General features: G+C 41.6%; 1 protein-coding gene across 1 annotated transcript; it reads right to left on the bottom strand.

Moving 5' to 3' along the window:
* Positions 1-29487: 29487 nt before the first annotated feature.
* On the bottom strand, positions 29488-188502 carry FBXL7 (F-box and leucine rich repeat protein 7). Its single transcript, XM_072329036.1, has 4 exons — positions 188201-188502; positions 153805-153894; positions 36761-37372; positions 29488-32579 (listed from the first exon to the last, which is right to left on the bottom strand). The coding sequence occupies exons 1-4, from the start codon at positions 188235-188237 to the stop codon at positions 31843-31845; spliced, it is 1476 nt and encodes a 491-aa protein (XP_072185137.1). The 5' UTR covers positions 188238-188502; the 3' UTR covers positions 29488-31842.
* Between the last annotated feature and the right edge of the window lie 58575 nt (positions 188503-247077).

The raw sequence follows: 247077 nt of genomic DNA, 5'->3' as shown, positions 1-247077 counted from the left end.
CAGAACTGAACTAAGTACTCCAGATGAGGCCTCAGCAGGTCAGGGTAGATGGGGAGGATCACCTCCCTCGACCTGCTGGCTACGCTCTTTTTAATACACCCCAGAATGCCATTGGCCTTTTTGGCTACAAGGGCACACTGCTGGCTCATGGCCAACCTGTCGTCCACCAGGACACCCAGGTCCCTCTCAGCAGAGCTCCTCTCCAGCAGGTCTTCCCCCAACCTGTACTGGTGCATGCAATTCTTCCTCCCTAGATGCAAGACTCTACATTTGCTTTTGTTAAACCTCATCTGGTTTCTTACTGCACAGCTCTCCAGCCTGTCCAGCTTGTCCCCATGCCTTTAAGCAGAAGCTGTTCTTAGAACCAAGGGGGAAGATGCCAGCTCTTCTTTTAGCTCTCCCAGGGGGATGTTGATGTCAGACACACGTAAGATACAGAGAGGGGAAGAGCATGCAATACCTCTCTGATGTCCAAGATCTGCAGACTACAGGAGCTGTGCCTGTGCACAGAACTCACACTGCATTCTAAACAGTGATGCTGCACTTAGCTGCATTTCCAGCAGCACTCCTGCTACAAGCCATTGTCCAACCACATTCTTTAAAATAAAAAGAAGAAATGGGCATTATATGTATTGACAACTGAAACAGAGCTGGATGGCAAGAAAAAAAACACTACCCTCCCACCCACCTTCTTCCTAGGCACAGCCTCACTCCACCTACTGCCCCCAAGTAGTACAGGGCTGGTGAATGGGGTCAGTACCTGCCAGCCCCCCATCCTCACACCATGCCCAGCTCCAGCCGGGCCTCCTCAGGGGCTGAGGGAAAGCCCTGCCCAGCGCTTTTGGAAGGCCTCCGATCCAGCTGTGTGTGGAGCCCAGCCTGCCCTCCAAGTGCAGATGGGGCTGTTTCTCCTGCTGCTGGTGGCTCCCAGCCGCCTTGTGCCCTCCCATCCCAAGGCTCTCCCGAACTCTGTAGAGTTCCTTTTGCTGATGAACTCTACAGAGGGCCCAGAGTTCTGCAGTAATTCTCACAAGCTCAAATTTACACTTACCAAATCTACAGATGATTTAGTTCTATTTAAGCAGTTAAAGTGAAAAGTACGCTAGCTGTGATTGGCCAGATGCAATCCCAAAAAAAGGACACTTTATGTCCTCCGTGACAAACTGCCAACATACAACTGCCAATCTCATTGAGAAACTGTGAGAATTCCTTTCCATGTTAACTTTCAGCAGCTCCTGAGAGGAGGGGAGAAACATAAGAGGAGAGGAACTATGTTTGGGGAAACCTGCTGTATCACTGGGAATTAATTATTCTTAATCAGTACTTAAATAAAGCCCTCTTTCCCAGAAGCACCACAATTCTACATGACCAAGCTGGATTCAGAGTTAGCATCTCAAAGCCACTTGCAGTACAAGGTGAATAATTTACAACTACTTCCTTCCTCCATGTACTTAAAAGGTTCATCTCACACCTCTTAGGTACCCATGATCTGTGGGATTTAAAGAATATTTCAGCAGCCTTTTAACCCATCCTAAAAAAAAATAAATAATGAGAAGTGTCTTAAAATGTTTTGTTGTAAAGAGATCTTCTTCATTCACATCCAAATAAGTACTATGCTGGATGGGAATGACTCACCAGAAAAGATCAGCAGTTCCAATTTAAGAGAGGAAAAGATTTCCATGTACAAACGTCTGAAAGACACGTGTCCAGAACACTTAACAACTACGGAGGGGGAAATGCTTCAACTGAGAGTAATGAAAATCAGTGAGTGAGAAAAATGTCTCGGGCAAATACCAGAAAAACCTTTTTAACAGCAAGATTTGTCATCCTTAATCATTTCTGTGGCACAAAGATATTGCGTACGTCTGAGCCTATGTATTTCTATATATAGAAAGTGAGATCAGGAAACAATAAATAGCTGCAGGATTAGTATGGGCAGAGTGCAGTTAAGGAATGGAAAAAAAAAAAAAGGAAATGTTTGATGAGATGTACTGCAGAATGTTTTTAGTAGCAAGAGTACGTAGTGCAGGATACAAATATTTCTTCATTGACCTTGTATTTGGATTTGTGCATTACTGCAGTGCTGTGATAACCCACGTGCAAGATAAATGAATTCAATTCAGAACAGCTGCAGAGAAAGAAGGGAATGAAAAAGGAGTAGGAGCTGTATTTCACTTGAGGAAATTAGAAGAGCGTGGCTTATTCTGTTTAACAAAAGTTGAATGAGTGTTATTGTTTCTACATCGCAAAATAAAATTTTAGGCAATGAAGATTAAGAAGAATGAGAACTCAAGGTCACAAATAGACCATAAGTCAATTTATCTGGAAATTCAAATAGCTTTAAAATAGTCACAGCATGAAGTGCAGATAACAATTTAAGTTAGAAGGCCCATGGGAGTACATCTAGTCTAACCTCCAGGGTAAGCTCTAGGGTCAGACCAGGTTGCAAAGGGCTTTAAGCAGTTGAGACTTATAATTTTCAAAGGATGGAAATTACACTACTTCTCTGGGTAACCAGTTCCAATTATTGTCTGTAACCAGAGCATATTCCTTCTATTCTACTTCTTTTGTCTCACCCTCCCACAAAGCCCCACTGTGATAAGGACGGTTTTGTCTTCTTATTAACCACAGGTTATCACAGGTCCTGGCAGGTTCCTGTTTGAACAAGAATCATAGAATATCCTGAGTTGGAAGGGACCAACAAGGATCACTGAAGTCCAACTCCCAGCTCCACACAGGACCAACCAAAATTCAAACTATGTCTGAAAGTGTTGACCAAACCACTCCTTGATCTCTAGCACAAGGGGGTGCCCACGTGAAAGGGCAGCTTTGGAGTTTCACTACCAAGACACTCTAAAAACAGCAAGAATTCTGCTTGAAATGCCCTATTCAGATTTGGCTCATTGAAACAAAGTGGTGTTTACTGCTTAAACTGAAGGTGCCTATCCCAAAACTGTGAGTGGTGAAATGCATCCTTCCAAGGCTCTCAAGGTCAAGGCTATTTCCAGTCACTGTTGTGCATTAATGATTTTTAGAAGTTTATAGTAAAAATTCCAGTTTTATAGCAGTTATATTACTAATAGAGGCATATATTTCAGAGAGTCATGTTCAGCAGAAGTCTCTGGGTAGACACACTAAAGAATACTTGATATCAGCAAGAAAACCAATAAAAAGCCCATTTTTACTTAAAAAAAAATATGCAGGAACAATTATGTGAAATAAAGTTGCTTCATAAACAGTTTCCTGACCATAGAAAGCTAATCTGATGGGAACTCTACCAAGTAGCCCCCTGAATTCTCAGTTTTTCCCTTTAAAATTTAACTCACTGTTAAAAACAATTCATGTAATATTTAAGGTAAACCTTTACACATATTCCCTTCTTGAAACTGCATATCACCATTATTAGCCTCCCCTGGTGCATAAATCACATGGTAGCAGCCCCAGGAGCACTGAACTCACTGAGCTGTGCCAGTCTGGTTATGCTCCAGACCACACCACAACTATTTCATGGAATGCTTTGATTTATCTAATACGGTACCACTTGACCCATTGCAATTACTGAGCAAACTGGCATTTGCCACTGAAGAATCGCATTGCTGCTTAGACTGCACTGCAACAGCAATTTGGAGGAAAAAGTATGTGCGATTTGATTGTAACTTTTCATAATAGCTGTTAACTATGGAATTTCGTTGCTTATCACAGCTCTGCTCAGCGAATGACATATCCATAAAATGGATGCCATTATTTTCTACCTCAAATAAAGATACAGCAGCACAAGACAGAACCAGCTGGTGCTCCTCAAAGAGAATTGTACTTCTCCCTCTAAAACTCAGACAGATGTTTGAAAGATAACTCTAGATTTCTATAGGACTAAATTGGAAAATTCAGTTAGTATCCGTCAGATCTGTGACTCCAGTAATTATGTTTAACAAACATGAGAAATTTCTAATGCTTGAAATAAATGAACTGTTAGGAAGTTTTCTGGGGAGAAATGAAGATACCATTAAAACCATTTAACCTTTCTTGATGGTCTTACATAAGCCAATTTATTTTCATAAGCCTTGTAAAAAAATTCAGAATCCCCAGAGATCTTCCATTTCTTAGAATTACCTCTCAGCTGCCACCTAAGAAGTAAAGCCATCTTTGGGGCTGAGGTACTACTTCACAGGGGTTACCAGAGAAATCATTTAAAACCAGGTAATGCTTGTATTTTGTCTTCTTGAAATCAGAGATTAGGTTTCAGATCTTTCCACATCCGGAAATTTGCCAGCTGGGTACTGCCTCTTCTCTTGGATTTAAGGAAGATTTATAATGTGCTGCAGAGTGCAACAACCACGTGAGTTAAAGGCAATGCATACATTCAAACCAACCCCAGGACAAAAAAGAAAAGAGAAGGAAGGACCAGGGATGGGCCACTGAGAAGCGTAAATACCTTTCAAAGGTCATCCATAGGTAACAGAAAAAGAGCAGTCCATAGCATAGTCTTTTCCTGCTGTGGCCAGTCAGCCATGCTGCAGGCATGTAGAAACCCATGATTGTCCTCCTTCTTAATGAGCCATCACCTGACAGACTGAAATTGCCCTTTTCCCTGGAGTCTCCGTAGGACTGCCTCGAGCCAAAGCTGATCCTGACTTGTCTCCATTTGCTCCCTTAGTTCAGAAGCTGAGACTTGAAAGCTGTCCTGTGGTGGATAAAAGATACGTCAGCTGGCTGAACATTTGTAAGAGCCTCACAAAGTGACATCTTCAGCATGAAGCAGCTGACTGGAGCCAGACACAGAATAATTTCAACACCTGTTGAAGCAAGCTGTCTTGGGTCAGGTCCAACCTGTTGGTAACAGCTGGGTGCTGGAGCACAGAGTCAGCCATGGCAGGGACCAGAAATGAGACCACAGTCACTGAAAGGGGAAGAGTTAAGGGAAAGGGAGGGGGCTCAGACAGTGGTGTTTTTTGGTGACTAGGATTTTCCCAGGACCCAGACTCACTTCCTGGCCCAAAGCCTCACTTCATCCTACCCTGAGGCTGGAAGAGAAACAGTCAGACCTGAGAAAGCAAAGATCACACAGAATAACATGAGTTCTCAGGTCCTATTTTCTCGGTCTTGCTATCTTTTTGCAAAACAACAACGAAGTCCACAACCAAACACCAAAATTGCCTTTCCCCTCCCATCTTTGCATGATTTGTTTTGCCAGATTTAAAATAGGAGGAATGGAAAATGCAGCCAAAACCAGGGAACTCCGTCTTTCCAAGTGAGCTTATCACAGTCACCATACGTTCCTCATCAGGACTTCGCTGGAGTTCAAAATGTTGAACAGCCAAGTCTTTAAAAGGGAGGAGGGATCTGACTTTGCTGTAGGAGACAAATGAAATGTGAGTGATGTCCCCCTTCCCACCCACTGCAGGAAGATTTTACCTAGTACAGCACTTTCCAGCAGCTGTCTGGGAACAGACATCCTTGGGCACCTTGGTGTGCTCCCTTGCCTCTGGTGCTGCAAGCAAGGCCTCTGCTAAGTTCTCACCTGTGTGCCTACAGCAGGTCTCAGCCACAGTCTGGTTTTTTCCTAATGCAATCAATCAAAATGACTAATAGCTAGAGTCCCTTGTAAGGTTAGAAATTCAGTGCCTGCTGCATTTCTCCTCTCAGGGAGCATCTCTGAATGCAGCTGTTTCATTTCTCTTATAAAGAAAGCAATTCAATCCAGAAGAGGCACAAATAATTTTAATAAGAGGTGTTTGGTCCACTCAGATACAGCTTCCCAACCTGCGCAGTAGATCCCTGATCGAATAAGATGAAATCTAACATCTAGACACAGACTGGCTCTGTCTGGTTAATGTTTCTTGGTAGGCTTTGCTGTTCCCTGCCCCCTGGAAGTTCAGCTTGTGTAAATGAGCTTCAGAAAAGAATCTGTAGAAGCATTTAGCTTTGAAATGGAAAACTTTTCAGTTCCTGTGGGCAAATACTAGCAACACATTTCAAGCTGGTGCTTCACATTCAGAGTACACAGGATAAAGGGTTTGTTCCAATCAAACACATCTGGGCTTTCTCTCTCTCCCAGGCATTAACGTAATTCATCAATATTCCAGTTTGCCACTAATGACAATTTGGCATTTATCCATGAAAGGAGAGTTTCCAAGAGACTGCTCAATATTTATCTTGACATCATCAAGTCTTTAGCACCTTCATAGGGCATTAATTTGCATTTTACGTATTTAATAAAACACCCATTTACTCCAATGGAGATAAGTGTACTTCATGTTGTTTATCAATTAAAACCCTTTTTTTCTTTTTCCTTTTTTTTCTTTTTGAATGCAGACACAATCTCATATTAAGTAACAACTATTTCCAGTCATAAATTAATTTTCCTGTCTTCTCCCCAAATTCTCAGGGTTCTTTTGGTGGCAGCTTCTAATCCATCACTCAAGAAGAGACTGAGACATGACACGCGTCATGCACAAAAGCATTTACTTTGCATAAGAGCTTTAAACTCACCATGGAAGTGAAACAAGCATTCAGGTCAGGAGCCTTCCCTTGTGACTGGAAGGGAGAGAGCTCAGGTGGTCTCCTCACAGGTATCAGCCAGATGGGCTAAGTGCTGCAGTTGTTCCTCTCACCAGATGACACAGACACTGCTCACATCACAGCAACCTCAGGAGTTGAGACACATCCTGACCTCCAAAAGCCATCAAATGCCCTCTTATCTGCCCTCAAACCTTGACCATCCATTACACAACTGAGTGGAATAGGCTGCTGTTTGCCAAGTCTCATTCTGCCTTTTCCATTTCATTTGTACACCTGTTCATCTTGCCCCATGGGAAGAAAAGTGCAGTGGCACCTCTAGAAGGAAAATTACTTGCAACAAGACTTTTTTGGAGAAGGAAGCTGCTCACTGCCCAGTGGTCTTCTTTGCACGTAGCCCTTTGGCAACAGGAGAGAGCCGTGGTGGCTGGAGTGCAGCCTCCTTTTTTTGCTCTGCAAACTCAATAAATGCTCTGTGAGGATGATGAACAAATCTCTGTGCAGAATGGGAGAGGTCATGTCTGGGCAGGGAGGTGGGGGACGGCGGGGGGACATGAAATAATCCCAGCAGATGCCACTTGAGACAAGGCTGCGGTAGGCTGGGATTAGTGCCAAGAGGAAACAGGTGGCGAAACGGCATTGATCGGCTATTACCCTTGAATCTGTTTGCAAATCATCACAGGCATCTCCAAAGCATTCGCAGGTTTCAGACACTGCCTGTCCCTTCTACCATTTCTTGGTGGGGAAAGCAATGTCAGCATTGGGCACAGCATGAATCATGTGTTCACTGCAGTGTTGGAATATACACATGCAGGGTCTTTTACTATCCACTGACCATTCCCCTACTCAAGTCTAGGAGAAGCTTTCCATCGTGGAGAATATCCTGGCAAGAGCAAATGGCATTCCTGCATGCAGGAAATGCTTCCTTTGTAAGACATCCTCCAGCTGTCTCAAAGTGGAAAACTTACTGTAACTTCCACTCCTCTTTAATTGAATGAAAAGTGTGCAAGGAGGCAGGAACAAGCCTGTGCCAGTGACCCATGGGAGGACAGGAATTCTTCCATTGTTTGAGGCTTCTTGATTATCAGGAAAAGAGTTGAAGGGTGTGGGCCCTGATACACCTAGACAGTCCTGCTCAGCACCCAGCTGTGACCTAGGGACACGTCCTTCCTGACCCCACCGGTACAACTGGCTTTACCATGAGCAGGAGAGCAGAAGTGGCTAGATGCATTGGGTCTCTTGAGGGTGGCCCATGCATGTGGCCATCACACAGCCTTCCAGTGTCCTGGATCATCTGAACTAGCTCCAAGGAGGGAATCAGGTGAACTGAGCTCAAACCATATTTCTCCTGACCGTTTATTGGCCTCAGTATACATAGCAGCCATCACTTTAACAGGGATGTAATTAACAGTCTCAGTGTGTGTTGGCATTGGCTATGATTGGAGGGTGCAATTTTGATTTTGAGAACATATTTTGATTTTCTGTATGCATGCATTGCATTTTACACATAATTTCCATTGCTCCGATTTATCCCAGACTTGGTGGCTGCTGGTCCTGATGCACAGGCTCTGTTCTGTGGGAGACAACAGACTTCAGTGTGGCAGTTTGCAGCTCCTGTGCACTCTGCCACAGCCATTTGTCCTCCCCACCTCCCCCCACCCTCACGGCAGGGAGCTGCATGGCTCACACCTGCCTGTAGGAAAATCCCTGGTCCTAGCACTAAACCTTGAGACTCATCTGTGGTGAAGGTAACCTGATTTGCTCATAATGAGCTTTGAGAGAGTCCGCTAATTATCTCAGGTACCAAAATACTGCCCCACTGGGTAGATAAGTCCTTCCTGTCTTTGTAATACAAGTCTAAAACATTTACATTCAGCTGTCACACCAGGAATGTGAGTCACTTCAGCCTTTGCCATGAAGGTCCCACTGATGAGAGTTGCCCAAATCTCATCATTTACAAAGAGCAACACAGCAAATCTTATGTGTAATTGCCACCATAAACTGCAGGTCGCTATTCCTCTCCCTCCTTCTCATATTGAGCCACCTGCAGGAGATACTCTCAAAGCTTCTCTGTCAGATTGGGCATGACAAGCAAAACCGTGAAAGATGAGACACCCAGCAGCTCCATCATTAGCTCTGTCCTCTGCCACAGGAGGACAGCATTCAATTCCTTCTTTAACTGAGAAGTATTGATCATGCTGCTATGCTTTCCCTTTCTGTCCTGGAGGCTGTAAGGCCATTTGTCATAAAAAATCTTTTGAACAACTTACATGCCACAAAACTAATTCAAGGATTTAAAGAATTGTTTCTAAGAATTCTTCATTCACTGCTTCTGTAACACTATATAAAGCTCTTCCTCTAGTTCTGAGCAGATCAGAAATGAAACCTTGCTACACATTCTATTATAAAATACATTTCCATGCAAAACCAACGCAAGCTATTAAATCACATCCCTTTACAAAGTGGAAATTCATTTTGAGGTGAAGCTGTCAGAGAACACTGAACCTACAAACCTGATTTGCTGTGTGGCCCTTGCCCTCCAATTTGCAGTATGCCTCAAACTGCAGAGTTGCCTGAAAAAGTTTTTTTCCATATCAACAAGACATCCATTTCTTTTGAGTAGGGTATAGGCCAGCCCACATATAGATGCCTCCAGATTCCCAGTCCTTTTGTAATTGCATTTTGTATTTCCATATTGACTTCTCCCTTCCCTTCCCCATTTTCTTTGTTTCTTCTTCACGTATGATATAATAATGAATCCTTCGGAAGGCAGGGCAATTCATCTTCAAGATGAGTTGTAATTCAATTTTTGGCTTCTGATGGTCTCTTTACTTATAGTTTGTTTGAAAATGAGGAACCTGCGCTGACCACGGGGTGAATAATGCTTCCTACATATCTTTCTAGATAAGAACATCACCGAGAGGAACCACATTATTGATTCTGTATTCATATAAGTTGTCATAAAGATTCCCAGATGTCAACACCACAAGATGGAAACCACTTTTAAATGTACACCTCAGGTGAAAAATACATGGACAGAGATTATTTAAAATACACTTGGGATGATCAGCACATCCAGGTTTAGAAAATGTATTTTTGGTGAAGCATTAATACTTAATTATACTACAGAGCAGCTTTTTGAACACATAGAAAGAACTGGGGCATTTTTAGAGGCTTTAATCCTGTTTAAATATTGCATCCGATGGACAGTGGTTCTTTCTGCCACATGTACAGTATTTACCGTGGTCCACAGCACAATGTATCTTATGCCCTCAGGATGCGATGCAAGATAGCACATGACAATTCTGAAGCCCATGGTGCACATGACACTATCTTCCAGCCATGCAAAAATCTCCATCAACTGCAAGAAGGGCCAGTGAGTAGCATCTTGGTTATCTTCACCTGAATTCAGAAACTTCCTTCACTGTAAGCCTCAATCACACAAAAGAAAGCAGAAAATTGTTGATTGGGTTGCAGGGCATTTTTTTTTAGCAGTGCCAGTCTGTCCTTGGAAAAATGGCCTGTTCTGGTTTTCAACATTTTTAGACAAAATTTGTCTCATATGTGCTTTCCATTTGTAGTTGAGGATCTTTTGATGCCCGCTGCCTGACTACTCTTAAATATATATATATATATATATACACATATATATACATGTGTGTATATATATATATATATATATTCATATAATTCCATTCTTGAGTTTCAAGCAAGGTTGGCAATTGTATATTTACAAAACAATCAAAAACCCTCCAAGCCCACCCACACAAATCACACATGCAAGCACACTGAGAGCATGAGCCATTATCTAGCTGAAGAACTCATGGGCATAGCTCCAGACCTCTTTAGTTCAGCTGGTTATTGGCCAAGGCAGTGCAGGAAAAGGAAGTTAACAATTCAAAGGGATACAGGAAAACAGGAATGGAGGTGTCCATTCCTGCTCGCCCAATGACTTTTCACTCCCTTTGCTTCTCTTTACCCAAATCCCCCTCACCCTTAATGTAGCATTAGGATAGTATTACACTTTTACTAAACATGGATCTCATATTCGACGCTTGTTTGAAGTCAATTAATTCAATAAGTAAATGTATTGAGTGTAGTGAGATGTGCACAGATTCAGCCAAACAGGCTCACTGCTTCCAGGAAAAGGTTCACAGAAACACACCAGCGTGTTGAAATCCTGTTTCTGCTGCACACATTCAAACACAAATGTTTTACGGGGGGAACATTCCGGGGGGTGGGGGTCATCCTAAGGCTGTATATTCAAACCTAAAAACAGACTAAGATGAAGTTATTTCCCTATTACATAAATAGTAACTGTAGGTGTACGCAGGATCTTGAAAAGAAATATGAAGGCAGTGATTATGATTTTAAAGCCTGCTTTGAAGGTATAAAATAAATTCTGGGTTTTTATAAAGCCTTCCCTGAAAAGCAGACATCTGTATTTTACACAGAAATACCAGAGCTGCAGCATTTTCACTTTTGCCAGCCTGGGCTTCTCTGCATACATGAAGTCTCTTTCAAACTGAGCTGCCGTTTGCTCTCTGGGATTTTTGTTTTTTCCTTTTGTCCCATTCAACTTGAATTCTCGAGTGGTTTCCCAATGACGAAACAGTTCTGCTCAGCCAAAGTGGAGGATGGCCAACACATCCAGATAAAGAGATTTTCAGATGAGCTGCGGGAAATTCATTACACTGAAGGTATCATTATGTTCAGTAGCATTTGGTAATGTGGAACAGGCAGTAGGTGATTATTAATCATAGAAACATTAGCACTTTGGCTCCTCTCTGTAACCTTTCATTCTCTTGCATAAGCTTCCTCTGCAGAAGTACAGCCTGTGGTGCTGCTATGGCACACAGAAGGCAGCAGTAGCACCATTTTAACCCTCAGAGCAAGAGTGTGCTGCTATCCAATATTCTTCTGGTTGCATAAAAGAGAACCCCTTTTCACTTACTGATAGGTAAACTGAAAACGATTCTTCAAGAAGAGCATGGGCACACTGGGGAAGGGGACATGCTGATAGAGTACTTGCACAAGATGTGCACTCAAGTGAGTGGAAATTACAGCCCTGATACACACTTCTGCTGTATGTGCTTGCAGTTTAAGGGGCAGTATGTGCAATATGTTAAAAGATATGCTATAAAAACAATAACAATTTTCCCGCAGGGGTATACAAACTATAACCTTGGTCTCATCTGTGAGTTAGATAAACAAACCTTGATGGTATCTGGAAAAGGGTATAACTCTATTTGTGAGCAGTCATTTCTGTTGTCCTCTTCTGCAGTTCAGAAGCCCACAGATTAATGCCTGCGAGCTGCAAACTGTTATTTAAAGGACAAGTTAGAGTAGAAGAGAGAAATATTAAGTAGGAGATATTACATTTTTCTGCAGAGCCTTTACAAAATAAAACAAAACAGGATACTTACGTGCAAGGCTTATTTAAAGAAGACTCAGAAATTCCCAAGCCCAGAGTGGCTCTCTGTTTCTGAGCATGAGAAGACAGAAGCAGCACTGTACTCCAAGATTCTGTGTGTGCACTGCGAAACCACCCATTATGGCTGACTGTTATTTCTGGAGGAAGCTGAAGGGTTAAAACACACGAACCTGAAAGAATGTAATGATGGCATGAAAATGACTTTTGGTGGTGAAAAGCAGAGCACAACTCTAGCTGATTTAACCCAGATAACTCTCCCTCTAGCTTACTTGGTAAAATCCACATCAGCCATCTCCCAGTGTCAGGGAGAGCATCAGCTGTCCCCCTTACAGTGAGCTCAGAAGGTCTCAGCAACATCTGCCAAGAAACAAAAACTCCAGCCTTCTGTATGCTACCCAATTTGGTACAGTGAAATACTTGTGTTACGTCAAGCAAAGGCTATTTTGCGGCTATTTCAGCCTACTTAACATTAATTCTCTAGAAATCAAAATTATTATACCAGAACTGTAAAGGATGCTCTGGCATTGAAAGTCTGTTCTTCTATCAGACACAGTGCTCAAAGCCTGCTTTGTTCCTATGGAGCTTGAGCTTCAGAAGAAGAGAGAAATTAGAGGACAATGAGAGACAGCAGTGTTGGAGGACTGGGGCTGCTGCAGCCTTCCTCTCTTTCCCCCATAGATCAGCTGTTCTAAATTGGCATTTGAGAACTAAATAGTGATAATGTGGGCAACACTACATGCAGATAAGAGGAGAATGGGTAACTTCCCACAGTGGAGCCCCCTTTACTGGCAATATCTTTAAGCCAAAGTTCAATTTTTGCAGACCGCAAGTACATCAGCTTATTTGATGACCAAGGAGCTCCTCATGAGTCCTGGACTGGGCTTCCAGAATATACGCACACATTTGTTTATCCCCAGTACCTGAAGAAAATCTGAACTCAGTAAGGCACAGTATCCTGTGCAATCCTCAGTCATTTCACCTGAAAAGAGGATTAGATCACTACAAAGTAATGAGAACAATCTTAGGTACAGAGAAATGACACAGCACCAGGTGAGCTGGTCTATAAAGTAAAACGAACGTGTATGGCAAGCTGTTGTCTGATGTAGGGGCTGCAGCTGAATGTCTGGGATTTGGACTGCCTCACATCACAGCAGGATTGTCTCAGTCAGGACACAGAATTCATTCCCCACCACCAAAAGAAGAAAGAAGTTTTGGTCAGATGGCACTTGCTCTGCCTGTGCTCTCCAAGCTCAGAACAGAGGATGGACACTGCTGTGAAAGCCTGTAAGAAACCAGCAGCCCATTCCTCCCCTGCGCCACGACTTCCCACTGCACATCAGCAGCTATGTGTGCTGCTCCAGGAGCAGCAAAATGATATCCAATTTGCTTGATAAGTGTTTTCTTCTCTAGAGCCTGATGTAATTGAATATCAGGTGCACAGGCAATTCCACTAGCCAAATTGCCTGCAATTTGTTCATGAAAAAGAACATTCATTTGATTCTGCTGTTGCACGGTGCCCTCTTCAAGTTGGGTTAATTAAGGCAATGCCGTTAGCTGCACAGGAAGGCCCTTCACAACACAAGCAGGGCAGGGAGACCCGGGTCTTGCATCTTCCTGAGGTGGTCAGTGGATAGGAGAGGTGAGATGGAGGCAGGGAAGCACTTCTGTGCTTCGGTGAGCTTATCCTGACAGCTGGCAGCCCAGTAGGGGTGCGCTCATCGTGCTAAGGGCCGGCAATTAATCGCACCGCTGCAAGGACATAACTCTGACAGTGCTGAAAGCGAGCTAAGGAAACATGCCCGTGTGACAATACACGCTTCTCTTCCCTAGGGAGCTTTTGTCATACCTATTATGGAGATGTTTACTTCAGGAACACTGCGGGGGGGAATGGTGCAGAGACTGCTGCTGGTGGTGATGGCAGCGACCACGAGCAGTTATCCACACAGAGGATAACGGAGTCAAAGCAGTTCCTAGCTCTCGCAAGTCTCAGGGAAACTTAAAACAGGAAAGAATATACCGTGTCATTCAGAAACAGACCCGCTACAGCACGGAAAGACCTTTTCTTTCTCATGTGGAGAATGAGAAACCCTGGCGGCTTTTCCCCTCCTCGCACTACACCGCTGCGTTGCCTCAGGAAGGAATTCAGCCCTGCTCCCTTAGGCGGAGCTCTTGCCCAGCAAAGCCGGCCTGACAGCATCCCTCCGGGAGGAAGAGGGGCCGGAGCGGGGCCGGCCCCAGCCGGGTGTTCTGCCCGCCTTGTCTGACTGAGCCCTCACTCCGAGAGATTTACATTCAATGAATAGGTTTTATTAGCAAATTCCAAGAGAAGCCAGGATAGTTAGGAAGCCAGGATGGTTAGGAAGCTCTCCGCTGACCTAGCAGGGATCAGGATCGCAGTGAAAGGATTACAGTCTACAGGAACATGCAAAATCTTGCAGTTTTGATCCAGTTTCCTATTATTGCTTCAGGCTACCAGAACGATTACCCACTGACCTTTCTGTAAGACTTACTCGTATGTAGGTCACTCCAGAAGTAATGCCTTCTGTTTATTTCCGTGGAAACTACAACCAACAGATACGAAGAGCACAATAACGCTATTTGACAGAGCAAATTCTTGGCTCCAAAACACTATTTTTCAGCATACTCAAAACCATTAGCTATGCATTTTGGCCAGTGATGAACAAGAGCCTACGTGCCATGCATGTAACAATTTGCACCAGCAGAGGTGACCCAGCGTTTCATGGCTACTGTGATAGCATCATTGCTAGGAAACTGTTGCCAATACAAATCCATCTTTCATCAGCTGTTTGGTCTCCATAAACATTCAGTAAGTGTCAGTGAATGTCAATAGGTGCAATTTTCAACTCTTTGAAAGGGTAGATAATAGCAAGACAAGGGGAAATGGTTTTAAGTTGAAGGAGGGAAGATTTAGGTTGGATATCAAGGGAGAAGTTCTTTACTATGAGTGGTGAGGTGCTGGCACAGGCTGCCCCAGAGGCTGTGGACGCCCCATCCCTGAAGGTGTTCAAGGCCAGGCTGGATGGGGCCCTGGGCAGCCTGGTCTAGTATTACATGTGGAGGTTGGTGGCCCTGCCTGCGGCAGGGGGATTGGAGCTTGATGATCTTTGGGGTCCCTTTCATCCCAAGCCATTCAATGATCCTGGGATTCTATTATTATTATTATTATTTCCATGTGGAGGAATTCAGTGACAGGCCTTTGCTTTATATACACCTCCACATCAGACACCAATTTGTTAGACTGCCCCTCAGCTGCAATCACTCATGCAACAACCTGCATTGGAATATTGATTGGAAGGATCTATCTCTACTGCCATATCACCAACATCTACCTCTAAAGTTGTGGGCCAACACAATAAAACAGGAAGCATTACTTTTGGAGCTGCCCTTGCGTATATCCAAATGCTCACAGAGGTGTTACAGGTTGCCATCTATACAAAAGGAACAGTGAGTGGTAAAGCTACATCTTCTGGAAAGAGCAAACACAAATGTTCAAATGCCATATTCCTGTAAAACACTGCAGGCTTCAGATTTTGTTTTATCTTGAACTACGAGAAAACAATTTTAGAAGTGCTCACAGAGTGGAACTATACATCCAAATGAATCATACTAAAACCAGTGAAATGATACATGCTGATGAACTCCAAATGTTTTATTTGGAAGCTGCGATCATCTCGTTGAATTGTTTTTAAGTGTTTTTGTTTGAACAGTGAACCGAGGCATTTTTGGAGAGAGGTTGGACAGGTCAGGAGGAAGGGAATGCAACACAGGTTGTATCCAACCCAAGATTAAAAAAAAAATAAAATCCCAACATTTAAAACGATTTAAAATTGTTTTTAAAGTTCTTTAGTTCTGCATCGGTGCAATTAATCTCATTTCACAATTCATGGAGATTCAAATAGTTTCATCTAAAAAAGGCTGGTTTGTTTTGTGTTGTTTTTTTTTTTTTTTCAAGAATGCAACCACCACATTTCTTGGCTGCCAGTGCAGCAGAGAGCTAGATTATAATAACGAGACAGATGTTATCAATAATAGTAGGCCAAGAAGTAACAGCATGCCTCAGTATGAGATAGCGCTCCGTACTGTGAGTCTGCTCAGGCTATAAGGAAATATAACAGCATTGTCGCAAAATCAAGAATTGCGACGCTAACTGATGCCACTGCTTGGATACCTGATGAAGATAAATGCATGTACTGCGTATGCTCCTTTCACACACTGGGTGAGCAATGAGTTGTGCGCCCCTATTACTACGAAACTTCACGTAGTTCTGCAAAAAGATGCAGTTACTCATGATACAGAACCGCATACTATTCACTGACTGGAAGCAAAACTACCATGTTCTCATCTCGAGTTGCCTGCATCTGGGTGAATTTGATAAAACCAAACTATCCTTCTTTGGGATATGAGGAATTGAAACAGCTCGCTGCATGCCAACACATCTTCAGCAGAGGAAAGGTTGTTCAGATAGCAAAGGTCAGCCCAAGGACCACTGCTTGCAGACATCAGGTCAGGAAGAAGTCTCCCCTGTCTCATCGGGGGTGTCTTTCTCAGCCAGATGCAGGTAGCAGAAGCCCACAGAGCAGCTTTACGAGATGGAAGAAATGCAAACAGCAGAATCTAATTTTCACAACTGTCACAAACACTTAGGAGCCATGCACACAGAATGCTTCTTACAGTTATTATACATGCTATCTGGTAATTGTATAATTTGGCATTTTAAACATAAGGTGTCTTGTAAGGGGTGATGTGATTTTTCCTAATGAAGTAAACTGCCCAATTTGGGAACGGGCTGTTGTAGCAGTCACAGCTTTTAATCCAACTCTGTTGTGACAATGCGTGGCTTCATTTAGGGTTATTTCTACTACTTAAGTGAAATGGCAATTTGATAATCTTGTTCATTAGGAGATCTCATTAGGAAGGCTGGAAGAAGAGAGATGGGAAATTCTCTCTGCAGAATAAACCCATTAACCCCTCCTTGTGACAGAATAAAAGGGGATACTCTTCCTGCACGTTATGAGGATGCAGAAGGCATCCCTACTTTTTTTCTTTTGAAATAAGTGCTGTTGCTTAGCAACTATAACTGATTCTGCTTTCAGGGAGTATCACACGCGCCACAATTCAACACAAACATTTATCATTTTCATATGAATCATTCACCTTGGGCGACAAACTGGGAGCACTGCTTTACAGGAAGGCACTCATGCTCGAAACAAAAGTAAATTAGTTTCATGCTGTCACCAGCCACCAGATTTTTCCACGCAAACCAGCCCTTACTTGCAAACGATCCATCAGTCGTTGTAGCTACAGAAAGTGGTACCATTTTGCAGGTAGCTTTCATCATTCAATAGTCTGAAATCATGGAAAGCAACGTTCTCACTCCTTTTTCATGCGTGCCATTAATGGGTTATGGTTAAATCTTCCTAGTATGGCTTGCTGAGAGAAAAACTAGGAGAAATCAAGGATTTCTGAGAGACCTTTAGAGTGTCTGTTTGGTGAAAAGAACGCGTGCATATTTGAAATGAAAAAATAAGGCTGGACATGAAAACCTCTGTAGAAGCAGAAGAGAAAAAAAATGAGAGGAAAAAAGAAAAAAAAAGGGAAAAAAACACTGGGCTCTGGGCCGCAGGCCTTGCAGGCCCCATCCCTCGCAGCACCCTCAGAAGCACACTGAGACATAAAGCACCCCTGGGCAGTGCTGCAGAGGAGCCGTATCCCAGCTGCAAGGTGCAACCAGCTCCACATTTCCTCCTGTAAGTCAGGCTCTGCACGAGATGCTTTTTCTTCAGCAGCTAAATGGCAGGACCAAGAACAGAGCAGAGCTGTGTCCCCGTGGCTATTTTAGGTGTTAGGATATCCTCAGCGATTCCCAGACTATGACTCAACATCCCCTCCCCTTCAGCTGGGGACAGAGCCAGTGCGGTGGTTTCAGATGACTCCTTCATTCACATCCCTGAGAGGGGCCTACCCGACCTGCAGCAACAGCTAGGATGTCTGACTTTATATGTATATATATATATATATATATATATATATATTATATATATTTTTAATTTAAACATCAGAAACATTTTGGTTTCGAAAAGGAAATCTGAACTGTCCTTTCTGTAAGAGTAAATATTTGCTTAAAAATGATGGCAGCCAGCACTACGGGGTGCAGACAGGCTCATGTGACAGCCATTTCTGTACTTGCCGGCACAGCCTGTCATAGAATCACAAAATCATAGAATGGCCTGGGTTGAAAAGGACCACAATGACCATCTGGTTTCAACCCCCCTGCTATGTGCAGGGTCACCAACCACCAGAGCAGGCTGCCCAGAGCCATATCCAGCCTAGCGGCCCAGCGAAAAGCCTGAGGGATCTCACAGAGATCTTCCCTGTAACTTTAGGAAGTGTGTTTGGGTAAGGATATCTCAAGCCATTGGTGATACTTGAGAGCACCTGCCTGCCTCCTGAAGGGCAGGAGTCTTCCTCAGGGCCTGCCTCACCCTGCCAGCAATGTAGGTGGCTGGGACAGCACAGCATGTCTGTCATGGCATCGAATACCCATGTTTGGACAAATATATTGAGCCCTTGGTCTAACACTTTTCTTGAAACTATTAGGGGATAAGTACAAGCTGAAAAGTGTGCCAGGAATACAAAAATGTGTGGATTCCAACTTGGTGACAGGTCTCTGTGCAAACTGCTGCTCCATACTTCAATGAGTTCCTGCAATATGAGCCTACGTTTATGTTAAGCTGTAAGGACATTACAGGAACAACATCATATTAGGAATCAAAGAGAAAAAAAAAGCAGGCTGAGATTACCTAGCACAGACTAGTTATTGATGATCCTAGAGAAGACACAGAACATGTTTAGGAATCAGCATGGCTGCTTACATGTTTTATCCATGTCCTGTGTAGTAAGGGACAAACTGCACTGAAGAATCGCAGGACTGCAGGCAGTTTTCATGGAGAACTTTAAGAGAAATCCAGGTGTATTACAAATAGTGCCTTAGTGCTCTAAAATCAACACAGTAGTTCTCCATGCACTTTTACTTCTCTTTCTCTCTCTGTTTTCTCTGTAAAATGCATGGATGATCTCAGCCATGCACAAAGCAAGGACTTGACCCTACTGCAGTGTCACTGTCCATCCTCCTACTTTGCTTTCAAGCATTGCCAATGCTCTGCACCTTACCTAACAGCGCCTTGAATAAATGGACGTGTATTTTGGCCTCAGAAGAGAATGATAAAAAAAAAGGAATGATCCCTCATTTATTTAGATGCATTTTTAACCTATAAATAAACCTTTTAACCTGCTCTTGTCTTCCTTATTTTTCTACAGGTTCCCCTAAGCACGATATCAAAGAAAGAGTTAAGTTCTCCAGCATTCAAGTCTTGGTCCAGTCTCTAAGTGAGAGCATTTGGGGCATTTGTCTGAAAACCTTGGTGTACTTTGACATCCAGCCGTGAAGAGAATGGACTTATTTTTTCCAGTCTTGGCAAGAACAGCACTCTTAAATCAAAACAACTTAGTCATATTATGAAAGCTGAGACCCTTGTGAGTTTATATTCCTTGCTGTGTTTGGGTATTTGTGTGGGCCCAGGGCCAGTAGTAAGCAAAAGCTTTTAAGAGAGAAGGGACTGCGCATTGCTGATTTGAACAGCATTCCTGCCTCCTTCTGGCCAGTCTAGGAGTTACACAGCCGTGAACTGCTGCTTGGTGACTGTAATTTGGACCCAATCTGTTCACTGGTCGTGCCCTGGCTTCCAGAGCCAATTGTTTAAATACTGCTAAACAACTGACTGATCAGTAAGCTGCACTTATATGGCCTCTTGTGTGTGAAATTATCAGAACAACTGATAGCTGCTTTTAAAAGCAAATAAAGGGAAGCAGAGGCATTTCTCTGATTGAGCATTTGCTGCAGGCAATTTCTAGTGTCAGTTAAGAAGATACAGCACAGCCATTTTAAAGGAATCAAGATCTCTTGGCTGGTGGGGTGGGGGGTGGGTAACCAACTACTCCTTATAGATGACAGGGGGGAGAGAGACCTAAAAAGCAGAGTGTCTTTGTGACTGGCTACTTCAGTTTCACTTCCCCACTTGTGGGAGTCCAGCAGGGTACAAAATGCTCCCCTTCAGCCAGTCTCTCTTTCAAGCAGATGTGAGCAGAGACATATTTGCCAGCTTACACCAGATCTGCTACAAGAGACACCTTTACAGGAGAAAGGGGAAAGCAAAGTCTGTTTCTTATTTTTAATGGATTTGTTGACCTGTTCTGTTCAAATGGGTCTTTAAGATACCGAGAAGAGTTATTTCTCCATTGCCTTTGTCTTGAGCTCAGTAACAGGCAGCCTTTCACTGCATCAGGTTCCTTCATAGATAATGGGGAGCAGTGAAACTGAAAACTAAAAGTAATCACTGTTGTTTTAAGGCATTGTCACAGCACTGCATCTGAAAAGTTTGCAAGACTCCACCATAGAGCTATCGGAACTGACTCATGGCTCATGCACCAAACATTGTTACAGCGCTGAGGCACAGAACAGGTAGGAATTTCTTTTGCATTCATGTTTGTCAGATCACATCTTTTATTTGGACTTCTCTTGCTCTTAGTCTCTTTTTTAGCTACTATTCGACCCATGAGATTTCTGCAACAAATATTTACACAGTGTTATTTCCACTGGCTTTAAGGACAGCCCTTGGCTCGACCTCCAGTCCCTGGCTCCACCTCTGGAACCTCACAGGTTACCACAAGTTCTGCAAATGGCATTCAGAAAGGAAATCTCCACATTCTGAGAGTCCCCTTACCAACAGTCCAGAAGCCCAACTTGGCTTCCTCTTGATTCAGGGGCTAGTAGGCAAGAGATAGAAAGAAAATTAGTTGTACGTGCACTGGGAAAAACTACACAGAAACATAACATTAAGCCAGGCATATTATGACTTACGAAGCAAAGCACCTGTATCCTTTTTGATTCAAATACAGAGACACCTTTGTTGCACTCCTGCAGCAATAGTGCCTAAATAAGCAGGGTACCCAGCCCCTAGGAAAATTTCCAGTGCCTACTTCCATGAAAGTCAGTAGAGAAGAATGTTTGCTCCTGACCAGACTGGGTTTTGCACTCTGGAGCATAAGCATTTTGGAAAAGAGGGTGCCAAAAATCTTTAGATTGAAGGACTTTGAGAAACTCTTATGGTACTGCAACTGGGAAGTAAATGTGTGTTCTTTGTCAAGGATAGGCTGAGACAATATCGAAATATGGAAACAGACGCCGACAAAAGGCCTGTGTAGCTAAATGGTCTATCTGACAGTAGCCAAAAAACAGATGCCTGGAGAGAATTGTAAGAATAGAGCAAGCATATTTTCCCAGAATAGTCTGCCAGGCTCCAACACTTTGTGCCGCAGGCATTTCCTGAGCCAGAGGTTGTCTGTTATATTTAATAGCTGCACAAAGACTTCTCCTCCATGAACTTGTCCATTCTTCTCCTGAACTGATGTGAACATTTGGCATCTACAGCATCCTATGGCAAGAGTCCAAGGCCTTAATACATGGCAGGCATAAAGCTACTTCAGTTTGCTTTGAATCCACAACCTGCTAGCTTCATGTTATGCCCCCTAGATTTTACTTCTAAGTAAGTGCAATGGTATATGTTCATTTCCCTTCATTCCTGAAGCTTTTCATGATTCAGTGACCCAGTTATCCCTTCTCTGGACCGAGGCATCTGAACCCACGCTGTGATGCCACACACATCAGCCATCCTGGATCCTCTTCTAGCTCTGGTGCATCCTTTTCATGGTGGGGAGACCGCACACCCGAGGCGGGACCAAATCAGATGCAGGGACTGAGCAGCTCCTGATACAGAGCTGCGTTTTTGACTGCTGGGTATCATGTTAGGAATTTTCTGTCAGCATTTCAAGACCTTGCTCTTGAGTGGCCACAGTTGTCCAGTGCTGTGCTCATAAAGCCAGAAGCTTGTTTCCTACTCGCCATGTGGCAGCTTCCATTCACACTGAGCTTGATCTGCCACATTCTCACTCACTTCTGTGGTTTTCACATTGCTGTTGCTCATCTGTACCAGCAGTACTGTAAAAAATGTGCTACTCCTCACTAATCAGTCCCTTTTCAGCATATTTATGAATATGTTGGAAGGCTGGTAACTTCTCTCCATTGTGAGAACTGATCATTTATGACTAGCATTTAGATTTTTTTTTACCTTCCATCTCATCATCTCTCCATGAAAGACTTTTCCCTCTTATCTCTGGCTCCCTAGGAATCTACGCTGAAAGACCTCATTAAAAGTCTATTTGAAAATCCAAGTAGGCTGATTCAGATGCTTCCTGTCATGGCCCCAAGGGCTCCACCACTTCACCTGTCCCTGCCCAGGCCCAGGCTCAGGCCCACACACCAGCTCCAGGCTGTCAACCCCTTCCCTAGCAAGGCGGCAGCAGAGCAGCAGATGGGCAGCATCTCCCCACAGCCCTGCCCTGCCTAGCCATGGCCCCTGGCAAACCTGTCCCCATCCTCAGGGGGGTGCCAGATGCCTGGGGCTGCCCCAGTGCCCCACTGCCACGCTCCCAGTGGGATGCCAGTGGGCCTTGCCCAGCCCACTCATTGAACCACCAGCCTTCACGGCACCCTGATAGGTTACCCCATTATTTGGCAAATCCCTATGAGGACTGCTTGCCAGAGAGCTCTGTTTATTGTTCCCTACTGTCACATCTACCCATGTGCTCACTACACATAAACTTTGTGATAGTTTTTGATTTACCTTCTGACTGCACCAAAGCACACTTGAGTCCTAAGGGAGAAACTACCTTTTAAGCACAGGATAATATGTTTCTGCTGGTAACTCAGCTCACAATCCTGAATTCCTTTACTCTCTTTATTGGGAGTTTTGATGCAATTTTTCCACTTCCCCCCCCCCCCCCCCCCCCTTTTTCTTTTCTGGCAGTAGAAGGGAGGCCACTTTATCCTACTCTCCAATTTACCCTGCCAGAGGTTTATAAACTCCAAAGCTCAGGCTGCAAAGCCTTCTTGTGCCCTCATCAATTTGCCTTACAAAAAGCAAACCAATGCTCAGAAATCAGACACCAGTCTGATTTCAAGATAAGCCAGTCTCATAATGTTTTTGAATGAGTTTCCCCTACAGATTGTAAATACCAAGCAACTCTAAAAGACTTTAAGAAAAAAAAAACACACACACAACATCTCAAGCATTACAAAGATAAGAGAATTGGAACTCTATGAGGCTTTGTGTACAAGGGAGTCAGGATGGTGGTAGGGCAGATCAGATTTGCTTGAATTTATAGCTGCATAATGTTTGTGATTCTGATTATTTAGCTAAAACAATTAGAACCAAGTATTAGTCCTGGTATTAGTGTGGAAGATGCCTTTCTCCTTTAGGAAGATGTGGAGTGGGCACGTGGTAGCTTTTCAAACGTTCAGCCACAGAAGGCCACTGTGCCTTGATCTTGTATTGTACGCCATGCTCCTTGGATGGTGGAATGCAGGTTGGGCATGGAGCTGTTGACAAAGAAGCGACCTTTCAACAATCAGAAGTTAGAAGCTGCTAGAACTCATTATGACAGGCATAAATAGCCCACACGCTTCATTTACAGAAACTTCCAGACAGTCCACATAGAAAGCTTTGGCTGTGCATTTGAGGTATGAGGTGTATGAGAAACAGCATTGCTGCCCTGGTTGGCACAGGAAAGTAAATGCACAGTTTCAGGGTAGAGCCAGCTACCTTTTGTTGACACCCAGATCACCCTGGGCTTCTATGAAGCAACTAAGAAGCCAGTTCTTGCAAATTTCACATTAATTTTTAATCAAACAATGAGGATGAAAGCCTTGCCAGTGTAACACAAGGTGACAGTGAATTCTAGAGGATGTGGCAGTCTTTTATAGAGATTAGCAGCAGCACCATGCATACACAGCAACACAAGGCTGGAGTGCCTGGAATCTCTTAGCACTGGTTCCTGCCACATCTTCAACAGCTACTCCTAAGCTCTCTATTTTGTGTCCTTACTGCCAGTCAGGAAGCCAGGATAGTGCCTAACCTGGGCCCTCCTGAGAGGCAGAATGGCCCCTCAGTTGAATGCTAAGCCCAGCTCTCCTGCTGCACCTGTGAGGTAGCCACTGTTCTCCTCCTTGTTACATCCAGGTGGTGACTGTGCCTTGACAAGTCCGTGCTCTGAGCAGACCTATGCCAGCTGCTGGGGATATGGAAATGCCAAGGTCTGCACCTGCAGCAGGGAGATGGTCCGTCTGTTTTGGGAACTCCAGTGCAAGCTGTCTCATGCTCACGTTATTGTAACATGGTCACCTCTGCCTTGTCCCAGATCAGAGTGCTGTCATGTTTTCCTCCCTCTCTCTCCTTGCCCTACAACAGGGCTGGCAGTGCCTACAGCACAAACCTCTCACCACCCACACTGCACAGACTTACCACTCAGCTTCTGCTCACTGGCGTCAGCTTCCAAGGGCAAAGAGAAGGACTGGAGCTGGGTTAAACCACAACCTGCTTGTCAGCTGGAGGCACAGATGGTCAAAGAAAGTTTGGTTCATCACGTAGTTTTATATCATACTAGGAACGAACATTGGAAGGCTGACATTGATACATATTTTCCACCTCCAGTGTGAAATGTGAGCAAGATTTGGCCACTGAGCGGTCAATGACTTGCAGTTAATCACCTCAGTCCATCACCCGGACTGCTGCCAAGCAAATGAACTTATCCTATGAACACACCCATCCACTCACCACTCGCATTACCCATGTCAACTGAGGTAGAATATCTCAGCCTCTCTCAGGAGCTTGGATTTCTCTCCAAGGCCAGAAGAGGAAAGGAAAGAACAACACAGAGAAAAGGTCTGCTTCTTCACCAGAGTTGGTGTTGAAGTTAGTGCTTGTTCTTGTAGTTTACCCTCAGTAAACCAGAAAAGGCTTCACTCAATCAAGGAATGGATCATTATAAAGCACAGTCCTTCAAGGTTTGCCTTCATAATGCTCATGCTCTTTTTCTTTTTCAGTGCAAACCCTAGTTTAAAATGGCATTATTCATTCTTCATCCTAACTATAGAATCATAGATGGCCTGCATTGAAAAGGACATCAATGATCATCCAGTTTCAAACCCCCTGCTATGTGCAGGGTCTCCAACCAGCAGACCAGGCTGCCCAGAGCCACATCCAGCCTGGCCTTGAATGCCTCCAGGGATGGGGCATCCACAGCCTCCTTGGGCAACCTGTTCCAGTGCGTCACCACCCTCTGTGTGAGAAACTCCCTCCTAATCTCTAACCTAAACCTCCCCTGTCTCAGTTTTAAACCATTCCCCCTTGTCTATCACTGTCCACCCTCATAAACAGCCATTCCCCCTCCTGATCATAAGCTCCCTTCATGCAGGAGCATGATGCTGTTTTGTGGATGGATTTGCTATAAGCAACTTCAAAAGAAACTGAGAGCTACCAAGCTATGACTTTACCACAAGTAGAAAACAAGCAAAAGGAACTTCTCCTACCTAGTGGTCTGGGCTCTCCATCTCTTTTATCCCCACAGTGCAACCATCCACCCATCACCAATAGTTCTCACTAAATCATATCCCTCAACAATACATCCAAACATTTCTTGAACACCTCCGAGGTTGGTGACTCCACCACCTCCCTGGGCAGCCCATTCCACTGCCTGACCACTCTTTCAGAGAAGTAGTATTTCCTAACTTCCAGCCTGAATCTCTCCTGGCACAGCTTGAAGCCATTCCCTCTAGTCCTATCACCAGTTACACAGGAGAAGAGGTCGACCCCCAGTTCACTACAACCTCCTTTCAGGTAGTTATAGAGAGCAGTGAGGTCTCCCCTGAGCCTCCTCTTCTCCAGGCTGAACATTCCCAGCTCCTTCAGCTGCTCCTCATAAGGCCTGTGCTCCAGACCCCTCACCAGCTTTGCTGCCCTTCTTTGAACACTCTCCAGGGCTTTCAAAGCATAGAACACAGCATGATCAGAAAACCAGAGCAAATCCTAGGCATCAAATGGAAACAAACTGAGATTAATAAACTTACAGAAATATTTTACTAGATGTGGTAAAGTCAGTTTGCCTGTTGCTGAGGATATATCCTTGATATAAGACAAGTGATAAAGATCTAGAACACTCGAGAAAGAAGAAAAAATTGTAAACCATGAATGATCTCTTGCGTATCGCAGCTAGAAAATGAGTCTTTTCAAATCTCAGTTATCTGTCTGCTGAGGCCATCGTATGAATGAAGTATATTCAAGAAGTAATGGAAACTTCTCCAGAATGGCCATTTACTTGATTGTTAAAAAATATTTTAGGAACCGCCAAAGACAGACAGTGCAATATGAAACTGTTAAAAATATTCATTCCTTTTGGCACAAATCCATCCTTGCCTTCTCTCTCGTCTTTTAAAGATAGCTTTTTCCATTTTTACCATTCACGTGAGACTGAGGCTACGGCAGTGTTTCTTTTAAAAACAAAGGGAAAGCAATCCATTCTAAACCCAAGAAGACAGTGCCTTTAGTCTTAGAAATAATGGTGAAGGTTTCTCTTCTGCATCAGGGGCGCTTGGAAAAGCTTGTTTTTTTTCTCTCCCTCTTCCTCTCCCATTCATTCTCCTCTCTTCATCCCTCTTTCTGGTCCCTCTGGTTCTCCCGCTGGTGTCCGTTTTGTAACTTTTGTATTTATAATGGCTTAATTTGAGCTATCTATGGCCAACTGGATTGTTGCACTCATAATATTGTATTAAAAATGTGCATTAGCAGAGCCTACTTGGAAACGATTTCCATTCACAAGTGTAAATCTAATATGCAACTCCATGATCATCCAGAGGACAAGGGAAAAATGACTTGATTCTTCTGTCCGGATCTCACAGAAAACAAAAACAGAGGAAAAATCTGCTCTGAAGCACACAGCTATACAGCAGGGGTGCATGAAAATAAACATCCCTCAACAATTTTATGGAGAAAATGGATTTAATCTGTTTAATAGTACGCAGCAGCACAGTCCAATCCAAAGTGTTTTTGTTAAGCTAAATTTGAATTCTGATGTCTACTGCCTGGCAGTAACTTGAACCTATTATTATCATACCCTTTAGCAGTCATCAAAAGGACAGGAATTTGACCCTCCACAGATGCCTGAACTGAGGCAGAAGAACTGGTGCTGCTGAAACCCACTGCAGCAGGAAGCGTGGGTATTACCAAACTGCCTTGCCACCCTTCTTCTCAGTAGCTGACCTTGCACAAAGATGTAAAGGCAGAAAAAGAGACTGAGATTGACATGCAGGCCCCAGTATACAGTTGCAAAGGCAAAAGGTCTGCCTATAAAGCTTTTCCGACTTCAAAAAACATTATAAAGGGTAGATACTGGATATATCAAATCCAAAATTATGATTTCATTTCTGAAATACTGTTTCAAATTTTAGGCACACTAAAAGAAAGAGTTTGCCAGCCTTGCTCTGAGCCTTCCCTGGAGGGAGTACACTGTATTTACTTAATGTTCAGGCCATTTTCTTCATGCTTCTGCTCCTGCCCCAAACATCATTCCTCAGTACTTGACTCACATTCTCTCTGATCCAATGCTCCCTGTCCAGCAAGTCATACAAACCCAGTTCTCCTAACCCGGCCCAATTTCTTTGTTTAAAATCATTCAGTCTCATCTCAGATGCAGTCAGTCCTCTTGCCAGAGAAATTTCCTTCATCCCTCTATTGTCCCAGTTCTCCAAATCTTGTCTTTCAACCCTGCCCTGACTTTCCAGGCAGCTTCCACACAATTGAGGTTGTTTCCTCCTTCACACTGCCAGAGTGATAAATGCCTCGCAGCTTCGCCAAATCTCTGCCTCACCAGACTACGAGCCTCATCATATCTGAGCGTGGCCCTCTTCTCCCCAATCACGGAGTCAGAGATGTCTGAAGATGTGTACTGCAGCTAAACTAGGGTGAATTTTAATGGGAGATTAGTAAGACGCATCCTTGTCCCGAAGCTGACCTCCTGGCAAGGCTCACACTCTTGCTCTGAAGGCCATGGAGGAGATGGAGAGCAATGGACCGTTTTCAAAAGAAAGGTCACCAAGAGTTTACCGTGAGCAAAACGACATTTCCTTCTAGCTTTATTTACAGAGCCAGATGAACCATTTCAACTAACATTTTCAGACCCAGCATGGGAAGTTTCAGCCTGAACAGCTAAACTGAGAAAACTATAAAAAGCTGAAGGCAGGGAGGAGCCGTTTGCTACCAGCTCTCTCACAGAGCTTTTCCCCTTGTAACTAACATTGGCAGCAGTGGGGCAGCCAGTCTGCAGTCCAAATGGTCACTACATTTCTTTTTAATGAGGCTTTGGACCTGCTTCAAGCCTTGTCTAAAATTAGGACTTTTACTAGCTTTTTAAGTTTTCCAGTTCAAAGGGCAGATGTTTTGTCAAACCATTACTGAAAGGTTACAGACCGAGGTTCTGAAGAAAGCTCACGACATCCAACAGAAGCTGTTTCGCATTTTGTGGGAAGCTAAAAGAGCATAGCTCAAAAAGGCAAAAGTGTTGTACTTCACATTAATTGCACACTGCTAACCTCGGGAAAATACAGTTCTGCTTTTTTTTTATGAAAACCAAGGGAATGAGAAAACTAAATATCTTGATACAGAGCTCTGGGTATAATCACAGTGCATGGTGATTTAGATGCGCCCTTTCAAAGTGACCTCTTCCTGCATGACACAAGCTATTGCAGAGTCCTAAACACAGTTGCTTGCCTCAATGAGATCGCTGCATGCTGGGGCAGAGCAGAAGAAGCCTCACTGCCTCAGCTTGAATGGTATGGTTCAAGAATCAGCAATGTTTTTGCTCAGGAAGTTGGTAGTCTTTGCCAACCTCAAACTGGAACTACAACACGTGATTCATCTGCTGCATCTACCCCAGCAAACTCAGCTCCAGATACGCTACTTCATTTTCCTTTCTGGTTGTGCCACGTTGCAAACAGACATTGGAAAAAGAAGTCCAAATGAACAAGCTGTATCAATAAGTTCAACTCGCAGTTTCTTGAAATACGTAGCACTCTCAGAGTGGCAGATCAGATCGTGTAAATCTGTATAGTAAAGTGCTTGGCTTTGAAAAATTACTTTCATTCATTCTCCACAAGTGCTCCCCAGAGTGTGTTTTCTACAAGAAACACGGCACTAATAAGTAAGCGCTTTGCCCTTTTACTTTTCAGAACAAGTGTGTTAGCTTGTCTTTAATTCAGAGCAGAGGTCCTCCTGGACCTTTCATACGTGAGCTTTTTACATGCTGGTTTTTCTTTTACTTACACTTCCAGTTAGTGATTATGTCTCAGAGTAAAGAAGAATCTTGCAAGGAAAATAGATTTTTAAAGAGGCAGATAGGCAAAACTATAACCTGTACGAATCCTCTGTTGTTTTTATAATCACCCACCTACTTGTTGCGATGATTTCTTCTCTCATCTGCTTGAATAGAAGAAAAAAAAAATTTATGAGTATTTAATCTTCTCATTTTCACAATAAGCTGACCAACTACTGCAAATAACGATGCACGCTCATCAGTTACCAATATATCGCTTTATTTCTTGGTAGCAAATTAAGGCTTTATAGTGAGATTTGTACAGTACAGGCCAATTTAAACATCAGAAACCTTAAAAACCATGTAGCACTATTCACTCAATTTAGCTTAGCCCGAAAAGTAGACTTTTATTTATTTTTTTCCTAATAAACAGTTAAATGTTACTAATGAGGCCTTATATTTCATGAGTGCAAATGGCTCTAAATCCCACCATCTTCAGGAACGGGCTTAACATTTAACTGTTCTTGGGGCCGTTTTCAGATAAAGGATAAACAGAGAGTATAGCTGGCTCGAATAAAATACACTGTAATACTGGCTGGAAAAGAATCTCTAATTTTAAAAACACAGAAAGGAAAACTAAAGGGATGTTAACTGGTCAAAGGACGGGGTTACTCTCTGCTACCCGCTGACCAGTAACAGTAGCGAAAACAAAATCATGTTCCTTGGCCATCCTTGCTTTAGTACAGTCTCATTTGTAATTCACAGGTGGTGACATACCAGAAGTTAGGAAACTCTGAACTGGAGGAACATACGTATGTTACAGGACTTTCTGCACCAGTAGGACAAGTTCCCTCTGCAGGGACATGCCCAAAGCATTGCTCTTTTGTAATCTGAGAGAGCACTGCTGCAAGTATTTCCTCAGCAATTATGTATTTTTCGTGAGCATGTGGATTTTCACTTCATATCAATGACTTTATGAGTGCTGTCTGGAGATGATGGAACTACTGCTTATGAAAACCAGACACGGTGCTTCCCTTCTTATGTTCTCTACCAAGACATTTATAGCATTTGAGATGAATGTATAAATTCACAATGCTGACTGTATGGATTCACCTGTCAGTCACGCAGAGGGGGCCTGCCTGAAAATATCATCACCCCTCACATCTCTGGCTTCCAGATCTGAGTTGTAAATACGAAACTGCAGAGAAACAGCTGCCAGAAAACAGTGAAGAAAGGAACCATGAAATGACCCCGTGCTCTGAGGAAAGAGGCGGCAGAGGGGGAATCTCCAAGCCCTGCTTGTTCTCTCATGAGCAAGAGTGACCATGTAATTGCAGTGGGCTTGCAGCGTCACATGGCAATGCTGGCATGGTAATTCCTTGCTGAACAGCAGCCAGTTATCCAGCTTTTGGGAACACATGCAGACAAGGTTTCACAAAATGAAACCTCTGACGTGAATAACATTCTCAGCCCCTCTCTCTCCCAGGATGTCACTTAATAGCAAGCTAACCTCTTTGAAGACCTGAGATCAGCCATCCACCTGTTAAACTAGAAGGCCACAGAAAAGAGTGACGTACACTATGTGTACTAAGGCACATACTGAATGCACCTCAAGGCACGTGCCTGGGTTGTGCAGACAGAGGCAGCTGCAACTGTGCCACGGCTGCTGAAGAGGCACCGTGAAGGAGCAGGCAGACATTCTGGTGACAGCAGTACAGTGCAGCAACAGGCACAGCCCTGTCTCAGCCATTCTTCAGCATCACAGGGTCCCCAGTGTATTGCAGTGCTAGCTCAGCTTGCTGCAGAATTGTAATAGCCTCTCAGACTGACTTGCTGGCTTCCCCCTTTACAAGGCCACCAATATTTCATCTGTTTTCCCTCACTCAGGTGCAAATGTCACTGCTTATCAGACCCAGAAGCTGCTACTACACATGCAGGTGAAGACAGATTTAGAACCAAGTGATGATACGTAAGTGACCTGGAAAAAAGCTTTCCATGAGAAGCACAATCTCCAGGCTCGTGCAGCAGAGTGCTCAGCAATGGCCAGCAGGTCTCATTCTGACTCAGTGAAGTATATTTATGAACATCATCCAGTATTTCCTGAGGGATTACAACGAGTGACTACCAAGGAAAAACTAGTTGGAGATAAGGGGATGCTTTATCAGCCATATTGGAAAAGTTGGGGAACAGAGACACATATTGCATAGTCAGCTTTAAGAGCACAGCTGGAATTCAGATGTGTTTGACACAGCTTAGTAGCCTTTCCAAAGGAGGGATTATGTGCTATTTCCTTTGGAGGTAGCTACGTTAGCCTGGGACAAGATCATGGCTATTACGGAAATGGCACCCCGCTAGGGATGCTGAGCACTCACTGGTCGTGTGTTAAAGCAGCCTCTCAACAGAGACCTTTAAAAAGTGGTCAAACGGCACCTTAAAAAGTGATCATATAAAAAGCAAACAAAATAGTCCTCTAGAAACGCTCCCTCACCAACAACATACAAGAAAAGCTGATTCCCGTGAGCTACAAAAAACCCAGCATTACTGAATATGGGAGCGTGTGTTTGTACATCAGTGTTTTTAATACTGCATTGTAACATCAGGGGCGGAGTATCCTTTCAGAAGAAGGCAGGGTTGGTGTGCTCTATAATACAGCGCTTGCAATGCCGTTTAACAAATCGCAGAGCATCCACAGAAACATCGCAGTCCTGCACATTCAGCATCTGCAGGTCAAAACAGTTGGCAGCTACAATCTGGAGGCCCTGCCCAGTGATGCTCTCGCACGATTTCAGGCTGAGACGCTTCAGGTTAAAGCAGTTGAGGGCTAGAAACTCCAGGCCGGTGTCTGAGACCAGAGGGCACTTGCCAATATCAAGTGATTTGAGTTTTGTGCAATTTTTGGCGAGGTACTCCACGCCATGGTCCGTGATGCCCTCGCAGCCCCGCGCATTGAGGTAACGCAGCTTGCTGCAGTATTTGGCTATGTAGCGGATGCCTACATCTGTGATCCGGCCGCAGTGGGCGATGCTCAGGTATCGCAAGCGCGACTCCAGCTTGGCTATCTCCCTCATGCCGAAGTCACTGACAAAGCGACAGTCGCTCACACTCAGTTCCTTAATGGACGTGCAGTAAATCATCAGGTAGCGGAGACCCTCGTCGGTGATGCGGACGCAGCGGCGCAGGTACAGATGGGTCAGCTGAGTGCAGTGGGCAGCAATAGTGTGCAGTCCTTCATCCTCCAGGACAAAGCAGTCAGTCATGTCCAGGTAGCGGATGGAGATTTGTTTGCCATGTAAGGGAGACAGCTTGATGGAGGCTTCGCGAGTCAAGCTGATGCATGTTACTTTGGAGCAGCCTGTGTGGAAAAACAGTCAATTTCAGCAAACAGTAAGGATAAAACAGACAGCAAGACCAGAAAGGTGCACATGGTATGGCACGCTATATGCCATGAAGGCATCTTCCAGAGCAGATATCTACAAGAGCAGCCATCCTGACCGACTAGTCTGGGCTTGCTGCAATGTGTCCCTGTACCTGGGCAAAGACACTCCTTTGGAGTCATGATGTTTCTTTGGATTTTGAGGACCAGCCAATCTGACCACAGGCCGATTTTGCCCATGTGCCAAAGGTGAAATAATGGCCCTAGGTTTACTGAGGGACACTCAACAGCATGTTACTACAATAGAAACTCAGTGTCAATTTGAGAAAATGGTATTTCTTGAGAACCATGCAGCTTTTGGATTGGAGGCACTCACTGCTGACTGGTTGAGCTTGTAAAGCAACAGCAGAGGCTCTTGCACCATCAAATCCTGTGATAAAAAGGGAGACAAACCCCACAAACAGTCTAAAATGCATCTGGGGAACAGATGTGAATCCAGCCCCAAGCCCACAATGCAAGAAGATGCAAAATTATGGCAAGACCACGGGTCTGCAGAAGGGTGGAGATTTGAGTAACCTAACGAGAATGGGGAGAGTCAGCAGGAGCTAAGACTTGTAAGGGCATGGGAGGACATGAACAGACATAGAAAAGAATTATTTGAAGTGTGAAAGTCTGGCCACAAATGGATAAAACCAGACTAGAGGAGCAAGACCAGACCTTGCAAGGAAAAAGATTAAAGGGAAAAACATGCTCACAGACTTTCTCCATTTTTGCATACTGGTGAATGAAAGGTTTTTTGGAAAGTGCTGTTTCTGCTCCATTGCAAACTTGCAGTCTCAGGCTACTGAAGGGAAATTCTTAACCGTGTCCTGTTCAGGTGGGCTCACTGCATTCATGTGGCTAGAAACAGCTGCAAGGATGAAGGGAGGGTTGGCCTGCAAGTGATCGAGGCCCAACAGCTTCAGCCACAAATGTCTACTCAAATTCTGCAGCTTATACCTGAGGAGGTGCCCTCAGGAAAGGATAGAAAGAGCTTTTTCTGTATTGCTGAAATACTGGCCAAAAGCAATGAACTGAGCCATGAAAAGGTAGAAAATTTAAGATGACAGCCTTATAGCCCTATGGATCATAAACGCTTCACAGCTCCAGGAATCTGAAAAAAAAGACGAAGGCACGCCAATCTTTGTACAGAGATCACCTCAAGAACTCGGATGATCCAAACCCAAACCGCTTGATACAACAGGTCTTGTTCAGACATTTGCTAGAAAGATTGAATATGCTTCAGAAAAAGGAAAAAAAAAAGAAAAAGAAAATAAGTCTGAGTATTTCAGGATATTTCTGGATATGCTGGCCAGAACTCAGTTTTCTGATTTGCTCAAGTGAGAATGAAGGGCTGATGAGGTAGAGAGGAATGTTTAGTCTGCTGAGAATCCAAGAAAGGGGATAACTTTAATGACCACAATTAAACAGTGGATAGGTCAGAAGGATCTCAGCAGGGCTGGAGTCAGGGTGCGTAAGTGTGTGATCACTGCCCGGGTAAGCTCAGCATCATCTTGTCTAGTTACTTTGGCTACAGTGCGAAATATTTCATGGGAAGGATATTCAAAACGGTTCCACCAGAGGAAGAATCCACACTGATAAACAACTACCTGAATTTTAGGCAAAATGACAGGTTTTTCGGTCTGTAACAATTTTTCTGTCCTAAATAATAAAAAGAAAATGTAAGAACAAAACTCTTGTAGCAGGTTTTTCCATAAAGGAAGTCAAACTGATTTTTAAAACGGAGGAGTAACTTCCAAACAGATTAAAAAATTGTTGGCAAGCGTGTTAGATAATAATTTGCAGTGAAGCTCAACCAGCTTCTGGAGATATCTCAGACTTGCCCACAAAGTGGATGTTGAAAGTGACGGAACTTCCACTGTGGAGAGCTCTGGAAGTTAATAAGAACGTCTGGTTTTGACATTAAAAATTTTGGTATGTTCTTGCTGCCAAATAGCCATCCAAGGAGGAGAGGGATTCATGTGAACCGGGTTTTAACTAACTGGCTACAAGTACAGCATTAGCCTCCAGCACAAGTGCCCAACCTTTCTTGTTCACTATAAAACCAGATCAGTGAACTCTTTCAGTGCTGAGAATTGCCCAAACGCGGATGCAAGCCTTGTCCTCCTAATTACTCCCTGTATTGATTACAGAAGCAAACTTCTCACATGAGATTTCCTAATTGTAGTCGAAATTCAACCAAGGCCCTAGAATGCAACCCCATTTCAGACAAAGTCCGGGGAGAGTCTGTACAGCAATTAAAACTGCTGTTTGAAATCTTGTTCCTGGAATTCTTTTAATATAGCACTCAGCTATGAAAGTAAGAGCAGGGTGTCTTTTTTTTTTCCCCCCCCCCTTCTTTTTGGCCTCCCCTGACATACCTTCTTTTTAACACTTATTTCCCAAAGAGAAATAAAAGTGCAGCTCTGGCATAGCTTGAGGCAGGGCTCAGCAAGGCAGGTAAGTTCTTTCAGCAACTGCCTCGACACTACAATGCTGACTAGTGAGAATCTGGCCCCCCAGCCTTTGAGAGAGAAGATGGCTTTTCCTGTTTTAAGTTCAGGAATCATTCCTTCTGTTTGAGAAAATGGAGAGGAAAAAAAGAACGAGGGCAAGTGAATTTGCTTTACAACAAAAATCCCCAGAGACAGGCAAGGAGATGTGTTAAGAAACAGTTTGAGTCTTTCCAACAGCATCTCTATGCTCATCCATGGCTTTCTCTTGTTCTGGTCATTAAGGTGTTGCTCACTAAACCAATTATACCTTCTTTTACCTCAAACCTGTTTTCCCTCTTCACAGATCACCCTCAGCTCAGCAATTACACTTTTCCTGTGTCTCCAGAGCCAGAATATTTGGGCTAATGAACTCTCCATACCACACGAGAGGATGTATGTAAGAGAAGCATAAATATGCATGGGATATAGCCAACCTTCAAAGTGATATGTAGCTCCAGGTTTAAATCACACAGACATACACATTTACTCATGATACTGGAGATGTTTCAACCTGAATGCATGGTAGCAACCCCCAGCTGTTGTCTGCATGTGCTGACAGCAGCTAATTCAGATATAACCTGACTGTGAATAGACTCTCTGGGACAGAATCCCTAATCAACTGTCAGCTGCAGCCAGAAGTCACAAAACAAGTGAATACTTTTGATTTGTTGCTATTTGTTTTGATGTTACCTTGACACTCTGCCATCCCGGGAAATAGTAAACAAGAGAGAGTTGGAAAAATCAGTTTAAAAGAAAAAAAGTAAAAGAAAAAGAAAAAAGAGAGCAAACCAATGGGCACCAGCTGGGAAATCTTTTGAATAATCAGCTTATCTGGGCACAAGTGACTCATCAACATTGTTTGCAACTCCTAATTTGCTCTGCTTGTAATATAGCCACCAATACCTTTGCAATAGCAAATCTGGAGATCTGGTCTAGCTGATTATTATAAACATTTGACTGATAACAAAGCGAGATGGCAAAATAAATACTGGCGTTCAAATTTACTTTGGAGATCTGCTTGAGTGCATCCTTTTAATTAAACACCGACATATTCTCTGAGAGGAAATCGTGTGTAGTTGACCTTGGGAAAAAGAAATAAATATCTTGTATCCCCAGACACATCTGGGGAAAACTTTCTAAAACATTTCTGCTGATCTAAACAGCAGCAGTGATAAATTGCAACTGCAGTGAAAGGATGAAGTCTCTAAGCAAGTGTATACACTATAAAAGAAAGTCTCAGCTAGCTACATCTGGTTAAAATAGGAACAGGAATAGGAAACTAGAAGACTTTGAAGTTTCCCTAGGAATGATGGTTGATACTTATACCTAGACAAAAGCCTAGCACAGGCTGCTTTATGCAAACATCTAGAAGTACCCTGGCTGTCTGGATGGCTCATCTCTGTTAGCATGCCTCCATCAGAGCCAGTCTGCCCGTGAGCTGCAGCTGGCATGTGGGGCACTGAGATTCCAGTGGTGCCCATCACGCTGGAACAGTGTGAGCGCATCTGTATTCCTAACTTGAAACATAACACAGAGAGGGGGAGCATGCAGTTTTGGGGAATGGATCTCTGACTAGCATGAGGCTTTCAGACTCCCAGGCATCCATACTTAAATATTTCCTGTTACCTGACACATCCAGATGCTCCAGGTTTGGACACAGTGACACGACATCAAAGACTGCCTCGTTGGAGATGTTGTAACAGCCAGACACCTCCAGCCGCCGCAGTTCCGGACAGCACTGAGCAATGGTGTAGAGTCCTCTGTCTGTGAGCCGCCTGCAGCCACTAACAATTACCGTCTCCAACATGAGACATACGTTGGGTGTATCCTGACAAAGCCTCCGCGTCAGCACTTTAAGTGCCCTGTCCACATTGATGGTCTCGCCGGTCAGGCGTATAGTCCTCCACAGCCGGGGGTCCCAGGCGAGGTTGTACCAGCGGCGGCAAACGCGGGCGCAGCGGCACAGCTGGTTGGTGGGCAGGAAGGAGAAGATGTGGATCATGGATTGGTCGGGCAGCCGATCGATGTGGGACTGCTCCTTCTGCTGCTTGCCTGCCAGCCGGATGAGGGGGTGAGTGAGGCGGGTGGGAGGGGGAGAGTGGACCATAGCCACCGTTTCCCCAGTGACTGAGGATGACGAAGTAGAGGAGCCTCGACCATTCTGGAAACCGGGAGACGTTGGTGGGAATATCAGTGCTGGACTGGGTGTGCTGAGTGTCCGCATGCTCAGGTCGGAATCTGGAAGACAAAAGGCAGGATTTCAGCAAGCAGCCATTTTACCAGACAGAGGGAGGACGCGCAAGTTCTCAGAAACACTCCCAGGGCATGTTCTCAAAGCACTGCTACCTTGATGCTGACCGCCCAACGGCACTAACAAAGGGCAGGCTGTGGGCCCAAGCCTTAAGGTAAAGAGGAGACGGCGGTAGAATTCCAGAGATTTCACACTGTTATGCCCTTGACTAAACGGCACAGAAAACATTGAATATAACATTCAATACAGAGAGTAAATGCGGTAAGCTCAGCAGCAGCTGGGCAGCCAGGGGCTGCTGAGGAAGGTATGCAGCCATCCTTTGCCTCCCCGCTCCTCCAAGCATTCAGTGAGAAGCCAAGAGCAGTTCAGGAGGCAAACACTGCCTCATTCACCAGGCCTGGGCAGATGGGAGAAACACAGACCCCTGCAGGTATTTTCCCTGTGTCTTTAAAGTTCATTTCTCCTTCATGCAAACCAGAAGCTCAACCGAGAATCCAGCAACTGGCTCTGGGGGGTGTTGGCTGTGCTGCTTCTTGCCTCCAGAAAGGCACTCCTGTCCAAAGAGAGATCATGAACTGTGGTCGCATTTAGCACAGAAGAGCAAGCGGCAGGGAAACAGCATGCCTGGAGCTTTGTTACAGAACCACTGCACAATGTTTACACCATCTTTTTCCTAGTGCTATTGTCAGGTCAAAAGCAGCTAACCCAAAACCACACAAAGCAATTTACTCCTTCTTTATCCTCTCACGGACACAAAAATAAAGGGCATGTGCTACAAAGAAGGCCTGACTTCGACAGAAGTTCATTTCAACAGTTTTGCATTTCTGCTGAAGTTGCTGCCTAAAAGTCAGTTCTGCTCCGTCTCCCAGCTCTTCATGCCACACAACGTATCATAAAGTAATAGATGGAGACAGCCAGGTGGTATTTCTGGGAGTCAAACAGATGCCACAGATGATACGCTGAGAGGTGAATGCTGCCACAGAGCTCGCTCGTTCCCTCTCTGACCTGTCCACACTGATTGCGACAGAAATTCCAACTCTAACCTCTCCATATTGACCACAACAGGCATTTCTTTAAGAAGAAAAACACTGTACAGATGAATATAGAAACCAAAACAAATCACCCAGCAGAATAACAAGAATCACAAATAGAGTAAGAACAGTGGTTTCACAACATCAAGATTTGCACTGCGGTGCATCTTTCCCTGTCACTTCAGAGTTCAGACATTTCAGGGACGCATGCAAAGCCATTTCCTTAAGTAACGCTGGCTCTGAGCTTTATAACTGCGCAGCACTGATTCAGGCTAAGCAGGGTGCATCCTGAAATGCATTCAACAAACCTACCCAAATCCACATTTAGGCAGAGTTTTTTACATTAACTACGTCTTGGTTGAATTTAATCAGTGATACACAGGTTTTCCCATTGAGTATTTAGCTTTCACTTCAGACCACCACAGGCTTGGTCTCACCTCACTACAGCAGCAGCAAACACATGGTTTGCATTTTCTGCGTGTATACAAGGGTGAGATGCCCAACTCCTTAGTTGGAGAAACCAACACACAAAGTGCACAAGGCCACCTTAGCTCAGCTGAAGACATCAAAATCACCATCTCCCACTGTGAAGAGAGAACCCCCACTACACAGTTCCTTTGCTCTTCCACACTGTGTTTCACTTAGACAGAAACTCAGTATTTCAGCAAGAGGAAGAAAAAGCATTTTCATCCAGGTTTCGGAGCCTGGTGTATGGCTGTGTGAACCTAACCTGGGGATCTGTATATTTTTGACAAGAACGATATCTTAACGCAGAGTAGGTTTTGCAGACACTCTGCTCCCCTTTGAGACCCCTAATACCCCCCTGGCAGCCATTGCAAATAATTGCATGGAGGAGCGTTATTTGGAAAGGGTCTACTATACTTTGGTATTTTAAAAATGAGGTTTACAGCTGGAGCAGAAAAAATCCCACCAGCAGCAGCCAAGCTCCTGCAGACAAGCGCTGGCTCCACGGACCACTTAGGCAGCAGTCCCCTAGATTAATTCTTGCAAGGCCTTACCATGTGTTTGACCTCCCTCACATCACCACCAATGCCAACGACACTGCCTGAAGTTAAACATGCACATAAGATGTGGCAGATTTGGAGCCTTCCCTTCTTGTTCCTTTCTTGAGACTTTAAGATGCGTTTACTACAAAAGGACAGTGTGATTACCTCCTGTAAGGAGGTAAGGATGGGCTCCCAGCACTATATGAAAAAACAGAGTTTCAGCCTGTGATTGTTGAAAACATCAAAAAAACCATCCCTACAGGCTTACATTCTTCGCTACTCTTACACTTAATTATAAAACAGCTTCTAATACTCCACGATGCTCCCCTCCTGTGATCAAAGCACCAAGCCAGCACGGTTAATCTCCATTCCTTTTGGACCAGAAGTGGCATTCCTTCCTTGTTCCTGTGCTAACTGTGCATAGTCAGTACCTCAGACATCCTGGATACATAATGAATCACCATAGTGTGGTTTTTAACTTAAGACTTGGAGCTAAAATAGTGGCGTCCTTCTGTTTTATGGGTAGGTTTCGTGCTTCTTCATGCTCTTCTAATTCTCTCATTAGTGTAGCAGCACCAGATGTGCACCCTGCATATCCTGAGGGCGTTCCATGTGAAACTTGCTCCCACACACCTTCAGGACATGGACTTCCAAACAGATATGCACAGGTCCATATGAACATATCCTCTGCTCCTCCCACTAAGAACAGCTCTTAAAGGGAAAAGGAAACACAGGAGGTGAGTTCAGGAGGTTTTAGCCTGTAAAGGCTTGGAAGGCTTTCTGGTAGCACTCATAGTTTCAGCAAAACAGTTGGCCTGCTATATGTTTTCCAGGCTTTTCTAGTATTGTTGGGGGGACTTCCTGCAGCACTGCATCAGTTTCAGTTTAGTTTTTCACCACTTACTAGGTGCCAGCTATCAGCCTGAGCCAGAACAAGAGAGGGCAGCCTACTGACAACAATAAATACTGTCCTGCAATTGCAAACCAAGTAACCAACTGCAGTTCTCAATACAGCCTAATCACAAAATGTATACAAGCACATCTTGCCCTGAAAAACAACAACCCATGACTGTTTACAATCCTGAAATGCAACTTTGCATTTTGGTGATCTTCATATGTAAAAATAAATTACAAAGCAGCCCCGTGTTTCCCTCCCTACAACCTCATTTACCCCTCTCCCTCCCTGATCACCAGTGCGCTTTTGCAAGATGCTTTTTGTTATGGCTTTGCTCAGGCCCTGAAAACGGTTTGTTGATGTAAGACAAAATTTCTTCACAATCTTTAAAGAAATCTCAAAAGATGCATGCCAGAAACAGAGCTATAAAAGCTGACACAGAGGGAGAAAATGCACTAAAGGGAGGTTTTTTATTCCATTAGGAATCTGGTTTATTTCAAAGTTTTCTGTTTCTATTTCTTTTTTTCCTTAGTTCTATTTTCCCCCCCTGGTTTGTTTCCCAATGCATGCACACATCTGGGGGAAAATAGCCTTCTACACACGATTCAAACCAAGATCAAGTCTCTGTGCATTCTGGCCCTGACAACAATAGAGTTTCTGATTTCAGAACCAGGGAAAAAAAACAGTGTCATGCTTTTGTTAGACGGCAATGGACATTAATGTCAGATACCTGATACCTGGATCCCAGCATGGACTTCTTGAGATTGAACCGCTGCCCGTGTTGGAAGCCTGACTGGATTCAGCCACACCTTTAGTTAGGGAGCTCTGTGTGCACCTGTTTTAAAGTGATCTCTATGCAGAGCTCCTCAGGCTTGTAACATTAAAATGAAAGTTTCAGTAAGCATTAACAAAACCTCAGGTCCTTCTGTGACAACTCAAACGGGTGCTTCATGTTGATCTGCTGCCACTGCTGAGATTTTCAGCAACGCTATGGTAAGAATTTAGACTAAAACTACGAACAGGCTCTGAAGAGTCAGTATAGGTGAGAAAAACAAAAAGAAATTGGCATTGTTAGCAGAACATTAGATGCAAAACAACATGAACGAGAACCACTTAAGCACAGTACAGAAATACCACACACTCAGCATCTCAGCAGTAACAGTGCTGCATAAGTATTAGCTATTTAACCGAGTGAAACGTTGGTGTAAATCTTACATTTTACCACTGTACCACCACCTGTGCCCATGCCAGAAGTACTTCTTTACTGAGGCTGTGGAAAGTGGGAGCTTAATGGCCATAGAAGCAGAGGTACAGAAATGGGGACAGGCTTCGGCCAGAGTGTTTCAGCACAAGACTCCCGGATATGACAGACTGGTGTCAAACTTGGCTTCATACCCTTTAATGAACAAAAAAATGTAGCTAACGCAACAGGCTACAACAGTCATTGGTGTTCCAGGACACTGAACACAGAAGTAGTCCCAGAAAAACAGGTACCTACAGAAGAGCATCTCCCACATCCAAAATGTTGTCATGCATTTTCCAGTCTGAGGAGGTAGCGCTGCTGACCTCGCATCCTCCCAGCACCAGGAGGCCAGGAAGGACTGGATGTAACAAAGCTCACGGCACAACCTCACACAGAACTGCAGCAGTCAAGGCTCCTAGAAGGGGCTGCTCAGCAGAGGTACCTACGTGATTTTGCAACTTTTTGTGATCAAGAATGTACAGAATGAGTAACAGGACTGGATTAGCTCTCTTGAGGTCTCTCTCCAAGTACACTTAAACCATCCCTGATGTGCATGTCTGCCCTGTTCTTGATTTCAAAGGAAAGCTATAACTCAACTCATTGAAGTGCCTGTTCCAGTGTTGTCACTTTATCAAGTTTCTAAGTTTTTCCTATTACCCAATTCATGTAAGAAGCTGTTTTTCTTGCCCTCTACTGGAGCTTGTGAAGAACGATCGATCTCCATTATTTCTGCAAGGATTTCTGGCAGCGATGTGCTCAAACTTCAGTCCTTTCTTCCTAGCCACATCACTGATACAGCATCTCCTAGTTTCTCTTTTACTTTATCCAACCTGTGAGCATTTCTCCCAAAGCCCAGTACTCCAAAACAAGCACAACACTCCAAGGCATCACCAGCAGTGGCTACAGCAGAGTCCTTCTCTCCTGTATTTCATGGAAAACTCATTGTCAGCCTTCCAGATTTCAACAAGGATGATGCATTCAGTATGTGATTCAACGTATTGTCCAGATTCCCACGTGTCATACAGTTGCCTGGCCATTCATTTTCATCATCTGTTTCTACCTATTCCACTAGTCTTCCCCACACCTGTCTCCTTAATCTTCAGTTTTTTAAAGAGCATTTGGTGTACAGAGCAACCTTCTAAAACTGCTCAATTTCAGTTTTCCAAATATACCACGTCACACATTTTAACCCATCCCTCTGTGTCCATGTAGTTATGTACATCAATTTAATTCAAGCAGACAGCTTCTGGAGAGGGATGGAAAACTAGCAAATTATTAAAGAAAACTGCAAAGTATGGCTCTCTTTGAAACATCATCACAGCTGACAAATATGCAGTTATAACTGTGCAATATGCTATCCCCCATCTGCGGCCATATTACAATGATTTCATTTAGTCGGCATTGCTCCCTGGCTTATTTCCAACACATATATGCAAAAATCAGAATAAACCTGAGATAGGTTACAGCTCCTGTTTCCCTCCCACCAAACCATTTATTCTTACCGAGACAAGAAATAAGGAAACTTAAGTAAAATGAAGGGATCAGAGAGACTTAAGAAATTAATTTCTAGCTTTGCTGATCTTGTGAGATCTTGTAGGTCACGCAACGCTCTTTCTGAGAGCACAAGATCTATGACAACGCTCAATATTTCAGTGTAAAAATGAGCAGCATCAGAACTCATGAAGTAATTGCATCCACATGCTCCTGGAAGGAATGGTTCCAAAGAACTTAAAATAACCCTTTATAGATTTTAAAAACCACCCATAGAACGTAATAAGAAACTGCACCTTTTGAACAAGACTAGAAGCATTGTTACATGACCACGTGGAAGAGGGCTATGTTGAAGTAAATGTGAAGCCATTTCACAGCTGTGTCTGCGTGACATTTTACACTTTGCATTACACTGGTGTGACATCCCTATGATGTTGAGCTCCAGTTTTCTTTAGTCCATAAACTCCTCTGAATACCTTTAGAGACCTATCTTGCATTCCTGGCATATTCACACTATGTGCTTAAAGTCAAACAGCACTGCAAGTGAGATAATTGTTACAATTTTATTAAGGAAATAATTCTTCTCTGCAGTATTTTTGTCAAAAGCTGGAACTTATTTATTTGCCCCCTACTGACTTTGTCCCCTGCCACTTGGCAAGGATTAATTTTATCCACATCTTCTTGAGCAGAGCTAAAAATACAAAGATTGAGGGTTGGGGGGGGGGGGGGGAAGGGAAGAAAAAAATATATTCATGGAACTAATTTTCATCATATTAGTACACCATATTAATTTATGAAGTCAAGCCATGTTAATTTTGTTATTGGTACCAGTGCTGATACTTAGTGTATCAGTTCTTATACAAGGGTTTGTCAGAGAGTCATTTCTGGAAAACTACATAGCGATAGACAGGATATTGTGCTTTTAACACAGTCAGTAAATACCTAGCCCCAAAATGAGTTCCTCACATGCTGAAGTACAAGCACTTCTTAAACTCCTTCAGATCACTTTCTTAACTCCTTACTGTATGCCAGGGAACTCGTCCTGCGGAGTGAGTGAGGAGTGTAGCCCAGGAAGAGAAGACTGATAGAGCTCAAGAACCCAACAGCCACAGGTCTGAGCAGTGGGTGCTTCTGGACATCTAGCTTCACCCTCCAGCTTAAATACTCACTAGGTGTTGCTTCTGGTACTTTGGAGTGTATTTTTTGACTGTTTCATCTGAAAGTAACTGGGTTCATACACCTGTGGTAGTAAGTAAAGCCACTAAAGGGAGGACTGAGAGCTGTTTCCAAAGTGAGCGTCTTATTTCAATGAAAATGCTAATGCACAACCCACTGGCAGTGAAGAAGCACTCACCCTCCGCCTTCCCCAAATCCTGAGGTAGCTCCTTCCCAATGCAACACATGCCACTTTGAGGAGAGGCATCCTGCTCCCCATTGGGTCCTCAACACTGGAGAGGTTGGACACATCACATTTAGATGTCCCCCACTTTCAGGATTACCACATCTACAGCAATGTAGTTCTTTTCATTGCATTACTTTGAAATATGCAAAATACAATTGTGGTTAACAAGGAAATAGGCATTTACAAAGTCCCAGGCTTCTACGTAAAGGTTTAAGATAAAACTAGATAACAGAAATGCGTCAAGTTTGCTCCACTTCAAAGCTGTACTAAGAAGCTTTCCATCCTCTCTCTCTACACCCAAGATGTTGTTAGAGAGTCTTACTTGATCCAGGAACTCCATCCTGGTGAATACAAAACATTTTCTCAACTTACCCCAAGGGAATGCCTGGGTTTAGTGAAATAGACTTACAACTGCAGTCTTGTCTCTCCTTTGAGTCAATCTGAGATGTCTGAACTACTCCACGGTGAAAACTGCATATGGTAAAACATTTTTTCACTTGCCAAGCCAGGCAACATTTACATCTTTGTGTTTCACGTTTTTATGTATTGGTCTTAACTTTTCCTTCCAAATCCACTTTACGTAACTATAGATGAGCGTGCATTGCCCAACGCTAGCTCTCTAGCTACAATTACATGGCCAGAACCAATCACTTGGAGTGACACTGAGCTGGAGCAAAATGATGCTACTCTGTCTTCCAATGATATGCTGACATTAAGTTTCTGTTGATACAAACAGGCCTGTGCAATCAAGTTAGATGGAGAACTTGCAAGCAGAAAACACATAAATCCAAGCAGCCATTACAATCAGCTGTAGCTCTTCTAATATTTCACTTCTCAAAAATGGGAGCATTTAGAATAAAGGGTTTATTGGTTTTCATTACTACAGAACAACTCCAAGCCAAGTTGCTGTATGCAAGTATATGAGAGGGAAATGTTTTCAAGACTCGTGTTTTTTCACACAGACTAAAGTGTGGTAGACCTTCAGAATCTTGTCATTTAGCTTGGTAAGATGTGCATTGCTCCAAACTGGAAATAACATACAGACTAGATGAATGCCTGCCTTGGGGAAAGCTGACAATAGAATGGTACACTCATGGTGTTGGGTAATCAAGATGACTTGCATCAAGTCGGTTGCAAATTTTACAGCAGACAAATAATTCCCCCAAGAATGACTATTCCCAGCACATCTACCAGAAGTTAATTATTTGTGGAACAGGCCATTGTTCTTCATAATCAAACACTGGTGCTTTAAAAAGGCCCAACTCTCAGAAATGACTGACTGGAATTAATGGGGGGTCTATGATTTGGCCGCAAGAACTGGAGAAATGATGATAAACAATAGGGTAAACATAAGCTGAAACAGTAGCAAGAGACTTAAAGCCACAAATTTGCACTTTACAATAGTCTAATCATCCTCCCTAAGCTCAATGCAGGCTTTAAATTTGAAAATCTACAAAGAGACAGAGCTCCAAATTATGGGACAGAATTGTACACAGCACAATAAAAGATCTATAGATTTAAAGGGGAAATAAAATGGAAAAGAAGCAAACCGCAGTTCCCACTGAATTCTATTGGAGGACACCTATAGAATTCTACAGAATGCCCCCATGTCCCAGCTGAGGAGTCAGGTGGCAAGGCAGATAGAGGTGTGACCCTCCCACACAGTGTAGGGACAAGGACACCCCCTTCTCCTCTCTACCTACACATGCCTCTGTCACCTGGGTTATCAGCAAGGGAGTGATAATTAAATAGAACAGCAATGGAAGAAAAACTGCTGGATTTGTTATTATCCCATTGCTCACTTCAGGGTGACCTTATTCACTGTGAAATCTTCTGAATCCTGTAAAATTAAACTGAGGCGCTGAGAGTCTTCCAGGCAGACACATTTACTCTTAAGCTAATGCTTTCGCAGACTCAAAGGGATACCACCAAGAGCCTGACTTGGCTACGCAGGATGGCCACAGATTGCAGATAATCAGTGAGACTGTACAGAGCGTGACTGAAGGCTGACAGGGAACGCCTGCTCCCCATCAGCTCGGCTACGTTTATACTTTAGGTTCCAACATTTATTTTCTTTCCTACAAATGAGATTCCTTCAAAAGCACCTGCTAGTATCCTGACAAGCATCCTCTCATTTGGTGAGCAAATACCTCATTTTCTATGGCTGTGTTCCTCTCCCTTTTGACACGTGGCCAATCTGAGAAAGCCAGGCAGGTCTCCAGGGCTCTTCACGGGAATGGCAGAAAGCTTCACTTAACCCAGAGTTTTATGTTTCTTACAAATCCATAGTGCTACCACTATGCTTACACACTAAGGAATACATTCAGCAAAAAGCTGGCCAAAGCCACTTTCCAGAGGAATCAGCTCTGGACTTGACCGACCTGGACCTGATGGAGGAAAAAAAGAAAAGAAATGTAATCTCCAAAGCAGAAATTTGGGACACCGGCACTAACTTATCCAACAACTCTCTAAGAAAGGCACATGAAATGTGGATTTTTTATTATTATTTTTTTTTTTAATAGAAGAAAGACATTTCACACTGTACAGGTCCTAGAGTGACAGTCAGCAGTCCCCTCATCTGCTGTGAACATATGCAATATTCGTGCAGTGATGCACTAAGCAAGCACATAATGCTTATTCAGAACCACAGGGATTAACATTTTGTTTATGGGAAATTCGGGAGTTAAGCAGGGAGAGAGGCACGGCCACTGGTTGCTCTCTCCTACTAGAAAATGTAAACTGGCTGAGGCCCAACAGCGCTAAATTGCATGGATTCCTGACCACCAGCACAACACAGGCCCAGACTATGTCAAAACAGATGGCACTTAAAACTGCAAGAGCGGTGCATTAGCCATCCTCTAAAACCCGGCCCCGTCGTCTGAGTTCCCACTTGCTGTGTCTGTGACTTGTGATGTATAAATTGCAGATTGCTATTTATATGCAATAGCATATGGTACTCTGACATGTGAGGAGTATCAGATGTACACACATGTAAATAAATCAATAATTCAGCACTCTGTATTTATGGCAACTTCAATAACTTCCCAGTCTACTGGAAGCCATAAGAAATAACTGCTTCATTTTGCACAGAATATTAACTGACTGTAATAGTTCCTTTTCAATTCACTGCAATTTCAATTTACTGAAATGAGACAATCAAAATTGTTCGCTGATTTTTCTTTTCCACTTCATTAAATCAAAATCAATGTGGTGAAAAAAAGGTGAAGTTTACACCTGTACAGTCATGAGAAGAGTTATTATTCAAAGCAAGAAGTCCAGGAAAAAAAAAAAAACAACAATATAATTTAGATCCTTTGGCCTCTATTTTTAATATTATCCTAACCTTACTGTATCAAACATTATCACTGATTTCCAACTTCTTACACAGTTTCACATTTATCAGCAGATTTAATACCATTAGTTCATGGAGTTATCTTAGGCAGTAGGTTAAAGACACAGTAAAAGAAGCATTAGGAAACAAGAAATACTTGTCATTGTGATGAAACAGAAAGTTACTTTATTTTACAAAGCCTAAAAAATTGATCAATGAGGGGCATCTCATCAACTTACAGTAAATATCTGAATGCGGAGGGGGATGTAAAGAAAACACAGCCAGGTTCTTTTGAGTGGTGCCCACTGATAGGACAAGAGACAAGAGGCATAAGATGGGGCACAGGAGATTGCCTCTGAGCATCGGGAAGCATTTCTGTGGGTGATGGACCACTAGCACAGGAAAGGGTGTGGGGTTTCCCCCTTGGAGATCTTCACAGGTCATCTTGACATGTGATGTCATGACATTTGCTGGGCAATCTGCTCTGGATATCCCTGCTTAAGCAGGGGTTGGGCTGGATAGACTCTATGGAAACTGTTGAGTCACAGCCAAAATCACTGATTGAGCACCTGTGGAAAGGACTGGGTCAGCCCTGGGAGCACAGGTGAAGGCAATTCACCTGTGTGACCAGAAGGGGTGGAGCCTGGTTGAACCACTGTTAGACCCCTCCTTTGTGGAGTTTTTCCCTGTGAGCCTCGATCCTCAGAGATGGGTGAGTATTTCTTTCCTGTTTGTCCTTTTGCTCTTTCACTCCTGTATTGCCTTTCCATCGTGCTAATCTTTGTAACGTGGACCCAGAGGTACTTCTAACCTCATCCACCCTGGGATTCTGTGAAACAACTCTAATACATCTCCTACCAAAAGCATGAGAAGTTTAACTTTCAAACATGCAGTGTATGAAGCTTTGGACTACTGTGCCAGGCTTCTTCAAATCTGATCTTCCCATCACGTGGGAGTTCTGCAGTGTTTTTCATTGCACTAACTCAAGGTCCAAACTCAACTGATGCTTAATCTTCCTTTTCAAAAGTACCTTTTGTGACTAAGAAAAGAAATTATCTCCTTCATTGGCGGCAGCTCAAGCAGGCCCATACCTGTCAGCTGATAATACAGTCATTGGTGAGAACTAGCTACAGGATACTTGTTCTGCAGTGTTTCCCCCAAACCAGAGAATTCCTTGAAGCTTAACTCTGGTTCTTCATACCGGTAGAAAGAATGGGCATATATTTATTTGTTTATTTATTTTGCAAGAATTCACTGAAAAACTCATCTACCTCAGAACTTCCAATAGTAATCCCACAATGCTGGACAGAAATATTGAATGTACCTGGACTGACATATGGTCAGTTCCTCAAAATGGTCTCTTTTTTTTTTCCCTACAGAAAGATGAATACGGTGAAGTTCCTTGTGGCTTACAACCTTAGTATGAAAGGCAGCATTCTCTGACCCCAGTTCTCAGTAGCACATAGCATTGCTAGCATTTCTTCTCAGCACAGAAAAAGTAGTATATTCTCTGTCTTCATCCCTTTGTGGTAAAGGCATAGCTGAGGCTGAAGATTTCTTGGCTGGATGCTTTATTTGAAGCTCGTGGACAAGGACTATCTGCACTACTAGATTTATACTGACGTCTCAGTGAATTCTCACACAGACTCACTTCAGTTCAATCAGCGCTTTCTAAGAGAGACTTCAGAAGTCAGGCTGATTGACACGAACCACAGGTGAAAGTTGTGCTCGGTTGAGCTGCAGAGAGAGCAAAACACTGTCCTACAGGCATAACACTACTGGATTCCATTAGCAAAGTGATGACAGGGTAGTGTTTACAGGAAATGCGATGTAAATTAATTTATATTTAATGAGCCTCGCATTCTAGACAAGGCATTTGATACTGTGCTGCAGTTCCACTAGGTACTGAAGTTTCAGGTGAATGAATTATGGTAATGATTTCATCTCCTTCCCATTTGCACAAGACTTCAAGCAACAGACTTGCACGAAGGAGAAATCTTACAAAAATGTATTTCTGGCATTTTTCAGTATAATTTGGAAACATGGAGCACAGCCAACAGAGAGATCAGTAAGGCACACTTTAAAACTTCTAGCGAGGAGGTTAAAAGAGTTTGTGTTAGGAAATGTTTCTGAGACCCACGGTGACTTCACATTTTCCACCTCACTGGATTTTACAAGCACAGAGGCTGATACTGCAGTATCTGGGAGTCGAGTCCTTCTCGAGATTTGCAGAGTCCCCTGCACTGCTGGTGACTGCCAGGAGGTTAGAACAGCCAGTGACGCAGTGGATCCCAACTCCCCCACTTCACACTACAACTGAAGCACTGCAGTCTCGGCTCACTCACTCTGTTCTATTTGTGGCAGTCTTTTTCTGCTAACATCACTAATTGCCTGGAAAGTATTTCCCTCATTTCCTTATGCTGAGCTGCGCTTCACTCATGCTGGATGTGTGACTATTTAGAGCACGTACCATGTATAGTAACGTGTTTCTGTGAGAGTGCCAGTACGAGAAATCCCAAATGAAGAAATGAATGAGATTGCTAACACTGGTACAGCTAAGCTACTACAATGCAGTTGAAAATGTTTAATGATACTTACTTGTTCCTTCAGTTTAATTCCATTTACAAAAGTGTCAACCACAGACAAGGCAGCAGTAATGCTGGTATTACACACAAATCAGGAAAACACTTGTGTAACCCTGAGCATGATTCTAGAACTACAAAGTGCAGAAATGTCACTATTTAATCTTATCTAGTCTGGAAGAAAGTGAAATCTGTTGCCAAGTCCTCATTACTCTGTAGTTTGTGAGTATTGGTGTCTGCATCGCTAGCCGTGTCTCTGGTTCAGTTTGGATAGACTATTTTGACATAGGACATGGAAGGAAATGGAGGTGACAAGGCCAATAAATGACAGGACGTTTTTAGTGACAGGAATGTGTCTTTAGTCTCGTGCCTTATAGAGGTCTGTGGCAATAAAGCATAGAAATCTTTCCATCTGAATATTGCTGTGTTAAGTTCTCCTTAGAAGCATCCCCATACCACATGAAATGAGTCTTTTGTTCTCTACCTGCTGAAACAGAAGACTGTTGATCACCAGAAGACAAGCTATTATTAGTGGTCAGAAAACTTCTTTACTCACAGGTTTTGTAGTAGGTCAGTTCTGCCAGCACAGCATTGGACTGTGGTTTAACTGCATAAATACCTAACAGAAGGTAGTTGACACCTTACAGAAGGATGCTGCAGCAAGGTCTACATGGGAAGAGTGCAAGGCTCACAGTGAGACAGATGGCTCATACCAAGCAAAATCCTGCCTCTACCATCCTGCCTTTCTAAGGAAAACACCTTACAACTCTTTACATTTATTGAAGTGCAGCAATGTATGACTCACAGTTTCTACAGTGAATGGCCTATGTTGATTCAGAAATCTCTACTTCATAAATGCTGGAAAGAGAGCAGACTGCTATAAAATAGCCAGAATCCATCTGAAAACCACACAACAAGAAGAGAAACTTCAGAGAGGTGTGCAGTGCCTCCACCCCAGAGGGCTGGTTATCAGGCTCAGACCTTACCTCTCCCTTCTTCCAACACAAAAGTGGGATGCCTGCCTTGGAACAGAGCAGACTCTGATCCATCGGTCATTTCTCCTCATTGCTTTTTATATCGATAGAATTCACTGGTGATGTGACTGAGTCTTCTTTAATGAGTATAATGAGTTTCATGCAAGTGCAGTGGTATCTGGGGAACAATTCAGCCACAGTAAGTTATTTTAGCTCAGACTACAGCTGGCAGAGCCCTCTGCTTTGGCAAATCGCTTACGTCCTTGTAATGTAATGAAGCCTTGTCTGCCTGCAGCACACTTCAGCAAGGTTACCACCTTTCTGTGAAGGGCTATTTAATCCTTGAAGGGAATGTAGATATTTGTTTATTAAAAAACTCCAAATGTCAATACCATAGAGCAGCCTCATCACACCTGAAAACTGCCTTGCTATACACACAGGTGTAGATGGATGAAGCATGAGATTACTGCCGATACCCAAATGAGATCTAGGAGTACCTGGCATTGAGCTGACTGTGTGGTACGGCCTCAGCAAATGGTCTAAATAATACCACCTTATAAGATAAGAAAGTGAGCACGTTTATGGTGTGTGTGTGTGACTGATAATGTTAAAAGGGAAGTGAAATCCAGACAATCATCTTGAAACCATCAGCCAGATAGAACAGCTGCTTTCTGGCTGGGGGCAACTGTGGGGGCTGCTAGAGGTGGGACCCACAGCTTAGGGGGTGCACATGAGCAGGTGGGTACAAGCAGGGAATTGGTACCCTCAGACAGGGCAGGGGCACTTGTAACCCACATGTGCTGGTGGAGATGGGTTGTGCAGCACTGCTGTGTAGACCTGTGAGTGGGAGACAAGAACTTTGGGGGGATTGGTTACTTGAAGTTGCTTATTCACAGTTGTTTATTAAGAGTTCCTAAGTTCTCAGTGTTATGATTTATCTGTGACATACTCATCCCTGATGTATAGTTTCATTGACTGATGATTAATTTCACGCCTGTAATAAACAGCTTCAATCCTAACTTTGGTTTAAAATATATTAACTGAATAGCATTCCCATGCAGCACACGGCTGCGATACATCACTCACTGCTATTTGTTCCGGATTTATATTATTAAGGATGAGAAATCTGACCTACAGCTGGTGTTGATGAGAATTTAAAAATAAAGCTAAGGATTAAAGAGCACTGTTTAACCAGCTGCAACAAGCCATAGCTTAGAAAAGGTGTGGATAACTCCATCAACAACCATGCTCTCAGCCCAGACCTGTGCAGTACCAACAGCGTTACACAGTGGGGCAATGGGGAGATTGTGCACATCTGCACCGAGGAACAAGGCTCTGCTTTGGTGAGAACCACAGCTGCTGCACTGCCTGGCTCTTCAGCAAGGGAACTCAACCTTGGGATAATCCAATTATCTCTCCACATATATATGCATATTATTTCCACATATTTGGCTGTATTTATAGGCAGATTACTACAACCGCAGATGGCCGGTAATGAAACAGTTGTTCTGAACTTTCTTGCTAAGTATGGAAAGAACTGAAAGCCACAGAAGTACTATAAACAAACAAAAAACTTACCTTTCCTTTATGAAAGAATGCAGAAGGGGAAACTAATATACAACTAAGATGACTAGAATGTAAAACTGAAGACAATTAGATATATCATTTCAATTATTTTGCTAGAGAGGGGTGCTGAATTCCTTATGAGGATATTCCTCCTAATCTCTCAATTTCAATGGAAGGATTTTGTGTTATTAGCTTTATCTTTTTCACTCTTTTTTTTCCTTTTCTTTTCTTTTTGGTCTTAAAATACTTAAAAATTGGTATGTTGCAATAGTCTTTTTGCAGGATTATAAAGAAATGAACCAGCGGCACACTGGGGACTATTTTTAAGCTGATTTAAATTTAGTTTATTATGCTAAAATGAATTAGAACTCAATTAGATAAGCCATAGATTACCTTTTCCTGACAAGTCTTTGATATACTATTACAATAAGGGGCACTTAAGGGGGGGCTTCATCTGCTATGCATGCAACTGATACGCCTTTCCAGAGCGCTGCTCAAAGAACAGATATTTGCTGTAAAAAATGAAGAAATTCCAAATACATAGATACTGTAGCTATTGCCATGAACAAAATAGCTTCTAGGGAGTATTCAGTGTGCATCCTTGCATCTCAGCCAAGCAACTGACCACACTACCATCTTTTCCAGGTTCCCAACCTATGTTTTATCTGAATTCTCCCTTCGTACGTCTCCGTTTTCAGCAATACAAGCAGTACAAGCACAGGAACAACATACTCTAGGAATGATCTCAGGTAGTAGCTGGTACTCACCCGAGCCCCGGTGCCCCAGCAGGAGATGCACTAAAGCAGGACCACAACATCCCACCACAGGAAATGGGGCAGCTGCAGAAAGCTTAGCTACTGTTGTGGGAAGCATGCTGCAGAAATGGGACGTGTTCCCACATTACGGAAAGCATAGTGGTTTCTGAGGATAGCACACTCAAGGAGCTGGCTTCAGTGCGAGTCTGTAAAAGAGCTGCCATTTCATTCATTTCCCCTTTGTAATCCCTCTGACCAAACCCATAACGGCTGCACAATATGATGTCAAAAACATCATACAGATAATGATGAGTGGAGCCAGAGGATGAAGCCAGACATTCATTCTTATGTTTGGACTGATATAAATTGGATTAGGAAATTCAGTTTATACTTAATTGTATATCTTAAAATAAGCTGTTGTAACTATTATGCTAACCTACAAGGAAATGCTGGCTGTCTCAGCAACCTTGATGTCGATTCATATTCTGCTTCTTTTAAAAGGCTGCATCCAAAAGAAACACTGCATTGACATTCCTCAAATACGTTGTAAAGACTTACTCAACACGTGCTCTGACAATCAGGCATGATTTTATGAGTCAGAGAGGTTGAGAACTTAAGCAAGAGACCTGATGTTGCTGCATTTGACAATTTCAGCACTCTGAGAAAAAATAACTGCTTATCTTCTTCTGATAGATGAACAGGACATCTCAGCAGCTTGGCTTCATGCTCCCCACCAACACACTCATATCAGCATTCTCCAGCTTCACCAGCCAGCCAGCACAGCACCCAGCAGGGCTGAATAGCTTCTTCAGGAGCTGGCACTTACATGTTCTTTCTAACCTGGGAGGAACAGAGAAGCTCTACTGCATTGATACCGCATTCTTCATCAGCATGCCCTCTACTGACTGCCACCAGCTTTCCTCACCCAAGCTTTGGCAGCTTACTGATCACACTGAATAAGTCACCAATCATCAGTTAGCAGGCTGAAAAAGAGATTTCAGATGGCAAACACAGCCTGAGCTCAGAAGAGGTTTCTTTGCAGTTGTGCATTCTGGTACCATTAGTGCTAAGGCAAGGGAGGCTCATACAGATGAAGTAAGATTTCTTTTCTCACTGGAATGTTACAGGTTGGTGTGACCATGTGGGTCCCATCAACCTGACTAAGTTTTCTCATGTAACACTCTAGAAACCAGAGTGAACAATGCACCTAATAGTTGTGCTCATCCTGCTTTGCATCCTCATAATCTTCTTCGTATGCAGATCCTGCTGCTAAATGAAATCTGTTGTTTCCCAGCACAAGCTGTAAAACCAATGTAGTTGGAGATGGATGTAAATTGCCTACCATCAGAAGCAGTAGTTGCTTCTGAATATCTGAATTTTGTATCTGAATATGCAGATACAAAATGCTTTGAAGAAAAAAGGCAAAAAGCAGACTGTAGATGCTTGGGAAAAAAATCTGATTCTTAGTACAACACAACCTCCTGAAAAAACCTCAAGTTAGAAATGCTAGCAGAGTTAAAACCCTCTGGACACACTACAGTGCCTGTAAAATTATGCAGCTTGGATGCACCAGCATTTTGCAAGCAACTCTAAAATACCTGGAAACCCTAAGTTTCATAATGTGAAATACAGGAGTTTTTCAGCTCCAGCTTTGTTCATTTGCATGGCCGAATATATCCAAGCTCAGACATGCAATGAGGATTCTACTAGTAATCCCATAATCATAGAACCATGGAATATCCTGAGTTGGAAGGGACTCACAAAGATCATGGAGTCAAACCCCTAGCTCCACACAGGACCACCCAAAATCCAAACCCTCTGTCTCAGAGCACTGTCCAGTTGCTCCTCAGCACTTGGGGCCATGCCCACCGCCCTGTGGTGCAGACCCTGTCCCTGACCCCCAGCTGCCCTCCCCTGGCACAGCTCCACGCTGTTCCCACGGGCCCTGTCGCTGTCACACAGAGCAGAGCTCAGCGCTGCCCCTCCGCTCCCTGTGAGGAGCTGCATCCGCCATCAGGGCTCCCCTCAGCTCTGCTCTGCAATGAGCAAACCAAGGGGCCTCAGCTGCTCCTCATTTGTCTTTCCCCGCAGAACTTGCCTGACCACAAACAGTCCTCACCAGACTTTGTTAACATCCACTTATTATATCTTTCAAAATTCATCAAACAAGAGTAAATACCACTTAAAAAAAAAAGAGAGAGAAATCAAGACAGGCATACTGACCAGCCTCTCCTAAACCAGGGAGTTATCTGGTGTCACGGGTCTGTGGTAGGAAGCCCAAGTTATAGCTTTTACTACTGCTTTCTACCATCTGGCCAATCATGACACATTTCAGTTTTTTATACACTGTACTATAAACACGTACTAAATTTAACTTTTGTATATGAGCCTTACACCTGCAAAATCCAGAGGATCGCACAGCACATAATAAGAGAGATTTACCATCCATGGGACGGCTTTTTTGTGCCTCAAGCTCCTCTCCCGACAGCACCACCCATCAGCATGGCTTTCCGCAGGGAATCTCCCAGAGCTTGCTGCTATAAACACACACAGCAAAGCACTGCTAGCAAGTAAACTTGGCGGAGGCCCGCAAAATACACAACTTAACAATCAAGGGCCTTGTTGAGTTGGGCTTTTATTGAATGCAACCACAGTCCTTGTCTCTCCTTTCTGTTTATAAGGCTTACCAAGTATATAAACTATTGCTCTTAAATTATGAGGACCCACATTTATGAGAGCAGTTATCCTTTGTTTGTTTAGAAAGGCTATTTGTCTGTCTCCTGTATTTTAAATGCCTCCCTGCCTCCACTGCCCAAAGGGAAGCAATTTTTATTTGAGGGTGGGCTCCATCTGAAGTTCCCTTAATGAGGGGAAATCTCTGCCATAACCGCTGGGTTGGGGAGGAGGAGAGGGGAGAGATAAAGCCCTGTTCCAGCTCAAACGAAAGCTGGGCAAGGGTGCTGTATGGAGGAACCGATAACGTTCTTGCTTTTATACTTCTATAAAGTTCATTATAAAGTCAGGCTGGTTTTGCTTAAAAATTCATTCTGTGAATCCATGAAGAAGTGGCTCGCTGTCACTGTGCACTACTACAGCAGGGTAAGGATTGAACAGTTGCCTGGTCCTTCTCTGTCTGTGCAGATGAGATGAAAAGTAAGAACTTAATAGTGGGGGACTAAAAAGAGCATGCTGTCCCTAGGGGATACGTGAAACTATGCCTTCCAAAATAATAAAATATACATTTGTAACACTTCTCTATTCAGAATTAATACTGCCAACATAAAACACATTTGAGGTTTGCAAGTGAGCATACTTGGCTGACTGACTATGCTTCCCAGCGAGTTGTCAAGCACCTAGCATAGATAGATTTCCTTTAATGGCTTCAAGAAAAATGATCCTGGATATCAGCTGTGTCGTTCCTATAGCTCCTACAAGCCTTAGACTTGAACAGCCCTGTGGCCTACAGCCAGCCCAGAGGAACACTGTTCTTCCTTCCTCATCAGTACGTGCATTACACTCTCTCTGCTACACAGGGCAGCACTCAGATGGAACCTTTGAAGCCATCTATTTATTGGAAGTTTAGTTGCCTAGCAAACAGCAGCAGGGAAAGGTAACAGAAACGTTTGTCCACTCCATTCCTCAGTCACATATCTCACAGGCAGCAATGATCAAAACCGTGTTTAAATATCAGATGCTCTGTGTAGTGGAAACCCTCCATCACACTTTTTAAGTGTGAGGCTCAACAGAAGTTGTTCTAGCAGAAGATGCCAGGACAGATCTAGAGGAGTAGAGCTGTCACCTTGCAAAAAAAAAAGAGTCATTTTAGCACAAGCACTGTAGAACTGAGCCGAGGGAAGGGAACACAGGGCTGGTGGGTGCAAGGAAAGCCAGTTGGTGGAAGGATGCCCAGCAGCCACTGCAGCAAAGAACAGTATTAGAGGATTCTTACATGACAATGAAAACTCATGCCTGAAGGTACAGTTCAGTGGCAGTTTTGCTCTCCATGTAGCATCTGCACATCACCTAGGAGACTCATTCCCTGAAATCCTATTCTTTAATGCAGATAATGCAGAGGAAGGAAAACACCAGACCCTTGTAGCTGAAAGTGCATTTTGCCCTTTAAAAGCCAGAAGATAGCGGCATCCATTATTATAGTTTGCACGCCAAATGCAAGATGATTAGCAGAGATCTTGTAATGGGAGCTTCTGGCGCTATATAATGAGCTATGACTATAATGAGCTTATCTTCCATGAAGCAGGATAACCCACGCTCTCAAACAAGGCACCTCAGAAATAAAATTACAAGTTCCCCTTCTCTCAGAACCTACTTCCAAGGTTAAATGATTGCCATCATATTTTTAGTAGGAATATGAAATATTAATCCTGAAAAGCATCAAGATGAGATCATACAATAACCAAATGCTATTCTGCTATTCCAGAAGCAGTCTTTTTAACTCCCCAGTCTTGAATTTATGTATTATTTTTTTTTTCAAACAGTCAACAACTGTTTTTATGAAGTAACTTTACGCCATGTCCTAAACATGAATTTTATAGAAAGCTTTTTGCTGTAAAAGAGTTGTCTGGTTTGATTAATAGTCATCTTGAACAGGAAATACTTGAATAATGCAAATACATCTTGGACACAGATCTGGCTCACAGTAGGTCTTTTGTGCTGTAGAGATTAACCTGGAACTGTTCCCACTGATACTGCTTTAAACAGCCCTGCTGGACTGCAGTGTGCGGGAGAACAGAAACTCATTCTGCAAGTTTTAAACCATCCAGCTTGAGAGGGGAATTTACACAAGTTCCACCAACTCTGGACAAAGAATAGGAACTGTCCCATTACTGAGCTATATAAACCCGTGCTTTGGTCAGAGCATCTCAACCCCTACAGACTAAGAGGCAACAACGCCGTTAAAGGAAGGACACAGACTGCTCAATATGCTCACAGGTAATCTAGAAAATGCAATTAATGGGAAAATAATGAATATGATCGTAAGCTATTCAAGGAAGTAAAGATAAAGACTATGCTCTAAGGGACTGCAGAAAAACCTTAATCACACTGTGTTATTGGACATCACACTGACAAGTAATTCAGTGGCAAGATGTGAATGAAATTCATTTGTGGCAAACCTACAGGCATGCACACGGAAACATTCGATTCTGCATATCAAGTGACAGAGCTGACAGTCGCTACTCAGGAGGGAGATCTTGGGATTATAATAGGCAGTTTGTTACATTAAGTAGTTCCAAATAAATATTGTCTCAAACAAGTGAAACATAGTAAAAGCAAAATGATAGGAAAGGAAGAAAGAATAAGAAAAATCAGTCATCATCACTGAGCAATAGTACAGTTTGGTAGGGCGTGCAGTTCTGGCCTTCTCCTCATAACAACACAGTCTAAGCAGAGATGGTACAGAGAAGGACACTGATGACAATCAAAGGCAAGGAACAATTCTTGCATAAAAAAGAACCAAATGCTCTTCAATCAGAAAAGGAGACGACTGAAAAACAATATGCCGATGTTCTCTGCAGACTCAAGTGGCACTGAAGAGCTGTACAGCATTTACTCTTGCAGTAGAGAACAGAAGAGTCAAACCAGACACTGACAGGCTCAGAGTAAGACAGCAGCGAGGTGGAATTTCACACAGGCTACAGTTGGATGATGGCAACATTTGCAGAACAAGACTCATCACCTCTCCTCCTGCCCTATGCATAATGCTTATCGTTCTTGTTGAGCTCCATCACTGTTTTACATCTCACTCCTTCCTCTCCTCACATACCTTTTAAATTATGCAAGAACACCCTATAAACTCTTCCAATAAATAGATGACTGAAAATACATTCTACTGCAAGTGTGGAGAGTTGCTGTCTATTCTATAGAACACTGCAAGCATGATTAAAACCGATGAGTGCTCTCAAGCCCTAAGGCTGACTGGAAGGTGCAATTAAATGTTCCTTTTTGTAAGAACAGCTGGAGCCAAATGGTAGTGACAAACTGGTAAGGGCCATAAGTCAAGAAAGTAAGCTGTGAACCAGGTCAAGGAAAGGTCAAGTTGTAAACAGACAATCTAGCATTTAGAACTAAAAATAATAATAATGGGCAGTCAGTTGCTTAAGCTGGTAAATATTATGCTTCCTTGTAAGTATCTGAAAAAGAGAGAAAAAAGCACAGCAGGAGATAGGCATCTTCTGACACCAGCACAAAGGAAGGCAGACCTAGGTAACACAGATGCTAGCAATGTAACTCAGAATGATACTTATGGACAAGTCATGCATGGACGAGCCTCCAGCTTCCTAGCACCACTTAGGGCTTTCCTGAACTTAGGAGAAATGGAAGAATAATCTCAGACCAATCCTTGGAAACAGCCTTCCCACTACCTATGTAACAGCCAATGGGTCAAGCTAGCATTACTTCAAATGAATATAAAGTTCTTCAAAGTTGACCAATCTTTATGGTTAAAGTTTCTAAGTTTCTGCCAAAGACCATCTGTAAAAATCATACAGGAGAGCTGTGATCCGTTCCTGCCCACCTGCTGTTCTGTACCACAACTCTGGTGGAAACAAGGGAAATTTTACTTCCCCACGAGGCTCTAGAAGACAAAAGCATCCACAGAATGGCTGGTGTTAGACACGGCTTTCATTAAAACCTACTCAAAGAGGAAAGGAGAGCATTTTCCCAGCTATCCAAATCTCGGGATGAGTACACAGAACTGTAGTAGGTATGTGGCAAGAAAAGACGAGGCTTAACACTAACATGATCTGCACATTTGTGCTTATTATTTTCAAAGAAAAAAGAATGCAGTGCACAAGAAAGATGAGTCATCTCTTCAGAGTATGAGAGGCAGCAGAAACTGAGGGACAGGCTTACACGAGCAGCTTACCTATAGAAGTACCCACCTGGGAAAACCTGACATGGAAAAAGCAATTAATTTCCAGAGAATGAAGCAGCAAAAGCTGCTGATGTAACCTGAGCAAAGGAAAAGGGTGCTGGTGTGGGAAGGAAGCACAAACCCTAGTTACTGCATTTGCTCCAAGATCACAGACAGCTATCACGGCAGCCTAAGCCACACTGGTGCCATACAGTCAATTCACAGAGTAAGTTCACACTGACATTTCCTCAGATCATATTTTCCCCCTTTGCTATTTCTCCACTCAGGCTCATGCCAGAGTTCCTTCAGAAATCAGAGACACCTCAGGACTCTAGATAGGATCCCAGGGAATGACGAGCCCTGTGGTTAGCAGCACCGCACACATTAAGTACTGCTCAGCCAAAACATGACTCATCTTCCTCAAGTGTGCTGATGCTGTGGTGCCCTACAAGCCCCATGCAGCTACACCCAGCGGCCCTAAGCTGTGCCCATGTGCAAAGAAGCAGCTTTTGCTGTCCTACAGCTGCAAGCACTGCTCTCAAGTGGAGCTGGATGACTTCTAAAGCTGTGTAAGAGGTCAAGGGTGTGCTGAAAGTTCAGGGAACGCAAGCCCATTGAGTGCTTTAATCCCAGGAAGGGAGCAGTCAGTTTTAAGTGAAGCTGATTCAGTGAACTGACCTTCAGCGCTGCTGCAATTTTACCAGGGCAAAAAGGTCGCACTTGCAATTACGAGCAACTCTATCAAAAACATTATTTTAACAGCAGTGCTGAGAACACAGCAGCTCTGTGATTGATAAAACAAGGAAACTCCACCAAGGTGTTTTCAAAGGCTTTGGTAAGAGGAAGAAAGCAGGGAGAGACACTTAGCGAAAAAGCAGCAAAACAAAACACCAATAAGTAGGACTTAATCAAGAGCCTTCACAGCCACGTGGACAACCTTCCTGTTTACATCCTCCTGTGCACTGTGTACAGGCAGGTTTAGCGGTAGAGCCCACAGGGGTCTCCTCCCATGGGAGTGAGTGCTGCTGTCTCAAGCTCACAAGTCAGAGCACTGTGGGAACCAAGACATTCATCAGAAAAGAAATTACAAATATATTTTGATGCTTAATCTGAATCATTAGGAATACGGTTTCTGTAGCAAGGAGGAATCCTGCCATAAGAAAAATCTATTTCCTTCATTAGTGTATATGATTAACTATCAAGTGAGGCAAATCACGATCACCAAGACAGATGCTGTTTATCAACACACACACACACAAAAGTGGGAGAAGTCTTATCCTGCTGTTCTAATAAGTGCACAGAGCATCACAGTATTTTTCGTTGACTTTCCTGCAGAAAAAAATGAGGAAAATAGTGCATTTAGCTCAGCCTGCTTCTCTTGACTAACTTCACCTTCTGAGCTTCGTGCAACTTCTCCTGTCATTTCATTCTGAAAGACTGTTGTCGTACTGCTCCGTGCATGCCCGATCTTTCAGCTTAAATGTTTATGCAAGAGACATCTCGACCCATTTGCTTACCAACAGAACTCTGCTTAGCCCTACCTTTCTATTTCCATCCTTTCCTTGGCTTGAGCAGTACACATTTTGAAAGACCTTAAGCAACTGCTACCCACTGCCCTAATCTCCTGTAGTGTTTTTCACAATACTCATTATTTTTCATAGCACTACCAACTGTAAAAGCCCTGCTTCAGAATACAGGTAAGCATGTGCTCATCACAGCTTTTATCTCCTACTGTGAATGGATTGTGCAATAGAGCACAGCACTGCCTATTCTCTGAAGTTATTAGACAGAACAAAAAGTAATTTCTTCAGCAGGCATCAGCCCCTAAGAACAGAAGACAAAGAGCCACATGTGTGCTACCTATTGCTCCATGCTCCCTAGAGCCCGCTGGCCCTTTTGCAGTTGCCCTTCTCTTGGCTGCCTGCTTCTCTCCTGCTAAAGCAGCTCTATTTCATTCTTCCCAGGTCCGGTTTGTAGAGACCAAGCAGTTCCCAGCTGGGAAGAAACTCAATGCTCCTCACCTTCAAACCTCACAAGTGCAAAGCTCAAAAGCAGACCTGTATCACTGTTTTATATTCCCAGCTCTTCGCACTCTAATTCACTTTTAGTAGGCTTGGTCACCTTTGCACATCTAGGAAGGAAACGTTACAAAGCTAACTGGAGAAACAAAATCTCTACAGAAAAACAGCAGGCATTTGTCTGGTTCACGAGGAACAGTGCTGTTAACAGTTCCATAAACCTTGTAATTGAGCCAAATTATCAGCCAATTACGAGGTGGGAAAAAGCGTGCAAATACATCCTCCTCTAGCACACCCAACAGCCCTTCAACCTGGAAAACCCTTTCCTTGTCAGAAACAAAAGGAAAACAAAAGCAGAGAGTGCTTGGTCTAAAATACTGGATTCCATGTTAAGACAGCTGTGCCTAAGCAAAGCACTCCTGCGCGCAGTATCAAGTTTGACTCTCCCTATGTGCGTTATTGCAGGAGGAGACAGTGATGTGCAATGGTTTCAGTAACTGCAGTTTTTCTTGAGTGTCTTTAAAGAGACACTTAAAATTTTAGCTTTTACCATCAGAAGGTTTACTTTGTCTATTGAAGTTAAGCAGTCATCGCATGCAAGCCTTTTTATGTAGCTGGAGGGAAAGCTCAATGCAATGGCAAACAAAGTGTATTTCATGCCGTATCCTGGACAAAAACAGATGCTTCGCTAACCTAAACTACCTTAAAAAGTGCAGATCTAAAGGATTCAAGAGCTTAAGCCTGAGAAGAGCAAACCATTTAAGACTGATTTTGGTTTCCTTTTTTTCTTAATTAATCAGGGACTTAAAAAGAGAAACTTACAAACGTGTAGACAGCTCTGAATTTAGACACTGTATTTGTTCACCTGTTCACCTGATTTCTTTTCAAAGAATTCAGAATATCTTTAGGTGGTAGGTTGGAGTAACTCAGAAATGCTTAATATGTCTGCTATTTTTATACTTGCACAAGACCTTCTCAGTGCCAACATAAAAACTTATTTAATCTGGAACTCAGCGTGCGTGCTTGCAACTTCTTCCAAAATTACTCAGCTTTACATTCGTACTGCATAATGTTCTGAAGCGCTGCTGGTATTAAGAGAGTGGCAAAACTGTTCCACTTTCACTCTGATTCAATGTGACTAGAAAGTTTTCTTGAACACAGACATTCACTCCAATGCAGAAACTTTTGATCTTCATAAAAAAGTAATGACGACAGGAAAGGACCCTAACATATAACTGGCTTAACCCAGCCAGACCAGTACTTAACTTTTTATGTATTTTACTTAAACAAAATGTAAGTGGCCCTAGGGAAAGCAACTTTAATAAACATGATCATATAAACTTTACAGAGAAAATTCAATTTTCCCTTTAATAGTGTCTCTCAAATAGTAAACTTTATTATAAGACCAGTAATTCTTAATCAGATTCTACTACCAAAATCAGGTGTTTCATTTTCAATTTTTTAACCAGTTTGTCCAATTGCTTCTTGGAATATGTCATGCCCCAAATAAGATAAAAAGTACCAATGAAAGGGCAGTTCTGATGGAATCTGGACTGATGCCTTCACTCTTCACTCTCCAGGAAAACTTTCCTTGACCAAGAAAAGCATTCCTCTCTGCTTACCCTGAGATTCCATATCTGAGAAGCAGAGATGCTAATACAAGAGTGGAAGGACTAGAAATTGCCCAGAAAGCCATTCTCAAACTTGATTAACTGTAATTTCAGATTCACGCTACACTGCTCTGAGACGAGAGCGTGGCCCAAATTCTGTCTCATAACAGCAAGAAAGTAATTGTGATAGAAACTGATCACATCTCTCTCTGTTTGCTAGTTCTAAGTCTCAAGAACACTCTACACTGTACTGCCCCACACTATCCTCCTCTGTGCTTACTCCTCATCTTTTCATTTGACACTCCCAGAAACGCTCGAGGCATTTTCACTCTGCCCTCACTGCAGCATTTGCAGCACACAAATGCTCACAGCTTGGATTTTTCCCATAAGTCTACTTTATGTTCAAGACACCACTGTTCTTTACATGCAAACCCATAATTTGCCAGACACTAATTTCTTTCTGAAGCCATAATGCCTTTAGCATATTTAAAGGCAACTCCACAAACTTTATATGTTAGGTTAGCGCATCATTAACTTTTTCAGGGATGCTATTTACATCTCTTTCCGAAGAACACATGGAAGAGCTCTTGCCCATTTGGAAATTCTGCATGGAGCCAAGCTTTCCATACAACATGCAAACACTCAGCTTTCTGGGAGCCATCAGTTCTGAACAAGACGCTACACCCAGACACTACACCCAGACTTGCCATAAACAACTGCTTGTGTTTCTGCAGTGAGGCATAAGAAAGACAATGTAGATGCAAACATAACCTTCTGTACCATTGTAGTGTTTCACCTACACCATGGAAATAAATCTGCATGACTTCTCACAGCTGAAGTGTCTCAAGAAAAAGAACAGGTTGTGATCCACTCATGCAATTTCAACTTTGCCATGTACTGCTGTAGAAACAGGATAAACTCTTGTCCTTGCAGAGTCCATTCTGAACATAAGCAAGGTATCTACAGCTTAGAAAAGAGAAATTTGAATTTTGCTCAAGATTTTCTCAAAACACAGAAATACTAGCTAGGAAATAAAAGCCGTCTTATACTGTATAATGTTTGCAGACTTGTGGACTGTTGCAGAATCACAGAATGGTCTGAGTTGGAAGGGATCATGAATCTCCAGTCCCCTCACCACAGGCAGGGCCACCAACCTCCACATTTAGTACTAGACCAGGCTGCCCAGGGTCCCATCCAACCTGGCCCTGAACACCCCCAGGGACGGGGCATCAGGACATCATGACAAGGAGTGTCATGAAATAACTAAGGAGGAGAAACCTCCTAGAAATGTAATTTTGTTGTTATTTGAATCTTCTACTCTCTTTTCTGACCACAAGTTCTAATACTGTTGAAAAACTGGTATGCTGACCTAGCCATAGGTACACCAAAGAACCTGCCACAAATTCAGTACTTGTCGTATGGAAATGCAGTGATGTATGGCAGCTGTAAAATATGTACATTTTAATAATGTCATAAAAATACTACTTTATGCACATGTCAGTCAGTTATAGCAGCTATTTAAATTTTTCTAATGACTTTTAATGAATATTGTACCTCTAAAGGTGGAAAAATGCAAATTAATCGCATCCTTCTTCTCTAAGTGCCATTGCAGTTCTAAAGCAGACAAAACTTGCCTATGCAGTCCTTGCGTATGCAGATGTACATATGCACATCTTCTATGCTCTTTGGAAAGAAAAAACACAACCAGTTCTTCAGAAATTCCTCTACTCCATTGTCTGAGATGCTGGACAACTTAGATGTACATTTCCAGTGCTTACTTCTCATCCAATAACTTACCAAGATCACAGGTTTCAACATACTGTTAAGACTTCTAAACTTGAGAAAAAAATATGCCGAGCTTTAGGAAGTGCAATGGCACTACTTGAGCACACATGTGGACAGAAAGGATCTCCGAAGTCAGAAGCATTAACAAACATAAGAACAAAACAGACCCAAACTCTGCAGAAAGTAACACAAACTGTAAGGAACAGGTATTTCCTAAGGCTCTGAAATGTTCCAGTGTGTTCTTCAGTGCCAAGCCAGATGCAGGAGGTTCTACACCATCACTTGGGTCGATACAACTCCAAGTGAAGCTTCGTCATTCACTAGGCTGCCAAAATGCTCCAGCTGTAATAGCTTCTTATTGTGTCACTGCGCTGCACGACTCCACATTGAGATGTTTGGCTCTAGCTCACGTTTCAGCAAAGCAGCACCAATCTCTTCTCTCACATTCCAGTGGGAATGGATAAGCCAACCCTAGGTGGCATGCATTGTGCTGCAGACAGAACAAGGACAGAGTTAAGAGGCCAAATGCAGCCCTCAGAGGTGCCAATAGGTGTCATGCTTCCCATCATCTCATGTGTTGGAGATGCTAGGAGAATAAGTTAACCCAAGGTTTTCTATAGGAGGACCTGATACACAACTTTGCAGTCATGAACTCGAGCAATGCGTGACAGACACTGCACCTTCAGTACCAGTGATGCATGCTGCAGTTGGGACACATGCAACAAGAATGATAGAGAATACAAGACCAGACCCACAAATCAAATGTAGAGACCTGTGGGCAGTTAGCTTCAGGACAACAGAACTGAAATGTGAAGCTATTTAGAGAAGTCTGGCAAAGGATTTTCAGTGCTTAACCTTTGCTTTCAAAAACAGAATATCCAGACATTGGAAATGAGATGAAGGTATAGGTTCTGAATCACTCTCAGCCTCTGCAGACTTGTAAGATACATGAAATAATACACTTCTGTTCCCAAACAAATGTCTTTTAAATGAACAGTATGGAACCATTGCAAAACCTCCACGGGGAGAAATGTTTTTAGTACTCTTTGCTATTGCCATATAACTACCCCAGACACTATTCTTGCTGCTCACAGATGAATTCAACTGTTTAGTGACTTTAAATGACTGTTAGAAGCAATCATCTCTGCTGCCTTTATTTTTCAATCTTTATAAACTTTTCTCCCCACATGCCTCCTCCTCATTGTAGTACAAAATACGCTCCCATGGTGAATGCGACTGTCAAGAAAATGACACTGTTTACAACAAGATTGATTCAAATCATATTTATACATTCTCTTTCTTGAAAGTTGGTATATAAAATCCCAGTTGCTTCAGTAGAATTAAAAGAGAACAGGGAAAACATCCGCGAAAAGCTAAGCACAACACGCTTAAATCCAATCTTACTTTGTAAGCACGTGTTCCACACTGCTGGATGAAGCTCCATGTTATTTCCAAATAGTCTTTACTGCCATACAGATGTCTCCACTGTATGAACTTTTTGGATTGGACATATAAGCAGATAACATGGTCGCGTTCATTTAACACTGTAACTAAAACCAGGCACATAGTCAGTACACAACTTATCCCAAGGTCAACCATTGCCAAAATGCTTTGGTCAACCTAATGAGAAAATAAGGGAGTGTCCTGAGAACTACATATGAAGGCTCGTAGCACCTTACCCAAGACACAGGGTGTTCCAAACTACCTCTCATCACATTCGATGCATCAAACCACCCCTCTGAGGGAAGCCTGAATCAAATCACATTTCATCCTGCTACTGACTGATGTGGTATCTCACCAGACTTTCTTAAGATGCTACAGAGTAAAGCAGCATCTAGAATTGCTGTGGGATAAATCAGCTGCGCTTTCTGCACGATGCTGTGAAGAGGGCTACATTGCACCCATTTTCCTAGCAAAATTTCTACACAGGTAGTCATAATAGGAAGACTTAAAGATGGAGCGCTGGAAGTCTGTGTTCACCAAGACAAAAGTTTGGAGCTCCTTTTATATAAAAGTGCAACACAGGGACAAGGTTCTGTTCTTATTCACATGAGCATAACATGAGAGAATGAGGATAGAATTTAAACATTTTGCTCATATCTGTCCAAGCCAAAGTACAGGTATGGTCCCTGCACGGTCTGCTAGACAAGTCAAAGAAAGTGATGGCAGACAAGAACCAGATTGAACATCTCACCACTGGTGATGTGCAGCCAGATCACTTCAGCTAGGCTGAACGGCAACCACAACCCATACTGGCCTCAAAGAAAACTTTCCCTAGAAACCTTCACCCATCTCTAATTACACTTTTAAACAAGGCTTCAACTTGCTAAATTCATATAATATCAGAAATTTATTGACAGTTTTAAATTATATGAGCCAAAAGGAACTAAACCATGCTTAGACTAACACATTTTTCCAACACATTTCCAGAGTTGTGGTGGTAAATCCAGTTCGCAACACAATCAGCTACACAACAGAAGCCAAGTCTTGTGCACCCCAATAAGCAGTACATGTCATATGAAGGACGAAGCACCCAATGGGAAGCTTTGTGGGTAAGAAACAGCAGCCAGTAGATGCCTGAATGAATTCATACTTGATAAACGGCAGAAATATCCTGTTACCAGAGAGAAAAAAAAAACAACCCACAGCCCCCCATACACATTCACTCAGTCTGGATCTTTTAAAGGGAAGTATAAAATCCCTTCAGAAGAGAATCTGGAAAGCAGAATTCATATAGGTTCTACTAAATTTCAGAACATCAAATAAACAAAACCATGGATTCTATAGAAATATTGGTCTTAGGATATTCACGGGTCCCCTCCCTCTTTCCAGGTAGCCTCTCCACAGTTCACAGGCAATTTAAATTTCAGGTCATGACCTTTTCCAAAACAGCATAGCACTTGTCTACCTTGCCTCTTGCTTTACAGTCACTGATGACTTCTGTGTCAGGTGCCTGGACCAGGGCAGCCCATCTACACCAAACAGTTGTTCAACTGTTAACAAGCTGTTAAGCTTGCTGCAGCTATTCTGGATCTACAGAAGGACTGTATGTCCAAAAGCTTATCGTCCACCCAGCCATTACATGGTAATATTTGGTCCAAAAAATAAATTACCTCTATTCACAAGTCTTGCCTCTGAAACTTGAAGCACACTGCCCGCTGGAAAGTGGGGTGCCTGCCAAAGTTGCATCAGAAAGATGCAGTTCAGTGCTGCCCTCAAAGTCAGCAGCATCCTTCCCTTTATCCATGAGCACTGATTTTTAATTGTTTCCCATTCCCAAGTCAAAGCACTTAAACTTGCCAGGCAAGCACTCCTCAACTTTCTGTGATATACTCAAGCAGTACTAATGATTAATCCTGAACTTTAAGGAATATGGGTTATTTTCTTTGCTTGTAAACACACTATAAATTTTCCAATTGTTTATATTTCCTTTCACAGCCTCTGAACTGTTTATTAGGCATCAAATATCAGCAATGTCCTCCAGGCTGGTGATGCTCTTAGCCAATCTTGATGACCAGAACAAGGCCAAAGTGTGACACAACTGTCAATTAAGTCTGTAGTAAGAAAGATTTTAACTCCCTTAGAGAGACAAAATTTATCTCAAATATGCCATAAATAAATAAGTATAGACACACACTGCATGATTGCATGGTGTCCTTCAACTTCTTAAAAAACAATTTAGTGGATTAGAGGAAAAAAACAGAAAGAGATGTTCTTCCAATTATTTCTCCCCTATTCATCTACCTCCTTGCTCTATTGTGCTCCAAGTATCTGTTTCACTTGTTAGCAATTAAGCTCTGGACGTTAGCATTCCTAGATGTTAAATCTATGCACTGAAGTAGTATCCAAGGTCTACAGAAGACAACGGATTGTAGGGTAACAGCAAGAGAATCAGTTCCCACTTGACAAAGCTAATATAATGAATGTCTCAGGTGCTGCAGGTCCCAGGCAAGATATTGCTGTGGTGCTGCTGCTGCTCAGGCACCTCTGCCCTGCCACATTTGCCTTCATTCTGGAGTCCCTGCAGCACAGATTCAGGTGTGTGCTGAGACAGTCTATTTTGGTTAATCAAAATCAACAACATTTCTAAAAGACATAAATGAAGTGTTGACTGCAGCAGTTCAGATGGGAAATGGAAACATCACACTTACAAGCATACTCTCTGACAGGCAAGATGGGATAGAATCAGGTTTTGTTTGTTGGTTTAATGCTCTACATCCTCCCCAAGCTTCACAACTCTTCTTGGAGATTGTCTCTTCAGTGTAGGAAAAATAGTGATTTTAGTTCTGGAAGTTCCTACTTCCGGTGATCAGCCAACCTGCCAGCAAGCAATCCTCATCAGGGGCCTATCTACACTGCTTCTCATATAATCTGTCATTCTTCTTGTGACTCCCATGGAATACAAACCAGTAAGGATACACTACAAATATCACTCTTATATGACACAAACAAGAAAAGCATCTGCTACAGACTGCAGTTCGGGGTTCTTCTGTTCAACCAGAAGGTTGTTGCAAAGACATTAGATTTTTATGCCTTAATTCCACAGAAAAAGTATATAATCCAATATTACCTTCTTCCATGAGTCACCGCAATAGAATTGTGGTTTGGTACATGGATAAGGAAATGCCAAGCAGAGAGATAATACTGCCTCTATTTGGCAGTAAGACAACTCCTGCTAGAATATCACACTGTTCTGCTGTCCGTAACACAAATACAACGGAAGAACTCAAGAGAGATCAGCAAAAGCCACATCAAACTAGGAAATGTAAGCAGCTCAAGCTATTTATCTTACAGAGAAGGTTCAGGGTAATTGTTTTTAAATGCCAATAAGGAAAAGACAGATTTGATAGAAGGCTGCTCAGCTTTGGATATGAAACAAACAATTAAATATAACATTTGGACAATGAGCAATGGCCTAAAACTTGAACATAAGAAGTTCTGTACTGACAAGAGGCAGAGCTTCTTTACAGTAAGGGTGGTGGAGCACTGGAACACGTTGCCCAAAGGAGTTGTAGAGCTTCTTTCTTTGGAAATATTAAAGACCCATCTGGACACCTACCTGTGAGGCCTGTTGAAGTGTACCTGCTTTAGCAGGGAGACTGGACTCAGTGATCTCTTGAGGTCCCTTCTAAACCCTGCAAATCCATGATTCTATGATTTGGAAATAGCAGAAGTCAGCAATTGAGAAATGAAGTTCAATTTTTTATTTTATTTTATTTTTTTAAACCAAGCTCTAAAACAACTTGTCAAACGCTGAGATGGATTCCCCTCATTACTCTTTTTAGCTGATATGTAGCATTCTAAAAAAAGATCTGCACACATATACGGAATAAATGTTCTGTGGCTCCCGACTGTGCAGGAAAGAAAACGCTCTCATGACAGTCTTTTCTGTTGCAAGAAATGCCTAACTTCACAGAAACTCAAAAGATATTTTGCAACATTTTTTTGACGAGATTATTATTCTTTTGGATTAATCACCAGCAAGGTCTGGAAATAATTACTGTTATGTATAAGTTTGGTTTCAACTTATCAGGAAAAATCATTCTGCCACCATCTTTGCTGCCATTTAAGCAATAACCCTGGATAACTACAAAGAATATAAGCAGAACACAGGCAAAAAACAACAACCCAACAGACAATAAGTTGTTATTCATCTGCCTAATGCGAGAGCCAGCACTCAAGGAGAGCATCTTCCATACAGTTTCATCACTTAATTTGCTAAATGTTCCCCCCAAAAAAGGAAAGAACACCATTCAATTCTCCTAAGGAATACTGCAGTTTAATAATAACTGGAACCTTTGGTTCCAGGAACCCAAACCTCCCCAGGTGCCTGTGCATATTCTCATCTGCTCTTGCCAGCTCTGTCTTCCCTGCTGTGGTCATCAAGCTGCTGCACTGGAACATCTGAAGAGCTCATATGCTTATGCACTGTGTGCTGACTTGATGCCATCCAAAATCACCATCTGGAGAATAACCCACAGAAAAGGAATCTGCTCTTCTGCTTTCATCTCTTCCCTCAACCAAGCCGCAAGCCAGCAGCAGACCCAGCGCAGACTCCCAGCCCTCCTCCTCGTGGCTTGACATGTGTGCGGCACATGAGCCGCCTTGCTGTGGCCTTGGGCAAAAGAAGGCCGTGCTGTGGCTGGAGGGCATGCTGAGGGGCAAGAGCCAGACAGAGCTCCTGAGAGACTGTCTGCCCCATGCCCTCAGCTCCTCCATAGTGGGGCCCCAAAGAGCTTCCTGATCCAAATACCAATTTACTCATTTGAAATCTGTTTTTAGCAGACAGGAGACTGGGGAAGACCCAGCGACTGCTCTATCTTGCCATGCAGTGGGATTCAGACGGGCCTCAGCTAGTGCCTGGAGCAAGAACTGTGTGGATGAAGCAGCTCTGATATAGCTGCTACCTGCCTGCCCTGACAGCTGAGGAAAGCACACACCTTTGCAGCCCTTGACAGTGTGGACAGGCCTGTCTGTCTGTACAGGAGGTGGGAGAAGCTTGGAACAGAGCAGACAGGCTGCATGCCTCACTGGCTTATGGCTTCGTTTGTTAATTGGCTTTAGGAATCCAGAAGGGAAAAGCAAGCCCGTTTATGAAGGCATGAACCATCTGCATGTGGAAATTACTTCACCGATTCAGAATCCGATGGACAGTTTGAAGAATACAAACTGAAGGAAAAAAAAACAAAAAACACAACAAAACAGGCTATTAAATTATCTGGCAACTTTCTGCCCAGGAATGAGCTGGGGGAAATGTATCCCTGCTGATTATATGTGTAATAGCTCCAAAAGTTAGTCTGTATCAAACAAAGCCTTACAGCACAACCCTGTCTGCAGAAGGGAGAGCAGTTCTTCAACCGACCACTTTCAAAATGATGTAAGACTTATACAAACGAGCAAGAAACAGAAAAAAAAAACCAACAGTCTGATTTGTGAGATCAAGACATACACAGCACAGCTCATAATATGGAAAAAATACACGCTGCTAAAACCTAGACTGTTCCTTTACCACAGCACTTGTACATACCCAAGAGTGAGACAAGGTCTGATGCTGTTGAGCCACATGAGAAAAAAATACTGCGTCTTGAAAACCAAAATTAGGAAGAACACAATAGATGTTTCCCTACTATTGCCCAACAGATTGCTACATTAAGCACTTACTGACATACGAAAATTATTAACCAAGGTCAGAAGCTTCAGCATTTACTTTGATGGTATTAATCACCGTGAGCAAAAACCAGAAACGTTCATCCTAATCCCAGCTCTGACAGTGCCCACTTTGTAATGCTAGACAAGCCATTTAACTGCCTAGCCAAGATACACTATCGAAAGCCTGGGTGACGAGTCAGAAGTTAATTGGCATATATGTGTATTTAGATTTTCCTTAGAGTCCAAGCATAAGCACCCATCTTTTGAAGACATAATGACAAATAATCGACAAAACCCAAGAAGACATTTCCAAACAAACTCCTGTGGATGGTAAATACAGCTCAGAGTGCATTTTCTGGTATTGCGGTTAGTCTACTTTCATTTGCTTCCCAAACTGAACTGAGAGGTGGCAGAGCACCAGCATCTCCCGTTGGATCCTGATTTCCATTGCAGCACCATTCTTTGACAGAGAGCAGGTTGGTCAGTACAAGCAGTGCTGGAGAAGAATGTGGTTTGCTTCTTGGCTCATCAAACAGCAGTGCTACCGCTCGTCTCAGTGAGCCTAGTCACACTTTCACGGCACGCCTGACTGCAATAGTGCTAGAGGTTAAACAGCCAGTTCTCTTGCAAACAAATGCACATTCAAAATGCTTTAAAATCATTAAGCACTGGTCTCATAATGTCCCTAGAGGATCAGCAGTTTCCAAAATCACTCAACTGACGGACCTGCGGTTCTGCTCCATGCAGAGACTGGCCAACTGGAATGAGATGGAAGATTTTCAGCTGGTTCTCTAACTTGGCTGACAAGGAGGAAAAACCCCAAATATTAAAGAAACCCAGGTGATTTTCTTTCTTTCCCTAGAGATACCATTAAGTTGAGAAAAATAATCAAAATAGAAGCTGATTAAAAGCTTCTACTGCATTTGGGCACCTCTCTGTAAGCCACACAGCTTTTGATGGTGGTACCTACAGACACATCCTGGGGACTGTCCAAGCCCTCCAGTGATAGGGTTCATTTCATGCAGACCAGAAATAAACCTAAGTATGTTAGAGGAGCAAATGTCTGCCCCAAGTCTTCCTCTCCTCTGTAGCTCCCACCAGCTCTGGAGCTGCTTTAGGACAGGATGCACTTTGAACAACTTTCCGAACTGGCCATGTGAGTAGTGGCATGGACGGGACCAAATGTAACCAACGGCTCTCCAGCAAGAACGGATGCCGACAAAACAAAACACAGGGATAGACTCCAGATTAAAGCTAAAACAAAGGGTGGCCATCAGAAAGAGCAGCCTGTCTACCGATCATTGAATCTTACACAATTTAGGACAAAGATGCCCATGTTTTAGATTCAATACCATTCAATACCTTCAATTTCACAACCAAGCCTGCAGTTTACTTATGCTAATTGTAAAGATGCTGGTTAATATTCTGCAAAATATTTCACATCTTTTGTAATTGAAACAAGTTCTGAAAACCACCCTAAAAATTAAACAAAACAAACAAAAAAAATCAACTAAAAAAACCACTCCAACAAAAATAAAACAACTGAAAGAACTGTTCTTTTAATACTTACCAACTACATCTTAACTAGCATACAGAAAAAAAAAGTTAAAAGCCCTCTGGCAACTAATACAACTCTTCATTTAATTCTCCTTAAGCATTTAAGTTTTTCAGTCACGGGGACAAATGTTTCTAAAACCAGAAGAACAAAGTGAGTTTAATCCCTCATTTAAAGAACAAAGTCAGTGTAATTTACTTATTAAATATTTGATGATTCAGTTTAGTCACGTGTGATAAAGTGCCTTGGAGCAGCCTGGGGAACATGTGCTGGCAAGAGCAAAGATTCCCATCCTACCGTAACAGGCAAAAAACTACGCCAGGCCATTAAGAGGCACTTGCAGAAATTAAGTCTTTAACAATGGAAATCAGATGGCAGAGTATCGTAAATTGCAGAATCTACATTAGCAAAAAAAACCTTTGTGAACACTTGCTAGAGAGGAAAAATAAATCCAATGAAGCAAAGAGAGATCATAAGTGCACAGCAATCTCAAGGACCTTGCCTTATGATTTAACAATACCTATAGTGAATACAATTGGGGGAGATAAGGCAAGCTTTTAGTATATGGGGTGAAAGTATCTACAGGCTCTATTCTGTAACAGCGCATGTGGGAATGTCTGTACTGTGTTAAGAGAAAAAAAACACAACAAAAAGCAAGCAACAAAATGAAGAAAGCAACTATTGGCCACTGAACAACAGGTGAAGGTGTGCTTCATTAGAAAAACCTTCAGGAGTTCTAATCACTGACTGCACAACTACACACTTCAATGCAACTTAAAGCTTCTGGGGACGTACTAAAAACATAATGAGAAATGCAAGCAGGAGCCTGATCTAACACAGAAACACACGCATGCGGAAAACGCGAGAACAACAGAATGCGGAAACGTGCAGATGATGGAGCAGAGGAAAGGACTGCTCGCTTGCAAAGAGCCAGCAACCGAAGACGGCCGCGGCCGCCTTACTTACTTCCCAGGCAGCCACTAGAGGGAGCCAACTGAACCTGATTGGCAACAACCTCCCCGCCCCAAACAGCGAACAGCAGAGTTGAACGAAACAAACGATCAGACCAGGCCTCCCCTCCTCTTAGCAGCAATTTAAAGCAGTGAATTAAAGGGTCTGAATGAAAATCCACTCGCTTCCTTCTTCTGAAAGTAACATCAGGACAAGAATACCTGGCTATTTCACCTCCTTACCATCTTCACTCTTCTCCACCTCCCGCCCCCCCATATTTTTGCCTTACACCTCAACCCCAGTTAGATATAAATGGCCTTATTAAAATCATTTCAATCCTCACTAAGCAGAACTGAATTCTGCATGTTGCTGCTTGAATTAGTATTCAAGCAAAGCTGACATGGAATATCCTTCCCTTTATAGCTTGCTAACAGAAATGGATTTTTTGCTCCATCCATTCCTACAACTACACAAGCTCCTGAAATACTGACATATCAATCACTGTTTCAATTAGCTTTCATTTCTTGCACTCTGCCTTTCTCATGCTGTTGTCTCTCATCTCCCATATTTAGGAGAAGGGTAAAGTCACCATTCTCATTGTGAAGAGTATTTATATTCATGCGATAAGACAAACTGCCTTCCCCGGATGTCTTACAATCACATTTCATTTTTACTTTCTACAGCCCTATCCAGATGTTCATTTTGACATATGGGTCTCTGCAAACCACTCCTGCTGGCAGAAGCACTAAAGATGAGTTTGCTTCAAATTTACCAGAAAAAAAATCAATCAAATCAGAAAAAGCCAAATACCTCCTTCATATACACAAAACCAACTAACCAAAAAAACCTGCTAAGAGTTTCTGCTGGCTGAGGCAATAGAGTAATTTTAGCACTAATGTCACAGCATCCAAAGTGATTTTGTACATAATTGGTACTTTGAATTGTCTACTAGTCTGGTGATTTATGATACAAAGCGATGGTTTTACTTCCAGACCCCAATGAAGGACTGCTTTCATAATCGTTATTTTTGGGGTTGTGAAACTTCCCAAGTTCTCCCAGATACTCAGTACAGCTACAACAGATACTCTTATAAAGCAAAGATTTATCAGTTGTTATTAGGAAGTAGCCATGAAAGATTTTCTCTGTGTGCAGTCCCCCACAACATAGCTCATAGCACGTCTGCTGTGTCAATGAAGGGTTCAGTACCCACGCAGGTTCCTTTCCTGCAGTTAGAAGTCCTATGGCATCACAGTTACGCAGGATAAGACCAAAGAAGTGTAAAGCAAGATGTGGGCAGCAGCTTTCCACCTGTATTTTCCAACCAGGATTGTTTTACCTTTGAATAAGCCTCAAACTGGCAATAGGCTGCCAGAAATAAAAGGGCCCTCTATCACCAGAGTATAAACTTTATAAGAACTTATTTACCTACTCATTAATGCATTCCTAATACTTAGAGATGAAGTCTACAAGAAATTCTACCAAATCTCACGTTCAATGACATCACATGTTCCACTAGCTCAGCTAGGAACAGGCTTCTTCCCTAGCTCACCGCTCAGTGAGCATACCAGGCACACTTCCCCTCTTGGTAGAACCCACCAGAAACGTGCCAAGGCTGGGGATAAACAAGAGCACTGTGCCAGAGACAGAAAATACTTGTCTTTGTGTCCCTAGCTTGTGCGTGCTGCTTACAGTCAGAGTGATAGCTCCAGTGTTTCCCTCCCAGGCCCTGTGACGCATACTGCAGCAGACTGAAGTGTTAATGGGAAAGTCAACCTATCCTCCTCTCCTCGAAAACCCGCCCCTTAGTTCTCTTCCCTCTTTGCCACGTGCTCTGATTTAATGCCCTGAGAGGCCAAATAGAGACCATAATTACAGCTTTATTTTGTGCCACATTCTCGATTAGCGATGAGTGCTGTTCCTGCCTTTGTGGATCCAGTGCAAGATACCAGAACCTAAGTCAACTCAGACAAGGGGCTGGACCACGCAAGTCAAATATAGGAAACAGGCCACTCATTTTTTTAGCTATATCGCTCACTTGAAGTTAATTCAACTTTGAATTTTTGCCTGGCTAAAAAGCTGAAACCATGTAAAACTGTCAAGTTTTACATGTTTCCATCCACAAAGAATAAAATGACCTAGATTCTCTCATTCTTAGATTCCCTCACAGTTCTGGCCAGATTTTCAGAGGCTTGCTAACCTTGGCTGAGTTAAGGGTTTATAATGAAACACTAAAAACCAAGTATGTTTGAGCTGGTTTGGATTTTATTATGAATGTTTTGGATGGCTGTAATGTTAGAGTCAGTTCAGACATTCTGGGTACTTCTCATCCAAAAAAACTGCTGCTTCGAAAAAAAAATCCCATGTTTACAATAAATTAAAATCAATCATTACTTCGGGCCTGATTCTCCACTGCTCTATTCCAACGCAGCATCTGGTTTCAGATTAGGCTCCTGTAGTTGCAGTGAACATACCTTGTTTTTATATCCTCTTACTCACTACAATAGTGAAAGTAATGATTGGAAAAAGTTACTTGCAACTTTAAAAAGTATAAGGTGGCAGACATAACAGTGATGAGTAAAAAGAAAAATGTTATGAGAAAATAGAGGCAGACAAAAATAATGCTGGCAATCCAAAATACATAAGTAATACTTTTAAAAGTGTCTATAATTAAAAAGATTGTGCCTTCAAGCTCATTAGAAGTCTCACCACCTTGAGACAGATACGAAGATGCCCCATCATGGTATGGTTTTAGAAATGGATTCTGATTCAAGGGAGAGATTCATCCTCATAAAGCTTAACCAAAGACATACCTTGGCTGCTAATCTACAGCTATGAAAGAAGCTGAAAGAAAGTTATCTGACATACTGGGGTAATGCAGATTTTAATGTGCTTTCTGCTTTACAATAGAAAAGGCCCAGCTCAGAGGGCTCGCATTAACTAGATGTGGTGTACGAAGGAACTACAGAAAAAAACAGTCTTACACACTCAACTTCTCAGTAATAAGGTTGAAGAAAGAAGAGTTCTGTATCAGGAAAAAAATATTCTGTAGTGCACTAATACTGTGCTTACCTTAGCAACAGACAGTAGAGATGCCTGTTTTCAGTTACAAATTAGGACAGAGTAATTCCCGGTTAACTTTGTCTGCACTTTAATGAAATAGTTATGAAAGAAGGAAGAAAAAGCATGCTTCAAACTTTGCCAATATCTAAACAAAACGAACAGCAGTGGGGTTTTGTTTTCACTTAAGTTTCATTATACTTCATATACAGAGAATTAGTACAACTTAAAACTGTTGTGTATTTAAACCCATGTGTATGACGAGAGCCGCCAATATGTTCATTTGCGAGTGGAAAAGTCTCACTCCTGCCATTATTTGCTAGCATAACACGTTTCCATATGTTATGGGAATCTTTCTCCTGAAACAAAAATAGGCCTTAACAAATTAGCAGACCTGTACCAAAAGCCTAGTCAGGAAATCTGAACTTTGAGGAGTTTACAGTTGGCTTTACAATTTTATGGATCATTTTCTTCTGTCATAACAGAACTTGGATCATAGTGGCAAGGGAACACCAGTCACACAATGTTGGTCTGGAACACAACAAGCAAAACAACACTGGTAGGGTTTTTTCAGTACTCCAAAAGCCAGCCAGCCAGCCAGGAGCAAGCTACATTGTCCCTAAGTCAGTAGAGGTTAGTCAGAAGAAAGCACTGCCTTGATGCTGCTTGTGCAGTTTGGCAGCTGAGTCGTGTCCTTTTGATCTGTGCTCATGGCCCACTGCAGGCCACTGATGTATGCGACTTTAGTGGCTGTCAGAAAAAGAAAACTTTAGTTCAGCAAAATGCACCAGTTGTAGATTTCTCTGATGAAAACAACTCTCAGCCAAAATGCAACTAGTGAGTTGCATAATGCACAAGTGAACGCTTGGAAGTTTATCTGGAAAGCATTACATACTGGGAGAGGGATTAACCTTGCAAATGTTAATCCCTAGAGGGAATTCAAGATGTCCGGTCATTTAGGGGTGATGTTTGGCACTTTAAATAAGCAGCCTTGGTGAGAATTACTTTATGCAAAGCAGCCAGTAAACACACAATAAATTTCAGATAAATCATTAGACAAAACACATGTTAAAACTCTGCATTTTGCTTCTTTGTCATCTGCTAGTGTTGCATACTCAGTTGTCTTACATCATCCAGAAGAAGCAGCTATGGAGCAAGGTAAATGTCAGGGCAATTAGGTTTCCAGTTAGCAGATGGAGCAAGAAGATTTTCAGTCTTACTGAAGTGGAAATACAGGAGAGCTCTCCTGAGCCAGCTTCTGTGCTGTGTATGTTAGCACTTATTCAAGAGCTTTGAAGAAGAAATCCATCAAGAAGCCCCTATAAAACAACCATGACCTCATGTAATCTGACTTAGAGAGGAATCAGAGGACACCTTACAGGACTTTCGAACTGGAAACTGCTCAGCGGTATTTCGTACACCAGTTCGCTGATGAATCATTCAACAAATATTAGGTCTCAATTCCCACATTTTTCATGCTAGTTTACCAAGCAAACAAAATATCTGTCAGTCTTCCTCCAAGACTCCTTCCTTCTACCAATGATCAGTCAGTATGGATATGATATACAACACACGATACAATTCATCTCAACTTTGGCTATAACTGTAGAGTGAACATGAGCCTATAGACTCATTATTTAAAGACAAAATGCTCTATGTTTCATCAACACTCCTACAGAAACTACTTTCCATCTGACTGAGTAATGCTAGTGATTAGCAGCAACCTCAGAAGTACCTTATACAGGCAGAATGGCCATGAACCTTCCACCTCACACATGCTCTGGAATGATGTTTCTCTCCTTTAGCTGTGAGCTAGAAGAAAAAAACTTAGAAGTGTAACTTAAAACAGAAAATAACCCTTTTTCTTCTCACAATTTGCAGGGTGGGAACTCCAAAGAGACTGGGAAGAGCAGTAATAAAAGAGGTCTCCTGTTTGTGAAGCAACAGTAACTTGCAAGTTAGATGGTCATCAGATATGAAAGGTGCAGAGTGTTAAGACTGAAAAATCAAGCAAATAAATCAGTTCAAAATGGCCAGAACTTTCACATGGCTTTTCATGGGTGGGAATAAACTTGTGAGGATAAAATTAAAAAAAAATAAAAAATTAAATTGATTAAAAAAAAGATTAAAATAGGACTATTAGAAGTAGAACACAAGTGAAAAATACTGCTTAGATCCCCGACTCTTAACATAAAAGATCCAAAACAAGAACAAAAACATCACTTCCAAGATTCTAATAGACTCTTAAGAGAAAGCAAACTCTGAGGAAAAGTGTAGGTGACACTCTGAAGTGACAATATGCACTACTACAGCCCACAAACACTTGGGAAAAGCCATTTGGCCTTATTTGTCCCAGTTCATTTTATCTCTATACAGAGAAGCTCATCTTCTTAAGACTAATGGAGAAATAATTTTTTCAGCCTGGTAGTTCAAATGTAAACAAGTTTAGAATCAAACTCTTTCCAATACATTAAAAATGACTGCACTCATGCAGATATTCACACTCATCTTCCTGCTCTGAAAGAGGCAGTCCAGACCTGACTCCAAGTTTCTTGCTTTGCGCGTTGTTCCAAAGCAGTTGCTGTTTAAGTAAATGTAATCAATGTACTGGGCAGATCTAATAACACTGAGCGGTATTGGAGGGACTGAAAAATAAACAGTTATAGTTTTCCAAAAAAACACCCCCTCCTCTTCCCTTCCCCTCCAAAAAATAAAGCACGGAAGAAAATATCATTAAAAACTCCAAGCTTCTCAAACAAACCAAAACAAAAAACCCTCATTTTTTTTAAGGCAATTTTTGAAGTATCCCAGGTGACAGCAATGAATCCGAATCAAGAGGGGATAAGAACAAGTACAGAATGAAGCAAAACCAGTGGAAAATAGTCAGTAGGTACGTGTTCACAGCAAAATGTAAGAACCTGAACTGTAGAAACTATGAGCTAGTTTTTGGGTTTAATTTTACCCAGAACTCTTCTCAGAAAGGTGGGCCATAGGGTGTAACATCTGCTACTGAGGAAATAGCAGCAGAGCCAAGCATGCTCGCCTGACCGGCGGTGCGACAGCACAAAGTGAGTTTAATCCACCTTCATCATAAAGCACAGTCAGAAGAATCTGTCCACATCTCATGCATATTTTTTCACACACACTATACCATTATCCAGGTTGTTAACATGGATGTTAAACACTGTTGGCTCCAGCATCAACCCACAGGGGCTACCACTGGTAACTGGCTGCAACTGAACTTTGTGTTGCTGATTACTAGCTGACTCACATTGTAACAAATGACTTCCTTCGTACTACAAAATGCATTTCAGAAGCAATTAAAAAAAGGAAAAGAAAAAGAAAAAAAGATTGAGTTCATTAAAAACCTTCTTTATGAAAACATCTCCCAGCATCTATCCAAACAGAAGCTTGTTCCTTGGAATAAGTCAGTGTGGCACAAGTTCAGGACTGTATTGCTGTAATGTAACCATGAACACAGCTATTACTCATCTCCAGAGATGATTTACACCAAGAGCTGCTTACGGTTGCTGCATCAAAGTGCAAGCTCTAAGAGAGTGTGTCAGGACTGCCACAAAGATGGCCAGCCTCTCAGGGAGACCATAGTCTGGGTTGGATCACTGACTCTGAAGCATCCCAAGAAGATGGAGATTATAAAAAGTGTCAATTAAAAATAAAAGACTTAATCAAGTCTGTATGAAACTATAAAGCAGATTTGTCCCCAGAAACTGCATTAAAAATGTTAGTGATTTTGAATAGCAGCATTACTGTTTCTGAGTCCTTCAGCAATGTGCATGTTGTGGTGGAAGAGCTGAGGAATTTGCATCATTCTGTATTTTCACATAAAAGCCAAAAATTCATACCTGCTGAGCAAGGAATCTCCATAGCAACTTCTCTTGTAAGATATCCTCACTGACTATTGGCAAAACCACCAGTGGGCATCTGAACACAACCATTTGCAGTTGAGGGACAGCAGAAATTGTACCTGACCTTCAACTTGACTTAAAACAGGAATCAACATGTCACAGGAGCAGGGGTTAAAAACACAGCTGGAAAGCTGCATCCCAAGGCCTAAATCCGTGCTATTTTTAACTGCTACTTCATAACACAGAGCCATGGCTATACTGACCCATACTGTCTAGAGGAACACAGTGCCTCTGATTTTCCATTTCACAACACTCATTAGATGAGCATGACTCCTCATGGACCACAATTCAGCTTCAGAACAGAACCGAAGAGGGATCACTGAGCCCTGCTCCCCACACCAACAGACAAAAGACACTCACTTCTGGAAGCAGCCCAAACATCTGTACTGGTCCCCAGCAACACGAGAAAAGCCCAGCTAATATGTTATCAAAGCACAGCAGCAGAAAGGCCACTGTCCACTGTCCTAGACTCTTACAAGCCTTAGAATTCACTAAGGGTTCAAATACGCCTGGGAAGCCAATTGCTGCTTGAAAGCTGGGGTAGTGGTGGTAGTGCAGTTTTACACAACCCAAATGTATTTTATTATTGTTATTTATTCTGATTAGTAACAAGACAGACATTCATACTGGTATTAGCTTCTGCAAATGCACTAACAAAATCGTCCATACAGTATGAAACCTGTTCATACGAGGACAGGCTGAGAGAGCTGGGGCTGTTCAGCCTGGAGAAGAGAAGACTTTGAGGAGACCTGATAGCAGCCTTTTGGTATCTCAATGGGGGGCTGTAAGAAAGATGGGGTCAGACTCTTTAGCAGGACCTGATGCGACAGGACAAGGGGAAATGGTTTCAAACTAAAAGAGGAAAGATTTACATTGGACAGAATAAAACAGGTTTTGTTTTTTTTGCTAACAGGTTGCCCAGAGGGGTGATGGATGCCCTGCCCTTGGAGACCTGCAAGGTGGGGCTGGACAGGGCTCTGAGCACCCTGATCTAGCTGTAGGTCTGCCTGTTCCTTGCAGAGGAGTTGGACCTGGGCTTCTAATATAAGCTTCTCCAGATGAGTCTTAACCAGTTCAGAAGAAAAATTAATCATGAGAACACTACTGCTTGCAGGGTACCTTCTAAATTCCACCTAGGTTAACACTTCAGTCCAACGAAGCCCTGAAAACCTCCAAGGATGGCAATTTTCTCAACATCCTGAGTAATTCACTGCAGAGCTGCACATCGGTCCTAGCAGAGAAGTAACTCGTAATGACTTATTCTCAGTGTGCAAGTTGCTCCGCTCATTATTGTTTTACTGCTGTTCAAATTAAGCAATGAAACGGTGGTGTTCGAATTTGTGAGTGTAGCTTCCGAGACAATTAATACCCATTAGCATGGCAAGTGACATTAAACCTGGGTCACTTCCTTTTGTGTATTGGATGTTCATATTCTCTGAAACAAAAGTAAGTTCTTAAGGAATCAGCTGAAATACAGCTAAGAAATACTACACCATGTAATAAATTCAGACTCCTTTATGCGCAGGCAGTTCAGTAGATACAAGGGGGAAGGGTTTTAAGCTCAAGAAGGGAAGGTTTAGATTGGATGTCAGGGGGTAAGTTCTTTACAGAGAGAGTGGTGAGGAGCTGGAACAGGCTGCCCAGTGAGGCTGTGGATGCCCTGTCCTGGTGGTGTCCAAGGCCAGGTTGGATGGGACCCTGGGCAGCCTGGTCTAGTATTAAATGTGGAGGCTGGTTGCCCTGCCTGTGGCAGAGGGGTTGGAACTTGATGATCCCTGGGGTCTCTTCCAACCTAAGCCATTCTGTGATTCTATGATCCATCAACTTCACAGCTGAAGCTGTGCAGTACATAAGATAGCCTACCCAAATCCACAGCTGAAGTTTTCTTTGTCTCTACAAACAAGATACTGCACACACAGAACTTCTGCCCTTAATTCCAAAAATCCTATACCCAATTAGATCCATTTGCCACTGAACACCATTTGGGAGACTCACATTTAATCATAACTATGAGAAGCTCTTACTGACAAGAAACACATTTAATAATGTTTAAGTTTTTAATCTTCATTAAAACCAACAGATCATGCCTTCAGGGATGAGGGAGCTTATGAACTACCTGGTAAGAATCTAAAGCCTTTCCACATAAGCATTAATTTTTCTTATGCAGCCCTTCATATACTTTTCCTGCTTGAGAGCCTCCTGATGAGATGGAGTTATTCCTAGTGATTATTACCTATGGTGGATGTTTATACAGAAATAGACTTGTGCACCATACAAACATCTTGCCTTCAAGAACCTGTACTATTAGACAACACTACTTCCAGATGCAAAGCAACACCTCAGAGGCCTATGTTCCCGCAGTGGGAGCAAACAAAAGGTGTTTGTTCTTGTAGTTCTGCGGACAATGAAGCAGCAGAAAGAAGCTGTATGGATGACAGCATTCCCTGAGAAGCCCCAGTCACCTCTGAAAAGCTAATGACCCACAGAATGGGTATAAGTACCTCTACAGTGTGCCCCAGAGGCCCACAGCAGCCCTACACTGCTTCTTGCCAAGCTCTAACTTCTTACTGTGCCCTTTTCTGAGATCATCATACACAAGTGAGGAGGGATGGGGAAAAGGCAGTGATTTTCTCTTAGAAACTGCGCGCTTCCTATATCAGTACAAATCCTCCTGGAGGCTGCAGTCACGACGAAAATGAAGTTTCACCAGACAAAACAAACAAACAAAAACCTAACCAGAACCTCCCATCAACATACCTCCAACAAAGCTTCACCTCTCAAGGTAGCGCTCAGCCAAGTGCACTGCTTCCTTATTAACCAGACCACTTCAGCGCCTGTTTTTGAAAGGTGACTTTAATGAGGCACCTCATAGTGCTCCAGAAGTTCAAGGAAACAGAACTGCTGGCAGTTTTGGATCCCAACTCCTGTGCTTTCACAGACAGAAAAGAGAAAAAACACTTTGTCCCCTGAGGTCCCTGGGGCTCCTCCTGGCAGCACACTGCAGGGCAGGAGCTACAGATCCAAGTGCATTTCCCTGGCACCTATTCCCCAGGCCAAATTGCATCCTGTAAGTAGGAAGCAAGGGCACACCAGCAGTAGCCTACACAGAGATCTCTATTTTCTCTAAAAAATGGGAGGCTCTGGGTGCAGCTTCTGCTTAATCAATGCTTACCAAATTGGACAGGAAAAGAGACAAGTGTCATCTATTCCATGTAAGGACAAGAGTGCATTGCAAGGAAATTTTTCAGTCAAGTAGACAAAAATTTGTAACTCTACTCGAAGGCAAAAGGAATGGAAGAGAAGCTCCTGAATAGTGGTAAGGTGTGAACACGGACCTCTATCTCCAATAGCACATCTCAGTGGAGGAAAACAAACAAACAATCAAATCACCACTCACTTATTCTTCGTTCCCCATGACATGCAGTCAACACTTCATGCAGACAAACCCTGTTTCCCAACACAGCATCCTGGGCGATGCTACTATAGATGGAGTTGTGGAAAACAACGCTGTATGTTCAAAATGTGCTCTGCAGTGTTACAGCTGTTACTGCAGTTATAAGCAGCAGGCAACTGCTTGACAAATAGCATGGGACTGGTTCAGGTAGCTGTGGAAGAAGTGAAGCTATTTATGCAACCCTAAGCCACAAGTGTCAGGCTGGTGGCCTCCACCAAAGCTGCTATTTTCTTCTTGCCATCATTAGCTTTGACTAACACTTAATCAAATACACTTAAAGTTCATTTACAGTGAAACAGTTCAGAGATATGGACTTGCAGTATCATAAACAAACCCATTTCCACTTCCAAGTCATTTAACTGCTGTTGGAAAGGGGATATTTGTCCCAAGCAGTTGGACCTCCTCTGTTTGGCACACCTCAATTTTTTCATCCACTATAGATAATTAAGAAAAAAGACAATACAAAAACACATCTAATACAGTCGATCACAGCAAAATATCACTGCTTTCAAATTAAGCAACAAAGTACAACTTCAAAGAGTGTAAAAGACAGCTGAGATGAGAGCACATTCCCAAATGGGGCACAACTGCCAATATCACTCTTGTACTTTGAGGTGGCAAGCTAAATCAAAACCAAGGTACAATCATAGTTCTTTACAAGCAGTGTCTTAACCTACTGGAGAAATTCTACCAAAGTGAAAATCACTTGTAAAAGCAATTGTTTCAATTTTTTTCTTTAGATGATGGAAGCAGGAGTATAACCTTTTTCACTCAACAAGCTACCTAAGCAACTGAATATTGACTTACCTCATGCTGGATGGAGATAGGTCCCTCCAAGGACATTTGCCTGAAGACTAGGATTTGCCTTACTCCAGGAGAGGTCAGATTTAGGTTCGTCTCCTATGTCTCAGGTAAAAACCTTTAGTAATTGAACTTCTGGCTATTTCAAAACCAGATGGTACCTCTGCTTCTGCAGATGCATGCACTTCTGTTACAAAGTTTGGATTCTAACAAGTCAGCGCTTTCCAAAGACAAAATATCTTTGCTCAGAAACATTCTCTGTGTCAACAGACAGAACAGTGCTTCAGACATCCATCTCTGAAAATATTAGGCAACCTAGGTGCCTTATATTCCCTTATTAAATTTCAAGTGATTAAAAAGCATGAAAAAATGAGAGCCCAGTTCAGCAGCATAGGCACACTCCTGCTGAACAGTGATGCTTGGATTTACCTATGGTCATGCCTTTGAGCTAAGCTCTAGGATTAAGCACTGTAACTTATACCTAAATCTTGCATTGTTAAGCTTATCCAGAAGGGAAGAGGCATTTTGGTACAAGCAATCTGCTCTCTTCCCTCCCAGGCTCCACAGTGTATTACTGACAAGTCCTATTGAATTTCAAAAGCATGGGCAATTAAACATATACAGTGTGTCCGCAAGTAATGTTTAAATATTTGTACATGCATGCACGATTTTAAAAAATCCCTAGAAAGAAAACAGGAAGAGAGGAAATTAAAATCTGCAGTGTATTTAAAGGCCACAGATTCAAGCATACATTTTATGGATCCATTCACTTCCATTCTAGCTGCTAGCAGCTGCCACTTAAGATATAATATGTGTGCCCCCGGTGGCGCAGTGGTATAAAGTGCTGCTTGCGGCACCGGAGGGCCCGGGTTCGAATCCCCCCTGTGGCGCAGGGGTAGAAGTGCCGCTTCGCTACACAGAGGGCTCGAAACCCGGGAGTTGGACTCGATGACCTCTAAGGTCCCTTCCAACTCGCACGATACTATGATACTATGAATATGTTGATAAACTCATTTAATGTACAGTGAGCTGACACAATTTAGCAAGCTCTTCATACAGGCAGGAAGGAGATGTGACCATATTTCTGCTTTCACAGAAAAATACAGTATGTGTAATAAGTCACCCAGTTGTTGCCACAGGCTTAACCTTACTTCTATGATCTGAAAGAGTTAACTACTGGGTTTTATAATGAGTTATGCTAACAGCATATCTTAGTATTATTCAGTCAATAGAACAGCTCTTTTCCTTCTTCCTTCACAAAACAGATTTCTAATTAGGGAGATTAGTTCATCTCCCGCTTTGCTCAAAACTTGCATTTAACATACAATGGTTACAAGAACACTGTTAACTAACTTAATAAATACACCAGCACCTCCTTCTCTCACCTACTGGTGAAACTCCTTGTGGTTCCCACAGCAGTTCACAGCACTGAGCATCCCACAGATTTGGGCAATTTAAAGAGCTTAACAAGTCTGCATATATAATGAACTTCATGAAAAATGCTGTTTCCATGGAGTGAGGAAAGTTATTCCTCATCTGAGAACTACTCAGAGCTGTTAATTAATGTTTTCTTCCCCCTAAGGGTCATCTTGCATCTATTTCTATTCCTTCATGCAATGGGATTAGGAGTTGCAGCATGAGCAAGTGCCAAGGAGGTCAAAGTGTTTTCTGCATCCATGAGAGGTGGAGAAAAGACCCTACAAGTTTTCAGGAATGGAAGGGGCACATCCAGCACCAGTAGTGAAAAACCATATACAGCTTTTCTACACAAGTGTATGCACTGGTGCAAATTATAGCCACATAAAATACATGCTTCTATTGCTAAGACCAGTTAGTCACAAAAAAATAAAATAAATGGGTGACTAACCCATGTGCATTTTCAGAAGTGGTTCCATCTCAGAGAATGCAGCCTTTTAGCTTAACATCACGCCCACAAAGTTTCTGGACGTGGTGGGCCTGTAGTTAGGGGTTGTCTTGGTTTGGTTTGTTTAGTCTTTGAGAAAGAAGGGACAGAAGAGGCAGAAGAAAGGAGGGATTCTTTAGCAGACCATGGGGAAGATTAGAGGGAAGGGACAATAGTCCAGGGGGAACAGAAGAACCATTTTGTCTGATGCTTTGCCAATCCTGTGTTAAACAACAAAACTGTTCTAAAAGAATCTGTTAAATGGCAACAACTCCATCCCGATGAAAGATGAGGCTGAGCACAAGTGTCTGCTATCTGAGTTAACGCTGTAAATCTTGGCTGGTGGAAGCTTGCTCATTTGGTGAGGATCTCCATGTTCACCACCAGCTACTGCACAGTAGCCTTCAAGTGCAGTAAATTTAGCCCATCGGTTTTCAGTGCCTTTTGGAGAACCAACTCTTTCAAAAGTCACTAATGATTCTCAGCAGTAGTTTCAGTCTCCCAAACAAAAAAAGACTAAATTACTAGGAAAACTAAAGTACACCTTTTCAAAAAGAAGATCTTATTTTTTGAATGATCTCTTCTTCTGATCTCTCTCAACAAAGTAAGCAATTAGAAACATTCCTCGACCAAAAGTCTCCTCTGTCCTCTAAGCTATCCAGCCATACCCACCTTCCATCCCAGGCATTTCTGTTTCTTTATGGCACCACTTCTCATCACCATAGACAAATGCTGGCTCTGCTCCTGCTCCCCTTACTTAAGCCAAGACTCAGTGAAGCAAGATGGAGGAAACTACCTGGGACCATGGCAATGGGGAGCTGTACGGTTGTGAGATGGTGTAAGGTGCTTCAATAAATGGACAAATTACAAAGACTGCTATGTAATTTGTAGAAAGATGTTACTCTATACAACATATTGCAAAACACTAGATTGAAAAGATGACCATCAAGAGATGGATTAAATATAAGCTTAGAGAAGCACCTAAGAATGGAATTCGTCATGCAACTACTTTCCATGATCTTCAACTTACAGTTATTGACAGTAAGGCTGTTTCACTCCCTTCCTATAGCAATGATTTCTGATTATGTTTGTCTTCCCTCCTTTCTTAGCTCAGAATTTTCCATAGAAGAAGTAATGAAAAAAGAATCTCACAGCTACAAAGTGTTGCATGCTCAGAACAGCACCTCCCTCCTCTCCTCTGAGCATCCCAGGACAGCTTGTACTCATCTCTATCACCAGCATACACATGCAGCTCATATCAAGACTGTGAGGAACTTGGCAGCATTTGTCTCTACAGGCTTGCCACTCCCAGCGTTTTGTTGCTTTCTGACCTGAATTACAACACAGAAGAATGAGCCAGAAATGCCTACTTTTGTATAAGAATCACAACAATGTGAAAAAGCATGAGTTTGTATAGTTAAGGTAAAAAAACTGGACTAACCACTTAATGTTTCCAAGCTTGACTGAAGCCCAGATCCCATAAAACCAGTTTGAAGAAACAGGGGTTTTCTTTCCTTAAGCCCAGTTTTAGGTTGGATTGTAGACCAGGCCAATGCTCGTACTCTTTGCCTTGCACAGAGTTCATTTCAAGTGCAAGGAAAGACAAAACCACCCACTACTTCTGCATTCAACTAAGTTAACCAAAAATGGGGGTTTCGTTGTTTATAGCCTAAGAAATAAAACTACCAACAAATTCTCTCAACGGAACTTATTTTCTACCACCTAAAGAAGATAATTACAGGATCTCAGTTTTGACACTTGTAAGCTTCCACGACCTGCAAGGCTTCAGCTACCTTAGAAATGCCAAAAGAAAAAAGTAAGATTGCTGTCAGAACTTTACAGAACTGCTGCTATCAGAGGTCACTAATGGCTCCTAAAAACTTTCCAAGAGAGCAGAAATGCTGGGAAAACGCTTAAAAATAACAAATCTGGCCCCAAAATAAAAACAACAGTACTTGATTAAGAGCAAAACAATACAGAGGCTTCAGCGTCTGTTATTTGTACACAAAAGTCCAGGGAATTATAAACTGAGCTCGGAAGGGAATATGACAGGACACAAAAAAAAGTCATAAACCAAACAGCCCCTATCCTAAACTGCCCATATATAATAAGAAAGTGCTTTAAGGCGTAAGTGTGTGTTTGTGAATTTTGGCTGCATCTGTTGCTGTGCGCTGCAGCGTTCAGACGCTTGGGGATCTGCCATCACAAATAAAATGATCGGTTTGCCATCAACATACCAAACATTAGTGGTCTCTAACATAACTGCAGGTTTTGCTCATGACTGCATTGCCAAATGACAGCAGGGTTTTTGTTCAGCTGCTTGCTTCACTTTCACACTGTGAAACAACTGCCTTTCTAGCTATTTGAAACTATGCATCAATAAATACGCTTTGTTATATGCTCACAGTGAAACCATGAGGTTTCAGCCATTAGCATTCAGCTCCAGAACCTTTAGTCACACGATCATCTTTCAAAATAGTTACCGTGTGAACAGCAGAAAGCAAATGCTATGGTTTCTCACAACCCAGCCCAACCAACCCGAAACTGGAGAAGACATTTCCACTGGAATACCCACAGAATGTTGAAAAGGAAGTTTGAAACCTAGCAGTTCTTCAAGTTTCTGGCTTCCTTTGCTTATTGTTTTACAAGCAATGAACTCTTAGTATAAGTAATGGTAAGTCTTGTTTCAGTGTGGTCAATCAATACAGGATCAGTTACAAAAGCTCAGATGTGATGAAAAGTGAAAAGATTTGGGTTCACTGTAAGGAGAACAAACTACCACCCTGTACCTGCCCGTAGCTATACCAAAGCTCAGGTGAAAGCACCAGAACTTGCCCAGCAAAACATGCGAAGCAGAAAGATGGGTGCATGCTTTAGTCAGTGAAACCATGTTAAATGCACACTGGCAGAAGAGTGTATTAAAGACAAAGTCTCTTTTAGAAGTGAAAGTGCCAAAGATCAAGGTGACAACACCACTGCAGGCAAGGTTTGTTAGCCCACACCCAAGAAAATGAGAGAATTATGCATGAAGAAATATTAGCATTTCTTTTGACCCATAGGTCCTTCTTGTATCCCTCTGTGTATCTCATCTAGACATTCTGACATCACTAAAATAACCATGCTTGTCTTTACCGGAGGCATATTTGCTAGTACAAGAACTTACAGAATAGATATTTCATGGTGACCCCTTTCAATTTTGTGTGCAACTTGATGCTGGAATCAAGAAAATTCATAATGCACAGATGCGCACTCTGCTAATACATGCACAGGGTTAGCGCTTTGCACAACTACTGACAGCAGAAGAAGATACAAAAAGAAGTCTCACTGGCAATAGCAGAGGCCAAACGTAGGAAGGTAATTTCTGCATATCTCCTACATGTTACAAAGCCTGGAGGCAACTGTAGGTTACCTACCAGTACTATTGGTTATACCTTGGCAAGTCCATCAGTAATTTCTTATTGAGGTACGCTGCTACAGATCTGCGATCTGATGGGGAAATGGGCACACAAAGGACCTGCTGCTGCTCCACTAGGATTTAATGATTCTAAAAATGGAACTGTAGCCAAGCCTTAATAAAAAAAGCTCCCAGTGCTAGACTACTCGTATCATCAGCTCACAGTCAAAAATCAACCCTACCCAACTTTCCAGCTGTAGTACAAAGCACCTTCACTTCACATCTGTAAAAGACAGTGAAATGGAAACGCAAACTGGAGAAGCCATTTCCAGAAGATAAACTCTTTGTCGCTCCCTCTGGCTTGCAGCTCAGCCAACCTTCTATCTGGAGGAAAGACCTTCGTGATTTTTTTCCTGCTTTATTATTAGGCTGGGAACAATAGCCCTTTTGTTCTATGGCAAGGATACAGGAGCCGAGCACCGCGCACAATTGTGTGATCATCGCACAGCACTGTGTCCCAACCTTTCTGAACCCCTGCAGGCACAAAGCTAACCAGCTGACTAGCCAGGAGATAAAGGAGGGTCTGAGGCAAACAATGAACAAAATTGTCACTTTGAACAATGCAAAAGGGCACTTCAGTATTCCCACAACCTCTTGCCAGTTTTTCTCTTTCTTTGTGTGATTTCCTCCATCAAGTAACGGCTGTCAGTTCTGACTGCCTAAATGATTAATTATTCTGACTGTAAATACACTTAGGAGAAATGAGAAGGTTGACCTGAAGCCAGAACGCTTGACGCGTGTGTTTTTAATAATTATCATAACTTCATGTCCTTGGATTTGAGGAAGGCTCTCAAACACTGAGTGGTTTCCTCCCTAGGCTGCCAGCCCCAGCTCCCTCGGCACTCCTGAGGTGGGTTCAGCTTACAGCGCCCGTGGCACCTCATCACTGCAAAGGGGACCTGCAGAACCAAATTACTGCAAGAGCCAAGGAAGAAGTGATACTCCAAAGACAGAGAGACTTGGAAGTGCTTTTGCCTGGTTAGGATCTAATCTGAGCCTTCTGGGTGTGTAGCAGCAGTCACAGTGCTGACTTTCAGCCACTTGACAGCTGCATCTGTTCTCTGCTGCACTTCAGGGTATGACAGCATCAAAGACTACCAGCGAGCAGCTTCTCACAGCCATACTGCCAGATAGAACGGTAACAGGTTGGGAATTTATACTGTGCTTTCAGTGGGTCAGAGTCCTTCAAGCAGTTGTGGATATTTCTGTTGTTTACTCACAAAGTCAAGTTGTCCCATTTTGTGACAAATATTATCAGAGAAAAACTAGAGCGTGGGCATCCAACCTTTTGGTTTCCCTTGGCTATTTTAAGTGAGGAAAAGGGCCGCATGCAAAATATAGTACAGTACAAAATAAAGTTCATGTATATAAGTAACAAAACTTACTTTATTTTATTATTAAAAAAAAAGAGCAACAAAAGCATAAAACTAGCAGGATATGTGACCTTGTTTTTGTGAAACTAATGCATCAATATCTGGTTCAAGTGCAGTGGTTGCAAGTCAGAGATTTTTGACAAAACTTTACTCTTACTGAGCTTCATCCTTGACAATAATGGTTCATGTATGTGCATACTGCCAAAAAGCAACGGCATGAGTAAGGCCATCCCCATGAAGTGAGAGATATCATTCTCTGGTAAGAGAGGTCTTATAGAAGCCTGGTAAAGAGACACAGATTTTTCTTTGAACTTAATATTGGATACCCTATATATTCCATTTGAAAATTCATGGGTAATTAATGACAACTGAACATGGAGTAACAAGTATACAAAAAAATTACACCATTACAAGCTTTGCTGAGAAGCATATCTTTCTTCTAGGTGAAGAGATGCTCATTTCAGTCACAATCTGCTTTGCACATGGTGACCAATTAGAAGAAGCACGTAATGTTCAGCAGAGTCACAAAGATCAAATAGCCAGCATCAACCCCAAATACACCATTGAAAGCAAAAGATTTGCTTCCATTTGCACTGCTGTAACTGTTATGTGACAGCTCAGATGCCTGTGATCCAAGTACATTGTGTGCAAAGGAGAAAAGACATGTTCTAAATTCAGTACAATTCTGTAATAAATACCACTAAATCAGGGACTGGTTACTCTTTGAACTCCATCCTTCAGCCGTTGTACTGGGAGAGAAAGGCTACAGGCAGATCTCAAAAAGAAAGGGGGGGGATGAGGGGAGGGGAGAAAAATGGAAGAGAGATTAAAGAAAGTTTTTATTATCCACAGTAATAGAGGCTTAAAGTTGGAAAAAAAGATAGAAAACCAGGAATGAATATGTCCAGGTTTTTAGACCATGTGTTTCATGTGGAGCACTGTCTTGCTCAGAGTCGCCAGGCAAGCATGTGCAAGATCTGGCAAGATAAGGGCAGGAAGCAGCGGGAGCTGTTACAAGGAAATCTACAACCAAGACACGGGATCTTTGGAAAAGCTGTGCTAATCATTAGGAAAACTGTATGCAGTGGAAGTTTTACTGTGCATATTTTTATCTTCCCTCCCCACCTTCACTATGCAAAGTAAAAATTGTTTTGGGGTAGCACCCTATCACCCGTACCTTCCACAACAGGGCCCCAGTATGTTGGCCACTTTCAGATCCTATGAAAATAAATGATGAAGTAAGAAACAGATAAAAGAAACCACTCCCTTAGCTGACTGAAAGCTAACTTGGCAAAACTGTTACTTGTTCCTTACAAGAGTGTGTCCCCTCTAATGACATAGGAAGAAATTTATGACCCAGAGCAATGGTTACTGGGATTCTGTTTATCTCACCAGAAAATGAACTCACAGCACTGAAACATCCTTACTCGCTAATAATACTGTAGTGACTTTTTCCTTAGAGTAATGATTTTTGTAATGCAGCCCTTGGTGTGAAAGGTAGCGGGAGAGCAAACCACATCTTTAAATAGATAGTGACAGGTCAAGAGGGAATGGCTTACAACTAAAAGAGAGGGAATTTAGGCTAGGTGTTGGAAAGAAATTCTTTACTCAGAGGGTGATGAGGCACTGATACAGGCTGCCCATAGAAACTGTGGGTGCCCCATCCCTGGAAGCAATCAAGGCCAGGCTGGATGAGGATCTGGGCAGCCTAAGCTGGTATTTGGCAATCCTTCCCATGGCAGACTGTTGTAACTGGATGGGCTTTAAGGTCCCTTCCAACCTAAGCCACCCTGTGATTCCATGATTCTGTGAAATAATAAATGCAGTAAGATGTCCAAAGAAACATTTGCATATCTTCCTTCCCCTATCGCTCCACTCTGAATGAATTAACTTTGCAGTTTAAATTTAAGCAGACTAATTTTATGAAATTCATTTATATGTATACACATGAATAATAGATGTTAAATAAAAGCAATTCTCAAATTCGAAGAAAAGAGCTAAATTTGTACTTGTTCTTGGCCTCTCAGCTATTTGTTGTCTTGAAATTCACGACGGTCACTGAATGAAAGAATTTTTATAATAAGATCATACTATTTGGAGACCAGAGTACAAAGATATGATGGAAATGCTGTCTCTGGTTGAATTTTAAATGGCTTCAATATTCAGGTTTCTACTTCTCACATAAGAAACTGTTTTACCCATAGGCCACATGACTCTTGCCCTCCAAAAACATTTTCTTGGTTCCATTTTAGGTAGGCCTCATCTCACTCTAGCGCAGTTGCACAATCTCCACACCAAAGTAAACAAATTTCCCTTCCATCAAAAGGGAGTAGACATACAGTGAATAAATGATGTTCTGGGATGGTTCACAGCACTAAGTCGTGCCGTTCCTATCACTTTCACCCATTAGTAAATCCTTGCTTGTTGTGACAAAACAGTGCATTGAATTTTGTCCGATTCTGTCAGGTAATCGTTACCTCCATGCAGCAAAAGACAGCTTTGTGAAAACAGAGCACATGGAAGGGACTGCAAGGGCAGAAGTTGCAGATAGGTAAAAAAACTTACTTGCCAGCTGGTGCGTTTTTCTGATTTACATAGAGAAGGCAGAGAGTTGATTATTTTGGGATAAAGTCCTAATGACACTGGCACAAGGAAGTCTACTGAGAAATCAGAATGCTAGTCATAACATCTTATATATCACAACAGCTGAAGGCGAGAGGATGACTTCATTACCTAAGAAAAATAAGCCTATTGTCATCCACTCCTTGGCAGTGAAACAAGAGCTAGCAGTACTTTGCTCACACGGATGCTGGTGACAGTCAAGAAAGTTTAATAAAAAAACACTCTTTTTCCTCAACCTTTCATTCTCTACTGAATTTTAACCCTGCTATACCAAGCACAGCTTGACCCTCACCATCCAGCACAGTTGGGCACAAGCTAGTGGAAACGTCTTCAAGCACAGCTAAGGCATGGCATAGCACTGGAAGCAATACCACTGAAGTATTCCAAAGGAAAATGGGGAAGAAAATGCAAGATCCCAGCATACATGCCAACAAGGCACTGCAAACCAGTGCAAAGCTGTGCAAAGCTTTCATATTGCTCTTCTAGATCTGTAAGTGAAGGGAAGCAGCATATTGAATTCTGAGTCTACAGATATTAGTTTGCAGAGTCCTTAACCACAGAGGTGCCACACATACCTATTTTAAGTTTCTGTTTCAGTGAAATCTAAACACACCGTGTAATTGCATGAGATGACAAGGGAAGCCACAGTCTTTGTAGAAGGTTTAAGTCAAATTAACTGCTGCTTGCTACAGAAAGAAATTTAAAATCTTCCGAGTTATGTCCTACTGTACAGTCAAATGCCAGCCACTGAAGAAAGCCAGCAAACCTCCCTGATTTCACTGTTATTTCATGCTTCATGCTCACATGCACCGACGACAAGTTTTAAAAGAAACCAAGAGTTGAACAGTAAGGGAGAAGACAGATGAAATAACTGGAGCATGTTGAATGTGATCCTTCTCTTCGGGGTCTTCTTCTCCCTGTCTGACTACCTCTAGGTTACAAACAGTAGTCCTTTTATTAGGTTGCACTGCTAGATATATGCTGCAAAGTATTTGTAGTATTTGCGATATTAGTTTGTGCTGATACCAAGGGATATGCAGTCATTCTCAAAATAGCATAAAGTAACTCTGACAATTCATGACATACATTTAATTGTACTATCAAATTGCAAGGGGTTTCTCCCAAGCTCATCAGCCACAGATTTAGTGGTCTGACTGCTCTGTGTTGGATCCCCCGGCACACCAGCTGTAACACTCACCACTGCAGCCTAATAGACAAAGTAATAGAAGAGAGTTGGCAGGAAAAAACAAAAATGTGATTTTATGGGCTAGCATATACCCGCAAAAAACAGTGGTGGAACACAAGCCCAATCAATATAGGACCACAGGGACCCCTGTTTATGTAACACGAAGCCAGAACACATTAAACTCTGAAGTCCTTTCCAGTGTTAGAGGTTTGCAGCATGCGTTGTACAGACCTTGGAACGATATCTGATTCACTCTGCCAGCAAAAACATTACAGATGGAACTGTCAAGTCTTCTTGTTTAGTGGCGCCTGCTCTTCTAACACGTGACTTTTTTAAATAACAACCGTCACTCATCAAATGAGCCCAATGTCTTTTCCAGCACCTGTGAAAAATGTTTTGAGGACAAAGAATGGATTTCGAGAGCAGGCAATCCACAGGCTTCCCTTCAAAAAAGCCATTCCGGACTGTTTTGAATTTCATGCTTTTCACTATTATGTTTCTGCCTTTATTGTTGGTGCACAGGACTTGCATCCTATACTTAAAACACATCAATTACAACACATTTCACTATTTCTGCCTTCTTGTACAGTAAGGAAACAATGAGCATATACCAGATGAGGTGTCATCTTTGAGACAAGTCAGCTGCGTACGTCGTGTAAAAATGACTGCAACAAGGTTAAGTCTCCTGTCCTAGAAATCCCATTTAGAGTATATTTACTCATACCATTCGGGATTCAGAGAAGGCCTACAATATTCTCAGTCCTGTCAGTGGGAGTACAGAGGAAAACCACTGTAAACTGTACTTGAAAGCCAGTCTTGGAAAGCAGAACATCATGAAATTTCACTGGGATCAAATCCTAAAACCAGATGCTGAAAAGGAGTTCAAAGTTGGAACTCGGAGTCTGGCTCCTGCTGCTTTCTTCACTTGTCCTTAGTGCTACACCTAACCTTGGTTTCACCGAAAACTGAACACTAAAAAAATCATTAGCACGAAGTAATACATAAAGCAGTCTTTTTGCTGAAGCATGCTTCTACAAAAATATAGTCCTATTTCATATAAAAGAACACTTATTTCATAACAAAGAACCCATAAAAAAAATGCCGCAGCCATACAAGCAGAGAAAGAGTTAATGTGTACAATACGATAGTTTTCTGGGGCCTCGCAAGATTGCGTGGGAAGTTTGCAAAAAAATCACTGCTACCAAATAAAATCATCTAGCAATTAATTTTAGACTATAAACTTTCCATTATGAAAACAGCAGTAATAAATGCGGTACAAAAAAACACACAAAAACAAACCTAACCAACCAAAAAAAAAAAAAAACACAAAAAAACAACCATCAAAAACCCACCAGCAGAGCTGCAGTTAATCAGAATACCAGGAAGGGAAAATGCAAACTTGGAAGACTGACATTGGCACAACCCTTGTTGATAAAAAGAAGCAGCAGGAAGCAGGCAGCTTATGCGATAAGACTTAAGCAGTACACGTGAAAACGTAAGGATCTACAAGCAGAAAAATGAGTGTGAGGTATGAAGAACGCACGTCATACAAACAGAACAGTAGCATTTACAGAAAGGTCTATTCATAACAGGTACCTTGCTCTTTTATGATTTAATTGGTTGTTTCCTGTGGCAGATGTGTTTTTGCAAGGTTTAGCTGGTTAAACTACAAGAAACTATTTCACATTTTCACTGCAGGTGCAGCATCAAGACCTGAAAGTATATTTTTGCTTGTAAATGTACTTTACAAGTACTTCAAGAGCACCACAAAAAAAAGCTCACTGCAAGGTAAAAACTTTAATAAGGCCAACCTACATTGATTGCCCATTATAAATGTACAGATATCTAAATGCATATATATACCCAAGGAGGTTCTGGATGCCTCATCCCTGGAGGCATTGAAGGCCAGGCTGGATGTGGATCTGGCTCTGGGCAGCCTGGTCTGGTGGTTGGCGACCTTGCACATAGAAGGGGTGTGAAAGTGGATGATCACTGTGATCCTTTTCAACACAGGCCATTCTATGATTCTGTGATATATTTGTTGAATGTGAATTATTTGTTCATGTTGGTAGGACTTCAGTCTCTCTATGACCGTGTGCCAGAAAAACAAAATTGTCTTCAGCTGTAACTATCATTGAAACCAGCTAAAAGATTTGTATACCTTCAACTTCTCTCCAATGGGGTAGCATTTTGCAAAGCTCACCTGAAATTTAATCAATAAACTGAGCTTTAGTGCACATATTCTAAGTCTGGCGTTGAAAGAAAACTGCAGCAACGTGTCTCTTTAACAGAGATAGCCATTTAATAGGAAGCAACTGTCGACAGTGGTCCATTAGATGCTTACATCTAATTAACTACACACACTAGTCAACACTTCACTCAAGTGCTCAGTATTAATCAGAGCTGCTGGCTAATAAGAGGCCTAGATGCATGCACATCCACATTTATATAAACATGTGGTGCTAACCATGATACTGTCAGTCTCCTTTAAGAGAGAACTAAGTTTGTCAACTCACTCCATATTTCTTGCAGATGTTTATGAATGAAGGTTTTTGTTTTTTTTATTGTTTCTTTGTTTTAGGGGGGTTTGTTTTTGAGGGGACAATTGTTTGCCTCCACCCCTCCCCCAAGCCTTCTCCCTCATTAGCCTCAGTATTCCCTGAACAGCGAGAGACAATTTTTATTCAAAAGCTTCAAAGGATTCACAAATGTTGTCTGAATCATCTCATTCTCGTGAAGGTTTAGATGTAGGATGGGGAAGCATCCCGGAAGACACAACTTGGCTCAGACACTCCAACACAAAGGTCACAAAGCTCTCCCCTCCTTGTACAGTTAAGGGTACCACATTAACCTGCGTGATACAAATACAACACCTCCATCACTGAGCAGGCACCCAGCACAGCACAAATGCAAACCACACATTAACAACATGACCATACAATCATCTGTGACAGGCAGACAACACAATTTGGAGAATTATTGGTAGCAACTTCACTTGCTGTTTGGCTGGGACCCTCGCATCAGGAAATGGGAATATACCCGAAGCCACTGATGTCTACAGTGGAGGCTGGCTGACTGCTGGACTGCCCATCCTGGTTGTCCTGCTAAAGATCTGAGCAGGAATCAACAACAAATATAAGCTAGCTTTTACAATTATCTTCCCCAAAGAAGAACACATTTCTAACACATTCCTGTGCCAAAGTATCATCTCTGAAAGAAGAGGGGTTTTGAGGAAGGGCTTTGGAGTTTGGGTTTTTTTGGTGTGGTTGGCTTTTTGGAAGGTTTAATCCTTGGAAGGCAAAGCTACAGTCAGGAAGGAATGAAAGGTCTCCTGGACGGTCTAGATGATATTTAGTATAGAAAGTCCTTAAAGAGTACCAGCATGGGAATGATGTACACAAGTTGTGACCACAAAGAAGTTCAGATCTCTGTGCGTACAGTAGAGCCTAACATCCCATGACAGATTTAAATTGTCACAGTCTTACAATGCGAAACGCTGGAGCAAAGCTGCAGGTCTAAATATGGAGATGCAGCCTGTGGTAGGGAAACTTGTTTTTTTGTGTGTGGTTTTTTTTAATGTAAAAACATTTGATTTTGTGCCTACAGGAAAAATACCCAATCTTTGCTTTGCTTCCATTCTCTTTTTCTATTAGGGCTTAATTGCTGACAGACTTTGGCTAGCCAAGGCAGGCAGATCACCAAATTGTTCAACTAACAAATCCAGTGGAATATGATTTACTCTTCTATTTACAAACAGTTTGAGATTCATAGGATCACAGGTACCAAGGCTACCTTGCTCTGTGTTAAAGCAAGAACAGAAAAAATGCCCGTTTTAACTTGTGCACATGTATGAGGCCTTGGCAAAAGGAAGATGCCTCAATTCTTCTCCCCTCTGCTTTCAGTCTCAATGCCTCAGCCACTGCTTGATAAAAAACATATGAAAGAAGCAATGCAACAACAACACATTCGCACATTCCAAGCATTACCATCACATATGCTGAGCACCAGACTCAATTATACTTTTAAAATGCATTACAGATGTAGCTCAAACCAAATGGGTGCAAGATGTACAGTCAGATATGGGTGTACAGACGAGTGTTAGCTGGCAAAAGGCAGGCAGTGTTGCTTACGTTTTGCCAGCCCAAATCTTCTCCCCTTTCCCCCCCCCTCCCCTTCCTCCTTTCTCTTTAGGAGTTTTGGCAGCTGTCTCGATCTCTTCAAATTACTCTAATTGGATGTTTCTATGGAAACAGACTAGAAGACACGGTACCTCTCCATTAAAGAGCTATAAAAACAAGAGGTGCACCATGAGAAAACAAAAGAAAAGAAAAAAAGCTCTTACCAACAATGAGAAACTGTACAGCCTTTAACAGTTTAACAGCACACAGAAAACCAGGATCATACTGAGGCTGCCAAGTGACCCTTCGATCAGCCGGGATTCCACAGCGATGGCTTTTGACTGAAGCAGAGTTTTTGCGCTCTTTTCCACATGAAATTACTGTGGGCCCCAAGTACCTACACTGGTGGCCCTGATATGCTCCCTGTCAGACCACACTCTCTGTAACACAAGATATGACCTTCTTGTGACTCCGCTCTGCAACCATTTAGTTTGACAGTCAGCGCATTTAGCAACATCTCACAAGGGAGATCTCTTGCACAGGATAACATTCAAATTGGAGGAGCTGGGAATGTCAGTGCACCCAGAATGTGGGCTGCTCCTTCATCAGGTTACACTGCTTAGCCCTTTAATCACTGTTTGTTTTGCACAGCAGAAGAAAAGCCTCTCTCCTTCCTAACACCCACTCAGCAGAGACCTAGCTGTCCACACTCTGATGATGGCCACTGAGAAACTGCAGCAAGACACAAAACTACCAGGTGACAGTGTCCCTAACTGGGGAGTAGCAGAGGAGACTGAATACAGGCGTGCTTCACACAGTGCCTTGCCAAGGGAAAACATTCACCTTCTTCACTCTGTTGAGTAGTTATCACTGGAGAGAAGCTACGCTTAGTTTAAGTATGCCTATTGATTGATACTGAAAAGAAATTCAGTTCATTAGAAGAAAAACCTGACATCCTAACGATGCCAGGCCTTATGGGTCCTAGCATCCAACCCACCATTTTAGCCCATGGCAAATGAATGAAGCAGCGACAGGATTCCCATCACTTCAGATCCTCAAGCCATTGCAAATCCATCAAAATACACTGCCTGCTAGTGAAGGAATGCCACAGCTGCCTCAGCTGAAAAAAATTACATTTAATTCAATTGCAACATTCCCTTACCACATAGCCCATGACAGGAAGTGATCGCATGAGGAAAACAAACTAATAAATTAGTAAAGCAGTTCAGTAAAGCAAAATTAAAAATTAAGGGAGTGAGAGGAGAAGAGAGGACTAATGCTTCATTACTTCAGATGTCTATTACACTAAATGTATTAGTGTGAGGCCATGAATGGCCAAGAGCTTTACCAGCCAAAACCTGCTGTTCGTGGCCACAACACCAGGGATCCCACAATACACTTCGGCATTTTCAGTCCTGGTGACAGAACCTGATAATAACCATTTTCCTTCATTTATTTATTTTCAACTAACTCTTCCAACATTCCTTTCTCAGCTTACAGAAGATACTGAAGACACTACCACTAGGTGAAAAATGTCTCCCCAAACCCAACGTGTGACACTTGTCATTGAAATCTGTGTTTACTAACATAGGCTCTAACCTGTTGACCAGCTTCTCAAAATCTGTCAAAAAAGAAAAGTTGGTGTAGATTGACAGAATTTCTGCCTTTAAACAGTGTCAGCAGCTGCTGCTGCCCAAGTTCTGCTCTCAGACTCATTGAAGCAACGGAACTTTGCAACTTCCCTGGAATAAACAAAGTGGAATACAACACTTTTTCCAGGTTCAGTGAAGATGAATTAAACTTAAATTACTACCTTGCATGTAACATATGTTAAGATTAATAGTCCCTACTCTATAACTTTTTTAAAAGGAAGGTATTCATTTCCAGCAATCAACAAGATAAAGACAGAATTTATTAAACAACTCTTGACATTAACAAGGAGTACTTATGAGAAGTCAGAGATTTGAAGCCTTGAAATACAAATCTGAAAGTTTTACACTATTGCAGCAGCAAGAGGGAAACCATGGTTTTTGTTCAAGCCTATCAAGATGGGTTTTGGTTGAAAATCTTGCTAGAAAACAATACTGAACACCTCACTACTTAATAGTGCAGTGAGTTCTAAACAATATAACAGCTACTTAATCTGATCTTGCAAGTTCCAACATCTAAGAGCAGACAACAATAGGTTGTGAAGGAAATAAAACATTAAATACGGTGAGCAGCTGCCAAGTGTTGCCTTGACATCAAAAGTTTTTCCTCCACCTTCATCCTACCCTACCTTTTCCCTGTAATTCTCTTAAGCAGAACATCATAATTTAACACACAATCAGTTGATAAACCAACCTAGAAGTAACCATGCTGTCAGGACATGTTATTCTCTGGATTATAACTAATCTTGGCCCCCTCCTACTCTGAAGTTTCTCTTATGTATTCTGAAATACAGAATTTGGTAGTTCTTCTGCGAACACCCCCTCTCGCTCCCACTCCAATGACTGCAAGATTCTCTCCCAGAAGCAACAGCTACTCCTGTCTTCATAAGAAATGTAAAAGACAGTAACAACTGCCCTGCCAGCACAAAGTATGCTCACACGTGCTAGGAAAAGGATTCACCAGATTACAAGACAGAGAACACATTCAAAGTTTAAGAACGGCTTCTTTTATTAATCAAGTAAATGCATTACGTATGACGAGAATTCATGTCTTTCTTACAGTGCTACAAAAAAGCCCTTATTTTCATCAGTTTCTTGATCAGTCATCCTAATTTCCCCAGTGTACTGGGAACTCAAGTCCTTAACATCTGGAGTTCTTGTCTTTATACTGCAAGCCATTTGTTCAGAAAAAAAAAAGCTGAAAACAAAAGCCCAAATAAGACAGCTAATTACTCATTTTAAAAAAATCTATTGTAATTTCCCTCTAGTTCGAGAATATTCTCACGCCACACTTAGAAAAATCTGCAGCAAAAAAGTACATCTCAAGGACAAGTTTCCCCGGCTCTCACTAATGAGAGGAAAACCATCTGGTATTTCAACAGAATTAAGAAAAATATCCATTTCCTTTAAATGGACAGATAGGAAAAATGCTTGACACCTGCAGAAGAGTAGACTTCTTCCTTATGTGAAAGAATTGTAACAGCCTATAAGCTCGTCATTGAACCAGACAGTGTAATTTCATGAAGCCTTGTGCAACTTCACACAGATGAGAACAATAGTAGGAACTTGTACTGCCAAGTGCACACATGAATGGAAAGGCTCTCACACAGGCGGTAACCCAAAGTCATACCTAACTTCAAGCTGGGACAGGCCACTGATTTACTGCTAAGTTAACTGGGTTCACTGTCTAGAAAAATGAGCATTTGCATGCACATTCCAGACAATTTGAGCTATTTCTGATGTAGAAAACAGCTTCCATTCAACCCAACTCCTACTTACACACAACAAAAGCAATTCTTGCCGCCACTGTGCAGGACAGCTGTGGTATGTCATTGCCATTTTCCATCTCAACCCCAGACAGAAAGCAGTAGTAATTTTGGTGCGCACACTGCTACAATTATTTTTAAAAGGAGAGAAAAGGAAATTACCTACTTTAAAAATTAATGCCGCAAATTACTCAGCGGCGCACTGAAGCAAGAGAGAGGAAATTGAAGAATCATGTTCTTTCCAACATCCATGCAATACATTACTTCTTGTGACATCTCAGTCCCCTCTGTACCTTTTGCTGTACCTGTCCAAACACTGAGCACAAGAGCACTGCTGCCACCTCCAACGTTTTCAAAGGACATTCGTAGCTGCATACAAATTGACCTCATTTCCCTGCTTTCATGCACTTTATATTGTCCTGTGACATCTCCGTTCATCTCCCTGCTTCCTCTGAAAAGTGAATAAGAAGCAAGACATGAAATGGAGAAAGATCGGTTTGTCCAGGTACGAGCCAACAATAAGCAGTTTTGTGGATGATGCCAATTCAGGAGCAGGATTTGAGAACATTTGGCACATCTTTGCAACATCCCCATACAAGTCATTAATTCTGGTCTATCATTTAATACACAGTTAATATTCCTAATCTTCTTGCAAGAGCTAAATGAGACACTTTTACTAATTTACGAAATATCTGCTAAAGAAATCAATACGTACAGAGTTCAAACACTAAAGCATACAGTTTAATGTATACTGTTTAAGCATAAAGTTTAATGCAGGCTGTTTCTGACCCATCAGGTCTAACAAACAACGAGGGTTCCTTTTAAACTACCATAAAGTTTGACACTCTCTGCCTTTCTAAGTGCTAGAAGCCTTTTGCGTCCAACTCCAGTGCACTGCGCTGTATTAAATTTATACAACAGAACTACCAAGCTTACTGCAAGAGTGCTACCCATCATGTTTGATTCTAAAACACATCACTGACACATGCTACACGTTCTGTACCCTACGCAATTGTCTGTTAGGGCAGTAGCATTATCTAGCTTTGTAAACATCTGTTAAAATTAGGACAGTTAAAATACTCAGGCTTTCTAAATATAAGATACAACTACTGCTGAAGCAACACGCATGAAGAGAACCGAGTATCATGCATTGCCAACTTTAAATTTATTTCGCATACCTAACATTGCATTTCCTTCACTCAGCACAGCTTGGCCAGAGGCGTATTTGTCAAGTATGACTGCAGGCAAATCTCTGCTTAGGTACTGCCACCTACTACATGCACACGCATATGTACATATTGTGCTCCCCAAATTAATGCCCAGAAGCAAACACCTAAAAAACTTACAAGAATAATCCACCCACGGTCCTATCCAGCCTTTTGGTATTTCCCTTTGAATGAAAGTAATCTTTATCCTTCCTATCTGCATCCAGGTTTGACTTTCACGGTTTGATGCTCTCAGCAGCAACTTAAAAATCCAAGGTATTGATGGAAGCAAAAAGCTGTCATGTAAAATTATCATTAGTTATTTGCATGAGCAGAAACTCTATAAATGTCTTCATTTTCAACTGTTACTTTCCATTTCAGTCATTCTTATTCATCCTTTTCCAGCCAGCCTACAATAACTTAAATATCCCATATGTTCATTTTTGTCTTTTACTAAACAGGCAAGTCAGAACTTGCTCATCACAGGATGGGAATGGATGGAGAGTATAAAGTATATGTAAGGACACTGAGAAAAAATATCCTTCATGATGTTCAGTTTCAGTTACAAGTCCCTCACTGGTGACAAAAGCTGCCCACAAGAGTGGGTAATTGATTGGGTGGCTATTTTAATCTTCTACGTGTGACCTGTGCTGCAGGAGCTAACTAGGGCAAGTTGATATGACAAGTCATGTAAGATGTGGCATGGATCAATCTGTAGGCTGTATCTTCAATTGAGCGGCTGATGATGCTATGAAGCTAAACCAGCAGCACTGCCAGACCAAAAGCTATTGAAACAGTTGCAGCTCCATGTCTGTATAAATCCAACTATCAAGCGTGAGGCTGGCATAAATAATTTATGGCGATGGCAGAGGGATTTTCTACTACAGAATTTAACAGAGAACAAGAGTTGCTTACTCATTTAGGACAACTGCAATTTCAAATCTTGCTTTTACCTTTATGCAGAACGCTGCCATCTCAGTCCTTTCAGCAACTTATCATAATTCGGCTTGGTATCTTTTGTGAAAAGCTGTTGTCTAACATTTAAAAACGACTGTGCACACATGTATATGTTGCTTTCAGGGAAAAGTGGCTGTGCAGGTTTGGATGGAACGGCTTCCTTCGTTTCCCCAGAAGGCAGTGAAGAGTGAAGAACACAGTGCTCTATCAAGTTCAATTTCATCCTTGCTTAGTAAGCTACAAGGAAACGTCACAATTCATCTGATGGAACAGCAAACATAAACCAGCACCTGCCACAGCTTAAGTGATTTCTCTAAGCTCCGGATGGACAGGAAATGCCTTTTGTTCACTCCTTATAAACACTTCCCACTACAATGTCACTAAAAATGTTGTAATATTTTGGCAGCAGCTGGCTCTAACTGATGGTGTGATGCAGTTTAGCTACTCAATTTATATTCATCTTATGCTTCATCTACACTTAGACGGAGCATATCAATTCCTCAGTTTAAGCCAGTTAAGTAATTTAAGATTAAAGCTCTCAAGGGTTAGTACTGGGATCAATACTGTTTAACATATTCGCTAAGGACTCAGCAAATCTGTGGAAAGTACCGATTCAGCTGGGGACAGTCAATTTGCTGGGGACAAAACTGGTATTCAGAAAGATCTTGACAGGCTGGGGGGCAGGAATTAAAAAAGGATCCACACAAATCCTATATTGCACAGGCAAACAGCATGTCCTGAGTCAGGGATCGTGTATCACCAACAGCCAGGGCAGCAGCTTTGCAGGAGAGGACCTAGGCAGCCCCAGCAACTTTTAACACCAGTCAGAGTTGCAGCCTTGTATCAAATTATTGAGTATGAATTACTCATAGTGTGTGCTGTTTTAGTCACATGGAGCTGGCATGGTCTGTGATTGAAATGCAGATGTCACATTTATGAGCAGTATTTGGAAGGACTGCTGATAAATCCAGTGAATCTATACTGGCACCCAAAACTCTCTGTCTGCATGGATTCCTTAGAAGGTGATATTCCATCCATGCTAGAGCCAACAAGCTCTTGCAGCCACTCAAGGAAAAGTGATGTGCCATGAGCTGATGTGGAAGGAAAGCTCTCCATTCAAAAAAGGGCAAACAATGGCACACTAAGAATTACTTAAATAATAGAATAATGGGTTTGTGTGGAAAGAGACCTTTAAGATCATCTAGTTCCAAAGCCCCTACCAAGGGCAAGGACACCTCCCACTTAGAGGCAGCTAATGGAGGAGGAAGGCTGGCTAACATCGGAAGTGCTCGACCTTCAAGCTACCCTACATAAGAAGTGCTCTAGAAAGAAGGAACTCTAATTTCCTTCAAAAGTGACACCTAGAAAACACCAATGGAAGTACTGAAGACAGGTCAAGATGCACAAGAAAAAGGCAGAAACTGTCAGAAATCAATTCAAGTAGGCCTTGAATGATTAGAATGTCTAGAAAAAGAAAGAACTACAGATGAAAATCATTTAGGAGCAGCCCAATAACTAAGATACAAGAGCAAAAGAAGGACTGTTTTCACTAAAGGGTATTGCCTAAGAACAAATGGACATTTTGGCCCCGGACAATTTTAGGCTTTGAATGAAAGAAATATTCTGGATCCTCAGAGAAATAAGGCTTTGAAACAATCTCCCACAGAAACAGAGGGGTGGAGAAAAAGTACTTTAAAGAAGGGCTCAAGTTAATGAAAGAGACTGCATGAGGCAGAGCAGTTGGCTCAAGTGTCCCAAGACGTTCCTTCAAATTCTTTGTTCTCCTCCAGAAAAAGCCAGTAAAACCCTTCTCCACCTTTATTACAGTAGTCAGTACAACATAAACACAATGTAATGATTTGCAAACCTTTTTTAGCCACGTGTTGTTTCATCACTATGAGCAGAAAAAGAAATAAGGAATCCAGCTGAAGAAGTTAGCAGCTAAGTAATACTGCTTAAGAGAACTTTAAGAATTAATCTGTACAGCAAATAGCTAATACATCTTCTGAAATGGATCCATATGGAAGAAAATAAAGGTTGCTAAAACTCCAATACTCTCTAAAGGTAGAGATGGTACTGTTTTTTTGCTGTTGCTTTCAAAGAATAATAGAATGGCCTGGGTTGAAATGGACCACAAAGTTTCACCCCCCTGCTATATGCAGGGTCACCAACCACCAGACCTGCCCTGAACTTTGGTCCCAATTCTGATACGCACAGGGCAGTTTGTTAACATGTGCCACGGCTAGCTCAGTTTCAGAGATAAATGGTTGGAAGAACTTCAGTGGAAGCACTTTGCTGAGATGTAGCTCTCTTGAAAGCAGCATCTTTCAGAAGACATCAATCATTTGCTCAACTTTAGGAAGAAGTCAGCACAATGGCTAAAGAATTTCAGAAGTAAATATTTTTTCATTGCGAAACGAATGCTTTCTTTTACACTATTAGGAAAAGCATTATTAGATGTCAAAATACAAAGTTTCAGCTGGCAGGAATCAATCACAATTCTGAGAAATAAAAGAAAGATTCTTCTTTTTTTTTTTTGGTGTAGTCTTATATTGCAAACTACCTTTACAGCAAATGTTGATCCCTACCTTGCTATAAAAACTCTATTCCCTAACTGTATAACAACATTCCAAACTTGTACTGTCAAAAAGCAGTCAAAACCGACAAGCGCTTTCTTTCCCAACAGTCTGTATTAGAATGAGTATAGAAACCAAACACATCCCTTCACAATAAAGAAACTTGACAGCCAATTAAATACAGACTTCAATTAGTCAGCTGAGTGCAGAATTTAGAAGAAAAGCAGAACTGGAGTAAGTCTTTCGGACCGTACCACTTCTTTGCAGCAAAATGCTACAGGCACACGTAACCGTGATGCAAGCTTCAGGGTAGGAGGAGTTGGATCTGGAGATTTACAGCATATACAGAGAGGACTCCTCTTCAGCTGCTGGAGTGTCAATTGAAAAACGGAACAATGTAACTTAAGCCTCCATAAATTAAATGCTGTTCTAAACTGCTGCTAAGCTGTTCGCTGCTACCAGTTTAATAGTCCCTCCTTGGTTTCATCTTCAGCTTTCTGTGGCTTACATTCCTTGCCTGTATACGTCAATCTGTATAAACCACAGTAGAGATTGTTCAAACCGTGGTGTCTAGGCAGCTGTGCATATCCAGCCAACAGCAATCAAAAGCATATATATATATATGCACACACATATGTATGTGAGCATATATATGTATGCATATATAAAGATAGATGAAGAAATGAAACAATATATAAGTTTAAAAACAACAACAGACTCAGAAGGGCAGTCTCTGTAGGAGAGGAGTCAAATTAAGTAAATCACTCATCCCTGCCATAGATATTAAACATGGTGGTGAAAACTGGCCTCAGCCCTGGAGCCCTGGCAGAGCAGATGGGGCCTGCAAGAGGGCTTGAAGACAGCCCTGTGTGTAGAGGGTTCTGGGTGTCACAGCCCAGCAGGGATGACAGCACATCCGAGGCACACGGATGAAGCTGTCAAGTGAGGAAGGAACTTCTCAGCAGCCAAAGTCTCTTGTTTCCACGATCCTGTGCTGCATTAAAGAAGGTTACCAGCAGAAGAGCCCCTTTTCCTGCTGCTTGAACAAAGCCTCAAGTGAATGCAGAGAGCCTAGCAGAGGCAGCCTGAATGCTCCATGCAGGAAAGCAGCCTTGTGTCAGCAAGCAGCACGACCAGACACCAGAAAGGGTGAACAAAGCTGAGCATTATGCACTAAGTAACAGCACTGGGATGACTGCTGGGGAAATTCCTGATGCCTCCCAAAAGGCAGGGAGTAGGAACATCTCTGCCAGACATTTAATGAGTACTTGCCAGTTAGGAAATCATCAGCCAATTCAATTGTTGTTTTGAAAGTTCATCAGAAGACTTCTATGAACCCTGTAAAACATCTTTAATGTGAGAGTCCACTGAATGCTTCTGTCAGTCAAGGGCTTGGTATTGGAGTGATGCTTTGTGTCAAAACAATTTGTCTGTTTAGTATTCAGTCCTACTCTGTCGTTAATCTGTATTAGCTACAGAAAGCAGGGAAATGCAGAGTTTTCAGCTTTGTGAATTTACACAAAATCTTTCACATGGAAGAGTCCTTGGAATGAAAAACTGAAGCAGAATTATAATCCTACAGTTATCTTCTTGAATCAAGCCCATCCAACTCCCATTCAGATTACCTCTCCCATACAAAAAGAGAGACAAATTTCATAGTTCAAGCCTGTCCCTCCTGGAACCCATTTCTAGGCATATGTAGTATAAAAAATGACTGGAGACAAGGGTGACAAGGGTAAACTATGTCTGACACACCTGACTGTCATCGATATAAGTCAGTTTTATTACAAGTCTCAAGATACCGTTAATATAAATGTATTTTGTCCCCTGGTTTAGGGTATCAGTGTGTCTCAGCAGCTGCATTTGTACACAACAGGAGAAAACATGCAAATTCCACTTGGCTTTCTTAAGCCTTTCAATGTCAATCCCTTCAACATTTTTGTAACTAAGCTGGGACATCAAGGTCTGAAAGGGTGGGCAACCAGATGAGCAAAAACTATTTGGATGAGTTGGCTCAGAGTATAGTGGTTAACTGTGTAACAAAATGCTCCAGGCTCATGCAGCCACTGTCCTTGGATGTTTGCAAAACCCAGCTGGATAAAGACCTAGCAACCAGGTCTGACATAGCCACTCAGATCAGGTAGCTGGACAAGATGCCTCCCAACCAGAATTATTCTATAGTACTGGAAAATACACGAGTTTCATAGGAAAATATAGAGTTAGTGCTGCACGTAAAGATGGGGCAGATTTGCTAGTGCAGAACAATCTAGGACTAAGAAGTTCACAAAATTATTCCTACTATTGCCCCATTTAAAATTGCAGAGAAAGAATGAACCATCGCTGGTCACACTGTGAAACCAAAACTGATGCCTGTGCCATATGACTGACTGGATTCTGGCCCTTAGGCTGTATTACATCCAGATTTATCCAAACAGGTTAATAGAAACAGTGAAACCCCTTTCTAGCCTGCTTTAATCAATGACACAGTCAAGGTCTGGCAAACCCCTCACACATGCACTGGCCTTTACTCAGTACTTCTTTCCAACAGCTATTGAATTCTGAGGTCTCAGTCCCTCAAGGTGTTCTCTGCAACAAAGCAGACTACAAATATTACAACCAAGGATGCTTATCAAGTACCGAGTCACTAAGGACACATCCAAATTGAAAGTTAATGGGAAACACATAAGAAGTCGATCAAATTAGCCTAGGTGTGACTAAACCAGACTGCATTTATTTCCGGGTACCATCCTACTGTACTGCTATACACTTCTTTGATTCTTAGTACCTTTAAGAAGACCTTTGTGGCAGCATTTGTTGATATATTATACTATTCCAAAACAGAAAATAAGTTGTACTTATTACTTTTACATTTTACTCTCATAGTGAAAGCTTTGCCTTTGAGTACATAATTGTGTTTTATTTTTTACTGGCAGTGAAGGGAGGGAAGAAAATCCAGATTAAAGACTTCCAAAAGCCTCCTAACTCCACAGATTTTCCACCTCTATCATTTGGGATCTTTGACCAGCCCCTGCATTTTGGAAGCTATCTAAATAAATTACTCACTTCTTGAATATTTGAGCCTGTCACTGATCTCCCTAAAAGATAAGTGAACAAATCAAAATGCTTAGCGTGAGTCTGACATCTCCAGCCAGAAAACATCACTAAGTCAGTTTTATTACAAGTCTCAAGATACTGTTAATATAAAAGTATTTTGTCCCCTGGCTTAGGGCATCAGCGTGTCTCAAATTTTGCAAAGGTTTCTACTTCCAGTCCCGACAAGGGGAGCTCAGAGAAATGCAAACAGCTAAAACTGCTCAACATGACAGTTAGCACACACCTGCTGGCAGCTCCTAGAACCCCAATATTATTTTTAGAAACTTGGTTTCTGAGAGCCAGTTTCCAGATCTTTCTTCTGGAAAAGGACCAGAATTGTGCTTGAAGTGCAGGTGTGAATGGTAAAACCTGCTTTTTTGCCACTGCAGCATTTGAGCTTGACACCATAAAGCCGCACATCTGAAATAACATACAGCTATTCACAAAGGTAGCAAGGTGACTTCAGAACTAATTAGCCTATGCAAAACAACAACAACAACAACCAAACCTAACACTCAAAAAGCATTACTCCCTTCACATGGATGGGAGGGATAGGGAAGCTTTCAATCACTCGCAGATTCAAGTTACTGCACATAGTTAAACACCTGATTTATGGGTACAGGCGCTATTTGCTGCTGCACATTATGGTAGGAGGACTTCACATTTTGTTTTTTGTGGCTCCAGTTTTACTTCAACAAGTTGATTGTGGGTGGAAGTAACCAAATAGCATGTAAGATGCCAAGTAGAGGCCTCTGCAAACTTGGCCCACAGTATACACCCTTGCTACAGTCTTTAGTTCTCTGTTCCCATTTTAATCCCCTGTGCTTCTAGCATCTGCAAATTGTTTAGCAAATTTAAGTCCTTCATTTATCTATTTACAACCCAGCCTGCTTTCCTATATTTTATCATCAGATTCATGGAGCTGCCATCTTTCCACTTGGATGTTAAATGAAGCTGGAGAATTAACGATGCTGATCTTTAAACTGTTGTCACCAGCAAGTTGCAGGTTTGAGTAAGAGTACACTCGTACTTGAAATACTGCTGCCACAGATGAGAGAGCACTATGAAACCCTAGCAGTACATTTGAAAGGGCCTTAAATACAGTTTCGCTACATCTCTAACCATTTTATTATTTTACTAATGCAAACTGGTTCCTTGCAATGAGTATTAAGTATCAGTGAGATGTTAACTATGCTACAGATTACTTAGCTTTTTTTCCCCTCTTCAACTCAAAAGAGAGAGGGAAAGGCATTAATGCCTTGTTACGTCTTCGACAAAATTCCACGCAACACAAAAATAGACAGCGGAGGATCATGAAAAGATAGAGATCACTGAAATGGTATTACACTATGAGCAATTACTGCTAATTTTGTGCTGTATTAACACACCAGATTTTCCATTGTAGGAAGGAACAAAGGAAACATGATACAGTTACAGCAGAGACAATGGCATTTTTATGTAAAACACAAATCGCTCCTTGAAAACCCCACATGAACACTGAACAAACAGGGGAGTAAAGCTTAGAAGCAGCTCCCCGCTGCACCTAAAAAAAGGGAAAATAAATATAAAGGGTGTGGCATGCAGCGAAGAAAGAAGAATCTTCCCCTCACTTCAGCTTTCAGTGAGCTGCTCATTTCCAGACAGTCATTCTGCTTCCCATAGGCTAAGTCTGGCCCAGGACATGATGGATATTCTATCAACATTTTCAGCTAGATAGCGGTAATCTGTCATTAGGTACCTATTTCTTTGCATCATAATGAAACAGGATTACACCCTCGACTAGTAAGAACAAGAAAAAAACCCACCACCGCCACACCACCACCTGTTGGGAGACATTCACACTGCAAGGAAGAAATGCTGTGAGTAGCTCGTTTGCCATGGCATAGCACTGCTGCTCAAGAGTCTTGTCTCTCACTGAAAGTTTCTCTTGCTTCACATATCCTATTTCAAGTTCCTAGATGGACTGCAAAAATGAGTCCCATGGAGTTCTGGGTAATCCGCTTGGCTCCCACCACTCTTCCAGCCCTTCCAAGACCGCAACTGTTCCAAGACAAGCGCAGAAACCCAAGTGCACTTCTTATTTGATGTACTGTGTAAGCAAATAATGTGTCTCTCTTCTGGAAGGAGATGCAAGTCCGACAGCTGTGCAGGGGAGGCTGGTCTTGCTCTGTGCTGCTTAATTTATTTCAGACCTGGACAGCTAAATGACTTAATCGGTCTCAGCAGCTGACCACTATGATTTGATGACCACATATGGCCAAGTATTGAGGGAAAAAGAAGGCCCGAGTTAGCAGCCCAGCCAGAGCTTTTAAATGCAGAACAGGTGAGAACACAGAATCATTTGGTTACACAAGATAGTCAGCTGCAGACACAGAAAAACAAGTCAGATGCTTGCCATTGGTAGTATTCACTGTTAGAAAACTGAGTTTCCTTATGGACTTCTACATTTGCAATAGATATCCCCAGGAAGATGACTGGAAAGGCACACAGGGACTTTCATTCCCTTTAAGAAAAATTCCATAGTAATTCAGAATATCTGCAACAGATGCTCATTTAAAAAAAAAAAAAAAAAATACATGAGCCTTCAATCAAAATTCTTCACCAAAAAAGATATGAATGAAACTGATATTTACATTTAATCCATTGCATCATGGGACACAAAATACCAGATACCGAATACTCAAACAGCAGGGAACATGCTGCTCGACACAGATGCCAGCTAACACCAGGCAAGACACTTGGGAATACAGATATAAATCTGTGCTTTAGGATCTGGAATCTGCAATTGTTTTGGATGTTAAACAACCACTTTCTTCTTTCCTTAAAAAACCATATGCACCAAGTGAGAAAAAACTGTTCACATGGCAAAAGGAACAGTAGCTGACTAGTGGGAGAGTATTAGAGATCATGTGTAACCGATGTCTGACAGAGAAAAAGCACTATGTGGGCATAAAAAACAAACAGCTATACAATTACTCCATTTTGGGGGAAAAAAAAGTTACCAAAAGCAACTTTCCAATGCTGAAGTATAGGTACATATGGATGTATATGTGTATATATATATATGTATATATATATATATATATATATATATATTTCACCAATAGAATGAAAGAAAACCCAGAATAAGCAAAATGCTTGGGGAAGATTCACCAACAGGGTTTAGAACAACAAATAGCAGCTGAGTGAAAAAATGGCTTAAATGTGGTGACATGCTGGAAGAGGATTTTTCTCAACCATGAAGTATAATTTGACATAAATACTGTTTCTGGCATTAGGCATCCATAAATAGCATCATCAAGCACAAGCTGTTGAACATGAAGTCGTCATTGCCAATTAAACAAAACCAGCCTTCACTTCTTCCCCCTTTTTCTTGCTATATTCAACAGCTCTACAACAGGAAACATGGCTGAATTTTAACTAGCAACAGCATATTTACAGACAGCCTTCCTGAAGCACAGGTCAAGTGAGAACATCAAGGGCCATCAGGGCAATATTGATCCTCAGGTGAGACACAGACACGCAGAAATTATTTTGGTTTTACCCATTCTGTCCCACAGCTGGAACTCTTGTCTCATACAGGAACATTGGAAGATGTTGAGAAGATTTCACTGCAACTGTACTTCCAGCAAAGAGCAGAGCTTACAAGCCAGCTTTAAGAATGTATGCAATAGTACAAAACCAGAGCACAGCAATCAGTCCTCCCTCTGTTAACAACCACGAGCTCGCTAAAGCACCACGAGAACTAAAAAGATGGGTGGAAATATCTCTTCTTAGAGTTTGCATTCATTTCTAGCATGTCCTGCCTTGTTGTACCAGATAGGGCTAGCTTTTAATGCATTAAAGCTCAGAGAAAAATCTCTCTGGGATAAAGGAAAATGAGAGTACTGGTGGTTTGGAATGAACAGTATTTCTATACTTGAGAACAGAAGGCATGTCAAGATAACAACAACAAAAAACATGAGTTAACTCCATACAGAAGTAGCATGTGTTAGTTGAGAACTTCTAAAGAAAATTAAGGTCATTAAACAACCAGATGAATGATTGTTATCATCAGACCTTTAAGCAGACTAATTGCATATGGTCATAAAGATGCTTTTTATAACAAGCAATAAGGGCAAAAAATGCCAATGCTTGCATTTACATATATAAAGGACTTTGCTTTTGGCATAGATGAGTGAATTGAGTACTTTGAAACTCAGTGTCAAGATTAATGGATGCCCAGTCTAAATGTATTCAAAAGGAAACATGCCAGCATTCTAAGAGTTCACTTATTTCTTATTTCTTTTACCAGTGGCTAAAAAAAAGAAAAAAAAAAAAAAAAAAAAAGAGGATGAGATTTGGGTTATATTCGTCTGCGATTCGTGATGAACAGCTGGAGTAGGCAACACTGCAGAGTAAGGAAACCCATTGATCAGACAAATATTTGTTAGGTCATAAAAATCTGATTATACTGCAACAACCCTGTACTAAGTCAGTGCTAAGTGCTGGGTCTTAATACTGTGTGTGTGGCAAATATACTCACTAAGAATTACGATCTACTTTGTTTATGCCCATTTTGAATGCTTTTCTCCTCAGATGATTTATAGTTTTATTTTTTTTCTTTCAAGGCTCAGTTCCTAGAATTCTTAAACAGTTCCATCTCAACCAATTCCAGATTGTTCATTAGCTGTTTTATGAATTTTGAGATCTTATGTTGCCAATTCAGCATTCCCATCTCTGCCTCTTTTTCAAAAGTGAAGCGAGTTTCAACTAGTAGGTAATTCACCCCAAAACTGAGGTTTAGATTCTCTGAATAAGGCAACTTGCCAGCATGCCTGCTGTCACTAAATGGGTTTTTGTTTTACAGTATCCTCCCTGGGGCCACTTTAAGACTTGTTTGGAAATTCCAACCTCCAGTCCTGATTAGTCCACAAGCGTCCCATCTCCTTGAAATCCCCCATCTATTGAACTATGTCAGATATGCAGCCTTCCTCCACATCTTCTTCTGACTTAAGCAAAATACCTCAAACCTTCATGCACCTTTAGCAAATCCATCCCTCCTTGGGTTGGGAAGAACTTGGTAACGAATCTTTCCCACAACCTGGGAGGGATGGATGGCGACACAAACGCAGAATAGTTTACTTGCGTCTCTATATCAACACTAAAAAACATTCATTCTTTCTGATACAGTCGCAAGGCTTTCACAGAAGGCACTTCAGAAGCCCAAGTACTGCTCTCACTGTCTGCAACAGAGCAGTCTCCACAAACCAAAGTCAGCTTTCAGTAATAATTCTCAGTAAACAAAAGCAGAAATGTTACAGCCTTCCAAATAACATTGACTAGTGAGTAATACGCAGGCTTGCTGATATGCTACATCACCCAAAGATACAGAAAGGTAGGAAGAATGATACCCTGAGAGAAGGATACTCCAAGAGGCCTAATGTTCCTTCCTTAAATTTTACATAAGTGGAATGACCGTACACTGTACAGTAATACCCAGAAATATAGTGCTATTTAAACACTCCTAGTCAATTTGAATCCTCCTACAGGACTATTTTGTCTTAAGGCAAGCTGCGTGGTTAGCCTTTAGGATAACACAGCTTTTCATTCTCACCCATCTACCGCTTGTCTGTTGATTCATATTTAAGTGCTGGGCTGAACTGCTGTACTACACTGTGGGTTTCTGGTGCTGCTATTGTTTTTATTATTATTTTTATTCCTTCCTCCAATAGTTCCCATAACATTCACAATGTTCACATTACTGAAAAGATGAGAGGGATCTGAAGAAACCAGGCAAATGGTACTCTGACCTTTGCTCTTAAAAACAGAAAGAAAACACCCCACACAGATGCCTGGAACACTCCCTGGGTGGCACTCCCTGAAACATTCCCCATAGTCTCTCATGCAGCCACTCCATACAAAAGTTTGTTTTCTGATGATGCTCGAACAGTCAGAAAGAGCAATGTGCCAGCAGGAAGTTCTACTGACCAGGCAACCATGTTGCACATTCACTGGATATTTTATCTCTGTAAAAATATTTGGTTGTACTTTGGTAACAAAAAGCCTGAACATCAGTTGGTCCAGTCAGAGAAGAGGTACAACAAATAAACATCAAGCTGATTTTCAAGGGAGGGGAAACGTGACCAAATGTATCTGAAATGTTTATTGTTTCAGAAATAATGTAGTCAGCAGGACTAGGGAGGCAACTGTCCCTCTTTTTGATGTGACTCAAAGATACCCTTGGCCTTCTTGGCCACTGCTGGCTCATGGCCACTCTGTTGTTCACCAGAACGCCCAAGTCCCTCTCTGCAGAGCTCCTCTCCAACAGGTCAGCCCTTAACCTGTACTGAGGCATGCGGTTATTCCAGGTGCAAAATTTCACAGGTTCCTCCCTGCTCAACTCTCAGCACAGCCTTTCAGCATGTCAGCCACTCCTTCCAGCTTTGTATCATCAGCAAACTTGCTGAGGGTGGGCTCTATCCCTTCATCCAGGCTGCTGATGAAGATATTGCACAAGACCAGACTCAACCACCAACCCCCAGAGCCTGAACTGCTCATGACAACCCTTTGAGCTCTTCCAGTATGCCAACTCTCAATCCACTGCCCACTCATCTATCCCAAACTTTCTAAGCTCCATAACAAGGATGCTGTGGGAGACAGTGTCAAAGGAAAAATAAATAAATAATTTTTAAAAAGCATCACTTTTCTTGTAATCCTTCACCCCCTCTGCAAGATTTAATTCCAAGGAGCCTCAGACTTCCTCACTGTCTCCCTACCGAACATGAAAACACTCCTAGGTTCTTCCAAAATGGACAGGTAAAAGTGATAGGATGAGAGGGAATGGCCTTGAGTTATGCCATGGAAGGTTCAGTTTGGATATTAGAAGTTTCTTCACAGAAAGAATGGTGATGTGAGAGATGTGATACTGAGGGACATGGTGGGAATGGGCTGATAGCTGGACTAGGTGATCTCAATGATCTTTTCCAACCTTAATGCATTTATGATTCTATAAAATCAACCTGACAGACTGTCTCTGGAAACATCCTGTCTTCTACCGAGTGGTGGGCAGCACTTGAACACTGCTAGCTCTGAGATAATTACTGCAGCTATATTATGCCATTGCAACCAATAAAACAACTTAATTTGAGGCTTCTGTTTATGAACAGCCCTTAAGGTATTTTCATTGTGTAGAGGTGACATAAAAAGGGCATCAGCATAATTGCAGTATTAACATTCAAAACTCCATTTTCAAGCGGGGTTTCTGTGACCCGATTAAGTGAAATAATTCATCCACAAATGCAACAAGTATTTATGGAATACCTGTGTGACCTTAAAACAAGAGTCACTGCCCTTCCATATTTGTAAAAAAGAACTGATACTAGTTTTAAATAACTCAAATGCATTCTCCCTCCCTCCCTCTTCTTTTTCTTTGCAAGACAAGACTATTATTTTCACAGCTGAAAGCAATAATTTCTACATAGGAAAGCACTGCCAAATGAGAAACTTCTGATTATCACTAAGGTTTTAAGCTGATTTTTCATCTTTTTTCTTTTTTTCTTTTTTTTTCTTTTTTTTTCTTTTTTTTTTTTCCCTTTGCTTTCTTTCTTTTGGGGGTTGTTGGTGGTTTTTGTTGGTTTGGGTTCTTTACTTCCAAACAACCATCCGCAAAGACGGTAAAATTTAACACACTTACAGGAAAGTAGTTCTTCAAAGCGTTTATGCTTTTTCTAGAAGCACCATTAATACAGTTCACATTCTGGCACCGCAACTGTGCTCTGCTAATCTTAGGACAGGAAAAGCTTTACTCACAGCACTTGGAAAAGGAGCATGAACATCTTTCAAAATCTTATCTACTGAGTAACAGCCATTTTCAGACTGTTTTTAGTAAGTGTCACAAACCAGAGGCTAGCTTCTGCAAGAACCAACTTTGCCCTAAATGTTCTTAAAGGCTGAGTTCTGCTAAATGAAGAGTAGTGCTGGTTATATGCAGGCTCTCCCCCTCTGCTGCTCTCAAAGCCATCCTTAAGCTACTATGAAGCAGCAACCACACAGACAAAAATTACTTAAAATAAGTCAAATCTCTGTTCACAAATCCATGTCCATGCAGATGCGCATGCATGTATTAGAGTAATTAGAAAGAATTCTGGCAGTAGTCTTCATACTGAAAAGGTTGAATAACTTTGACAACAGGTATCAGAGGAAAGGCTCGAAGGATGGAAGCATGTTTGGTTGAGCACAGAAGTCCATGAAATATAGATCACTTAGCATCAGGAGAAAAGCAGAGTACACGCAGCTCTCCAGGAAAAGTGGCAGGAGATTACATCAAATAGAGCTCTCTTCTTTGGCATTCCACCAGAATACAATGACTACTGTTATAACCATTGGTAGGACTGAAATTTGATTTTCCTAAGCTAACTGAACTGAGTGACATTGAAACTAATTCATGCAACAGCCTACATAACCAAAAATCATAGCCATAGGATAGCCTAGGTTGAAAAGGACCACAACAGTCATTTAGTTTCAATCCCCCTGCTGCGGGCAGGGTTGCCAACCTCCAGACCAGGCAGCCCAGAGCCACATCTAGTCTGGCCTTGAATGCCTCCAGAGATGGGGCATCCACAGCCTCCTTGGGCAACCTGTTCCAGTGTGTCAGCACCCTCTGTGTGAAAAACTTTCTCCTAATAGCTAACCTAGACCTCCTCTGCCTCAGTTTAAAACCATTCCCCCTTGTCCTATCACTGCCCACCCTCGTAAACAGTCATACCCCTTTTTCAATGAGATGTCAGCCAGGAGCACAATCCCATCTTCACAAAAAAGATTTTAGATATTCCATGTACAACTTAGTGGGTTCAGACAGATTAAAATAAAAAATAATAAAAATAAAATAAAATAAACAGGATGGACAGCATTGTTACTTCTAAGAGTAATCAATGGAAAAAGAATTCAATAATTCCTTAATCAGAAATCATCATGGCAAGCTGGTAGACCGAGCCCTCGTGTCAAAGTCCTAGAGATAACAATTTACTCTTAACTACCAGAACTGACAATGACTTACAGAAATGCAGTAACAGAAAATGCAGTACATTATTTTTCTTGTCAGCTCAATTTCATAGGCAATACTACCATCAACAAGTCTTCTACTGTTTTATCTGCTTTTTCCTGATTGCTACACAATGGTTACAGAACACGAGTACACATTATTTTAGGTTAACAGTAGAAAGAGGAATGTCTATGCACTAACAATGGCAGTACATTCTTAAGATTATATTGGATTTTGCTTTCCTACAAGATTTTAGGCTAAAACAGTAAGCATGGGCTTAAGAAGGATGCTTTCAGAACAGCACTGTGCAACTGGAGATGACAACAACTCAAGAGTTACTATTCCTAAGCAAATTACATCTCTGTACTTGGCTTTAGCCAAAATAATCCTGCAAAGAATGACACTGTACACAGTGGACTTTCCAGATACTAAAATGCATTTCTTCAAGTGAGCTGTCTTGTCTGCTTCTAGAGACCTTTTTCAGCCACGAAACTTTGGCTGTAATCTGTAAATCACACGTGTCTATTCAAAACCCATAGCAGAACACATAATCGTGAGACTCTGCCAGCCCAAATCTCCAGAGAGAACAAAAGTGTAGAACATGAGGCTCTAACTCACTATTTATTATCCAAATTATTAGTTCAAAGTATGGGTAAGCCTAGTTTGGAATTACCTCCTTGTGCTCCCAGCCACATCTACTCCCTCCAAAATGCAACTGAAACACGGACAGCAGTACAGGTTTCCAACTATGCCCTCAGACAGTTACATAGCCCAGTATGCTTGGTCTGTTTCTGCTGAGGGTTTCTGGAAACTGCTCTAAAGATACACTGCAAAAAATGAACAACTTCTCAGCAGCAGCTGTTGATAAGCAAGATAAAGACAGGCATTTCTTGTACACTGCATTTTTATTTTTTGTGACTGGAGTACTTTGGGTTTGGGTTGAAGTTGTTTCACAGTCAAATCGTTCAATTCAATTTTAACCTGAAAAAAGGAGCTAGTTCAGAGGGAGGCTCAGATGTTTGAAAGACCACAGATAAAACTCAGGTAGTTGTCAGCTTCAGATCCTTTAGCTGTCCTTAGCTCATCTATTCATAAACAAATGTTGATCTTCGGAAAGCCTTCACACTAATAAAATCAATTTGCTTAATAGGAAATTTAGAAATACTTAAGTGAAGGCACATAAGTGCTTCTTTCAGAGGAAGAACTCAAACCCTTTTAAAACAGAACTCTAATACTCCCTTCTAGTCCTCTCTCTTGGACTTCAGTGTACTCCTGAATAGTGATTATGATTAACTGGGGTCACTCATGGGGCCGCGTAATGCAATGGGAAGCGCAACAGTGACAGCAGAGCAGCAAGATCCCAGGCTGCAAAAACAAGGATTCACTCAAATGCAATAGCAGTGAGCACAGAAATAATAATAATAAAAAAAGAAGCTGCTTACCTTCAGAAAGCTTTAAGTAGGCAGGGATCTCCAGTGAGATACCTTTGCCTCCACTGCCAACCCATAAATGAGGTCTGGGAATGAGCCAGGATCTACCCCTTCCAGTCACTCCGGTGCACTGCATGCAGCTGAGATCCCCCTGGGTTGGTTCTGCCTTCATACCAGCAGCTCAATCACTAGTTCAAGCTGTGACTTAACACTTCCCCTACAGAGTATTATCTGTATTTGTGTCTGACCACCTTCCTTCCTAACAGTAGAATTATCTCAAAATCATACCTGTGCTCCCAAAGTGCTCCCCAAGACAGCAAACGTCCTGACACTGGATATCAGCTCATCCCACAGTTGGCACTAGAAACACATCACTGCTGGATGCAGAACAGCTACAGACATTTAACTTGCTACTGTGGCCATGGAAGTGGTATAAGTTTATGTGAAAGATGCCTTACTACTATGAAAATTAAGAGACCACAAAACTGCCATAGGTAACACTATGATCGTCCTTTCACTGTGACATCTGGCTCTGCCTAGCTTCACCAACTCTGGTACAAATGGAACAAATTAATTGTGATCTAACATCCAAAGACAACCATTTGAATGCCTGATAAAGAAAGGTAGTACTTTTGGGAGACGAGGGAGAGGAGTAATACGTAAGGGGATTAGGCCCCCTCCACTTTGAGAATGTTCACAAAACCTCACAGCAAAGGATAATGAGAAACAGCACAAAACTATAGACTCTGGGGGGGGGGGGGGGGAAGTATGGAGGGGGAGGGGGTAGGTATGCACAGGAAATTAGATTAATTTCTATGGGTATAAAATGGAATGCAGATGAGAATAAATAAAGTTTTGAGTGTTAAAGATCCAAAAGGATACAACTAAATACTGTAGGCATCTGAGTTCCAAGGGAGAGAAAGACATGGGCAAAGACGTGAAGACAGAGAAAAGAACATTACATTCTCTTCCTTTGAGCCAAGACTAACTACCTGAAAGCAAGGGTGTGCTTGGTGGTGATGTGAGTGGTAAGAAAGAAATTCAACACATGGAACCAGTCAATAGTTTTTATACAGTTAGTAATAGTCTTCCCCACCCTAACTACTCTATGCAGGGTCCAATGGAATTAATTCTAATATGTTACTAGCCAGAGAATGCATCCCATCTGAGTTAGGATAAAAGCTGGACTTTGGGAGTATTTGAAACAAGTCACTTCCACTCTGTACAGTAACAAATATTCTGTAGTTTTGGAGCTCAGCAGAACTAGATTCATCTTCTCCAGCTTTGCATTGCCAAGTCCTGAGGACAATCATCACTCCTTTGCTCTCCCTGAACTCTAAACACACAGCAGGTTTGCCAGTGGGCATCCCGGCATATACTTTGTGGCACCATCCTAGCAGTGCACTCATACACACACTAGCAAAGAAACACCTTTCAGAACAGGAAAGTGCTGATGGACTATAAGCCAGCTTATGACAAAGCCATACAACAGCATGCTCCTGCACAACAGCTGGTCCTTCTCATCACTGGCCAGGTTTGATTAAACCTATGACAGCAATTCTATACTTCACAACAAGCCAAGAGGCCTGCAACTGCAACTAAGATGCTACCAGTGCCTTTCCTACTTCCTTACAAACTCATGCAGGAAAGTGAAGATCATGGTCTAAAGAAAGATTGGTCCTTCAACTGTAAGCAAGGCACTGACTCACTACTATTTACCAGTAGGACTCTGTAAGGGTCCAACTCTTAAAAGTAAATTAAAAAAACATAATGCAATTTTCATTTTATTCAGATCCTGATGGCATCAAAATAAGAGTACGCAGGAACATCAAAGTTATGATACAATATAGTGTGCAACCAGTAATGGGGGAAATTAAGGACTGAATTGGAGAAACGCAGCTGAATATCCTGGGTTAGGTTGTATGGTAATTATGAATAAGGTCCATCTAATAAGCTCCACTAGTGTGGAGTCTTTTTTGTCAGATAAGAAACAAAGGAAGCACTAAGCTTTCTTCCCTTCTTAGCAAAGATTTTCTCTTTTAACTGCCAAGAAAAATGAGAAGTGATGAATTAGAACTATCCAAGACCTTAATGCACTTTAGTAATTCATATAACACATTAAGCATGTTGTATCACTAAAAAAAAAAAAAAAAAAAAAAAAAAAAAAAAAAAAAAAAAAAAGTAAAAAAATATTTTAGCATACTATAACAAATGATGTTCCCAGCAGAAATTCAATCCACAGTGATAAATACATGGATAATAAGCAAGAGAGGCAAAGTCATGGAAAAAAGAGCAGAATTAAACCCTAACATAGGATATTTATGCTGTGTTATCTTAGTGTGGCAATAGTATTTTCCACTGTTCTGATAAAGCCATGACATTTGAGCATTCATAATAAGTGCTTACAAACAGCACTTTTGTCCCTTCAGTTTCGTACTACATGGCAGGTTATTTAACCAAAGCATAAAAATGCAAGGATGAAACAACATCACAAATTGAATCCTAAAAAAAGACTGCTAGAACAAACATGAACCTATTTTTGTTTATGTAAGAAGCACCTACTTAATTTCTTTTGCCCCAGTCCAACAGAAAGTCAGTGCTACCTACACTATCACTACAGTACAATAATCCTAAATTCTCTCTACTGAGATTCACATCTACAGAGATCAGTAGCCCCCAGATATTTGTCAAAATACCTGTAAAGGTGCAAAGGATAAGACAAGCTCAGTTCATCACTAACATTAGTGATTATAGAGTAAATCATGCTTTAGACCTGGTAAGACAACAGCCAGCTGATCAGTACATGCAGAATCTCCTTTTCTGCAAGTCAGCATCCATCTCAGAGTTGGTAAAATAATCATTATTATTGCAAAATATCTTCTTTATTGAGCAGGAAAGAAAATTCTGCACCAGAGTTAAGAAAGTGCTAGCATGGCTTAATTGGTAACACTGCAAGAGTCAACTCCAATACCAGCTGCAGTACATTTAAATGAAGACCAGGGAATATCATTTACTTACAAAGATACCACAAGAGGTGATAAGAAAGCTCTGCAGAGGCAAGCCATCTTTAGGCTCTACACCATGAGTACTACAGAAAAAAACAACCCGATTTTATTATAGTACAGCTGTATGTTTCAGTCAGTCCAGAAGACAACAAAACTAACACAGAGCAATAACAAATCTGAAGTGCAGGTGTCAGGCTCTGAATTGCTTAACAGTTTTTCATTTCTCATCTATTAAAAAAAATGTAAAAGTAACTAGATACACTTCTTAACTTTGGGGAAAAGATTTACACATTGCAACTGGGAAATGAGAGACCAGAACAAGCACACAGATGATTACATACACAGTTGCATAACTCACACCTACCAGATAGTGAGGAGTCACTTTGTGCAACTCATTGGGACAATAAGACTATCCTTTTCAAGGCAGTTCCCCATTAAAAGGCAAAATTAAATGTAGAATTTCTCACACATGGACCCCATACACACTTAACTTAGCTTTTATCCCCGATTTTTTGAGGACAGGATCCTTCAAACGATTTGGAACACAGATCCAACACCGTGCAGAGGTTCAGTACTACAAAATCAAGAGTTGAATACTGAAATACTGGCAGAGCCATATCCCCCGCTGCATAAAATATACATTTAAGTATAAAATATTAGTGTATTTCTCAGCTTTCAGCTATAGGCACTTAAATGATACTGTAATTTTGAATTTACACATGGTATATTACACTCAGTAGTGGAACTGCAGAGTTTTGATACACGAGCACAGAAAAACAAAAAACCACAATAAAAAAAAACTTGTTCTTTTTTTACTAGCAAAGAAATTTTCCATTTGATTAAAAAAGAAATGAAATTAGTATCATAAGACAGCTACAGGTTTATAGGTACATACACAGTCTACACTGGTGTCTACACCATGCTTGAGTTGATTCTCAATTTAATATAAAGTAATTGGCATTAATAATTTAATGCCGATTCTTGCATGCTCTCTCAGTATGTGTCTAGTCTTAATGAACTGCTTCGAAACTATATGAAAGAGGAATAATGTTAAGGAGATACAAAGAAAACAAGAAGAAGGCAGGTTAACTTGGTTGAAGAGTGATGGATAATTCAGTTTTGGTTCAGGTCATATAGTGGTATGCAACTGCAGCCTCTTATGTTTGAATAAGTGCATTAATGGAAACATTTGGCCTCTACTTTTAACAAGGACAGCGAACAGTTCAATATCAACTTGATAGTTCACCTTTTAGACAAATACAAATTCCCTTTCTCCCTCCCCATGTCCCGTGCAGTCCCCATAAGGAACGACAGGGGCAAAAAAATACTATTGTTCCTCCTCTCTTGCCTGCATCATTTGGACACAAGTCATTTACTCATAAGCTTTCTACTAAGAAAAGTGCAGAGCCTCCGTCACTACAGATTATCAACTAGGCAGAGACTTGCCCTCTACAACTGTGAAGCTCTAGTGGTCAACTGATCACGTGAATTTACAGCTGATAAACTTATCTTCTTGGCAAAAGCTGTAATACACAAGTAGGGAGACACCCTTCAGCTGATATGACAACACAACAGAATATTGGCATGTAAGGGAAGCACCTCATACCTACCCATATATCTTCACGCAACTTACTGTAAGCCTACCTCCTGGGAGACAGTAATCTAAAGAAACAATTACAAGGATAAATGGTGATAATTTTTAAGGAACTCACAATGAATAGAATCATAGAATCATAGAATCATAGAATTACTCAGGTTGGAAAAGACCTTGAAGATCATCAAGTCCAACCGCAGCCTAACCAGTAGCCTATCTCTTAAAAAAAAAAAAAAAAAAAAAAAAAAAGGCAAAAAAGGCAAAAAATAGGCAAGGAAACAACATTTAACATATTCAAGGAATAAATAAAAAAAACATCCACGTTCTCTCTTTGGAAAACATGAACTTTTCTAACTAGCCTGTGTTCCCAGAACTCTAAAAGCAGGCATCCGCAATCTGCATGGAACAGCACTGTTGCCGATGCTTAAATTCTCTTGTTAAATCTCTCCCATTTTATAGCTAATCACATTTTTATAGCAGGCATGAAGCACTCTACAAGGCCCTTGCAGAGCTGTTCCTGTAAATCAAAACCTTATTCCATCGTTCTGCTCGCTGGCAGCAGAGCAAGGTTACTTTTACCATTTATGGTTGTAAAACCCATCCAGCTTTTTCCCCCCTTCAGTTGCTGCCTTTTTTCCACTAGTTTTTCCCTCCCTGTCTTGCTCCAAGAAGGATATTCCAAGCTCAGCTAAACAATTTCAGAACTCATCTTTAAGCTTCTTCTTGTCTTGCAGTATGCTTACAACCTCATGAAAACATCTAACAAGAAGACAAGTGAAATATTAATACAGTATCAAGAGCCTCTTTCCCTAGCTTAAGTCACACAAAACAAACCAAAGCCACACAAGAACAGCAGCAACTCAAAAGCTCTTTATGGATATCACTATGTGCCCCACACATATACTAGCTCATAAAATAAGGCCCAGATTGGACTGGAGGTGCTCAGAATCATTGTTTCGCAAAAGATATAAACACTCACTGCAAAGTAGGAACAAGAACAAAGAAGCAACACAGTTAAATCTTACTGCTGGACCACCTCTAAGCAGCCACCATACTCAAGAATAAAGCAAGCTTAAAGACAAAAACTCCACCTTTACTGTTCAATTGCACACACAATCCTTTGTCACCAGGTGTTTAACTGAAACAGCCTCTACTGATTATGGTAACAGACAGAAAGGGTTTTGCCAGACTTGGTTCTGTTCTTCCCTCTCCTGCCACAGAATCAGACTGTCTCTGCCCATCCACAGCCAGGATAGGGCACACACCAGCACCACTCAATAAGAAGCTCCTACATAGCACAGAAGAACAGTGATACGCATTGGAAACTTCCAAACTTCATGCTAGAAAGGGCTCTGGCCTGTGTGTATGACAGTAGTCTGTGCCAACACAAATCATTACAGGGATGTCACTAAGGGAAAACACATCTCTAGTATGAAAAGCAAAGCAATACTTGCTGTTTAGAAATGAATTTCTATTGCTTTTTCCAACTGACTGGAAATTTACAGCGCTTCATAGAGATACAGAAAGATTATATAACCTAAATCTGATTTAGCTTCCCATAAGGAACTGCTTTTCCCTCCAAAGCAGTACTTTAAGCCTGCTGCTTAAATTTTGTGGATCGAAAGAAAGTTAAGCATAACTTACTCCCACATTTAATTCCTACCTTCATCTCATCAGGGGATTTACTGACTCTGAGAAATCAGCACTAAAAAGTTACTGACCTTTAAGTTTACAATTTTCTGAACCTTAAAGGTAAAAGGAGCAAGCTTGTTAGACTATAATGTGCACATGCACAGATAGAGGCTTTCCAAGCATACTGTTCTCACATTAATTGGGTGGCTCAAGACAGAGAACTGGTTTGTGAATCTGCCTTGGTAAAGCCGCCTTGCCTCAGCAGAAATCTGCAAGTAATCAGCAGAAATGATGCAACTACCTGCTTATCAAGTAAGATTTTTTTTTATTTTTTTTTTATTTTTTTAATTTATTTCTGGAAGCATGCCTTAAATGAAGCTGCTCATTTAGATGTTTGATTTTGTGCATAACTTCTTGTATATTCTATATACACACCACTTTCCACCTGGAAAAGCACACTGGGCTGTACTGATTAATGGTGCCATGATGATTACATCATTCTGGACTTTGCCCCTTGTAATCAAATATGTTTCACAAGCAATGAGACAGTGTATGATCAAAGGAAATCAATTTGTAAGGTCATACGCTCTTGATGCACACAGACCATCAGCATGTGGTGCTTGAAATATCCTTGCATTCTTGACTCTTAGGTGCAGGACAAGGGAACTGAAGCATACAGAGTAAGAGCTCAGAGATGGGCACTAGTGGAATGGGTGCACACATCAAGAAAAGGCAGGAGCATTCTGCTCTGTCTACAGAAGCTGCTACACATTCACCTATCTCAGCAAGACACTCTGCCACAGAGAGGAGCTTCCATTTACCCAGAGAGAACATCCCTGGGTAAGAGCTGAAAAGAATGGAAACTTCAAGGACATCTTCTCACATGATTACATGACTATCAAAGATGACTAACGCAACCACAAACATCTGCTCTTGACTACCTCACAAAGGTTCTCACAGCTGCTAGCTTTACCTCCTTGCCAGGAAGAGCAGGTAGGAGAATGTCCACTAAGAAAAGCCACAAAACACTCCAGAACTGAGGCTGCCTGCAATAAGCTCTTTGCATTTAGAAGTAAGAAACTTCAAGACAGCAATCCTTGCTCATGGTTAACATAATTAGTTCCAGATGAATGCCTTTGAGAGCTCATCAACAAAATGGGCAGAAGGAACACGCTACAACTTTCCAGCTCCACACTCCTTCTACCCTAATGGCAAATCAAATCAAACACAGGTTGTTTGTTGATCAAAACTAGAGGTCATGTTACAGTCTCACAGTAAGATGAATGAATACCCAAGGTAACACTATTATGTCAGCGGAGTTACCTTGGTTCTAGACACAAGAACAAGTGAAAAACTTTTGACTCCTTGCATCATGAACTGCTAACAAGGTGGCCGAGATCACAATGTAGCAGCACAGTAGCTGAAAGATTTAAAGACAATTCCACTTGGATGCGTTTGAGCAAAAAGAGCAGGTTAGATTCAAATCTTACTGTCAACACAGCAAGGGTCAAGATCAGTACTCCTTTCTCTTATGCAATGAATTGTTAGATCTCAGCTACATTGCTGCCCCAATATCTCCTGGGGGGAAGGACAGATAGATTGATTAATAAGGTTCTTTCAAAAAGAAAAAAGAAAAAGAAAAAAAAAAAAAAAAAAGGCCTTCAAAAGTAGAAACATCTGCTATATTCATTAGTCACTGCTTGGCCTCCATTCAGCAGAAAGACAAACTACAACCTCATTCCCTTCTCTTACCCGGAGATCACAGTAAATGGGATCCTAAGTTTATGAGAATGATAGCCACATCGGGAAGGGAAGATGGCTGTGAAGCTCACACGCACTTTTTGCTGTTTGCACACAACAGCATAAGAACACACTAGAATCTCATGGTCAGTAAGGAATTCACGATTTACATTAGAAACACAGAGGTTCAAGTAGCAAAAAAATCTTTAGATGTGGCGTTTAAGACAACATAAGTATAAACACGCACACACACATTAAGGGTTATTTCAAAAAATCCAATCTTTCAACACTGAAAACCAAGAAATTGCAGAAATCAGGCAACATGAATTCATGTGAAGAAAAGCTGAGAGTCAAATTCAGATGCCAGAAGTGTGGGTTTACCCCTGCTATTCAGCTGAAAGGACTGAGCAACACTGGGATCATATGACTTTTTCTTTTCTACATTTAGAAATGATAGCACGACCATAAAGTTAAGTACTTGAGAATTAGAAAACAAATGTTATTGTGCTATTGGTTTGTCTCTTTTTCTCCTGTGTGCCAAGTAGTTATTCACAAGACAAAACTGCTTTCTCGCACTCTCCTTCACTCAGGAGGGAAGTCCACACATGACATGCATGAGGCATGCTTCTCAAAAAGAACCATGCAACGAGGTTATTAATGGATTTCACTCACAGCAAAATCCACAAAAGGAGTTCAGTAGTAGACACCTCAGTAGAGGTGTTCATCACAAAACCAAGAGCCCAGCTATTCCTGAAAAAGTCCATAGAGCTGTGGACAGCCACTCTGCATGTGGGGACAGTGTGAGTACACATTTTTAATGATTTTAAGTTAGAGTTGAATCTTCAGACATTTAACAATCCCCAAATGACTTAATAGCCAGTTTCCCATTTTCTGCATGCCCAACATACAGTCTAAACATAGGCCAGAGGATCTGTACTTCAACAGAGTGTTTTTCTTTGAAAAAGTAAGCCCTGCGAGTCTACACACAAGCACTCAAAGTTCATCACTGCTTTTGATTTGTATAAAGTTTCCTTGATATACCAGAAAGGCAAATACCACTCTATCCAAAATGTACTGTGAGGGCTATGCCTGAAGTACTGGTACCACGGTTAAAATGACTGCAAAAAAAAACAATAAAGCAGGAACATGATCAAATAGTAATCTCAATACCAATACAGAGGTATTGGTACAATACAATACCAATACCTCAATACAGAGGCTGGAAAGCTCTGCAATGCAGACTATTAGAATATGAAGGTATGACAAAAGTAAATTAAAGTTCACAGAACTTTCTAGTTTTTGAGTGTTTAAGTTCAAAGCCATGGCTGCTATTTGAAGGTGTGGTATACAATGTCTAAATTTTACTGTTTAATCCAACCTACAATAGAATCTTACATTGCAGCCTCATATTAAACCTGCTTGTTTCAAAAACCACTGATCACCTCCTGATTCACCACACAAACCTCTGCTGTTCAAGCAGAGAATTCAAGAACAGCAGCCATCGTATACCATAATGAAGTGGAGCAAACTGAATCAGAGCTGGCCAGTGGGTTCCAGAGCCATTTACAAACATCAGAAACTAAGAAACCACACCATAGATTTTGGAGGTTTACTATCCTATCTTGACCAGGAAAGGAATCTTATCACTTCACCTTTTATTCCCGTTTTCCTTCCATTCTCAGATGTGCAGCTTCCTTTTCAGAGGAAGCAGACAAATGCTTCCTAATACAGTGTCTGCCTCTTAGCTTCTAGGATTTGGAGGTATGGAGAGTGGACTGTGGAGTGGGTTTTCTTTGTTTTTCACAAGTTTCACCCTTAGTTTCTTTCTCCTCTTTCTCAGTTCATGCTACAGCATCTCTGCAAACAGCAGCAGGATAAAACTGGAGAATTAGGAAGTAGCTTATTGCTCAGCTCACCTAAGATCATGTTCACAATGACACCTAAGTTTTTAAAGGCTAAGCTCTAGTAATTTTCATCAAACAGAGCCAAACCAAATTTTCAAGGGCTTGCAACTCAATAAAATTCAGATCAAGTATCCCAAGGATACACGCTTCTGTCAAAAGCCATTCTACTATCAAACCTGGGACTTTGCATTTCCACAGCTAGACAAATTAACAATAAACTTCCAGTAAAAGTCTTTATAAAATTATAATTATAAATTAAATTAAATAATAAATTAAATAAATAAATTAAAATTATAAAATATTCTTCTCACTTAACCTTCTGAGAAACAGTTAATCTCCTGCAATGAAAAATGCTAAACAAAAAAGTTAGGTAAAGATCAATAGTATAGACCATACCCACATACTGTCATTTGCATAGAGCGTCAGAGTGAACATGTATATGTGTTATGCCTGAGATGGAAACGGTAATGGAAGAGAGATTCTGCATCTGGCCAGTATTTTAAGCCTACAGTCTTATCAGTTCACTAAGAAATGAGATGATGTGAAAAAAAAAAAGACACTGCAAAATAGCAGCAATCACCAAAACAGGCCAAGAGAATGGTTATAGGAAACTACAAACAACCCTCTGCTTCATGTTCCTACATCAACTATCCTATCATTCTACAGCTTAAGGAAAGACTTTTAGCTAATAGAAAAAAGAAATGATGACTTCTGGTCTCATTTATCACCTGGAAATTACAAGGGTACAACATGACCTTTATAGAAAAGCGGTCTCTATTATTAACACATATTTGCTCTCACAAAATAATTCATTAATTTATTAATTTGCCATGCATCATACTTCCAATGAATTCCCTAAACACGTTTTCATACAGAAGAATATCTAAGTTCCATTTTACCGTACATATTTTTTGAAGAAGAGGCCAAATTATTCTTCCATTTGTCCTCCTGCTAGATTTTACTACAGTTTTAATGCCTAAAAGTGAAAAGTACTGAAAGCTTCCCAGAGACCCTTTATAATACACGTCAGTCACCTCAGAACTACCTTGAAGTTGCCCTGTCAGTGATACTTTCCAGCTTATAAATCAATTCAAATCTGTTTTCATTGGGCAGGTATTCTCTAAACACAAAATCCATAATTTTCTTGTAAACTAGAAGGATATTGTCTTCCATACAACCAGGTGGAGCGTCTCTACAGTATCAGTACACTCTCCATGAACAGTGATTCATGTTCAATTTACAGGTTACAAATAGCACTACAGTAAGTAAAATGTTCATTTGTGAACAAACCTGACAGGATGGCAGAAAAGAGGTGGAGATGCACAGGTCAGCAATAGCCCCCCTTTCATCATCATCTACTTCACAGCAACATTAGCTACAAGAGCAAAAGTCTAACAAACAACTAGGCCAACCTTTCCTTCACATCTGCAGCACAGACCCCTAACCATACCACAATCTTGTTCAACACACAAAAAAAGTTTGATCCAGAATTAGTCTAATATAAATAAATCTGATTCTCTCTTTCAGATCTAATTTTCTCATCCATATCAAGCACAAATAGACCTTAATCCTTCCACCTTTGCAATAAAGTTTTTCCTGTATTCAAATACCCATGTGTTTCCTCTTCCCCAATTTAACAGGCTAAATAAATGTAAATATTTCAGTAGCCTCAATCTTTCTGGACTTCTGTTCATTCTTATTTTCCCTTGAATTTACTCTAATTATTACACTTCTAATAAGATACACTCATAAGTCCTCAACTCATCTACAAGGATGCTTTTTAAAAACAAGCATACAGCTTGAAATCCCAAGTATTGAAATTCAGTCCTAAGAATAGGTTGTATATTTTATCTTAGCACTTTGCAAACTGAAGGAAGGCATTTAAAGGCCAATGTGAAAGAACTTCATTTACAGTTGCTTTTCTTAAGACCCAGCAGCGGTTGTTGCCACTTATGCAGCATTTTTTACTTTAAATACATGATAGGTTCTGTAGCGTCAAACTGTATAGCTGTGCCTAGTTCAGTACCTTCTTCCTTACCAAGATGACTGAAATCCACCTAAGTGCTTCAGGGCGTGGAATTCCTTCATTACAAAGGTACTTGCCTCTTGTGACACCCAATGGACCACATGTATCTGAGAAAGGAAATACCTTTAAAAAGCCCCATGGTGTTACAAAGTGCAACACTGGATGGACTAAGCTATTCCACTCAAGTTTGCTTTGGCAGATTTTCAACCCTCCCATCTATTCCTGCCTTGTTTTCACTCAAAAGACTTGGAACAATTCCATTCGTCAAGTCTACCTAGATGAAGAATTAAGTTGGCCTCTAAAATAAAACAGAGAGGAAAAGAGGGAAAAGTAACGCAATTCAATATCGTTAACAATTTTCTCACCACGGTTCTATGCATGCAGTACAGAAGTGGAAGGCAGACAGGAAAAAAATATTTGAAATTTGAAGATTCAAAAGATTGCTTTTCAAGTCATGCTGCCTGACCTAAGTATGAAAATCCATTTTTGTGAAAAAAATCATACCAAAAATAATGTCTCGGAACTGTTTTCCACTAAAGGTAGTAAAGGAAAGCATTCATTTCCCATAGTATAATGGTTTTGCTACAACTGTCTACAAGAGATATTTGCTAAAATGCCTCATAGGACTAAAGGACTAAAGAGCTTCCAGTCATGCACATATTTTATGTATATACCCAAAGAATGGAGAAACATTTATGTGTGTGCATATATATATATATACACACGTATTATATGGTACACATATAATACATATGTGATAATATATATGATATATATATCTATATATATTTATACACACACATCATATATAAGTTAGAATTCAAAGCAAACAAAATTAATTTTCCACTTTATTTTCAGATATTTCAATAAATCACAAATGTCACAAATGAAGATCTTAATCATAACCAACTAGATTTGAATTAAATTAATTACTTATGAAAACTAAGCTACTTAAAGCTACATAATTCCTTTTACGGTCATGTGAATTTGACTTCTACAAGCCAATTTGGTTTGGCAGAAACTCCTATCTACACTATGAGAACTATAAGAATACAGGGGGAGGAAAAAAGAACAAGTATTTCCCATGGGCATGATGTTTCTCATCTTAAAAATTCTTAAATGAACTTGTAACAATTTTGCTGTTTAGTTTACAGAACTTCGAAGCCATGTTCTTAGGATCATGCAGTTCCTAAAGCAGCTTTGCCAAACCTACTGAACATGTTTAAGTATGACTCCATGACGCGTCACCATTGGTAGTGTATCTTCTCCTCCGTGACACAGCTAAATAATCTATTGAACCATATACATAAAGACCTTCTTGTGCTCCAAGCTTTTTCTAAATATTATAGTTTAAGTCAGAACCTTGAAGTTATGCCAAAGCCTCTGAACATCAAACTGAGGTATCCTTAAAATGCATTTACTCATATTAGAAATAAGTTCATTACATACAAAATAAAACAATTCAGTAAGACATTAAAATTATAGCTTAATATCTACCACTTAAGCACAGAAAACAAACAAGAAAAACAATAAAAGTAGGTAAGAAAAATAATATTTGCTTTGGTGACAGACAACCATCCTGTTTTTTTCCTAGGTGAAAAGGGACTGAAAAGATAGATGACAACTTCCATAGATGGTTTCTAAGATAAGTTACCTGATTCTCATCAAAACAGCCCCCTTTTCAGAAGGCATCTCATTACAGCAGAAGTTTCTCCCTACTTTTGAAATGCCAAGACTTTAGTACTTTCAATAATGTGAAAAAAAATGTCAGCCTGTTGTCAGCAAGCTTAAATACACAGCTGGACTCTGCATGCCATGGAAAAATGTCGAGGTCTACAGATCAACAAGTTGACATTCACAGTACATTACTTCCACTCTGTTAACTGGTTTGGCAAGCAGTGATTTCTTGTACAGTCATCAAGAAGTACAGACAATAATTCTTACATTCTCCCTTCTAGGTCTACAAGAGATCCTTGATTAATGGTGTCTGAGTTTCACCAGTAACCTAAATTGACATATTTAGTAGGAGAGACATGGAAAAGTGTTTGCCTACCAGTAGAAGTTAATCATGCAGTTCTTGTACAAAGATTAAGCCTACAAAAGATGGGATAAAATGCAAAGGGACAACAGATTGGTAACTTCCCATCACAGGAGCTCTTCTGAAAAGCTTAATTCTTTCTCCATAAGACTCATCTCAAGCAACAGGTGATATTGCAAGACTGCAATCCGATACTATTCTCTGTATCAGAAGAATAAATAAGGAACGTCTACAATCTCTGAACTCATTTACTTCAGATATGCTCATTTTCAAAGTGCTTCCCCCAGCACAACTCAGATCAAGCTACTTAGTTACGGCTTTGCTTCTCAAAGCAATTTAACCAGACATTTAAATTGTCCAAGACAGTTTAACCACTCCTAACAATTTAATGAACTTCAGAGTGCGCAGCAGGTAAATAAATCATGGTGCTCACTATGACATTCTATAATAGGATTACAATCCTGAAGCCCACAATAGTTAAGAAAAATCAGGCAAGGTTTTTATTCCTTTTTCCTGTGCATATTTGGTGGAAGAATAGCTACAATAGTCACTTCAGCAATCAAGTATATCTTTCTGCTTGTGGAAATAGATTAAAAGCACTTACATCCTGACTGCTATTAATTTAAGGCGCTCTCTCTCTCTCTCTCTCTATATATATATAAACATATGCAGTATGGAATATCAATTAATTTCAAGTGAGATTATGAAAACTGCAACTGCACAAAATTCCGTCATGCAATTCCATTTAGTTTTTTCTCCTGCAAGCAGACACTTCTTTTCCTTATGTCTTCCATATACAAATAGGCTAGGGATAGCCTGTAAGTGTGTCTGAAGAAAGCTACAAGCTACTACTTTGTGTCCCTGTCTCATCTCCTTTCATGTTAGGACTTTCACACCATCTGTCCCTGCACTGGCATGAAAGAAGACACCAACTTCTGCTGTCCAAGCCCAAACCTAGTGTTAGGGACAGGGGCAGTACAATAAAAATAAATGCTGCCCCTAAACCTGACCTCTCAACTGAGAACAGCAACAAGCAGGTCTCCCACCTTACCTTGGTACCATGGTCAAAAGTGAAGACTCCAGAACTTCGTTCAGCCTCAGCTAAGATACTTTGACTAAAAATTACATGAAACACTGCCCTGAGGGCTCAAGAGAGAACGGTAACTCATTTGTCTTAAATTCTGTGAACACAAACTGCCAAGAATGCTCTATGGTTCTGCAGCCAGCCAAGCTTTTGAAAAGTCATACATGTCTATCATGAAAAAAAACCTTAAGGTCTTCAGTCTCAGCAATTCCAGTCCAGAGAAGCATTGTAATAGAACAGGGCTGTGCATACCAGTGGCTTCTGACACACACTACCAATGGTCCCTCTCACCCTCAACTTGTAAACCTCAGTGCAACTATACTTTATACATCCTTGGAGAGGATTAATTTAATTTTGATTTCCTCCCTGTGTTTGCTTTGGAGGTTTGCAGCTTGAGCAATACAGATGACTAAAATTTGGCAGCAAGAGTGTAATATGAAGTATATCATTTCAGGCTGGCTAGCACATTCAGGAAAACAACAAGCAGGCAGCAGTGAGGACAGCTTCATCCCACATTCAGAAAGTGAAAGATTGATGTAAGAATAAGGAAAGGCAAGATATTTCCAGGAGCTGAACTTAAGAGTGATAGGGTTTAATATTGTCCATGTGGCACAGGAAATACAGTGCTCAGCAAAACAAGCTTGGATCACAGAATAGAGAAAGAGGAGAAAGGCATACAGGTCTTCAAACCCACAGTCTTTCCATTATCCAGTGGTACTGTTGGCATTTTGGTTACTAGCATTATCCAAAGCATTTCAAAGTAATGGGGGTATCGCTGCCACAAGAAAGCAGATAAATAAAAAGATTTCACTGGGCTGACATGTATATTTGAGCAGTGTGTTAAAGAACATATCACGCATATCCTATGTAATTTTTTCAACAGAAGAAATGGGAATTAAGCTCTGAACCGTACTATTTCTAATGTAAAATTCAGTGAAGCACCCAAAATTTCAGTCTCAACTTTTACTCCATCAGCTGTTCTTCACAAAGAACTTGCAGCACGTTATACTGAAACAGTGATGTAGTGATGTTCTAGGCACAATGGAAAGTACCTTCTATTATATTCCAACTACGCAGCAACAGGATTACTTCCTTTTTTGCTCATGCACGTCTTTTTCCATAGCTGAAGTGTTTTTGCCCAGCTGAATCAAATACTGAGGATGTGGTTCTTGGCAAATACTGTTGTCATGACCTTAGCATTTAAAATACTTGATAGAGTGATGATATTTCACAAGTCCCTAATAGACTATCTGTAATGACAGGCAAGCTTCTGACACTGCAGTTGCACATACCTACAGCTGTGAGCTCTAATTAACACATAAAAAAAGCAATTATGTCTTACAGTAAAAAAGAAATAACAATCTTAACATAGACATTGTTTCAAGGATAGACCAGTGCATAAGGATCCTCCAAGGTGTACAAACTCTAAATTATTCATCACCACAAGCTACTGTAACTTCAGTAAGGTACCAATCTTCCAGCAATTCTAGATTTCCATTTATCTAGAATTGATCATGTTCCTTGTTTAGATCAGTGTTCCAATGTGTTCCCTTGTGTTCCAATTTGTACCCACAGTCTCTTGCCATAGCAATAGGCACTGCTAAAAAGATCCTCTCTACCCTCCATGCACCATCTCTTCAAGGATTCATACACACTGAGGAGGCCCCACTGAGCCTCTTCTCTTGGTTGAAAAGTCTTAGCTCTCTCAGCCTCTCCTCAAAGGAGAGGTGAGTGATGAGTTCCCTTACTTTTGTGACCCTTCATTGGATTCTCCCCAGTATGTCCATGTCTCTTTCACACTGGAGGACCTGGAGCTAGACACAGTACTCCAGAGGTGGCCCATCCAACACTGCATGAGGGGAAGAATCACTTCCCTTGACCTGCTGGTGATACTTTGTCCAATGCAGCATTAGCTCTCTTTGCTGCAAAGGCACGTTACTGACTAGTGTTCAACTTTGTGTCTATCAGGACCTTCTAAGAGCCAAAGCTGCTTCCCAGATGTGTATCCCCAGTATGTACTGGTGCCTGGGGTTGTTCTTCTCTCTTCACCTCCCCTTGTTGAACTCCATGAGGTTCCTGATGGCCCACCTCCCCAGTCTGTCCAAGTCCCTCTGGATGACTGCTTAGCTCTCTGTTGTGATGACCACTCCCTTTAGTTTCATGCCATCTGTAGATCTACTGAGTGCACTCTGACGCATCACCCAGAGCATTGATAAAGCCATTAAGCAGGACTAGATCCAGTACTGGACCCCCGGGGTACTCCAATCATTACTGGCCTCCAACTAAATTTTATCAACCTTATGTTGCTGCTTCTACCAGAACCTTTCTGTAAAAGAAAACCAGGAGTAGAATAAAACAGTCTTCACCTACACTAAGGTACAATCACATGCTCAGCCATGTCTTACTTCTACTTAGGACATCTGAAACTACATCCACATTTTCAGAACTACACATCAGAGAAGCTTTATTTTTAATGTAGAGTTTGCTATCTCTTCTCCTACCTTTTGGCAACACCATTTCATTTCCTCAGTCAGAATCCCATGCCTTCAGTCTGAGCAGTTCCTTCACTCCCCAGAACAAAATTCAATTTGGTACTTCTCTGTTATGGAACTGAACTAACGTGAGGCAGAAATGCCAAAGTCAAACAAAATCCTAGTCCATTAAGACTCCTTTGTCAAAAGCTCAGTGTTAAAGCTAAGTATGACCATTCATGTTCAAAAGTTATACACGAAAGGACAAAAGCTATCCGATTCAGCTCCTGTCACCCAAAAATCCCAACCTTTTAAAAAAAGTTATATATTGATGCTTTTTTCCTCCACAGCATTTCATATGGTCCCAGTATACAACACGAGATGCTCACACTCTGAGAATCAAAATGTGTTTCAGTACCTACATATGACTACCAGCCTCCCAGCCTTTAAACCTCTGCCACAGAGTGCTTCATTCCCTTTATTTTGGTTCAAGTACCTGTATTAGAAGACGTTATATGGTTATTTAAGATGACATGATTTACAGGACAGTGTGACACAGTTAACAAGCACCTGGTTTTCCCTAGCCTTATTCCGTAAACCCACAACTCTTTCCTTGAGGAAATGCTGATTTTTCTACTGCTTCCAGATGTTAAATAGGAATGGCTCTGACCAGGACACCTGAAGCTTCAACATTTTTGGCATTAAGATGAATCATCCTAAAAGCATCCAACTTTGTGAGCACAGGCATAATTTTAGTTTGCCAAGAGCTCTGTGTAGGATGCCCAGACAAACTGTGGTCAGAAGAGGGTGTCCTGCATTTGAATTGAATTACCAGACATGATGTACACAAGAAGATATTAAGCCAGACCATCAGTAAAACAGATCAGGAGGTAAGGAATTTCTGAGGCCAGGAGAAGGCTTAATCCTGAGGATGAGCAAAGCTGTTCACAGAACAGAAGGGTGTGCCTGAAACACCAGGTCAGAAAAGAAACAGCAATCTCTGTTGACAAAAACAAATTATTTCAGCTGATATCTGAGACACTACAGTCATTAAAACACATTCAGAGATGGAACAGAACTATTGGTTGTTGTTGATTTTTTTCTAAGAAGCAACATATTCTTTTCAACTTTTCTAATGAGTAAACATACATATACTCCAGCCTGCTGTGTGAGGTGAGGACTGGCAATGTGTTTTCAGTTGAGCATCCTCCCATGCCAAGTTTTTAGAAATTCCAGTGCACTCACAGATGGGAAGAGCTGAAGCTCATCCAAGTCTTGTATTCAGTTTTTTTTAACACAAGTTAATGAATATGAACGTAAACAAGCAAAACCATACACAAATAGTAACTAAAATACACACGATTTTCTTGCTACAGAGAAATACATTAGCATGCAAATGGAGACTGGTATTAACAACAGAATCATTTTTCATACCAAAGGTGACCTTGCTCCTGGTGCTAAAAAGAAGCTGAGAAACATTCTTCAGATTTTCGGGGAGGTTTCAGCTAGCTATTTTCCTTCTGTACAGGCTTTGTGTGAAGTTTCTTTACTAGTTTTAGGGATGTTATTTTTCAACATCCCTTTGACAAAGAGGACCGGTTATTTCAGTCCAGTAACAACTTCATAAAAGGTTGGATCCCTGCACTCCTGTGCAAATGAGTCTTTGTAAGAATGGTTCATCGGATATTTCCATTTTTAAAGAAATTACTGATGGAATATATGTGTGAGATTGCAAGGCATCCTTCTCAAAGATTAGCTGAACTATTTCAATGTCTTGAAGAAATGTGGCCTCTATTAGGACTTAAAACTAGTAACTGAAACTTACATTTGTTGAGATTAAAAACAACTTCATTGAGAACGATATGTGAACTATTTTTAGAACCACAATCATAGAGTATAACCCTGAAGTTTACCTTTTGGATTCATGAAGACTATCCGATTACTGAAGCAACACGATACATCAGTTTTTCCAGGAGTCACAAAATTCCAGAGGTTCCCTAAGATTACATTTGCTGTAAACTAAACCATCCACTAAAGAACTCTTGTTTCTCAAGTGTTCTGAACTCGACCTGAACTGACCAACCACACAAACAAAAGGACACAATTACTGTAAAGGGGCCCAAAGGAAAGAATGTATCTTTTCAGCAGTATCTCAGCCTTTATGGTTACATGAAAAATATATCATACTGAGCAATAGTCGATAGGATGTAAATGTTTTGTCAGCCATATTTTTAACCACCTTTTGTATTTTAGTAACTTCACAGATAATATATTTTGCTTCCCAGTTTCATTCACTTAACTAGCTTTACTACTTGCAGTTTCCAACTATGTTCTCTTTCCTCCACCCCGTGATCCTAGTTAGACCAACATTTTAAGTTACTGTTACACTACAGCTCTTTCCCAAATAGCATAGTTTATAATATGTTTCAATAGGGTAGCAGTTGCTCTAATTTAGAACTCCTAAATATTAAACAGTGTAGAAAGTCATGGCGTATTGTCCTTCTTTGTTCATTTTATAACTGAGATACATGAGAAAAGATCTTTCTGGCATAGATAGGAATAAATATGTTGCTCTAGAATTATATGTTCCTACTTCTGTGTTAGTAGTAGATCCATTCTGGAGAAGATTAGAACCACATAAAATTCTGAATTAAACTATGAATAACAAGTTATAAGCAGAGTTATAAGAATATTCCAGGCACTAGTTTACCAGCATATTTGAGAGGACATCACTGTTCTTCTCATTAGGCAAGCGTCCAAATCCAGCTCATACATCCTTCTGAAATAGCAAATGCTGGATATCTACAGGTAGCCATGAAAAAGAACTTAGTACCTTCTCACCAAAGGACTGCATGATTAGTTTTGAAGCTTCACAGGAACAACGTGCATTTAAAAGCTTGATATCTTCACAGTAACAGAGGAACATTCTTTAAAATGTCAGGGGAGAATGAAAAGGCAAAAAAAATAGTATTATTGGTGTGTTTTGGGTTTCTTCTTCCCTTGCCCAAACACATTCTTAAATACATATATATATGTGTGTGTGTGTGTGTGTGTGTGTACACAAAATTAATGGATCAGTATATGAAAGCATCAGGCTGGGAAAACTCCAATTATCCTTCATTTCACACAGTCATTAAATGCAGTTGGTAGAATCTGAAGCTAGTAACTGAATGGTCCAGCTGTTACTTTGACATGGATAAAATTTCACGAAGGATGACATATTCTTAACAAAGTCCAGCAAAATATTTAGACTTCAAGAAATGCTGTGAGAATCTGCCTTCCTCAATTAGACACTGATAGAAATGATCTTTAATAAATACTGAAGGAAGCCTGAGTATTCAGCGTCCATCCAATGACACAACAGAACAGGGAAAAACAAATGTTCCTCTGAAGAGTTTTTTTCCCCAATAGATGGTAGTAAAACAGTCTGACAAAGCAGCAGCACTAAGAGATGCCTACCTACTGACTGCTATCTGTAGTTTTAGCAGCCAAAGCAGATTCAGTGTATTTTGGTGAGACGGATTAATCTGTTAAAACTGGGTACATTATCTACTTGATCAAATTGATTCACATGCTTAATGTTGCAAAAGTCTTCCAAATACAAATGTAAGGGAGGATAAAGTGTGTAGTACAACCATACACGAGGGACAAGGGCATTAAAAAAACAATTGTGAAAGTTTACTCAAACAGTAAAGAAAAGCTCCACCTACAGTTATCAGATTGGACTGTAATTTTGGCTCAGATGGAAAACAATGATTCAAGTCCCGTTTTAGAGGAAAAGGATCCCCAGCAAAGAGCGTTGTTTCAGAAAGTAAAGTTCAAGCTAATAGTTTACCTTAGCCCACACTAAAGAAGGATCAAGTAACCAACAGGCTCCCAAACCAGAGCCAACAGATGATAGCCTAGTTATGCGTTTACTATTTAGATCACATTTGTTCCAATCTGGGAGGCAAACAAACAAACAAGCACTAACACAGTACTAAAACAGTCCTCCATGGTGCCAAGCAAATGACTGCATTACACAGCGCAGAGCTCCTGAAGTGTCATATGCCACACAAAGTTTTTATTGCTCAAGTAGAATCTAACAAAATAAGCTGTCATGGCTTACAAATGTTTATCTTGCTAGTGAGGGGGGAAAACAGAAATCTGTATTTATCAGCATGAACACAGAAGTATCTTCAGATGAAGCAAATCACAAGCCTCACAGTCAGGAACAAGAATCTGTTCCCTCTACCTACATCTTGAGATCTCTTAATATGAATGTTTCCAGCTGGGAGCCTCTGGAAGAAAAGTATTTAACTTTAACAAACAAGTAAAAGACTTTCTACAAACAATAAATAGTCAGTAGTCCTGTAAATTTTCACTTTTATACACAAGAAGAAAATGGGTTTCACTTTAGGAAAAAAAAAATGCTGTAGATTAAACTATCACTGGTAAAAACAAGTTCAATTATTATGTCTAGTAACAATTTACAATGAATGTTTTGCTGCATTAAAAATCTTTATTCAAACCATAAGAACGGCAAATATACCTTGATTTTCAAGGGGCTGCAACTCACAATCCACATTCACATTTAAATACAAAAACAAACAAACAAAGAAGCCTTAAACATGAGAAAAAATATCAAGATGGATGGTTATTAAACATACAACAGGAACACCTCTGTAACACAAGTTAAATGTCAAATCACAGAATTGTAGGGGTTGGACGGGACCTCCAGAGATCATCGAGACCAACCCCCTTATCAAAGCAGGTTCCCTACACCAGGTCGCACAGGTAGGTGTCCAGGCAAGTCTTGAACATCTCCAGAGAAGGAGACTCCACAGCCTCCTGGGCAGCCTGTTCCAGTGCTCCGTCACCCTCAACTGTGGATGATTAAGCCTCAAGGAAAATGTAAACAGCTAATCACTGAGTTACACTCATAAATTCTGTTTATATCTAATTCTGAAGTCCACCGCTAGGTTTAGCACTGTTGGCAATATCATTCTTAAGAAATATGCAGCCATTTGACAATCTGACAATAATAAACGACAGAGGAGAACAGAGGCAGGATATTTTGTGTCGTAAATTTAAATCATGGTTCAGCACTTTAGCAGGGATTGTCAAGTTAAAGGCCAAAACTTGACCAAAAGAATGAAATAAAATTGGAATGGCAAGTTTTAGAGTTAATCTGAAGCAGTTTCCTAGTGTCAGTTCATAAATTCTGGAAAGCAGATAAGTCCCATATATTTAAATATACATTATTAGGTTATATACATTCTTTAAAAAGTTCAGACAGTCTTAGCAATTAAAAATATATATATTTTTTTAGGCTAGCAAATGTTGGGAAGTCATCAGATACTTCAAGATGACTTCACTTTTCTGAGAAGGAAAGTACTTACATCACAGGCATCAACAAAAAACAGCTGAGGGTCAAGAACTCCCTGTGACAGCAGTATACAAGTGGGTTGGTACAGAACTTTCCAGAAAGAATTACATCTGGGACCCTGGGTTTCTTAAAATCAGATTTACAGATAATCGAGTAGATCATAATCACTCCTACCAAGCATCACATCTTGCCTTGGAAAAGCTAACACTAGGCTTTTAAATTGGGGTAATTTCTCTCTAACTATGCTGTAAGTGCATTTGCTCTGGTAGATCTCACATTTCAGGCAGCAGATCAAGTAAGACTGCAGTTTTATGCACCTCTCCAATTTGTTCCTAGTATTGTTTGGGCAAGTTTTAAGCACTTGGCTATACCACTTCAGTACAAATTAGTCAGAATAATGTAAGGTTTCAATTTGCAGTTTTAACCTAGCCAACATCCCAACCGCTTTCGACTTGTATTTGAACTCTGATTTAAATGTCGATTGCAATGGCATTGTTACAATTAGCAGAACAGCTTTGGAGGAACACTGCTTATTAGATAGCAAAAGCATAACAAGATGTGGTTAAACACAAAAAATAAAGGCTAACAACAAGCCTCTATACTACTTTGTACCTCCACACACTGCTTGAGGTGATTATATTTGCGTACGCATCCAGATATGTTGGTCGAAGCAATTTAAATAGCAAGCCCTGTTTATTCTGCCAAAGTGTTTATAGATTTGGATTTATTAACTGTCACGCCCTCCTACCCCTCTTATTTCTCCCTCATTTTTTTGGCTTCAAATGATTCTATTTTGGCACATCGAGTAACACAACATTTCACTTTTCTAGAAAACTTCACGGTTAGAAAAGTAACAGAAAACCCTAGGAAGCTTACCTGGTCTCTAGTTACAATACCAGCTGAAAACAGCTACAGTTCACTCAAAGCCAACTGAACCTCAGCCCAGATTCAAGTAAGTAGGGACAAATTCAGAAATTCATATCAAATTCAGACATGGCTTGTTGCACAGAAAGACAGCTTACAGTACTTCAGTGGGAGAACCAAGACCCTGAACTCCCAAAAGCACTGCAAAGACATGAGGACAGAGATAAACAGGGAGAAAACTGCCGTCAAGAATTAGCTTACATGCATTCAGAAAGAACAGATGCAAGTTCTCAGTTTCAGTACTGAATTAGTAAGCACCTAATGTTAAAGACAAAGGGAAAGAAAAAATATTAAAGAACCCAAGTGGGAAAAGATTATTAAACAGGTATCAGACATGGGAATGAATCAAAAAAGCTCTTGCCAAAAGGACAATAGAAAACGTAGGCTGGAAAACACCATCTCTTTTCAACAGTTTTTTTCACCACATACAATTATGTCCATGTCCAGAGAAGATGTACAAGACATTCAGAAGCTTCAGTTACTCTGAACGCCACTAAGTTAAACAAATTTACCTATCTTATACAGCAAAACACAATACACAGAAGAGTTGTCTACTCATAAACTGGTTCTCTGGGGTTCTTATCTCTCTCTGAAATGACATTAGGACTGACCCAAATTTTCAAACTCGGGTGCCTCTTCTTCAAGAACCTACTTAAATATCAAAAGATTCAATATCAAAAGATATGATTTCATCTTTCCAAATTGTCATAATGTCTACTGAGTACAGCACAAAGATCTCCTGAAACTCACCAAATAAATTAAGAGATGCTTGGAGATACAGAGGCACCCAGCCTTTTTAAAGAATGCAATTATGAAGCCAGGAGAAATTAAATTGACATCTTCTCTGAAAAGACCCTATGGTGTGTATTTCATCTCATTTTTTTTTGCTCATTGGTAGGTTGAAATGAAAGGCATATATCCCAAATGGAACTTTTTGTGTTTAACAAACATCCTTTGATACATGCTTACAAAGAGCACTGACAAGGGCTTTCTAATACAGAGCTCAAGTGATTCTGGAAAAGAAGGTTCTATAAAGTTCTTCAGGAAAATTAAAAGGCAATTACTGATTTCCTACACTTCTGGGTATGAAAGCCTGGGACAAAAATATGTATCATTCTTAGATTAAAATACATGAGAGTGTGAAACTACTGCTTTGGAGAATTTTCACATATCAATAAAGCTCAATCTGTCTTTCCATAATTCACAAAGTTGTTTGAAAAGCAGCTGCTTTTCAAACATTATTCTCTACAGTCCTCCACAATGACTTTGATATTTTAGGTGTCAAAGCAGAATGCCCATTTCCTCAAATAGGCATTAATCATGCATTTATTCACTTACAGTCTGTAGAATAAAGAGATGCAGTAGCAGTAGTTAAATTCCGGTCACTTCTGAAAGTCACTTTAAAGTTACTTTCTTAAGAAATGCATCAACAGAAGAGCACAGCAAATGTGTGAAGCATTTTTACTACTTTCATATGAATAGAAGATAACTCCTCTTGAAAAAGCCTATCCAACTACACTCTTTTGCTTGTTAAACTGAATATACATCCAGTTCCAGATATTTAGGTACCTGGTATTTCTGCAATTAGATGAAAACTTGAATGAGCACCTGCAGCTCTATATTCAGAATAGTAGAAGTCCTATGAATTTCAGAGCTCTCAATCAGAATTACAGCTTGCTGGAACTCTAGGCACCAGTATATATTTATTTTTGAAGGAATGAAGCAATTACAGACAGGTCAGATGAGAACCACCACAGTGAGAAGAGTAGTTCCTCCCTCTGGAGGAGGAACTTCCCCTTCCTCTAGAACTTACTACATGACATGTCAAGGGAAGAGGAAAGACAGCAGAAATTCCCTAACACAGACTTGGACTTGCCAACATACCAGACATTTAATTTTCATTATCACGGACCTGCCAGAAAAGGATGCCAAGGACCACAGTAATATTACTTGATTGATCTTAGCCAGATGTCATCTCATACAGGGTATACAGTAACACTCTTACATGAGCAATTAAAGCATCACGTATTTATGAAATGCAACATTTTCACCCAAATGTGATTTATTGAAGTGAATGGTTTTTAATGGATGTAGTTATTCCAGTCACATTACCGAGGCTGTTTATCTCAGAACTGCTGAAAAGCTCAAATAAAACAGAAGTGAGTATACAACTACCAGAACTGTGACTGGGCATCTTCCTTGCATATATAAAACAAAGAGCTAAACTTCGGATGTAACATCTCTTCTGCTGAGAACACTGCCAAAACAAATGTACTTCGCCTCCACGCTAAGCATAAAAGGCAATGCTAACATGCAAAAGGCTTTGCCCTCTTAATTTGTCTGTTTTCTAAATTGAGTCATTCAAGTTTATTTAAGGTACGTGAACATCATATGATGAGGACAGACACTGGAGATCTAAGGATACTGCTGAAGAGAAAAAAAAAAATAAAAAAATCAATGTCTCTAAAAGTCAGCATCAATAAAAGCAGATATAATTTTAATTTCTTCAGAATACAGCAACTGACTTCACTGTATTTCCACATGACTTAAAATAAACATTAACAGGATATACTCACAGGTATTTCAGCATTTAACCCTACTGCTAAAACAGTGTTTTTGTTTTAGGCCTAACACTTCATTTTGATTTTACAGAAACTGAGAAATAAATTAGAACTCAAACACGGAGCTCATGCACGAGCTCTCAGCTTAAAACAGCCTCTGGATTTCTATTTAAGACAAAGTGCAAACAGTATTGATTTTTTATTTGAAAAACTGTCAAGTTAATATGAAGCATCCAGCCTGGACATAACATTCCATGCTCTGCAGGTAAGTGTTAGAAGAAAGCTCCCTAACCAAGGTAAGCCCATACAAAAACATTCAGTCTAGTCTCCTAAATTAAGCTTTAAACAATAATATTCCAGCTGAGGCCATGTCTAGCAAATTGCATTTAAACAGCCCACAAAAATCCATTTAGTCTTCCACTTGCCAGAACAGCAATGGGGGGTAGCAAAAACTCATGTGTTCTCAAGTTTCTAACTGTAAGTGATTGATGGGGTAAAGGATCGCAGACAGTGTCTGAGACTGGAAAAGAGGTAAAATGTAGTGTATACTGAAAGCTAAAAACAGCATCCTCAGAAGAAGAGACAGAGCAGAGGCAACGTTCATGCACATCCACAGTTCACTATGCTTTCTTCTGAGCCAAGATGCAGGCAGACTGTACCTATTGCACATACAGTTATTTACACAGACAGGCCTTGACATCTGCTTTTTGCCTCCTGCCCTTTACTGGATTATAGAAAGTAAGAGCCACAGTGAGATCAACTTCAGCAAGAGACAACTTCATTTTCTGTACCAGGGCAGCCTCATCACTGCAAACGAGAGTGATTCATCACCATTATCTCAAGTCTGAGTTTAGGAAGCTGAGAGGTCTACAGTAGTAGTGTCTACCGTTCACTGGTAGATGCTGTGCAGTCCACCCAGGAACATTTGATAGCACTATAAACATCTTGTCTCCCTCCCACAGTTCCACTGATATTCACAGTCTACAGTGTGGAGGAAGGCACTGCAGTGCTGTATTTAGGTGATAAGCACATCTCCTGCTCCCATCAAGAGATTTAACTACCATCATCACAACAACATATCTAGGACTGGAATACCACACAAGCCATTTCAAGCAGGTAGTAACTAATTTCTTGAACTCAACCTCTACAGAAACATCACAGCACTGAAAGTTCACAAATAGAATGAACGCAAAAAATCAAACATGGAGTTCATTTGATTGCTCGAACTAACAGCAAGATAACACCTGCTGCCAGGGAGCTCCTGAGGTAGTTTTCTCTTTCAAGGAAGAGTCCTGCCTTACATCTTTTTGCGGTCCCTGGGAATTTATACCTGCCTGCAAGTATTTTACATGTCTGCTTCTCTAATGTAAAGTACCAAAGAGATGTGTGAACTGGTCTTATGATTTCCTTCCTAGTTTTTCTGTGGCTTTTCAGGGATTCAACTTCAATAAGTGTTTTGTCAGCTGCCTTAAAGAAACAGAAGAGAAGAGATGCTGTGCGGAACCAGAGGGAGTTAGGTCTGTTTGCAAAGCTGGAAAGCAGGAGACAAGAAAGGCCTTCAGCCTTGCATAAAAACTCTATGCACTTCACAGAGCTGGGCACCCAAGAATTCAGCCACCACTAGAAATTCAAGGGATGCAAACAATCTAACTTTTTTTAAGTTATTTCCCATGCCAGTGAAGGTGAGGAAACGTTCACCAGAAACCTTTCTACTCCAGACCTAGGACATACACAGCTCACTACACATCATGACTCATTCACAAGACAACATGCAGTGCTATGAATTTACAACATGGGGCTAAAGCAAAGGATAGAATTTGAGTGTTTGCCCCAGCTTCAGCCTCATGTTGAAGAGCGAGATACACTCAGCAGTCTCTGGGGTGGGCAGGTACTACAGTATCAGGACAAGCAAACACTAGAGGATAGAGTACTATAAAGGTAAATTTAACTAAACAGTTATAACAAGTTATTTAAACACCCCAATGAAAAGACATAAGTGCAACTGCTTGTACAGCACCTAATACAATCAAGCTCTTGTTCTCAGCTGGTCCCTAGACACTACTCTGTAACTGAACTGTATAAAAGCATTCAGTCCTTTAAGCGCAGAACTCTTCTCATCTTGCAGAACATATGATTCCTTCTCTTCATTTGAATCCTCCTACAAGGTAAGCCTACTATACATGGGGGAAAGAGGCATCATTAGTTAAGAACAAACCGAACTAACAAAAACCCAGACAAACTGGTTGAAAAATAGGCCTTCCAATAACAGCACTGGTTTGTACAGGACTCTGCGGTTTGTTTTATTCCTTCAACACCACTCCCACTTGCCTTCACAAAACCCTCACATTCTGGTTATGTCATTTAAAGTATCTGACAGATTATACAGCAATCCCCACTAATACAACTCACATTTAACTGACCCATATTAACCGCTCAGCAGAAAAAACTTTGTAGCAAAGCAATAACAGCACAAATAAAGGGATGGACTACCACTGCCGCTATTAAAATAAACGTCATCTACTCACATTCCTATTTTCACCCTTCAGTAGGGAGTGTAGGCTCATATCTGAAATCATCTCCAAGAGTGGAAAACATAACTCTACTGTTGTGAATTCTGTCTGCACAAGAGCTCAAAAAACATCTTTAGTGCAGCATCTGCTGGCCTGTATTTAAACCTCCTTCACTAATGAGCTAAACAGCTGCAAAATTGTGGTAAAGATTTCATGACCTACACTGGTATTCACTGGCTCTACAATAGGCTAGATTAACAACATAAATCTTAGAGATTAATAAAGAATTATTTTGCATTATCTGATTTGAAAATAAGGGGAAAAGACATGTTTTACTGATTGAAGTAAAACAGAAATTTAAAGCAATTGTTAAGGACTGACTTCAGAGTTTCCAATGCTCCTTTGTGCTTTTTTTCTTGGCTGTCATACAGAAAAGTTAAAATGTTCTTATACATTTCCTAAATTTACTTGGCATCTTGGCAATTCATCTCCTTCATGTACCTCAAAACTTACTGATCTAAAGCTTGGAGAAACATGAAGTCTACTATTCAACTTGACTTTATTAACTGTATATTCATTTATTGTTAAATTTATTGTTCAGACTAAAAAGCAGAGATTCTGAACCAGAATCTCATATGATTCACAGGTGCCAGATCTTCATTCTTGATAGGGGATTGTGCATGCCTAACCATAAACTCTCGTGATTTATATGGTCATTTATTACTTGCATGAACTCCTTTTACTGTTCAGATTCTACAGTCATAGCTAGACTTGCCAAACGAGAACAATTCAAACCCTATGGTTTCTTCTAACAATAAGAAACAAAGCCAGACCGAAAGTAACCAGAGCTTATAACTTAATTTGTAATGGCAGAAGTGAAAGAAGTCAAATTGATTGTGTGATAATTACCAAGTACAAGTGATGTATTTTTACTGAGTAGAAATTCTAAAGATCTATAAATGTATCATTTAAAAGAAAAAAAAAAAAAAAAAAAAGCTTTCAGCTTACATCACTAAACTACACACAGACTTAATGATTTCCTCTCAGCCTCTGAAGACACTCTAGTAAAAACTAGCGCCAACGTACTTCCATTTAGCAAAGCACACCTACTCACATGTAGTAAGGCAGCAGGAAAGGATCAGCATTTCTCTGTTCACAAGCCAGTTAGTGCAATGTTATGTTACTACTGACATACCAAACCTCTCCTTCCCCTAGACATCAAATATCTACTCCCAGGTGGTGTCTAGTAACTGCAGGTGAGATGTATCATTCTAATTAAATCCTGTCAGCTCTTCATATCTATAGACACACTTTTGAAAACGCAGTAGAAAAAACTCACATTTCATGATGCTCTTAATATGAAAATAAGAGGTTGAGTTTTAACCTAGAACACGTGCCAAAGCAAGCATCCATCCAGTATATTCTTCAGAAATAAGTTCAAAATCAGATCACATCTAATCTGAAGCATTAAAAGTCTTTGCTGAAGTAGTAACATGCAAGATTATTCAAAACTCTCCACACCTTTATTCTGCAAAGGTACCTTAAATCCTATGTCACAAGCTTAAACCAGAAAACACGGCAGGCAGAAGCAGAAACTCCACACGAGAAGAAAAACTGTTGTTTTTTTTTTTAATTTCTAATATGCTAATAGCACTGTACACAGAAGGAACTAGGAGGAGGAGAGGTTCCTTTTCTGAAAATAGCTAGGATTATGCTGGGGGGCCCGACCTGAGTAATGAACACCAGATGCCTACCTTCACTGGTAGCTGCATTCTTCTGGGCTTTGGTGGGCGTGTGATCTGTACTTGAACTCACGTCGGATGAGATGCTTGAGCTGCCTTTGCCTGCAAAGGGAGAAAGAGGTAGAGAGGGTAAGGAAGAATAAATGCAAGTATCAACAGCAAAGAAGAAAGGCCCCATGTATCAAAACCTGGAAAAGTTCCAGGAAGCTTTAAACTAATTTTAAAACAGCTGATGTTCATTTTGGACTCATTAGGGTGTAAGCTAACTGCATGGTAGTTTACAGCATGCACATCCTTACGTGCACTGTGGCTGCAAACAGGCTCCAGTGTCACAGGGGTTTCATCTTCCATGAAAAGAAGTGAGATTAATGTCACTATGAGAACTTTATTAACCAGCTTTCTAATTCAAGTACCTCTAAAACAGGTCAGCAGAAATAGACACTGACCCTTATCAGCACTGATTAAATTCCAAATGTGTTAACTAAGTTTAGATTTATGTGCTCACGTGATGCATTCAAGTCATTTGATGACCTGAAAATGAAAACAAGGTCACTGCTGTTTCCGCCTATATCACACACACCTACTGCTTGAAACGATAAAAGTTTGAGACCAGCGCTTTCATGGTTGCTATTCTGTTTTTGTTAACTGAAATGGGTGCTGCAGAAGAACAGATGGGGCTAAAACAGGTTTATCTTTTTGTTCACCTGTGAGGACCAAAGAATTATTCATTTCTCATTCTCTCTACTCACACCGCTTGATGTGAGTAACTACTAACAGGGATACACTGCTCCCCCATTAGGAACCAGACCAAGCACCATATCAGCAACATATGAGATACACGTAGAGAGGAAAGGCAACAAATGCTGTTACATCTTCAGAAATTACCTATCCTCCCAAGGCTGTTTTGGTAAAGCCTTTAAGAATGATGTTAGCTTTTGAACCAAAATTACACTGTATGCAGAAAGCTAGCTGACACCGTGTTTCTGTCACTTGAGTAAACCTATAATCATAGGAATGTTAGCAAGAGACTTTTCTGATCTGTTATTTCAATCAAGCATTCCTTGGGGTTCTGGGTTACAGTATGCCTGGTTTTCATAACATTTAGATGTAAGGAGGAGGTCTGCTTTTTAAAGGTGCCACAACAGAACAAGGATTTAAGTCTTAATGCGAAACGACTGGAGAATGTGCAAACGTAGGTTGCTTCACAACCAAGGTACTGCCACTTAATCCGTCAGCCAACCCTAGAGAATCGTTCTCCGCATAAAGTTGCTCAAGTTAACATGTTTGGATTTGAGAGATGATTGTGGAGTGAAAGGATATTAAAAAGACCAGAAGGAAGTGAAAAAATAAATGGCTAAGGTCAGTAGTTGGGTGGGGTAAGGAGAAAAAAAGCACACCTTCAGTGATTCACTGACTGCTTTTCATATTCCTTTAAAGCACACTCAAAGCAGTGCCCCTAGAATATCACTTCCATTGCTCGCAAGCTGTGGCACAAGCTGAAGTAATGGACTGCGGTCTTTCCAGAAATGACTGTCCCAAATTAGCTCTGGGCTCAGGCAACTATGGTTGTGGTAGGAGAAATCCAAATGAGAAAAGAAAAGGCTAAGTGTGAAACGCTAGTTTCCAGGAAGAGACCAGAGAACTTGGAATGCCTGCAATAGTTGATATTAATGATGAGATGGTGTTTTTGAGGGTACAGCCACTATCAGCTGCAAAGGCAGGAAAACATCCAAGGAATACCAGCAGCTCCTAACAGACCTAGAGAAATCAAATCAAATACCACCATATGGTGCTGAGCGCCAATACATCCGATACCAACAGATTATTTACAGAGCACGCTTCTGTAGTAACCGTGAAACACCAGATATAAGACACGCTATTTCCCTAACACTCGAATATCAAAATATTTTAACTCCCCACGAGAAGTCAAAATTGGAAACTAAGAAAAACATTCTTGTTACTGCTTGCATTGGATAACAAATTCTTCCTACAAACATACTTTTAGTATTTTATTGTGTTAGTCTTCACTTACCATACACAGCCCCAAAACAAGCCTCTTCTCTGTCTACATTGAAGTGCTCCATTTGGGCAGGGAAGAGGAGCAGGAAACACTTTCAGGTAAATTTTCCGCAAGTGTTTTAAATAGATTAGCAGACACTACATCTATCCTTACAATGTGAAATCACCTAGCTTTAGCTGCTGTAGCCTCACGTACACATGCAAGTAATAAACCATAAGAGTATTCAAGCATTCTACATAAAATGTTTGACAATGAGAAAAAGTACATACCCAGGAAGTTCACAGATGGCACAAAATGAGGACATGTGGTCCTTGCACTACAACATCACTGCCATTCTAAGGGACCTTAACAGGCTGAGAAATGTGTTGACAAGGACCTCAGGAAATTAGTTCAACAAAAGGAAATGCCCAGCCCTCCATGTGGGGAGGAATAACACCTGCACCTGGACATGCTGAGAAACCATCTACACAGAAAGAGACCTGGGGATCCAGGTAGACACCCGGCTGAATATGGGCCAGCAACAAGCCTTTGTGGCAAAGGCCAATGGTGTCCTGGCTGCATTAGGCAAAGCATTGCCAGCAAGTAGAGGGAGGTGAGCCCGCTTGAAGTTTTCATTTAATTAATTCTCCAGCCATTCTGAAATAACAGTAAGTGATTAGGCAGCAAGATGTGTGTTAAGGGTGTTACAACTGCAAATCAAGCAGGCTTCCATCAACACACAGTAAGCAGAATCTGCTAGAGCTAGTTAACTGTGCATATACCAATTATCTTACCCATGCTTTTCATTTTAATCCAGTCTTTTTGAAGAGACTTGCCTTCCTGGCAATAAACATCACTCTACTAAACAGTTCTGAAAAAACCTGAATACCACACATACATTTACATGTATTTTTTTCAAAGCAATTTACAGCATAGTGGGTTAGTCATTGTCTTAGTGGCTACAGAAATTCAACAGTATTTATATCGGAGTTAAATCAACTCCTGTCACGCTTGGTGTCACAACTTCACCTTGCAAGTAGTTTGTTGATTCTTGTTGCTAATAAGATTCTTGGAGGAAAAAAAAAAACACCTGTAAGAATCTGCATTTCAATCCTTTACTGTTCTCTACTGGTAATAAGCACCGTCTGTCCGAGTCTTTCATAATTTTTAGTACAATTTTAAGAATCTCTTTGGTGTTGGAGAATCCCCAACTACTAGTTGTCAGGCTTGCTGCTCAAGAGCAACTTGCATTTTATCAGTATTTTGTAACCATTCCCCTATTGTCTGTCTCAGGATACCTTTTGTATAAAAGAAAAAAAAAACCTCAGAAGAGTATTTGACCAAGTGAACAAAATGCTACCAGCAGATACTGTTCACAGAAGCAAACAGTAGATTGGATACATAAGAGGGTGTTAAAGGGAGGCTTGCGAAGTGATGCAAATGAGCAGTAGGAATAGTGAGCAGAGAATATCACCACTCTTTCACTTCTATTCACACGAAAATCCAGTAAATCTGACAATCTGAACAAACATTTTTCAGATTCATATGCCTTTTGATGTGAAAAAACAGCCCAACTACAAAACATTGAGCTTTCTGCTTCCATGTGTATGCTGCACTGGGTCTATGTAACATTTCAACCAAAACAGTAGTTCAGTTCTGTGGTGAACCAAACTGACCTTATTAACTGTCAGATGCCCACCCAATTGCTCCCCCTAGTCATATCAACAGCGTTCACAAATGTGGTTATACATACTTTGCTTAATGATGCACTATGCACTGTATCATGTTTTGCTCTGTGAGCAAATATATTCAGGTTTGGGGTTCTTTTTTCCCCCTCCCCCCCAGAGTGGTTTATCACAGAATAGCAGGGACTGGAAGGGACCTCAAGAGATCACAGAGTACAACTCTCCTGCTAAAGCAGGTACAATAGATTGCACAGGTTGGCGTCCAAATGGGTCTTGAATATTTCCATAGAAGGAGACTTCATCTCCTTTCCAGTTGTCCATAAAATGATAGAACTAGTGATACTTGTACGATACTTGTAAACATGAAAAGTGATATAGAAAGACAACAAAGAGCAATACTGCAAAAATTACAGAAATAAACACTGTATTTGATTCTTTGCTTCCTTTGTGACTCTTTGTAAAAGCTAAAGGCCTGCCAGATGTTTCCCCAGCATGTCTTGAAATTGCCCAAAGCTTCCTTCAAGCTTTCAACAGTTTTTGATTATGCAGCCAGAAGTCACAACCCAGAAGAAAACGAACTGCACTCCAGTAATAGGTAGACAGGGTGGAAGAATGCAATTATCATTCAGCATAGCACAGCGCGCAGCCAGAAGGAAGGTAACATGGACTTCATCACACCTACAAGGAATCATACAGCTACACAGCTGTGATTCAAATCATGCCTCCAACCTGCTTCTGAAGAAGGAAGAGTATGGATGTTTTACTGTTTGTTTTAAATCGACCAGTGCCAAAGCCCTACAATAGCCAGAATCTTTTCCTATGACAATTTAACCTCGTATGTTATTTCCTACATATTATTTTGATTCTGCTGGGGAGAAAAAAACCCAAAAGCATGCGACATGTTCTTCCCCAGACCATCCAATGAAATACTATTAGAAAATTAAGCAAATAATTGCTTGGTCTTATTTCATGTTTCAGTACTAGTAAATACTGCCTTTGTACATCAGCAGCACATTCATTGGAGCAGTGTTCTCCAAATACCTCTGTCTTTCAGGCTGTCAAAGACTCGCATTCAGTTTGTTTTCCTTAGGTTCCGCATCTTACCCAGCATTCATAAACATTAGAAAAGAAAGAAAACATGAAAAACATTAATTCAAACATCAGATTCTGTCAGTCACACTCACTGCTGGAAAGCATTGAGTTTTTCAGAAGTGCATCAGGACAGAAGCAATACCATTTAAACTTGTCCAAAAATTATAGTCTGTAGCTGCTGAAGACTGAAACACCTACTTACTAAAAGCACTCATGTAAAGCCTGTCCTAACACACACAGTGTTTCTGACTGCACTACAGTCATCTTTTTGCATTTTGTTATTTGCATAAAAAGAGGCAGAGCAAATTATGAGATACGAGTCATAAGACACATGAGAATCATTGACCTATGAGATAGACAAAGGTGTGCCCTACAAGGGATTCTCTTTCATTTTTCTCTAGAATAGATTTAGTGGGTTTTCTTTTGCAGCACAGTTGCTTTTGGACTCCTGACATGTTTCTGTCTCTTGGTGGGTAACCTGTTGGTTGTTTTGGTGTTGTCACCTTTGTGCTCTATCTTACATGACTTCTAAAATCACACAACAGTCTGTCATTTTTGAAGTCACCTTGGAAAAATAACAACAATGCTGTTCTTAATATTGTGTCTTATTCTAATGACCCATCTACCTTCAGCGGGTAGCAACAGAGTTAGTTCAGTGCTTAAATGGACAGCAAACCAAATCCATCATTTGGCCAGCTTCCAGTCAACAAGGATCTCTCCCCAGCCACACATGACATTAGGTAAATTGTGGAGGTGTCCATCTACAATGCCCAGTAATTTCTTCAACACTGTTGAGGAGAATTCCATCAGACCCTGTGGACTTATGAACACTGAGCTGATACTTCTGTTCCTTTAGAATTTCATGACAGATGGAAAACTCACTGCTCCTCCAATCATAGACCTTCAACTCTGAGGTATGGGCAGCCCAACATCAGTCATTACAGTCAAATACTAAGGCAAAAAACTATATTAATTGTCTTTTCTTTCTCTTCCTCCTTACTTGTCAAGTGACCACTCACTCCAAGTAACAATCCATAGTTTTCCCTTGGTCTCTTCTTGCTGTTGAAACACTTGAAAAAGCCATTTTTGTTGTTTGATGTCATGGCAGCCAGTGTCAACTCAAGTAGGGCTTTGGCTTTCCTTGTTCTTACCCCACAGAGGTGAGCTGCAGCTATGTACTTTCCCTCTGAAGCCATAGCTTGCTTCCATAGCTCCTATTTTCTCTTCCTGCCCTAGCTCAAGGCAGATTTCCTTGTTCAGCCAGGCTGGTCCTCAGCCCAGCTTGCTTGACTTGCAGCACAATGCAACCGCCTGTTGCTGTGCTTTTAAAAGGTGGCTCTTAAAAAGCAACCAGTTTTCCCAGACCCCTAAGTCCTCAAGACCAAATTCCCAGGAGATGCTGCTAACTAACTCACTGAGAAGCTTCAAGCCTGCTAGCAAAGTCTATGGTAGCAACTCCGACCTTTTTTTTTTCCTTACACAAATATTTTTAACTCAATTAATTCAAGATTACCAAGACCAAGATAGCCACCTCCTGCCACCTTTCCCACAAGGCCTTCCTTACTGTCAAAAGACAGGCTCTTATTCTAGTTGGCTAACTCAGTATTTGCGACAGGAAATGAACTCCAACATGCTCTAGGAGTTTACCAGACTTGCTGAGACAGAATGACACTCCCAGTTTACATCTGAGAAGTTGAAGTCACCCACAAGGATGAAGACAACCAATCCTGAGATGTCACCCAGTTGCCTGAAGAATAGCTCATCAGTGCTACTGTCCTACATAAGCAGTCAATAGCAGGCACCCACAACATCTGCTTTGCTATCCACCCCTTAATCTTTACCCAGAGGCTCTCTCCTACATCATCCCTAACAGCAATGGCTGTATAGTCTGGTCTCTCCCTTGCATTCAGCACATCACCTCCCCCCACCTCCAGCTCCAGAACAGCCAACAGCCCTCTTTCCCAGCACTCAGCTGTGGGACTCATCCCACAAAGTCTCACTGATACTGATGATATCAGAGCACTTGGAAAGAACAAACTCTTCCACTTCATCCTATTTGTTCTTCATAATGCATGTGCTGGTAAACAAGCATTTCAGATGTGCATTCCCTGGAGCTGCACAGAAACTCCCATTAGCCTTGCCACCAGCCTTTGACTTAACCTCAGTATTCCTAATGGTGTCCATCCCCCAGCTGATCCCAGTTTAAAGTGCTCCGATCAGCTTTGCCAGTCTATGGGCCAAGAAACATTTCCCACATTGTGACAGTGCTCCTGTCCATAGCACTCCCTCCAGGTGGGCTCCACACCACTTCCCACCATTTGGACTGGCATGCCCAGCTCTCACCACGCTCTTTACCCTGCTGGCCAACACCTTAGAGCAGCCTGCATGACAGAAGACAACACTAATTTGTACCCACACTTGAAACCCATTCCAAGTGTTAAGCTCTATTTCTCAGACATTGGGAAAAGACCATAATCAATTTAGTCCAGGAAGCAGATATTATTTAAGTAATGAGAAGGAAGGAATGCAAGTTTCTTGTCTTGCTTTCTCACTGAGTTCACACAAGAAATCTGTAGCATCCTCTTTTTATTACTTACTAGGACCACCCTTCCTTTACTAAGTCTTAAAGCACAACCTTTCACTACAACAGATTAGCTAAGGACACTCCAAAAGCCAGTCCTCCTCCGTTGCCCTCTGCTCAGCTAGAGAAAGGAAAAATAAAGCTTTCTCTTTTCTTATAAAGTTCAGTGATTGGTAGGAACTTTTCCATTTATTCAGTGTAGATCTTTTCATTACATTTTGTATTCCAATTGCCAGCATCTTCTAAAGATCTGATTCATAATACGTTGTTCTATAACAACTTATAAAATAAGGAGATGAAGTGAAATACCTTTCATCAAGACAAGGAAAAGACAAGGAGAAACAGACAAGGATCACCTTATTCTTTTAGATAAGAACAGTCACTTCCAGCTTTTCTTCACTAATGGACATAGGGAAAGAGAGAGTGGGAAGGGGAAGTGGTAGAATTAAGGATGTAAGTAAAGGAAGAGTTCCAAACTTAGGAAATTATGAACACTATAAAGATCACTTATGAAAACTATACAAGGTGATATCTCAAAAGCAATCAAAAGTATGGAATCTGCACTCTTAAGAAATGTCTGCATTTTTCCCTATACAAGTCTATGAAAGTTACAAGCCACATTTACATTCAGAAATCAACTCATCAGCATAGTTCAACTAAACATGAAAGAGTAAAAGAAATGGACTGTTTACAATGGTAAATCAAATCAAACTAAGGCTCTGCACTACGTATTTGAGAATTAACTGAATTGTGCAGAAAGTAGATAAAAAGGAGAAGGAAACCTAAAGAACCTCTAACTACACACTAACCACAGGCATCTGGTAATGCAAGCAAACAAGATTTAAAAAATAAAAATAATAATGTCTCATTTATTTATATATACATACGCACACACACACTTTCACTTGACAAAGTACCCAACATCAGTTTCAAGCCTATAAAATACTGTTTGCAATTCTCAGTATCACAAAATTGAATCATAACAGATTACTTCATTATAATGAAAGTAGTAACTGCATTAATTCTGTTGAAAGCTTTTGTTTCAATTGCTTAATCACCATCATCTTCTAGTCTTCACTCTATACAGAGTGAACAAGGCATTACAATTTGGTGGTGCGGCTGCTGCCTGAATACTAAGACTTGGGAACAGATGATTATACAAAACAAAACAGAGGAGCAATTCTCCATGGAAATTACAGAGTTTCAGGGCAAATTCAGCAATTCTGTTTCTTCTGCAGCATTATCAATATTTCATCTGTTTTCCACATAAACCTTTTCAGAGAAAACAGCATGGCAAGGAAACTCTCAAGAGTTGACTGTAAATGCATCAGCCACAAAATATTATAATTTCCTCATCTATTTTAAGGGCAGTTTACTGCATCTTATCCTGACAGACTAGCAACAAAAAGACAAAAGACACTTTATAGCCTGCACTATAACCTTCAGCAGGGCACTGTTATTTATAACCCAGACAGGCCTTTCAGGCAGGAGGAGGACACATGGATACAAAAATGAAGGTAGCTAGCATGCAGCTTGATTAATAAGTAATTCAGTTTTGTTCATTGATAAATTTTCCATTCTTACTAGGTAGCAGTCTGTGCCCTACTGACATAAGGATTATTTGGCTATAGCTTGAGAATAAGAAAACCTATTCTGAAATACATACAAGAAGCTCAGATTAAGCTAAGTAATTCTATATGCATTTCAGAGCAATACTACTTTCAGGAGTATTTTTTTTATCTAGTATTGCTGTGAAAAGACATTCTTCAGGCCTTTCTGAAAATACAGACATGAAATAATTCTGTTCCTAGGAAAGCTTAAAAAAACCACACTCCTTCAGTAGTGTTCAGTATTAGCACCTCATGAGAGAGGGGAAAAAAAAGTGAAACCATGGTACTTCTGCAGCAGAAGTTAAATGAACAGAAACAACACGACAGCCCCTTACAGTCTGAGCCAAGATAAGCAGCTGGAAGAAGGCTAAGGACAGCAACCACTTAACCTTGGCTTGGTGCAGCCCAAGCAGCTCACACCATTCTACCTGAACCAGCCTAAAGTCTTTGGTTTTTGTCTTAAGCTTAAAAGGAGATTATATGAAGTAGACTGAGCCCGTAAAGTCTCGTGAGGGTTTTGGAAAGGCACAGAATGAATTGGTTCAGGACACTGGAAGCCAAAGGCATTAGCCAAATTTATAGGCAGCAGGCATGTTAGTGACTATTGCAACAGGACAGTTCACCCAACTTCAGATCAGGATGCTCTTGACTGGATGGTTTCTGGAAACCACAGAGCATATCAGGATGCAGACGCTGCCCTCGTCACCATGACAGTGCTATCAGCCCTGCTCACTCCCACAGCCTCCTCTCACCTGCCCAGGCCCCCATGGCAGCCCCTGCTGAAGCATGGAACCAAGCACCAGCTCCTGGCAGCCCTACTTTGCACCATGCCAATTCCTGCTCTGCTCTTTTATTAATGCCACATTACTTCCACTGACCCAACTCATCAGCACAGAAGGGGGGGACCACCACTTGACACCAAATCTTCACCACACTTACTATATTGGCATGCATGCACCCTGAAGCACTCAGCGTAACCTCAGTAAATCATCTTCTCTTCTTCAACCCACTTAAACATGTTTTAATTAAGCAGCAGTGGTAAAAACCAACAACATTCTCAGCAAAGATAAATATGAAAAATAGTCTCCCCAGTGATTCCGCAAAAAACAAACAAACAACATTGTTAAGCTTGGTAACAACTTGAGGAAGTTGTTAAAACTACCTACAGAGCTTATGAAGTGGCACAACCAACTGCTTATGGCAATCAAACAGTAATGAGTACAGAAGAAACAGTTCATTATTTCAGGAAAAAAAATATAAAAAATGCTGTGAAAAGAAATAAAAAGGGTTCATAACACGGGAATGAAACAGGAAATCCAAATGGGGATGTTAAGAGGTCTGAAACTAATGGGAAGCACAGACCGAGCTCTGTGGTCATAGGCTAAAGCCCAAGCACATTACCTGCAAGCTCCTTCTGGTGCTTCCCTTGCATGATTTACCACTCAATTACTCAGTTCAGTGGTTTTCACATCATCCTGAAATCAGCTCCATAGTGCAATGAAGGGAGATAGCCCAAGTGGTTCTATTGAAAGGCTAAGACCATGTTCCTAGTGACTTTGAAAGCGGTGACATGATGAACCAAATGAAATTAAGCAGAGTTCAGAGCCCACAACAGCTTTAATGGCACACCTGACCAATCACCCAACAAAACACAACCCAACTCTTTCCAATTCTTTCAGTGTCTCCGGCTAGCTTTATTCTGCTGAAAGCAGAATCGTTGGCAAATCACTCTTGAGAGAGCACAACATGACTGCTCTTTGACTGCAATATGACCGACAGAAACACTCATGAGGCAACAACAGAAATGCAGAGTAGAAACACCTGACAATTTAACCATGCAGGATTCACTCTGCATCTTCCTGCCTTTGCTCCAACTTGTTTGACGATTTCTAGCAACAGCGTTTACTAAAATGGCTGTGAATTTTAAGTTTTTGCTAGCAGATGGAACAAGTTGGGACTTTTGCATGTAAAACCAGAGAAGTTATATCCTGGGAATTAACAACAGTTGTCCATTTCCTCTCACTCCCTCAGTTTTGAAAAACCTTGTCTAGTGCCATTTGGCACCTTCTATATCTAAGCACTTCTTAAATTAGTAAGCATCTATTCTTGCAGTTGTAGGCAATATCAAGCTATGCTTAATTTCCAGGGAAGCATATAGTTTACATGAGCCAGAAGGAAACACCTGCATCTCTCAGACTTAGTTAGCCTATGACTGCACATCAGATCAAAACATAGCTGACGTGAAAGAGACACAGGTGCAGGAAGCTTGCGCCGGTGTTCATTTCCACAGCATCCTTTTTAAAACGACAGCTTATCCTTTGCTAACTACACTTAGGAGAGCTGCTAACAGCTTGTATGATTTTTTCTAATGTATGTTTTAACTAAATGCCACTATAAAAATTACAGTTTGAGAAATGCCACATAATATACTAAGAACCTGCCTCATTCCTCTTAAAGGTTAGTCTTCAAAAACCACCTGGACAGTGACAACAAATCATAGTTCATATCCAACTTAATTGCAAGTTTTGTTGATTTACCTTGTTCTCTACCGTGTTACCCAGCACCATTTTTGGTGAAAAGTCTAAGAACTAATCCAGCAATTCAGCAGAGAAAGGACCTTCAGAAAGTTCTGAGATACTCTGACCGGTTGATGAGTATGTAAAGCAAAACATAATTGAACTGAAATGCCAAAATAATTTCATGTATGATGGAGTAATTGTCAGTTGGATATATATTAATACTGAAACACTAGTTCACATGTACTAAAGCTGACAAAATACCAAAGCTAATACTGAAGCAGCAAATTCTCACTTCAACATTATTTAAGTGTCTCCTTTGGCAGTGCCTTCATGAAAAGAAATCTGAAGCTGATCCTTTTCTAAACGAAGGTACAAGCCCTACAGCTGCAGCAAGTCCACCACAGTCCTATACCAGGCCATGCCTACTAACTCTGTCCAGGGAGCTCACCGAGTACACCCTGATCACATCTCAGGGCAGCATTAGTCCACATTTTGATCACACTGCCTCTGGCCGTTACCTCACCTGTGCTGGTGGCCAGCAGTGCTTGCAGCAGAAATAGAACAGATCACATTCCTGCACAGTATGTGCCCCGGTGCAAAAAATCTGCTACATTAACTTAAGCCAACTCAAATCGCATTTAAACAAGCAGGCTGTTTTCTCCACTGGAACCAATAGCAGCATGCTCATCTTAAATATACAACCAGGTGACCTAAAAGAATGCAAGAACACTTAAAATCATGACTGCTGTTTCTCTATTGTCTGTCATAGCCAAAATATATACAGTGAAACGTATCCTATGCCTATGTTAGAAAACAAGCAGGAATATGTGCAAAGTGTTTGGTAGCACAGGTAAGATCATATAAGGAATGCTTTCTAAAAAAATCTGTTTGCAACAACGTGGAACAGATACTTGTACCAACAAAACCATCACACTGCACCTCTGAAATCAATCAAAATCTACCAGAAGGAAGTCACTGTAGGAAAGCAGCTGAAAATAATTGTGCTTTTAGAGGGAACATTCCTAGCAAAGCATTCTAGAATAGGATCCTATGATCTCTGCGGAAAAAGATTCCCTCTGCAACCTTTTCAGTATGTAGAGCACAAGAGATCATCAAGACACACATAATAATTCGCAGTTAAACTAAAGAATAAATGTTATTTGATCCATACTGACCTGGAAATTTAAAGAACTTTACACATGAATACATACATGCAGATGCATACAATCAAAGAGAAACCTAATGGTGTTTCCATTTTCAAGATCAATCCAACAAAGAGAGTCATACAATGCAACAGCTGTAAACATTATCGCGCTTTCTCACTAGCTGCTCCTTAAACTGTGGTGACCTTTTCCTTTCTAATATGCTGTACTTTAATTAAAGTGAAAAACAGTCGAATCTGAAGCACAGCGCTGAAATCCAGCTTCAAAAAGCATTATCATGAAATGTGAAGCTGTAGAGAACAGCGTCTATTAGTAGTACAAAAATCTTTGTTAAGTTCATTCACCCACATACAGTCACAATCTAATATTTAAAGCATTTAAAACAGACACTACTATTGAAATCCTTCACCAAAGTATTTTTGGAACATAAAGGAAGAGATGGATATTGAGCATGCATGTACCACACCAGGCTAGACATAAGGGTCAAGCTATCTCACAGTTCTGGCTGACAGTGCCAGACAGCAGATGCCTTTTTGGCACAGTTGTCATGTTTGACTCTGAAGAAAAGCACACCTCTCTCAGACCTCTCTCAGAAAGAACTACCTACCATGAAGCCTTAGTTATTTTTCCTTCAGGTAAGAAAGAATTGCTAACAAAATTCTTGTTTTAAAAGGGAAGGTTTTTAAGGAACACATTGTGCAAAACTTCACCTGTCACCAAGATGACCTTTTACTACTATGCAAAACATGCAGAGGGATAAATTGCAGCCTAAGCATTCCTTACACCACTCCACTGGCTTGCAATAGTGCAGAATAACCTTTCTTAAGCATTCTGGCAGCCTCCTTTTCCAAAACAGATATTCTTCTTTCACAACACTAATAATAAACATCTTAAGGTGCACTGTAAACCTAAAGCACAATGAAAAGTATCCCAGAAAAAGGTACTAATTGATTCAGACTCATTCGTGGTTTACTATAGCCGCCATGTTGATCTCCTGAAGCACACCATTCAAACAGCTCTTACTCCCCAGTCTTCAGCACCACACATTCCCTACTGACACTTACAGACCAGTCACTCCCTCAAGATGCCCTTCAAGCTTCTGCAGTATCAGCAAACAAAGTAGCACTGAGTCTCTCTGCTGAAACCCTCCTCAACTTGAGCAGCCTGCTGGTAGGCGAGTGAATGACTCACAAGTCATCTAGTATTCAACAGTATCTGTTTGCTTGCCTTTCTATACCTGATACATTCATGCCAATAGGCTCTAGAGGAGTGGAAGTTTATCCCAGTAGGAGCAACTAACTCAACCAATGTTTCAGTTCGGGAAGAACCCAAGAAAAGCTTTCTACTTTCACTGATAAGGGCAAGCAGTTAATCTCATTTTTGCTGAAGAGAACAGCAGAGAATTAAAAGTACCCACCACAGGGCGTAAAACAAACTGCCAAGTGACATATAACAGGATCCCTACAAAGGAATGTGGGGTCACGATACATATTATCTTCCATAACGATTTATTCCTTTTAAAGAAAGCTGTAAAATCAAGGGATGAAGTAGGTGGTCATGTCATTCTCCTCATCTAACAAGTCCGCACTGATACAGCAAACTGAACTAGACTGGCAGTTGGGGCAGCATTGTAAAAACAAAACAAAACTGCAGACGTATCTGCAACTGACAGACAACTGAGCTGCATTCTTGCAAACAGCTACTTACTGCTCTTCCTGCACAGACAGAAGGAAGAGATTCAGCTCACTGAGAACTTGTCAGTGCTGCAAAAGAACTCATCTGCTCCCCTCATCTGTTCATCTCTTTCCAGTCTCTGAAGTGGAAGAGCATCCTCTGGAGAGCACAACCCCCAGGACGCATCAGGTTTCTCATCAACTGCCTGCTCAATGTGCCTGTGGGGAATGTTTCAGTTTCCTCATGCTGGAATTTGGCAGCAGTCCTGACATTTAATTAAGCAGTATTTTGAAGCACAGCCCACAGTAAGGCAGACCAAGCAATGCAGAGAGCTAATAACGTGCCTCTTAACTGCTGTCTCTGTTTGGCATGGTATGAACTGCGGGAGCAACCCTGCTGTACCAGCATCATAACATTCAAGACAACCTAGTGCCTAAACCAGGCTACAGGGCATCTGTAGCCAGGAGCACCAAAGCTGCTAGAGTGCAAAGGAGGGTTATGAACATAGTGAAGAGTGTAGAGGACAACGTGTGTGAGGAATGGTTGAAGCCCCTGGGCTTGCTCAGTGGAGAGCAGAGGAGCTGAGGGGAGGCCTCATAGTGGCTGCAGCTCCTCATGGGGAGCAGAGGGGCAGCACTGAGCTAACAGCAACAGGGCCCGAGGGAACAGCATGGGGCTGCATCAGGGGAGGGGCAGCTGGGTGTGAAGGAAAGGCTCTTCACCAGAGGGCGGTGGACATGGAACAGGCTGTCCAGGGCAGTGGGCACAACCCCACATGCCAGAGTTCAAGGAGCATTTGGACAGTGCTCTCAGATGCATAGTTTGGATTTTAGGTGTTGCTGTGTGGAGTAGGGAGCAGGACTCAATGGGCTCTTCCAATTCAGGATAGTCCATGAACATGACTTCTTCCAGTACTGGGAAAAAGCAGCTTGTATCCTTACAGGTTTCCTTCTCATGGGATAAAAGGTGTACAGAGTAGCTGTGCCAATGAATCTCCATACAAATTTAAGGCCCAACAGGAAAACAACAAAATAGCAAGCACAAATGTTATGATTTTCTAGGCTCTTTTATTCAGATAATTACTTTCTCCCTACATTACAGAAAGGTCAGTATAATCAAAACAACTGACCTCTTGCTTGGTGATTCAGCCACCTCCCTGGGGAGCCTATTCCAGTACCTAACTACCCTTTCTGTAAAGAAGTGTTTCCCAATGTCCAACCTAAACTTACCTTGGCACAACTTGAGACCATAACTTGAAAAGATTCAGACTATCACAGCAGTAGGTCTTATAAGTTTGGCAATTAATATCACTTCTCAGGAACCAGGTTTGCAAGGACTGCTGTTAACAGAGGAAGAAGAGATGAGGCAGCAAAGACCTGCAGTGACCCTGCAGTCTTTGACTGGTAGAAAATGCACTCCCCTTTGGAAGATCTACTCCTTTCCTAAAGTGAGCGTTAAGGAGTGTGGGACTTTCACCTCAATGTAAAGCTAAAGACCACCAGACTACTCTAACACCCTCTCTCCTCAAAAAAAGGTGGGGTGGGGAAGGGGAGGGAGAATGGAAATAGAGTTACAAAGAGCACATGGGCAAGGGAGAGCTCACTGTGATGATTTACAGCCAAACTGTAAAAACAAACTCAAACTCCTAAGATTCATACTTGAACACCTGAAAACAGAAAGATGAGCACCCACAAAAATCAGTAAGAGCAGTAACATCATCGCTAAAATAGCTGTCACATTATGGATGTGGAGCTATTTGCTTTAAGTCTAACCTATGTTTTCTAAACACCTAGTCTGGGAGTACAAACACTAAGGCTCTACACATGTGAAAAGGTCTGCATGTCTGGCCATCAAAACCTCTTTAAATAAAGCAGTTCCCTGACAATGTAGTTTACAGGGAAGACATGAGGTTGCACTGTCTTTAAGACCACTCTGCACGTTCAAATGAAAACTTACAAGAATCAGAAACCTTTTAAAAGCTTCTCCACTGTAACAATAACTGCAGTAAATTATTGTAAGTTGTTCCAGTGCTAAGGTTGGATTTCTTTAGCATGAAGCAGCAAACAAAACTTCAAATTTAATTCCATATTATGTATACGATTCTAAGTTTTTATGTATTGTAAACGTAGCTCTACAGAGTCAGATATTCAAGAAAAATTCTCCACAGAAGTCTAACCACCTGCAAGCCATTAAGATTTATTGTTAACATAAAGATAATATATTCTAATTTATCTTTAAATCAAAAGTTTCAATAATTTCATTAAAGTGGCAAAGCAATTTCTAATCAGACCTTTCTGACTCACACCTGTTACTACATATAAATTATTGCAAGGAATCATGTTTGTAATATTACTATCTGCATATTCTTTGCAAGATCTTCAACCCCACTTGCATTAAAAGCAAAGAGAGGATACTCATGCACAAGTAAAAACTGCTGCAATGAACACTAAGCATTGCTGTAACTATTCTGACTGCTTAGCTGACCTCCTTCAGGAAAATAAAAAAAGCACTAAAAGGCTAGAGCGCTGTCTTATGTGTAAATAAGATCATCCTGATCTTCAGGCAAAATCATATTAAAAGAAGAGAGCCAACCATAATTAATAGTCAACTTTAGATGTTTCCATCAATTATGCAATTGAACAAGAAAATCACTGGGAATGAAACCAACTTAATTTCAGGGCTTAAATATAGACCACTGCTAGCGCCAATGGAGGAGGCACTTAAACAGCCTAGACAAGCTGCTTGAACTTCAGTGTCCTACACCTGCTGCAGGTACTCTGAAGATGATCTAGAAGTAAATACAAACAAAAATCATGACAATAGCAAACCTCAGCTCATGGACTCCCTAATGGAAGGCATAACAAAGCAGAAAACAAGAAATAAAGCAGAAAACAAGAGATGGAATTTATATTGTTGACTGTGGAAAAAAAAAGCAAGGTAGTTACCTTGATCATCTCAAGGCAGAAAGTCTGAATGCTTGCCTGGAAAAATTTCTGGTGATACAGCCACAATCAGAGCACTTACAACTATTTAGACTGTCATTTTCCATACATCTATTTTTGATCTGTACACAAAGTGAGCACCATATCTCACTACTGCTTTTTTAAAAATCACTTAACAGTTTCCATACTTATTTTCATCTATTTATTTTACATGAATCAATGAATGGCAAGCCATGACATCATTCCAACTTATTATTTAAATGTCAGGTCTTTATTATAAGTACGAAGGTTGCGACAAAAGTAGTGCCTCCTACTTTAATCCCATTGAAACTACAACTGATGTCAAACCGAGGTTTGTGGTTTAGTGGAAAATATTGGTAATAAGTGGACAGTTGGACTAGACGATCTTAGAGGTCTTTTCCAACCTTGGTGATTCCGTGATTCAGTGATCTGCCTCTGACATAATAAAACAGGCGACATTACTTTCAGAGCAGCCCTTGCAGCTGCACTGCTTCTGTATTTCCAGAATTGCAAGATCAACATTATACATAAATATCAACACACAAGTCAAAAAGACTTCTCAGGACAAAGTTCCCTCTACTCTTACAGCACTACAAGATGAGTTTCCCTGATGTGGGTTCCCCAGTTTAGCTCACCTGTCACAGCCATTTGCTGACCTAACATGGGGATGACCAGCGTAGTTGACATTTCCAAGATAACGGAGAGTAACCGGGGCTTAAGTATTAACACCAGCTCCCCTGTGTGGAAGCAGTGCCATGCTGACATGCCTGCAGGTATCCAACATCCAGCTACCAGAAGCTGCTCCTGCCAGGAGATACAAAACATGGCAAATGAACCAGTAACAGGAGTATTTCTTGGAGGAAAGCAGCAGATGCTGGGAACGTTCAGCTTTTAGTAAATTACCTTAAGGTATTTAGAGTACTTGGCACTCTTCTTTTAAGAGTACAGTCCAGGAGAGTGCAAAAGACCCTACCAGATCTGAAGAAAAATATGACCTACAGAAAAAAGTTCAGCCATAGCCATCAAACACATGTTAAGTCATGGATTATCCTATCTTGTGACGTGGAAAACATCTCAAAATTGCCTTTTATTCTCATGCTGAAGGAAATGCTCACTATACAGAAACCAGTATTTACAAAAAGCAAGCCTAAGCAAGATTACATAATTACAAACAGAGAAACACGCAAGTTAAACAGCTTTGAGTCAGGGCTGTTATCAAGCTACAAAATCCTCTTTTTGGAGGATTCAGCCAATAATCACAGATAGTAAACGTGTCTATTTGCCTGTCTTCTGTCCTTACCAAGGAGGAAACTTAGGCCCAGCATTCCTATTCCTCTTAAACCTCTGGAATAGGTTCAAGATCATAAAGGATTTCTGCACAAGTTATTTGAAATTCACAGGCCAGATCAACTTTACAAACTTTAGCTGGTTTAGTAACATCCATTAGCAACAAACATTTCTTCCCATGCAAAGCTTCTACACAGGTAAAGATCTCAGATTAGACAGCTGTACTAGTAACTAGTAACATAAGGACTCTCCAAGGACACTTTACCAAATCTGAGGAAACCATTACACACTGTATCCAGAAATGCCCTTTTCTCAGCATAAGCCAAACTAGACCTAACCTAAGACTTCCAGTTAGAAAGTGCTGATTAGGTCACCTGGTAGATTAGCTCTCAGTTCTCTTTTAAAGGTTGTCTTGCTTTTTCCAAGCAGAGCAGAGATGCCCATAAGAACAAGTGTTCCTTATGTATGCACACAGAGGCTTAGACCTGCTGACAGTCACTCTCAGTGAAAGCTGTCCCAGTTGGTCCCATCAAGTCCAAGACATGGCTAGAAGATACAGCAGTCCCACGTAATATAAGTAAAGTATTTGAGAAAAAGCTTTTTCAGGGTAAGATGAACCCAAGTAACAATACGCTTCAAAGGTTTTACTGTAAGAATGTTTTGTAAAACCCATCCCTTATTGAGAGCTATTGAAAACAGATGAACAATAAAAATGCTTATGCAGGAAAAATAAAAGCCTTGAGAAAAGGCAGCATTATTTCTTACTGTCCATAAATCCAATGTACTACACACATGACAAAATTGAATTTCCAGAACTCTAGAAGGGTCCTTTGTAGTTCAACACAAATTCATGGAACTTTAATTATCTTATCTTGAATGGAGAGGAATAGCTTAGACAACTTGGTTAATACACTGTCATACAACATGGCTGTGCTTTAAAGCAGAGCCAGAATAGCATCATTATGCAGCAAGGAGAAATCTACCCTCCCTTGCTAAAGAAATTTTTCCTATTGCTGCTGCTCTGAGGCTCAACCACAAGGTGTCAGAAACATTTTTAAATAGCTGTACGAGACACATGGCCTCAACTCATAGGATTTAATTTTAAAACAGAAAACAATTGCAGCATTTCACTTACACTAAATGCTTCAGCTGTAGTCACGCAAATAAGGAGCAATTAAGAACTAATAAGCAAGAAAAAGTGTATCGCTCACATTCTTACTCCATCTATCAGTCATGCCCCTGAATAAAAACCTTTAACTTGCAGAGTCTTATAAATAACCCTTCATGCAGTTAATTGAAACCCTAGCAGAGAGATGACCCCTCCAGATCACCTGGTAGGTCAGTCTCCTGATTCTCTTTCTTCAGAACCCATTCAGACCTCCTTCACTGGAGTATAGGACTCCAGGCTACAAGGACCCCTTATCTAGGCCAGTATGTGTATTCTCAAGGTCTGTGCAAAGGTAATTTCGAAAGCATCTTTACAGTCTTACCCACGCAGCCCCTTCCATCAAATTACTACCTCCACCACTGTTGATAATTTCCTGTAGGATTGTAATTTCAATCACTGATCGATGGACACAGTTTGTAAGAAAACCTGAGCTCTCATCCTTGAGAGAGATGAGCATCGCCTGAACAATCAATACACAACATTTCTCAAGACCCAGGAGCAAAGAACTAGTATTGAACTCCAAAAAAGAAAAAAACAACAACACACTGTGTCACTCCCTGATGGAAACTGATAAAAGCTACACTGTCCTGAAAGGCCAATACTCAAAATCCCACATGTTACAGAAGAAGGCAAGTAGGCCCCACAGCAGCAGCACACTTTTACAGGTCAAGTACATGTTTTTGGTTAGCAGAAAGCACGCTAATGAATCCCAAGGAAGCAACCACCAGTTGAGGTTAGCATCAAAAATAGAGGCGTTCAAATCTAAAAGGCATTTATACATTACACATGTGCACACAACACCGAGATAAGTGGTACTTTGCTACAAATGAGGCATAGGGTACTACATAACAATTTATTTTATTGTCATTATACATTCAAAGAAGCAGCAACTCTGGTCTGTTTATTATGGCCAAATGCCCAGATCTGAATTTAAAAAAAAAAAAAAAAAAAAAAGAGAAGAATTTTTGCATGCTTCTGTTTAACTTAAAGACTGAACAGCTTCAGCTGCAAGGAAACAGAAGTCAGAAAATACAAGTGATTTTGCCTTGAGGCAAGAGAACTTGCAAACCTGGCAGGTCGTTATCTTTACAAAGTAACTGAAATTTTGCCAAACCAGGAGATTTACACAGATTTCCTCACACTTGAGCAGTGTGTCAGTCCTTAGCATCCTCCACTATTATCTTCAACCCCAATTCAGAGCAGAAAAATCAAGACAATAAAGTAAAAGCATAAGAAAATCCTGCCTGTAGGTTCACCTGCTGCTCTGGTGCTCACTGAGAGCTCACCTGAAGGACTGGAAGACTTGAGGGAAAAGAGGCTTCTCCCTTTTTCCACCTGGTAATCTGGCTCTGAACTTCTGCCTTCTTCAGCTTCATTTCCCCTTTCTCTGTTCTGAAGTGGAGGAGCCTTTATCTAGTTTTGCCACCAGATTTATGACAAATGTGAATAGAGACTGGGGGCAGCAAGGCCCAGGGTTCTGCGACTCCTAAATTTTCCTTTGGCTGCTATAGTTCAGCTGGCCTTTCTTATTTCCTGTGCCTCTTACAGACAATAAACAGAAATATTCCAGACATGACTTTTTGTCTGGGTCCCAAGAAACATTTTCAAAACACTAGCACTCATAGTGCCCACTCTTCTCACACTACTCCTAAAACTATACTGCAGAAGACAAATCCTTAACACTCCTCCAAAGGCACAACTATGGGAGCAAATATGCAATGGGAGAACAGCATCTTAGCCTCTCTGCAATTTACTCTGAGCAGTTAAGAAGTGTAACTAAGAGGTACTGCCTCAGGATGTTAAATATCACCGTGCTTTCTGAACTCCACTAATACAGAAAAGCACTGCCTGAGCTGCAGAGTCAAGCAGCAGTCGCAGTAATGCCCACCATCACCATGCAAGATCACGGCCAAGGCTTTATTTACCTTGCAGGCAGTCAATGAACTACAAAGAACTGCTGTCAGACTTCACAAAAGAATCAGATTAACCGTGCTATCAAATGATAAACTTATTTTACTTCAAAGCAAATCTCCACATGAATGGCAAACTAACAGAAAAAACTGCAAAAAGCTTGTTTACCTCTCAAACTAATCAAACTTTCTAACACAGATAAAAACACCTCAGGACTGCCTGCCTTACATGCCAGATTCTTGAGGTCTATTGAACTACAACCAAACAGGAAAAATAATACTAAGCTACTCGAACTCCTTCTACATACTGGGAACTCCTTCATCAACTGGAGGCAAGCGACACATTCACAAAAACTATGACTGTACAGCTCCACATTCTAGAAGTTACTCCACCACTGCCCAGATGCAGCTTCCTGGTCCTCATTAATGCACAATACCCCACTGGGAAGTCCCAGGGGAACACTCAGCTTATTACATCTAGTGTCATCATCTCCACCACAGGACAGCAAACAAGGAGCACATTACATCAGTGAATTCATTTTAACCCCTAACTCTCTAAAAATGATAGCCCTGCATAAACAGACTAGGGCTGTCATGCTTCACTGAGTCTACTCCGTGCACTGCATTAATATATACAAACACAGAACATTAGTATAAGCATTATCTAGGCATTAAAATATTAGTCACATTCTGTGAATGAAGACATTAAGTTTTTAACATCCATTGGGGCACGGTGAAAACAACTTCTTGTTTAAAACAAAACAACCAAAGAACACCACCTACATGAAAGGCCATATCTTCAGGTTAAGGCATGACCTATGACAAAAACATAGGGTATCTATTTTCCTTTCCTGTTGCAGCTATGAAAACATTATGCCAAACTGTTTATGAAAAATGCAATTTGTTGATTTCTGGTTTGATGGAAACTAGATTTAACAAGATTCAGCTGATGCATTTCAGAAGATAGCCAAATTTTAATGACTTTCCTGTGTAAATGATGTGAGTTATATATTCTCAAGAGAAGTATTGTGAATCTGGATTCCAGCCTTCTTAACACATTCCATTCTCATATCACTCGTGCTGGGCTTTCCCTGACCCCCGCTTAAGGAAGCAACTCAGTATGTCTGACTGTCCCTATCAGAATGTTATCCCACTTAAACAGTGAAAATTGACAATATTCAAATTTACTACTACAAGAAACGAGCCTTCTATTTCAGGTGCATTCATTGCTAAGAGCAGATCAATAGATAATTATCTAGTGAAACAGTCTGACTTACTGTCTGTAAAGCACTCATACAAGCAGTGCTTTAGTTGATTTAAGATTCTTTGTTAGATACAGACTAGTAAAAAACCCTTACCTTTCCACATATACATATCCATTCTTACAGCTCATGGCCGCCCTTGAGATTATACTGCACTTTTTCCTCAAAACCTCCTGTTGTCAAGTCTACAACACAAGGTCATCCAAAAAACCCTCAGAGTGGACTAGTGTTATGTTGTTACGTTAGTGTTATGTTGCTGGGAAAGAGCATCCAAGTTCACCTTCAACAGAACTGAAGAATATCTACTGTTTGTGAAGAGAGAAAGTAGAACAATTCTGTTACTTTTAGTTCTGACATCCAGCCATTGGCAACTAAAGATTAGCCCCCAGTTCTCCTACAACCCTACTGAAACATCAACAATATTTACTGGCCACACGCATCCAAACCGGTGAGGGTAGTAAAGAGATATCAGCTCTTTTTGCTTTTAGCAAAATTACTTTCCATTAGACTCTAAAGAAACTCAGAGGTCAAAACCCAACCAGGTGAAATATAGCACCTGCAAGCATTATTAATAAACCTCTTCATGTCGTAGAAAAACAGAGCTCACTCTAGAGAGTTAAAAACAAACTGCAGAAGGCTTCAGGGGTAGTTCAGACATGGTAAGGCACCACAGAGAATCAATTCCTTCATTACCTCACAGTTTCTGGAGAGTACACATAAAGCAGATTAGAAATCAGTAATAACCCCAATAATTCTTTGAACTTGCTTCTGAACTCCAGTGTAAAACACTACCTACTGAAACAATCTAGCACATGAGATGGATGAACTTCACCAATCTCTTCTAAAATGGTTGTTCTGGGGAACGAGCCAGCAGACTTAGGTGTTCTTCAGGGCAGAAGTACCATCACTTTCATACCTTGGAAAACAGAGGATTTCTTCAGCTAATGTTAAAGAGAGACTTAGAAGAATGAGTTCTACCTGTTCTAAGAGATTTTGTCTATACTCCACTTGCTAGCCATAAGCCAGCAATTACAGGGTTAAAGCAAGAATGCGTAAGGATTTTTCTTCACTTCAAGTGTGCAGTTAAAAACCTGGTCTTGGCTCCAAAATGCCTCCTAAATTTTCAGAATCCTTCACAATTTGTCTTACATTTCCTCCCACAGTCACTCAAAACCATGGATGGCAACCCTCAGAAACACCCCAGTTAATAGTATGATTCACAAAAAGACCAGGCTCTGTGTCTTACCTACCACACTCCTTTCAGCCAAGTACTGGTATCTGATTTAGGAAGAAAATTGAGGAAAACATGGATAGGATTAATCAGTGCTTGAAAGGCACAAACAGACAAACCACACAGCCACTAAGTGCCAGCACTCCTGCTTTAAAGGCTCCTATGTCTGACCAGACTTGTTCTGGTTTAGAAGCTAATCCCATGGAAGCTGAACTTCACTTTCCAGGAATGTTGCTGCTCATGTAGGGACTTAATTAAGAAACCCTACACTTCAGTGAAGGACAGAGTGATTGGAAGGGAAAAGCAGAGATGTTATCCACAAAAAGGCATGAATTTTCTATAGAAAATGAAGCCTAGCAAAATGAAAGCAGGAAACCAGCAAGTCTGCGATGCTCACTTCTTCTGTCCAACTTGCTCTTCCAACACTTCCTCCCCAGCTCAGAACAGGTAGGCAACAGTGTGCTTTAATTCCACCGCGTTTGCTGACCCAGAACTAGAGAAACACGTTCAGTGCTGGATAGTCATTTTAGTTCAGTTGCTGGAGACAGAAATACAGTTTGACATCCCATGGTGAGAAGCAAATGACATCACCGCCAAAGCCCTTAATTAAAACACAATGCTTCAAATCAATAAATTCCTGGACAACCGAGCAGAAACTAACCCTTCCGCTTACTCCCAGTTCCTGCCTTACTTCTTGATAAGCTGTGAGCCCATTCACAGTTGGATAAATTTCTCAGTTATGAGAAAAACTTTTGCATGCAGCCACTTGATACCAAAGTGGGAAAGATTAGTAATTGTTTGAGGGAGAGGAAGTTTCACATTCACCTTTGTTCCAGCAGTTCCTGGCAAGAGACAAAATACTCACAACAAGTATTCATGTTTCCCCATAAAGACAACTAAATAGTGCGACAAAAGGTACACTCACAAAGAAATAAAAGCAATGGTTTCCCAAAAGAAACAAAGACATGAGCAAAATATTCTACCCAGAATGCCAACAAAAACTTCCTATCAGACTATGCTGTATACTCTATACATACAAATGTAAAGAAAAACGGTTCGGGAAAAAAAAACCCTAAAGGGTAACATTTTTCATGTCTGAACATTTTAATTCAGACAGTGGGTATAGTTCTGATCCCAAAAACTTTCATAGGCTCGGTCACAGCATAGGATGTGCAACCTTCCATCTTACTGGAAAGTCACCTCCTCTCCCATACAAGAGAAACATTCATGGAATTCATCATACCAAGAGGTAAATTCCAGAAAGCTACCTTCAATTCACATTTTGGTTTTAATACCAGTGTCAAGTAGTAGACCATAGCAAAACCTAGAAAATGCTCCTCTGTGTTTTGCACAACTTTTTTAGATTAAATTCTTCTACGTCTGAATACAAACCTACATCTATCAACGTAATCTGAAAGAAGATTTAAGGCTTACTATTATTATTATTAGATTCTACAATATGTAGAAAGAAATCTCTACTAAAAAATCACTCTTATTTCTACCAGGAACTGATGAAGTCATGGCTACATCAACTTAATAGCTATGGAAATTATTTCCTACCATAACTAATCCTAAAATAACTTATTAATTAAAGCAACAATCTCCATTTTCTAGAATAGCAAGAAAATATACCTGGGATAGCTCTCCCTTCTGGAATCAGCAAAATTCAGTAGAAAGCTTTTCTTAAAAGCAAAGGCCATTCTTGCTGCCAGACACAACAAAAACCAACAGAATCAGATTTGACCAGCAGAAGTCTTAGGAAGATCACAGACTCAGAATAGTCAGGGCTAGAAGGCACCTCCAGAGATCATCGAGTCCAACCCCCCTGCAAAGCAGGCCCCCTACAGCAGGCCACACAGGTAGGCATCCAGGCAGGTCTTGAATATCTCCAGACAAAGAGAATCCACAACCTACTTGGGTAGGAAAGCACTGTCAGTATGGAGAGTGAGTTTATTTCAGCAGTGGAAAAAGAAGACTTTACCTTACTGCTGTAAGGTTAAAAAAAAAAAAAAAAAAAAAAAAAAAAAAAAAAAGCTGATAATCTCTAAACCAGCTGGAGACAAAAGTTTACAGAACACTTTTAGAAATAATCAGCTACTTAAGAGCAGCCTTAGCATTTGCCAGAACTTGCTGCAGTTGAACTCTGCTTACGAAAACCCAGTAGTACCTTCCGTACACACAAGTAGCCAGCAGAACAGGTTGGAGCTGGGGAACACTTGAACTGGATCAGAAGTAAATCCAGGAGACCTGACCAGATGCACCTCTCAGCACTGATGAAACCAGCAGGAGAGATACAGACATACTAGGAAAGGTCCAGAAAGAGGCCAAAAAGATGAAGAGATTGACACATCCAATATAGGAGGAGAACATAGGAGCAGAGAGAGCTTGGACCTCTTAGCAAGGGAAAAGTTCATGGGCGGAGGGGGCTTTCCCAAGCAACAAAGAGTGAATCAAAAATCTTCTCAGCGATAGCTAGCAAACAGGCAAGAAGAAACAAGCACAAACTGAAATACAAGCCTTCTGTTTCAACACAAGAAAACATTTTTTACCCCCATCTCTCCTATAAAGGAGGCTGCGCTGCCCACAGACACTGTAACAGCTCTACTTTTGGATACAGTTAAAATTCATCTCCTTCACAGTATCACAGTATCGTGCGAGTTGGAAGGGACCTTAGAGATCATCGAGTCCAACTCCCGGGTTTCGAGCCCTCTGTGTAGCGAAGCAGCACTTCTACCCCTGCGCCACAGGGGGGATTTGAACCCCGGGCCACCGGTGTTGCAAGCAGCAATTCTACCACTGCGCCACCGGGGCACTGTGACACCGGGTCTCCTTGTGGTGCTAAGAAGCCTGCTCTGGCTGGCTCTGCTTTGAGCCACAGTTGGAGTGGCCATTTTCGGAGATGTTATCTGCGTACTTCAGGCTCTAAAGCATACATCAAGATACAGCCAGGAGTTGATTGGAAAAATCTCAGTGTAACATTACTGCCTGTGCTGATCTCCACTGGCAGTCCAACGTTCCAGAATAAGAAACAACTCCTCAGCAAAACGGTCCGCAGCAAGAGCACCTATGTTCTCAAGCCCCGCTAAAAAACAGATGAGGGCCCTCAAGCTTGTTGGCTACAAAAGAGTACAATCAAACATGAACTCAAGGAGGGAGGTCAACTACTAGATCTTCTTGACATACAAAAGCATATTGTTAGTTTCAACTTAATGCTAGCATTGCTAACTGGAATTGAAATCCCACTACTCTGAGGCTTTTATTTATACCTCCCAATAAATCCAAAGGTTCCAAAAATTCTAAAAGCATGAGTCGTAGTAGTATAACATCAACAATTTTCACCACATATTTCAGCAATAGCTTATTGTTTCCATCATCTTAGTCAAATAAAAAGTTACGCTGATGTCACGAGAAATTTTCTCATAAACTGTCGGAGAGAAGGCAAATGGAAAATGGAGCATAGAAGTGTGTTTTACTAGGTACTGCAGAAAGGCAGTAATGTGCAGCTCTGTTAGTGAGCAGCCACTGTCTTTTGTCTTGTGCTCCAGCAGTGTCTTCGTAGACCAAGTACTACCATCGTTGTGCAGAGAGAAAACAACATATATCGCAAGAGCTCATGAGCACTGCAAGTAGCCCTCAACTGTATATGCTGTTATGTTGTTCATCAACTCCAACAACAGCTTGGATGGGATTTAACTGAAATATTTTATCCAATTAATATGTTTGTTTTTAAACATAATTTAAGGGAAAAAAAAAAAAAAAGAAAAGAAAAAAGAAAGAAAAAAAAAACTAAACCCTTCTATTCCATCCGCTCACACACCCCTACAGGATAGTGAGCTCTCTGGTAACACAGTAGTAACAGAGCTTTAAGTAAATGGTCTGCTTCTTCATAGTACAAGATAGTCATACAAGATTATCCTTGTGATGCAATAACTGGACCTTATCCAAACTGTCCTTTCACTGTCATACCAGCCTGTTTGACTCTTGTTCTCTTCCCAATGAGCTAACATTGATATTATTCCAACATTTCCAACTTCTCCTACCATTTCTTGTTTCTTAAAGCAAGACATCTGAGCTTTTTAACTGCTACTTCCATAGCATTACCTGCAAATTTCATTAGTGTGCTTAGAGAAACAAAGGAAATTAAGAAAAATAAGTTTTCGAATAGATTCTTAGAGAAAGATTATTAAAAATCCTTCCTCCAAGTTAGTAGTGTTTCAGAATAGTTCAGTATACTATTCCTCCTGCTGTTATATGCATTGTACACAAATCTCTGAGAAAGCAAGAGTCATGTGATTTAACATGTTGATATGACAAATTTATGTATTGTAGACAGGAATTTCCTGATTCAAAACACAAGCATGAGAGTGTGCTTCCTGCTTCTCCCTTTACTTCACAAAGGTCCTTCAGAAGGATTTACTACCCCAGCATGCCCCTAATGCTTTGCAACACAGAGCTCCAGGTTAAGTACTTCACTAACATGAGCACTACTAGAGCAGGAATATGACAGCAACAAGTCTAACCACATGACTCCTGAGTTCAAGGGTCACTACCCCTCTAGTTTCCAAATGCTACATTAAGCATTTTCACCTATCAGTTCTCCACATAAATGGGTTAAAAAAAGCCCTTGACACTGAGCAAAGATCCACTAAAATCAGAGCAAAAGCTCATATGCTGCTATAGATTCCTCTGTTCAGAAGAGAGCCGGATACATAAAAGCCAAGGCTGCATTTTCAGCAAAGTCCTGTTGAGCACAGGAAGGAAAAAGATTCCCAATGTCATGCTGATCATTGCAATAATTACCCAGTTCAAACAGAAACCAACCTGTTAAGCCCCAGGTTGTATAGAAATGACTCTTAGAAAAGATATCAGTTTGGTGGAGTAGAAGTAACACATATGAAAAAAGAAAAAAATAACCAGCAAGTTCCCTTCCATCCCCCCATTTACTTATTTAAGGCAAAAGTTATGAAGAATGCAGAATTATGAGATGTATTTCACTATGAAATGGCTGTTGTTGAGTCCGGCTGCCAGCACCAACCCAAAGCCTTTGTCTTCAGTACCCAGCCAAACCCAACTGACTCAAACCTTCCTCCAAGGCAGCATTTGAAACAGTGCATATTCCAGACATCCCTACAATTCAGTCTCTGTGACTGCAAGTCTACCTGCGTGTCTTTTAGTATAGTCATCATATTACTTTCTGAGACTTCTGTGGAAGAGCTCAAGAACAGCAGATATACCACCAACTAATGTCACATGCTATAGATCACTAAAAAGGTTGTCATTCATTGCACCCTTACATGCTTGCCTTTGTGGTGCCTGCCTCTGTAGATGGCTACTTACAGAGAAGTTGTCAGAGACCACTGACATTCTTCTCAAGGAATTAACAATGTCTGTGTACTGACCAAGGGAAGGATTTTACTTCTGATAAACTCCTAAAGCAAAGCCACTGACACAGCTGAGGTGAGGGTGTAAGGTGGAATAATACAAAAGATGGTAATAATACAAGAAGGGGGGTGATAGATGCCCAAAAGGTTACATATAGGAAAAACTCACCAATACGGATGCCTTCAGTCTGGCTGGAAAATGCTCAGGCTGGCTATCTGATCTCCACAGAGGAGCGATCTCAAAGAAATGCTGCTTTGGTGGTCAGCCCTTAAATGAAGTCTAGGGGAGGTGGAGTCAAGCTCCACCCCTTCCAGGAGCACAGTTGAATTACCCTCACCTGTGCTCCCACAGCTGACCCAACACTTGCCTCAGCTGATTAATCAGAGGTTCAGGCTGTGATTACCAGTTTCCCATACGAAGGAACATAACCAGAACTGACTATACTTCTCCCTGAGGTCATCTACAGCAAGACTACAGGACTCAAAGTAAATGCTGAGCAACTAAGAGCATATCCATCCAGTCGTGCTGTACATCTGTATTTCCACAAAAGGTTGCATGTTTCATCTCTATACTAAGCGAGCCAAACTTCTACTGACAATACACCACTTGTTTTTGTGCTTCTGAAGGGTTCTTACTCCTGAATTAAAGTTGCCCTGATTTATTAAAGAATACTGACATGGCTGACTACAAAACAAACAGCAGAACTAAACCACTTGTGTACTTCAGCCTTCAGATGACACCCACTGCCTTCTGCCAGTCACTTTCCTAACACAAACAAAGCCCACAAAGAAGCAAACCAACTCCTAGTTAGGAATTGTTAGCAGAAGTGAGGAATCCAGATGTAGCCAAAGGATGGAAATGCCAGAAAACAAAGCACTCTGAGGAGATTTCTGGAGCAACAACTTCGACACTGAAAGCATATAGGCAATTCTGAGTGTACACAGATGCTTTTCACAAGCAGGAACCTGGAAGCAGCACCCAGACTCAGACCCTGACCCTTCCCTCTCTCTACCCCTTCCCCTCTCCCCCAGCCATGTGAGCTGAACAACAAGGAGCGCGTAGCTTAGAGACAATTTACTATTTGGAGACAAACTTTGTAAACACAAACACGATCCTTTTGCATTGCTCAGTTGTAAGTTGCATAAGAAAAGCCTATCCTTGCCAGCATTTACAACGGCCACTTTTGGTTAGCAACTGTCTGCCACTGTCAGAGCACAAGTTCTGGAAATTTACACAAAAATTTACACAAACTCAACCCAGACATGAAAACTAAGTGGGAATAAACTGCACAGCCTGGGGGAGACTCACGCCTACCCTGATGAAGCTCTCCATTCTACAAGCTTCACATAGAGTGGTAAAACAAGCTCTGGGCTCAAAGATTTCCCTGCCCAATGATAATACAGTGTACAGAGAGGACACCTCAGCAGAAGAGTCATAATTTCATCGTTAAATAACTCTATGAAACAGTTTTACCATCTTTTCCATTCTCTTACCTTCATTAAAATATTCTGTGATGCACTTGAGGTACTAAAAACCAATATAAACCATTGATAAAAGTTGATAAACTGCTATGAATTAACTCTTTAAATAAAAACCTTACTCATCACTAATAAAGTTTCTTTAGTGCAAGACCACCATGCTGTACTGCTGCTGTTCACAGAATCACAGAATGGCCCGGGTTGGAAGGGACCTTAAGGATGATGAATCTCCAAACTCCCAGCCACAGGCAGGATCACCAATCTCCACATGTAATACTAGACCAGGCTGCCCAATGTCCCATCCAACCTGGCCTTGAACACCTCCAGGGATGGGGCATCTATAACGTCCCCAGGCAGCCTGTTCCAGCACCTCACCAATCTCTTGGTAAATGACTGTTCAGACTGGACATAAGCATTGCTTGTGAAGTTAATCTACAAACAAGTTATGGGGAAGTAAATTCTAACAGGCCTAATAGGTCCTTAGCAATGGGACTTTTGGAGAAAAAGATTTCTTCACACAATGTCTCATGAGTCTGAGCCCTCACCAGCACCACATAAATAGAGATCTGGTTTGCAAGCAAAGGCAGCACAGTTCACAAGCAACGTTCAGCAGCAGCTCCACCGAAGAGAATACAAGAATGAAATACTGGGTCTGTAAAGTAGACTGGGAACATTTTCCCTCTCCTGAAGGAAAAGATCTAAGAGAACAACCTACTCTGATGCAAACACAGATGGTCCCCTTTCACCACAGTGCTTTACACTGGCTAACAATGCAGTTCCAGGAAAGCTGCAGCTGTGCACACCAGCCCATTGCTACACGAGTACCAGAAGCCGCCTCCACAACCTGTGCTGCCCGTGATTTGTGGCTGCCACCTCAGTGATGCGTCGGAGCTTCCACTCCGAGATTCACATCAGTGCAACACATGGATCTGCATGGGAATTACCCCTCTGAGTGGTATGAGAACAGCAAGCACTCTAGAAAAAGTTTGGAGAAGGATTTTCAAACCCAGAACTGGGTTAAAGTTATTCCCAAAGAGTTTCCACTTAAGCCTTCTGAAGTTACATGTGCAGATCCAAGAAGAAAAACAAGTCAGCTTGTCAGCAAAGCTGCTGACTCAGGACATCCATCTCCTTGCCCTAGCTGCTGTTCCATCTCCCCCTCCCTCACCACTGGCTGCACACAGCAGGGCTAGGTGTCTGATCACCCTGCAATACATACAGGGGGATACACTTCCCTCCAGCCTCCTCATCGCCAGGCCAGGAATCGTGCCTTATTTATTCAGCTGCAGCTCTCCTCAGAAATGTATTTTAAACAGAGATCCTTGAACAAAAAAACCTGACTTTTAATGCTTCAGCAGCAACCGGCTGCTCCTTCCATTCTCAGACATTAGCAAGGAACACCTCCCCTTACAAATCAAGCAAAGAATTAAATCAGTGACAGAAAGGTGAAGGATTTATCCCTAGGGCAAGAAAGCAAAAGACAACAATAAGCACTCTTGGGAAAGCAACTAACCCCATGTTTCCACCACATCAGCGCAAGCCTCAGAAGAACTGCTCCATGCTCAAATGGATTTCTTGCTCCAGTAACCTGCAAGCTTCCGTCATGCTGCTCAGACCTGACCTCTGGAACAGGTTCAGAAAGACCAGCTCTGAGCTTTAACACATCACTCAGGATCTACCGCACACTACGTTAAGCCTGAAATCTCAAGCTCTGCATTTTTCTAGAGAAACAAGCTCTCGTAAGCCAGTCCCCATAAGGAAGCATTCCGAAAGACAAAGTGATGAACAGCTAAAGAAACTACAGTCAGTGATTTACTTGTAAAGCCAGGTAAACTCCTGTAAACACAACTTGGTACACTATATTTTTCTTTGGAAATGGGAGCTGTGCTCATGCCTTGTCCACTTTTCTGATTAGTAACTCTACTGACATTTAACGAGTTCAGACTAGGTGTTATCCTGTTTCAGAATGAAGTCTGGGGAAAAGAGATCTACACAGATTATTCGCTCAGACTCTGAAATGATTTGTAATATCAAAGGTGGAGAGACAAGTAGTTTAAGCAGACAATTTCCTGCTTTTCTACAGATCTACAAGAAGTAAGAAAACTCTGTGTAAAACAAGGGCAGTTTTAAAAATCACTTCCATTTTCCTCATGAAATCCAAGTTCAGATATCAGCACGCAGTGAACAAGATGACAGCACCAAAGTTAAGCTAAACTGAATGCCTCCCTCCATCCCTAGCACTGAACATGCTACAGTACGACATTAGCCTACAAAGCACACACAGCTGAAAGTTAAACAGCTAACTACAAGTTCCACTCCACTGACTTCACCCTAGAGGCACAGGTTGCTCTCAGGGCACAGCATAACAGGACACACTTCTTCAGAGAGGGATGGTGCCTCCACTCCACTGGGCGCACGACTGCATGGTGTTACAAGCAGCTTTCTACAGCAGTTATGTAGTCTGGTTGCCAATGGCACCAGAAGCCCCAGATGGGAATAGAGTACCTAATCACGAAGGCTTCCTTTCATCAAATCTAGATCTATTCTTCTCTCCATCACCCAGAGAGAAAGCAGAGATCAGGAGCCTCGCCACATTTCACATTACTTGATGCTGTGCAGAAGCTCCCAGGAAGGTCAGACCTAGAGCACACCAGCAATGCATGGCACAAGTGACCTGAACTGAAAGACCAAACTACTGGCCGCAGTTTTGTTCTTTGTTGCTGTAGTTCCAGCACTCTGTTATTTTCAACCAAGGCAATGTGCCGCAAGCAGCTGCCATCCCAGAAGCTGATCCCACTGCTCCTGGCCCCTGGTAGCCATCACAGCCTCCCTCCTCTTCGCATCGAGCCAGCTCCCTTACCCAAAACATTCCTGCGGGCCCACAGGCGCAGCCCTACTCCCAGCATCACGCCCAAACCCCTCGACAATAGCATGTGTAAGGGACCGGGAGCGATATAACGCCAACCCTTCCCATCCCGGGGATAAGGCAGGATTTCCCGGTTGGGAAGCACTCGAAGAGGCTCTGATCCCAATTCCCAAGGACCGACAAACCCAAGGCGCTCAAGTTCTGCCGGAGCGAAATGGCAGGAGCGGGACCTACGGATAACAGCTGGAGAACATTAACTCTCCCCCACCCGCTTCCCGGAGCGGATTTTTCTTCTCTCCTTTTTCTGTTCAGACAGGAAGCAGTCATACAGCATAGCGCACGATATAGGAACCCCGAGTCGGGAAGCCTCACAAAGACTCACGATCGCAACTCGATAGCAACAACTCCCGCACTATCACGACTCGCACCGCGGGAGGTGGGGGGGGAACGGGCAGGCGACGGGCGATGCGGCGGAGTCCTCCCTCCCCCCCGAGCTATGGCTGTCCCCAAGCCAGGACCCCCCCTTGTCTTTGCTCACCCTCGCTGCCGTACTGCTTGCCGTTGCTGGCGCCCATCCTGCCGCCTTCATGCTCACCGCCGCTCCCCGCCGCCCACCATCTCGAGGCGAAGGCGCCTTCCCTGCCCCAGTTGTAATCCACGGGACCCGCCGCACAGCGCGCGGGCTTGGTCTTGGCTTCTCCTTTCTCCCTCCTTCCTTCCCTCCCACCTCACAGCTCGGGCAGTCCCCTCCAGCCACTTGTTGCCGGGCAGAGAGACCGGGTACAGCCGCCGATCGCCGACTTTTGTTAGCGGCAGGCGCCTCCTCCCGGCGCCCCGCACCGCCGGGCCTTGGGGGGGAAGGGAGGAGGAAAAGAGCCCAGCCCCGGCCCCGGCCTTTAAAGACGCAGCGCCCGGCTTGAGGGTGGTCAGCGACGGGAGGGGCGTGTGGTGCCCCGGTCCAGTGTGCGGGATGTGTCTGGGCCCCTTAGATACTCGCTTGAACTTTCTGGTGGGTCCTGAGTAGACCCTGAAGCTCGCAGAGGCTCCATCGTAGAATCGCAGGACGGTATAGGATGGAAGGGACTCAAAGCCCGGCCAGCCCCAACCCCGTGCCGTGGGCAGGGCTGCCACCACTGGGTCAGGCTGCCCGGGGTCACATCCAACCTGGACTTGGGTGCCTCCAGGGATGGGGCACCTACAGCTTTTATGGGCAGCCTCACTACCCTAACATCTCATACATCTAATCTAAATCTCCCCTCTTTTAGTTTACAACAACCCACCCATCCCCATGCCACCCCCAAACACAAGCAGAAACAGCCCTCAGTTCTACAGGTAAATGTTCTTTGAACACCTCCAGAGTCAGTGACCTCACCACTTCCCTGGGCAGCCCATTCCACTGCCTGACCACTCTTCCCTAGAAGCAGTATTTCCTCACATCCAGCCTAAATCTCCCCTGGTGCAACAATATAAAATCTGAACCTTCCCTGGGTGCAATTTGAGGCCATTCCTTCTCATCCTGCTGCTGTTACCTTGGAGCAGAGGCTGACCTCCACCTCATTACAACCTCCTTTCAGGTAGTCATAGAGCCTGATAACATGATAAGCTCCTCCGATTCGTCTCCTCCAGACTAAACAACCCCAGTTCTCTCAGCTGCTTTTAGCAAGGTTTGTGCTCCAGACTTCTAACAGTAACATTCAGCAAGTGTCTGCTGTCACTGCTTTTCTACTGGTGTTGCTAATTCTAATCCTCAATGTACAGCTGGCTGATTGCTGCTTTGCTGTGTGCATGTCCTTACTTAAAAAGACAAACTGCTTCAAGTTTAACCATAGGCTGAACAGTTTTTCCTGCAGCACACCGCAATCTTATATATAAAAAAGCTCACTTTCCCAAATTTATCCCAACACACACTAGATGATTGCTGTATATATAGATCATTTTGAACAAATAATGTCTTCATCAACACTTGCAAATGGCCATAAGGCAGAGCCCAGCACATGAAAACTGACTGCACAACACAATGTCTAGAATGCAAACATTTGTGAGTATTTCACTTGAAAAATAAATATGCATTTTCATCAAGAGGTGAGCTAATTACCTCAAGTTGAAACAAGAGCTAATGACTGACAAGTCATCAGGTAACTTTAATTACACTCTAACCCTGTGAAATAATGGCTTTTTACAGGTTCTCCCATTGAAAAAGTCCTGATTCAAGATGCCTACAGCTCCTGCTCCGTTCTCACAAATCAGAGGGATAGGAAAATCATGACTTCTGGGGCTAGGTTTATTAAACTGCCACCTGAGGTTCTTCTGAAGGACATTGTGACTTAGCCTAAAGATATGATTTTCTGTAATTGGCAGTTAATTACTAACCACTAATATTAAATGGACTCTGTCAGGATGGCCGTGTTTTCTTCCCCTGAGAGGAACATCAGGACAGTGCTAGTCTCCAGCTGTGCTGCAGCCAGCATGTGTCCATGCTCCATATGCAGCCCAGCTGCGCTGAATCTTACCCTGAAATGCAGCGACAGGAGTATTGCAGTAGCCACTGCAAACTGCTCCCTTGGCAACCTCTGGCCTCCTCAGTTATGTCATGTGCTGAACATCTAATGGCAATCAACTACCTGAAGGTGTGTTCCTCTAAGGATCAGAGGGCCAGAGAGGCCAGAGTTCCTCTTCTAATTCCCAGAAGGTTCTGCACTGACTGCAGCAGCCTTTCTCGTACATAAGAGAGAAGCTTCTTGGACTGATTAGAGACACAAACTCACAAATACCCAAGTTAATAGCCATAGCTAAGGGATTCAGGCAGAACAGAGCTGCTGTGAGTAGAAACACTCAAAGTCTGGTGATACATAGTTGAAATGAATCCCTTTCTCAAGAAGCATTTTTAAGAACAGCACAGAAGGATATTTGAAATTCAGCTGTCAAAGGATCCCTGTAAAGAATAAAGACATTCAACAAACAAATTACCACTCCATCGAGCTTATGGCACAAAGCCCAGGAATATTGACATGAGCAAAACCAAAAGGAAAGAAAGAAGGAAAGAAAGAAGGGGAAAAGGAAGGGAGGGGGATAGGAAAGGAGGAAGGGAGAAAGGGAAGAGAAAGAAAGAAGGAAGGAGGGAAAAGAGGAGAAAAGGTGGAAAGAGAGGGAGGGAGGGAGGAAGGAAAACATAGACAGCAAAGAATATCTTGGATGACCTTGAACATCTTGGTTTAGGAGTAGCTTTAAGATTAAGGACTGAGTATTCCTGCGTTAAACTCTTTCGAGAGAAGGATGAAATGGAGTGCACATGGAGAAGCAGTAAAGTACAGAACCAGTTTTGGTACAAAGACATAAAACTGTATTTATCACAGATGATACTGCTGAGAATGAGTGACCCTTTTGTGCAAGGACAGTCAGTCTTGGAGTTTCATAAGCTCCAAATGTGCCAACATGAACAGAGAAGCTGGGAAATGCTGGTTCAAAGAGGACATACAAGTCTCGGCTTGGACCACTCATCATGTGTAAAGCACTTGGTTCATTGTAGAATTCACTGTGGGATTCACCATGGGAAACTGGGAGGCCTATCATGCATAGGCATATGGTTTGGGGCTCAACACCACTGTGATGCCTATGAAGGTATTTTCAGATAAGAGTATTCCATGCTTTCCATATTTGATGATGTAATGCTGTAGTCCTTTTCTTGGGTGGTTGTGGGCTTTGTGTGTGTGTGTGTGGTCTTTATTTTTATTTAATCATCGCCTTCTAGTTCTAGTTGATCGGTACCTTATTTGTAAGCAGCTTATGTGGAGACCATTCAGCTTGAACTACGTTTGTACACAAATACAATAGACTGATCACTGTCTCTCAGCTGTGATTGAGTTTAGCTCCCTGAGCTACATGGTATAATTCCTTACTGAAACTCATTTCATAACAACCCTTTAAGGTACCTTAGCCTTCAAAATGGTGCGAAGGATCTGAAAGCATGTCAGTTCTGTCATGTTTTCAACATCAAGAGGAGATGAAGTATTTCTGTTAGGACAAAGGTCAAAGATTGAAGATGAGCAGCACATATCCATCTGAGATAGAGGAAGGAGGAGATATAGCGCTATCAACAAATGTTCTTAGAAGAGCGAGAAGGATTTATTATCATATGACATGTGCCTTCCTATATTGCCATTTTCCTTCTTCATGTAAAGACATCAGTGCATTCTTCTTAGACTTGTTTCTAATCCCAGGCCTGAGGAAGGACAAGAAAGCTGTGGGCTAAAATGTTTCTGTTTGAATGTGCTGCTATAGTCCCCCTTGGGAGCATTTTTATTACATCTCTGTTCAGTATGGGCCTCCCTTTGTGGTACATTACATGTCTCATGATGCACCACGTTTCTATTCCATGAATAAAACCACAGCAATTTTGGAAGCAGTAGCCAAACAAAGGGTTATGAATAAAGGAAAAATAAAGAAATTTGAAAGCAACAGTACTATTTCCATAAGGCATCATCACAGCAATTCCAAGACTAACTATTTTGCTCTGGGATTTTTGCCACAGTTGTGGGTTGTTGGACTTTTTTTCTTTCCTCCTTCAGTTTAAGCCTACGTTTTCCTTGCTGAAATTAAAATAAAATAATAAAATAAAAAAACTTCCAGCTACTTCTAACTCTTTATGCTGAATTTCAGTTGAAAAGGCACTTGCATCCCAAACCTTCACATTCTAGCAACAAAACTAAGACTAGTTTCCTATTTGGCATAGGATGCTTTGATTTTCCACACCTGAAACACCTGAAGCATTTGTTTTCAGACTTTGTATTTAAATAAGACAATAAATAATTTATTTATTTGTTTTAAAGACAAGAAGAAGCCAAGTAGTATTTTTCTAATTAATTCTACTTTTACATCAGCATGTTCATATGGCTACATACATTTTTTTGAACGCTCCATAATAATATGTGTTGACTGCTTTTGGGCACTCTGAAGTGAAAAAGAATCCAAAAGAAATTTGACTAACAAGTTACTGGCAACTTAAAGCGATTATCAAAAGCATATTGTTTTATTGACTGCAAAATGAGCCATGAATATAACCTACCACCTACAGGAAAGATATGTCTAGCTTATCGTTATCATTACAGATAACAGTTAAAGCCCTACTGCCGTGTGACGTGAGAGTACATCGGTTATTTTTTCATAAGGAGCCTTATTATAATGATGCGTGAATTGAGCTGCATGGCTACTCCATGTCTGCAGGACCTAAGGATAGCTCAGGTTATATTTGGAGAAGGAGAACTTTTGGTAGACTCTGTTCTGCTGCTGAGAACTCTCATGCTGTATCCTCCCATGAGGTCAGGCTGCTCCTTCCAGCCAAGGAGAGGCTCTAGTTCCACACTGACTTTGATAGATTTGGTTAAAATGCACTAAATCTAGGCGGTGCTCATGTTCTAGGACACTTTGGACTTGAACAAAAGTGTCTCAGGATTGGTGCCGATGGAACTGCAGAACAGATGAAGCACAGGCAGTTCTGTCAAACAACCACCCGATTTTATTTGAAGCTCCTTTCAGAAGTTCAGTTAATTTAAATCTCAACAAGATTTCAACCAAGCTGAGATCTTAAGGCATTTTTGCTGATTTTTCAGTTTTATAGGAGGAAATCCCCACTTGGACCAGTTTTTTTTTTTCCCCTTCTTCTAACAACAAAAGCAATAAATAAACCTCAGACTGTGTTGGAACATGTTTTACATTACACATAAAATCTGTTGAAAAGAATAGTGAGCTTGCAAAGTCAAGCTCTTAAGTCTAAAGTGTTAGACAACACAAGATTGAAGACTGTGTGCAACTCCAGAACCACCATCCCAAATTCCCCTGCCTTGTCCACAGTACACCTTCCACAGCAAACAAGGCCAGGGCCCACAGCCAGCGCTGCAAAATCACTTCATTTCCCAGAAGCAGTTTGCCATTATGTAAATTATGGCATTATAATGCATAAGCACAAGGCAGACAAAGTAGAGCTATACCGGCAAAATTAATTCTGGCATTTCATAGCTTATGTCTGACCTTGCAATTTTAATGGAGGCTTTTTTTGTTTGGTCTAAAACACAGAGTTGGCTGGTGCAGGCTCCAAGAATGGAGCGAAGAATGAACTCGTGGAGATACATTGCCTCATCTCAATGACATCTCTAGCAATAGTTTGCAGGGCTGGAAACCTCTGCTCTGCTAAACTGACTGCTGTTAGTTGGACTAAGTGAAAAAGTGATGGCAACAGAAGATTTTCCAACTGCCATGGAGATGTCTACGCTGCCTTCGTTCTTAGGAACCTTGCTGCAGCGCACCATTCAGCACACCATTTGGCCAGGTTTCCGCTCTGTAAAAATAGAGACTTTGTGTTCAAGCTGTGCATAGTGAACGCTGAACACTCCCTGAAGAGGACTTGAATAGACCCAACTGTTTCTAACTATATTAGCGCAGTTCCTTCTGCTATCATGTTGGGCCATCACTGGTAAAAACAGTGACTGCCACACCATCTTCACACCGATGCCTCATTACACAGACTGCTCTTCACATCTGGACAGCTGTAGGCTCAGCTTCTTGGGCTCAGTTTATCCTAGATACTCAACAAAACATCCTTCAGCCCTGCTGGTCATCTCCTCCTGCTTTCTTCCTCTGGTGTCTTCCCTTTCAAGGTGGTAACCAGCAACCTTTTTCACTTCCACAGAATTTTTCTCCTCAGCACTAATCCCCACTAACTTCTCTGTATATTCAGACTTCATCTGTGTTCCCCGAAGCAACATTTTTCTTCTCACGATCTCCCTTCATTGCCCCAGTTCCATTATTCTGCCTCACAGTGATGTTAATGCAAAACATCCTAACAAAATTCACAGGCAGTGGCTCTTGAATAGCTCAGCCCTAAAGGGCTCCTTCCCATTCTTTCTTCCTTACATAAAGAGAGGCAGCACAAGTTAACAACACAAAAGGGTGTTTCACCAAGTTTCTTCCAGAAAGTTTTATTCTATTTTAGAGCTTTGTGAACTATTGCATCTGAGCTGTGCAACCTGCAGTCCAAATGCTTCATTTTCCCTTAGCAATGCCTTTCCATGCACAAAGGCTAGACTTACTTCATACTCAGATTTGATGTTCCCTGGTTTTCAATAAAGAATTCACTTACAGCTCTGCCTGGGGCTTAACAGGTGAAAAAAGAAACATCTTTCACAGAATCACAGAATGGCTTGGGTTGGAAGAAGCCTTAAAGCCCATCTAGTTCCAACCCTGTGCCATGGGCAGGGCTGTCACCCACCAGCTCAGCTGCCCTGGGCCCCATCCAACCTGGCCTTGAGCATCTCCAGAGATGGGGCACCACAGCCTCTATGGGTGACCTGTGCCAGGACCTTAGCACTCTCTGAGTGAAGTATTTCCTAATATCTAAGCAAATTCCCCCTTTTAGTTTTAAAACCATTCTCCCTTCGTCCCAACAGTATCAAACTGTGTAAAGACTTCATCTCACTCCTCATTTAAATCCTGGAAGACCACAGTGAAGATACCTCAGAACTTTTCTCCGGGTATAACAAGCCCATCTCCCTCAGTCTGTATTCATAGGAGAGGTGCTTCAGACCTCTGACTATTTTTGTAGCCCTCCTCTGGAGCCACTCTAACAGCTTCCTGTCTTCCTTGTGCTGGGAGCCCCAGGCCCGGATGCAGTACTGCAGTTTGGTCCCCACAAGGGCAGAGCAGAGGGGGACAATTCCCTCCTCTCTCCCTGCTGGCCACTCCTCTACTGATGCAACCCAGGATACTGCTGACCTTTTGGGCTGGCTTAAGTAACTTGTGTCACTGCTGGCTCTTTGATGCTTTTAGGTCTTCCCTTAGCCCTGGCAGATATCTCACCCAATTGCTGGGCTGTTGAGTACCCACTGAAAGAGAGCTACATGCCTTCTCCTGAAGGCAAAGGCAATGAATAGCATCTGTGTTGGCAGCAGTGCTACCATCACTCTGTCACCACATCCTACACTCTTCTAGCAAGAACCAGAATTGTGTTTATTATCAACAGTGTGATACTCCTGGAAAGTGGCTGCATTACCAAGAAGTTCTTTCAGTACTGTGACCTGGACTGCTTGTACAACAATGCAGGAAAAGTGCACGTCTGTGTAACCATCAGCATCTACCTGTCGAAACAAAGCTAACACACAAACACCAGGCATTCACAGAGCATAGTGATGGCAACTGTCCCAATATGATGGAACAGCTCAAGCCCATGAAAAGCATGCATGCTTCCTCCTGCACAGCAGGACAGCCTAATCTCTGGGCTCTGCTAGGAGGTTTTTCAAGTCAGCGTGGAACAGTTTTCCTCTGTGGCAAATGTCCCAGCAGCACGGCTGCAGCACGCAGAACAACCAGGTTCAGCAGAAGGCCCCCTGCCCCCCCTCCGCTTTCATCCCCCACAAGCAGCCTGCCTTATCCCACGTGTCCATGATTAATTTGAAAATTCACCATGAGGACAGTGTCCACATGTAAAGCCAGCACAATTAGCCTGCAGCTGATATTTCCAGACATTTTATGAGCCATCAGCTAGCAGGCTAATTTCTGGCTTAATTAAAATCAGCCAATTGCTTCTAGGAGATATGGTGTCATTGCTTCTTTTCTATCATTCAGATCTATTATTCTGAATATTTTTGCTCACAGATGTTAAATCACTTGCACATGTCCTTAACTGTTAAGAGAACTATTAGAGGGACCTTATCAGGAAGTGAGCCGACAGTTGTAGCGTTCCTTTTGCAATTTGATTTTCATTGATACTTCTGTTTCATGAGATGTTGCCTTTTGCTGCACAAGGTGCCTCTCACTGTTGCCCCAGGAGCAGTCTGATCATTCATTACCACAAAGCTAGGCTGAAAGAGACACCTAAACATGGTGCAAAGAGTGTGGCAGACAAAGCTAGGTCCTTTCTTCGTGTGCGGTGGCGCACGGTGTTAGAACTGCCGCTTGCAACACCGGAGGGCCTGGGTTCAAATCCCCCCTGTGGCGCAAGTGGTAGAACTGCTGCTCTGCTACTCTAGAGGGCTCGAATCCCGGGAGTTGGACTCGATGATCTCTAAGGTCCCTTCCAACTCGCACGATACTATGATACTATGATGATATGATGGAATGAAATGAAGAGCAGGCCTTCCTATCAGCAGGCAGACTGCTGGAACCAGCTTCATAATTCATCCCTTCCCCGTGGGAATGAGATCAAACAGTCCAAGCATGGAGTGGTAGCAATCGGTACAGGAGTGTCTGTCTGACATAAGATCTTGGATCCTTTATGGAACTGTTGTCTATTGCTAAGGCTATCTTTAGATGTTTTTTCCACCCTGTTGTCTTCTCTTTCTATGTCAAAGCCTGGTATTACATTTCTTAAAGGAATATCCAAATCAATGACATAAATTTAAACATTTCATTATCAAAGCCAACGTCTTCTAACTGCCAGTTACATATAAAAAATGGCCATGAACAGTTTCAAAGCACTGAATGGATTTCTTCTAGTAGATCTTGCTCTGAAAGTACTGGATTTTCACCATCCCAATTTGTGTATTCTCCTGTGTAAGAAGACACTGCCCCGTTGCCAACAGGGCTTAACATCTGAGTGCTGCCTCTCAGCCACAGCTAGTCAAGGTACCAGGTATTCACTTAAACCATTAATAATCTTAATCAGTGCAGGTTTGTGACAGCATATTGGAATGATGGGAATCAACATCTTCTTCAGCTTCACCCCAGCTTCAAGGGTGATGGATGTACACTACAAGCAGGTAAGGGACAGTAGTATCTTAAACTGCCACAGCCTTTTGATAGAGAATCATGAGCCAACCTAAGGCAGAAACTGCAAACCAGCTTTTTCCCTCTGGTTCCAGCACTACAAGACATTAAGATACATATCACAAGAGCCAGTCCCAAAATGCAAGTTTATGGTGCACTTAAAGTAGATGTTGAAGTAGAAGCAGTGGACCATCAAGGCATTAGAAGCTAAATATGATCTACTTCAACAGCCATCACTTGGGACTGAGCCATCAGTCAGAACTCAGCGACATCACAGGCCCTGATTACCTCTATATTATACTCACAAATAAGGAGGTCACTACACACAATCCTGGACAGGAAGGAGGGTGATCACTGAGGACATGTTTTATACAGGTGTTTGCAAGAGTAGCTTAGATGGTTCGAGTTCCTGTCTAGTAAACAGGAAAAGTCAAGTTCAAATTCCATGTACACTGCCCATCCAACTTCAGCCTCAGCACACCACAGGCACAGACTGTGTATGTTTTTATGTTAGGGGAAACACGATGTCCAGGGAAGCACTTTATCAGGATAATGGAGCTCATCTGAGATTTCCATGTTGGAAAATGGACTGCACACTTTGTGGCAGTGGGCAAAAAGCTTTCACACTCATTCCCAAGCAAGAAAATAAACTAAGTAAGCTGGTATATGGCAGCAGGAAATGAAAGCCTGCCGAAAGCTCATTAATTTGAGATACAACCAAATGGTACTTCTGAAAGAAAAAGCAGGATGTTGGTAAGGTACATCCTGATCCTGTGTCAGTGTACTTCTGGTAAGTTGCCAGCTCCTGTGCACAGGGAAAAGCCAAGGGGATAAGAAGATGCTCAGCATTTGTTGGATTACGGTCACCTTACTGGCAATTCAAGTACCTTTTGCATATTTTTGTTTTTCAGAACCAGTTTTGATGCTTTTAACACTGAATAACATCTTATTCTGCCAGAACTGCCACCGAGTAAGACTTTGTATGAAGTGAATAGTATAAAATCTGAGTAAGCATATCAGATTGACCAACAATCACTCATTTTTATTTGAATGTAAAAACTGAATGTTTCACATTTGCCCACTTCTTGGGTTGTTGTTTTTTTTTTCTCTCTAGAAATCTCTGCAGACCAGAGCACATGTGTTTCGCAGGCACAACGCCCGAACTGACACCTACTTTGAATGTCATTCTGTGTCTGAAATCTGCATGCTTCTTTTAAAATTATTCTGGAAGATTCACTGTCATCAATTTAAAACTGTCAGATTACACTTTGAAAGAGTCTCAGGATAAATGTATTTCTTGTGCATGTTTTGAATAATATCTTAAAACCCAATGTCCAGTCCAAATATACCCATTCTGACGACTGACGTCACTAGAATGGTTATACTTAGAAACACTTCTAAAATCTGCTTTTTTTTTTCCTTGGTCTTCTAAAGGAGAATGCTCATCATAGGCCTTGAGGTGAGAGTCACTCATGGGAAGGCTGTGAGGCCAAGGGCAGCCACAGGGCTGTCCTCCTGCCCTCCAGACACCTTGTAGGCCTGGCTGTCAGTAGGCCTGGCTGTCAGTAGGCCTGGCTGTCAGTAGGCCTCTTCACCCCACTGGCACGCAGTGGTGTCAGTGAGTCCCTGGCTGAGAGTCCCTGTTCTGTCCCCCATGGCAGGCCACAGCTGCTGGTTCAGGGCCTTCCTGTCCAGCTCAGTGTCACATAGGGCATTCATGATGAGATTCTCCACTGCCATTGCTGACCACCACTGTGTCCCAGAGACGATGTGCAGCTCCTGGTGCAGCCAGGGCAGTGCAGGATCCTGGTGCTGCCTGAACGGGGCTGACCAGACCTCAGGCAGGAGACTGCTCATCATAAGCTCCTCCTCTGCCTCCTCAGGCTCCTGCTCATCTGGCAACAGCATAAACGGTAGAGGGAATGGCATAGGAACAGTGCCTGCCTGGAAGCAGGGAGGTACTGATGGTTCTGGGAGTCGGATCGTGAATCCCAGGTCATCACCATCATCATCCCATGCAGCAACCTTAATGACAATCATGACCCTTCTGCAGAGCGGGCAGCTCTCTTTCTGCCTGTCCCACTGCAGGATGCAGCCCAGACAGAACTCATGATGGCACAGAATGGCACAGGCAATGTCCTTTTGCACACCACAGCAGTTGGGACATATCCATGCCTGCTCTGCTGCCATAGTCATAGAATCATAGAATCATAGAATTATCCAGGTTGGAAAAGACCTTGAAGATCATCAAGTCCAACCGCAGCCTAACCAGTACCCCATCTCTAAGAAAAAAAAAAAAAAAAAAAAAAAAAAAAAAAAACCAACCTCTGCTAAATCATATCCCTGAGTACCACATCCAAACGGCTCTTAAACACATCCAGGGATGGCGATTCAACCACCTCCCTGGGGAGCCCATTCCAGTACCTAACCACCCTTTCTGTAAAGAAGTTCTTCCTAATATCCAACCTAAACTTGCCCTGGCGCAACTTGAGGCCATTTCCCCTCGTCCTGTCACTTGTCACTAGTGAGAAGAGACCTGCCCCACTCTCACTGTAAGAACCTTTCAGGTACTGGAAGACGGCAATAAGGTCTCCCCTCAGTCTCCTCTTCCTCAGGCTAAACAGCCCCAGCTTCCTTAGCCTCTCCTCATAGGGCTGATTCTCCAAGCCCTTCACGAGCCTCGTTGCCCTTCTCTGGACCTGCTCCAGTACCTCCATATCTTTCTTGTGCTGAGGTGCCCAAAACTGGACACAGTACTCAAGGTGAGGCCTCACCAATGCCGAGTACAGGGGCAGGATGACTTCCTTAGTCCTGCTCAGCACACCATTCTTGATACAAGCCAGGATGCCGTTGGCCTTCTTGGCCACCCGGGCACACTGTCGGCTCATGTTCAGCCGTGCATCAATCAGTACCCCCAGGTCCATTTCCTCCACACAGTCCTCCAGCCACTCCGCCCCAAGCCTATAGCGCTGCCTGGGGTTGTTGTGGCCGAAGTGCAGGACTCGGCATTTGGCCTTGTTAAACCTCATTCCATTGGCTTCAGCCCAGCTCTCCAGCCTGTCCAGATCCCTCTGTAGGGCCTCGCTACCCCCAGGCAGATCCACACTCCCAGCCAATTTAGTGTCATCTGCGAACTTACTGAGAGCGCACTCAATGCCCCCATCGAGGTCATCAATAAAGATGTTGAAGAGGACAGGCCCCAGCACCGACCCCTGGGACCCACAGTCTTCACACTGTGGCCTGCTGGGGAGTAGAGAGGAGGAGCTGCTCCCCGCCTACCAGTGCCTCAGTGATGAAAGCTGCATCTGCAAGAGAGAGAGAGAGGCCATGGTCATTCACTGTCACAGGGACAGACAGAAGAAGCATCCATCTGGATCCCGTAGCAGGAAACCCTCCCTGTCTCACACCTGGGCTACTCCATGCCTTCAAAGGATCAGGCTGCATCCTGTCCCTGTCAGTTTCCCCCATCCCAGCACACACCCCACTGCCACCCTGGGGATGTGTCCTCACCCAGCACATCTCTGCTACTGCACGTGCACCTCATGAGGCCCTGGCTGCCTGAGCCAGGCAGGGCAGGGAAATGCAGGTGATGGATGTAGGGATGGATGCCAAGAGCCACTGCCAGCAGTCCCCAAAGCACAACCCAGCACCCAAGCCAAATGCTAGCTCCAACTCCAAGGCTCACACATGTGCTTGGAAGAAGTGCAGGCACGAGACAGACAGGTCCAGGCTCTGCCCATGCCCAAAGATGAGCAGTGGGGTTGGCACAGTCATCTAGGAGTGGGGACAACTAGTCTGATAGAAGGTCATGCCAGCCTTACCTGAATGCCGGTGAATGTACTGCATCAAAAACACCATCATTTTTATGACATTTTGTTCTTGAATGCTTGCTACTATCAACAAGGCTAACCAGCACCCAAAGTTGCATTCTGTATAACTGCGGCTTCTCTGACTGCTGTTCTCTAACTGCCCCTTCGCTGATGGGAATCAAGTGAAAGGCTGCGGAAATTAAGGCATTTCTAAATCCATCTCTTGGCACTTATGAACTCTGGTGACCGGGCTCAGAATGGCCCATTATAATGAATAAATTAATGAATAATTCAGAACCACTCATGGAAGTCTCCCTCAGCAATTTTCCTTCACATCTCACGTAGTGAGCAGTGAAGACAGCTACGATGTTGGCTTTATCACAACTTAGAGCTGTTACAAGAAATTAAAAGATAAGAATAGCACCACATGCAATTTCAAGTAGAAGTTACGTTGTACATGGTGATATCGTGCCAATGTTCTCAAGAAAGCATTCATTTAGTGCACTTAATGAGGGCAATTTGTCAACAATTTCACACACCATTTGCCCGGAATCTTCCAATGCGGCATTTCACTGCATGCTCCTCACCCCCCCAAATAAACTGCATGTTGTATACAGTTTTGCCTGTCATTAATCATCTTTTCAGCGCTGCAAGTTCAATGCTGCTTTCCCAGTAGGAGACCAAGGGAGCAACCTAGCCAACAGAGGGAAAAGTCATGGGAAAATAAAAATATAAATGTTCGCTACGACAACAACAACAAAAAGAGATGAGCACAACCCCCCCAGCCCTAACAGGACCGGTTCCTTCTGCCCACAGTAACTGCCTCTAACAGCACTTTCTGCAGCTCTGCTTTTTACGTGTTTTAGGAATACAAGTGGGGCTTCTTGCAGCTAAAAAGCAAATCCCCCCCACCCCCACCCCAGTTTCTGGCACTATTACATTTTTGTTTTCAACTAAGTACGATTCTTCCTAAAGAAAAAGAAACACATTTATTGAAACTGTATCTGCAAAAGGCTTGACTTAATAACTAACTAACTTAAGAAGCCATTACTGTTGGTTGTCAGCATTTTTCTGCTAACCAAGATGCCTGAGGGAAAAGCAGATGGAAAGTAATTAATAAGACCAAGAGTGAGGTTTGCTGGATGTAACTGATACTGTTGGTAAATCTGGGACTCATAAATGATTCTCCTCAATGAAGGGAGACAGATGGTTCTGCAATTTCGGCGACAAAGTAGGAGAGAGCAAGTAGAAATAAAAATAAACAGTCAGCCCACAAGTAAGCGGTGCAACAGATATCACACACTTCCTTCTTTTCTCTGACGCTGCTGATAAGTTGGAAGAATTTAAGAAGTGAAGAGAGGGGATTCTTTGGAATACTCCTATTAAAATCATTCAATATGTCAATGTATTTGAATGTATTGCATCTCGTGTAGACTTGTCCAGTAGGAACATGAGTTAAAGAAAGCATTAAGTTTGCTTCTGAATACCTGAGCTTTTAAGGAAGCATGGGATGAAGTGTCATTTGTGCAATAAAAGCAGAAACTGAGCGAAACAAATAAGGGAAATAGGTGGAGCCAGGCATTCACCCTTAGCACAGGATCCCTCCCCGTTCAGGGACAGGCATGCAGGGAGGCTGGGAGAAGAAGAATTATCAACAAGTAGATTAAATGTACATAAGAATATCTGTAAAGGTAAAACAAATGGATTTTCTTTTTAGAGTCTTTACATATCTGCTTAAAGATACGAGTAATTAAAGGCTGAATTCAAGGCTGAAAGATCAGGGATACATTTTATAAAATAAAGAGCTCTCAATGATTGTCTCCACCTCCACTGTGGCCCCCCAGAGAGAGCCTGCCTCCCCCCACCCCATGTATAAACATCTTCCAACTAGCCAAATGGTACTTGGTCAGATACCATCACCGCTCTCAAATTTAATAAAGTAAATGCATAGAAGCTCCAGACGTGAGCTTTGAAATCACACCTCTGGACACAGTTTACAGTATGGTTAAAGTCAGAAAGGTATTGTAAAAATGACACCAAGAAGACGTACTATTGCCAGGCACAGAAAATTCAATTTGCTCTGTTAATAAGGCGAAAGGCCTTTTCCATTTCTTTCTCTCCTTTGGTAGAAAATTCAGGGTGGCGGAATAGCTGCAGAGTGCATTTCTGTGTCAGTCCGCCCCTAAGGGAAGAAAAATGAACCGTGAACATTAAAGAGCTACCTGGAAATCACTGGAAGTTACGAGCTGTACTCACCTTTTATCAGGGAAGCCTCTGTGTGTTCACAACCTTCTGGAAAGAGGATGTGGGGGAGCCACAAGGAGCTATGGAATTGCATCAACAGCAGCTTCTCCTGCCACAGAGAAGAGAGAGCATGGGTTTCATTAATACCTTGACTAATTTTGTTACTATATGGTGAAATTTGGACGCCATCTTAAGATACACCGTATGGAAGAAAGTGGATGAAAGAGAGATGGTGTTTTTGTCTCCTTGCAGTAGCCAGCAGGAAGTCTATAAACAAGTGCAAATAAGGGACAGAGGGAAAGCCTCCACCGTTGGCTCCAAGTCATAAAGATGTTATTTTGATGTGACTAAGGTTCAGGAACAAAAACCTTCTAGAAAGTAAATCAGAAAGTCAGGTTCAGGGGTCCCACTCTTGAAAAATCTCACTACACCTCGTCTAAATATTGTGGAACTTTCTGCCATGGGAGACTGTGGAGATACACAGCAGTGGCAGATTCAGAAAGGATCACACAGAGTTGTGGTTAGTAGGTCCATAAGCAGAGGAAAAACAGAACCGAGCACACCCTTTAACATCTGCAAGCCATCCTACAGTGGGGCAATAAAAGGGGAACAGACCAGAGGATGTGACCGTGTTTGCATGGTCTCACTAAGCAGCAGCTATATTTATTCATGCTGCTGAAGAGAAAGTCCAACAGATGAGAGGGCCCACTGGCCTGGTTATGCAGAGCTTTTACAGTATTTATGTCCTTCTGCTCAGGCTGTTAGTATCTGTCCCACTTGTAAGTAGATTCCACCAGGAATGTATATGACATTCAGCAGACACACCTCAAAACTACTGAACTATGCCATCATGTTTTCTGTACTGAACACAGCTGCATTAGCACTGATATATTATGGGCAGCCCTACAGTTATTTCATTATTTCAGAAGCCTGAAGAAAAACAGCATTGCAGTTTCGTGTCCTTTTATCCACACTCCTGTCTGCAAAGACAGTGGTATCAGGCACCAGTCTCCTGCTTAAATCTGGTGTCTCAGCTCTGTCCACCCCCAGAGTGTCATTCCCTAATGCATTCTTGTGACAAACTTGGAACAACATCTGACCTTCGAATCCTCTATCCACTTCCCTACTGCCTGCCAACAAATTCTGGCTAACACTTAAAGAAGATACTCACCACTGACCCGGCACCCTGAGTTATCAGCCTACTGTGAGGCCCCTGCAGTTTTGTAAATCAGTGCTCTCCAAGCACCCCAGGATTCCTAACCTTGCACACTTGCAGACCATGTGTATCAGAACAGTGCGACTCAGCTTTATTATTGCATCCTTATTCATTCGATGTATGTGTGCTCTTTTGCCTTGAAAAACAAAAGCACATGTCTGAATTGAAACAATTAGAAAAGCACAAGGGACTGTAAATGTTCAGACTTGTATGTCGAGTGCTCGCTGTAAGTTCAGACAGGTTGGGAGAGGCAAAGTGATCTCACAAGCTGTCTCAGGACTGCCATGCCCTGACAAGCCATACCTGCTCCTAGAGATGTACTTCTTGGAGCTGTCTGCTCCAATCCTTTTTGAAGATGTTAAAAAATTTGTAATTTTGTGTCATTAGATAAAATACAAAATCCTTCTAAGATTTAGAATTTCACACAAAACAGCACTGCCCAGTTAACAGAGCACAGTGGGGCTGTTTGTTTAAATAGATATATTAGTTTTAGGCAGTTCCACTGCATTATACAATCACAGAATCATCTAGGTTGGAAAAGACTGTCAAGATCATCAGACCACCTGTCTGACCTACTGAGCCCCAGCAGTAAACCATATAAAATATGCAAAGTGTATTTAATACAGCTTAATATTTCACCACAAGGTTTTGTGGGGGAGGGAGGGAAGGAAAAAAAAATAGGAGAGGAAAAGCCCATAACTTTCTGTATTATTCAGGTATAGGAAAAGAAATTTAAAGTGTCTCCTGACAGAAAACTCAAGGCTGTTAACTAGCTTCCTTGTGAGAGAAACATTAAGAATCCTCCTCATCCTTCCCAGTGGATTTAGTCTTTAAGTGTCCCAAAGTGCAGCAGCTAGAACCATAGAATTATTTAGGATGGAAACAAGCACTAAGTTCATCATATCATCAACCTATTCCCACCATGCCCACTAACCATGTCCCTCAGTGCTTCATGCATACATTTCTACGTGTCTAGGGATGGTGACTGCTTTCAGGTAGTTGTAGAGAGCAGTAAAGGTGCTCTCCTGAGCACCCAAGTGAACACCTTCCCACAAGAGGACCCTTCTCACACAGGCACCTCTCCCTCTTGTCCCCAAGTGTGGGCTCTGCCCTAATGCAGCAGCCTGACATTGTTGATTTACATTCAGCTCTTGACTTGTCTACAGGCTCTGCAACAGGCATGGGCAGCTGCACTCTCTTGCCTGCTTAAATTGCTGCAGTCCTGGTGAAAGTGATAAATTGGCTGTTGTAGATTTATAGTCAGTTAGCAGATGACTCAAAATTGCATGCATTTTACTTTTATTTTTTCTTCATCCACAGACTGAAACTTTACAGAGTTGGAAAGTGCCACAACTTTTCCTTTCCTTCTTATACCTCACTGAAAGGCAGGTCAGAGAATGCAAACCTGTTGTACAGGGCAATGTGCATCCTGTGTGTGCTTCTGTCCAGAACACCAAGTTTGCCTGCCCTCAGAATACGTAACTAGTTCTTTCCTATATGGAAATGTTCGGCAGCTTTTGACTGATTGCATACTTAATGCTAAACTGTGATCCCAGTTACCTGAGCAAATTGGCCAAAAGAAACAACTAGCAGTAAGGAGCCCTGGGAGCAGTGTGGGCAAGCAAGCCCACTCACCCTGAGTGGTTACAGGTTGCACATGGAGGGCCTGCATGGCCAGACCCAGTGGCTGGCACAATGGCACTGGGATAGCAAGGGTCATTGGGCATGGAAGACAGCAACAAGCATGGCATATTAGTGGGACTTCTTATGTGAAAAACTGTAACAAGTTAGTAATTAAAAGCTTTATTTTTTGTCCCATGTATCTATACCAGAAACTTCCTTAATCAATTTAGAGAAGCAAAATTCCTTGAGGACCTCAATTCTAGCTGCTCGCCAATTCAATTCCTTACTGAGGTCAAAAATACTGGCTACAAAATGCTCCTCCAAAAAGCCAGTCAGAGTTGATATTTGTTCTCAGTGAAGCTGGCAGCACATGTCACTTTGTTGGTTTGTTACTGACCAACTTTAGGCCTGCAGGCGAGCATACCCACATAGGCCAAGGTACCCATGAGGTCCCCATGTGGCTCCTCCACCTAGGACTGCCACCACTGTGGCAGTGCAGGAGCTTCTCTGCAGGAAGGTTGACCCCCAACCATGGGGTTGGCCATAGTCTGTCAGCACAGAACACAGGCAGTGCTGTGAGTGGCAGTAACTCAGTGAACCTGAGCACCAAGAGGTGTGTGCTGTGGTGTTGCAGGACTGAGACCAGCCAGAAAGCAAAGGGTACTTGGCCTCCTCATGGAGGAGGTGCAATTCCATTGCATTTAAGAAAGAATGAGTGATTTATTCTGTCTTACAAACTCCCTTCTGCTCCATGCTTTGGAATTATCATCATTCTAACTGCCAGTTCTCCATTTTCAGCCTTCTCTCACTATGCACTTTTTTTTCAGAGGAGCAAATGGTGGAGTCTATATGAGCAGAAGAACAAAAGCAGAGCCAAGGATGCACTGCTGACTCACCAAATGAACACTGCTTTTCATATTTTTTTAAACAAACTGGTTCAATATGCATGCACCCCAATACCTGCATCAATTTAAATGGTTTACAGAACGCCCCTAATTAGTGCATCAATGGCCAATCGAAATAACATGCTATTATCAAAAATGTGCTCCTCATACTGGGAAGGAGAAGGACATTCACACTTTTGCTCTAGAAAACTGTTCTTAATGTTTTTTATTTGTTTTTCTGAGAAGCTGTTTTGCTGGAGATGTTGAATCTTTAGCTCGACTGGGAATTACCCCAAGTCATGCCTCTCCTCAGAGCTTAAGATTTAAAGCACTCTGGGCAACTGGTCTCATGAAGGCTGCGCTGGCTCTCAGCATCCAGTTCAACACACAGACCTTCAGTCATGGAAAGCACATTTAGTAGACCAAGTCAAGCTGTGCGAGTAAGTGTTCTCTGGGTGTTAGGTGAAGAGGATCTCAGAGTGGAACTATCTCAGCCAAACTTTATTGTTCATCCATCTTACTGCTACAGGACTAAATACAACCACATCTATCATCAGAAACCGTTTCCTCTATTAAAAACTAGACATCGGACATTGACTGATTGGGCTACACTGACTCAGTGATGGAAGTGTCAGCAATGTGCCTCAGAACAGGAGCCAAAAGCATGAGGAATAGTTCAACTTATGGGGTGCTGCTGCGAGAAATCTAAGAATTTATGTAAATCAACCCCAGACTGTGCTGTGCAGGGAGAGAACTCGAACATCACCATGCAAAACGATGTGGTCCCTACTGCATGCTCAGGCTTGTTCAGTTTACTGTAATACCCAATCTGCCAATATTAATTTCTTAATGAAAAACTTGCATCTGGGCCACCACGTTACCATCAAAGTGACAAAACCCACATCCTGCTTAAATTTCACTCACTTGAATGACATTTCCATGGAAAAATCCTGGAAAAAAAGAACCCAACTATAACAGAAGCAGACAAGGAGAAAGCTCTGTGCTTATAGAAACTACATGGATGTCTTTCTTCTATGAAGTCGGACCAACATTTTCACTGGGATCTACTCATTAAAAACAGATTTAAAAAAATCAAGCCAAAACCAAAAACAAATAACCAACAAAACCAGAATCGGACAGAACCTCTGAGAGTTTCTGTCGAAAATAACATCCACATTTCTACCTAATATCTCTGGTAAAGAAACAGGTCCCGTAGCAGTAGGAGTGAAACAGTTAAATTCTAGACATCCTACATACTCCCACCTTTCCCTGCAGCTGAAGTTGTCTGCACATAATTTGAGAGCTGAATTCAAGGAAAAGAGCACAGTATACATAACACGTTAAACTATGAGTATGAAAAGAATGTATGTGAAAATCTTGCATATTTTTTGTTTGCCTTTAATTAGAGATGGATTCCTGATCTTGATTATCCTTAGCAGAAAATCAAGACCAGTCCCTGAAACCAAACAGTCTTCCCTCTGTGGGCCTCCTCCTGATTTATGTAGGGCTTTAAACAACATACACACAAAAAAAGCTTAGAGCTGAGGTTACTGTTTTGTTTTGTTTTTTATCACAATCGTTGGTTTTTATGAAGATGCAGATGGGCTTTCATTTTAGGATATTTATTTCTCTTTACACCTTACAGTGCAAGCAATCAGAACCAGGAAAAAGCACTACTGAAAGCAATGCACTTTCAAAAACCATATTTTGCTAATGATTTTAATTATCTCTTGAGCGACGATCTCCCCAGTTTAAGATGTCCCTTGTGGCAGCTCCTTTTGTTGGTCTGGACAGTACCAAGCCACCTATAAGCAATTCAGAAGACCCCATGACAATGCCTTTTGTGGATAACTGGTTCTCTCAAAACTGAATATAGCATAACTGGGTTGGATCATTTGACCTAATATAGCTCCAGTCATTTTGCAACAGTAATTGAGCCAGTGAAGTGTTGGTAGAAGCTACGATTCCAGCTGTGGCACACACTCAATGAAATGCCAAAGCCCAGCTTCTGAAATAGGTTGCCTGTGTGGTTCACAGCTGGCAAGGGGGGGTGATAGGAAGAAGGTAAAATGGCAAGGGGAAGATTACAATATCAGGAATAAATGCTATTAACAGAGGGAAATGTGGGTTTTACCATCATACCTTTTATCTGCATGTTCTCTTCTTGCCTGCACAGGGAAATATTTGAGACCTAGAGCTCCCCCATAAATCCCTGAAGATTGCAGAGTTTTCTTTCTTTCCCATAGCTAGAAAGAGGAGCAATGCATGGAGGCTGAAGTCTTCCATTCCCATCACCCCCTTAGGGATAGGAGCCATTCTGCCTACCCTCAGGAGGAGGGAGAGATGGGCTGATGTCTGACTTGCTGCAGTGAAAAAAGAGGTCTTCCCATGGGAGGCAGCGCTGCAGAGAGCATGCTGAGCCAAGGGCAGAGGGAATGAAGTGTGGGCAAAGCAGGAAACTCATCTGCTTCGGTGCAAAGCAGCAACTACATTGCCATGAGGGATGCAATGACCCAACAAGGTGCTAAACAAGGTGTACACTTTGTATTACAAAAGGCGTCACATTAAATATCTCAATCATTTCCCAGAATGAGAGAAAATAGCAGGTCAGTGTAATGTGAAATGGATAGACACTGGTCAAATTCTCATTAACTGAACAGAGAAAAAACAGAAAACCTGTTTCGCATTTATGCTTTCTTCTACAGCCATAGAATAACACATTCACTTCATGGCACTGACAAATTGTGAAGTTATCATGAGATCAGCCATTATACCTCATCTCTGGTTTACAACGTTTTCATCTGTTTCACATTTCTCGGCTCTTTTACACGGTACTTTCAAGAGAAATCCGACCACCATAACTATAGCACTCACACCATGCAACTAGCTCGGAGGGTATTTACGTCTCATCAGTGAGCACACTTAAGGAACACAAGACTTAGCAGCCTGATAAAATCTTTGTCATGGCAGATTTCACTTTGCACAGCAAAAGCCTGCGCACGGGCATGCTGTATAAGGGGGCTGCAGCCCTTGCCAGCAGAGAAGAGCACACAACCACCCCTGGCTCAGCTGGCTGCAGGTCTGTCTGCCATCCCAAGAGTCAGCACGGGTGGGCTCTGGAGCTGCTGATACATCTTGAACCCAGCGCTCCAAGGTAGTTAACCACAATGCTAAAAGTCTGGAGGAGTTGTTCCCCTGGTTTCATTTCCAAGCCCTGCAGCGGTGGATTGCTTAGCCAGTATAGAAACTCAACCAAATCATTCTGCATGCAGATAACCTTTCAGCAACATTCTTACTTTTTAATCTGAAGTTTACTTGCTGTTCCAATTGCTATTATAACAACCATATATTTTTTTTAGATCTTTAACACTGAAACTCCAGATTCTCCTTCAATTACCTTTAATGAGGTAACTAATATTATTAGTCACATCTGGCTTATTCCATAACCTTGTGCAGACAAATAAGTGAAAGCTTATACTTGTCAGCTGCTTTCTGACATGCATGCTACCCAGTCGCTTTACAGTACGGTTGTGTGAAATATTTTGTGGATGATTATCATTGGCACACACATCCTCAGATGTAAGAACATGGTATTGAGCATGAAGAAAATAACAAAGGTACACTGGGAAAGGAAAGGCAGCAGTCATAACCTTCCAAAGTAAAGTTACTATGATCATCGTGGAATTTAAATGTAAAGACTGTTGGTTCTGCCTCTCATGGCCCCGCAATGGCACACTGCATAGCAGAAGGCACAGGAGAGTGAAGAGGCACTGCACAACTGCATCACAGCTTGTATCACAGGTTTGAAGGTGATGATCTCAGTAATAGATGTGTCTGGTTCTTCTGACTGTACTGTGTTTCTCTTCCATGAAAAGAAGAGAAAATAAGTCTCTAAGAAACGTCAGAGCAATAGGTCATAAGCTTAAATTACCAAAGTAGAATTCTGTACTCTTGAAGCACTGCTGAGCTGAACAGTCTCAAACCTCAAATCATCCTTTGCTTACCTGCTCTTTGAGAGCATGTTCATGTTCCCGTAGGATAACCCAGAATACAAGCACTACTCGCAGGACTTTACTGCAACAGATACAAAGGGTGAAACTGAAAATAATGTTAAGGCCACAGAGTTGAACATCACAGTCCCTAACTTGTGGGTGCCTGACTACCAGGGTGGGATCCAAAACCTAATTCAGATGTTAGGGCTCCTTTTACAGCACACTGCAAAAGTTACTCATCTGACAATGGAATCCAAACTCAACCTCTAAGTCAGAAGCTGCTTAAAGTCAGACATTGAGCTGAAGTCTTTTAAAACTACCCGATAAAAGGAGTACTCATGAAAACAATGAATGAAGAGGGGGAGTGGGAGAAAGAGGTCAAGTTGTTTGCTCTCTGCTGTTCAGATGCCTTGACATTAGAAGCAGATGACTGAGCCTCTCCTTGGGAACCAGACTGCAGGTCTCTCCTGAAAGAAACGCCTAAGCAGGAACATAACAGCAGAGATGGCATAATACACGGAAAAGTACAAAGTGGTTCCAGGAACATGAAGTTGAACACAACTCCATTCACTCAAGTGAATGTCCACCTCATTCACAGGCAGCCATGCCTACCTCTTGCCCTGCAGCTCAGATTATCTGGTGCTCTCTGTGGCAGACATGACCAAAGTTTCCAAAAGTTTAATTCTGCAGCACACCTGACCAGTAAAGCAATTGGCAAATTACTCAACAAATGCACGTGTCATACCAAGGCAAGAACCGAATCTACAGTTTCCACTCCTCAAGAGGAGAAATGTTGTAGTCGCCATCTTGCTCCCCTTTCCTGCTTAGCACAGACAGAACAGCAGCCACTGTTGCATTAGTAGACCCTCACAAGGTAGATCTGCTTTGAGAATATGTGCAAAGTTAAGTTGCTCATAGCAGGCACACAAAGAAGGTACAATTACTTGATTCTAGACAGGGACTCTAACATAGGCCTGACACTTAGGCCTGGACAGACCAAGGTGCTTACATTCAGAGCCAAAATGAAAATGGAGGTGAAATACAGTTCCTAAGCACAGAGATTACAGACTTGCTCAGCTGGATCTCTATGGATTGATTACTATTTTCTAACTTGAGAAGCATGTAAAGATGTATATTATTGGGAGGGAATAATACTGTAGAAAAATTCAACCTGACCTATACCTATAAAAGCAATTGGAACATCAGTCTAGAAATTCACAGTCTATGTAATTCACTGTGAACATACACAATGGAGTAGCTGCTTGAGATGACCCCCTCAAACATGCCATCATAGGAAAAGCTTACCTCAAATCCTACAGCGGTTTCCAAATGCATTTAAATGTTCTTTAACCAAGGGGAAAATCTTTTCATTTCATACTCTTCAGTGGTCATTTACAATTAGCCAACTGAAGGTATATAAAGTGAGTTAGTTGACAATTACCTAAGAACACAATTGAGCACTCCTGTGAAAGTATTCTCAGCTGTGAGAATTGTAATGTTAGATATTTATGCAATGTTAAATATGTAAGTTAATTGGAGATATTTGAACAGCTTCCAATCCAACGGACTTGGAGAGAGAAAATAAAGGCCAGGAACCAGACTCAAGCAGGCACTGGTGGCCTGCTGGCAATACACAGAACACACTGTTTTAATGAATTCCATGGCTGAAACAAAAGCTTGGGACAAGCAAACAGCCATGTTTGTTTAATACAATTGTGAGCTCTTTCATAGTCTATTAGATGGTGCAGGAAAGAGATTAAAGCATACTGTGTACAGAAATGTCATTTTCATTAGACAGATTCATTTAAAGAATTTTTGCCTGATTAATCTAGTCTTGAATCTGTGAAGCCATTAGCTAAGTTTATTTTTTATGGGTTTCTTTACATTTTGATTGGCCTCGGAACAGTCTTTTCACAGAATCAAAGAATCACAGAATGGCTTAAGTTGGAAGGCACCTCAAAGCCCACCCAGTTCCAACCCCGTGCCATGGGCAGGGCTGCCACCCACTGCGTCAGGCTGCCCAGGGCCACATCCAACCTGGCCTTGATTGCTTCCAGGGATGGGGCACCACAACATTTTGGGCAGCTGTGCCAGCCCCTCACCGCACTCACCGCACTCTCAGTGAAAAATGTACCCCAGTTTCTAATGTAAATCTTCCTTCTTTTAATTTAAAACTGTTCTCCCTTGTCTTGTCTAGCCATGTAAGAAACTGATTTCCAACCTGTTTGTAAGCTCTCTTTAAGTACTGGAAGGCTGCAACGAGGACTCCCTGGAGCCTTCTCTTCTCCAAACTGAACAAGCCCAGCTCCCTCAGTTTGTAGGAGATGTGCTCCAGCCCTTTGACTGTCTTTATGGCCCTGTTCTGGACCCCCTCCAACAGCTCCACATCTTTCTGGTACTGGATAAAATTTTAAATACGCTGTCAGAGTTTCCCTTGCATAAAAATCCTTAAATCTCAGGCAAAAATTTCAGCAGCCTTGTTTAACCCACCAGCTGTGCAAGAGTTATGCAGAGACTTAACACATCATTGTTTCAAAACTGGCAGTCTCGTGCAGCACAACACAGCCTGAGGTTCTGGACGTACCATAAACCCATTACAGTGATACTCAGCCATTATTGTCTACCGGATTATGCACATTAAATCTGTGATGTACACAATGGGTAGAGCATGTCTCACGGTGCAATGATAAAATCCAGACACCCGAGGCATCTGGTATGCTTATGTTTAGCGGCATAATTAGCAGTAATTTCCCACTGTTGCTACCACTACTAGAATTTAAACATGAAAACGATGGAAATGGCTTCATACTTACAGTCATGACCAAACTAGTCAGACTACAGAGCCAAAGACATAAAAGAACTTGAATTGTCGTAGTGTTTGATAATAAGACAGCCAGAATCAGCCTGACAGATAAAGAAACCTGTTTTCTGCCAGTTGTATATCTGACTTTGTCATTAACAAAGCTGATGTTTTGGGTAAATGGTAAAGAACATGTGCTGCTTTCCTAATCATGTTGGATATTGGGAACATATTTCCAAACTAAATCTTCTCTCATTTTTAAAGTTCGAAACAGCCAATGTTAAGTTCAGGCCATGATGTTCATAATCATGCGATAGTTTTCAAGAGTTCCAAATGTTCTTTCATTCTTTAAAAAGACCCTTTTTCAGGCAACCTCGGTTCTTGAAATGGGGACACGGCTGCAATGAACTAGAGATGTTAAAGCTTGTTTATGTGAGAAATATGTTAGCAGGTAATTTTGGTTCATTCAGCAGTTAGAAATCAGTTTTCCATAAGAGAGAAATCTAAAACAGCATGACACAGAAGATACGTATTCCACAACATAGCAGAGCAGCACTGTGGTCCAGAAACAATCAGGAACTTCTAGCTTTGCTTCCTGTGTTAATCATAATTAGCTACTAATAATACAGTGTCAGTGGGTCTAGCAAAATTGCTAGAAGCAACTACAGTGCCAATTTGCTGGAAATAAGGAGAAAGTCAGTGATTTGTTAACCTACAATAGCATTAGCACACATGGACAGCTGCCAGCAGAAATTCAAGAATGTGTGTGTATCTGCTGGCTGGATCTGATAGGGCTGTCTTTATGACCCTGCACCCAACAACACTGGCTCCCTTCCCTACCTCAGTGTTTTCTCACCTAGTATGTTTTCCAGTTATCTTGCTTCCTATTAGCATATCTAAAGATAACTATTAGCATAAATAAAACAAAGTTATCATATTCAGTCACTATTGTTCAGCTGCATCTTAAGTAATAGTCTGCATTTATTATTTAATATTATTTAGATAATCTTGTTGCATCTTACTGTGTTAGAGGTAGGATGAGAGGAAATGGCTTTAAACTGGAAGAGGGTAGATTTAGACTAGATATCAGGAAGGAATTCTTTACTGTGAGGGTGGTGAGACACTGGAACAGGCTGCCCAGCAAGGCTGTGGATGCCCCCTCCCTGGAAGCACTCAAGGCCAGGCAGGATCGGGCTTTGAGCAACCTGGTCTAGAGGGAGGTGCCCTGCCTATAGCAGGGAACTATAAGATCTTAAGGGTCTCTTCCAACCCAAACCATTCTATGATTCCATGACATATTTAAGTAACTCATGCTGGTGAAGAGTTTAGGCATATTATAAGATGCAAGAAGCAATAGGTCTGTACAACCATATGGGAGTTTTGACTTGGGTGCTGAACCAAGACCAGGACAGATGAAAGAGGTAAAAAAGGAGGAGAGTACAAAAAAGAGGCAGAAAGATAAAGGAAGAAGCAAGTCTAGTGGAGATTATAAGGGACCTGGAGCATCTCCCTTATGAGGAAAGGCTGAGAGACCTGGGGCTGTTCAGCCTGGAGAATAGAAGATTGGGGGGGGAATCTTATCACTATTCATAAAATATCTACAAATTGAGTGTCGTGGATGAGGCCAGGCTCCTTTTGGTGGTACCCAGTAACAGGACAAGGGGCAACAGGCATAAAATTAAACACAGGAAATTTCATCTGAACACATGAAAGAGCTTCTTCACTGCAGTTAGAACAGGCTGCATAGAGAGGTTATGGAGTCTCCTTCTCTGGAGGTACTGAAAACCCACCTGAACACTTTCCTGTGCAACCAAATCTAGGGAACCTGCTTTAGCACGGGTTTGGGCTAGATGGTCTCCAGAGGTCCCTTCCAACCCTTATGATTCTGTGACTGGGAGAGAATAAAAAATGAGGAACCAGATGAGGAAGAAAGACAGAGACCAACTAGATCTTATTTTGTCTCTCATACTGTTTCCCCAAAAGCTGCAGAAAATATGAATGTTGTCTGCAAAGCTGAGTTTCTAGCTTCAGACAGCTTCTCCATAGCTCTGTGCCCTGGGCAGAATCTACCCCATGGACAAAATGCATTAAACATAGCAAAGCAGTAGAGGAGCCTCACCTTAATTATTAACTTTTGGTCAGCCCTGAAGGTCAGGCTGTTGGGCAAGATGGTCTTTGAAGGTCTCTCCCAACTGAACTGTTCTATTCTGTTCTATCCATCATGAAAGCTGAAGATTTTGGTGAGCACGAGAAGACGTTCCCACTGTGGCAGCCAGTTACATTTAACGACTTGTAGACATAAAGTTACTGCCAACATGCCATGCTCTGTGATGGTCCTCTTGTGCAAATCAACAACAGTATGAACAGGCTTAGGGAAGAAAAAAAGCTTTTAGGAGAAAAAAGCTGATGGGCTGGATACTCCAGTGCCTGTGATCAGAAGGGCGACTGGCAGAATAGTGACCCAATAGACTTGGTGCCAGATATAAGCATGAGAGAACTGGGATCCACTGTGGTAAGTTGGTTTCTCTGGAGCAACCTTTCCCTTCAGAATGACAGCACAGATGTCTGTAAATAGAAGGACAATCCTTTGACAAAACAGATGGAATCAAGATCATTATTGCACTTTTTAGATGTGAATTAACACACGTGAGTTAACAAAAGCCTGGTTTTTAAATGGCAAAGAGAATAAATATATTTTTCTACCCTTTTATAACTGTGAGGACAACCAGAAAATGCTTCCAAAATTGATACCATACGTGCAGATTAAAAATAGGCTGCAAGCCAAATCCTCCTCTTCAGTTTCACTGGTGGAGCCCAGCAGACTGCCACAGAGCTACGCTTGAGCAGCAGGGGAAAGAATTTGACCCTTTGACTGCTGCAGCAAAAGCAGCTAACTTCCCACTGCATTTGGTGGCTTCAAATTTAAGAGTTACAAATGGCTTTGTGCTCAACGCTCTCTCATTTTTCTGCTTGGGTAGATGGATGCTGTTGTCCTCCAGCTCTGCTCTCTCTGAAATTGCCTTCTCATTCCCATGAAGCAGCATGACTGGCATCCCTAACATCTTCACTCTCTGCTGTGTACTTACTAGACCATCACTAATGTAGGAAGGCTTTTCCATCTCATAAATATGTGAGTAAGTACAGCACTGCTATTCAAAGGTGGAAAAACTAAGAACAGTAGGATAAAGTACATGTCTTTGCCACCTTCCTTTCCTTTCACAGTACCACAGACTCACAGAATTGTAGGGGCTGGAAGAGACCTCCAAAGATCATTGAGTCCATCAAGTCCAGCTCCCCTGCAAAGCAGGCCCCCTACAGAAGGCTGCACAGGTAGGCATCCAGGCGGGTCTTGAATATCTCCAGACAAGGAGAATCCACAGCCTCCCTGGGCAGCCTGTTCCAGTGCTCCGTCACCCTCACCATGAAGAAGTCCTTTCACATACTGATGCAGAATGCTCTATGCTCCATGTTATGGCCGTTTCCCCTTGTTCTGTCCAGACTACTGAAAAGAGGTTGGCCTTGTCCCTCCGACTCCCATGGTTAGGATGTTTATAAATATTAATAAGACCCCCTCTCAGTCTTTTCTCAAGGCTGAACAGATGCAGGTCACTCAGCCTTTCCTCATAGAAGAGATGCTCCAGGCCTTTATCATCTCTGCGGCCCTCTGCTGGACTCTTTACAGGAGACCCCTCTCTTTTTTTGTACTGGGGAGCCGAGAGCTAGACACAAATCATCCACTTCATCTACTAATCATTTTCCTAACACACAAAACCTGTCAGAGTAACTGATGACAGTTTTTCAGTGGGCCTATCATTTAACTTATTCATTATTCCAAATGGTTCAATTTCATACCAGTGTACTCAAGTACAACAATTGCTATCAGTCATTTTCAAAGTCAGATTTTATCTCATGATCACAACCATTTTACTTTTTGAACTGTACATTCTATTTATGAATAAGAATCTAGATTCCCAAAAGAAGAATATGTGGTTCTTGGTGCTGGAGCTAAACCTTGAAATGTGATTCTTAAATTAGCAATACTTATTTACATTGACAAATTCCAGAATCCTCCTCTGTCAGTGAAGGCCGAGAACTGTGTGATACCTTAAGAACACTAAACTTGCTAAAGCTAAGCAACTCTGCTTTTGCTTTACAAAGAAGCTGAAGCTGAGTCTTTGTATTAGCCTCAATTTGACCTTCAGTGTGCTAGGATCCAGACTGAGCTAAGAGCAGCTGCCCAAGTAGCTCAGAGTAGATCAGGAATGCTTCTTACACAGATCTCAGGCTGATCCTGAACTCGGGATTCAGGTACATCCATTTATCTACATAGTCACGCTTATTTCCCAATAAAACAAAGTACGAAAAGTAGCCAGGAAGCATACTTAGGGAACCTGAGGTAGGTGAGGGATAAATAGAACAATATAGCAGTCGTGTTTCCTGTAAGCAAGTGACAATCATCCTCCCTTCCAGCTTTCATTTCCTAGAACATGAACAGTGCTTGCAAATCACAGGGGCATACCTAATGCAAGTGGTATTTTCTCTGTCAGATCTAAGTTGCAAGTATTGCTGTTTGGGATTCATCACTATGCCAGTGGCTGCTCAGAACCTTTTAAAAAGGAAGCTTTCCATATCCTGCAGGAGGAAAGTCAGCTCCTGAGTGACAGATTAGTACCTGAAAGCTTGAGGCTGGGCAGTTAAGCTGCCCATAAACCCATTCATTTTGCTACTAGTTTGGCATTTGTTGCAGTTTAACTGGACTCCAGTAACAGTAACTTCGAGATTCCTCTCAAATTCTAGAGCCATGGGATGACCAGATGCCCTGTCAAAGCATAGTCCTGCTTTCAGGCACATGACAGATACAGAACTTGATAGAAGTGAGAGAAGTTACAAAAGTGCTCACCACACTATTTGCAGGAATGGCCCTTTGATAGTTCAGCCAGCAGAGTGATACTATGAGCAAAATGCTGCTGTTCAGGAACATCTGGCTTCTACAATGGGCAGTGATTTTGTAAATGGAACCAGCCTGCTGATCACATGCCAGATGGACACATTAAGACACAGACAGCATTGTCTTAAGTGAAGAAAGAGCGAGGAAGATAGATGTTCACCAAAATCCATTTGAAGACCCCAGGATGAAAGTAGCTGCTTATAGAAACATCTCTCAATCTGAATCTTTGAAGAACTGAAAGTTAGAATGTTCTGGATGCTTATGCAGCCAAATAGCAATCTTAACATATGGCAGAGAATTTGATCATAGATAATGCATTCAAAATTAAGTTGGCTACCCAGTGAGCAAGAGGCTTTTACTCAGGTGTCAAGCAATATCAGATCCATTGGGAGATCGGATGCTCAACCATTTTGAGATGTACTCAGAAGGAAGAACAGTATTATAAAGTAGTCAAGCCTTCCCACTATCCCTTTTTTTTACTTCCTTCTGGAAACCAAACTCTTACATGCTATACGAAGCAAAAACCTCTGATATACAAATAGCGTTACTCAGAACATAATTTCTTCAAGAGATCTCTTGTTAGGCACTATGTGCAATAGAGCAAAATGTAAATCACTGCATTAAGTCATGGATTCTCATAACCACAGTTTCTGTTGGCTTGCTGGAATCTTTCTTAGACTGCACATGATTAGTGTAAGTTAACGATATATGCAGTCACTTTTTTAGTATATACAAATACCACTGTTGAGAGAACATATTTTAACAGATGGAACTGCCAATAAGCACTTTCTTCTTCTTATTTTTTTTTCATAGAGAAAAACCTTCTCTTTGAGGCTGGTACATAAGTGAAAATCATTGTTTCACGGCTCAGAATTTCACATCCGTCTCTGATAATAACTACATTCCCTTGCTTTGCACTCAATATTATTACCCATTTGACTTTTCACGTCATTGGGACCACTAGAAGCTGACACAAACATATGCAATTACAGGCAAAGGTGAGATTTAGATTTGTCTCTGAGCTTGTAGGTAGCTGCATTCTTTGTGTTTTTAATTCTTTCACGGTGTTCACAAAATAAGGAGGTTGTTATTGTTCCCATAGGAAGATTTTTCGCCAAAAGACTCAAATCCTCAAACACTGTGCTCTGGGTTAAGAGCTAACCCCTTACAAAGGATGCTTATAGGATTGAACTCTGACAAGTATGAGAGACTTTTTCAGTATGAGAAGACAAGTATGAGAGAGTATTTTTCAGATACAGAAGCTTTGTCTTTTTTTAAAAGGGAGATCTTTAAGTTCAAACCTAAAAATCACACAAGACTTGCATACAGCGGCAGGTGACCGTGAGATATACCTGAAACCCAAGTGGGGAAACAAAAGCAGACCGCAGAGGAGTTTTCGAATCATAGGATCATAGACTCATAGAATGGAAAGCTTTCTCAAAGATATGGCACCCTCTGGCACATCTACCAGACATCTGACCACAGCATGTGTACAGAACACAACACTGTGTCTAAATTATACGTGTTAGAGGTAGAACAAAAGAATAGATAGAAAGGAAAGATCAGAAGAATTTGTATTCTGTTCTCCTAATAAGAGTCACACATCAGACAACATAAATACGTTGAAGTTCAGGTCCTGTAGAAACAAACCAAACGTCCTCCCGCACCCCACAACATCACAGTTTGTTTCCAGAAATCCTGCTATAAGCACTTCTCTTCTAAGCAAGCAGTAAGCCAGACAAACACTGGGAGAGTTCTGAACCATGACAGGGTACCGATGTCAGCCAGAAAGCAGAATTCATCATGAATTAATAAAAACAAAAAAAAAGGGGGGGGGAAAGGAGATACTGTCAGTAGGTTTTAATCATCTATAATGAAGTAACAGCAGGGAAAAAACCAACATGAGAATAGCAACTCTAGATGTTTTCATTGATACTGCAAGTAATTCAGACAAACTGTGTACTCTATGATGGTTAGAAAACCTTAGTATCCAAAACTTAAGTGTACCGGGAACTCTTTGGTTAACTTATTGCTTTCTAAATGAGGCTGTTTCTCTCCTTTCACTTTTCAAACACACCGGCCTCCTACAACATTCTATAAATGGATAGCTGAGAGCAACATATCCTGTGTTTTGGCTGTTCCATACATTTTATTCTTCTGTGAAATCCACAGTTGAGTGACAGAAAGTTAGATTTGGGTCCAGATTAAATTTAATCAATCTTAGTGTTAATCTCAAATTTAACACAATAACTTTGATGGAAAGAATACTTTTATCTACAATAGCAGTTCCCAATTAAAATAGCCTCTCTTGCTTGAATGCCAACTTCAGAGATGAGAGACCAAACTAATGTGCTTTGCTTGGCTGGTTATCTAAGTCTTTCCACTGGCACCTTCTCAAACAGCAGAGAAAGGCAGAGGCGGCAATAATATTTGGAGGTTTGCTGTCATGGTGGGAGAGAGAATAGAGTAGTAAGCAGTGCCATGGGAAGAACTGAATATTATTGGGAATCACTGGTGTAGAACTGGTTCTGATTGAAATGATTCATAAACATACTTAAGAAGGATTTTGCACTTTCCTCAAGTACACTCCCTTGACTCTGCACACACACCTCTCTCATTATGGACTTAACATGCTTTGCAAGCTTCTCCCTTTCACAGTGCAGCAAGGGAGTTTTGAAGTTAAACTCTCAGATACCACTGCAAATTTATGTGTGTGTGCCCCTCCTATCAGAACATAACCAAAAGCACAAAGGATGGGATTTACATTTCCCTCCACTGGGAAAGTTGAGAAATACCTGACACTTCACTTTCTTTCCTTCTATTGATGAACAGAACTGCTAAAGCCAACTGATTGCCATCCTCTCCTGTCAGTAGCTGTTTGTCAGCATCCTGCTAGCTGCTGTGAACTTTCCTCCCTCTGCCACTCATGCAGCAGTGCACTCCTCTTTCTAAGAACAGTGATAATCTCCACGCTGTTCTACACAGGAGTTTGTTATTTCAGCTCTTTAGAAAGTGCAGATAACATGGAGAACTAAACACAGTCCACCAGGAATGTCCCAAAAGGTGATTCTTCAGCAGCTGTTTTTGTTTCTCAGCTCCCAGGTAACTTGTAACGAGCTTTCTCTCTGCCAGAGCTTGTCGAATGGTTCTAAATAGATAAATAAATAAATAATAGCCTCCTTTTATTTCATTTTCCACTTTTAACTTTTGTGCTTCAACACTGGAAGCAACTCTCACTTTGCCAGGGGACATGCTCACCTCAGGCACCGACAAGGTGACTTGGCTTGGAGTTCTGCATACTTCTATAATTTCTGTCTGGTCCCTGTTGAACAGAAACTCCTTTCAAACTCAGTGTATTTTAAGCTTGCCCATTGGTCCCACCTGTGTCCTCATCACTCCCTGGGATGGAGACAGAATGCTTCTTCTGTAGGTTTCTCTGCCCTCTGGATTTTAGGCAAAAAAAAGGAAGCATAATACCAGGGGTTTATTTCACTGTCGTTCTCAGCCAGCAATCTTGTGTGTGTGTATATATATATATATGCATATATATATGTTGTATATATGTTTTATATATGTTGTGTATATATATCATAACATACTCCATATACATAGGGCTGTTGTAAAAGATATACATATATAATTGTATATGTAAATATATATACATATATATGTTCTGTAGGTCACTCTGAAAGTAATGTCTCCCTATTTATTTCCATGGAAACTACAACAGATAAAAGAACAAAATAACAGTATTTGGTAGAGCAAATTCTCAGCTTCAAAACACTGCTTTTTCAACATAGTCACCACCATGAGCTCTGCATTTTTGCCAGCCATGAACATGAGCCTCCATGAAGTACTTGTAACAATCTGCATCAGCAGAGGTGACTCACTGTTGCTGTCGCCACTGCTGAAAACACCACCCACCATCTTACTGTGCTCACATCCACTGTTTGGTCTCCATCAACATTCATCGAGTGTCAGTGGATGTCAGTGGGTACCATTTGTTCTGCATGGAGGAATTCAGTGACACAACTTTGCTTCATAGCCAGTGCCATGTCAGGCACCATTCTGTCAGGCTGCCCCTCTGCTGCCATCTGCCACATGGCAACAAAGTGTAATGAAATACTGGCAGAAGGTTTAACCTCTTTTCCATACCACCACCATCCACCTCTGACACAATGCAATACCTTCAGAGTATGTGGAGTATAACCATCATACATATATTACAACTTGCAGACTACCTCATTAAGAATAAGCTGACTTAAATGACATTTTCTGCAGCCACATAGGTCATCTCAGCAGTGCTCTTGGCTGCATAGCACAAGAACCTGAGAAAAGACGGAGAATGTCCTCATAGCAGAGGAGAGAGAGAGATACAAACAGCTACAAGAGAAAAACAGAGAGAAGGAGTGATGCACGATGCCCATGACTTCAGGTAGCAGCAGACAGGGAAGTAGAAACAGAGAGGAGATTATTATCCGGTGCTATGAAGGGTAAGCAGTGACCAGTCAAAGTGAGAAAACCTAATAGAGGATATGACACTGAATAGATTCATGGCTTTTCATGTGGACAGAAAAGCACTGCAAACACAGAACTGTCAGGGAAGTAGCTGGACTAGTGGGGAGTGATGTCAGGTCTGTCATCTCAGATCCATCTGCTAAGTCCCTGGTTTCCTGAGAAGGCAGTAACTGCCAGCTGCATAGAAATGATAGAATGGAATTACAGGAGTGTGTGGAGACAAAAGCTCTCACTCTTTGTTCACCGAATAAGGAAAAAGAGAGAAGCTACTGAGCTTCTTATTTTGTCTGGGATCCTATTAGCCCCAGGGCAAGCAAAGATAAGTGTTAGGTGCTTTTGGCTTATAAACAGGAAGAAACAGAACAACATAGCAATGAGTAACATCCCTAGATTAATTGCTGCTGAGAGGGAGAGACGTGGAGAGAGGGAGGAAGGGAAAATGAAGAAGATAAGGTGAGAGAGTGTATAACAACTGCAAGCTCTCTCTTTCTGGGTAAATTTATGGCAAAACAGAATACCTTCTGCACCTCCGTATCTTCTAAGGCTGTCAACCAGAAATGTTTTCCTCTTACCATGCCTATCCACAGTATCTAAGAAGTTATACTTTACTGCATTATTACAGGAGATGCAGCTTTTTCTCATTACAGCATGAAAGAATTTCTCATTACCATGAAAGAATGTCCACAGACAGCAACCTATGCATCTCTATGATTTGAAGTGAACTGCCATACTACACTGCCTTCAGCTTAAATCAACCTGCATAGGGAATCGACAAGTTGCATTACAGGAAGGGTATTAATTGGGACTATTTCTGCTTCCCCAGTGTCTTCTGCAGTGCTCCATTCAGTATTTCGAAACTACTGGAGGGACAGTATTTCTAAAGAGAAGTCATTCCTCACTCAGTAATTAAAGGCACCAAGATAAACCTCTGCTACCACCTTTCCCTATACCACATTCATCCATTAAAAAAAGATCTCCAGTTCTGCCTAATTTCTCAGAAGGTATTACTTATCCTTACCACGCAGCTAGAAGCTGCTGCCCTGAAACCAAGAGTAAAGACCTGGCAGAAGCATTGTGTATTGCCTGATAAGTGAATTGAAGCAGTCACCTCAGAATGCCTACACAGTTTACGGCATGTCTAACTCACTACAGTATCTGAATCCAAACAAGAAACCCAAATCCAGTTCACTCACAAGCTGTGAATGAGAAAAAAAACATTTAGAGGTTGATACGTATCTGGATTATTTCTTCCCGGCTCGATTAAAGAAATATAAAACAAACCCAGTCTGCTTTCGGTTCCAACTGACACCCAAGTGAAGATGTTGGCAGCAGAGCCTGCCATGAGATCCTGGTAACCCTGGTTCCAACTCCCTGTGCTCCCTGAGCTAGATTTCTGGGATTCATTTTGTTTCTAAAGAAGTTATCTTGTTCTTGGATCTAAGCTCCCACTTCAGAGGCCGGCGTGATTCCTCCCCACGAGCCATTTCTGGGAGTGGAAGGAGAGGAGTAGAAGCAATGAGCTACCACAACTGTGCCTATGTCGGAAATTCATGCAGTTACCACCTGAACTCTACAAAAAAGGCAAGTGCTGCTGCTGTCTCAGCCTTGCTCAGGAGGAAAAAGACAGCTCTGAGAAGATTCTGATGCACATTAGGCCTGAGAAGAGTAACTCAGTGAGCAGGAGAGGACAGAAAGGATTTGGGAACGGCATCCGCATACTGAGCACATGGCATATGCCTCTCAGCATCATCATTAGTAATACTGGAGGTGCTACCAAAATCTTAGGCAATGTGTTTTGGATAAATTTCAGTCATCTCTGCTGCTGACTCAGTGCTTATTTCTCCACTGCCACCACCCGCTTCCTCACGCACAGCCCTGACATATGGCCTGAATTATACCTTCACTTCAATGCAGGATTTAAATCATCTCACCTGCACAGTGGCCTGTCATGGGTCAGCCACCAAAATGGATCATCTGCTGGGGCCTGAGGATATCACACCTGTGAATGCAGGTGACACCATAAGGACAGTATGGGAAAGCAGACTCAACATCTGCCTCCCTGTGGTAGCACAAAAGGAACAGAAGCTAAACGATGATTTTATCCTCTGCACCAACACATTCAGCTTGCTTGAGAGAAACTCCTAGCTTTGCTATTCACACCTTTTATGTTTTTTTTCATGTTCAAGAAAGTCCTCCCTTTGCCTGCCAAAATAAACTAATCAAATGGATAGCACAGCAGACCTGCAAGGCAAAAACAAGGTGCCCTGACACGAGCAGGCATTTCATTTTAAATGCATCAGTGTTTTATGAGGGTACTGTATGAATTATGCCTCAGACAGAGACTGGATCAATGGGCCATAGACTGGATTGATGGGCCAAGGTTAATGGCATGAGTTTCAATAGGACCAAGTGTCGGCTTCTGCATTTTGACCACAGCAACCCCAGGCAACCCTACAGGCTTGGGGAGGTGTGGCTGGAAAGCTGCCTGATGGAAAGGGACCCTGGTGTGCTGACAGACAGTCAGCTGAATATGAGCCAGCAGTGTGCCCAGGTGGCCAAGAGGGCCAATGGCATCCTGGCTTGTATCAGGAATAGTGTGGTGAGCAGGACTAGGGAAGTCATCCTGCCCCTGTACTCGGCATTGGTGAGGCCTCACCTCATGTACCTTGCTCACTTTTGGGCAACTCAGTACAAAAAGGACATGGAGGTACTGGAACAGGTCCAGAGAAGGGCAATGAGGCTTGTGAAGGGCTTGGAGAATCAACCCTATGAGGAGAGGCTGAGGGAGCTGGGGCTGTTTAGTCTGGGGAAAAAGGGGCTGAGGGGAGACCTTATTGCTCTCTTCCAGTATCTGAACGGTGCTTACAGTGAGAGCAGGGCAGGTCTCTTCTCACTGGTGACAGGTGACAGGACGAGGGGAAATGGCCTCAAGTTGTGCCAAGGTAAGTTTAGGTTGGACATTAGGAAACACTTTTTACAGAAAGGGTGGTTAGGTACTGGAATAGGCTCCTCAGGGAGGTGGCTGAATCGCCATCCCTGGATGTGTTTAAGAGCTGTTTGGATGTGGTGTTCAGGGATATGATTTAGCAGAGGGTTGTTAGAGTTAGGGTACTATGGTTATGCTGTGGTTGGTCTTGATGATTGCTAAGGTATTTTCAAACCTGAGTGACTCTGTGATTCTATGATTTAAAATAGGAGATTTTCAACCTGGCAGTCATAGTCACCTCTTGGGTACATCTGGACTTTGTCTTCTCTCTCCCTTTACTTATGTCTTCTCCGGGAAAAGAGAAAGAAACAAAGAAGCAGTTGTGCAGTACCAAACTGTCCTAAAAGTAATTCCAATAAAGGAACCACCACCTCACCCCAACCAACACATGCTGAAGATAATGAACAAATAAACACAACATGGGCTTCCTAGGCTAATCAGTTAATTCAGTGGAAATTTGTAAGGTATCCCAGCCACGTTTTTCCTCTTACGTAGCAAAGAAGAACTTCCATGGAATGGTGGGGGCTCCTGTCTCAGAACAAGTTCAGCTAAACCTGATTAAAAACCGAAAGCTTTCTGTGGGATGTCCCAGAGAAGGGCTCAGACCGTCACCTGCTGATAGCTCCCAGTGGAGCAAAGAACACAGTAGAAACCTACTTTTTTTTCCTCTGTGCAACTGGCAGCCCCTAATGGCAGCATATCCTCTTGTAAGCAGACATTTGCTTCCTCCTGGTTGCCTCTTCAAAGTCACAGCCTCCAGACAGAGTAACTGCTGTGGGTGGGATTGCCTTCATCTGAGATTTGATGAGGCTGGTCATTAATATGATGTCCCAGCATGGAACGCAACAAGTTTATGTCAAAAAAGCCCAGGGCTCACCAGAATTACCCTTCAATTCCATAGATTTAAATGGAGGAAGAAGCAAGTCCACGCTACATTTGTCATACAGAAATGAAAATGAGTTTAGTCGGAGGGCTTCCTTCTGTCCTTGTAATTTCATCTGTCTGTAGTTGAAGGGGGAAATTGCAAGCTGTAGGAACAAGCCAAAACAGAATGAGAGGGTGGACCCAAGAAGAAAACCCTCCCTCTGGAAAGCCCCTGCTGAGCACAGGGAAAAATTGTTTTCAGGTAGAGGAGTGGCTCCCTATTGTCAGTTTTATATGTTTGGCAGAAGCAAAGAGTCTTACAGAAAACAATCAGAAAAAAAAATGAGGCTTGTCAGTTTTACCAATGGCTCCAATAATCTGCAAACTTGGTTTGCTTGCAAACTGTGCATAAAGCACATTGGGCTCCCTATAAGAACTGGGGATGTAATGCAGCCTAAAGACTTCTTTCAGGCTTTGAGATTCACTACATCCAGATTCAAATATGATCATCTAATTACAGATTTTGCAATGTTTGTGGCTAGTCTCATTTCAGCAGCCACTTAATTGAACATATTTAGTGTTTTAAAGAGCTTAGAGGCTGGAATACAGGCTCATAAGACCACTTCTGTGCAGGCTGGAATGGTTTTGTGCATATACAGATAATGAGACGACAGTTCAAGAAAGCGACTTAAGTATTATGTAAACAGCTGACTGTTTGGACTCCTTTTCAAGAGCCTCTGTCCCTTATCATCAGCAATACTGAAGTCAAGTCAAAACACTTACCATGCTCTTGCATTCCTCTCAGACTAAACTGCAGTCACTGCTCTACTGGGAATGAACATTAAACAAGTTAATCTTCATCATAGCAAGCTGTAAAGCAGCTTTTCTGTGTGAAGATGTAAGCTACTTAAGAAACAAAGCATTCAGGTTAATATCATGAGTCTATGTCCACGTACTTCTCCTACCACAACCTCTACATCTGTTTATGGTTTATAAGTATAAATGATTTGCTAAATGTGCAATAAGAGCAAAACATCATCTCATGAAGTCACTTCTTGAGTGCATCTTCTTATTTGCCACTACAGGGAATGCTTCCTGCATATTGAGGCTACCAGCTAAGCCCAAGATTTTATGTGAAGTCTTCTCTGAGAAACACAACCACCACCTTTAGCCTTAAAAAAAGAAACTAATTGAGAGATTAAGTACATTATAGCACATAGCAAAAAGAGACTTTAGTGGCTGTGAGTGGTAACGAGGCAGATGCGAGGTAAAACAATCAGATTTCTTGACAAATAAACAAGGTATATGAGACAGCTTGTCTCAGCTATGTTTCCCCACAGTGGAAAGCCAATGTCCAGGAGGATTTTGACAAAATGGGTGATTCTGTGTCTGTGGCCTGGGCTCTGACAGCCTGTCTCTCCACTCACCCTGCACTGAGTCATCACTGCAGCTCAACTTTTGTTTCAGGGATTGCCCACAAAACAAAAACAAAAATCCCAAACCAAAAAAACAGAAGGAAATCCTGGCCTGAAGACTGTACTGCCATCTGGGAGCACGCTGCAGGGCAGCATTCTGCTGCTTGAATTAAGTCTGTTCTGTTGGTATTTCTTTTTTTGTTTGTTTGTTAAAGATGGTGCTGTGCTTTAAAGAGAGCAAATCCCCTCAGTTTATCCATCCTGTAGGCTACTTACATGGTTAAGACCAGCCCAGACCTGGGCTGTTGGTTAATGCTGCCCTAGTTTACCGGAATCTTAGAGCTGCCACACCTCCCACTCTATGGAGAGCACCAGTATTTCTTACTGTCCTCAGTTTCTCATGGCTGTAAACAGGCTGTTAGAGCCCAGATGGTTCAGCACCAGTAGCATCTAGGAATTGCTGTCTACTGTGCAGAAGCTGAAAAAGCTTTAGGAAACATAACTGGAGTGACCAGAACGAATCTCAGGCTATACGACCAGTTTGTTGCACTACTGAAATTCAGAGATCCAAGTGAGGGAATACTTCTAAGAAAAGCTAAGGAAAAACAACAAAAAACCCCTCTCATCTTACAGACACGTGCTTTCAGGGCTGGATTTTTTCACATCTAAAAGAAAATCTGCTGCTTTGACTCCTGCATGTCAGGCACTGAAGTGAAAATGGAATAATCCAGTCTAGCACAGTGCTCTTTTCATGCACTTCATAACAGAAACCTTATGTGCAATTTCCTTTTTCTTTTAACCTACAGCTGTCGCTCAAATAGATAATTTCAATATCCATTTCACTCAGTATGCAGTAAGGCACAGTCACATCCTTTTACAGGTAATTAAAAGCCATAAGAACTGATTACTCAGTAGACACCTGAATTTTTAATGTCTGACTCAGTGGAGTGGTTGATACATCCCGCACGTTGTCATTTTCATCTTAAACCTCATGACCTGCTCCACAGCCTCCTTCCTTTTGATACATGTCTTACAGCCATGTAACACCTCACCAAAACATTTTTGCCCATTCTTAATTAAACGATACTTTTGGAAGGTTGTCTTTAATCATCCCAGAGGGATAATCTTTGCTGCAAGGGCAATACTTGCATATCATCTCAGTTTCAGACACAACAGCACCATCTACTGAGACTAATCTCTTTAAATCCTAGTATGCCTTTCAAAGTATGTCAGATGTGAGGTACATTTAGCTGATACAAGCACTGCTTTGTTCTGGAATATCAGTGACAACGAGCTGAGTAGGAAAATTATTTCACCTCAACATGAAATTTGTTAAAATTTACCTATAATTTTTGCTTTTCTCGATGTAGAGGAAAATAGCTCAAGTGCCTCGGTGCTTAAGATTAAGAAGTCATTTATTCATCCTGTAAATGAGAAGTATTTTGTGTCAACTTATTAATATGTGTCAGTGCATACGTATATTTAATAAAGGGGAATTAATGTAGTCACTCCATCCTAGTAATATATTTTAAAAAATGGCTATCTGCTAAAACATTTGATCATGTTCTCAATGTAAAGAATTTGTAAAGAATTAACTAAGAAACAAGACTTTTTATGGGAAGGAGGTGTACTGAACCAGCTTGTCTGCAGACTAAATCCAGATGATTCATGATTGTGAATTGCCTGAGAACTACTGATCAAATGGCACTTACTTCTGGATGCCCAGTTAACTTAGTAGTTTGAAACATTTTTCATTGCCCTTTCATGGCTTACAATTCATTTTCCCTTCTTCTATCATATCATCAGCCACAGTTGCCACAAGATGATCTTTTGGTATTCTTTTATTATTATTATTTTCCTAGGCACTCAGCTTAATATGTCTTGACACTGCCTTTGAGTCAGTGCCTAAACATGCATCCTCTGCCTGGCTCCCCGCCTGGAGGGTTTGCTTAAATCTGCCCATAAGAAAGACTGAAAACACCGGGATTCTGTCTCACTTAAACAAATAAATACAGTTTGCTTTGTAAAAAGCAGATACTGTGTATTTCCTCTTCCTCTTTTTGTTCCTGTTCAATAAGATACGGAGACTGATTAACAATCAAAAAGGTCTTAGAAGTGGTTTTGAAAAAGACAAAGCTAGATTCACATTTATGGACTGTTCTACAGAACTTCAGTGTCTCTGCTCATTGCTTTCCCAGGGCTTGATACACCTGAGGATATCATGAAAAACAACCAATGAATACCGATACGCTGTGCTCAAGATAAACACTCTCTTTAATCAAGCAGCTGAAAACACATCAGCAAAAATGAGCCATGGGCTAAGAATATAATTCCACCTCCTTTGGCATATCCACATTAATTGCTTGCATTTGTGTGGACCTTATGAACCATCAGTTGCAAATCTGGATTTGCTTTTCTGCATCCAGTTTCACCTCACTGTCTCACTTTCTTGCACTCCATGTACAACTTTTAAGCTTTTAGATCTGTATTTTGGAAGTCAACCCACATTAATTAAATAAAATAAAATAGCTAAAATGACACTGGAAAATCTCTGTAGTTTCATATAGCGCATTGTAACACACATACAGTCATGATCAGCAAATGCTATAGGAATTATACAGCAATTGAATGCAAATTGCAGTAGGAGACTATTGATTTCTCCGTATTAAAGCAAGGGCAATTGCCAAGTGCTGCCTCTGGGCAGTAAGCAAGGACTCAGGCTGGTGCCTGCCTGGCTGGGAGCTGCTCTGCAGGAAGAGAGCTGGGGGTGCTGGCAGAGACAAGCTGAGCACAAGCCAGCAATGTGCCCTTGCTGCAGGGACAGCCAGCAGTGCCTTGGGCAGTGACCACAGGGGCATGGCCAGAACAACGAGAGGAGGAATTATTTCCCTCCGCTCATCAATTGTGAGATTTCGTTTAGAAAGTTGTTTCCAATTTTGGGCCCCTGAATAACATGCAGTGAATGATCAGGAGCTATGAAGAGTGCTGAGGGACTGGACTTTTTCACCCTGGAGGACACAAGGTGCTGGAGAAACCTAGCAGCAGTTTTCAGTATCTACAAGAAGGTCCCTGGGAAGACAGGCTCCTTCTTTACTGTGATGCAGTGCGAGGATGAGAGGCAATAGGCAGACACCTGAAACAAGAGAGCCTCAAGGTATTTTGTGACAAACGTGAGGGAGAGGAGCAGATTGCCCATAAAGGCTGTGAAGCCTCCATCTTCACTGCTTTAGAGCAACAGGTTGCCTTCCCTAAACACACTTTTCCTCTTGACTCTAGAACTCCAAAGACTTCGCTCTTCATCGTTTTTGTACAGTAGAAACGGGCACTAAGACCTTTTATCAATCCATATGCTCACCCACGATAACATTGGAAGACTGAAGACACATCAAGCTTAATCTTTAAAAATTTTATCACAAATGGAAAATAAAACCACCAAAACCTTACTCTGTGTTTCATTCAACACAATATTCCGGCAGACAGGAAAATCTGCACCACCAACATTTTACATACGTAGCGTTTTCCTGCAAGTTCTCTTTGTGACTGAGATTAAAATATTACAAAAGGCTTTTATTACTAAGACTAAGGTTTGGATTCACAATATTCACAATATCTCTTAGAATCCATATTGTCATCACTGTGAAATTAAAGCATTACCTGCAGCTGAAGTTTATGAAGAACCTTTGTAGACTGAAGTGTAGTATAGACAAACATTTTTATTGGGCATCCAAGCAGATGGAATAGGTTGACCTTAACTGGGTGCCATATCCCTAGTGAGCCATTCTCACTGCCTCTCCTCAGCAGGAAGGAGAGAAAATGGGGTGGAAAAGCTTGTGGATTCAAATAGAGACAAGGATAGCTCATAAAAGTTGGTAAGTAATGGGCAGAAAAGACTTGACTTGGGGAAAATCAGTTAATTTATCGCCAACTAAAAATAGAGTGGGAAGTGAGAAATAACGACAGAACCCAAAACACTATCCCCCACCAACACCTCCCCCTTCTTCTATGCTAACCTCATCTTTCCATCCTCAACCATTTCACCTCCTGATCCCGAGCAGCACAGGGGGCTGGGGAATGGTGTCAGTCCCTAACAGCCCCTCTCTGCCACCCCTGCCTCCTCATGCCATGTCCTTCAACAGCTGGGCTTTCCCAGGGGCTGAAGTAAAGCCCTGCTCCAGTGCAGCCTCCTGCCCAGTGTTGCTCTCTGCTCCAGCTGTGCCTGGAGCCCCTCCTGCCCACTCCACCTCTCCTCAGTTGAATTAAAAGAAGTATTATAGAAAGAAATAGAAGAGAATTAGAACAGATTCTGGTGACTGATTGGATCTAATATCTGGTTATCAGCAGCAGCCCACAGCAATGGGTTCAGTAGGAACCCATATTGGTGCTTGAAGTCTGTTTTTCTTGCCTCTGGAAACCACCCGTCAATCAGGTTCTAAGCAGTGGTATTGAAAAACTCTTTAAAAAGCAAAACATGAGATTCACCTGTAGTATCTCACATCCATGAACCAGGTTTCACAGAGAAGATCAAAGAAGTTAAAATGCTTTATACATGATAAAATTTTGTATTTACTGCAGAGTGTTGCCTTTGTGCCATTGTTGACGAACATATTAACAAAACCAGGAGTGGTCCTATGGACTTCTCTAGTGGTGGCAGCACCACTCAGCTCCTCAACAGCTTGGGCTTTGTTCTTCGCTGACTGTCAGAGGAAATGAGAGTCCTTCTCATTCCACACACCTACTGTCATCCCCTTCAGCTCACGTGAATTTTATGATGTTTTTGAGCAAGTATTGCTGTTCATGATGTTACCTTAAAAAGTCACTCTGCCAAATACACTCTAGCTTCCACCCAGAACACATTAACATTTTCAAGTTAAAATTTTAGCTCTGGCCATCGTCTCACCAATTCCATGCTGCAGAGGGCTAGGAATAAAAGCATTAGAAAAGCTCTAAATTTGAAGTTAATGTTTTGTGTGGAGGTCAAGGTGCACACTCTGAGGGGTTCAATATCAACTCATGCCTTCAAATTACCCAACCCAAATTGTTGTTGTGGAAACAACAGGAGACTATGCTGTATTATTACTTTTCAGACTACTTTTGAGATTTATCCTAATCCTCAAATGCCTGGAAGAAATAATTAAATCCATATCCCATTTAGTCTTTACACAAATAAATATATTTTGTCCCCCACATGAACTTTTAGAACTGTGAATAAAACAAAAGTCCCCAAATTAAACAGAGAAAATTCCTTATGCTTTTAATTGGATGTCCTCAAGAGACAATGACACTTAATGGTGCCTCTTGGGAAGTCTTCTTGTGTCTTAAAGAAAAGATGTAAAACTTCACCTCAGTTTTTACTCTATGGCTTGCACAGATGACCGTATTTGTTGAGTACTTACTCACAAATACACACTACAGATGCAAGCTAAATTAGCTCACCCGGCTTACCTCAAAATCAGTCCTGGTGTATCTTCTACACTGGAATCAGCCTGTCTCTCATCAGTCTCTCTTCTCAGTGAGAAACAAATCAGTTGATGGGAGCAGGAAAGATCATCTTGTCTCTAGCTCTGCAGAGGGTAATGCATCGGCTTTATCACCCATGGGATCTCAAGCACCATAGCAACATTACTTCCAACAAGTAGGCATAGTAGACTTGTGTGCATTATGAATAATGAAATGTGTTCCTTGGCAATAAAGGCTGTGTCAGATAACCATCAGGCCATGTATGTATATAATTATGCACACAAAACTGGTCCAAGTTGAATAGCTGCTTTAAAAATATCCTTCAAGGCCACATTTTCGAAGTTCTTCAGTTTCACATGAGCAAAGGCATATAAGAAAGAATAATCTTTGCAACCGCATGGTTATCCAAGTCATTTATACATACAGTTGGTTTTTGGATGTTTGGGTTTTGGGTTTTTTTTTTCTTTTTTGCTTTCTTTTCCCCTTGCAGCATCCTGTCTGCATTGTTAGCTTATTAAAAATACTTAAAGACAAACACTGGGAAGGTAGACATTGACACTGTATGGATGCATGAGTTTAAAGACATTTAACAGTTTGGCTCAAACATTATTAAGAACAAAAACGTTTGAGAAATCATTTCATGCATGCTGGTTAACGTTAAGGTACATTTTCCGTTCCTGAAGGATCCTGCCAAATCTAAAATGGAGGAGTGGGGGGAAGACATAAAGTACTCATTGTTTCTGCTAAGCTTCTTTCTTTCATTTTATAATTTAAAAGGAGTATTGTTTTACATAAAAAGTATTATACTGTATGGAAGAGGACTTGGACCCCAAATTCAGTGAGCAAACTTTATCCAAACTTCATATGTAAGGACATTTCCTGTAACTTCAGTGCAACTTATTTCAGGCTTAAGCTGAGGCATGATAAGACACTTTGCGAATTCAGATCTGTGTGCACATAACTCTCTGAACTTTCTTTGGATCCCTTCTCTAAAAGAGTTGTCCCAGTCAGAATAACATTCTGGAAAGGAGGTGACAGCATTACAGAGAAATTTATTAGTATTATTACTCTTCCCTCTCCTTCCTTCCTGTGCATGTTGCATCCTGCACAGGAAAAGGGGGGAAAGAAAAAAGTAATAGGAGCAGTATCTTTGTGGTGGGTGAGCAATGAATGGAAACAGCAACAGAGAGAAGCAGTCTGGTCTGAGAACAGGAGGTTATTCTGCTTTTTCTTTTTTTTTTTTTTTTTTTTTGTTTTTTTTTTTTTGTTTTGTTTTGTTTTGTTTTGTTTTGTTACATTAATAGAAAAAGAAACATGCCATTATTTTTTCTACAAAGGATGAGACAATCTACTTCACAAATGTGAGGCTCATGGTCAAGAGCTGACAGGAAACTGGAAGAAGTTCTGACAGTGGAGTTAGGCCTATCGAGAATATACGAGTCTGAACAATGTGGCAAGGGGTCCAAAATCAACGAGCAGGGGGAAGGAGGCAATGAAGGCTGAAGGCATGGGGGGAAGCATCAATCCCATAATAACTGAAAGAAAGAGCAAAAAAAGTTCAACTTTACTGCTATAAAGAATTCAGCAGAGCCATGAAATCAGGTTTTGCAGTTATAAGATACCATCAGAACAGAGGGATTGCTGCCCTGACCCCACAGCGCTTGTAGTGAGGCATCTCTGAATACAAAACTTCTTATGCACATTTGTCACTAGATTTCACAAGATTAAGAGCAGGTATTGGAAAGATGCTGTCTTATTTGCAATCACACGCTATTACGTTTGAATAAACACATTTGCCCACAAAAGTTAGCGATAATGGGATGAGCACCATAAGAATGCAGCTGCCACACGATCCAGTCCACAAAGCAGAAGATGAGGAAAAAAAAGTCCATCACTGTGACATGAACCAACTGGAAATCTGCACAGTCTGAACAACAAATAATGCAGGACACATATTTTAGGTCCCACATTGGATGCAGTTTTTTCAGATTTCCAGTTGAAGCAAAACTGCATGTGGAATGGTATTGGTCTCTATTATGATATTTCACCTAACTAACAGCATGAGTCATCACCAATAAAAACACCAACCCTGTTTTCTCCTATACAATCTATGAACATAATGCGTTGTTGATTTTTGTTTTTACAACAGTGCCCACTCCAGATGTCTCACAAAATATTTTCTAAAATTAACAGTTATTCCTAAAAATGAAATATTTGAAGTACTTCCATGTTTATCAGACTTCTTCCAGGTATTGTTTGACAACATGAAGGACTGGAGTAAGTTGTTTAGGTATTCCTACTAAAGAAAAACAACCATTTGAGCTATCATTTGAGTTAAGCTACGTTTCCAAATCTTTCTCTATGGTTCAAAAATAGCATTCATGGTCTGCTTTTAAACAGGAATAATAGCCTTTATCCTCTCTGGGTTACCTCTTACTGTTTTCTTCAACTTTTAACATATTTCTCAGAATAGGCAAAAAAATTAGACAGAATGATATAAACACTGTTTCCAGGTATAGGTCTCCCAGTACAAGAGAAATAGGGACATACAATGGAGAGTCCAGAAAAAGACCATAAAGGTGATTAGGGGTCAGAATAACTTTTCCTGTGAGGAAAGGCCAATAGAACCTTTCCAATATGAATTCTCCAATTCCAGTAGAGGAACTGGAGAAGAGGAGGCTCAAGGGGAATTTCGGTTACGTGTATAAATACCTGTTGGAGTAGGATGCAGAGTATGCAAGATGACAGAGCTCAGTTCTTCTCAGTAGTATCCAGTATGCCATAAGACAAGGGAAACACACTGAAAAACACAATAAATATATATGAAAATTTTCTCTGAGGGTGATTTAACACAGTTATAGATTGCCCAGAGATGTTGAATTACTCAAAACTCAATTTGACATGGTCCTGAGTAACCTTACTGGTGCTGCTCTGAGAAGTGGGTGAATTATAGAATGATTTGAGTTGGAAGGGACCCTTGAAGGAGACAGGGAGACTTACAGTGAAATCAGGTTACTCAGAGCCCAATCAAGCCTGACCTTGAATGCCCCAAAAGACATCCCTTCCTACCTCAACATTTCTGTGACTGTATGTTTTTTATTTACTATTAGTACTCCTATTACTTACCTTATGTAACTCCATCACTACTGTTAAAATGTTGAAAGTAACAAGGCAAAATAGGTCTTTTGAACCTTGGCTGGCTGGAATGCTGAGCTGGAAGCCTTATTTCTAACAGCTGAGCAGTAGTTTTACACTGTCTTAAATCTGAAATTCATTAGTTTAATCTCAATGCCTGCACATACACAGGTGTCTTTCTTCTCAGAAGAATAGTCTGGAATGCTTTGGACAGCAGAGAGCACTGAGTGTGTGTGTGTGGGGGGGGGGGGGGGGGAAATGAGAGTAAAGGGGCATTATGTGAACACATTACAAGACAGGTTTTAAATGACTAAATATCTAGATATTTAGAGAATAATAATATATTAACCTTGCAAAGTTATCTACACATTCAAGTCAATGGTAATTAAGCAACAAATGCCTCAATTCCTCAATTGAAAAAACAAAACAAAACAAACAAGCAACAGAAAAGATTATCATATTCGTCTTTTAGTGGTGACATTAATTTAATTTGACTTTTAGGTTAATTTGACTTTCAGGTTAAAATATTCCATTACTTTGTATTGGTAGCTCAAATTTCATTGACAGCTTCCCCCCCAGAAGGATACCAGTAGGAGTTCAAACTTCTCAGAATAATTTTGAAGGATGCTGAAAGCCTGACATCAGCAATACAACCCATATTCGCACTTAGGATAATCTGGAAAAGACAATCCTTTCCTACTCAGTCTATAGAGCTATTGCTCTGACTGCTCTTAATTCATTTGTTTGTACCTTCCTTTCCTCTCAGTTCTATTGTAGAATTACTTGTACAAGAAAACATCCTAAATATGAAGAGATTCTCCAGTCAGAAGAAGGAAAAATTAAGAAATTTAATATCTCAAGCTTCAGTTTAGTTTTAGAATATATATATATATTCGGTCAGTAGAAATATTCCAAGTTACTGAGAAACAGATTTTCATATTTCTACATAAAATCACTCTCCAAGCAAGGAGCAGAAAGCTTAGACTTCAAACCAGGTCAACACCTGAGGATGCACAGGAGAATTGAGATGTCTCTATGTTGCCGTGCGCAATTATAATCCAAACCCCATACTTGCCCAGGTGCTAGCGAGACCCTCGCTAGGGCCAAAAGGACCACCGTGACTCATCAAGAAAGGTGGCAAAATGGCGTTTATTAGGAGTAATCAATACCTTATATACCTTACTACTTCGTCTACGCCCCCTAGGGCACGTTTGAAATGCGCGCGCCCAAAGTACATCACTAGATAGGGGACGGAAGAGGCTGGTTTACTATCACCGTCACATCCCGAAAAAGCCCCGCTACCGCCTATATGCTTGTACTACAAGGTTCAGCCTCGTTAGCATCTACAACATCTCCCCGCCCCCCAAGACAACAATTTATCCCTTTTCAATGTGAACACTAAAATCCCAAGTATAATCTACTATAAATTTGATATTATTCTATATGTTCTATGCAATATACTTATACTATTGTACTCAGCTTAACTGAATTACTCATCTACTTAGTCAAATTTAACCTTAACAAAACTAAGATTGATCTTAATGCAATCCTTACGATTACTAATATATTACTCTTATCATAACTCTATTACTCTATTAATATATTACTCTTAATATAACTTACTCTATAAATTTATATAAACCTTAATATCTATTAATATATTACTCTTAATATAACTTACTCTCTATAAACTTTATATAAACCTTAAAAGCTTCATCTGATATAATGAGTAGTGCAAGTTACATTTGTGCAAAAGAAAACAATACCACAACTAAATGAAGTGTATATTAAGATAGTCCCTTTGATGTCTGGAACCATCCGAGAAACAGTTCTCATCCGTGATGTTTTCTATTCTTCTTCATTCTTCGTCATTCTTCTTTCCATTCTTCATCATTCTTGCATGATGCATCTTCTCTGTATGGTGAACAGTAGTCAAAGTCTTCTGTCCGTAGCCTCGATAGCATCCATCAGCTCATCAGCACACGGCAACATGCATCATCATTACATTAGCGTGTAATCGATATGTAGTGACTAGGAAACTAGAATCACGCTCTATAGGATAAGAAGAACACATCCTAAAAGATAAGTGAAGTTGCAAATACAGATAAGTGTGAATCTACTGTTGGCTGAGACCCGACAATTCTAGACTGAATCCAGAAGGTCCCCGCGCTTGTTGTTTGAGCGGTACTAATCACCGAGACCAACAGCAGCAAAACAGTCTCAGGTACCAGATTCGGCCTCCCCACCAACTGCTCCTGTAAGGAAAGAACTCTTATCCCACTTCCCATAGTCAGTCTTCACCAACCATTCTTGAGTAAAACGAGAAGTGAAGCAGGACCCATTGTCAGTCTCAACGTGACTGGGCAAACCGACCATAGCAACAGCGGTTGCCAAATGGTATCGGACTGCAGTCAAGCCAGACCTGACATGCTCAGTGGCCGTGATGACAGTAGAGGAGGTATTCACAGCAATAGCCAGCCATTGACGGGGAGACAAGCAAGGCTCCCAGATGACACCAGTTTGCCAGATCTGCAGTGACCCTAGGCCAAAGACAGGAGTGCTGGCAACTGTATCTGCTATTACATTACCTCTGGTAAAAAGGCTTGGCACCTCAGAGTGACCATGCACATGTAAGGATGCAACAGGAGCCGTGTGAGAGGCCAAGGTCTCATCTAAAATTCCAGCAGCCTCTGAACTTGGGAAGTCCTCCCAGCCCCTGCGGGCCAACAGCTTGGCTGCAAAGATGGAGTCAGCAACAGTGTTAGAGGGTATCATTTGCCAGAGGTGCACTGCGACCGTCACAGCCATCACCTCAAGCATCTGCACACTGACCATTCGGTTTGTGAAGACAGCAGCCTGTGAACTACGGTTGGGATCCTGCCAAACCACCATCCTGAGATCAAGAGTCTCATGCTCTACCAACTGAGCTAGCTGGGCCATTTCAAGGCCTCGAGCAGTGTCCCACTGTGCAAGCGATCCTTCCATGCAGCTCTGTAAGATCTTTTGCCAAGCTGCAGCCATTTTGCTAGACGGATTTTGGGGTTCTTTTGGGTCGGATCCCTTTAGCTGACCATACAAGGGCTTCATCAATCGAGCAGGTATCCCCAAAGCACCCCGAACCCACTGGAGGGCTCCTACCAGTTTCTGCATATTCCATAGTTTCTTAACACATGGTTGAATATCAAAACCCACCAGCTGCATCATCTCAGGGCTAAACTTATATTCCAAGCACTCTGCTTTAATTCCCTCTTGCATGTCTATTCCATGCACAGGGTGAAAGGGATCATCTTGTTCAGCTGCCACAACCCTCCCAAGCTCAGTCATCCACCCCTCTTTCCAGAATGTATATTGCACCAGCTTGAGAATCACGTATGTGAGGCTTTCAATATCGTGAGGGAGCACAGGGCTATGCGCCGTTAAAGTCTCTAGTGTGTTTAAAGCCAGGGGCAAACGGAACTCGCGGCAGCAGCCGGCAGCCCGGTGCCGGAAGGTGGAGCGGCTCCGCGCCGGGGAATCGAGCCCCTGTCCCCTGCATGACTGGCAGGCAACAGGAGCCTCTCTAAAAACCTGTTCCTATGCCTGGAACAGACACGTTCCCTCTCATTATTTGCCAGGAGCACCAGAACGGCTTAGCCTTCACCTTAAGACCTGAACAATTCTGCCAACAGTCTCAGGAACTTATCTTAATTGGTTCTGAATGCAAACAGGATGAACAGAAGGAGTTAAATAGTTGTAGAGAGAAAGGGTCTCTTAGGATCTCCAGCTTGACAGTCTAAATTACAGCAGATTATGTGAAGTATGGAAAGCTTCAAAGATAAGGCATCAGGGTTTTCACTCTGAACAGCACTGCATGATTTTTAAATGTGAAAAAATTCACTTTAATTGGGGAAAACATCAGAAAATAATAATTTCTAGAAAGCCCCAGAAGGGAAAAACGTGAAGGTTAGTTTTCCTTGAGTCTGAAATTCAATAGTGAAGGAGACTGGGGAGCACTGTGTTCATTCTGAGCCTAAGGAATTTCTGTCTAAAGGAAAACTTAATAGTCACAGCTGAAAAAAAATCCCACTGCAGTTATGCACTCATTTCTCCCTGAGCTTTCAGCCTATTCTGTTAGGTTGGCGTCCTAAAAATTTCATAATTTAACTTCATAGATTTACATATTCTACCATGTCTAAGCCTCTGTCAGTCTGAGGGGATATTTTTTAGTGTCCAAATGTGAACACGTATGCCCCTGGAAAATGGAACTAAAAATGTGATTATGGTCCATTTACTTCTAAAACATTCATTTAGAGAAGTGCCTAAGCCATTGACGCAATTGTGAAAATTATATATAATTTAAAATAGACATCACCTGGAAAAATGACTTACAGATTGCAGGACAATGGTGAAAATATCTGATGCCAGATGGAGACTATTTATAGACTGTATTAACAGTAATGGAAATGTATGAAAGAACTGCAGTGAATTATTCCTCCTTTCATAGGTATAGATAATACAATAATGGCGCTCAATTTCATTTGCAGAATGACAACTTTTAACCATTATGAGATCCTATTCTTTCCACCGTTGAGTGAAATTGAAAGTTCAAATTAAAATGAGATGTCATTTGTAAAATAAAATGGCAAAGGCAAATCAATTCCAGTACCTCAGCTATAAGATGCAGACTGGCTATCCTAGCTGATGGGGGAAAAAAATTATATATATATATTAAAAAAAGACTTTGTCATATCAACATAGCATAATGTGCCGTTCAGCTTTACAAAGTAATTGGTAAGGTCTAACAAGAATCTCACTGATAGAATGACTTCCCCAGGGAGTTTTTTCTCCTCATACACCAGTAGCGCAAATTTATTTTGGGATCAAAATACTGTATCTGGTTCCTATCAAACTTCATAACTGCATCACCAAAACTAGAAGTATTTTTTTCCCCAAAAAAATGGACTATTAGGAAAAAAATAAAATAAATAAAAAGTATGTGCTCAGGTCCATTTCATTAATTTACTCATGTTTGTTTGTCATTACTCATGAGTTTACACCAAAAGTTTGAATGTGCTCAATGAAACTTCTTAATGTAGAAATACTCTTTAAAGTAGTCCTTATATCCTACCATCTATTATATATATATATATATATATTCAATATCAAATTCCCAGAGATTTTGGAGACTGGAGGAAAGAGATAAAGGGATGTACTGTAATCACGTAAGACAAGCCTTTTCCCAAGATTTATTCACATGTAAAATTTCTTGTACCAGTTCTTGACAGGTTGTACATTTATACTGCAGTAACACTAAACAGCTTCTGAGAATAATCCCCTTTCCTAAATAATGACAAGAGACTCACTGCATCTAATCTAGAAATTTCCTGGGCTGAACGTGCAGAGCTGGAGCCCAGTGGCAGGACCAACATCAGAGTGGAACAGAAAACTGAAGAGACTTATCTCACTGATAAGCGATGAGATTAAACAACAGCCTTTGAAGAAGGATGGAGACAATATGGAAGGATACTCAAAGTGGTGAATGGTAAAAGTCTTCAAGAGAAGACCCAATCCTTTTACCTAGGATGCACTGTTGATCGCAACAGACACAGAGGGTGAACACCACCAATTGGCTGCAACATAGATGTTGCATGGGACATAATGAGAAAATGTTTCATAAGTTGAAGACCTTTTCTAATACAGGTTCAAATCTTTCAAATGATAAGAAAGCAGTTCTAACTGGAAAGGTTGTGAAGACTTGTAGGAGATTGCTATGAATTACCAATGTGAAGCATAGGCTTTAGGTAATAACTTCTACCTGCTGACAGGGTTGACAAGGCACAGGATGCCAGAAAGGTATGTAAAGAGAAATATGAACTGATTCAGAATGTGGCTATGAAGCTGCACTTCCAGAACAAGAGAGATGCTAGGGTACATTCTGCATAGTATCAACTATGGAAGAGTAGCTGAGGACAGGATGAAAGCATTCTTCCTTCTCCATGAAATCTCATGGTCCGCCTAAGCAACATAGGGCAGAATTCCTGGATGTAAGAGAAGAACCTCTAGTTATCTTTAGGAATAAAAGTGGTAGGTGCTCAGCAGTGAAATGGTAACCCTATTGCCAAAACAAAACCACGTGGCACAGTAGTATAAAGTGCTGCTTGCAGAACCGGAGGGCCCAGGTTCGAATCCCCCCTGTGGCGCAGGGCGTAGAAGTGCCGCTTCGCTACACAGAGGGCTCGAAACCTGGGAGTTGGACTCGATGATCTCTAAGGTCCCTTCCAACTCGCACGATACTATGATACTATGAAAACAAGGGCCCAGAATAATCACGGACTATCTTCAGGTTCTCCTTTCTTTATAGGCAGCATTTCAGTATTGACTGTTAACATTAAAAAAATACAGCAATAGCACAAAATACAAAAGGTTATTAATTCTAGCTTGCTGCAGGAGATCTATCAACTATGGTCTGTAGCTTCTGTTAAACCAAACTGCTCACACTGAAAATACCACAAGAATCTGAAGGAGAGAAACAAAGACATGTTTCAACCATTTCAGCCTTTCTACTGTATTGCCATAAATGTCTTACATGATTTACATTATCTCAAGCTAAATATTCTAGTCATACAATTCAATTAGCAAGTCACAGCTAAAGATAGCTATCTACTTCATATTAATTTAAATATTTAAAACAGCCAACCCCCACACATATAAACATCAAAAGCTATGTAAATATCTGGGAAATATAAAGCATGTGAAAAGTTGCAGACAAAGCAATAGGCTCTTTTTTCAAAGCCAAGAAACTCTCAAGTATCTCCAAGCTCTAACCCTAACAAAACCATCTTGGAAACCACTCTCATAATTCCACCCCATCCCCCTGCCTCATGCCTCCTCCAAAACAGCAGGGAAGATGGGAGAAATGACATCATTGATTGTGCTTTTTGTAGAGTCCCATAAGTAGCTAAAATACCATGTGATAGTTTCAGTTAACTGCTACTAAAGTCACAAAATACATCCCAAAATAGTGCCAAGCACTTTCCTAAGCAGAACGAATTTTCCCTACTAATAAATAAATAAATAAATAAAGGCTTGTACCTTGTGCTAAGGGAAGATAACACTGAGCTGATGCAAGAGCCTAAACAGCAGGTTTTCATCTATCAATATGGGGACATGACAGAAAAATGAGCATTTAACGCTAACACCACATAATAAGGCTGTGACATAAAATTCAGTAAGCTCAGTGGGGAGCTTCTCATGCACAGTTCTTTTAAACCACTAATTAGCAGAAGAATGGTACAGAATGAGCATGTTCCTTACGTTCTTCCTTTTACTGGAGGGAAGTAACAGGGTTGATTTTTTCTTTAAGACGCTGAGATCAATGTCATTTAAGACAAGTACCAAAAACTCATTTGTTGACAACCTCTTAAGTCCTTGAACTGCTTTTTGTGCCTGTTTGACCATTGCAAGGAACTGCAGAACACAGAATAAAGAAAATTATTATCATCTTGCCAGTACTTGAGCAGCTCTGAATAAATCTCTCCTCTCTACGTATTCTTGGAGGACATACAAGCGAGCAATATACTTTAAATCCCCTTCCACCAGGTGGTCAATCCAGACAGAAGAGCAGCATGGAACACAACTGTGCTCTGCCAGAAATCCACATCTGCCCTTTCATGCAGCAGTACTGAGGCCATGGTTCTACTTTTTACAGCCATGTCATGAAATGCAAGATGCCATTGAATAGTGCTGTAGTAATGTAGTAAATTCCCATCTTGGATACATTAAGCATTTGCTTCCTCAGTAGTTATTGCTGAAATGCTGCTAATCCTTCCATAAACATCTGCACCTTTACAGGCTCTTCGGAGGTGACCAGCAACTTTCTCTTGGCTTCAGCCAGTCTGATAGATCTGTCCAACATCCAGATTTACTGCTTCTCAGAACAGCATAAAAGGCTAATAAAAATATATATTTTTTTATTTCTTTTTCAGTGTGAAGATTCAGACATCATAAGGCATCAAATCCCATAGTAGAGACTAAAATATTTCAGTGGTTCACTCTCACTCCAAAGGAGAACAACTGAATTTTATTTGTGCTTTCAGCAGGGTGCCATGTCTTCAACCCCAGCAGTTTCTCTCCTGGCATAAAAACCTGTTATTATGCTGGCAAAACTGAAAGAAGAGAATTTAGAAACCAAGTACTAAATATTTCATTACTCTGAAGCTCTCAGATTGCTTTAGAATGATCCCTTCTTCCCCAAATTTTCATTGAAAACATATCACTATGAGGATTTCTGATCTGAGATTTTATTTTATTCTGATAACATCTTTTTAGTTGAGTTAATCAGCCAAAAGTGACTGTCCAGGTCTATGAAAACATTGCACATACAGCTATAAAGTGAATGCTAAGCAAAGACAGACCCTCACACTCTTATTACCTACGCTGAAGACAAAAAAAGCAAATATGTTAAACAACAGCAGTCTCATTAAGTTGGTGGATACCTCCCATAAAGAAATGAGCATTAGATTCTTAACACATACCTGCTGGTTTCAGCAATACATTCTCTCTTCTGCCCCTTCAGACACTGGGATGCACACCCTATGCTGACTTTGCATTCTGCTAGATACAAGCAATTAACATGTGATCTAGATATAGTACACTTAGCTCAAGCACAACTGATCTCATTTCAAACAAGTCAGCTCTGCTGAATGCACGCTACATACAGTCTAGCCTTTTTTTCCCCCCTCCGTTTAGACACCAGTGGCATTCCCCAAAGAAATCAAACAGTACTCATCCCATTCAAAAAGGTTTGTAGGAAGTTTTGAAAGAGATTTGCTGAAGTATATTAAGATTACATTACAGGAAAAAAAACCCAACAACTATACAAGAACCTATGATTTTACAACGTACTGAACTTTAAAATCTGAACATGACAGTTTTCCTGGTCTCTTAGACTCAAAGAATTGGAAGCAAAAGATGAGGATGGGGTTGGACAGAACTTCAAGTTCATATCTGTGATGCGCAGTTTTACATTCCAACCCAGTCTTTGATGAACTTTCAGCACAGTAAAGATGTCCTGAGAGAGACTACTCCTTTGCAGAATTTCACAACAAGGTTTACAGCACAGCATGGTAACCTCAGTTCCTCTGAATTAAAGTGAAAGAAGAAAATATGTTTTTACTAGCTAAGAAATAGAGACCAATGCCAGTAAACAACTGTAGAGAACAAAACACCCTCTTTGTGATTATGAGATGCACAGATACACGGTTACAGCCTGTTCGCTGAAAAAAATGGAAAAGTAGGAAATAGCATAGAAAAGAAGCATCTTAAACTGCAGGAGATAAAAAAAAGGATATCAGTCTAATAGAAGAAAAATCTATAGTCATAACATCACGGACATCACATGGAGGGCATTGGCCTCCATCAGTAACACTGGTGAATGATCACCAGCCTTGTTCAAAGACCTCATTTGACATGCTGAAAAGGACCAGTGAGACCAGAATCCAGAACAGTGGTTCTGAGGGAGGTTTCAGTGAAGCCCAGACAAGTTTAAAAACAAAACAAAACAGCCTTGTATTATTCTAACTGCTCCCTACCTTCTACAGCTTGTTTTGAAAAAAAAAAAAAACATTTTTATTCTGAGCACATCCTACTGTCATCTATGAGTACCCAAAGGAAAATTTCCAGGCTCAGTAAATCAGCTAGAAAATGCAGCATTCAGCATTCACTCAGTTGCCAGCATAATGAAATAAGCCCTCTTCATCAATGATTTGAATTTTAATTGGTCATCACTGTGAG

The sequence above is a fragment of the Excalfactoria chinensis genome, chromosome 2 (genome assembly GCF_039878825.1).
Source record: "Excalfactoria chinensis isolate bCotChi1 chromosome 2, bCotChi1.hap2, whole genome shotgun sequence".
In the NCBI taxonomy this organism is placed as follows: Eukaryota; Metazoa; Chordata; class Aves; order Galliformes; family Phasianidae; genus Excalfactoria; species Excalfactoria chinensis.
This window is presented reverse-complemented; position numbering and strand designations above follow the sequence as displayed.

Coding starts and splice junctions, on each gene's coding strand:
- FBXL7 (XM_072329036.1), bottom strand. CDS start 188,237: ATGGGCGCCAGCAACGGCAAGCAGTACGGCAGCGAGG. Junction 153,895..188,200: donor CAAGCAGTACGGCAGCGAGG/GTGAGCAAAGAC, acceptor CTCCCTTTGCAG/GCAAAGGCAGCTCAAGCATC. Junction 32,580..36,760: donor GGAGCATCTGGATGTGTCAG/GTAACAGGAAAT, acceptor TTTTCCACACAG/GCTGCTCCAAAGTAACATGC.